The sequence below is a fragment of the Musca autumnalis genome, unplaced genomic scaffold, assembly GCF_047663935.1.
Source record: "Musca autumnalis isolate F117 unplaced genomic scaffold, ASM4766393v1 scaffold_5, whole genome shotgun sequence".
Lineage (NCBI taxonomy): Eukaryota > Metazoa > Arthropoda > Insecta > Diptera > Muscidae > Musca > Musca autumnalis.
This window is the reverse complement of record NW_027412088.1, coordinates 113,784,779-114,042,563: the sequence shown is the minus strand read 5'-3', so window position 1 is coordinate 114,042,563 and position 257,785 is coordinate 113,784,779. Positions and strand designations below refer to the sequence as shown.

The window sequence follows — 257,785 nt, the reverse complement described above, 5'->3', positions numbered from 1 at the left end:
AATTCAGAAGTAAAATCGTGCTCAAATTTGCCACAGTTAAAATAAAGTGGATTTTTCTATTTTAGGATGGGAGAATTTTTTGTTAATACATGTTGTGACTGTACGTAGTATCCAATTGAAATAGAACGGTAATACCCACATCTATCAACCGATTTTCCTTAAAATTCATATTTAAGGGTTTCAGAGTGTAGAAAACAGGTATGTATAATTTTTTTTGAAAATAGGTCCATTTTTTGTCATAGCCCCACATAAAAGTACGGTCCGATGTTAGATATTTTTGGATTTTAGCGACACTTTATGACCGATTCGGCTGAAATTTAGTATTTTGACGTCTTGGAAGATATGAATCCTTCGTACCAAAAATTATTCTTCTTCTTTATTTGCATATCCGTTGTTCGGATGTTAAGCGATCATACATTTTGTTACATTCTTATTGGAAATATTTATTTTATGTGGAAAGCGATAGTTGTCTGTTTTTAGCTGCTGTAAGAAGACTGAGTTCATCACGGTATCCGGTCCAGTCTTGAATATTTTTTAGCCAGGACAGTTCTCTTCGACCTCTACAACGTCTTCCTTCAACTTGGGATTTGAGAATTATCTGCAGTATCTTATATTTATTGTTCCTCATCAAATGTCCCAAATAAGAAATTTTTCGGGTTTTGATGGTTTTCATTAACTGTCGTTGTTCATTAATTCTTCTTAAGACTTCGGTATTTGACACTCGATCGGTCCATGGAATTTTGAGCACACGTCGGTATGTCCACATTTCAAAAGCTTCCAGTTTCTTCTCGTCTGCTGATTTTACAGTTCATGTTTCAGCACCGTATAATAGAACTGACCATACATAGCATTTGATAAACCGTTTTTTAAGTTCAATATTGATGTCGTGGCTGTTTAGTACTTTTCTGTACTTGAGAAACGCTTCTCTCGCCATTTCTATCCGACATCTTATTTCTTTAGAAGACTCCCATTGCTTCATTTAATTGCACTCCCAAGTATTTATACGATTTTACTCTCTCTATTTCTGATTCACTGATTTTTAGTGAGGAGTCGTAAACATTGTTACTTTTACTAATGATCATAAATTTTGTCTTATTGAGATTAATATGTAATCCGTACGAATTACTTGTTTCGTTGAGAGAATTAAGGAGATTTTGGAGGCCACCTAAAGAGCTCGCTACTATCATGGTGTCATCAGCGTATCGTATATTGTTAATGAATTGCCCATGTATTTTTATTCCAATCCTCTTTCCTTCTACACACTCTCGAAAAATCTGTTCCGCATATATATTAAATAATAATGGTGAGAGTATACACCCCTGTCGAACACCTTTGGATATTGTTATTTCATCGAATGTTTCACCGGATACTACTACTGATGCTGTCTGGTTCCAGTAAAGATTTTTTATGCATCTTAGTTCTTTGGGTTCAATGATTGATGTTAAAATTTCAACCAGTTTGTCGTGTCGAACTGTGTCAAATGCCTTTTCGTAGTCCACGAAACAAATAAATATGTCTTTTTGGACATCGCGACACTTCTGGATGAGCACTTGAACACCAAGCAGTGCTTCCCGGGTTCCCATTCCCTCCTTAAATCCAAATTGGGTTTCTCCCATTGCTGCTTCACATTTAGTGTACATTCTTTTGTGAATAATACGTAAAAAAATTTTTAAGGCGTGACTCATTAGACTAATTATTCTATAATCGTTGCAATTCCTGGCGTTTGCTTTCTTTGGTATGGGAACAAATGTAGATTTCAGCCAATCTCGTGGATATTGTCCTGTGTCGTATATATCGTTGAAGAGTTTCACAAACAGTTGTATATTATTTTCATCTATTAATTTGAGCAATTCAGCGGGAATTTCGTCTGGTCCCACAGCTTTTCTGTCCTTCAGGGTTTTTATTGCATAGACGACTTCTTCTTTGGTAATAGGATTTTCGCTTTCAAGGGAATTTTCATTGCGATTATAGTCTGATCTGTTCTGATCTGTAAACAATTTTGATATGTATTCCTTCCATACTTGCTTTTGTTTTGAGATTTCAAAAACGGGTTGGTTGTTATCGTCAAAGAGTATATTTGGCGGTTTTCTTCTGTATATTCCGGCTGTTTCTTTCAGCTTTTTGTGCAAATTAAAGTCGTCGTGGAGTGTTTGCAGGGCTTCAATTTCTTCACATTTACGTTTGATTTGTTCATTTTTAGCGATGCGCGTTGCGATTCTTATTTCTTTATTGACTTCCCAATATCTTTCAAAGTTTACGTTTTTGAATTTTTTCCGTTCTAATCGAAGTTCTCTGATTTCATCAGTCATCCACTCTTCATATTTTGGGGCTGGATCCTTTTTTAAAGTATTTCTCATAGTATTTTTGATAATATCCTTAACATCATTCCATACCGTTTCTATACCATCTTGCTGGATTATTCTGAGGTCGGAGTTAATTGTATCCGCAACTGCTCGTCTAATTATGGGATTGCTTAATTTATTGATATCGGGTTTCGGTACATTCTTTTTACGTCTAATTGTTGGCAGCTTTGTCCGAACATTTGCCATAAGAAGGTTGTGATCTGATGGTATATCCGCTCCAGGATATGTAGAGCATTTTGTTATACAGGAGCTAAAACGTCTGTTAATCAGAATATAATCTATTTGATTACGAACCACATTATTTATATGGTCCCGTGGGGATTTCCATGTATATAATCTTCTTGGATGGAGTTGAAATAGTGTATTTGATATTACAAAGTTGTGTTCTTGGCAGAACTGTACAAGTCTATTTCCCCTTTCGTTTCTCTCCCCCAATCCATGCTTTCCTGTGACGCCAGTTACATGTTCATTGCCAACTTTGGCATTGAAATCACCCTGTATGATGGTTAATTCGTGGGGTTTTGTCATTTTCAAAAGTTTTCCTATTTCGTCGTAAAATTGTTCAACTTCATCTGAACTTCCATCACATGTGGGCGCATAGACTTGAATTATATTCATGTTTATTGGTTTTCCATTTATTTTTACCAACATTGTTCTTTTAGACATTGGGACATATCCAGCTTCGCAATTAGCTATATGATTCTTCATTATAATACCCACGCCTTTTCTATGTACACCGTTTAGGTTTCCGGAGTGGTATACTTTTGTGTTTTCAAATCTAAAATCACCAGAGTCTGTCCACCAAGTTTCGCTGACTCCAAGTATGTCCATGTTTAATCTATTCATTTCACATACAGCATTGTTGAGTTTTCCAGTTTCATATAGGCTTCTTACATTCCATGTTCCAATATTTAGTTTTTGTTTTGTTTTACCTCCGGGGATTCTTAGCACCCTCCTTTCGCCGGAGACTGAGGGCCATTCATTCTGCGATGTGTTATTCATTTGTATGATTTTCAAGGAAAATTACTTCAGTGGTTTCCCGTTTCCTTCTGAAGGGTTTAAAGTTTTCCATCTACATATTCAGCCGCTCCAATGGAGTACAGACGCCGTTTGCTGCCGCTTATTGTAAGACAGACGCAGCTACCTGTTGGTCCGCGGGACGTATTTGATTTCCGTCCTACCACCCATATCTGGGAAGCATTCCCCTATCCGCCACCTGGGGACGCGCCCTATAGGGGTTACAGGCTCCCCCTAGGGCAAAAATTATTAACATAGGTCAATGTTTTGGTTTAGACCCTACACAACGGGACCACCCTGTTCAACAAATGTTGGTAGTTTTTGATCATTTTGGTCTATAAAACGTATAAAACGTAAGAATTGCTGTTTGTGCACATTTGTTATAATAATTATAATAATTAATTTCAATACTAAATGGACGTTGAAATAGTTTTGGCCAGAAAATTTGGATTTGGGACCATTGTGCAACGGGCTAAATTCCTGTCATGACAAATTTCGTCTGGAAAACAAGACTGTTATGTGTCGTCTTTGTGGAAGAAGTTATTGAAAAATAACTTCGACGGAGGATATGTGAAAACTAAAAAACAAGAGCCTTTAGTCTTTGTTCACCGACTAAAATATCATTTTAATATGCCTATCGGACTTAAGCACCCGTGAAACGTAGCATAATGGTTGAATGTGTTGGACTTCGGTGGTTTTCTAATTTTTCAATGTACCTCTCTTGAGTCATAGTCGCTCAACTCGAAAGAGAATTAATTAAAAAGACAAGAGAATTGATGATATTGTTTGTCGACAATCGAAACTATAGTCTTCCCTGCCTTTACCCTTGGCGAACAATACCAAATGTTATATAATAAATTAGTTATTTTAAAATATTTAAACAACAACAATGGGAATAACTGAGCCAGTCTATTTTGAAAAAAAAAAATGACACAGCTATCCGTTATCCCAATAAAAACGCCACCAATGCAGAGTGGTCGACCCTCGCCAGGGGTAACAATCCTGGCGCAATGCGGGGGCTTATGTCGCAATTTTTCGGCACTCGATATGTCATCCTGAATGGAAGATTTTATCTCCGTATTACATGACATTTTGAGAGCGATAAAGTGTGACTGACCAAAGGTTATCCAGGTAGCGATCTCCTACCCATCAGAGATGTTGGTGGGGATGCCTCGTTGACAACGATTCTTCAATTTCCCCTACTACCTCGCAGCGCACTCCAATTATGGGCGGGGACAGCGTTGTCAGTATTGGGGATTTTTCCCCAAATTGGGGAATTTTTATTTGAAATGGGGAAAAAATTTCGACTTGGGGAATTGGGAAAATGTTGAGGAAATCTTAAAAATATTTGGGGATTTTTGGGGAATTTCTTTTTTGTCTAATTTGGTCTGTTCCTTTACTTTTGAAAGTGGTAAAACCGGCAAAAGTAGCAAAAGTTGTAAACTGCTCCCATATGAATTGTATGGTGTTTGAAGTGAAGGAACGCTTTTCGAGTAAAAAGTGGTAAAACTTGAAGATTCTTGCACGTAAAGGAACAGAGCTATTACTTCAGATTATCTGATCTTTTTAGTTTCAATACGTGAATATTAGTAGCGCATGCGTGACGCACAAATAACGTGCATCAAAAACAAGAAAAATTTGAGAGCAAGTTCAAATCAACCCATCCGATTTGAGTAAATTTGATGTATACAGACTGTTTTGTTTGAAATGGAATGGAAGATGTAATAACAAATTCCTGGTAATGCGAACTTTATTCCTTATTTTTCTTAAAGTAGGCTAATATGCATTTTTCCCTGTACACTCAAATATTGAAACCATTTATAAAAAAATTAAGAAGATATTGAAAAAATAGTGGAATCGATCGAAAATGATTCGGCATATTTGCCATGAGGAGCCATGGACCTAGGCTTTATTTTTGACTTGTGCTTTTTTGAGTAAACAATTATTAAAGTTAAAAAGACCAGTGCCGAATATCTTAAACGCTGTTAATACAAATGCTGAAACCGATGCCTACAAATATGCAATTTTTTAAACTTACAAGCAATTTTACCCCAATATTCAATATTCACAGGGTCAACGCAATTTTAGCTCTCTACGAACGTTTTTGGAACCAGTTGTCAACACAAAAATCTCCACGGATGTTTCCGAATCGCAATGGAGAAAATTATCATTAGTAAATTGGAGATGGTATTAAATATGCTTTCCGTTCCAACAAGTTATTCTTAAGTAGAAAGAGTCTTCTATTTTGAACCATATTCAGGAATAAAATGCAGTAAAAGTTACTAGAGTAAATAATCAATTTTCTAACAACTCCATTTGTTGTACAAATTTTGACCCACCTAAAGAAATTTTACAACTCATTCATTATAAAAAGTTATATTTGTAAATCCAATGAGACTAATGATTCTGAATCACTTGAAAGTGAAGTTTTCAGTATCGCTATTTTAATTCATATATAAGTGTATAGAATACTTTACAAGATTAATGATATGAATTTTTTGTAATTATTTGTTAAAAAATTTTTGGGGTTTTTTTTTTGAGGAAATTCAATAAAATCTGGGCAATTTTGGGGAAAAGTTTTGGACAAGTTGGGGAAAAGAGGCTAAAAAATACTGGCAACACTGGGCGGGGATGACAGTCAGAGCAGACACAGTAGAGAACTTCTCTCAAAAATTGAAGAAAAATTTTCCCCACGCAACAGGATGGAGAGCGAACAGGTCAACAATGTGAACGACTTAACTCTAACCAATGAGGATGGAACAATGGATATTACTATTGTTTCCTCCCCCTGTCGAGCTGAGTCGCCACATTTGTCCGACAAGGTCGCAGCTCCAAACTGCTTTTCGGAGAGTGTGACGCAACCATGAACAACATGGATGAGTCAGAAAAACCTTCGACCTCTAAAAGCGCCGGGGGTAAAGCAGCAATGGACAGGAAAGACTATCGTTTTGCGATATTGTATTGCAAACGATTTGCCAATAAAGAGCCCAAAAATATCACCGATAGGGAATTTAAATTAATTCGGAGGAACCTAAAGTTTGTGAGTAATTTCGAAAGAAAATATCCTCATTTAGAGATAAAGGATCTTCCAATTATTTAACGTCGTGTGAGGGAGGGAATCCTGTAGAATCTTACATGGAAGTGACGACAGAATGCCCTACTTCAAAACCCGCAGCTGACCAGGGCCCTATTCCACGAAACAACTTATCGCTTTTCACTTTGCACTTATCAAAAATTAGCAGAAGAAAACGTTGGTGGAACAGAAATTAAAAAGAGAGCAAATAGTTGTTAAGAACTTAGGCACTCAATTAACATAACACTTACCAAAAATAACAGTTCTGAGGAACACAAAAATGTGAACATTTTCAAAAATATTGCTAAGTGCAAAGTGAAAAGGTGATAAGTTGTTTCGTGGAATAGGGCCCAGGCTAAATCACTGCCCGAATAGGTTGTGAAGTAGCCAAGAAGGTCAAAAACCATGCCAAAAAACCAGTGACAAATGCTTCCCCAAACCCTTCTGTTGTCCCTCTCTCAAAACCCCTAAACAAGGAGGTGGGTCAGTTGATGTGCAGTGGTAAGCACGTCAAAAGAGATGATGGGTCTGTGGCAGTGTCGGTATCTTCAAAGGCTGGTGATCCCTTGGCGACCAAATAAACTGCACCTACAGTGGTGAATAGGATGAGGTCTTCTGAGGAGCAACCTACAGCTGCGAAGAAATAGGCGGATAAGTACGGGTCACTGGTGGCAAATTGAGGGTCATCTTAGATTCGTCATCATCTCAGACGAGCTGGATCGCAGCAGAGTGTAAGCTTGGTTAGTCGGCGCTCTACAAGGGGGTAAAGGTTATTAGTTGTGAGAATAAGGAGTCTGTCGATTTCCTTAAGCGATCTGGCGGCAGTTAGCGTTGCTGAGATTCCGTGTGGGATGATTACTTTAGTATGGGTTCTTCCTCCATCCATGGAGCTGGAAAAATGCTGAAGTTAGTCGATAAGCAGAACGACGGTCTTCCGATGGAAAACTGGAGAATTCTTAGTTCCTATCCGAAGAACGGCGGTCTAGTCATTAGATTTGCAACGGATATCAATGAGGAGACATATTTACGTAGTCGAGGGGGGGTGTTCAATTTCGGATTAGGAAGGATATGCTTAAAAATCCCACCAGAGCACCAGTGCCGATTAATCTGCATAATTGTAGAGCTGCTGCGGTCGAACTCCTTCTAACTCTCTCTACATCAAACATTGATATTGCTCTGATCCAGGAACTCTACTTGTACAACAACAAGGTTGTTGGACTGAGAAATAACAACTACATTGTCCTCTCTGCCTCGAATGGAGATAAGATGAGAACATGCGTAGCTGCAAAAAAGAGCTTAAAATTAGTGCTTCTCTCCAATTTTAGCAGGGGAGATATCACAACCATATGGATGGATGTACATGCCTTATTTTCATATGCAACGTTTTTAGGTACAGCTGTCTCGCTGGGCTCGCCCCAATGGACTTGGAGTGAATTGAGCTAAAACGGAACTCGTACTTTACACCAAGAAGCGTAAACTTCCCGAATTCCAGCTACCAAACCTAAACGGATTTGCCTTAAGACTTTCTTCGGAAGCCAAATACCTCGGTGCAATCCTAGACCACCGTTTAAGCTGGAAAAGGAACACTGAAGAGAGGGCAAAGAAGGGTCTTATGGCACTCTATTCCTGCAAGAACTGCATTGGCAAAAGTTGGGGTCTCAGACCAAAGGTCACACACTGGTTGTATGAAACAGTGGTTCTGTCCATACTAACCTATGCACAGTGGTCGCTGTTTTATGGAAACAGCGGCCAAAAATACTTCCAGTGCAGATATCAATTTGAAACTTTGGTCATAGCACTATATGGGCGGAACAATGACTATATAATAAAATGGATGGGATCAGTCCATGTTTTGGTATAGCCCCCATATAACGTACCTCCCAAAATTTAAGTCTTTTGCCACTTTTCATAACATTTTCCGACCGAACATGTTGTATTTTGACATATGTAGGTTTCGAATGACAATAAATCATCTTACCAAAAATTATCAAGATATGTAGTTCTGACTTTAGGGATATTCTCCTTGTAAATTTACTTCCCAAAAGGGAGATTTAGCATTTTATCTGCCCATTTCTCAACAGGTTTGGGTGTCATTTAAGATTTTGATTTCTTGTGGCATAAAAAACAATACACTCGGAAAACACACACTTTAAATAATAAACATAACAACTTAGTATACAAACTACTGCATTAAAATTAAGCTAATACCTTGCTTTTCAACTTTCTCACCGTGATCCGGCATTATAAAATGCATTTACCTTTGTATTAATTTTTGATTTTCACTTAACTTTTGCAGAGGACTCCCCGAAAAAAAATAGCTTATTTAATTTCTCTCTCTTTTGACGCAATTCTCGAAGTGGACAGTTAAAATGAAGCGTTAAAAATTATAATTTCTTAAAAGTTGAATTTTGGCCAATGGCAGCGACCAGTATGCTATGGTGGGCTTGTCTGGTGACATGCTCTCGGAAATAGTGCACTTCTGTCCAAACTATCAAGTGTGCAAAGATCCGCGTCTCTGCTCATTTCTGGTGCTATCAGAAGCTTGAATGTGATCCTTGATCTCCAACCTCTGGATATCCTGACTCATTTCCAGGCGGAGAGGACGGCTTATAGACTCAGAGAGACAGGGGTGTGGCAGTGCTCACACTTTGGATATGCAAAGGTTTTTAATTCATTTAATGAATTTGACATTTAATGTCAAATTCCATATGACATTTTATATATTTATTCCTATGTTCGATGTATATTAGGGATATATATTTTTTGAAGAACAAATTTATTCATCAGAAAAAAAAATATTTCCCATAAAGACTTCCTCATATCATTGACATGTAACCTCCTCCAAGTCCGAACGACATGCCGCACACTAAAACACCGCTTATAGAGGCGGTACAATTTTTGTTAATATGCGTGGTATTTTGTTAAAATTGAAAAGTATAAAGCCCTAATAAACGTGTGCTATTTTGATTTCAAAAACAAAAGTTTGAAGCAGCTTCTCTTTTTTCGATGAATTACCAGCGACCCCAAACATTTTTGCAAGAATTCTACTTTCTGCGAGAAATTATGCATTTAGTGGAATGATATGGAAACGTTCAAATTAAAAATCTATATACATAGTTTTCATTCATGTTTTCCAAAATATTCAATCAAATGTGAAAAAATATTAGTTTTTTTAAATTCCAATAATTTATAGACATTTCCTTATTTTGTTTACATTTATCTTTGACAGTAACGTTACAAACAAAAACAAATTCCTATGTGGTTGTTGTTAAGTTGTATTTGTTGTAGTACTTACATTACCTGGTTTGTTCTACCCATGATACAATAAGAAGGTAGTCAGCCCAGCTGAAGCCCAGCTGATGGTAACATAAAGTGTCAATTGCATTGAATTTATGTCAAATTTTGACATCTCATGTTACCAAAAACGGCAGTTGCTGCTACCTTCTTATTGTATCATGGTTCTACCATGCTTCAATCCCATAAACGTGACAATTCCTAGCAGGGTTGCCTAGTGGCAAACCTCCTCGTGACGGTCTGGCTATCTATACAGACGGCTCCAAGATGGAGGATGGCACAGGAGCCGGTGTCTACTGCGAGAATCCACCAATTAAGAAATCCTTCAAACTCAGTGATAATTGCAGCGTCTTTCAGGCGGAAATTTTTGCCATCCGGAAAGTAGTGGAGTTGGTCAAAGGACTTGAGTGCAGTCTTGAAGGACCAGTGACTATATATGTCGATAGTCAAGCAGCCCTCAAGGCCCTCAAGTCGTGGACCAAAAGCGATCCTCGACTGCAAAAACGCTCTACTTGATGTACGCGATATCGTTGTTCTTTGCTGGGTTTCAGTGATATAGCGGGGAACAAAGTGGCGGATGAACTAACACGGGGTGGCTCTCATTCGACTGACTTACCAATAGAGTCATCTATCAGACCACCAAAGTGCTACTGCATTCGGAAACTTCGTGGTTTCTTTCTTGAGAAGGCAGGACAAATATGGCAAATGGAATCTGGTTGCAGGATATCCAAGGCAACCTGGCCTAATTACTCTCAATATAGAACAAGCTCCCTCTATTCACAAAATAAGTTAGGTATAAAAACCACTGTGCAACTTATTACCGGTCATAGCATTGTCAGATCCCTAGCTTCAAGATGGGATAATAGTAGAGTCGACTACTGTAGACTATATGAAGTTCCAGAGGAAACAGAGACTGTCGAACATCTACTGTGTATGTGGCCTCGCTTTATGGCTTGGCAAACATATCTAATTTATCTGCTTCTCCCCACAAGAGGATAAACGGAACTTCTTCATCACATACCCGTTTCTCTCACCACATCAAACCACATTATATACTCTAAGCCAGGTATCGGCACCCATACAAATGAAGTATGTGCGGTCATATGCATACGACATCGAGAGCGTAAATTTCGCTCTCTCCGCAAATATCATGTGGGTTATTGCATTGTTGAAATTACAAATCATTGAAAAAAGCGACGGCACAATCTTCTCCGTTGACTTCTGAGTGAAGACTAAATGGTGGTTGATTTGTTGTTACACTCATTAAGGCACGTGTGCCCCTTTTTGCCGGATGCTGCTCTAAGCAATAGCCATATCCAACCACCATCACAACTGCAGCCATCATCACAATCCCAGCAGCTATACACCCCATATGCCCAGTCATCAATTGCCACTACAATAACCGAACCAACATCCCTCCGTCATTTTTTTCCACCTACACACACATCATCACCATCGCTGCAATAACCACCACAGACAATATTCAGGATGTTCACAATAGACCTCAAGGTCTCCGAGTGGAGCCGTTGCCAGCCATGGCAGCTGCGCGTCCTTAAACCAAACCAAACAGTGGTCGAAATCAGTGATCTAGCGGCGCGAAATTATTAACTTGCAATCGAATTGAGATACGTTTCTAAATTTTGCACAAACTCAGTCCGTGTCCGTGGGTAACAATGAACCTAATACATATGAACAACATCGGCTAATATGTTGGTAAGTCGACCAGAAAAATATTCAAGAATTCTGATACAAAAAATAAATTGTTTTGGGTTCCATGGACATCAAAAATAGACTGACTTCCGTATCGTCACTTGCTTTACAAATGACTGAAAATGAGCCAAGTATTATGTTTCTTAGCGTCGTTGCAATTAACAACCACGAAGCTACGTGTTTCAAAACATCAAAAACACTCATTTTCAACGCGCTTATTAAATAAATGTTGTAGGAGGAAAATCCAAAAACAAGAAAAAAATCGCTGCAGGGATTTTTAAATAAATCGCGGTCAATGTTCACATTTTTAGGTTTATTTGAGCTTTTCGAAACTTTGCTTGGAAACCGCAAGTCCTATAAAAATGGGGCTGAGGAAAATGTTGTAGCTGTGAAAATTCTTTAGAGGATGGACCTAGGTTTTACCATTTTTGATATATAGAGGTTCAGGTCACATTTGTAGGTTTTTTTCGCTAGGTTTTCAACGTATATGTGTGAAATTTCTCTCCATAATTTGCTCTTGTAATTTTTTTCTATGTTGTACCATTTTTGGGATACAGTTTGGCAGGTAATTGTTTTCAAACTAAGAAAACGAACAATTTTCATGCATTAATTAGTGAAAAAATACAAATAGTTGTTATAAAAATGTCGGGTTTTTTGCAAAAATTAGTTGGTCGAATTGTTTAAGACCAGATTAAATGCATAAATAAAAAATTAGCCCACGTAGTTCAACAATAATAACCCAAACTAATAATTAACATGTTATACAAGGTGGCAAAGAAATGTTTTCAAAATGTAATAAATGTTTCAAAATACCCCATTTTTTCGGTAAATACTTAAAAATCATGACATTTTATGACTTTTATTCTTAATAAGGATTAACTACTAACAAGTATCAACCATATTAGGTTTATAATATCCCTACTAAGGGGGTTGTCATATGGTCCAAGGGGGCACCAGATTGTATTACATGTAAATAATGTCCTATGGGTCTCAAACCGAGAATATCTGAAAACTAAGACGTTTTATGAGCTTTTTAGTTCACCAGGATGGGCTACCATCAATTACAATAAGTATTGCCCACAGAATAACTCGATCAGGAGGATTGCCAGATCGACTAAAAAATACCAGGTCTTATTAACAGTAAACTGGAGACCTCGAATATTGTTGCAGAAGGACTGTTATTAGCTATTTCATCCAAAAATCGATAATAAATTGCCATAGTTATTTACAACATTTTTATATCCTCAGCATTTATGCTAACGAGGGTATATACACTTTCATACGGGCAAAATGTGCCTCATCGAAATAATGGTTTTAGACCCCAAGTATGTTTGGACGAAATCCGTTTCAGACAATTTAGAGTTGATGTCCGTCCGTCCGTCTGGAGCGTACGATAACTCTCGAACGGATCAACCGATTCGGTCCAAAATTTGTGTTTCGTAATATTTTGTCCAAACTTAGTTTAAGTTCGAAGATGGGTTATATCGGTCAACTCTTTCCGGTACCTCCCCCACAAAAGTTCGCACGATAACACTTGAAGGGAGTAACCGATTTGGTCCATACTTTGCACATCATGAAACTACTACCAGATATAGATGAGGTTTCAATATGGACTCAGTTAGTCCACTCCTTGGGTACCTCCCACACAAAATTTCGGAAAATTTCAGCTTAGGGCCTGCTCTCGAATCCCTTTGTTTTTAGTTGTAGCTTATGATAACTCTAGAAGCCGATAATCGATTTGATCTATACTTTGCACATCGTAATATTTCTACGATACATAGATCCGGTTAGAATATGCTTCTCTTCTCGAATCATTTTCATTTTCCTCGCAACATGGTGCCCTCAAAGTACCTTTTACGATGGTACAAGTTTTTTGAGTGGCGAGTCCGTACTTCTTGAGAAAATAAACCGAAAGCTGCAAAAGACTGTTACGGCCAGCATGGGTAGTGGCTGGTGCGCACGACAACTTTCGAACCGAATACGTTGGTCTACACTTTGCATATCGTAATATTTTTTCGAATATTAAATGAAATTCGAAGGGGATATTTATAGGTCCACTCCTTCCGGTACCTTCCTCAAATAAGTTCAAAAAATATTTGCTAAGATGGTACGCGCGATATCTTATAAACGGAGCAACCGATTTGGACCAAGCTTTGGATCTCGAAATATTTTGTCCAAACTTAGTTTATGTTCAAAAGTGGGCGCTATCGGTCCATTCCTTTGCGTACCACATATACAAATGTTTAACATTTTTGTGCGGTTAAGGGTGTGTTCGGGGATCCTTAAGAAATTTTTACCGAAGGTATTCCTAGTGGCCGTGTTTACAGCGATATTATGTTTTTGTAGGCGAGTACTTGTTTTCTGATATAATGGTTCGAAAGCTCTAAAATATATGGTGACTATTAGAGTCATTTCTGATTTCTACGTCGTAAAAATCGCAAGTTTCATTCCATATTTGGTCTAAAACTTATTGTAATTTTAGAATACAGTTTCGAAAATCATGTTATGTCAAGACATATCGGAAATTATGAGAAAAGATAGATTTTTAAGGGCGAAAATAATGCATTTCTTCAATAGGTTACCCCGTTCTTTCCTTGCCAATTTAATTAAGTAATTTGACATTTACACTGTGTGTAATTTTTTGAGTCATGTTTTATTAAGCAAATTCTGACTCCAATGTGTGATAAAACACCAAAAAAGAGAATACACGTGTCTCGCCGTTTTTCCCTATCTCATCAACTATCGCGGTTATAGGCCTCCAAAGGCTTGAGGCTTTGATGTAAAAAGGGGTCATTTAGTCAGGACTATATCTTCCAACCTGTTAGGAAATTTGAATTTATCTCAGAGGCAAAGTTGTAGCTCTTGTCTTAAAGAACAAAAATTGTTAACACATATAATCCATCAAACTTCATCTGCAAGGCCAAAATCGCCAAGGTCAAATTTCTTTTAAAATTTTTTCTCGGGTTTTGGTCTACAGCTATCAAACCGATCAAATTTGAAGCAAACAACCAACTAAAGAATGTACCTCAGATCTCAATAAACTTCTAAACTATACGAACTCTGTATAGACGGTTCTTAAAGGTCAAAATAGCAAAGCAGATGTGAATTTTATCCTGTTTTCTCTGGTTCTGGTCCACAGATACTAAACCGTTCAATATTCAAGAATACAACCAACTACAATAATGTAGCAAAGGCATAAATAAACAACTTTCTGGAACATGCGAAATGTCTATGAACGGTTCTTAATGGTAACAAGTAAGAACGGCGTTAAGTTCGGCCGGGCCGAACTTGTTATACCCTCCACCACAAGTTGTATTGAAGTAAAATGGAATAATTAGTTTCCTTTCGTGTATGAAGAAGACTTAATACTAAATTTCAGCAATTTTGGTAAAACAATGTGAGGCACCATTCTATGGGGGCTATTTCAAAATGTCGATCTATACCGACAAATTTCTGACGGAAAGTTTTTAGGCTCAAAGAAGACTAAATACCAAATTTCCTATATTTCGGTAAGAGAATGTGACTAAAACTTAAAAAATACCGAAAGTCAAGAAGTACGCTTCTATGGGAATATAGGAAGATGTGGACCTATACTGATAATACTCTTCTGGAATATTTTATAACTCTTGGAAGACGAAATAACGAATTTCAGCCATTTCGGTTGGATATTGACGTCACAATCTTCAGTATTACAAAAATCGGGAGGTACCGTTCTATGGGGGATATATGAAGGCGTGGACCTATACCGACAAATTTAAGGGAGAAGTTTGAGCACCCCCAACAAAGTCTAAATACCAAATTTCAGCCATTTCGATGGAATATTGAGGCCAAAGCATTCAAAATACCGACAATCGGGAGGTACCGTTCTATGGGGGCTATATGAAGGCATGGACCGATACCGACAAAGTTCTGGGGGAAGTTTTATACCACCAACGTATACTAAGTACCAAATTTCAGCCATTTCGGTGTGATAATGAAGCTAAAACCTTGAAAATACCGAAAATCGGGAGGTACCGTTCTATGGGGGCTATATAAAGGTGTGGACCGATACCGACAAAATTCTGGGGGAAAGTTTTATACCTCTAAAGAAGACTACGTACCAAATTTCAGCCATTTTGGTAGGATAATGAAGCTAAAACCTTAAAAATACCGAAAATCGGGAGGTACCGTTCTATGGGGGCTATATAAAGGTGTGGACCGATACCGACAAAATTCTGGGGGAAAGTTTTATAACCCTAAAGAAGACTACGTACCAAATTTTAGCCATTTTGGCAGGATAATGAAGCTAAAACCTTAAAAATACCGAAAATCGGGAGGTACCGTTCTATGGGGGCTATATCAAAACGTGGACCGATATATCCCATTTTCAATACCAACCATCCTGCAAGTAATAAAAACTTCTGTACCAAATTTTGACTCTCTATCTTTAAAATTGCGAGCTGTATCTTGATTTCAACAGACAGACGGACGGACTGACGGACGGACGGACGGACAGACGGACATGGTCAAATCGACATAGAATTTTATGCTGATCAATAATATATATACTTTATAGGGTCTCCGATGACAAATTTAATTATACCCTCCATATGGTGGAGGGTATAAAAATAGTAAAACACTTTTGAAAATATTCAATTTTTAAACTTTTTTCTCCGATTCTGGTCCACAGATACCGAATCGATGAAATAATAAAATATGGATTCAATAACGTTTTATTTGTTTTTAAGAGGCGTATCGCTTATAACGACCCAGCAAAATGTTCGATGCCAAAGATGCCATTTAATTATTGGTGCAAGTGATCTGGCATGTCATCTTTTTAGCATCCTCATCGATGAATTTTATATGTGCGTGGACCCCAAAAGATGCTATTCATTTTTGGATCCAAAGCATTTCATTTACACCAATGCTTTGACATGTCATTTTCACCAATGCTTTGGCTTGTCATTTCCACCAATGCTTTGGCATGTCATTTTCACCAACCCTTTGCAATGAAATTATCATTACGACGAGAGTTTTAACAACGTTGGTTGTGATTTCGAGTCTCCGACAACATCAAGCATATTGTAAATAAATAATCTGATATATTTAGAAAAATGTGTATAAATAAAAACACAAAATTCATCTCTATTGGATCGATGGAAGGGGTTCAAATGCTGATAAAAAGATCGGATCTTTCACGACTTCCTTTGCATAATGAAAAGATTGGATCTTTCACGACTTCGTTTGTACCAATGCAAAATATGCCATGAAATCACGTCACGGGACTATCGCTTAAAGCGACAAATTTCGCCGGTCACACGAAGGTCGTTATAAGCGATTTAAACTGTATACGCAAAACCGAATTCAAAGTGGATCCTATATCCCGTCATTTTTATTCCAAGCCCCTCCGTGTCCTCCTTCCGATTAAAACATCATGCAGTTTTGACAGACATTCAAAATTGTTGAAATTTTTATTATGATTTTAATTTTGTTTTTTTTTTTTTTTTTTTTTTTTTTTGAATTATCATATAGTAAATATGTATGGATGTCATCTGTGTGTAGATAAACATTGTTAACAAATAATAATAGTTATAATAATATAATAATAATTAATTAATAATAATAAATTTCATACTATGCATTCGTTCGTTTGCTTCGCTTCAATTTAATTTGTATTCTGGTTTCCTGCTAAGCTATCAGTCAATTCAAAATAAATGTATGTATGTACGTGTGTTTTTTGTGTCAATCTGTAAAGTGGGTGAGTGATGAAGATGGAGCCGTAATTTGGAAAATTGAATTTGGATTATCATTTATATATATATAGTTAGTCAACAAATGTATTGCAAATACCAAAATTGCATATTAATAGTTCGCTTAAAACTATACTATAAAAAACTATACTGTTTTTGTGCTAATCTCTTGCGTCAAAATATACAAAGTTTATTTACGATTTATAATAAATACAGACTAAAATAAGAATTTTAATTAATTTCTCGTTGGAGTCGAGCTTAATGACCGATAATAAAATAAGAATTATCTATTACTTTGAGGTGTCAATAAAAGAATTGCAAAAATGATCAAATATATGGTTTCTTGGAGAATTACCAAATTTGTGTTCCTTAATGACTTGTCTATAAACTTTGGACATTCATTGTAACTTTAATGAGCTTAGTTAAAAATTAAGGCTAGGCATGTTACACTCGAATGATATTGGTTCCCCAATTTATAGTAAATTAGATTAATTTGTCTTGGCCAAAGAATAATTATTTGTAGGAATGGCAAAGTATGAGGGTAAAACTTTGAGACGAATGCTAGGTTTACATTTACGAAATCCACTCCATTCCAACTGCCAATTCCATTGCTTAAACGTCAAATGAAATACAATGGATTTCAGATGAGATTTCATTTGACATATACACAAAGAAATTGACAGTTGAAATCCGTTTGATATCGTAAATGTAAACTTACTAGAACTGGGAAAGATTTGAAAAGTAAAAAAGATTGGTAATACCTTGTGGAGTGGGCAATCGCCTATCTCCAAAAAGATTTTAAATCAAATTCGTTGGAATTACTACAAATTCATGTTCTTGCAGAAAATTTTTGTTTGATTGAAAATAAAATAAGTTTGACAGTAATTCGAAAGAATTCGGTTTCGAATCGCTTTAGAGAATAGGACAAAAGTCTTGCAGAAGAACAAGTTGAAAGAACTGGAGCTGGACTCAAATTAATTGAGAAACAAATTCACTTGAATAATTGAATAATCCTTCATAACTGAATTGAATAAAATATCAGGCATGTCACAGATTCCGTTCGGATTATGTTCAATTCCTTAATTTCATTTCGATCTTTTTGTTTTAGCTTCTTCAGATTTCGATCGATTTGGTGAATTTAGAAAATCTTATTAGGTCTGTACGATAACCCAAAAGTTTGTGCAAATTTGCACAAACTTTTACAAAATGCTGTTCGATAACAAACTTGCAAAGTAAAAGAGAGAGAATTTGGAGACAATTGTGAGAGAATATTGGAGAGTTTTGGAGACTTTTGTTTACAAGTTTTTGCAAGGAAATTTTTTCTTGTAAGAATTTGCAAGTTTGATCAGCTGATTTAAATTCGAATGTTTTGTGGCGGACTTCTTGGCAAAAACATAAACAAACGTTTGGCTATTAAAATAAATATATATAAAAAAGGGAAAAAATTATTAAATAAATTATGGAAAACGGTAATGTAAGTAAAATAACTTATTTTGTAGTTTCTGGTGATTTTTTTTATGTTAAAGGTATCAAATCTCAGCAAAAAGCAGTGCATCCATGGAGTAGGAGAAACACAATATAGACGGCCAGGTATTCCCAACGATATCAATAAATATGTATGCCAAACATCGCACTGCGTTCCAGTATGTTTTATATTTGTGCATTGGGAAGGGAATTATAGTTGTAGCAACACTAAAGGTAGAAATGCTTTCTTATGTACCGAGGCCTTAACACGATAGCCCGGTGGAACTCAGTTCCGGATCATTGGCGCAAGTCAAGTCAACGGGTTTGCCTGCATAAGTCAATCGACCACTATCAAATAAGAACGTGGAAGGAGAGCCACTATATTTGAAGGCACAAGCTACATCATTGGATTTTAGTGTCTTGGATTTCCGTGTTGCCCTATCTCACAAACTATTGTCATAATCCAATCCGCATTCTCGCACTCAGAACAAGATGTAGGAAAGGCCAGAGAAGGAGAGAAGATTATTTTCACATCTGTTGACACAAGATCAAATAATATAGCTGTTAAGTGTGTAAAAGATTTTATGGATCGAAGAAGAATTTTAAATGGATAATAAAAAAATGGTAGACACCTTCAATTGTTAAATTGGAACTCCTTTCCTTTACCGACCCAAGGCAGACAATTATGAAAAAATTACCACATATAGTGCTTTTTATCCCGATTCCAACCATGTAATGCTTTTGTTGCGGAAATGTATACTTCCCGAGATATGGGCCTGAAAAGATCCACAAAGGCCCTAACCTATTCTTCTCTAAATAGCCGGGATTCGGCCGGGATTTAAGACTTCTCCTATGGACAGGTGCAAATCTCGGGAATGGGAAGAAAATTTTCTTTTAAATTAGATATTTTTGGAGGTCTATATCTCGGGAAGTATACATACCCTTCAATAAAATAATACATCGTTGAAATCAGTATAAACATCAATATTTGTGGTAATTTTTTAATAATTTTCTGCTGTGGTTTGCCAACATTTTATACAAGGGCCTTTGTGGAACTTTCGAGGCCTATATCTCGGGAAGTATACTTTTTCACAACAAAAAGGAATACATGTTTGGAAACGGGATAAAAAGCACTATCTGTGGTAAATTTTTCATAATTTTCTGCGGTGGTTTGCCAACATTTTATACAAGGGACTTTGTGGAACTTTGGAGGCCCATATCTCGGGAAGTATACATTTCCGCATCAAAGGCAATACATGTTTGGAAACGGGATAAAAAGCACTATCTGTGGTAAATTTTTCATAATTTTCTGCGGTGGTTTGCCAACATTTTATACAAGGGACTTTGTGGAACTTTGGAGGCCCATATCTCGGGAAGTATACATTTCCGCATCAAAGGCAATACATGGTTGGAATCGGTATAATAATCGGTATATGTAAGCACTATCTGTGGTAATTTTTTCATAATTTTCTGAGGTGAGTCAGTAAAGGAAAGATAATCCGTTAAATTTAATCTTTTCCGCCAACTTCTTGTTTATCAAATCAGCTGACTTCCACCAAGTTTTTGCAAATTGCTGTTCCTATTATTTAGTATGACTATGGCAACATTAGAGGAATCAAAAGAATCAAAACAAAAACATATGATTAGAAAACAATGTGGAAGTGCCTATTATGTCAATCGTCGACTTGTATTGTATTCTTCAATTGAATAATTGAGTTTTATATTTAATATTAGAATTCTTCAACTGCATAATTTAAATCGTCAATTTAATGTATGTATAATTCGATTTGAATTTTAATAATTGAAATCTTCAACTGATGACTACAATTGAATAATTGAAGTCCTCAATTAACTTATTGAGGTCTACATTACACTTTTTCGAGTTTTTTTTTTCTTAAAATGGACTCAAAATGTTCATAAGATTTGATATCAGGATTTTGGCCCGAGGTATTTATCATTTTTGTGTTGTTATATTACATCAGCAAATTAAACAAATAAGATTAATATGCCATGATATGGCCTTTGGAATGGTGGTAGGTGAACTTGGATCCCTTTTACTGACTTTCTGGATCCATTTTACTTACTTTCAGAATAATGACTATTAAATATTTTCTAATTATTATGCCCGTGAACCCGATTTCGTATACAATTTTGCTTGGTAAAGAATATAGTACCCAATAATTTGGTATTCCAGCTTTTCCAGTAGGGGATAAACTTACATATTTGTTGGGTTTTACTGAATTTGGTACAATTTTTGTGATTTATTATAGATATATGATAGAAAGGAAGTAGAGCTCTGTCATGCGATTCTCTAACAAATTTTTTGAGTTACCGACAAAAATTGGTAACATTAAAACACAAAATTATGAATGAAAGGTTCTAATAAAAGTTAACAACACTTTTGCTGCTGTTGGTCGCTAACTTACTGAATAATGTCGTTAATTGCCAAAATTATAAGCATTTTTATTTTACCGATTTTTGTTGGGTAACTCAAAAAATGAGTTAGCGAATCGCACTACTGTTGTAGGTCGTTTCAAAATACTGTACCGAAGGATTAATTTTCCTTATACTTTCTAGAGGTATTTTGACGTTTTCAAAGGGGAATTCAGACTGTTTTATATTAGTCAATTTTCCGACAATACATATTGAGTTAAATATGTCCATATTTACATTCGGCAATCGGTTTGTCAAACTGACAATTGCCGCAAGAAAAATTTGCTAACATAAATATGGACAATGTATTCTTTGCATACTTGTCTGTGGCCGATTCGTCATGCGTTTTTTTTATCTGTTTGAAGACCCCCATGACGGCTTGTTTTTACTGAACTTTTTCGCATTCAATACTGTTAGACCATTATTAGCCTTAAAAGTCATAAAATTGCATAATGAGAACAAAATTTTGCAAAAATGATTAGTTTTATAATACTGCCTTTTCCGTTGCAATACTTTTGTTGACCTCTCAAAGCCATAGGTAATTCTTATTTTAGTCTGTATTTGTTATAAATCGAAAATAAACTTTGTACAGTTTGACGGAATATTGTTTTAAAGACAAATAGCAAGATATTTGCCAAAATCGAACAATTAATATGAAATTTTTTACAATTTTGGTCTTTGCAATACATTTGTTGACTAACTGTATGTATGTATGTGGTTGTGGGTCTGTGTGTGTTAATACAAAAGTATTTCTTTGTTAAATAAATAATAAATAAATATATTTAATTATTCATTCGAATATAATCTAACAATAACTAATACTCTTACATGTTCACCTCCAGCCTGTACAAGGGGGCAGGTTAACGTGTAATTAAAACAAATATAAACGTTATTATACTTTAAACATATGTGTGTGTAACTGTGTAAATATGTAAATGTGTTGTGTATAGAGTTCTGTTAAGCCTCTTAAGAAATGTCGTATGTACTATGTGTTCGTTTTGATTTGTAAAATTGTTAAGCACATTTATTAAGTAAATATCATTGTTGTTAAGTACTGTTATAGTTATGTATGTGTGGTGTGTTGTGTTTGAGTATTTGTTTCAAGCGATACATTGAGCTGAAATACTCCTTAGATTGCTTACTGTTTGGTGGGGAAAGTGTGCCGGGTTGGTTATATCCTTATTATTAAATTGGCTAATAAATTTTGATTTTTTTATATTTTAATGTTTCTAATTTTTTTTAATAAATGTCCAGCAGATTGGAGTATTTTGAATATTTAAATGGATGTTTTATTTCAAGAACATGATATATTTTACGAGCGGCTAGAAAAAATATGTGACCGAAGTACTGTCCATGATATTAAAATTAATGTCAAAATGGGAAAGAAGAATATCTTTGACTCAACAGTCGGGAAATTCAGTCTACATAATGAAACATCTGACAGCGGACTGAGGCTGATTTACTTCGCAGCAGCAGCAAAAAAAAAAGAAAAACATAGGCAGATCCTCATGTAGCGACAAGCAAGCTAATCTGGTAACAGATACGGATTCGCTTATGGAAAGAGCAGTTTTCCAAAACGATGGTAGCCGCTCGTCCAGAATGTGGTAAAGACAGGCTGATAGGGTGTATGCATCGGTTAGTCAGCAATATCTGGAAGAAACAACACTTATCCGATGATTGAAATGTAGGCATCTTATGCCCCATCAATAAGGAAGGACGACTGATCTGATCCCTATTGCCTATAAGATAGTTTCCGGTATATTGTGTGAACGACTACAGCCTAAGGTCGTCGACAGCCCTATACGTTCAAAGGTCTACCAATCCATGTCTGAATTTGGTATTCTCCCAAAGTTAATCCGGCTTTATAACAGGATATTAACTGATACGAGGCTGATAAGGCTCCGATGCAGTAAAAAAAGTGGAAGATCATCATCAAAAATCATAGTATTCAAAAGTAGAGCAACATGAACAGACGAGTTGAAATCTGTTTCTAGTTCGGCTTATTGGACAAATGTTCCGTAGTGAGTCACCTAAAGGGGTGTTTGATGGCTAGTGTCATCAATGTCATATGACCTAAAATTTTCCATCGTTATACAGTCGCTAATGTGTGCAAATTTGGGGATTTTCCTTACACCAGTTACTTTTTGCGTCCACACCAGCAAAAATAAAGTGAAATTACGTCTCCACATTGTTTGTGTGGGCAGATGTGGAATGTTTTTATTTCGGGTCATATTACATTGATGGCTAGAGTAATCACACCTTATGTAAGTAAATATGCAACTGAACAAGCTTGCTAAAATTTTATGATATAGTCCGTTGCCATTACTGAGCTTAAAATTTAAATCTTTCATATTCTTCGAGCGGGCTTAATACAAACCTTTTCCAGATAATAGTAACAAATGACCAGAGCATTAAAAGACAATTTGCAAACCATTGCAAACATACATGCCGTTCAGACTCGGCTATAAAAAGTAGGTTCTATATCATTGACCTAATATGAATCGGGGTGCACTCATTGATTGTTTGTGGGAACATATGTAAACTCATAGATATGATTCAATAAATCTGCCATGGAACTTTAAGTGTCTTGAAGGTTTGTGAAAAATCTAGTCCTGTTGGACAATTAAGTTTTCCTGACTTTTGGTAACAGTTGTGATTTTTGTTTTGTGAATTTTTATAAAGCTGATGATCTACACTGACCTGGGGCACAGTGGTTCAGAATTGCTTTTTCCTGGTCAAAACTCTGTAACTTTTGAACGGATAAAGATATTTTCATATTTTTTGTTCGACAGATAACACCATCAGCCATAAATCAAAAACGATTCGTTCTAGTACAGTCAAAATCGCTTATAACGTCGGTCAAGGGATCGATGAAAATCGGACGCTATAAGCGATAGTCGTTATAAACGATGTTAATAAAATAACGTGACTGTACCATGTAGTAGTGGGTATAAATATGATTTTGTTTAAATAAGTGCAATTTTCCTACTTTTTTGTATAAATGACTTATAGGCATTCATAAGTTTTAAATCTAACTCTGATCTGAGTTTTAAAGGGCTTTCCAAAACATTTTTGAAGCGTTTTTACAGCTAGACACGCATCTTACCCATATGGTATATGAAATATCAAATTCGGATTCTGTATTTGCCATAATTTGCAAGAGCTTCACTAATCATATAATAAAAAACAGAATTTGGCGTGACCCTCATTTCACAAGATTTTTATTGAACTGAATTGTGTTTTCAGTTTCTCAGACAACGCTATTCAATGAAAGACTTCAGTCGAACTTGTTTGTTATAAATCAGTCATAGGTTGTTGGTCGTATTTTAGTTATTTAACCCCATCTTCGAACATGTTGTGCATATGTTGGTTATTTTACGATTACATATTCTTGACGGCTTGTTTGACTTCAAAATTGCAACAATAAGTAGAGCAGAATGTTTCTTCTTCGTTTGTTTCGTCGCTATAGCCGATAGAACACTACAAATATTTGCCAAAAATACGATGTCACAAGTGATGTCGTTATTAACAAAGTCGTTACAAGCGAAAAAAAAAAATTAAAATATTTTTGGAATATTTTTTTGTTCAAAAAATTTAAAATTTTTTCAAAAATTAAAAAGCAAAATATTCAATAATAAGGGACCTTATTAGGATGTGTGGTGACATGTTTTTCTCTGCCTCCGCCAATAGTTATTTCTATACCCACTGATAAACATGTTGTTTAAATATTTAAGGCAAAAATATATGGGCTTTAGGTGAAATAAATACATTACATTGTTAATGAAATATTGTTCAAAGAACGAAAAAATGGATGAAGCATATGTTCTCTCATTTCGATATAAGACAACCAGCAGACAGTATTTACAAACTATTTGCTGTTTTTTATAGTCTATGATTCAGATCAATAACTGCTGGACATTTAATGTATAATGTGCTATAATTTTGATTTATGTGACGTTAAAACATTTTTTTTAAAATTTCGAAATGCTTTTCTTTCTTTTTTTTTTTTGCTATTCAATAAATTCTAACAAACAACTACAGGCAAATTAATGTAGATCAATTTTCATTTATTATTAGGCTCAATGTTCAATGACAATGGCCAGGATATTTGACATCAATGTAAAATCCAGTGGAGCACGAGTCCTTGCGCATTTCGCACCACGAATTGTAGGTGCGGTTATTCACACCACAAATTTTCTCCTCTTCGAAACGTACGGACTGTAAAATAGAGAGAAAAAACATACGCTTATATAAGAAAGGTTGATAAGCTAATTTTTTCTTTCTTTCTTTAAAATGACACTGTAATCAGCTCAATAACATAAGCCTACGAAACAAAAATAATACTTACTGAGGGCCGTCTTTTGCGAGAACATTTGTAGCGGCATGGTGTGCATCGGGGCTGATGAGTAAGCAAATCAATAAGACACACTTGCTTTGGGCCACAGTTAACGTCATCGCAAGTTACTTGATTGCCTGCAATTATAAAAAGAATAAAAAAACATTTTAACAAAAATACTTCAAAGTTGGTTTTCTTAGTAATTACACTCGAAATCGCTTAAAACGACGGTCAAGAGACCGACGATATCGTTATAAATTATTAATAAGGTGGATTTATAGATATGTATATGCCTTAAGCTGAATATCATGCACATATGTATGGCTCTGGTGCAACTTAAATATTAAATCGGGTAAAACATACAACATGGTGTATGCACATAGGGCGACCCAAAAATGTTTTTGTTCGTTTTTTTTTAACTTCTACCCCCTAAATATTTTCCATTTGATCAAAAAACGTTATATATGAAATTTTATGGCTATCGGTTAACATTAACCCGTTCCAACCGAGCGATCTTTGTTTCCATAGTAATTTGTGTGGAGCTAATGGTGCACTTTCACGAAAATTCTCTAAAGGCCGCAAATATGGTCCAATCGATGAAAAAACTTTACCAGTTCATTGTTGTGGCTAAAAAACGAATCCTACAATAGTTTGTGAAAGTCGGATCGGATTTTGATATAGTTATATAGGGCCCAAAATCGGCTAAATATGCATATTGGAGCTATACCAAAAAACGTATGTAGAAAAATTTCAATATAGGTTCGTGTATTTGTATAGCCCAATTTGAACGGTACCGGCTGATATGATATATTTTAAACTTTCCAGGCAACCTATTTGGTTGTATTTTGGTATTTTATGCTTCATATCCGGTTATTGGATTTTCTAAATCGGGTATTCAGATAGAAAAATCTATTTTTGGATTGATTTTAATTAATCTATTAATTCCACAGGGATGTTTATAAACTTTCTAATTATATAAGATCACATTAAGTATAAAAGGATTACAATCGCTATTGGTGAAACTCATAAGTTATGACGTGGTGAAGTTTTCCTTTTGGCTTCTTTTTAGTATTTAAAAATAATTGAAATCGATTTTGTTGCACCTTAACATACATCTTCATATTCCTTTTTAATATTTCCGTTGGAAAACACCAATTCGACAGTTAAATCGTCACTTTATACAATGGTACTCTTGGTGCACGTATACTGACTGCTCTATCTGATCTGAATTGGCATATTCTTTAATTGTCGTTGTAATTGATAAATGTTTTAATTTCTACTTTTGATATTTGCTTTTAAAATGAAAAAGAGAGGGAGCCAGCCATATATCTGTATGTAGTCTTGCCGTAAAGCAAATACGATCACATCCTGTTACAAAGTCTACTCCAAACAAGTTTTCCTTCCCCTTGACAAGTTGGTGGTGGTGCTGCTGCAGTTACTGCTGCCAGTGCTCTTCCTATGTAATAGGTGCCTTTGAATGTGAATACATTTTCATTTTACAACCATTAATTACTAAAATTACCAACTACTGGTATTGAAAAATTCGTTTCGTTTGTCCAGTGAAATGTAAGGACGTTGTTATACGATAGAACTGGAACTTGTGTGCCTGATCAGCAACAACAACTTCAACAGAGTGACGCTGGATATGACTCTATAATCACACAATATGACCACGTTTATCTATTGGGACAGCAGCCAGTGGAAAAGCTGGCTGTAATTAAATGCAGCTCTTAATTATAATGTGTCATTTGCAACTAATCGCACTTCACTATTAATTTGTTAAAGGGTATCGATAAAAGGGATAATATATAGACTGCAGTCTATAAGTACAAGCACTGGCTTCACTTATGAAAAAGAGAAGACCGGTTAAGAGACTTTTATTTGAAAGTTAAATAAAAAGTGTCTACAAATGTAAACGTCTTAAAAATCAGTTACACTTAGTCTAAGCCAAAATTTGACAAAGCAACAAATACATTTATTTGTCCAATACCTTTGAAATAAAACAAGAACACTTAATGCAAAAAATCTAGTGGATATATATATATATATATATATATATATATATATTTATACATCTCGTTATATAGCCCCCATATAACGGTAACTCCGATTTATGATATCTTCAAGGTCTTCGTTATGAGTATGAAACATTCCTACAGAGTATTGTCGGTATCGATCCGCGATTTAATATATTATTTATTCGGAAAATTGTTAATACAGGGCAATATTTTGGTTGGGGCACCGTAGCGGAGCTAAGTACTTTCATAAACTAAATGAAACTAATTTGATACAACTCGTGTTGGAGGGGGTGTAAAAAGTTCGTCCCAAATGTTTGTCACTTAATAATATTATAGTTTTTCCATAAGATTACAGTTGGGTTTATTGAATGGCCAGTGTGTCATCTTCGGATTGAACCACCACTTTTTAACTTATTGTCTGTCTATTAGGGTTATGACTTTTCGTCATTTTTCTCAAAAATGATATCCTGTAGTGCAAATGAATGAACTTTTGCCTATTAATACCTAAAATAACATTCATTCCATTTTATTATAAAAAATTCTATGAAATAAAAAAAATCTCAAAAAAAATATTTCTTGTTGCACGAATGAATGGCCTTTTGCCTATTAATGACTAAACAAACTTTTATTCCATTTTAAAAAAAGTTCCCGCACAAACCACTTTTAATTTTTATGATATATGAAATAAAGTTATATCACGAATATTGTCAATTATTTCATATTCCATTTCAGAAAAACATGATATTTTTTTTTCGCGCTACATCAACGATTTTTGATATGTAGGTTAAGAAAAAAATTCCCAGTAAGAATCTGGTCGCGAGCCAATTTTTGGTTGTTGCGGACAAAAGTTATGGCGCTTTTATTTCGCTTTTTAAGAAAGAAAATATTATAAAAACGCTAATTATTTTAATGGGCACAAATGTTACAAAAAGGTTCTCTCTAAGTGACTTCAGCGAGTAGATTGCATAATACCTGCAAAATGTTACACAGAATTCGCGGAATGTACATAAAATTGATCAATTATTGAGTATAATTCAACTTTTTTCAAAATTAAGGCCCATTTAGTGGCCATAAAATTACATAAAAATTTGTTGTGGATCAAAACTGCACGGCGAATCAAATGAGACTACAATCATACAGATTGGTGTTATAGTTTCGAGGTTACAACCAAAATAAGCACATATTTTGGTCAAAAAAAAATAATTTTTTGTTTGAAAAAATATTTTTCACATGTATTATGTAGTAGAAAATATTGTAAAAATCTATAGGAATACTTCCTTCATTTTGCTTAAATCTCCCCATAAAATAGACGGATTTTGCTTTATTGACATTCATATTAAAGCTTTCCCATTAGGGAAGGTAATTGGGTTTATGAGGATATATCTCAAAGCTTCTGAAATGGAAATAGAGGTCAAATAACCCATTTTAATTTATATGCATTTTAAAATACGTGTAAATCGCGTAATTATCAAAATCATTTTGTCCGCATGTGATTTTCATGTACAGCAAGACCATATCTATTAAGTTGTATATATTTTTCGAAATATAATTTGGACTCTAAGATGTAGCATCGGCTGCATCTTAGCATTAAAAAACCTATAAAATATCGCTAATTTGCGCAAATTGCCGATTGCAGTGTCCACCATGAAAATTTACATCGATATATATCTATTTGAAGGCGATCAATCAAGAACAGTGGATGTAGCATCACACACTATTTTTTGGGATAAAATGAATGTAGCTTCCTTATCACTGAAGTTTTCAAATCTCTGTTTCCGCTAAAACGAAGATGCTGCACTAGTTTTTTCATTGCAGTGGAAACGATCCGCACAAAACGCGATAAAATACGCGATATTTTCAAAAACAATTTTAAGTGATTTTTCTACTTTGGAATTTCTCGTAACTCGCGTTTTAGTAGATGGATTTTCACGAGGAATGATTTATTGCACCCAGAACGTAAAAAACTAAAATGTGCAATGGAGTACGAGGTATTCTAGAGACAATTGCAAATATTAGACACGAAAAATAGGATTGTTAGAAAAATGTTCGCACAAAATTTCCGCATTTGGATGCAGATTTCTATGAATACTACATTCATAATATACGTATCAAATAACTCAGAATCGCAAGTACTACAATTCTATATATGATTTTTTGAAAAACCTGTTTGCGGAATGAAATTAGAAGAAATTTTCAAAAAACACTGTAAATCTGGCTTCAAAATGTCAGAATTAGTTAATGGTAGAAGCAGTTAAAATTTTGAAAAGTAATACATTAGTGAGATGGTCCTTATTTAGTTTGCTTCTACTTTTACTTTGACAGGAAAATCGAGAGAAGTGTGGTTTACTCACAAATCGAGAGAAAACAAAAAAAGACATGTTGGCTTCAACCCATTTTTACTCATTTCTTAACATAAATATAGTCACAGCTTCCACGCAAATTATCTTTTAAGGCCAATATTTTTTGCCACGTCCAAAAACATTCCATTTTATCCAAAAGTATTTAGTTTGTGTAATATACAATCGCAAGTCGCGTGTTCGCGTGTTGGCTTCACCTATGTTAAATTTTCAAAAATATTGGTGATATATACTATAAAATATGTTGTAATACGATGATAAAATTAGTGAGAAACTAACGGTTATATCATTTTGGTTATGTCGTGTGCCCCTATATTTTGTTTTCAGTTAAATTTCTGCTTACAGTGGCTTCAAAAAATTTTCAAAAGTTTTGAAAAATAAAAACTTTAAAAGCTTTTTGTGAGGACGTTTTTTTATCGAATCACTTTATAATTAAGATTTTATGTAATCTTAGGTAAAAACTCATCAAAATATTATACAGGGATAGCACGTTGTAAAAAAGTCATAAACCTAATGTACATCAAAATGTCTTCGTAATTTTGTGAACAAAAAACTATCATGCCGGCGCACGGTGGTCGAAAGCACTGATCTAGCGGCGCGAAATTCATAACTTGCAAACGAATTGAGATACGTCACTGAAATTTTGCACAAACTCAGCTTGTACCTGTGGTTGATTTAGCTCCCATACAAAAGTTAGCTGTGCATTTGTATGGGAGCTAAATCAAAATATGGAATTTTATGCAAAATCCCTTATTTTAAAAGTGCAGTCATCAAAAGATTTGCAAATATTTGCAGCCCGAATGTGGTTATTCAGTATCCAATTCCAATTTCATTCCCCAAAAAATAATCGGACCTAAGTTCGGCCAAGTTTACAAGATGCACTCTATGGAACAAGCGCGTACAACCCATAAAAACACAAAAAATTGAATTTTTTGAAAATTTATTGCTATATAACTAAATACCTCCAGACCTCGAACTAATTTTTATAATTTAAATCACACCCTCTGCTATTAATTAAAAATATATCTTGTCCATTTTCATTACGAATTTATTAAACATTTAAACAAATATGAACTTAATTTTTTTCCAACAATTTTTTAAAATCTGATGCAACAAAAACTCTTGTATTTGATAGTGAATAACTGAGTGAATATTTACAACAACAAAAATGAAAAAACAAAATCTTTGTCTGCAAAGTGTCTGTAATCGATACAATGGAAAATATTTCGCAATTTTATAGTTCGATTTTTTGACTTTCGCGCCGCTAGATCAGTGGTTTCGACCAGTGTGCGGCGGTGAGCTGTGAACACACATCCCTAGGATTTATAGTCGGACACACTAGCTCTGTGCCACCGTACTCATTACTTAGTAAGAAAGCCGTACGAAAGGAAGTAATTAGTTTTTTTTTTTAACCACTTTATATGTACTGCCTGATAATGCAGAGTGTAAAGAACACTCATTACTCGGTAATGCATGAAGTAATGATATGTGCTTATCAAATTTTTGCTGGGATGCATGGAAATACAAATTACAACCTCACAGAAGACATCTTTGGGGTTTCTTATATATGTAGATGGTCCGATACAGAACATTTTTACATGACATTATCTTATTATTATTCTGAAGTTTGTACTTCTTGAACACGTTTGGTAAGAAATATGTTTAAATTGTCTGTTTGAATGTTCTTTTTGAGAGAAACTGGTGAAACTGCCAGTAAAATCTGAATTAATTTTTTTATGCTGTTTTATCATTTTCACATAATAAGGGAACGAGGCATTCCGTAAGCAGTATACTCTATATTTGATATCACTGTGTGTCATATTTTGAGTCATGGTTTATTGACCGTTTTCTGAAACAACCAACTACAAAAATTTAACTTAGATCTCAATAAACAACTTTCTTCAACATAGTAACTCTGTAATAGCCAAAATAGCAAAACAAATGGGGGTTTTATCTCAGTTTCTTCTCCATAATTACTAAACCGTTCAAAATTCAAGAAAACAAACATACGAACTGCCTATTAACGGTTCTTAAAGGTGAAAATAGCAAAAAACCTTTGAAAATATTCGATTTTTATACTTTTTTCTCAGATTCTACTCCACATATTCCGAACCGCCCAAAAATTAAGGATACAGTCAACTACAAAAATGTCTGAACACTCTAGGAACGGTTCTTTAAGCTCCAAATTCGATTATTTTAGATCACAAGTTCCTGTTCAGGTCCGTAAATAACAAACCTTTCAAATTTTCTGGAGTTTTGAAAAGTTTGTTATTTCCGGACCTGAGCAAGGGGAAACGTTAAAAATTACTTAACTGTTTGTGAATTTCAGCTTAAGTCATATCTATGCACTCCTTCAGGTTCAAAATTTAGTTTTAAATTTACATTCCCGTTTACTCCTCTTCTTCGTTTCCGCAACTGCGACAGTAGTCATAGTGTGGAATATGTAGGCGCTTTGCATGGTTACCAATATATAAATATATACCGTTATAAAGAGCCCAACAAAAACACGCACTTTGCCCAAATTAAAGAGTTCTATCTCAATTTTGTGGATGCTAGAGTGATTGCCACAGACAGAGGGACGGACTGACAGATTGACTCTGACTTTTACCCTGATCAAGAATATATATACTTAATAAGGTCGCAAATGATTAATTCACAAACGGATTATTACAAACAGAAAAATAAACTTTATACACCCTCCAAATTATGGTGGAGAGTATAAACATGTTTGAATTGTTTTTCCAATAAATAAAAAAAAAAAAAAACGGTGACCAACACCGAGTCACCGAGTCCAAAAACTCGTATAATTAAGAAATTATATCGCTTCTTCTGAAACATAATACCATAAGTATAGAATGCTGTCTGAACAAAAATAATGGAGTCTTTTTTAACATGTAATATTTTGTCACTACTTAGCAAAAAGTTTTTGAAAGTTAGTTTCTGACTTTATTTTGTGTGATATTTGTTCGACCATGTTTGGCAAAGGATCAAACAGTACTGCGAGTAGGATTCGGAATCTATGAACCATAGTCTGTATCTCCCGACTCCGTGTATAAACGCTTTACTATTTTCATAATGTAAAGTTCTGCATTTTTTAGGTGGCTTGCACGGACTTTATGAATTCTGTAGTGGGATTCTCTCACGCATTTTTTACTTACGGACAAAAATCGTTAAAATTAAAATAATTATAAATTCGGTAATTATCGAAATTTGTCGGTAAGTTAGCAACCGAAATAAAGTTGTTGCGAAGTATTACCAATAGCAACAGTGTTGTAAATTTTTATTTTCACTTTGTATTCATAATTTGGCCGATTTTTGTCGGTATCCCAAAAATGCGTTAGAGAATCCCACTACTGGTAAAATATCAACGTTTTGGTGATTCGACGACACAAAAGAGCACTATTTTATTTTATCGACACAATAGCTGGATTGGAAATATTCGACGTTTTAGAGGTATCTAATTCAAAGAAGTCGATTAGGTTGCACTCAGGAATTGACGAAAACCATTCAGATAAATATTATAAAAGTAGTTTATAGTTTATAAAATACTGAGTTAATAATATCACGACAAATTACTGTATACCAAATACTATTCAAATGGTTATAAGATGGTAATAAATCTTAAATATCAAAGATTTGTTCAATTACATTTTTTTTGAAATATGGGACTGAAGTTAGAGTGTGATAAATGGATGTGAACTTTTTTTCATAACCTCCACGACATTTAAAACCTGCGTAACTCTATTTGATATATCCGTGAATAGAATTATATTGGAATTGCATTGAGGTTCTGCAAACCGAAAGAAATGCCAAAATCCATATTATAACCGATGTTCTAAAAATAGGGTAAGATCTTCGAAATGCTCAAAATCTTGCAATAGGGAAAACGAAGAGAATTCACTGCAGAAAATAAAACATAAAATGTGTATTAAGAGCTAATGTTGTTTAAAATGTTTGGATATATGTACCAAAATGAGAACATATATGGTTAAAAATTACAAAACATCGAAAACCGGGTGGAACTTTTTGTATGTAGATTATACCGTGTCCGTTATGGTTCATTTGTATTTGGTGCTATGTACCACTTTTCAAAATTGTATATGAAATATTGTGATCTTTCTCTATTGCATTTATACACTTTGTGTCAATAATTAATATAAAATCAACTATCTATAACGAAGAGAATTCACTGCAGAAAATAAAACATAAAATGTGTATTAAGAGCTAATGTTGTTTAAAATGTTTGGATATATGTACCAAAATGAGAACATATATGGTTAAAAATTACAAAACATCGAAAACCGGGTGGAACTTTTTGTATGTAGATTATACCGTGTCCGTTATGGTTCATTTGTATTTGGTGCTATGTACCACTTTTCAAAATTGTATATGAAATATTGTGATCTTTCTCTATTGCATTTATACACTTTGTGTCAATAATTAATATAAAATCAACTATCTATACCTTAAAGTAGCGTTACGTTACATTACACAACATTTTAAAATTTCATGATTTTCATGGAATTTGGGCCCCCCCGAAATGAAATCCTGCGTACGTCCCTATATATATATATATATATATATATTTATATATATATATGTATACACTGCCCCCGGTTAACTACCTTTCATAAAATTCCACAAAATTGGGGTAGTTATGCGGGAAAGGCAGTTACGAAAATCTTGCATATCTACCTCATGTGGGTAGTTACAAAAATCTCATCTCAACCTTACAAAAAATGACAACAATTAGAAAACAATAAGTCAAAAAATAAAACCAAGTCTAAGAGTATAATGTAAGTTATATTATTTAATCAATAAGAAATTTATTCATCTGTGATCATAACACCATAACATAACACTGGACAATCTTCATCACAATTCACGTAGTCATCGAAATCGATTGAAATATACCATTGCGGGTAATAAACCGAGAAAAGTATTAATAAATGTTCTTTTTGGGAAAATATTTGACAGGTAAATATCCGAATTGGGTACTTATAGAAAAGTAATTAACCGGGACAGATTGAACTCATTTATTTGAAAAACTTTTGGGGATTTAGATTATGAGGCAATTAAACGGGAAAGGCAGTTAAGCAGAGAGGCAAATAACCGGGGTGAAGTGTATATATATATATATGTATATGTATATATATATATATAATGTTGTTGTTACGTTCTTAGCCCAAGGTGTCCCCTTTTATAAAAAAAGTAAAAGTTACGTTCACTTTATTATAAATATTTGTTTTTAGCAGCTTTAACCAAAAACTGCAAAAAAAGAGGCGAAATAAATAATAGCACCACTTACATTTTCTATATAAAACGTATAACTTTAGGGACATTTTCTAGCATTTAAATATTTGTTTGACTTTTTTAACATTAATTTTCAATTTTTTGGATATTCCAACTTTAAAAAGTAGAATGTTTTAAATTAAAGCAGGTCATGAAAGGGCATACAGTGCAGATAATCCCAAAATAATAAAGAACACCTATGTGGATGGCAACATTTTACAGATAAGTTGTCAGACTTGTTTGGAACTATAAGAAAATGATTCATCACGCAATTAACTGTAGAGAAAATACTTAAAATATTGGAATTGTATGACCCCTTAACAGTAATATTTCAAAGGATCTAGTAGACTATAAAATCATTATATTGTATCGGAAATATACCAAATGTCTCAGAGAACATGATTTAAAACCACTCAGTTCGGAGAAACGTCATAATTTTAACGGACTACGAGATGCGGAATCAAAAAAAGGTAACAAGGAATTCCTAAATTTGCTACACCAACTGTGGGTCCATATTTTATCTAGTTGTGGGTCAAAATATTTATGTTTGGAGATTAATATTTTAGGTTGTTTGTTAGATGTCCTCAAAAACTCGGAATAAAACCAAAAATATACAGCAAAACCCATTAATAGCTCATTGAGAGTAGCCATAAATCCTCGTCTGGATTTAATAAATCCTGTACAAATCTCATTGCATTTAGATATACATTTTGGAGGATTTAAATGGCAGTCAGCTGATTTTTGTTCATAGCACAATTACCATGGTAGATGCATCAGCCCATCTGATCGAATTTGAAACGCCAAAAGAATTTTTTGTAAATTGAAATCGTCTCAAAAAACATACGTCAAATTAAAAATTTATTGTTTAATACTGAAAATGTTAGCACATTATGCTACTACTGCTAACTAAAGAGCAAATAAAGAATTATTTTATTACAGTTTGCCCATCTAAAATAAAGAAATAATAAATAAACGAATTATTTTATCGCTTAGACATCGTAAATATTAGTCTTGATTGATTAAAATCAACTTTGTACATCAAAACAATTTTAATTTTTCCGCCTTGTTTACAAATTTTTACATTTTAAATTATTTTTAGTGTAGCAATTCACCGATGCATCTACCTTGTTTCTTGTGCAAGCTTGCAACTTTTTGTATTTTCTAGCAACATTTTGCAAAAAACAGAGTTGTATACGAGGATTTATGCCAGATTTAAAACAAATCCACTCAATAGGAGGATTTATTTTTGTATGGGAAATCTGGTAGATTTTGGTTGGATTTAGCAAATAAAACCTGATAATGTGCTAAATCCGGCTAATGAAGTCATATCTAAATGGGCTATAACAGAGGATTTTTTACCGTAACAGTATGAGGTTGACTTTGTCGTTAGAGACTAAGCCCTATACACGGCATCAAAACTGTAAAGAATTAACTTGTTTTCGAATTCAACTGAACAATAAATTAGTAAGCGCTTATTTTTCTTGATTTACTAATATTCTTGAGTGATAAAGTGTAGACATTTGTCCAATTTCTATCATTATAAAAGAGCAAATAAAGAATTATTTTATTACAGTTTGCCCATCCAAAATAAAATAATAATAAATAAACGAATTATTTTATCGCTTAGACATCGTAAATATTAGTCTTGGTTGATTAAAATCAACTTTGTACATCAAAACAATTTTAATTTTTCCGCCTTGTTTACAAATTTTTACATTTTAAATTATTTTTAGTGTAGCAATTCACCGATGCATCCACCTTGTTTCTTGTGCCAGCTTGCAACTTTTTGTATTTTCTAGCAACATGTTGCAAAAAACAGAGTTGTATACGAGGATTTATGCCAGATTTAAAACAAATCCACTCAATAGGAGGATTTATTTTTGTATGGGAAATCTGGTAGATTTTGGCTGGATTTAGCAAATAAAACCTGATAACGTGCTAAATCCGGCTAATGAAGTCATATCTAAATGTGAGGTTGACTTTGTCGTTAGAGACTAAGCCCTATACACGGCATCAAAACTGTTAAGAATTAACTTGTTTTCGAATTCAACTGAACAATAAATTAGTAGGCGCTTATTTTTCTTGATTTACTAATAGACATTTGTCTAATTTCTATCATTATAAAAGAATTTTTAATGGTGGTAATATTTATTTTCTTCCACTTTTGGAGTTTTTGTAGAAACTGTTTTATTTGTTTAATAAAGTGTCGAAAATAATTATGATTTTTGTTAGTTTTAAATTCATTAGAGTCGATTAGTTCTAAAAACCCATGAAACGGTCAGCAAAATTTGCACATGTAAATAAGAATGTCACCAAACAATTTTTGTATATATATATATACACTCCGTTTCATCTGAATAGAACCAACCAACATTTGCCTACAAATACGGTTATATCCAACGATATGAGAGGAATTGAAAATTATATTTGTGTGGACATGTCGAGCATATAATAGCCGATATTTTCAATACTTAACATGTTTCACTTATGCGTTATAACGGTACTTTTTACTCGCTTTATGAAAAAATGTCAAAATATTGGCATGTTTTAATGGTTCACCAGGATAGAACCACCACAAGAATTTGCACAAAACCTTTGTCAGATGTGGAAAACTTTTACAAAAAACTACTTATAATTAAAAATAAAGACCGTGTGTGTCCATTGCCAACAAATATTTGACAAAAAAATTGTATTAGATTCTTGGAATATGATGAAAATCGATGCTTAGAACTCAAAAAAATATTCTTATGAAGAAATCGATAGAAACAATTTACAAAGTCAAAATTGTATACTGAATTAGGTACAATATTCTCAAGACTACAACAAAAGTACAAAAAAGTCACATTTGATAGTTTTATAAGCCCATAACAGAAGAAATGTGGCAATGATAACTCAAATTTCTGCCTTCCCAATTCAATGATTGATATTTTGTCTGAGGAAAATTAATGGAAATCGAGGGGTTCCACTCAGTTTCGTTGGCTGTGGACATCTACACCTTCAAAAAATAAAGAAAATCTAATCGCCGAACGCTTCACGTCACCATCAAGGCCTTGAAATTTCAAACGATCCCAAGATGTTTGATGTGCACAAAAGACTTAGTAATATGGTCATTCAGAGGTTAATTTTATCGTAAGAAAATTGTTTAATTTTGACGATTTAAATGTTTACACCTCTTTTACTCATGGTTTATGTACCGAAAAAAATATTTCTGATCCATCATTATACAGGAAAGAGCACCTTTGTTTCTGTGCCTTTCACGTTAAGCAATATCTTCTAAATCAAAGCCCTTGATGTTGACATAAAGGGTTCAGCGGTGAGAGTTTTGAAATTTTTCGGTGATGTAGATGTCCACAGCCAACGAAACTGCGTGGAACCCATCGATTTCCATTAATTTTCCTCAGACAAAATATCAAATACCAATCATTGAATTGGAAAGGCAGAAAATTGAATTATCTTTACCATATTTCTTCTGTTTCGGGCTTATAAAGCTATCAAATGTGATTTACTTTTGTTGTAGTCTTGAAAATATTGAACCCAATTCAGTATACAATTTTGACTCTGTAAATTGTTTCCACCGATTTCTTCATTAGAATATTTTTTGGAGCTCTAAGCATCGATTTTCACCATATTCCAAGACCCTAATACAATTTTTTGCCCAACTTTTGATGGCAATGAAGATTCACGGCTTTTATTTTAAATTACAAGTAGTTTTTTGTAAAAGTTTTTCACATCTGACAAAGGATTTGTGCAAATTTTTATGGTGGATCTATCCTGGTGAACCATTAAAACATGCCAATATTTTGACATTTTTCATAAAGCGAGTTAAAAGTACCGTTATAAAGCATATGTGAAACATGTTAGGTATTGAAAATATCGGCTACTATATACTCGACATGTCCACAAAAATATAATTTTCAATTCCTCTCCTATCGTTGGATATAACGGTGTTTGTAGGCAAAATTGGTTGGTTTTATTCAGATGAACCAGAGTGTATATATACATATATGGCAAAAACCAAAAATCCTTTGCAATTTCATTTGAAAAAAATTAAAAAAAAAAATTTTGCGAGCACATCTACAATTTTTGGCATAGAGGTTAAGAAAAAAATTCTGGTTTAAAATCTGTTCGCGTTCACAAAATTGGACGATGCGCGCAAAAGTTATAGCGGTTTTTATTCTCATAAAAAGAAAAAATATTTAAAAATATCTTATTTGTTGTTATCAGAAAGTGTATGCATAAATCGTTAACAGCATTCCATATCTATTCGTAGATGTTTAAATAGTTATTAAATTTATTATTATTTTCGCGGAAAATCAACAAATAATACAAAAATTTTGAAGTAAATCCAAATTATCCTGTCCCAGGGTCCTTACAATCCCTCAAAAAATAAATTAAAAAATATATGCGGAATCTAGACAATGCGTAGAAAAATATGATACCAAATTTATGGAGGTTGGGTACATAAATTGCATATTATAGCAACAACAAAAGGGAAAAACTTATTGTTAGAAAATATTGTTGCAAATATATTTTATGGTTTGATTCGAAAAATTAGAAAAAATATTTGGGGTTCTCCAACTATTTCGCTAAAATCCCATACAATAATTAATGTGTACTGCTAAAACTTCATCAAGAAATATAGTTTACCATCGTTAAAGCTTATTTGCTTACTGTGATAACTTATAAGGATAGGACGGTTAAGAGTAATATTGAAATTACAATCATTCAAAAAATGTGGAAATTAAAAAGCCTATTATTTACGAATTAGTTAAAATCAGTTGATGCGCATCCGTTTTTGGATACAGCGAATCAATCTCTTTCAATATTTATGCATATTTCGATGTTTCACTCAGCTCACAATGCCAAAAACCTTAAAGTGGGCAAAAATCGCGCAATTTGCATACGATTTTGATGCGCATCCGGTTTCAGTAGCACCCATCAAAAATACGTCTATATACACATATTTCAAATAGATTCTTCAAGAACCGCGGATGTGCCTCCACATTCTATTTTTGGTAAAAAACCCATATTACTCGCGAATCTCTGTAATTTATGACACGCGTTTTCGCACATATTATAATCGCGTATAAAGGATTCCATTTACGTAAAAAAAAAGGAAAAGGGAACTGATGAAGTTGTTTGGTGACAACTGAAACTATAGTATTCCCGACCCTCCGCCCGCAACTAATCAATTTCATATCCACTGTAAAACATTTTGTTGTTATTCAAATACTTGAATACAACAAAATATGGACTAAAGCTGAAATAAACACAAAGATGTAAAAAATTTTAAAGAAAATCGCGGTTTAGTACGCGGATTAGTCAAAATAATTTTTTGCCATATAGTTCCTTTGGCACAACTCTATTAAATAAATTAACATTAACAGAAATATAGGCGTCTTATTTTACTGACGTGGAGTGTATTAAAACTACTTATTATTGTTCTTAAACTTACGGATATGTGGTTATTTTTAAAATCATAAACTGTCACTTATAAGACTTTAGTCTTTTTGTACAGAAGAAACATAAAATGATGATATAAAAAACCCAATGAGCCAAATGGTGGCAGTCTACATAAATTGATTCGGCAGTTAAATAGTTTTTACCCACCATTTGGGTAAATACTAGGATATTAACCCAAGTGTTACCGGTATTTACCAGCTAAATACCCGGTAAATACCATCTCTAAACATGTGGCTATACAACGTTCCGCTTTTCAAACTAAGCTAGTCAGCCTTCCATTGAAATTGTCTGTGAATTTCGGGAAAAAACAGCGAATGTATGTGTTATAAACTCTGTTGAGCATACAAAAAGAGAACCTTAGGTTTAACATCATGTGGTAAATATTTTTAAAATTTTCATAGAAATGGACTATTTGAGATTAATTTCTGATTTTTTTACAGGTTCAACCAAAATACCAGTTGGAGTAGAAATCACGATTGGATTAGTAATTTATTGATAAGTTTTCTTCCAGCCGTTCTTTATATTATAATTTTATTTTGGTAAAAAAAAATGTCAATCAAATATTGTACGTCTGCTCCACAAATGTCTGGGAATGCATTCGAAATTTCAAACATTTGAACATACACGAATATTCAGAACGATGATAATTGTCACGTTGAATGTAACTTGTATTGAACAGAAAATACCTCAGACGTCTGGACGCTTAAAGCCTTCTTGGATGCCACGCATAACAGTCATCAAAGTATTGCAGCTGCATGACGACGCGTTGTTGTCGTTGTTGGTGTTTCTTTTATTTCTTTCAAAACAGTCTTTTTTGGCATAAAGACCTTAAAAACAAACGAACACTGGTCACGAGAAAAGTTCACCGGTTAACGTACAACATCTTTATATACATACATATGTACATGCGTATGTGTGCAGTATTCTATCACAGAAGAGCAATTAGCTGGAGCAGCACAGACAACAAACATACATTTAATCAAAGCCGGACATTCGGGGGCCTTTTAAATTATGATTCAGTTGAAAGTTTGACTAATGGCGGTTAGACGAAAATATTGTCCAATTTACAGGATATTCGGAAGGAAAATGTTTCGAAACAAGTCAAAATACATGAATTCGGTAGATATCGTTATAGGTGGGTGCTAAACCAAAACGTGAAAATATTTCCAAAATTTGTAGTGGAGATGTTTTCTGACCACTTTTAACAATAACAGCCAAGTTACATTCAATTTGGGTTGAAAACATCGATAACAAGTGAGCAAAGACTATAGTCGGGACGGGACAGAATATATGTTACACTACACCACTACCACTGGGCATAAGCTTTTCACTGGTAAACATTTGTTTTAGGGAGATACTAAAGTTTTCAACCAGATGACTTAAGGCGAATTTAACTACTGTCAATAATCTACTTGGTACTGAAGGCTTTGTTGGTCTTCTTGATTAGCATTTTACATGTTTTTAATACCCCAATAGAAAATCGAGTCTTCGATGACATTTTCGTCGACGATTCGTTGACGAATATTCCGAAATTGTCATGTACGACAACTTGCATGACCATGTCTTGCATTGTGTCTTGGCAACAAACCGAAAAATGCTCAAAAGTGTGCTTTGAAACAATTGTACACATATTTATCCAAATATAAAATTTTTGATTTGTAATAAATGAAAAATTATAATGTCATAAAATTCGGAAACCGCGTTACTGATTGAACAATTTTTATTTATACAAACGGCATTATGTAAAAAACGGTAAGCTAGAATAAATAGATTAAAATGCTTCAAAATTAATTGTAGTTATTCTTTGAATAGGTGCATGTACGTTCCAGTCATGGAGAACATTGAAAATTCCAGCGACTGTAAAATACAACGTCTGTGGTATATGGTAAGATTATAGAACATTTAGTGGATATTCACAGCATTCATTTAAAACCGTTTCATTTTCCAGAATCCAAAAATAAAGAGAGGTCGCCTTATGGTCAGGTGGGGTAAGACGTGTATGGCGTGGTAAAGCTGGAAGAAAATGTTGGATTGCGGAACATACGGGAGCTAAGTATTATTAATTAATAAACTAATTTATTTTGTAAAAATAATATATTTTATAATTAAATAAAAATTTGACACCCGACAACATAAACGAAAATGTCTTTAGTTGGGTCATCGATGACTAGTAGCAAGACAGGGTCGGTGAAGCAGTCGTCGACGAAATACGGGGATTTTAGTCATCTAGATCGTCGTCGACGACAACTTCGCTTACCCTGTCGCCCAAGTTGTCGTGCATGAATACTGGGACACTTGTGTGAAAATGTCGTCAACGATCCCAAAGGGCTGTCTGCAAAGAGTCCTCAACGAATTGAAAGTGTCGTGCACGAGTCATCAATGTTGTCTTGAAGACACTTTCTACTGGGACACCAAATGGAAGCGGAGGTATGTATGTATTTGTCATTAAAATAAAAACGTCAAAATATCAAAATTAAGATAGATTAGCGCCTTTTGCAATTAGTCTGATATTTTTTTATCAATGCCACATTTTGAATTAATTTAAAGCTCACATGGTCTGGTTTCATTATCAAACTTTCCCCTTGGAGAATAAGCTCTCCGCCATGGAAACAAAACTCCACAAATTGGAAATTGGGATCAATTGGGTATTTGATAAATTTTGGTAACACAATCGGGACCAATTTAAAGCTCAGAAGGTCTTCATTAATATAGGTCACTTTTGTTGAAAGGCTGTGATATTCGTCAATTTATTTTGCATTATTAAACAGGCGATCTTTTCCACCACCTACGCCAACCTACATTGCATCAATGTAAAGGAAATCTTTTTTCTTCCTTTTGGAATACTCCTACTAGAAGCGGAGATATTTGCATACGAATGAAACGTTGATTTTCCAACACATAAATGTTTTGCCCATTCCAACCTATGGGCATTATTCGACCATCACCAAAGTCAGCTTCTTCCTCTATTGGACCCCCATTAACTCCCACAATTTCGTGATGATCCGATAAAAATTGCAACCTGTAGCGAGATTAAAAAAATAGAAAATGGGATGTATTACCGACTATTGTGATATCTCCGTTGTTTGACCGATTATTGTGATATCTCCTACTTTGCATCATTGTAAAGGTGGGATTTTCTACTTTCATTGCCAGTTTGGTATAGTCTTTATAGAAGCGGAGAAATTCGCTTTGAAATAAAACGTTGACTTTTTCCCAAATAAGTTTTTTGCCCGTTCCGACCCCTGATAATTATCCGACCATCCCCAAAATCAATAGGCTTCTTTCCCTCCGGGGAACATCAACACCCAAAATTTGGTGACGATCCTATCAAAATTGCGACCTATAGCGTGATTACAAGGTTTAGATGGATGGACGGACGGACACACATAGCCTGATCGACTCTGCTCGTCGAGACATTCATTTTGATTTATATAAGTATAGGTCGACGACCATTATTTCGATGTGTTATAAACCTTTGGTCCAAAACCAACTTAGGGTATAAAAACTTCAAAAACCTAAAATCGTGCGATGCCTTTATATGGGGGCTATTCCAAAACGTGGAGCTATTCCCACAATTTTTTGGTGGAAAAAACCACTTTAAAACGAGCTGCTCCGTTATGTGGGGCTAAAATGTGGACCCTTGTTTTTAGCGGAGTAGCTTTTTGACTACTTTGAATCATAAATGCCAAATGTCATCCAATTTGGGCAGAATATGACGATACAACTTCAAAATAACTTAAATCGGGCGGTACCATTATATATTGGGTATTCCAAAACGTGGACCTATGGCCACAATTTTTGATGGATAAGTTGGCCAATTGAAACCCTAAATTCCAACTTGTAGCTAATTCTGTCAAAAGATGTATCAAAAAACCTGAAATCGGGTACCCCCGATGGGAGCAATTTAAAAACGTAGATCGATATCGTACAGGATTCCTACATCACGCAGCTTTAATGAAGCTTCGGGGGTGGGGAGTTTCTTATTGTACTCCAAAATTTTTTCCATCATCCTGTTATCCACATCTTGGTTCCTCTCAAAGAAGTTGAGCGTGTTTCTCATCATCAGGGTACGTAAAAATACTTTAAATAACATTTCCAATCGTTTTGTTTCGTATTTTCCATGGGAAAAATACAAAACGAAACATAACCCACGTTGGCCGAGCTCGCTGTTTAGTTTTGTTTTGTTTACATTCGTGAGAGCGAACAAAACGAAAAGCAAAAAGTACTAAACTCCACAAGAACAGATAGAAAACGGAATAGTACTAAACACATGTGAATAAATCGAAAACGTTTGGTGGTTGATAAAATTCACTGTGGTATGCTGATGCCAACTTATAGGGTTGTTAAGCAATCACATGTGTGTGTGTCTGAGTGTGTCATTGACAATACGCACGGCAAACGTTTCCCAAAAATACTTCTTGTTTCGGTGATGAATGAAACAACTCGGCAAATCATAGCCGAAGTTACATTTCATTAATCGTACTGTTTCCATCTTTTTACATTTAAAAGTTTGTGTTTTTGTTTTGGTTGTGAGAATGAAACGATTCAGAGAAGCTGAAAAGTTTGTGGCTTTGTGTGATTGGTACGGGAATCGTTTTGTTTGTTTCCGTTCATTGCTCATCATGGAGTCAACGATCCGACTGTTTATTCTATTGTTGTCTATTGTTCGCCCCATTCCCAGGCATGCTGCTAATATTCTTCTTTACCAGACTCTGATCCACGCCATTTGTACAGGCGAGATGTCTGCCCAGGCAACAAAAGAGTAGGTGATGATAGACCGGATTTCTTGCTCGTAGATCAGCAGTTTCACATCCGGCGATAATCCTCCTCGCATGCCGAAAAACCTTTGGTAAGAAAAATTCATCTTTTGACTTTCTCCAGCACATAATCCACGTGACGGTAGAAGTCAAATTTGTCGTGCAGAATGATTCTAAGGTACTTCATCCTGTCGGATAATCCAATTATCTCATCTCCAGCTTTGATGGTGCGGAAGTATCTTCCGAAGCTCTTTGCTGTGGATTTGGGTTTGTCCTTGAAAACCACAGTTACACACTTTCAAACATTGAGGTTGAGTCTGCATTTGTTGACATAATTGTAAAGTGTATTCGTGTATTCACGGTCTTCCAAAGCGACATTTTAGCGCAAGCAGTTCATCATCGCTAAATGTTAGAAGCAGTCATCCTTCAGGTGGTTTTGATATATCGCTTGTAAAAATGTTATACAGAACTGGTCTCAGAAGAAATTCTTGGAGCACTTCTGCGAGTAGACCGATGGACTATTCGAACCTTATTTATGTCTGCCAACATTTATGAGGAATTTATATTAATTTTACTACGGCAAAAAATGTAACTTTACTCTTGTAAATGCGTCCCTGGACTCCAATAATATTTGTTTTGAAATGTCTGTCCGACAAACGTCTGTGTCTTGGGCAAGTGTCTGCAACATATTTGTGTCTGTAATGAATACACATGTTTTAAATGCGTGTGTTGTTTGTTTTGTTTGCGGAATGGTTGTTCGGATGACTGGCTGTTTGGTTGGTTGGTTACTGTCCGGGTTGACCGGCTGGTTGCATTCGGTGCTGGCCATCACATAAAAAATTACCTGTCGAGCTTAGTGGTGTGCAGTCTTAAATATTTCTGTTTTTTCGTCTGGCTTGACTTGGTGGCTTGGTCGAGGAGTCTGTTGTCTGCTGGTCTGGGCATAAGTGCATTGTTATCAGCGTGGTTCAAGCGTTTTTTTTTTTTCATGTTGTTTATGGTGGCTGCTGTTATTATTGTTCGCTGTACGCTGTCGTCTGGGGCTGCTCTGACTGCCGGTTGGTACGTTCGATTTTTGTCAGTCAATTGCCAAAGTTTTAAGCGCTGCGTGTCTGGCCACAATGTGCGGATTGTGTGGATTGGATAATGCCACGAGTGAACATACGCATGCGCAACACGGTAGCCATAAAGAATTGATGTTGCAGACAGCAACGACAACAACAAATGAATGTGTCTACAATTTCGTTTGTTGTTAATCCATATAATGTGTGGAAGATTTTTGCCCGTCGTTTTAGCTTACGATAAGGCTGGCCGGGCTGTTTTTGTGGTTCTGATGTCGTGATAGTTGTTGTTGCTTTTTCGATTTTTTTCTGCTGCTGCTGCCGCTGGTGTGTTGTTTATGTGCTTCAATTTTCTTTTCATTGAGATACGTTTTGCTTTTGGGGCTTGGCACGGTGCATAACATTATTCGAGATGTTTATGCTGAAACATTGTTGCAAATACAATCACCTTTAACCGAGACATTATTTTGACGCAAAATTATACGTGTTGCAGATGTACAATGGACATGAACGTGGCTAGGACGGACACATGTTCACACACATACCCAGACGGAAGTCAACAATGGGTGTTAGTTTCGCAGACAGTTTGTAACATTTACCCGAGGACGTTTCTGATGCGATCATATAAATTGCAATTTATTCCAAATGTCCAGTATGCTAATTAATTACACCTTGCTGCGAGGAAAAGCTGGACGAAACACAAATTTTTACATACAAAAGAAAAACGAGTGTCTTTTTGTAACAGAAATGCCCTTGTTCTTCAGGAGAATTTTTTATAGATTCGAATCGGGTGATTGTGGAGAATATTACATAAATATTGGTTGCAATAATAATGCATTTGTCTGTGTCAGATAGTAATATGTGATAGGTGTTAGTGAATAACATTGGCGTACATACATAGATACGTACATTCATTCATACAGTCAGTCACACATATTACGTAAATAAATATATAGGAAACGAATCTATCTGAATCTAGTGTAAGAATTGTTTAAAAACAATACAATTGAATAATTTAATATTCAAAAGTTGATTTAATGACTTATTTAATTCGCTAAAAAAATATCATCATTTAAAAATGGGCCTCATTAAAATACTGTTTTTAGACCTTAACAAAAGAGGTAAGACCAAATCCGTTTTAGACAATTCACCAGTCCGTATTTCCGTCTGTTTGGATAGTGCTATTGATAATTTTGGAAAAGAGTAACGGATCTGCTTCGAGTCCTTCACATCGTAATCTTTCTTCCCAACTTACATCAAAGATGGAATATATCGGTCTACTCCTTATGGAAATTACACCACAAAAGTTAAAAAATAACAACAACAAAAACATTGTTCCACAACATCCCATACGGGACAAGGGAGACTTCTCTCATATCAATGAGTGCACCCCGATTCATATTTAGCTCAATGATATGGGACCTACTGTTTATCGCCGTGTCCGAACGGCGTGTCCTAAGACACCACTTGTAGAGAAGTTTTTCAAGGCTGAAATACTCAGGAAATGTCGCCAACATTACTGAGGGGTATTTTGCCACCGTTGAAAAATGTTTGGTGTTGCCTGGCCGGGGAATCGAACCACCGACCTTCTGCGTGCAAGGCGGGCTTGCATACCATTGCACCACGGTGGTACCCAAAATAACCCATTTTAAAATTAATTTCTTCCTCAGATAACTAACTGCCTGAAAGCTCTTAAAACTCTACAATAATAATAACTCTCGAAAGGAGAAACCAGTATGATTGTAATATAACACTGTGCAACATTTTTAAGGTAATCTTGTGCAAACAATTTGAGCTTAGGATTTTTTGAAAGTACAGACCCAAACGACAAAAAAACATAGTTGGGTTTTGTTGTGTCAGATCCAGCTTGGATTTTATGGCCCCATCTAAACATGGTTAAATTTTGAGTTTTTAAAGAAAATCGGGGCTATATCTCTGAAACCAATGCGAATCTTCTTCTGAACTCTGAAGCAAATTTGTAGATAAGGGCAAGAATTAAATATTTGGGGAAATAATGAACTCGAAAAACTACATTTATTGCCTCAAATTTTATAAAATATTGAAAAATTCCATAATTTGTATATATTTCGCACCATATCTCCAAAACCATTCATTTTTTTTAATGTTTTCTTTTGGAAAAATATTCGCTGGAATGTAATGCACGACTTCAGAACATGCCATAGGTGTAAAATCTCCTCTATCACGTTGTTTTCAGTATATTTTTCAACGACGATTTAATAAATATGTCAATAATGTGGTGAAATCCGAAATGTGAGAATAAACTGTTGGTGTGAACTATGTTTGAAATACGTTTTGTAAAAGATATGATGCAAAATATCGATTTTGATGCCCTAGATGGAGTTTTTCTTATGTTGTCTGTTCAAAAGATAAATTCCACTAGTTTATGGCTACAATATTGCCAAAGACAGCAAGGCCAAATTTCTAATCATTTCTGAGATAAAGGCCCGATAAATGCAAAAAACTGTAGTTTTAGTCCGGTTTAGATGAGGCTATAAAATCCGAACTGGATCTGACAGGACAAAACCCTACTAGGGTTTTTGTAGTCTCAATATGTACTTTCAAAAAATGCATACTAGAAGTTGTTTGCATTTTCAGTGTTGCATAGTGTAAGAAAGAATAGCTTTGCTCCTTTACTTTTTATACCCTACTCCACAATGTGGGAAGGGTATTATAAGTTTGTTTTGGTAAAAATTCATGTAACACCGCGAAATATTCGTCGTAGACCCCCAATGTTATATACCATTTTTCATATCTCGACGGAATAAAGCGATATAGCGATGTGTGTCCCTCCGTCCGTCCGTGTGTCCGTCTGTCCATTATAAATTGTAATCAAACACAGGCCGCAATTATGGACCGATCGTCACGAAATTTGGTTTCACTTCGGAATAGATCGCTGTTGTTATTTGTGATGATCGGGAAATACTTAGGGGGTGAAATGGAACAAAAGAACAGAACAAAAAAAGAACAAAAGTTTTATCTGAATTTGTATCTGCTCTGTAGGTCGCAATCATAGTCCGATCAGCGCGAAATTTTAAATAAGGTGTGAGCTTATGACAGAAATGAAGCTTGCAATTTTACAGGATGATCAGATAGTATTTAGCGGGTGAAATAGACCGAAAGTTTTGTGTGAAAATTGGAAAAAAATTAATATATATCTTATATCTTTATTCCTGGTAGACACATTCAGCCCACGGCCCTGGTAGACACATTCAGCCCATAGATGCCAATTATGTTGATGTACGTGCTCAGATAACAGCCTGGTATATACAGAAATTCCATAGTTTTAATTGTATGTATAGTAACCATAACCGCTAGAGTTCGCAGTTATAGTTTAATACTGACAATTTTTTACACGAGCTAAGAATTTTGGTCAAGAAATATGCCAACAATTTTGGATAATGAGCGGATAGTTCTTAGCGGGTGAACTTTTGTGGGAAAAAGTTCCAAATTCAATTTTTGGTCTATATTTTATTTCTAGGAGACATATTTCGCTAATCTACGAAAACTAACTTGAAAACCAACATGAATACAGCGGTTAGATAACTGAACTACTGCCTAACATATAAGTGGTTTTTTGTTGTTGTGATTTTCTTTGATAGAAACTACATTTACATTCCTTATTACAAAATGTCACAATCATGATAGAAAAGTTTTCAAATCATGAAAGAAGGATTCCCAAGTTTTTAAATTGTTACATATTAAAATGCTGTACGGGGTCTTGAAGTTTTTGTGATACCTTTGGTAAAAAGTAATGTAATATTACCTCGAAATATTGGTATATTTTCATTGATCGATTCGATAAAAATCACTGAAAACCATTTCTAAAATTCTTTAAACATTTGTTTATGCCCTCAACATTTAGGCCAACGGGATTATCGAAATACTGATTTTAGACCCCAAGTACCAAGACATTCATTTCAGACAATTTGGAGTCGATTTACTGATGTCCGTCCGTCTGACTGGCTGGCGGATGCGCACGATAACTCTCGAAGAATCAACCTATTTGGTTCAAATTTTAGGTCTCGTAAAGTTTGTCCAAACTTTGTTTAAGTTCGAAGATCTACCATATCAGTCTACCTCTTTTTCGCTAAGATTATTCGCACGATAGTTCCAGGAGGGACTAACCGAATTGTTCCAACCTAGGGATGTGGAAATATTACTTCCATGCATATATCAGTCACTTCTTTGGGAAAAATATAGTTTAACAGCTCCTCTCGAAACATGTTCGCCTTGCGGTCCCTTTTACGACGGTGCAATATTTTTGGGGCAAGTCCATACTTCCTGAGACGACGCCAACTAAACTTACTAGTGCCTAAGATAACCCTCGAAGGGAGAAACCGGTTTGGTCTTAATTTTGTAAATATCATTATTTCTTAGAGACTTGGATTACCTCCGAATATGGACTACACCAGAACACTCCTTCGGGGGCTTCCCACACAAATTTAGGAAAGAGTGCCGTTTAAGGACTCGTCTCGAATTTTTTCATTATTTTTTGCATTTTTTGTGTCTGTGTGGGCCTTGTTAAGACGGTACAAATTTTGTTGGGGGTCTTGAGACGTTATAAGTATTGAGTTTACTTATTTTCTTTGTGTCCGAGGCTGAGGTTATATCTCCGTCGGCACAGCTGACTGCTACTTTCTAACTTGTTTTAATAATATGTAGCGAAAAAGTCCCGATTGGTTATTATAAAATACGGAAATTAATACCTCACGTTTCCAGTAATGACGGCGTATATGTATATGTACCATGTATCATGTATGTATGACCGGACAGCTAAAATATGTCGCAATCATATAAAAGAAATTCCTTGGAAATAGTGCCCATGTGTAGTGGAATAGGGTATCACATGGTCACCTTCTCTTAATTGTTTAATGGTAAAAGTGGCAAAAGAGGAAACTGTCAAACTTGCTTTCTCATAACAAATTTTACAGAAAAGTAAAGGAACAATAAGGTAGATCTGGTAACAATGTCAAAAACAAACATACAAATTAAATTTTCTTTTTTTTTGTTTCACTGTTTTTTATTTTATTTTACTAGCACGCGTTTATTTCTTTTGTGTTTGTATTTTCTTTGCGTCATTGTAGAAGGGGCGCGTGTCGTGCCGTTAGTGGGCGTGTTCTTACCTTCTCGAAAAACGCCACGTTTTGGCAATACACGTCAGTGAGAGACTTTTTTTTCCACATCTGGAAATATACTCACCAAACGACGTAGAAGACTTTTGAGTTCTAATTTGGACAAAATAGTGTTTTTAATAAGCATTTTTTGCTATATTTATATTTTAGAAGTGAATTCTACTACATATTCTCAACCTCGTATCTTTAGAAAATAAAATTTTTCAGGAGGGATAAAAAACGATATTTTTGATACATCGGGTAGTGGGTAAAAGTCTAAATTCAATTACATATTAGGGAATTTTCTTACATCATATTGTATTTTTGTTGTTAATTGAAAAACCTGGCAACTCTCAGGCATACATATCGACAAGGTGGGTAACCGCATGGCTCCATGTTATTGTTTTTATGGTATGAGACTAGGTGGGTTTCTGGTCAATGAAAAGTCATCAGATAGATAGAGAGTCTGGATAGAAGCATAAAGACTGATTATTTAATCTGTACGATTAAGTTTTGGCTTTGTGTGTTCTGTGCGTGTGTCCTTCTGACCTCCATGCATTTAGATTCAATTATTCCTGATTGTGGTTCTTTACTGCCGACTGGCAACCGACACCAGGCTGGCTGCTGCAACTGTTGCTAATATCCCACCGCATTGAGGCCACTCAGGCATACACACAACGAGTCGTTCTTTCGTAGTCGACAGACAGGTTGCATGTCTGAATTTTGCACTCTGGCCATTGTGAGTTGCGAGTAACACTGACATATTGCGTGTACTCGTGTTGCAATTATTTTATTGCATCTGGGCCACAATCAACACTTTGTCTCCCTTTGGCGAATGGCTTAGGTTTCGGTGGTGATGGTGACTCTTCGAAAACGCATAATCAAAGAGAAATACAAAGTCACACTCATCCCCAAGTATCCATATGAAACGTGGTGGAGTTGCACTTGTTGATTTTGATGGATTACTGAGGATTGTGAGTTTGTAAGTAGGTATAGTGGCGGGGTGATGGGAATTGAATATCGGGTTAGCTCACTGAACATCACAGAGGGTAATTTGTTGTACTGTCGATGTACGATTGCTGCAGACGTGTTGCACTCGCGGGTATACTATACCTCAGTCAATGCACCCCTACCTCACAGTCACCGACGGCTCTTCCCCACACGCCCTTGCGGCATTATTTGTGTTTTTGCACTCGAAACAGACGCACGCACACATCTGATTATATCGAAGTCTATTTCGTTTCCATATGAAGGGATTTAAAATATCATTCACAAGAAGAATGGGAAAATTGAAAGTGGACAAAAGGAAAGAGAGACGATGAGGGGAGAGGTGTAGAGAAATAATATGCTATGGATAGATGTAATTTACGGTGATTACATTGGTTCTGTGGTTTTATTGGCCATTTTGGTTTTTATAATGTCCGCACACTGTCTTACAATCTTATACAAATAGTATCGTAAACGTTGTCATAATAAGCATTGAATATGGCAGGAACTGGCGATGCAACATTGTTTAAGACTGTAAATGGCATTGTTAATGGCCCTGGTGGTTATCAGACAGACAGCGAATAGGGACACAATGTATGCAAATTGGTGATCGGCAGTAACCATTAGCGGCTTGGAAAGTCTTAGTCGGTTAATTGGTTTAACTTACTGGGTCGAATTGTTCATGCAACGGAAAAAAATCAATCAAAGTGAATTACATTTATATTGTTGCTCTTATTGTATTTCTGTGATTTTTTATTGCTTGTCTTAGATATTCTTGTGCGAATGTGTATAGAAATTTTCAAGAGAAGAGTCACAGTTTTCGTTTGGCGGATACACTTAAACAGTACAAGTCGTATAATATTTCCTTACATGAAAAGGGTTTGTAAGATATCCGAATCAAGAACACATGTGTTTACGACCTTTATTATTGCTGATATATAACGAAGCAGAATAAGCCATAGACTAATATACTCGTATGTACATAGTCGGCAGATTTACTGCGGTTGATGAAATATACATACAACTAAATTATTTTACATCAGTCTGATGCTTTCACCGAAGAAAAAAAAACAAAGATCCTATGCGCACTTAAAATTGTGGCTTAAAGTGTAAGGGTAAATATATTGGGTCCCGCGGTTGGATGGTCCAGTCTTCATGAGAAAACCAATGATATTGGTATGAGACTGACAAACTGCGCGAGTACAGACGACGTCTTGCGCGGTGATACCATCACTTCGACCGATTACTGATCGAATTGGATCTCTTTCTAAGCTGCAGTTACTGCTCGAAATTTTATCTCAAACATCGTTTGTCACAGAAAGGCTGGAAGAGGATCTCTCCTAATTAAACTTCTGGTTTTGTATCACTGCAGGTAATTTGAATATGATTTGAAATAGATCTGATCCTTATGCTCTACTTACAGTGAGTGGATTCTATTCTAGGACCACTTTATGCCTTGTTCATACTAAGCCTAATTCGCTCTCTATTCATTGTTCGAACCAAAATTACGATATAATTACTTCATTTCCCATACAAATTTTGAGAACGAACAACGATTTTTGTACACTGTTCAATTTAAATTACTCTCTGAACGACGATAAAATATGTCCCATCTCTAACAAATCAGAGAATTTATCGAAATAAATTAATTATGACAGGAAAAATACAAACTTTAAAAATTTATTAAAACCCCAATTTTTTTTAGAAAAACTGCAAAAAATGGGTGAAGAGTTCATATCAATTAATTTTACTCGTCTTTTAACTGTAGCTTTCTTTAAAATCAGTAAATAAATGGTCTGTTCCAGTACTGCAAGAATGTACTAATTTTTATTTTTTTCGATATCATAAAGAAAAAATTGTTAGGAGGGTTGGCGTTTTTTGTTTGGGATGACGACTTCTATTTTGTTTTTCAAAATAGTCAGGCCTAATCCCATAGTCGTTGTTTTAATATTTTATTAAAACAACTTTAATTTATTAGTGGGACAGTCAAATTGTTGTTTATTGCTGTAGTATGCAATACCAACAAATTAGTTATGTATTTTTTCGTCGAGAATCGACGAACGCATAGCAGTGGGAAAAATTTGGTTTTGTTTGCAAGTGAAGTTGCTAGAGTTTATGTAGTGCCAAAGAAATTCTCGATCGGAGTGTTTCTTTGCGCACGTATCTATTTGAGCTAGCAATTGACACTTGGGTATGAAAAGTTTCTTGTTGAAAAACAAGAAATAAGGGAACTGATGAAGATCTGTGGCGAGATCTGAAACTATAGTATTCCCTGCCTTACCCCTTGGTAAACATCGCCAATTTTTTCCCACTAATAAATTGAAGTTGTTTTAATAAAATATTAAAACAACGACTATGGGATTAAGCCTGACTATTTTGAAAAACAAAATAGAAGTCGTCATCCCAAACAAAAAACGCCAACCCTCCTAATTGTGAGACCGGGCACCGTCAAAATGTTGTTTATTGCTGTAGTATGCAATACCAACAAATTGGTTATGTGTTTTTTCGTCGAGAATCGACGAACGCATAGCAGTGGGAAAAATTTGGTTTTGTTTGCAAGTGAAGTTGCTAGAGTTTATGTAGTGCCAAAGAAATTCACGATCAGAGTGTTTCTTTGCGCACGTATCTATTTGAGCTAGCAATTGACACTTGGGTATGAAAAGTTTCTTGTTGAAAAACAAGAAATAAGGGAACTGATGAAGATCTGTGGCGAGATCTGAAACTATAGTATTCCCTGCCATACCCCTTGGTAAACATCGCCAATTTTTTCCCACTAATAAATTAAAGTTGTTTTAATAAAATATTAAAACAACGACTATGGGATTAAGCCTGACTATTTTGAAAAACAAAATGGAAAAATTGTTATCGTAGTAAAAAATAGTAGCTTCTTGCAGGTTCTGGAACAGAGCATATAATGCCATGTTCATACCAGTATTTGAATAACGTTGTTCACTCTCACAACTAGGTACACGAATTAACCCGTTCATACGACATGGTACACAATTCACAGCAACATGAATCATATTTTCATAATTTTTATTTACTGATTTTAAAGAAAGTTTCAGGAAAGTTGGATATGAACTGAAAAAATATTTGCCCTTTTTCAGACATCTATTTAATATTAAATTATATTATTTCCATTCATGTTTTCATTTTCACAATTTTGGTGTTTTCAGAATATTTTTAATATTCTTATTTTCAAAATTAACGAGAAAGAGAGACCTGTCAAAATAATGTTTTGGTATACAGACTTTCTGGCAGGCATTTGATTTTTGTTTCTAAATTTATACGCGAATTTGAAACGGTGGACAAGAAGTGCAACTGCAATGAAAGAGAAGACAACATTTGCTGTCATTTGAATTTATACTAGTCGTTAAACCGTTTACTTTTCATTCATGTTTTGCAATTTTTTCTAAAAATGTTTGGGTTTTTAATAAATTTTTAAATTTTGTATTTATCCTGTCTCATTTGTTAAAGAGTCATTTAAATGGAACAATGTACAAAAATCGTTGTTCGTTCTCCAAATTTTGTATGGGAAATTAAGTAATTATGTATATCGTAATTTGGGTTCGAACAACGAATAGAGAGCGAATTAGCCTTAGTATGAACAAGGCATAAGTATGAAAATATGAATCATGTTGCTATGAATTGTGTACCATGTCGTATGAACGGGTTAATTCGTGTAAGTAATTATGAGAACTAACAACGTGATTCAAATGCTGGTATGAACATGGCATTAGAAATTTTGTTTACCTCTTTTCGTACATGTACGCAATTCCACCTCCACTTTCGCCTAACGATTTGCCTTGTAATTGAATATCATTTTACCATTACATGGAGATTTTGATTGTGATTGTATTAGGCAAAAATATGCCACATACATACAGCAAAAACTCTCACTGCCAAATAATTATTATTATATTATACATATGTACATTACTTCTAGGTAGCCGTAACTACTTATTAATTAATCTAGGTCGCATTTATTGTCCGATTCAGGTCGCATTTATTGTCCGATTCAGCTGAAAATTGGGGAATATCATTTTTTAGCCATGGGAAGACCGCTATTGCTTTTGGTGGAAATCGGTTCAGATTTGGATATAGCTCCCATATATATTTTCGGCCGATTTTACGTATTTGCTGCACCAAACACGCTATATACATACGTTCGATTTTGATGAAATTTGGAACGTGTGACTGAATTTGGTCTAGTAATACATTTTATCGAAATCGGTTCAGAATTGGATACAGTTCGCATATATATTTTCGCCGACTTCAGGTATTCGCTGCACCAAGCACGCTATATACGTCCGATTTTGATGAAAATTAAAATGCCTGACTGAATTCCGTCTAGAAATATACAATTGTTCCACAAACATCCCATACGGGACAAGGGAGACTTCTCTCATATCAATGAGTGCACCCCGATTCATATTAGGCTCAATGATATGGGACCTACTGTTTATCGCCGAGTCCGAACGGTGTGTCTTAAGACACCACTTGTAGAGAAATTTTACATGGCTGGAATACTCAGGAAATGTCACCAACATTACTGAGGGGTAGAAATAAATGTGCTAAATTTTATCGAAATCGGTTCAGATTTGGATACAGTTCGCATATATATTTTCGGCCGATTTCAGGTATTCGCTTCACCAAGCACGCTATATACGTCCGATTTTGATGAAAATTGAAATGCCTGACTGAATTCCGTCTAAAATTAAATGTGCGAAATTATATGGAAATCGGTTCAGATTTGGATATAGCTGCCATATATATTTTCGCCCGATTTCACGTATTTGCTGCACCAAACACCTTATATCTGTCCAATTTTGATGAAATTGGGAATGTGTGACGGAATTTGGTCTAGAAATAAGTGTACCATAATATGTATGGTAACATGAGGCGCCTTCGCCACGATTTTGATCAAAATGTTCTCATACCAACATCGTTAAAGTTTTTTCAAATATTATTTTTGGTACAAATATTAGCATATCTTGACTATAAGTTTTGATATATAAATAGTTATAATTTTGTTTTTAAAATATTATTTTTGAGAATTTGCAAAATGTCTAAAAAGTGGCGAAGCTTCCCCACCCATGGGGCAGCTTCGCCATCGATATTGAACATTCTCCAACGGTCTCTAAACTGTAATTTACCACACTTCTTCCTTAAGTATCAACATTACGCAAAAAAGAACGTGTTTTCTATTGAATAATCAAAAATGATTTTAAAATTCACAAAAAATAACCGATTCTAGCGGTTAATTGAAGTAGGTACCTTGAATTTAGGTACAAAAATCATAATATAAATAAAACAAGATACGTTTAGGATAATATTTGATTTTAACTTCACATTATAGTGTGGGATATCTATGGTATAAAAAATTTAAGTTAAACATGACAAATTTCTAACATTAGGCCACCACGTCCCTATCATGGCATGTGGGGCGCCTACGGTGGTGGTGGTGGCCCTTACATATTTCATAATATTAATATATTGACATTTGCAATTACTTTTTCATGCGAATTATTGGGATTTATATTCTTCAGTAGTTGTCTTCAAACGGTATAAAATGTGTTTTTGATATCACAAAAGGTAAAGAAGATATCAAAAAAAAAAAAATACCTACAGAGTACGTAAAAATACTTTAAATAAAATTTCCAATCGTTTCGTTTCGTATTTTCCATAGGAACAATACAAAACGAAACATAACCCTCGTTGGCCGAGCTCGCTGTTTAGTTTCGTTTTGTTTACATTCGTGAGTACGAACAAAACGAAAAGCGAAAAGTACTCAACTCCACAACAACAGATAGAAAACTAAATAGTACTTAACACATGTGAATAAATCAAAAACGTTTGCTGGTTGATAAAATTCACTGTGGTATGCTGATGCTAACTTATAGGGTTGTTAAGCAATCACATGTGTGTGTGTGTGTCTGAGTGTGTCATTGACCATAACGCACGGCAAACGTTTCCCAAAAATACTTGTCGTTTCGGTGGTGAATGAAACAAATCGGCAAAGCATAGCAAAAGTTACATTTCACCAATCGTACGGTTTCCATCTTTTTACGTTGAAAAGTTTGTGTTTTTGTTTTGGTTGTGAGAATGAAACGATTCAGAGAAGCTGAAAAGTTTGTGGCTTTGTGTGATTGGTACGGGAATCGTTTTGTTTCTTTCCGTTCATTGAATACCTACCATAATTATTTTCCCAATACCCTGAAAACACAAAACCGCATGCGTCCGCTATCATACCTATGACACAACTGCCAACTTTTGGGAGATGATAGATCTACATTAAACTCACAATTTTTCCTTTAACGGATTTTTTCTATCATTTGTAGTTTGTGAGAAAATCGGCGATGGCGTAGCCGCCCCAGTGGCGAAGGCGCCCCATGTTACCATATATCGAATAGAGTTGTGTCGTTCATGAACGAACCGGCTCAAAGGAACGATTCCGTGAAAAGAACGAACGGATCCGTATCCAGCTCATTCTTTTATATCGTTCATTTAGATCCCCGATGGACGAGTCATTGCTGCTTACAAAATTAGCAGCATTGGTTTTGCAGTCAAAATCTAAACAAACGCTGCGTTAGCCCAAGCAGCACAAATTTCCACACAAAACAAACAATGATTCAGAGATCTACTCTCGCTCAGTAACTCACCTCATTCAGTAGCACATCTCGGTCATTTCTTTCTTTTGCATCATTCGTTCATCTGGTTCTTTCATATCAAAACCACCACCACTACGTTCAGAAACAAAACCACCCCCATTAGCACACAAACAAGCAAGTAACACAACAGTTGTGTCATTCGTGAACGAACATTATCAAAAGAACGATTCGGTGAAAAGAACGACGGAGTCGTATACAGCAGAGAACGAACGAGTTCAAAAGAAAATAATACAGTCAAATGTATTGTTGAACGAAAAAGAGCCAACGAACGAAGTAAATGACCCGGATCTTTTTGGTGAACGGAATGAAAAAGATCGATCAGCTCAATGAACGAGATTGCCCAACACTAATATCGAAATCAGTTCAGATTTATATATATCTCCCATATAAAGTTAACATATTCACAGTGGTGTAGTGTATCATATAGTCGGTTCACTCGAAATAAGTAGGCATTCTCGTGGTACAATTAAAAGGTAACGGACAGCTTCCTGTTGATTACAATTTTTATAGCCTCCACCATAATATAATTAAATTTGTCATTGCGTTTGCAACACATCGAAATATTCGTCGGAGACCCTATAAAGTATATGGGGATTTCCATGGCATCGTAAAATTTTGAATATGTTATGTCAAAACTCTCTTTATGTTGTTGGGGAAATTATAACAAAAATTATTTTTTTATAAAGGGATTTGACTTTTCATATTCGAACAGCTGGTGTGATACCACTACCTTGGTAATTGTGGCATGGGGAATTCTGAGTATTTTTTGGTAAAATAACAATTGTTTCACACTGATATAAAGGAAAAATTGTGTTGACAAATTTTAAAAAATTAAGAAAAAATAGTAATCATTCGAATTTCACTGCCAAATAGGACTTAACATTTTTGTAATTGATCGTAGTTTAATACAAAAACAATTTGAAGAAAATCGAAAAATTGATTTTAAATATTAAATCCCGAAAATTGCGACCAAGCCCTCTGGGCAATTTTTTTACTATTTTTTTTTATTAAATAGATGTTAAAACAGCAAAAAATACAAAAAAAAAAAAGATTTTTCGAATTGGACCAATAATTTAGAAGTTATGGGCATTTCTTTGCATATAGTTTTTACAGAATTCGAGTTTTTAAGGCGCTATATCTCTGGAACCGTTAGCCAAACAAAACTCAAAATATATTAAAATGTTTTGCTGATGAGCAGCATCCCACAACAAAAAATAAAGGAAATCAAAAACTCATTTTGAAAAAGTGTCCGATTTCACTCAGTAATCCCCATATATATTCTTGATCAGTAATCAAAGTAATCAATTTTAACTACATCCCACTTTAAACTTGTTGTTTTTTAAATTTGAAAGCAACAAATATGAGATTAAGCTTGACTTACCTACAAATAGTAAGTATTCTTGATCAGCATTAAATTCTAAATATATATAAACATGTTCGTCTGTCCGGCAGTCAGTCCGTTGAAATCAAGATACAGCTCGCAATTTTAAAGATAGAGCTTTATAATTTGGTGTAGAAGTTTCTATTACTCCTAGGATGTTTGGTATTGTAAATGGACTATATCGGTCCACGTTTTGATATAGCCCCCATAGAACGGTTGCTCTCGATTTTCGGTATTTTGATGGTTGCGGCCTCAACATTCCAACGAAATGGCTGAAATCTGGGGTATAAAACCTTGCACCTGAAATTTGTCGGTATAGATCAACATCTTCATATAGCCCCCATAGAACGGTACCTCCCTATTTTCGGCATTTTGAAGGTTGAGGCCTCAATATCATACCGAAATTGCTGAAATTTGGTATTTAGTCTTCGTTGGGGGTATATAAATTTCCACCGGAAATTTGTCGGTATAGGTTCACGCTTTCATATATATCCCATAGAACGATACTTCCCGATGTTCGGTATTTTGAAGGTTGTGGCTTCAATATCAATCCAAAGTGGCTGAGGTTTAAAACTTTACAGCTGAAATTTGTAGGCATAGGTACACGTCTTTATATAGGTCCCTTAGAACGGTACCTCCCGATTTTCGGTATTTTGAAGGTTGTGGCGTCCACGTCTTCATATAGCCCCCATAGAAGTTTACCTCCCAATTTTCAGTATGTTGAATACTGAATACCCCCCCCCCCCTAATTGGCTGAAAAGAGGTATTTGGTCTTCGTTGGGGTCATACAAGTCTCCACCAGAAATATGTCGGGATAGTCCCAAGTCTTGATGTAGTCGACATTGAACTTTTTGGTCATTGGAAATTTTTCACCACATTATTCAACCAGAATAACTGAAATTTGGTATTTACAAAACATTTTACAGGCACAAAACATCCTTTGCATTTTTCGCCAGAAGAAGCTGTAAAAGTGGCAAAACCCATGTTTTGGAGGTGTCTCAATCGGAGTGAAAAGAGTTATATCTATTTAGAATTTAATGCTGATCAAGAATACTAACTATTTGTAGGTAAGTCAAGCTTAATCTCATATTTGTTGTTTTCAAATTTAAAAACAACAAGTTTAAAGTGGGATGTAGTTAAAATTGATTACTGATCAAGAATATATATGGGGATTTCTGAGTGAAATCGGACACTTTTTCAAAATGAGTTTTTGATTTCCTTTATTTTTTGTTGTGGTGATGCTGCTCATCAGCAAAACATTTTAATATATTTTGAGTTTTGTTTGGCTAACTGTTCCAGGGATATAGCGCCTTAAAAGCTCGAATTCTGTAAAAACTATATGCAAAGAAATGCCCATAACTTCTAAATTATTGGTGCAATTTGAAAAAAATCTTTTTTTGTATTTTTTGCGGTTTTAACATCTATTTTGGATATTGGATGCAATTTTCGGGATTTAATATTTAAAATCAATTTTTCGATTTTCTTCAAATTGTTTTTGTATTAAACTACGATCAATTACAAAAATGTGAAGTCCTATTTGGCAGTGGGATTCGAATGATTACATTTTTTCTTATTTTTTTAAAATTTGTCAACACAATTTTTCCTTTATATCAGAGTGAAACATTTGTTATTTTACCAAAAAATACTCAGTAGTGGAATTCTGTAACTCATTTTTCGAGTTACCGACAAGTATCGTTAAAATTAAAATGTTTATAATTTCTGTAATTCACAAAATTTTTCGGTAAGTTAACAACCAAAATAAAGCTATTGCTAAATTCTACCGATAGCAACAGTGCCGTCAACTTTTATTGATACTTTTCATTCATAATTTTGCGTTTTAATGTTACCGATTTTTGTCGGTAACTCAAAAAATGAGTTACAGAATTCCACTACAGAAATCCCCATGGCACAATTACCAAGGTAGTGGTATCACACCAGCTGTTCGAATATGAAAAGTCAAATCCCTTTATAAAAAAAATTATTTTTTTTTGTAATTTCCCCAACAACATAAAGAAAACTTTGACATAACATATTCAAAATTTTACGATGCCATGGAAATCCCCATATACTTTATAGGGTCTCCGACGAATATTTCGATGTGTTGCAAACGGAATGACGAATTTAATTATACCCTCCATATTATGGTGGAGGCTATAAAAATTGTAATCAACAGGAAGCTGTCCGTTACCTTTTAATTGTACCACGAGAATGCCTACTTATTTCGAGTGACATGCCCTTGTTAAAACCGGAGAAAACCACTGAGAATATGTTAACTTTATATGCGAGATATATATAAATCTAAACTGATTTCGATATACATAGTATGGTACACTTATTACTAGACCAAATTCCGTCACACATTCCAAATGTCATCAAAATTGGACAGATATAAGGTGTTTGGTGCAGCAAATACGTGAAATCGGGCGAAAATATATGTGGCAGCTATATCCAAATCTGAACCGATTTCCGCACATTTATTTTTAGACGGAATTCAGTCAGGCATTTCAATTTTCATCAAAATCGGACGTATATAGCGTGCTTGGTGCAGCAAATACCTGAAATCGGCCGAAAATATATATAGGAACTGTATCGAATTTTGAACCGATTTCGATAAAATGTATTACTAGACCGAATTCAGTCACACGTTCCAAATTTCATCAAAATCGAACGTATGTATATAGCGTGTTTGGTGCAGCAAATACGTAAAATCGGCCGAAAATATATATGGGAGCTATATCCAAATCTGAACCGATTTCCACCAAAAGCAATAGGGGTCTTCCCATGGCTAAAAAATTATATTCCCCAATTTTCAGCTGAATCGGACAATAAATGCGACCTGTACGTTGCGAACTGACGGCCGCCGGACGGACGGACATGCATTAATCGACTCAGACAGTGATTCCATGTATATGCCTAGGAGGAACTATGGGTTTATCTCGTTTCCTTATGTATGTTACATACAAATGCACAAAGACATAATACCCCTTACCACAGCGCGGTACAACAAATGAGCTTGTAGATTAATTAATAAGTACCCAGCAAAATTTGAAGGAAGGGGTTCTTTGCGATGACGTGATTTCATGGCATCATTTGTATTGGTTCAAAGGAAATCGTGAACCCATGCTAAGGATGGCGTGAAAGATCCGATCTTTTCATCAACATTTGAACTCATGCAAAGGAAGTCGTGAAAGATCCGATCTTTTCATTAACATTGAACCCATTCCATCGATCCAATAGATATGAATATTTTATTTTTATTTATACACAAATTTTTATAATATATAAGATTAATTATTTACAATAGGCTTGATGTAGTCGGAGACTCGAAATCACAACCAACGTTGTTAAAACTCTCGTCGTAATCATAATGTCATTGCAAAGGGTTGGTGAAAATGACATGCCAAAGCATTGGTGGAAATGACATGCCAAAACATTGGTTAAAATGACATGTCAAAGAATTGGTGTAAATGACATGCTTTGGATCCAAAATGAATAGCATCTTTTGGGGTCCACGCTCATATAAAATTCATCGATGAAGATGCTAAAAAGATGACATGCCAGATCAATTTCACCCATGATTGAATGACATGTTTGGCATCGAACATTTTGCTGGGTAGTTACGGCTACCAAGAAGTAATATATAATATACCCAGCAAAATGTTCGATGCCAAAGATGCCATTCAATCATTAGTGCAAATGATCTGGCATGTCATCTTTTTAGCATCTTCATCGATGAATTTTATATGAGCGTGGACCCCAAAAGATGATATTCATTTTTGGATCCAAAGCATGTCATTTACCCCAATGCTTTTGCATTAGAGTGGGGCGATTTGAACACCATCACGGGCGCCTGGAGTTTCTGATTCTTGGGATTGTACTGAGCAAAAAAGTCAACTAGACCATATGTCTACGGTGAAAATCGAGCCCCCGGATTTTGACTTGAAGTTTTTTTTCAAGAATTTTTGGATATTTTGGCATATAACAACCAAACCACTAAGATTTTTGATCCAACACAAAGGCAACAATTGTAGGCAAGACAATAATAAAGAACTCTCTAGTACATCGCAAAAGCATTGGAACGCTCCTTCAGGTAGTTATGGCCTCGAGAATGTGCACATTTAAGAACGCGGTTTTTTTGTTGTAATCAGCTACTTGCTGTCATTTAGTTGACCATTTTATTAGCTTTCTAATGATATACATATTCGGTTAATCGGTTACTTAAAACCGGTTCCAAAATCGGTTTTAATATCAGAATGTCCGGTTCAAAAATTTAGATAACCGGATCTGTCCTCCAATAAAATTTGTTATTAACGTGTTCGTCATTACAAAAGCTATTTATGGTAAGTATTTCAGAAGCCCACAGACCAATAACGAATATACATAAAAACAAAACATAGTTTTCTGAACAAAAACCGGTAAAATGTCAAAAAGGACCATGAAAACGGGGAAATATCGATTGGTCATCAATGAGAACCGTACCTAAAATCTTCTGAACAACATTTTTGTAGAATATTTGGATGCTGTAAAATCTCGCCTTGTGGTACTTTTACTACGGTTCAAAAAATAAAGGACGAAAAGGACATGAAAGGAATTGAGTTAGAGGGATGAAATATTCTACAAAAAGATTCACCATTCGATTTGACTGAAGACATGTAATGTCAAAATGAAGCTACAATAACGCTTTAGAGAGATATAAAGCTATTTGATCACAAATCAAGGGGCCAAAATTAAACCATTAATCACGCAATATCTCGGAAACTTGACCTATGGTGAAAATTTCCTTTTGGGTTCTCAGTACACTCACCAAGGGCTTTCATCTCCAAAAGAAATTTTCCACCCACTGACTTTGAGTTCCATTTTGTAGCACAGTGTCGTTTATCGATATTTTCCGAAAAATGTGCACCTTCTCGAGGCCATAACTACATGAAGGAACGTTCCAATGCTTTTGCGATGTACAAGAGAGTTCTTTATTATTGTCTTGGCTACAATTGTTGTCTTTGTGTTGGATCGAAAATCTCAGTGGTTTGGTTGTTATATGCCAAAATATCCAAAAATCCTTGAAAAAAAAACTTCAAGTCAAAATCCGGGGGCTCGATTTTCACCGTAGACATATGGTCTAGTTCACTTTTTTGCTCAGTACAATCCCAAGAATCAGAATCTCCAGGCGCCCGATAACACTTTTTTCCTTCCATACAAATCGCCCCGGCCTATTTTGCATGTCATTTCAACCAATCCCAGCAAAAATTCGGATCCATTAGTCATTACGTAACCCATTACAAAGTAATGTAAACAAGCTTATTTTCCCATTACAAGTAATCTGAAAAGTAATGGGATACTTTTAAAAAAATTACAAAGCAAACTTACACGCAGAAAAATTTATGTTAGAAATATGTTTGGATCCAAACAAATATATGTTTGGGACCGGTTGGAAACAAATATATGTTTGGATCCAAACATAATATGTTTGGGTTCAAACAAATATATGTTTGCAACATTTTGTAACATACCTCAATTTGATATGTTTGGGTAAAACATATTTTTTATGTTAGAACATTTTTTTCATGGGTGGAGAGAGGATGTTTGTCAACGATAGTAATAACAGTGCTCTCGCGGCTGTGGAATGCTGTTTTATAATGAAGAGTTGTGTGTATTGTATAGAAGACGTAGAAGCGAAGAAGGAGGCTTTGGTGGCATGTATGCGTCAAACTCGTGTGTTTCTTGTTTTGTTGTTGTTAACCAACTTAGCAGGCGAACAAGAAAAGAAGAAATGATATGAATTATATTTTTTTTCTTTCTTCAGTGTTTTAGATGCCTTTGTAGAGTCAAGACGGTAAAGTGAGTGAATAAATCAGTGTTTTGTGTTTTCTTAAAGAAATTGTGCTTTTTAGTAAATTAAATGCCTAATACATTTTATAATTGAATCGGAAAGTTGAATGGAATTATTTTATTGGACAAGGAAGAAATCGCATTTAATATTGGTAGTTACATACATACTTATGTATATTTGAAATATGGCATATCCATATTTATTTATTACATTACATAATCATTTGATTCTAGATGCCGATTCCCCGCTGATGATTTCAACTATGAGGACAATTTGTTTTATTTCACAACTAAGGAGAAGCGTTCAACTACGTTTCTATATATTTTTCCTTTTTAAAAGTGTGACTATTTACAAATTATTTCAATCAGTTTTTCTTTTATTAAAGTGTGTTATGTATTTCTTTGGAATTTTGTATGTACCTATGTGTTTGTTGTTCTTTTGCCTTTTAATAAACAACCTCAACATTTGTGTGTATACTATAGAGATAGCCAGTGAGTTCTTACTGAGAGCAAGTGAGCACACATTTCAAAGTGTTTTACATTGAATTTTACGCTCCCTTGCTCTCAGTAAGCGCCCACTGGTGCATGTGTTTGTTTTTTTGTGCCTTTTGGGTTTGTATTTTTTTGCATCCAAACATATAAAATGTTTGCACCCAAAAATAAAATTCTTTCCACCCAAACATATCTTTGTTTGCACCCAAACATATCTTTGTTTGCACCCAAACATATCTTTGTTTGCACCCAAACATATATATCTTTGCACCCGAACATAAATATCTTTGCACCCAAATATATATATGTTTGCACCCAAACATATATTTGTTTGCAGACCCAAACATATATTTGTTTGCAGACCCAAACATATATTATGTTTGGGACTGTTGCAAACATATATATGTTTGCTGCAAAATATGTTTGGGACATATGTTAGAGAGGCCGTTTTTTTTTGCGTGTACTTACTTTGCTCCTCACTAAGTAATGCGGACGGTGGCACAGTGAGTGTGTGTCTGACTATAAATCCTAGGGTTGTGTGTTCAACGCTCACTGTCGGCACGCGAGTTTTTTTAATTAAAAAATAACAGTTCGTGGTGCACACGTGCACTGCACATTTAAGTTCTTAAGCATCCCTTTAATGTTCGTGTGCGTGGCATAGTATGTCGTGTCTTTGGCTAGAAATCAGAGGGTTCGTGTGTTCAACTCGCACAGCGAGCGAACTAAAATTAAGTAAAATAAAAGTAAGATGTGTGATGAAATTAAAAAAAATCTCTCAACTGTTCTAAAAATAGAATTTTTTTCAACTTACTTTTCAACTTCTAGTGGCCACAGAATAACTAGTTATTCTAGTGGTCATAAAAGAACTACAAACTGAGTGCGACATGCCCTTGTAAAAATAATGGGGAAGAAAGGGGGTTTGCGAGTAGTTACGGCTGCCAAAAATTCCTTACAAAACCCATGATTTTGGGAGGACTTTTTTTGCTGGGATGCTTTGGCATGTCGTTTTCACCAAATCATTGCAATGAAATTATCATTACGACAAGAGTTTTAACAACGTTGGTTGTTATTTCGAGTCTCCAACAACATCAAGCCTATTGTAAATTACACTGGTCAACAGGACTTTTGTTTCAACCGAAGTTGCAGGTGTTTCTAGATGAAATCGGCGAGTTATTTTCAAATCCGGTCCTGGTTTTTCTACACCAGCTGTTGTTTTTGAGATATAGCTCAAAATCGGTTTTTACGAGTTTAACCCAGACTTTCGTTATTTTCGGATACAAACAAATATTTTTTGTGGGTTTTTCGACATTAATATATTAAGGAGATGTTGTACGCTCGATACAAATCGTTTTTGAAATAGTTATGGTGAGTATATATCAAAAAAATATAGAAAATATACTACGGACCTTTAAAAATTGCATATTTTGAGTACTTTAAGCGGTAATTACGTCTTCGGGAGAATTCATAGGATCTTCATATGGTACTCCGGATATGCTTAGGGTGTCTACTATATAATCCAGTTTTCAAATATATAATATAAAGTTCATAGCCCCCATGATTCGGCCATAACCTAAAAATCAAAAAATCAAATCAAAAAATTGCCCATAATTCTGATAAATTCATTTTTTAAAATCATTTTGAGTTTTTTCACCGAATCGCATTATAAATAAGATTTTATGTAATCTTATATAGAAACTCATCACGCTATGATACAGGGATATGAGGTTGTAAAGAAGTCATAACCCTATCTATATATATAAATGAGCTTGGTGATAAGTGACTGACTGACTGACTGACTCATCATCAACGCCCAGCCAAAACGGCTAAAGCTAGGAGCTTGAAATTTTACCAGTGGGTCACTGTTGATGCAAATGTGCTAGATAAGGCCGGGTTTTAAAAAATTCGTCCTGGAACCACAAAAAATAACAACAACAAAAATCCTTATTTTTCATTACTATTACGTACTTATTCACTTAGTTGGCTCTCTGCAAGACATGTGTCAAATTAACAATGCTATAACTTCTTGATACCGTAAACGATCACACATAATTTCAAATTTTTTAGTTTACTTCTAGGCGCACTTATTTTATCGCAAACCACTAAATAATAGAAAGACAATTACGCAAAAAATGCAAACCGATCCTGATTTTGTTTTCACATAACAGGTGTCGCACAAAAGATTTTCATTCGTTAAAATCCAGTTAGAAAAAATGATTACAAACGATGCATTTGTAAAAATTTTGATTTTCAATTTAAAATTAAAACAAAAATTCTTTCAATAAATAATGTTGGGTTTGTTGAACAAATGAGTTGATGTTGAAGACAACATTAGGGGAATAAATTCAGAAATCGGCCAGAAATAACAACTACTAAAAACTGTATGGACCTGACTTTTTGGTAATAACTAAATGTTTGCAAATCAATGAAAGTGCAATAAAATTGTGCATATTACAACGATTTATTTGCAATTAAGAATTTTATTGTATATGGAGATGTACAGTCATAACTATTCAATTTTCAATTTCAAAATCTGTAATTTGAAGAAATTGCTAAATAATTAATGAAATCAATAATAGTCCCCAAACCAGAGACAAAAGATTGGTTCTGTAATTGAAAACGATTTTGGAGTATGTGTGTTACGTGAAAAAGGCAGAAAAGTATTACATAACAAGTATTCATCACGAAGGGTTAGGAAAAAGTTCTCTCCCCGCAAAATATAAAGCAACGAATCAGATTTGCTACTAAGAAGATTTCAAGCCCGTTAAAGTACTTTGATGACGTTATATTTTCTGATGAGATGAAAATTATGTTACACTATTACGACGGAACCCAAAAAATATGGCGCAACCCTCTCACAGCCCTGGAAAATAAAAATGCAATACATACTGTAAAGTTCGGAGAACTGTAAGTTATGGTAAGGGCATAGACAAATGAAGTGTATAGACAAAGTGTATAGACATCTGAGGATGTCGATACCGTCAAAAACTAACCCCATACAGTTTTTGTTAGAACAAAATGTTTTTAAAATTGTGTTTTTAATTGAGTTGTTCTGAAAACGAAATCGATGTTAACAAATGAATCGTATAGACAAAGGATTACTCATTCGATTTGTTCCTAGGTTTTACCATTTTTGAGATATAGAAGTTCAGGTCACAGTTTTAGGTTTAGGGTTAGGTTAGGTTTTCGCGAGTTTGCTTGAAAACGGCAAGTATTTTCAAAATGGGACTAAAAAAATGTGAAAAGCTGTGAAAATTTCGTAATTTTTTCCTGGATTGTACCATTTTTGCGATATATAAGTTAAAGTAGGGAAATTGCAGTCATGACATTGTTTCATATGGAGACGATACAGTCAGTGAATTGTCCTAATCTGAACATCTACATATATCTTAAAAATGGTAAAACCTACAAAAATATCATAAAGGACAACTTTGTAGTGAATTTTCGATGCTACAACAATTTCTTTATTCCATTTTGATAGGGCATGAAAACCTAAAACCCCCCAAAAAACGTGAACTTTGACCGTGATTTATTTAAAAAGCGCTCAGGCGATTTTTTATTCCCAGGTGTAAGTTTCTTTCATTTAATGTTGTTTCAAGAGCACCGACCCAAACAAAAATACTCAACGTTTTTCGAAGGCGATTTAAAAAATGCAATATTTTCATTTATACATTTATCTGAAGATGTAGATTTCTTGAAATTTTACCAGTGGGTCACTGTTGATGCAAATGTGCGAGATAAGGCCGGGTTTTAGAAAATTCGTCCTGGAACCACAAAAATAACAACAACAAAAATCCTTATTTTTCATTATTATTACGTACTTATTCACTTAGTTGGCCCTCTGCAAGACATGTGTCAAATTAACAATGCTATAACTTCTTGACATAATTTTAAATTTTGTAGTTTACTTCTAAGCGCACTTATTTTATCGTAAACCACTAAATAATAGAAAGACAAACCGATCCTGATTTTGTTTTCACATAACAGGTGTCGCACAAAAGATTTTCATTCCTTAAAGTCCAGTTAGAAAAAATGATTACAAACGATGCATTTGTAAAAATTTTAATTTTTAAATTTAAAATTAAAACAAAAATTCTTTCAATAAATAATATTGGGTTTGTTGAACAAATGAGTTGCTGTTGAAGACAACATTAGGGGAATAAATTCAGAAATCGGCCAGAAATAACAACAACTAAAAACTGTATGGACTTGACTTTTTGGTAATAACTAAATGTTTGCAAATCAATGAAAGTGCAATAAAGTGGTGCATATTACCACGATTTATTTGCAATTAAGAAGTTTATCGTATATGGAGATGTACAGTCATAACTATTCAATTTTCAATTTCAAAATCTGTAATTTAAAGAAATTGCTAAATAATAAATGAAATCAATAATAGGCCCAAAACCAGAGACAAAAGATTGGTTCTGTAATTGAAAACGATTTTGGAGTATGTGTGTTACGTGAAAAAGGCAGAAAAGTATTACATAACAAGTATTCATCACGAAGGGTTAGGAAAAAGTTCTCTCCCCGCAAAATATAAACGAACGAATCAGATTTGCTACTAAGAAGATTTCAAGCCCGTTAAAGTACTTTGATGACGTTATATTTTCTGATGAGATGAAAATTATGTTGCACTATTACGACGGAACCCAAAAAATATGGCGCAACCCTCTCACAGCCCTGGAAAATAAAAATGCAATACATACTGTAAAGTTCGGAGAACAGCCCTAGAACAAAGGATTACTCATGTTGAGTGCTGTCAACAGACTCAAACCAAAATACTCAACATTTTTCGAAGTCGATTTTTGAGAAAAATTGCAAGATTTTCTTTTACATCTGAGGATGTCGATTCCGTCAAAAACTAACCCCATACAGTTTTTGTTAGAAGAAGATGTTTTAAAAATTGTGTTTTTAATTGAGTTGTTCTGTTTGCAATTAAGAATTATTATGGCGTTCTTGGTATATAGAAATGTAGAGTCTATAACTTTTCGTCACTAAATAATTTAGGAAATCAATAATAGACCACAAACCAGAATCAAATTTTGGTTTTGTAATTGAAAACGATTTTGGAATATGTGCGTTACGTGAAAAAGTCAGAAAAGCATTATCACGAAGGGATAGGAAAAACCACTGCTCTCCCCGTAAAATATAGGGAAACGAATTTTCTACAGAGAAGATTTCAAGCCCTTTAAAGTACTTTGATGACGTTATCTTTTCTAATGAGACGGACATTATGTTGTATTATTACGAGGGGACCCAAAAAGTATGGCGCGAACTTCTCTATAACGAACTTCCCAATAACGAATTTTTCTCTATAACGAAGAAGTATTAAAAGCACAGTTTTTTCAGTCCATGCTCACCTATTTTAACCTCTATATAACGAACTTCCCTATAACGAATACTTCTCTATAAAGAAGTTTTTTAAGCACAAGTTATATTTCCCACACAAAATAACCTCCCTATAACGAATTAAAAAACAATATCTTTCAACAGCGCTCTTATTGAAGTCCACTTTATTTTACATTGCGCACACAATGTGTCAAAACAAAACAGTGGTTTATGAGGAAAAATATCAGTTAAAATATTTTTTGTGGTGATCGAACGAAAACTACGATAAAATTGTAGTGCGATTCACAAACTAATTTTGTGAGTTACCGACAAGTGTCGGTAAAATTAAAATGCTTATAATTTCGGTAATTACCGAAAGAATATGTGGTAATACCTTAAACTGTCGTACTTTACTGGTTAAAGAATTTGTAAATAGGAACGGGTGAAACTATACTCTGCATTTTAATGTATTTATTTATTATCCTCCTTTATATTCGTGTGAATTCTACGCTAACGAAGTAGCGGGCACTTGCTAGTTGTACACATATAAAGCTTGTCATCAAGCAAAAAATTTTTTTATTTTGACGGATTTATGGCGAAAAACTTATACATTTTTTTAAGTTAACATTGAATTTTCTTCGTTTCGCTTAAGGACAAGATTATTAGGTTCTTAATGATCCCACAAAAACATACATATGCTGATCGATTTATTCGTTTTCGAGCTACAGTGGATACCGCAAACTGCTTTTGTAAAAACAGCTTTACGTAGGCTGCAATTTATCAGAACTCTGTGCAATATTTTTGAACAAGAAAATCCGAGAGTAGCTCTAGGTGTGACTTTTCAGATGAAAACAAAATCTTCTAAAACGCTTGGCAGATTTTTTTGTAAAAAATGCATAAAAAGTTTTTTGTGCTCAATAAGTGAACATAACCCCTTAACACTAAGGATAAATTCAATTCTGAAATGACTTATTGTTCAATGGATCTTTGGGCGAACATATTTATACCCTACATTACAATGTGGAAAGTTTGTTTTTCCGAAAATTCATATTCGTCGTAGGGGGCGAAATGGACCAAAAACAACATTTTTTTCGATTCAGTAGGTCGCAATGATGGCTTAACGGGTGAAATTTAAAGTAAGGTTTGGGTTTATGACAAAGAAGAATATAGCAATTTAACATGATGATTAGATAATATTTAGCGGGTTAAATGCATCAAAACTTTTGTGTGAATATTGGTAAAATTTTTAGTATAATTACTATGTGTTTATTCCTGGAATGTATGTTCCGCCCACGTAAGTTAAATTTAGAAGAGGGACTCTTGACCTTTCCATTGATGCCAATTATTTTGATGTAGGAGATCAGATAACAGAGTTACAGCCTAGTACATACAGAAATCCCACAGTTTTAATTGTGTATAGTGTAACCATAATCACACTATATGACGCATTTATAATTTAATACTGACATATTTTTGCACGAGGTAAGGGGTTTGTTCAGGAAAGAATATTTAATTGATCATCATTTTTGATTGAACATCAGTTTTGTGCGGGGAAGTGGTGTAGGGTGTCACATGGTCAGCGCTGTCCGACTGTAGCCCTCGCTAACGTTTTATAATAGTTTTCTGAATAATGGACGGAGAGGTTTTTGTTTATTCAATAATATTGTATGGGAGTTTTAACTCTTCGTTTTGTTGGCAATACGATTTTGTTAATTTTCATTTATTTGGAATAGTAGCTGTTTACAGATGATATTTATTTGACCTAGTTTAGAGTGATATCATTTCAATGTAATGGAATCCTTAACTCATATTTTTTATTTTTGTATGCAATTCATGCCAGGGTAATTCAATATACATTGGAAGGGGGTATCCCACATTCAAATCTTACAACTGTATTTCTTCTACTGTCAAATTTTACCAAGACAACATTCATTCATTGATGAATGACATCTATGACCACACCGGTAAATGTATTAAAATTGAAGTGAAATGGATGCCGGATTGATGATAGAAAAACATTTCAGTGACTTTGTCTATATAACAGAAGCCAATAGAAAGACAGACAGACGGACAGACAAACCGACATAGACATCGTCAAGCCAGCCAATCAATCGATCTTTATGCAAAATGTTTGCAATTGAATCGATGCGGGGGATAAAGTGTTAACAATGACAACATTGACGACAATGTGAATTGGACAACATTGTTGAGCTTTGTTTGGATTTTCTGCGGTTGATTGACTTTTTTCTCCAGGGGAGTAGTTGGTTGTTGTTGTTTTTTTGTTGGGTTGCAACTTTTATTCATGTTTGTGTATGTTCGTTCGTTCCGCAATTCAATACAATGCAATTAATTGGAAACTTGAGAAAGACATTTCTATTTTCCCCCTCATTTCTGACAAAGTTGACGAACTGAGTCGATGATGAACTGCTGTATGACACACTGTAGTATTGAAAACCCGATTTTTTTATTGCAATTCGGTAAGATGATAATCGCACGCTTGGGCTGCCTTGATTGCATGCAATGCATTTGCAAATCGGTAGGAGTGTGTCAGCATTCATGTCTGTCGTATGTATGCGTTTGATTGATGTCAATAAGATGGTTGAAAATATTACCAAAAGCGGCCTCATGTTGGGCCTTTTTCGATAATATTCATCAGTATAGAAGTACAAAATACAAAACATTTATAATAAGATAGTTAAAAATAATTGATTTGTTTACAAAACTTTTATGCAAACCATTACAAAACTTTTTATACCCTACATCGCTATGCGGAAAGGGTATTATAAGTTGGTTTTGGCCAAAAAAAAAAGTGTAACACATCGAAATAATGGCCGTAGACCGATACAAAATTCATGTCTCGACGAGCTGAATCGATTTGGCTATGTGTGTCCGTCCGTCTGTCCATCTAAACCTTGTAATCACGCTACATGTCACGAAATGTTGTGGGTTGATGGGGGTCCCAGAGAGAAAGATGACTATTGATTTTGGTAAGGCCTGATAATATTCAGTAGTCGGAATGGCCAAAAAACGAATGTGGAAAATAATTGAACGTTGTATCCTTATGGAAATATCTCCGCTTCTAGTAGGCGCATTCCGAGAGCAAAGCCCGTCAATGGAAGAAAAAAAGTTCATGTTTACAATAATGCTAAGTAGGTTGTCGTACCATTTGTAATGACAATATCCCAGCTTGGTTGGGCGCATTTCATCAAATGTGACCTATAATAATCAAGACATTCTGAGATTTCTTGACCCTAATTGCGTTACCGAAAGTGAGCATATACTTGAGATATAGGAATAGACGCTCAAATATCCCGATTTGTAGCGGCGGGTAGAATGTGGAGTTGCATTGCAACCGGCTGTCGGAGCCATAGAAAGGCGGGAATGGTGAACAGGGCCAAAAACTTGAACACAATTGGCACGTCACTACGGTGCACAGTGTTGCCGCTTCCATACAAAAGTGGATAAAAATAGAAGGAGTTGACCTAGGTTGATGAATTTTTGCACAATTACTTATAAGGGCATAGGAATGAAAAATTTCAACTTTGGTCCATATCGGTTCAGATTTGGATATAGCCCCCATATACATCTTTCCCCGATTTTGCTATAACTCGGCCAATTTTGATCGAATAGCCTTCAAATTTAATATGTATTATTTTCTTAGGTCCCTAAATAGCTACACCGATTTTCACAAAAATAGGTTCAGATTTGGATATAGCCCCCATATATATCTATCACCGATTTTGCTATAACTCGGTCAATTTTAATCGAATAGCCTTCAAATTTTAGTAGTTTCACCGATTATCGTAAAAATCGGTTCAGATTTGGATATAGCTCCCATATATATCTTTCCCCGATTTTGCTATAAATCCCTCAATTTTTGATGAATAGCCTTCAAATTTAACATGGTATGTTTCCTCAGGCCACTGTTTAGTTTTACCGATTTTGATTTGATTTCGCAAAAATCGGTACAGATTAGGATATAGACTCTATATATATCTTTCACCGATTTTGCTATAATTCGATCAATTTTTGAAACATAGCCTTCAAATTTAACATGGGATGTTTTCTTAAGGTCTTTTTCAGTTTCTCCGATTTTGATATAAATCGGTTTAGATTTGGATATAGCTCTCATATATATTTTCACTAAACACGCAATGTATGTGAGATATTGGTTAAATAAGGAAATATGACGTAATTATCCGTACTTGAGTGACATCGGGCGAAATTACATATCGAAGCCATGTTCAAACCTGAACCGACATGGACCAAAGTTGATTTTTTTCATTCCTGTGCCCTCATAAGTACTTGTGCAAACATTCATCAACCTAGTTCAAAGGTGAAACTGAACAGGGGCCTGAGGAACATCCCATGTTAAATTCATCAAAAATTGAGCGAATTATAGCAAAATCGTGGGAAGATATATATGGGGGCTATATCCAAATCTGAACCGATTTCACCGAAAATCGGTGTAGCTATTCAGGGGCCTAAGAAAATAACACGTACTAAATTTGAAGGCTATCCGATCAAAATTGAACAAGTTGTAGCTAAATCGGGAAAAGATATATATTGGGGTTATATAAAATCTGAACCGATATATCTCAGAAGGTGCAGGGATGGGCAGAAAGTTTTTGCACATTTTTATTTGGAAGAGATGTCCAATTAACGGAAAACAAGAGCCGAGGTGGCAATAGGTGGCAATCAAAAGATCTGCTCTACTAAATAATAAGAATTTGAATTTTTTTATCAAATTTAAATTATGATTTCTTGATAACGGTACATTGCCCAAGTGCAGTTGATGTCAATTTTTTGTACTAAAATTTTATATTTATAGCCCACCCATCAAATCCCCATCCAAAACTTTTAATTTTATCAACAAACTTTTCAGAAAATGTTATTTTAAAAATTGTCTAATTTTCATATGATTACCGCTTTAGATCACCTGGGAAATATTTTTCATATTTCAAGGGGTACAACTTCATTATGGATGCACATATCGACAAAATTCTTTCAGATTCGTTGTATGGGATGTGTTTACTGTAAGAAAAAATCATGAACATATGTAAAAGTTAACATCACAATTTTTGATTTTTGTCCACGAGGCAACACTGTGCGGTGTACAGTGGTCCTACTTGTATGGAAAGGTGCTACAAAAATATTTATAATCGTCGGATCAATCAGATTTTTCAGTATATGCTAAAAACAAATAAAAAAACTTTAGCCAAAAAAATCCAGTTTTTCGTATAGCCCCGATGTAGCGGTACCACCCGATTTCAGGTATTTTGAAGCTTTTATCCACATATTCGGCTCTAATTGGCTGTGCTTTGATATTTGGGGTTTCCAATGGTCAAAAACCTCCTGCGCCTAAAATTGTGGTCTTAGGTCCCGGTTTCGGTATAGCCCTCATATTACGGTACCTCCCGATTTCAGGTGTTTTGAAGATTTTATCAACATTTTCGGCTCGAATTGGTAGTAATTTGCCATTTGGAGTTCTCAATGATCAAAAATCTTCTGCGCCAAAAATTGTGTTCTATGGTCCAGGTTTCAGTATAGCCCTCATATTACGATACCTGCCGATTTCAGGTATTTTGAGATTGTATCAATATTTCCGGCACGAATTGGTTGTAATTTGCCATTTGAAGTTCTAAATGATCAAAAACCATCTGCGCCAAAAATTGTGGTTTTACCTCCAGGTTTCGGTATAGCCCTCATCTTACGGTTTCGGTATAGCCCTCATATTACGGTACCTCCCGATTTCAGGTGTTTTGAAGATTTTATTGGTTGTAATTTGCCATTTGGGGTTCTCAATGATCAAAAATTTTCTGCGCCAAAAATTGTTTTCTTTGGTCCAGGTTTCAGTATAGCCCTCATATTACGATACCTCCCGATTTCAGGTATTTTGAAGATTGTATCAACATTTCCGGCACGAATTGGTTGTAATTTGCCATTTGAAGTTCTAAATGATCAAAAACTATCTGCGCCAAAAATTGTGGTCTTACCTCCAGGTTTCGGTATAGCCCTCATCTTACGGTACCTCCCTATTTCAGTTATTTTGAGGGTTTTATCTACATTTTCGATTCGAATTGGTTGTAATTTGCTATTTGGAGTTCTTAGTGGTCAAAAAAGTCTCCGACTGGTATCGTGGACAGGAAAGGAAACAAATTATTCCAATTTAGGTCAGAATATTTCATGGTAGGGGATATAATAAAGTTCGATGCGACCGAACTTTACATTTTTACTTATTTTCCATATTATATGTAGCATCATACATATATCAAAAATATACAAATGTAAAAAATACACTCATAAGTAGATCCCGAAACAAAAATGTATAAATCTTTAAAGAAAAAAATCGAAACAAACAATTAAAACACAAAACAAAGAAGAAACTGAGAACACAGTAATACGGCATATTCACTGAAACGACCAGAGGCATCGTCAGTATTTTTAATGTCACACACGGAAATGCAAATATATGCAGCTGGATCCAAATTTTTTGTAAACTAGACACAATTTCGAACATTCTTCGAAAAATTTGGAGAGTGGCGAAGGATATCCTTTCAATTTTGAGTTACTTGCTATGCAGCTGGAACCACATTTTTTGTAAACTAGACACTATTTCGAACATTCTTCGAAAATTTTGGAGAGTGGCGAAGGATGGCGCAGTTAGTAAAACTCAACTTCAATTTTTAGGACTTGGAAAAAAATCCACAAAAAAGTATTATAAAAATGTGATTTCCAGCACATTTTATGCGAATAATGTGTACAAATTTTTATGTAAAATAATTAGAAAACCTTGTACTAAAACTTCCGTTTCAAAAAAAATAATTTTATCCCTTCAATTTTGAGTTACTTGCCTTGTAAGAAGTCACAACCTTACTGATGTTTTTAAAGTTTTTAAGAGATCATGCGTAAATGTCAAATTCTTCTGTTTTGTTTTGTTAAATACCATTATAAATTGCAAAAACAGGAATGGAATATTAAAATATGATATGTTTAGAGACAGATTGCTGATTTGTCGCAGAGATTTGCTGATATCGATTTTTTGATTTTTGTCGCAGGTTGGGAGCAGTGTGCGGTGGCTGGTCGCTACTTGGTAATTAATTATTTTGGTTCAGTAAGTCATTTGATATAAAAATCAAATAATTTGCAAATTTATTTCTAGTCCGAATTCGGTGACATTTTCCAAACTGCATCAAACATTGGATAAAAATCAATAGCTTTCTTCCTATGCACAAATGCACAAAGGTATAAAAATGCAACCCAATTTCTGATACGCTCATTCTGGGTGAAATGTACTCCATAAAAAAATTTCAACTTTCCACTGAATCTAAATCAGGCCTGAACTTATCAATAAGGGCCTATATTGAACTCTTTGTAATCACTTTGATCGCTAAGCTTAACGGAATGCACACAAGAAAAATGTCTTAAATCCTTTTTAAAGGAAGAGTAATAGATGCTCTCTCTGTGTATATGTATGTATGTCTTTTTTGTGCTACTGACCGTAAATTACTCATATGTAGTATGAATGTTTCGAAGGAACCCTATCCAGCCAGCCATGAATGACTGACTATTGACTGGCTGGTGTGTTAAACGAAACAAGAGAATTGTGTGCACTGCAATGAACCGAATGCGATTCACTGAACAAACAGATGTCATGGAATCGTGCTTTTGGTCCAATTCAATTGCATTCAATTCAAAATCAATTCACTTCTCTACCGTACAATTTCAACACAGTGAGGTAATATGCAAAATGTATGCAAAGACTTTTTGAATTCTTAATTCTAAAGTGAAAGAAATTATAACGAATTTTTAATATTTGCAAAGAGTAACATATATCACGTCCCTGTGAAATTCATAAAATATGGGCATCAAGGGCGCCCCTTGCAAAATTTAGGACACACGCATTGTGATCATTAACTTTGGTAATGGATTTTTTGTATTTTTTTGTAATTCATTAGGCTGACTTAATGTCGGTAGAAATTATAACTTACAAGTGAGCAAAGGCTATAATCGGGACGGGGCCGACTACGTGATACCCTACACCACTACCCCTGTGCAAAAGCTCTTCACTGATAACATTTCTTTTAGGGAGATAGTAAAGTTTTCACCCATCCTGGATTTTATTCTAAATGACTGAACCAAAAGAATTAATTATTTTATATATGTCTGATTGAACACTTTGTAGAAGATAAAAAGGAGAGAAGCAGAGGTATTTGTCATTAAAATAAATACTTAAAAATATTAAAATTGGGATAGCTTAGCGCATTTTGCAAAAACTCTGATATTTTACCATTAATGCCAACATATTTGGTATTAATTTAAAGCTCAGATGGTCTAGTTTAACTAGACTATTCCCTTGAAATATGTCCAACAGGAGCAGATATATTCGGATTGGAAGTACAATTCCACAAATTGGGATATCTGGGCATATTTTTCCACTTTTGGTAACGCAATTGGGATCAATTTAAAGCTCAGAATGTCTTCATTAATATAGACTTCATATGTTGAAATGCACCCAACAGAAGGTGGAATATTCGTCAGTACAATTCAAATCAAAAAATGGAATAGTGGGATGCACGTCATCCTATTTTGCATCATTGTAAAGGTGATATTTCTTTCTTCCATTGACAGGTTTTGCTTTTGGAATAGTAGGGGCGTTCCAAGCGGAGATACTTGTATAAGAACAAAACGTTGAATTTTTCTCCACATTAGTTGTTTGTCTATTCCGACCCCTGAATATAATCTGACCATCTCCAAAATTAATAGCCTTCTTCCTCAGATCGACTCAGCTCATTGAGACATTCATTTTGGTATATATAGGTATGGGTCTTCGACCATAATTTCGATCGTTACAAACTTTTTAGCCAAAACCAACTTATACCCATATAGTAGTGTCTGGTATAGAAATTTAGATAAAATAGTTTAAACAAGGTTTTTGTGCAGTGGAAAATTCCTTATGGAGATGAAAGCCCTTGGTGAGTATATTAAGAACCGAAAAGCAAATTTTCGCCATAGGTCAATTTTCTCAGATATCACGTGATGATTTTTTTTAATTTTGCCATATAATGCTTGAGAAAATAGCTTTATATCTCTGTTTTGCGTTTTTGTAGATTACATGTTGTTTTGAGATTACATGTCTTAAGTCAAATCTAATGCCGTATATTTTTGTAGAATATTTTATCCTTGTAACTCAATTCCTTCCATGTTCTTTTCGTCCTTTCTTTCTTGGACCATAGTAAAAATACCACAAGGTGGGATTTAACAGCATCCAAATATTCTACTAAAATGTTGCACAGACATTTTTAGATACGGTTCTCATTGACATCTAATCTACATTGTCCCGTTTTCATGGTCCTTTTTGACATTTTTATTCAAAAACAAGTAAGAACGGCGTTAATTTCGGCCAGGCTGAACTTGTAATATCCTCCCCCACGAGTTGTATTGAAGTAAAATGGAACAATTAGTTTCCTTTCGTTTATGAAGAAGACTAAATACCAAATTTCAGCAATTTTGGTAAAACGATGTGGCTAACCTTCAAAATCAAAACGTGGATCTATACCTACAAATTTTTGGGGGTAATTTTTAGACTCAAAGAAGACTAAATACCAAATTTCCGATATTTCGTATATTGACGTCACAACCTTCAGAATTACGAAAATCGGGAGGTACCGTTCTATGCGGCTATACCGACACGTGGACCTATACCGACGAATTTCAGCCAGAAAGGCATTTACCTCCAACAAAAACTAAATAACAAATTTCAGCAATTTTGGTGGGTTGCTGTGGCCACAACTTTCAAAATACCGAAAATCGGGAGGTACCGTTCTATGGGGGACCAAATTTCAGTCATTTCGGTGTGAGAATGAGGCTAAAACCTTCAAAATACCGAAAATCGGATGATACCGTTCTCTGTGGGCTATATCAAAACGTAGACCGATATAGCCCATTTGCAATACCAAACATCCTAGGAGTAAAAGAAACTTCTGTACCAAATTACAAAGCTCTATCTTAGAGCTCAAGAATAAATGTGACTGACGAATTCGTTTAAATGCGAATTCAACAGAAACATTTGCATATGCGGCTACGAGAGTTTTTGAATGTTTCTGTTGAATTCGCATTTAAACGAATTCGTCAGTCACATTTATTCTTGAGCTCTAGTCGTCATAAAATTGGGGAAGAGTTTTTTGCTTCAATGCAAAGAACTGAGAGAACTGATGAGTCCAAGTGGCGTTGGACGAAACTAGTATTCTCTGCCCTTCCCTAAAGTAAATCAATTTTAACTACACCCACTTTAAAAACTTGTTGTTTTTAAAATTTGAAAACAACAAATATGTGATTAAGCGAGCTTACTTTCAAAATAAAAAGTAAACACAGATCACAACAAAACTGCCAAAAGTGAATCTTTATAGGAGACCCCATAGTATTTCGATGTGTTACAAACGGAATGACAAATTAATTATACCCTCCATATTATGGTGAAGGGTATAAAAACTATGTTTTGTGTTTTTGTATATTTGTTATTGGAATATACAGACTATACAAAAACACAAAACATACATAGTTTTTTTTGGAACAAACATCGATTAGCTGTCAATGAGAACCGTACCTAAAATTTTCAGTGCAACATTTTTGTAGAATATTTGGATGCTGTAAAATCGAATCTTGTTTTACTTTTACTATAGTTCAAGAAAGAAAGCACGAAAAGGGCATGTAAGGAATTGAGTTAGAAGGATAAAATGTTTTACAAAAATATTCGGCATTCGATTTGAATTAAGACATGTAATCCCAAAACGAAGCTACAATAACGCCAAACAGAGATATAAAGCTATTTTCTCAAGCAATATAGGGCAAAATTAAAACATTCATCACGCCATATCTTAGAAATTGACCTATGGAAACTTGGGTTCTTAATATTCTCACCAAGGGCTTTCATCTCCAAAAGAAATTTTCCACCGCACAGATCTTGAGTTCCAATTTGTGTCACAGTGTTAGTGGCCGATCAATGAGGAGTCTTGAATTAGGAAAATTCCAAACTAAAGTTGACAAATTTTTGCGGTAATTCACTAGAAGGAAATTCATAACTGTTGGCGTCTATGTCGAAATCTGAACTGATGACGAGAAGCCAATACAAAAATCATTTAGCAGTAGAAGCATACTTTTATAATTTTAAAGGATTTCTTTCTGAAAAGAACTGTTTGTGCGTAAGGACATGGTTTTAGCCTAAAGGTCTGCTTATAGCCCAGTTTTTCTACAAACTTTTTTTCTGTTCTATGCCAATGTGCAATGTCTTAACATTCGCTTCATTGTAAATCTGTTCCTATGGCGACCGTTTATACTCGTCAATCCGATTCAGATGATGTCGTTCAGAAAGGAAATTTAATCTTCACTGCAATGATGACAGCAATCAACAATGAATGACAAACATACATACGTATCTGTGCTCTGGAGTCGTTATGTTTATGATTCGTTGATACGTACATGAACAATTGTGTGTGAATATGTGTATGAAATGCAAGTGCATGGATCTGTGCAGCCAATTCAATTTACCACTGGCAAATCTACAAAAAAAAAAAAAAACAACAACAACGCCCAGAAAAACAAGAAGAAGCAGCATACTCCCAAGTCAATCAAATGCAAAAATGTGGTCGTCGTATACACCATAGATGTCATCAATATGGTTATATCGCAAACATCAATAACAGCAACAACATTTGCATTCATGCTCCAAGAGATTAGTTTCAATCGAAGCAAACTTCATTTAAAAAAGCCAAAATGAAAAACGTATAGCTTTATTTCAATGTGTTTCTAATAGAAACACTAGAACAAGAGCAAACCGTTCAAAATATAGATTTGTTCAAAATACCAGAATCGGGAAAATAATAGAAATTAATAGAACACAACATCATCCAGTTAAAATGAGGTAGTAACATGGCATTAACAATAAATTCGCTACTGCCGGTCCGTGTGAGAAAGGAGGAGGGGTTAAGGTGATGGATTGGTAACACAACCTAGTACATGTCCGAACTCTCAATGCAGAAAGTACAGTTCGAGCATTGGGCAAAATACCATATGCCAGGAGGCATATTGTCTTATAGCTACCATGACGTAGCTAGCCGTAACACACTCCACACAACTTACGAAATTGCTAAATATAAGAGTTAATCGTCCCGAAAACATAACAGCACAATAGTAAAGTATTGTCCACTACACGCAAATAGCCCATCTAACAAATTTTGCCAATGGCAAATAAATTACAGATTTCTTTCGTCCCTTCCCCTAGAAACTAAACCTATTTTCAGCAAGATTTCTTTTGGGAATTTGTGCTTGTTTCCGAAAATCTACCGAATAATGTCCACATACTCTAAAGGGAAGTTTTCATTCATTTCTTTTTCTCGCGAGTACTTTTCGAGTTTCCTTTGACCATCGAATTATTCGTCGAAGACCCTATAAAGTATATGGGGATTTTTGAGTGAAATCAAAAACTTTTGCTGCTCCTCATCAAAACATTTCAGTATATGTTAATTTTTTTACTAACGGTTCCAGAGATATCGTGCCTTGTAAATGTCGAGTTCTGTAAAAACTATATGCGAACAAATATTTGTATAAATAGAAAAAATAATTTTTTGTATTTTTTATCAGCTACCTAATAAAAAACAGAAAAAAAATTACACAGTGGGCTTGGGACTTGAAATCACGCACTTTTGCTGGTTTGATGCTGCTCATCATCAAAATACTTCAGATATCGCGCCTTGAAAAATTCGAATTCTGTAAATCTATACGCTGAGAAATACTCATAATTTCTTTAATATAAGCCTAAACAGAAAAATATCATTTTTTGTATTTTTGTTTTTTTTTTTTTTTTTAAAGAGTTGTCTTATAAAAAACTAGCAAAACGCCCGCTACTTCGTAACCGAAAAAGGAATAATATACAAATAAACAATATTTAATGTGGAGAACACTGAAAATTTTGATGTACTAATACCTATTTGAATTGATATTTAAATTCTTTCAAGTACTGCTCGTATACGTTTTGTTCGAATTTCAAAAAAAAAAACCTCTACACTTCAACAGCGGCCTACATTTTAAATTCCAGTCCATGTTTTATTAGAACGGTATGGGTATTTTGAAAATTGTATCCACACTTTCCAACCGAATTTTGGAATTTGTGATATCAAAATGTAGAAAACCATTATTCAGAAGATGTTACCCTATATAACAGTTAATTTTTGAGACATTTTATTTTAGGCCTTTTTTTCTAAGGATGTAAAAACCTTCTTGTAAAACATTAGTCGCATAGATCTACCTTTTCAAATGAACTAACTATAACGTTTAGAATAGGCAACAAAGATAAAAACAATTTTGTTGAAAAGGTACGTTTGGCTTTTTGATTTCAGTACATTATTTAGAAACCGAATTCGTGTTAACCTAGAAACAAGAGTACATTATTCAGTACAATTTTTAAAATTCAGGACCTTAGATCAAATGTTACAGTATTAGCTCTACTTGTTCACCCAATGTCAATGGTATTACATGTAGAAACCTTTCATACATTTAAAGGCGGATTTCAATAAACATTCTGATCCAATCTCAACAGTTATCCTCATAACAAATTTCATTTATCGATTCACTCAATACCAGTGCTTCAATATTTAGTATTATTTAATACTTCTAGTACACTTATTGTACGACCACCTCTAACAATTAAAATGACAAATAAATAATAAATCGAAACTCCACTTCTATTCCTTAGCCCAATACCAAACATATTGCAATTTTGTACTTTTCACGCACTAATGATATAATTCCATCTTCATTGCTACACCCAACGTCAAATTTAATAGCATTTAGTACATTTCGTATTTCTCAATAAATCATCCAGCCATCAGCCTAATTTTAGAATTTGTATGCATTTCAAAAAATCCGTTTCTAAACACCAACACAATCCCTCATACAACAATTCGAAATTCCACCTACATCCCATCATGCAACACCAAACTGGTACCAAATTTAGTACTTATAGTATGTATAAGTTTCAAAAATTACTTCCTTTTATCCAAAACTATATCTCAACCCCGATTAAGTATTTTTCGTATACATTAGTACGAATTTCCAAAAATTCCTCTCTATCTCCACTCTAAACGTCAACTGCTGTACTAATGCCGAATTTCACAATTTCAGCTCTACCCCTTTACACAATAAGAATTTGGACCAAATTCTGTGCCATTTAGTAATTTTTGTAAACTTATTGTACGTATATCCACAACCACATCCATATCTCAACCCTACACACCAACAACGGCTATAATACCAAATTTCCGAATTCCACCTCTATCATAATACCATTAATACTTTTCGTATGAAAGTACGAATTTCAATAACTATCTCCAACAGTAATTGCGAATTTCAGGATTCCACCTCTATCCGTCCACCCAAATATAAATTGTACCAAATTTAGTACCATTTATTACTTCTCGTACCCATAAGTACGAATTTCCAAAACTTCCTCAATCCCTCAATAGTAACCTTAACTCGAAATTTCAGGATTCCCGCTTTATCTGTTCACCCAAATCCAAAATGTACCAAACTTAATACCATTTAGTAATTCCAAATTTCAGGATTACAGCTCTATCCGTCCACCTAAATTTAAATTGTACCAAATTTAGTACCATTTAGTACTTTCCGTACCCATAAGTACGAATTTCCAAGACTAAGTCAATCCTACAGTCCAACAGTAATCTTAATTCCAAATTTCAGGATCCCAGCTCTATTCGTCCCACAAATCCAAATTGTACCAAATTTAGTACTTTTCGTACCCATAAGTACGAATTTCCAAAACTTCCTCAATCCTACACTCCAACAGCAACTTTAATTTGAAATTTCAGGATTCCAACTCTATCCGTTCACCCAAATATAAATGTTACCAAATTTAGTACATTTAGTACTTTCCGTACCCCTAAGTATGAATTTCCAAAACTACCTCAATCCTACACTCCATCAGTAACCTTAATTCGAAATTTCAGGATTCCAACTCTATCCGTTCAACTAAATTTAAATTGTGCCAAATTTAGTACCATTTAGTACTTTCCGTACCCATAAGTACTAATTTCCAAGAATAACTCATCCTACACTCCAAAAGTAATTAAATTCCAAATTTCAGGATTCCAGCTCTATCCTTTTACCCAAATCCAATTTGTACCAAATTTAGTACTACTAGTACACATAAGTACAAACTTCCAAAATCATATCCTTATATCAAACACCACTTCCCAACCTTGATTCCCATACAAAATTTAGTAACTTTTCGTACACTTATAGGTCGAATTTCCAAAAACCCTTTCTAACTCTCCATCAGTTACCCTCATTCCAAATTTCAGAATTCTAGCTCTTCCCGTTGCCTAATACAAAGGGTACCATATTTAGTACCCTTTAGTACTTTTTGTACCCTTCTAGGTCGAATTTCCTTATCTCACCCCTACACACCAAGAGCAACCCACAGTCAAAATTTCAGCTTTCTAGCTTTAGCGGTTTCGTCTGGGCGATGATATGTCAGTCACTCACTAAGCTCTTTTATATATATATATAAATATATATAGATTTTTTATTATATATTATGTATTATTTAATATTTAGCTCTATCCATTCACCCAAAACAAATTGTACCAAATTAGTACAATTTAGTACATTTCGTACGCAATAAGTATGAATTTTCAAAACTGCCCCAATCTTATATTCCAGCAGTAATCTTATTTCAAAATTTCAGAACTCCATCTCTATCCATTCAATCAAATCCAAATAGTACTTAATTTAGTACCTGTTAAATACGAATTTCCAAAAAAAAACCTCCATATTTCAAACCTAAACTTCAACAGTAATCATTATTCTAAATTTCAGGTTTCAAGCTCTATCCTTTCACTCAAATCCAAATTGTACCAAATTTAGTACAATTTAGTACTTTTCGTACACATAAGTACAAAATTCCAAAATCACCTCCATATCTCAATTTTCCACTCCAACAGTAATCTTAATTCCAAATTTCAGGATTCCACCTATACTCCTTCACCCAAATCCAAAGTGTACCAAATTCACGACCGTTTAGTACTTTTCGTACGAATAAGTACAAATTTCCAAAACTACCTAAATCCTATACTCTAACAGTAATAATAATTCAAAAATGCAGGATTCCGCCTCTATTCATTCACCCAAATCCAAATTGTACCAAATTTAGTACTTTTCGTACACATAAGTACGAATTTCCAAAAATAATCCTCATATCTCAATCCTACTCTTCAACAGTAGTCTTAATTCCAAAATTCAAGTTTCCAGCTTTATCCGTTCACCCAAATCCAAGTTGTACTAAATTTAGTACACTTTAGTACTTTTCGTATACATGAGTACGAATTTCCTTTCATAAACACCACTTCCCAACCTTTATTTCCATACTAAATTTTAAGATTCTAGCTATAGCCGTTCAAAATATACAACTGGTGCTAAATTTTATAATTTTTAGTACATTTCGTACACTTATAGGTCGAAATTTCAAAAACCCTTTGGTACAACTTTCTAACTCTCCACCAGTGACCCTCATTCCAAATTTCAGAATTCTAGCTCTTCCCGTTTGCCTAATACAAAGGGTACCATATTTAGTACCTTTTAGTACTTTTCGTACCCTTCCAGTTCGAATTTCCAAAAACCGAGCCTTATCTCACGCCTACATACCAACAGCAACCTACACTCAAAATTTCAAGCTTCTAGCTTTAGCCGTTTCGTCTGGGCGATGATCTGTCAGTCACTCACTTATCACTAAGCTCTTTATACCCTACACCACTATGTGGGGAGGGTATTATAAGTTGGTTTTGGCCAAAAAGTTTGTAACGCATCGAAATAATGGTCGTAGACCCATACTTATATATACCAAAATAAATGTCTCGACGAGCTGAGTCGATCTGGGTATGTGTGTCCGTCCGTCAGTCCGTCCGTCCGTCCGTCTGTCCATCTAAACCTTGTAATCACGCTACAGGTCGCAATTTTGATCGGATCATCCCCAAATTTTAGGTGTTGATGAGGGTCCCGGAGGGGAAGAAGCCTATTGATTTTGGTGATGGTCGGATAATATTCAGGGGTCAGAATGGGCAAAAAACTTATGTGGATAAAAAGACAACGTTTTTTTCCAAAGAGAATATCTCAGCTTCTGTATGGGGTATACCAAAAGAAAAACCTGGCAATCAAAGTAGAAAATATCACCTTTCTAACGATGTAAAGTATGTTTTCGTAGGTGATCAAACAACGATGATATCACAATAGTCGCAAATAAAAACCCAAATTTTCATTTTTGCGATTTTAATTATAATGACGAATATCACAGCTTTGGCTGGAGACTTTATAAAAGCAAAGCCTGACTATGAAAGTAGAAGATTCCACCTTTACAATGATGCAAACTAGGTCGGCGTAGGTGACCAAATAGCGGAGATATCCCAATAGTCGGTAATTCATCCCATTTTTCCATTTTTTTGGAAATCACGCTACACGTCGCAATTTTGATCGGATCGTCACGAAATTTCGACTGTTACTGAGGGCCTCACAGAGGAAGAAGCCTATTGATTTTGGTGATGGTCGGATAATATTCAGGGGTCAGAATGGGCAAAAAACTTATGTGGATAAAAAGACAACGTTTTTTTCCAAAGAGAATATCTCAGCTTCTGTATGGGGTATACCAAAAGCAAAACCTGGCAATGAAAGTAGAAAATATCACCTTTCTAACGATGTAAAGTATGTTTTCGTAGGTGATCAAACAACGATGATATCACAATAGTCGCAAATAAACCCCAAATTTTCATTTTTGCGATTTTAGGTATAATGACGAATATTACAGCTTTGGTTGGGGACTTTCAAAAAGCAAAGTCTGACTATGAAAGTAGAAGATTCTATCTTTACAGTGATGCAAACTAGGTCGGCGTAGGTGACCAAATAGCGGAGATATCGCAATAGTCGGTAATTCATCCCATTTTTCCATTTTTTTGGAAATCACGCTACAGGTCGCAATTTTGATCGGATCGTCACGAAATTTCGACTGTTACTGAGGGCCTCACAGAGGAAGAAGCCTATTGACTTTGGTGATGGTCGGATAATATTTAGGGGTCGAAATAAGCAAAAACTTTATTTGGAGAAAAAGTCAACATTTTATTCCAAAGCAAATATCTCAGTGTCTATAAGGGGCATACAAAAAGCAAAACCTGGCAGTGAAAGAAGAAAATATCACCTTTACAATGATGTAATTAGGTTGTCGTAGATGGTCAACCAACGAAGATATCGCAATAGTCGCTAATAGAACCCAACTTTTCATTTTTGCGATTTTAATAATAATGACGGATATCACACCTTAGGTTGGGAACCTTCAAAAGCAAAGCCGGACTAAGAAAGTAGAAAATCCCATCTTTAAAATTATGCAAAGTAGGTTAGCGTAGGTGGTCAAATAATAGAGATATCGCAATAGTCGTTAATGCATCCCTCTTTCCACTTTTTCTGCAATCACACTACAGGTCGGAATTTTGATCGGATCATCACGAAATTTTCTCACAGAGATAGAAGCCTATTGATGTTGGTGATGTCGATAGTAGTCAAATATAAAATTAAATATTAATTATTTTGGATCAGTTCGGCTTAAGTCATTTGGTATAAAACCCAGGTAGGTCAAAACTTTGGTTGGGTGCGTTTCAACAATGAAGAAATGAGCTGAGCTTTAAAATGTTCGGAATTGCGTTACCAAAATTGGTGAAATGCTTTAGATGTTGAAAAAGACGCTGGGATATCCCAATTTCCAATGTATGCAATTTTATTTCCATGAGCTTTAAATTAATACAAAATGTGGCATTTATGGAAAATATCAGAGTTCTTGCAAAAGGCTCTAAGCTATCACAATTTTAATATTCTGAAGTTTTTACTTTAATGACAAATACCTCTGCTTCTATTTGGTGTATTAAAGACATGTAAAATGCTAATCAAGAAGACCAGCAAAGCTTTCGATCAGTACCAAGTAGACGTCGACAGTAGTAAAATATTAAATTAAATATTAATTTTTGTATGGTTTTAGTTGACATTTGGACTTAGTCTTTCTTCTTAATTTAGTTTGGCTTGAGGTCAGTACAATGAAAACAACTTTTAATTTTTGTTTTTGTATCGCTTTTATTTTCCAATACGTCGTCGATCAGACTTTACTTCCACATCGATTCACAGGTATTTTCCAACCTGTTGATTTTTAAAGGTAAAAAATTATTAATATTTTGAAACAAGACGTTTACGTAGATTTTATGCCTTCATACAGTAAAACAGCAAACGAATAATTTTGAAAAAGGAATACCATATTTCGGAAATATTGCCATTTTTATACCCTCAGCATTTATGCTAACGAGGGTATATACACTTTCATACGGGCAAAATGTGCCTCATCGAAATAATGGTTTTAGACCCCAAGTATGTTTGGACGAAATGTGTTTCAGACAATTTGGAGTCTATTAAGCGTCCGTCCGTCTGTCTGGCTGGCTGGTGCGTACGATAACTCTCGAACGGATGAACCGATTTGGTCCAAAATTTCGCTTTCGTAATATTTTGCCAAAACTTAGTTTAAGTTCGAAGATGGGCTATATCGGTCCAATCCTTCCGGTACCTTTCCCACAAAAGTTCGAAAATGTTCGGAAATTGTGTGCGCACGATAACTCTTGAAGGAAGTAACCGATTTGATCCATACTTTGCATATCGTGAAATTTCTACCAGACTTAGATGAGGTTCCAATATGGACTCAATCGGTCCACTCCTTCGGGTACCTCCCACACAAAATTTCGGATAAGTTCAGATTAGGACCTGCTCTCGAATCGCTTTTATTTTTGTTGCAACAAGTTGTGTTCACTGCCCCCCATACGACGGTGCAAGTTTCATCGGGGGCAAGTCCATACTTCCTGAGAAAATAGCCTGAAAGATGCAAAAAGCCCCTATGACACCGTGTGTAGTGGTTGGAGGGCAAGATAACTCTCGAACGGATCTGCCGGTTCGGTCCAAAATTTGGCCTTCGTAATATTTTGTCCAAACATAGTTCAAATTCGAAGATAAGTCATATCGGTCCACTCCTTCAGGTATCTCCCCCACAAAAGTTCAAAAATATTCGGAAAAATTGTGCGCACAATAACTCTTGAAGGCAGTGACCGATGTAATTCATACTTCGCACATGCTAATATATCTACCAGGTATAGATCAGGTTCTAATATGGACTATATTTGTCTACTCCTTCTGGTACCTCTCACACAAAATTTCGAATAAGTTCACTTTAAGACCTGCTCTCGAATACTTTGATTTTTATTGAAGCGATTTGCATTCGCTACCTCCAATACGACGGTAAATGTTTTTTCAGGGGTAAGTCCATATTTCTTTGGAAAACAGTCCGAAAGGTGTAAAAAACCCCTATGTCACCATATGTGGCCGATTTGGTCAAATATTTGGTCTTCGTCATATTATATCCAAACTTAGTTTCATGGGGCAATAACGGTTCACAACTTCCGGTACTTCTCCCCAATATTTAAAAGAGGTCACTAAAATGCTAGGACGATATCACTTGAATGGTGCAACCACTTTGGTCCAAACTTTGGATCTCCACAAAATTCTGAAGAAAGCTTCACTTCACATTGGCAGAGGGCAAAGCCGACTGACACTTTTTTACTTGTTCATATTCAATTTTCAAAAAATTTAAATTTGGCTTTTCGTGCTACATCAACTATTTTTAACATTGGAACCCCAGTGCGTATGATTCTTATTATAATTATACCCTCAGCATTTATGCTAACGAGGGTATATGAGGAAAAGTCAAAATATTTTAGTTTCCATGAAGCCAAGGTTTGCACTATTATAATACGCGAACTATTGTAGTTTACCAGTAACTATGACTATTGCTGGATTAATTTAGATGTTTTTGTACAAAGCTCAAAAATTTAGCAAAAAAATTTAATTTACGTGACAGTTACGACCGCGTAAAGGAAAAAACATAGGTAAAAACACGTTGAAGCTAATCAGGTTTTTTACATTGGTATTCGATTTCTGATTAAACCATTCAAATGACGGACATCTGTCCAAAGTAAAAGTAGGAGAATACAAAATGAAGATTACACTTCTAATATATCACTTTCCAAAATTTCCACTGCATCCACCTTTTATGGTTGCTGACATTTTGAAGCCGGATTTCAGGTGTTTTTTGTATTTTTTATGTAACTGGGACGCGCATTCGGATATTTCGAAAAACCAATTATAAGATTAAAGAACTCGCGATTTCGCATAATCTGATATGTATATTGAGTATGTAGCCCACACAGCAGCAGAGTAATCTACTGCCAAAGACCAAAATTTAGTGTGATATTTTTTCTAAAAAACCTATTTTTTGGGTACAGTATTTACAATATCGTTTTGAGTGTGCTGGTACCCCGCGATATTTTAGTTTTTCGACGATCCGGATCATATGAATCACAGATCGTAAAAATCCATCTACTAGAACGGCGGAAATGGCTACTGCAAAAATTGAAAAATTTGCGAAAGATGTTTATCAAAATATCGCTGACTAATTCGCGTTTTATGTGGATCGTTTCCATTTCAATGAAGAAAGTGAATCATCACTCGCGTTTGTGCGAAAATAGCGGTTTGAAAAATTTAGTGGCATGGGAGCTGTATCCGATTTATCCAAAAAATACTGTGTGATGCTACATCCACGGTTCTTGATGGATTTTATTGAAATATGTTTAGATCGATGTATTTTTTCACGGTTGATAGTGAAATCGGATGCGCATAAAAAGTGTATGCACTTTGTGCAAAATATAAGCGTAATACAGTTTGTTGCACACTAAACTGCAGACGATGCTACATCTTAGCGGCCAAAGTAAATCCTGGCAAATGTGTACAAATTAAAAGAGAAGAATTCGCTGTATTGGTAAACCGCATGCGCATCAAGTGATTTTGAGGATTTCGCGATTTACACGCATTTCAAAATGAACATTACCCGATACAATTATATTTCAAGATTATACCCCATTTAAAGAAACCCAACATTTATTTGAAAGATATCCATATCTTCTGCTAGATGTTAGCGTGTTTTCGAGAAGTGATTAGAATAAAAAATGTGATTTATTACGTGAAATTTAACTAAAATAGAAGAAAAACTCCGACCTATTTTTCTTACATTTTGTTCAACTAACTCACAAAATAAATTTTGATAAATATTTTCTCTTACAAAAATTTTATAAATTTCCTCAATATATTTTTTGTTTTTTGCTATAATATGCAAACCGCTAAACGGGTTTGTATAGTTTTGTTTTCATTTGAATCTTCGCGATGTTTAGATTACGTACATATTTTTTATATATTTTTCAGATGCATAAACAGCTTGAATTTTATTAGAACAAGTTGTAAACTACCAATTGTTTTGAATGCTTTCCTAATTTCCGCGAAAATTTACAACTTTTTCACTAAAGTTATGGGACCTCAGTAAACATATAGTATGTAGGGAGCCCCTAATTAAGAGAGTTTCTCAATATAATGATTAGAGCCTTTTAAAGATTTTTTTCTTTTTATCAGAATTGAAACCGACATAACTTTTGCGCGCAACAACCAAAATTAGTATCTCCAACAGATTTAAGAATGGGATTTTTTTCCCAATCTATGTACCAAAAATCTTTCATGTAGCTTAAAAAAATTTTTTTAATTTTTTTTTATGGGAAACTAAAAAATTTTGTCTTTTCTTCATATACACTTTCATACGGGCAAAATGTGCCTCATCGAAATAATGGTTTTAGACACCAAGTATGTTTGGACGAAATGTGTTTCAGACAATTTGGAGTCGATTGAGCAATGTCCGTCCGTCTGTCTGTCTGTCTGTCGGTCTGTCTGGCTGGCTGGAGCGCACGATAACTCTCGAACGGATGAACCGATTCGGTTCAAATTTTGGCTTTCGTAATATTTTGCCCAAACTTAGTTTAAGTTCGAAGATGGGCTATATCGGTCCACTCCTTCCGGTACCTCCCACACAAAAGTTCGAAAATGTTCGGAAAATTTGTGCGCACGATAACTCTTGAAGGGAGTAACCGATTTGGTCCATACTTTGCACATCCTGAAATGTGTACCAGACTTAGATATGGTTTCAATATGGACTTAATCGATCCACTCCTTCGGGTACCTCCCACACAAAATTTCGGAAAAGTTCAGTTTAGGGTCATCTCTCGAATCGCTTTGATTTTTGTTTTAGCAACTTGTATCCACTGCCCCCAATACACCGGTACAAGTTTCATTAGGGGCAAGTCCATACTTCCTGAGGTAATAAGTTGCAGAAAACCCCTACGACACCGTGTGAGGTGGTTGGAGCGCAAGATAACTCTAGAACGGATCTGCCGATTCGGTCCAACATGTAGCCTAAGTAATATTTTGTCCAAACATAGTCAAAGTTCGAAGATAAGCCATATCGGTCCATTCCTTCAGGTACCTCCCCACAAAAGATCAAAAATATTCGGAAAAATTGTTCGTAAGATAACTCTTGAAGGAAGTGGCCGAATTGGTCCATACTTTACACATCCTAATATATCTTTCTGATATAGATCAGGTTCAAATATGGACTATATTTATCCACTCCATCCGGTACCTCCCACACAATATGTCGGATAAGTTCACTTTAAGACCTGATATCGAATAAATTGGATTTTTGTTGAAGCAACTTGCATTCGCTGCCTCAATTGCGACGGTAAAGGTTTTTTCAGGGGCAAGCCCATATTTCTTAGGAAAACAGCCCGAAAGGTGTTAAAAATCCCTATATCACCATATGTAGTGGCTGGAGATCCACTTCCATAATGGTCAATGTCGATCCATTCCTTTTAGTATCTCCTCCGCAAATCTTTTGATCTTTAATCCTAATCAAGATTTTTGTCGGTTCAAATGCCCAACAATTTTAAAACCCCCTAAATACATAAGTTTTTTGGGGAAAAAATTGTTTCAATATACACAGGCTGAGGGTATATCTCTGTCGGCAAAGCCGACTGATAATTTTTAACTTGTTTTTTTTTAATTAATAACAATTATATGCACTATGGTACAATTGTTAAAAATACAACATATTAATAGTAATAAAAAACAAAAATTTCGTAATAAGTACACATCGGATTTGTGCATTTTTTATTTCTTTTACGATTGGACTCAAAATTTGGATCTAGACGTTTCAGGGTCAATTTTTCGATATTTAGAGTCATATCAAAAATATGCAAAATATATACCAAAAAATATGCAAAAGATATGCAAAATATACAAACAGTTTTTGGTCGAAAAACGTTATAAAATTGTAAAATTGTCAATTAAAGTTGTTATAATATAATTGAGACCCCTCATGGTTATATGTGTATTGTATACAATTTTTTATTATTAAACTATACACAAATATAAAATTTGATAAAATATCAAACATTCTGTGTAAAATTCAATATTTTCTTTATCTTAATTCGTTGCATTAGGTAGGTTTTAACTCAAAGCGAAAAATCGAGGTCGGATTTTTTTAGGCGTGGCGTGCCGCTTAAAATTTTCAGTTTTGTTAGATTTTAAGATTGCCAAAATTTGAGCACAATTGGAATATGTTAATACGTGCCACTAGGGCCTCGATGTTATGGAAATCGATTTTTTGGCGAATTCGGCGTACCATATCTCGGTTAAAACTATTTGCCCATATTATGCATTAAATTAAAGTACATTTTGTTTTAACATTTTATGTTCAACAAAGAATACGTAAGTATATCTGAATTCGAGATAATAAAGCCAATGTCCCGAAAAACGAGACCAAGTACGCCTTAGGGGAAAATGAAATCTATTGTAAAAAACCCCACCTTCTTCCTACCTTATACATTTTTGGAATAAAATTTAAATAAAATTTACAGGACACACTCCTAACTTCAAAAATGTGGACATTTTAACGCAATAAAATAACTACAAGCGAAGATTTATGCTAGAAATGCTCCACATAATAAATGTTCCGGCAGAAAATCGGATGAATCATAAGACAGACACAGACCACTGTGCGCAAATCTACAGAAACTTGATAGAAAAACATCAACAACTTTAGTTGGAAAGTATTTGTGAAAAGATGAGGAAGTAATTTTTAGTGATTACAAAATAAAACAAATGTAATTATTGTGATAAAAAGAATTTTTTGTTGATGTTTTTATATAAAAATGTAATCTGTTCTTTTTAAAGATTAAATCCCTGATGATGGTTGTCGGAGATGACCGAAATATCGGAAAATAAAAATAATATTAAAAACAAAATAAAATGTTTTTATCTTGCTGACCTCAAGCCAAACCAAAACTTAGAGAAAATTTCAGTCCAAAGGTCAACTATAACCATACAAGAATTTATTCAAGGGACTCCCATAATGAGGTTTTGAAGCTATCTGGGTACATGTGACTTCTTGGAGAACGCATTGTTAAGTTGCTCGCCCTTTGTAATTAATTGTTTGTAATCTGTTATGAGCTCGACTTCTCGCTTTGCAATGTCGAAAGAAATTCGGAGTTAATGTTGAATCTCTCGATCAACAAGTAAGTCTCACTTTTAATTACGCCTTGTAGACCTTTTCTATGTATTTCGGCAGTTGTTCTTTGCTTAGTTTGAGTCGAATATTTCTGGAGAAATTTCCTTCTTCGTCTGCTTGCCTTGCTAAGATTTTTGTCGCCATTTGGCTCTTTACGGTGTTTGCACTCTCGGATCAAACAATGCCAGGCCAACAAGTTCGGGACTAATATACCACAGATGATTTATTATTTTGTTATTTCCTTTTTTTAATATTTGTTTGTTAATGGGCCTACAGCAGGACTAAGACACCATAGACGATTTATCTTTTTGTTATTTCCTTTTTCTGATATTTGTTTGCAATGTTTTCCTATTTCAATACATTTTCAATGAGGTCTAGATCTTGTTTTGGTGCTAAACACAACGTAGAATCTGAAAGAACATCTGCCCCGAAAAGAATCAAACGTGGCTTCAAGGAGATCCTCCTTGAAATTGTCATTGCTGCATGTGTTCTAAAGGAACGTTACTCGTATCATTTCGGCTACAGTGGGAGATCTCGGAGATGATCCCAACAAATAATAGATCTCTAGAAGCTTTATCCGTTAACAGCGGAGAATAAACCGAGAAAAATATTCGCAACAAGTTCAAGGAAGGTTTAAGATACACGAAAGCGAGGCTACTTGCGTGCACTAGCATGGAAAACTAATACCAGGTATTCTCAAAATAGAGCAGAAAGAACGGGTTGCTGTTCCTGTATTACATGGGGGTAAAGAACATGGAAACTGACAGTAGCTAAGGGTAGAAAAAAGACCTAGCAGTGTACGAATGACTAGAAGGATGGGTTCTCACCAATTGGAGCAGATGTTAGGTCGAGAGCAGATTTATTAGAAGTATTGTTGAGAGGGGTTTTTGAATGCACGTTTGGAAGCACATCCGGATATCAACCAAACATATTCAAGCGATTTCTATAAGAATAGACGATTGGCAAATCCAAGTTCGATGTAGGCGATAATGTTTTAAAACTGCTTCGCAGCTGACTTCCCAAGAACAAGAGGTCATAGAAGCATGGGTTAACGTCTCTAGAACGTTTTTAGCTCCAAAAGAAGACCTAAATCTCATTGAAAATCTATTCAAATACGAAAGCATTCACAAAGAATATCAGAAAAAGGAAATAACAAAATTATAACTCATCAGTGGTATCTTAGTACTGAAATCGTTGGCCTGACATTGTTTTATCTGATAGTGCAAAACACCGTAAAGAGCCAAATGGTGACAAAAATCTTTACAAGGCCAGCAGACGAAGATGGAAATTTCTCCAGAAATATTCGACCCAAACTAGCAAAAGCACAACTGCCGCAATTTCTAGAAAAAAGTCTACCAGGCGTAGTTACAAATGAGACTTACATGTTCTTCAAGAGATTAAACATTAACTCCGAATTTCTTGAAAAAGTTCCCTCAACTTGGGCGTAGAACATCAATTACCAAGAGGGGCGCAAAGGATGTAAACAACTTGAAAGTTGTGAACTACATACCATAGCGAGAAGTCGACCTCATCACAGATTACAACCAATTAATTACAAAGGACGAACAACTAAAACAATGCGTTCTTCAAGTAGTCAGCTGTAGCCAGATAGCTCCAAAACCTAATTATGTCAGTCCTATGAATAAATTTAAATAAGAAAGATATTTGCTTTCATTCCAAAAATTGATAAAATAGGTTGAAAATGAGTTTTTTGTACAATAGACTCCATTTTCGCTTTAAGGCGTACCTATTCACGTTTTTTGGGACATTGGCTCTATTATCTCTAACGCGGTAGTACTTACGTATTTTATTGCTGAACATAAAATGTTATGAACACAATGGCCTTTAATGTCATGCATAATATCAGTAAATAGCTTTAACCTTTCCGGAGATATGGGTCGCCGAAGTCGCCAAATAGCCATAAAAAATCGAGATTTTCACAGAAAATTTTAAGCTGCACGCCCGGCCTAAAAAAATTCGACATCGATTTTTTCTCTTGAATTAAAACCTGCCTAATGCAACAAATTAAGACAAAGAAAATATTGCATTTTACATAAAATGTTCGATATTTTATCAAATTTAATAATTTGCATAGTGATAGTAATAAAAATTGGTATTAAAATATACTTATACCATATTTTTATACCCTACACCACACTGTGGCCAACAATCTTAATTTACAAGACTTTGACTATTTTTTGACAATTTTCCAACTTTAATTGACAATTTTACGACTTTTATGATGTTTTTCGACTAAACACTGTTTGCATATTTTCTCTAATTTTTTGCATATTGCATAAATATAAAAAATATGGCCCCGTTATTGAGTTCAGTTTTCTTTGAAACGAATGTTGGTCGAATCAGAATCCTCGTATCTTTATTAATAACAAATATGCAAAATCCGATGTCTAGTAATAATAAATATGTCGTTATATGACCCGATGAAAAACATGGCATTGTTACATAAGAACACCTGAATAATTTTGATGTGCAAAATGACCACTTAAAGTAATTAATTAAAATATGTGATTATGCAGATTATACTGTTGTCGTTGCAAATCACCATATATACTCTTAAGTCTTCCGTATGGTGATTATAAAATCGTTTACATTTCGCTAAGCGCTTGAAATAATAATTGTTTTTCCAGCAATGTACATATTTTGTGCAGCTCTGGTCCGCTATGCTCTTAATTTTACAAGTCAACATAATGACACTACATATTATTATTATAAGGATCCATGTGACATGCAGTCAGGCATTTGCATCAGCAGACGCAGACAGACAGGCTGACATACAATATATATATATATATATTGTCATGTTTAAGGTGGAGCCTCTTGAACAAAATTCGCAATCCATGATTGTAGACTACTACATCAATTAAAAGAAATCACAAAAATGTGGTAGCAACGATTTACCGCAATAAAATTTTTGCATAACTACAACTATGGCAATTATAGCATATCAATCCATAAATTATTACACTGGAAGAAAAAAATGTGAAGGACTGAAAATTTGTTTTATATTGATTCCAATGGACATTTTGTCAATGCAAACGAGTACTGGTATTATCTACATTTATTTATTACTGATATAGGTATATAGCTGGAATTGCGAACATCGGATTTGTAGCAAAACACGTGAGACACTGTGCCACGCATACGAGCATAAGGGTGGTTTCAGCTCGTTTGCCCACGGTGAGCGCTCTGTGCCACCGTATTAATTACATAGTAATACAAATTGAAGTGTCTGTTACAGTTCATAGCGCTATGGCGAGGTAAATACAAAAATCTCAGTTTGATAAATGTAAAAAAAATATATTAAAGCGGAGCAAAATTTCTGTACTCAGGCATCGAGGTCCAGTTATCATTAACATCGTTTTAACATGTTTTGTTATGATTTAAAATAAACTATTTTATAATATTTTTTCTCAGTGTGAAACTACATACATATTTCTTACAACTAAAAGCTGTATTTATCAACAACTTGCAGCTGAATAAAAGTAAACACTTTGGCAAAGCTGGTTGATTGCTTGTTCTATCTCTAATTTACTTACCTCGACATGGTCCCGGATATGCAACACCAATTGATCGACCAATTTTGCAAATTATACGATTTATCTCGCACATGCTTTTGTATGTTTTGCCATCAGCACCGCAAACAGCTCTGGTTGCATCCACTACATCATTGTCATTATCATAATCGTCCAGTGGGCATTCAATTTTACATGCTATGCAATGTGGCATCGTATACTGATCCTCGACACATGTAAGTCCTTCCAAGCATTTGACTCCATTACAAGTAGCTAAATTCGAACGACGAACAAACGAAGCAATAGAAATTAAGAAAGGAGAACATATAAGTACAGATATATGTATATTAATATGTTGTATAATTTATAACAAGCGAAGATGATTGTTTTTAGTGAACATTTGAGGTGTCTTACACCGATAGACTAACACGAACGATCCGCACTAATCGTCTCACAGTAAGCCCCGCCACCAGATTGTCATTGCTTGCCATTTGCTTCAAATATGTTTAACAAATAACAGAAAATATTTACAGGCAATAAACAGTCAAATTTATCATTAAATGTGGCTGTGACATTGGCATGTAACGCCTTGGCGCCACTTGTGACACCATACGAAATGGCAACGATTTTTCTTCTTGCATCTAATATTATGGTGAATTCATTCGACAAAGCAATAAAAATGAGTTGTATTGAAATACAATTGAGCAGATGATGCCATATTTTCAGAGATAAATTTATTGATTTTTCGCTTGTTAGGAAGGATAGAAGTCTACGTTGTACCTTCTGGGATGTTTGTGGAACAAATATTATTTTAGGAAGATCAGGCCTAAGTTTCTGCTATTGCTTTGTTCCAGAATATGCAAGACTATTTTATTTTTGAAAGTTTTACAATTTCATCCTTTATAAATTTGAAAGTTTTCACGTTTTTTTGAGTACGGAAAAACGATTTATATGTCTCATTTTAGTTATTTAGCTGTTTTGGAGATACATGCCAAGTACCTAAAATATTTTAAGACGAAGAATTACCCGCTTAACTAAAGCTGAAAACAGATACAACGTTTGATTAAAGTTTTGCGTTGGGCATCGAGAAAAAAACAACAACAACAGGGCGACGACGATACCAAAGTCCAGCGTTTATCTGTTTGCCGGCATATATTTCAAATGAATTTGAATTTTTCGGCATCATGCCCAACAGTGTAAAAACGGCCAAAACGACACAAAACTTTACCCAAACGTTGTATTTGTTTACAGCTTAAGTCTTTAACCAGACATAAAAATTATAAAATATACGAGTTTTTAACGATTTTATACTTACTTTTGCAATGACCGCGATACGCAACCTGAAGCAGATGATTATCGGTGCGGCAAGCTCGTTTCCTTAACTGACATTCCGTGTTGTAGGTTCGTCCATCTGTCCCACAAACCGGATTGATAGATCTTATATTTTCTGTAATCTTGTTATGATTCGAAGAGAATTTAATATGGAAAGAGACAGATATACTAACTAATAAATATAGCTTTCAAAATAGACATTGAAATAGCAAAAATTCTCACAAAGCTGAATTTTGGTGGATAGCTAGGGTTTGAAGCAACGTCCCAAAAGTCCCCATCGATCCCATGTGTGCAAAAAATGTTATTCGGGTTCAAAGGTCAAATTATAACGATTTCTTAGGTTTTCGGATTTATTTTTTTAAAAAGGTTGATCTAATCGAAAAGTGACTATAGTGAATATTGTAGGCAGAAAAATTATTTACAAGTTTGATTTTTATAATTTTTTTCCTAGAAGGGACCATTCTAGCTGTTCTAAAAAAACTCATAATTTTTATGCACATATAATGCGGCCCATACACTGTGGGCATGCAGGACAGCATTTGTAATAGTATTACTAAATTTTGAAGCATTTGTCAATGTATGTGTGAATATTTTTTGCAGGATAGAAATCAAAACTATTTTGATTTTGGAAATGAAACCCTTTCGAAGTAATCAAAAAATTATTGAAAATAATAAATATTGTTTGTGGGGAAATTAACAATTTTTGAAAACTTCAACTAGAAACCGTGTTTTGGAGGAAAATTTATCATTTCTGGAATGTGGATTGAAGGAATGCCACACACTACTCAATCTCACACGTACACAAAGGGTTCATCGGCAGCAGCAGTTTGGCAGTAAATGTATGGGCCGCATAATGCCGGGCATACACTATGGGCATGCACGACAGCATTTGTAATAGTATTAGTAAATTTTGAAGTTTTTGTCAATATATTTTGGAGTAGTTTTGGCAGGATTGAAATCAAAATAATTTTGATTTTGTAAATGAACCCATTTCAATCCGATGAATTTTGTTTATTTTCCAAGTAACCAACAAATAATTTTTGAAAACAAAAAATATTATTTGTGAGAAAATTAAAAATTTGGAAAACTTCAACCCAAAATCGAGTTCTGGAGGAAAATTCATCATTTTTGCAATATGGATTGAAGGAATGTCACACACTATTCAATCTCACACTTACACAAGGGTTCATCGGTTGCTGTCCTGCATGCCCATAGTGTATGCCCGGCATAAGGGAAATATGCACATACTCGGGAGAACCGACTAAAATAACCAAAGTAACCGGGTCTGCCCCCCAAGAAATATATGTTTACTTGAAGAGAAAAATTATACCTATCTGTAAAAAATCCAACAAAATCGGAGCGTGTTTAGTATAGTTATTCCATGTTAGAGTCATTTTATTAAAAAACCCACATGTGTAATCGAATGCGTTTGTTGCGCTGATTACGGATATGTATAATTCTCATGGGCGGCGGATCCGGTTCGCCGGTTATTCGTCCCGAAAGGCCCGATTTAAAAACCGGGTTAGACCCGGTTCTACTGAACCGATTACTGCAAAGATGATATCGTTTGAATGCTTATGGAAATATATACCTAACACATAGTGTGGTTATTTTAATCGGTTCGCCACATAATGTACATACGCGGCTAATTTTTAATTTGACCTTTAGATCGCGATATCTCGCAAATAGTAAGACATTTCGTAGGTGTCATGCTTAAGTGTTCCATACGCCATTTTTAGTTTTTGAGATACAGGTGGTTTCGAGGGTTTTCTGGTATGTTCTTTCTGAATTTTTGGTCGGCTTTTTCCTATCTGCTCTAGTTTCCGAGATATCCACACTTCGACGCGAAAGCTTAAGCTTTTTTCAGTTATAAAATTAATATTTTAAAAATGTACAAGTTTAAAAACATATTTCAAAAATCAGAACTTTAATTTTCAATTTAGAAGTTTTTAATTTATTGAGGCAAAGATGGAAAAATTCTTGTCGCTTTATTCCAATATTTCACATTTGTGTCATAAGTGTGGATATGGAACAAATCGACAAAAACTCTGTTTTTAAAAAATTCTCTATAATTTTTATATTCCAATACATATTGCTCTATATTTTTGCAAATATGTTCAATACACCATTATTAATAATTCAAGTCAAAAATATAAATATTTGCTTTAGTCAGCTCCACACAGTTGTGACGCAAAACATTAAAATGCGATTATCTCAAAACGGGCAAATGGCGTATGGAACACTTATGCATGACACCGGCGAATTGTTAAATCTACAACTTTTGTTTTAGCCGGCTTTTGAGAAAAATCAAAAAACTAATAATGATTCCAAAAATGACCTTTGACCTCGAATATCTTTTTTGCACACATGAGATCGATGGGGACTTTTAGGACGTTACTTCTAATGATAAACTCTAGCTCTCTACCAACATTCAGCTTTGTGGGAATTTTTGCTATTTCCCCCTTATACGCATGTCTATTTTGACTGGGCTAAATTGTTGATTTAACAATAAATGTTAAGAGAAAATCAGTTAGGTAATGGAACAGTAGATAAAGTGTGTCATAATAATTTCTTTTTAGTTGATCCTAATATAGTTACAAACGGGCAAACGGCAAAATAAATCGATATTTGAGGACATAAATGACAATATAACTAAAGGAAAAGTAATACGTTTGAAAGTTTTTCGTCAATAATTTTTGCACCCGATACACGGTGCCCAAACGAACATGAAATATTATGAACTCAAAGGAAATAATTAGTTTTCTTTCTGTCATGAAAGCATCAATTTCCACAATTTATGGTGGGGAAGTTTCCCGACCGCTGGGAAAATGTAGATTTAAACTTCAAAATATGTGAAATCAGTTAGAGCCGTTACATGTGAGCTGTATCCTGTGTCCACAATTTTAGGTGGAGAAGTTTTTTGAAACCCCAAATACCAAATTTTACATAATTCCGTCAGAAAACTTCAAAATTTAAATTCGGGTGATACCGTTATATGGTGCCTATACACATTTTTTGTTTGATAAATTTTTGTGATCACTGGGAACTTTAAACAGCCATTCACCCGACCGAAAATATAGATAAAAACTTTAAAATATCTGAAATCGTTTGAAATACGGAGGTTATACCGAAACGTGTAACTACCCAGCAAAAATCCTCATTACAAACCTCCTTTCCCACCCATTATTTTAACAAGGGCATGTCGCGCGAAATATCTGGTTATTTTGTAACCGGTAACCGGTAGGGATTTTAAAAGCTTTGGTCCTGAAAATATTGTAGTGTTGTAAAAGGGACAGCGAGGACAACCTAAAGCAAAACAAAAGCGAATGACCCATCTTCAAAGTTGATCTAAGTTTGGAAAAATTTTGTGAGGCTCACATGTTGAACCGAATCTCTTAATCCGTTCGATATTATAGTGCGCTACAGCCAACCAGACAGGCGGACAGGGCCCTACACATTGTCTAAAACGGATTTCGGTCAAACATACTTAGGGTCTATAACTATTTTGGTCATATGAAAGTGTCTGCTCAAAATTGTTAAAAGGCTCTAGTGAAATTGTATTCGTACTGTAAATCATCATTTCAATTAGAATGAGACATTTGATCTCTGAATAGACAGTGTAACGTGACAAATGTCACATACATACAACAACACCTATGGTCTACCCTACAATCGTAATAGCAATTAACATATATGCTCTAAGCAGCATCTGCATCTCAAGTCATTAGAGTGCTGTAATCGATGCACAATAATTTACATTCACTTCATACCAGCTGTGACTTAAGTATTCCAGTTTTCACCTTTCAAGCCAGCTTGCCACTACTGGGGGCGTGCTATCCACCAAGGTGGTTTTGGTGCTTTTTGGAAGAGACTACCCATTCTGGCTGTTCCATTACTATATTGCACACAGAGAATTTTGGTTTACTGTTTCCCGACGGAGACTTTGGTTTCCCGTTCAACACAGAGAATTCGGCTTTCTGTCCTACACGGAAGTTTCGGCTTTCCGTCCCACACGGAAGTTTCAGCTTTCTATCCGACACGGAGACTTCGGTTTCCCGTCCCACACGGAAGTTTCGAGTTTCGGCTTCCCGTCCCGTTTCGGCTTTCTGTCCCACGCGGTAGCTTCGGCTTTCCGTCCCACACGGAGGCTCCGGCTTCCCGTACCACATTGTTTTTTTCTTACAGTAAACACATCCGATACAACGAATCTGAAAGAATTTTGTCGATATGTGCATCCATAATGAAGTTATAGCTCTTTAAATATGAAAAATATATCCCAGATAATCTGAAGCGATAATCATATGAAAATTAGACGACATTTAAAATAACATTTTTTGAAAAGTTTGTTGATAAAAGATTTGTATGGGGCTTTGATGGGTGGGCTATAAATAAAAAAATTTTAGTACAAAAAGTTGACATCAATTGCACATGGGGAAAGTACCGTTATCAAGAACTAAAAATTTAAATTTCATAAAAAAAGTATAAATTCTTAATATTTCGTAGAGTATATCTTTTGATTGCCAACTATTGCCACCTAGGCTCTTGATTTCCGTTAATTGGACATCTCATCCGAAGCGAAATGTGTAAAAACATTCTGCCCATCCCGCAACCTACTGAGATATATCGGTTCAGATATATCTTTTTCCGATTTTGCTACAACTTGTTCAATTTTGATTGAATAGCCTTGGAATTAAATATGTGTTATTTTCTTAGGCCCCTAAATAGCTACACCGATTTTCAAAAAAACCGATTTTCAAAAAATCGGTTCAGATTTGGATATAGCTCTCATATATATCTTCCCCGATTTTGCTATATCTCCGTCAATTTTAATCGAATAACCTTAAAAATTTGTTATGTGATATTTTCTTAGGTCCCTGAATAGGTTCAGGTCTGAATATGGCTTTCATATATAATTTCGCCCGATGTCACTCAATATCTCTCATACATAGCGTGTTTAGTGCATCGAGTACATAAAATCGGGCGAAAATATATATGAGAGCTATATCCAAATCTAACCCGATTTTCTTCAAAATCGGTGAAACTTAAAAAGGGCTTAAGAAAACAACCCATGTTAAATTTGAAGGCTATTTTCCAATAATTTACCGATTTATATCAAAATCGGTGAAACATACATATATGGAGGCTATTTCCAAATCTGTACGGATTTTTGCGAAGTCAAATCAAAATCGGTAAAACCGAACAGTGGCCTGAGGAAACATCCCATGTTAAATTTGAAGGCTATTCATCAAAAATTGAGCGATTTATAGAAAAATCGGGGAAAGATATATATGGGAGCTATACCCAAAACTGTACCGATTTTAATGAAAATTGGTGAAACTATTCAGGGCCTAAGAAAATATCACATATAAAATTTGGCTATTCGATTAAAATTGAACGATTTATAGCAAAATCGGGGAAAGATATATATGGGGGCTATATCCAAATCTGAACCGATATGGACCAAACTTGAAAATTTTCATTCCTATGCCCTTATAAGTACTTGTGCAAAAAGTCAACTCCTTCTATTTTTGTCCACTTTTGTATGAAAGCGGCAACACTGTGCAACGTCGGCATCACCGATCTTCGTCAATCTTCGTCGTTCCGAACTCCATCACACAGTCGTTCCAGATTATGATCGCCGAGTTCCCGACCAACGTCAGCCTACTTTCCGAATTCCATCATATCATCGTAACCGAATCATCACGTTCCCGATCATCGTTAAATTGTAAAGCTCGAGTGCCAATCAGCTCCGTCTCCACGCAGAACCCGATTGTTAACCAGGCACATCGTTCCGGACAATCGTAGAACCCTATCATCAACTCAGTTCGTCAATAACGAACATCGTCAATACTGAAACTATAAAACTAGTCTTTTATTTCGTAAAGTTTAGTGGACCCCTATGAAGACCCTCGACGCGACTGGACTTACCCCAGCCGACGAGAAAACCACGTTACAACAGAAATAGACAATATTAGCTTGATATTAAGCTGACTTATGTTCGATTTCTAAGGCAATTTTCGTCAATTTGGTCAGAGTAGCAGATAACAAGTATTAAATGTAGTAGATTAAGAAACGGTACTTAAGCCATTGTTTCGATTATGCAAATGTTTGATCGTATTAAAGTGTATCTACCTTATTTAGTCCTAAGGCTAAAATGTTTACAATAATATTATCTTTTTGCTATTTACCTACCGTTATTGCATGGTGATTTTTCGGAAATCCATGCATATCGAATTGATTCACATAACTGTCAAAGGAGACAGAGTCAAAATTGTGTGATGTAGAAATTGTGTTTTCGCTGTCGTCGCCGAAACTGTTGGGTTTTGTAGCCGTTGTCATGTGTTGTGATGTCTTAAATTTTCCGCCGCGATCATAATATGGATATTCTTCTACTCCCTTGCCATCGCCTTTGACATTATCCATATATGAGAAAGCGGAAGATGGGGACGATAAGGAGGATGTGGACGCCGCAGCTGCCGGCATTGTTACAAGTGTTGTTTGCATGTTTGGTTGGTTGGGTGCTGCAGCCGCTGCCACAGAGCCAGACGATGATGATAGAGACTTCGATGATGATGATGATGGTGAAGTGGGTAATGGTAATGAGGATGACGTAGCGATTTTACTTCCGTGATTTGTTATATGATTTTGATCTGAGGCAGCAGACAGAGTGGAATTTACGGGAGTGGTCGGTATCGACTGCAACTGCGGTGTTGTGGTGACCGACGACGCTCCAGATATGGATGTTTTATCGGTGCTTGGAGGTACCACAATGTTGGTGATGCCGGTAGTGGCTGTGGTAGTGGTGGTGTTGATGTTGCTATAATCCTTGTTGTAGTCTTTGTTGTGCTGCCTGTTATGTTTACGTCTGCCAGAACCCGAATTTTGCTGACGGTTATTGTGATGGTTGTTCTGATGTTGATGATGATGTTCATGATGAAAATGTTCTCCATGTCGATCATCATAATGACGGTGTTTCTGTTGTTGCTTGTGTTTGTGCTGGTGGCGATTGTTGCTGTTGTTGTTGCGATGGCGATGATGATGATATTTTGGAGTATTCTCAGCATGTTGTCCATTCGGATGAGGTCGTCTAATGTGGCTATTGTTATTGTTGTTGTGGCTGGAGTACTGATCTCGTTGCTGTGCTTTGGTTGTTTGTTGTAAATCATGATAATTTTTGTTAGTTTTGGACTTTTGTCTAGACAGGGACTGGTTGCGAAATCTCGTTGTTGCATCATCAGCATCAGTGTCGTCCTCGTCATCGACGCTTCCTTGGTCCTCATCGTTGTGATTGTTGTTGTTGCTAAAACCGCTGTTGAAAATGATGTCCCTGCTTCTGTCACCGCCACCATCTTCCTCATCGTAGTCATCTTCTTCTTCGTATTCCTCAGAAAGATCACTGTCCCCGTGCTGACCATTGGCATTGTTGTTGTTCTTGTTGCCGTGTCTGGCATATGTGGTTCTTACATTGCTAAAAAGTTGTATTCGTCTAGTGGTGGGCTTTTCCGTATGCTCGACATTGGCTGTAATCAGAAGTCTGCGATTGCCTTTGGGCTGCTGGTTTTTTCTTCTTGGTGGCGTTGGCGGTGGTGCCTCTTGTTGGTGGGTATAATCGTGTTGCATGTGTATGTGAATAAATTTTCTTTGGTTTTGTTTTCCCGAACCTAAGTTTGCATTTGTAATTTCACTACTTAAACTATGTGTGTCGCGTGCCTGTCGCGACCTCTCTTCCCGACGCATTATCTGCGGGTTTACCATCGTGGTCACAATGCCACTACTACCACCAACGTTCGCCGAAAACAGACTGTGGTGTTGTTGTTGAAGTTGTTGTTCGCGTTGCAATCGCCTTCGTCTTGCCGCGCCACATTCAGGAGCGCAAACGCATTTTGGTCGTCCCTTGCGTTTGACGCATTTCTTGTTTGGACCGCATTTTACATTGCGACAACTTTCTGAAAAGGAAAAACACATTAAATGAAAGTAGGCAGATGATTCGCGTCGTTTTGATAGTCATCCAGTCAGTCTGTCTGTCTGTTGGTCTAATGGATGAGTGTTTCATTTTGTTTCATGATTTTACAAATTCCAATCAAATGTCTTTGCGCTTACTTATTAGCATTTATTATTTTGTATATTTGGTAGCTACCTAAGCACGGCGTGCATTCCATGCCGCCTCCAATTGCTGTCGCAAAAAAGTACTCGACACTTGTTGGCTCACGATCGGTGTAGGCGAATTCTTGATTGGCGCCACAGCAGTCACTCTTACTGACGTTGAATGAGAAGATTTCATTGCATTTACCATTTCCTAAGACCGTCTGCCAGCAGGCTCCAGCTGAAAATAGCATCCATGGAAAAAAGAAAAATATTAAAACATTAGATTTACGTATAGTCGTCTGTGCAATTACACACATCACTTACTCACTCTCCATATTCACATTCACACAAACGAGTTCATAAACATACATATTTCGAACATGCCATAAAAGAGTTTTCCTGGGCAAATGGATGCACATTCATATGAAATTTGTCACGGCCATTAGTGGCTTAATATACATATCAGTGACATAGTCTTAAATTTAGTTGCTACTTGCCGGAAGGTAATGGGAAAATTCTTTCGGATCCTTGAGGAATTAAATTCAATTCAAATACAAAATATAAATAAGCTGTCATCAAAAATAATGACAAGTGAAAAGAGTTAGAATTAAAAAATTAAATCCCCTGTTCACTGAACCCATAGGATTTGATGTTAATATTGCGGAGGAGGTACTTGAAGGAATGGACTGATGGAATGACTGATCCATTTTGGATGTGGATCTTATTTTGTGGCTCATTCCTTGCGATTGATATCGCGCTCACCAGTCATTTCAACTGGTCACCGTATAATTTAGAGATGTTGGACCATTATATCAGGAAGCAAGGACTTGCCCACGAAAAACACAATATCGTTGTAAACAGGACCATAAGAAGTACCTTCGGTAAAAATTTTCAAAGATTTTCGAACAGACCTGTTGAAATTTTATAAGGGAAGAACCCTAATGGTTGGACCGATATGACCCATTTTCGAACTTAAACTAAGTTTGGGCAAAATATTACGAGATCCAAAGTTGGGCCAAATCGGTTGCTCTGTTTATGGAATATCGAATATTTTTGAACTCTAGTGAGGGAGGTAACGGAAGGTAGGACCGAGAAGTTCCATCTTCGAATTTTGTTTTAGATTTGCAGAAATATTCCGATATGCGATGTTTGGAACAACCCAATATCAAGTTCGAAAGTTGTCGTGGGCAACAACCACTACACATGGTGGTGGTGGTGGGGCAAGTTGTTTTTAACGCTTTCGGCTCATCATCTCAAGAAGTATGGACTTGTCTATTAAAAAATTTGTATCGTCGTAATGGGTCAGCGAATAGAAGTTGTAAAAAACTAAACAAGCGTTAAGTTCGGCCAGGCCGAAATACACCACCACCACCATGAAATACATATTAGTTAGTTTTCCTTCCTGTCCACAATTTTAAGTGAAAATATTTGTTGACGACGGAAACCCAAATGCCGAAATAAGGTCAGAAAATCGATCAAGCAATTTCTTCAAACGAGTGCCACCTTTATATAGGAGCTACATAAAAGTGTGGACCTATGCTGAAAATTTTTGGTGGAGAAATTTTGTGACCACTGGAAACCTCAAATGTCAAATTACTGATAGTTCGGTCAACACATGTAGCTAAACTCCTTACAATTGAAAGAGGTCCAACACAAACCACTTTTAATTGATATGATATATGAAATAAAATTATATATGCTATTAAATGATACATATGTAATGATATGATGATAAAATTAGTGGGAAACAAATGGTTATGCCATGTGGCTCTAACCCTTATTTCCAGTTATATATCAAAACTCATTTAGAAAAAAATCCAATTTAGCTTTTTTACCGAATCTCCGTTTTATTTGGATCTTATATAATCTTAGGTAAAAACTCATCAAAATATGATGCAGGGATATGAGGTTGTAAAAAAGTAATAACCCTAGTGTAGAGTATATACACTTAGCAGAAATGATGAGATTATAAAAAGGGTTACTTTTTCAGTCTTATAGCTAAAACCAAATCCGATTAATTTTGAAGTCTATTTAGCCATGTCCATCTGTAGTCCGGACTAATTTGGTTCACATATTCCGGTACGGTTGCTCCCATACAAAATATTTTTGTTCAGTGGTGCGATTCTCTAACTTATTTTTTGAGTTATCGACAAAAATCGGTAAAATTAAAATGATGATAAAACCGGTAATTAACGATATTTTTGGCGAGTTAGCGACCAAAAAATTAGTGGTCAAGTTCTACCGATAGTGTTGTCAACATTAATTTTTTTTTCGTAATTTTGCCTTTTTAAAATCTTTATAAATAAAAATCAAATGTCGTTCGTAATGGCATCAGTTGAGAGCGGCTGAACCGCTTTGGATAATTCTTCTTGTGAAATGTTCGCCATAACCCGACTTAGGTTTTTATGTAAAGAAAATTTTACCACGCCTACTTTTACGCCCACTTTTTCAATTTTCAATTTGTATCTTTTCTACAAAAACTACTGAACCGATTTGGGAATGTACAGGGATGGCCCCCGCTTAAAATGGGCTACAAATTTTGTTGAATTTCGGAGGGGGGGGGTACTTCCCCTATACCCTATTTCTTTATAAATGCTATCTATTCATCTTCTAATATATAAAAGGCAATGTGTGTATGTTAGTATGTTCCGAATAGACTCAAAAACGGCTGAATAGATTTTCTTGAAAATTTTCGGATAATGTACTGGGAACACCAGTGGTCAAAATAGGCTATATATTTTTTTCAATGGTTCGCGGAAGTTATCGCGGTCATCCCAAATTATTCAAAAATGTATTACTTCAGATAATATACCTAATTTTAGTAAGCGTGACTACAAAACCGCTATAAGACTGACTTCAATATGTGGGATAACGCGGTCAACGCCATATTTTGGAATACAGTAAAATCCCGATAACTTGAGATGTCACTATATAGATATTCCGAAAAATCGATTGGGAAATCTTATGAAATTTTGTATGTGGAGTTTTTAGGTCTGAGAATAGGTCGTAATCTATTTTTTATCCCGCTAAGTGTAGTGACCGGTGGTCCTCCCCACAATTTAAAAAACAAAACCGAAATTCAAGATACGTTTTAATATATTGCTTACAAATTGTTTGCAATGCTATGGTAAATAAAGGCTTGACCCTGAATGGTCGTCGCGGAAGTGAAATATCGCGGTCATCCCAAAATTTTCAAAAATGTATTATTTCAATTAATTAGAACTGTCGTAATCTGTTTTTATACGGCTAAGAGTAGATGTTTTTAAGAAAATCTGAAATCTTTGATATTTTTGAACGTATTGTTTACAGATCGTTTTCCCTGAATGACCGCGGTCATCACAAAGTTTTCAGAAATGTATTATTTCAATTAATATACATAATTTTAGTAAGCGTGACACAAAAATTATATAAACACTAGGTTGAACAAGTGGGATAGCGCGGTCGTGAGCTATTTGAATATGGCTAAGTGTAGTGACCGGAGGTTCTCCTTCAATTTTTTTTAAATCTGAAGTCCATGATATTTTTGAACGTTTTGTTTACAGATTGTTTGCAATACTACTGTAATTACTGTCTTGACCCTGAATGGTCTTCGCGGAAGTGAAATATCGCGAAAAGTGAAATATCGCGGCCATCACAAAATTTGCAAACATTTATTATTCCAGCGTGACTAAAAAACGCTATAAACGCTGAATAAACAATAAGTGGGATAGCGCGATCAACTCCACATTTTGGAATACAGTAAAATCCCGATAACTTGAGATGTCACTAGATCGAAATTCCAGAAAGATCGATTGGAAATTAGACAAAGTTATTGATATACAATACAATATCATCATTGGAATCAGAATACCGCGATCGTGTTCGATTTTTGTTTACTGTTTACGACCCCCAACAGTGGCTATATCTCTGAACTATCGAAAATCGGGAGGTACTGTTTTATGGGAGCTATATAAAAACGTGAACCTATAACTGTTACATACCGAGCGCAAATAAAAAGGCGTGTCTTTCGGTCGATCCGAATATTTATGCTCTCCTCTTTAAAATATATTAAAACCAGATTTCAGCCATTTCGGTGTGATAATGATGTTAAATCCTCAAAAATAGCGAAAATCAGCCGGTACCGTTCTATGGGAGCTATATCAAAACGTGGACCTATACTGACAATTGTCTGCAGTAATAATTACGACCCCAACCGACACCAACAATCCAATATATAGCAATGTTAATTGACGTGCACCGACCATTATATGTGGGTCACAAAGTGCTTTAAACTGTCGATTTATGGTGAAGGGTATAATAAAAGAGATTTTATATCTTAAATTTGGGGGATACCAATACATGGAGTTTATGTCAAAACATTGATTTATATTATGAAGTTTCTAGAGGGATGCCTAATTATGGCTGTATCAATACTGGATAGATAACTAAATTTTACACGGAGAACCCAAACAACGGGCCAGCAACGCGGACCGGGTCAGCTAGTATCTTTATAAATAAAAATCAAAAGTCGTTCGTTGGTAATGGCATCAGATAAGAACGTCTGGACCGATTTGGACAATTCTTTTTTTGAAATGTTCGTCATAACCCAACTTAGGTTTTTATGCAAAGAAAACTTGACCACGCCCACTTTTTCCAATTTTCAATTTTAATCCTTTCTACAAAAAGTATTGAACTGATTTTCCTGAAATTGTCAGGGAATGTACAGGGATGGGATGCGATATTTTTAAAGCAGTAAGGAAAGGATCATAGTCGGGCGGGGCCGACTATATGATACCCTACACCACTGTGAATATGTAAAATATATGTAGGAGATATATATCAATTTGAACTAATTTCTATATAATATGGTACACTTATTACTAGACAAAATTCCGTCACACATTCCAAATTTGGACTGAGCAAACACCCTATGGTGCAGCAAATGCGTAAAATCGGGCGAAAAAATTTATAGGAGCCATATCCAAATCTGAACCGATTTCGATATAATTCGACACACTTATTTCTAGACCGAGTTCAGTCACACATTCCATATTGCATCAAAATCGGACGTATATAGCGTGTTTGGTGCACAAATACGTCAAATCGGCCGAAAATATATATGGGAGCTATATCCAAATGTGAACCGATTTCGATGTAATTTGGCACATTTATTTTTAGACCGAATTCAGTCACACATTCCATATTTCACCGAAATCATACATACAGTATCGGCCAAAACTAAAGCACCCCCTCAGTACATTTTTTTTAAATGGTAATTTTTTATGAAAACTAATTTATACATTTATTTTTTATTTTTCTTTTTACTTATTTATATCTTTATAATTGGAAAATACAAAAATAAGGAATTCAGAATTTAATAAACAAAAGTTAAAATTCAAAAAACATTTTAGGTCGCAAATATAATCGGACAAAACTAAAGCACCCCCCAATTTGAGGTACAACAAAAACTATTGAAATCAATATTTCGTTGCGTATCCTCTGTTCTGGGTGACACAGTCACATCTTTTAGGCATAAAGGATACTAAATTATTAATTATTGCAGGCGAAATAATCGATTTTCGGAAAATTTAGCTTAAATCCTCAAAATACTGAAAATCGGAAGTTACCGTTATATGGGGGCTATACCCAAACGTGGACCCAGGTCCACTATTTTTGTGGATATGTTTTGTGACCACTAGGAACCCTAAGTACCAAATTACAGCTAATTTAGTAGGAAAATGTGGCTTAAATATCCGAAATACCGAAGATTGGAAGGTACCGCTATAAGGGGGCTATACCAAAACATTAGCCGATATTGTTCATATGCATCCAAAAATGATGCTACAGCATCCACTAGTCAAATACAAAATCGCCTTAAGCTGGGCACTCACCTATCAGTCTGTGCCGTCAGTCCGATGAACCCTTTCTGTGTGTGTGACTGACAAGTGTGTAGCACGAACCATCAGTCAAGTCTAAAAATCTTGAATTTCCCCACCAAAAACGAATGAATTCTACGTTTTTTGTGTTCCTACACCAACAATATTTTCTGTTTTTCAAAATTGTTTATTGACAATTTGAAAATAAACCCAGCTAGCATTTGGAAGATTGCTTTTTCAAAAATCACATTGCGGAGTCTTTTTAGAGTCCTTTTGGTGATCAAAAACTGATTAAGTCGTTTGTATGATCAGAAAGCGACTCGAAAGCGACTCCCTGTAATGATTAAAAAGAGTTCAATTTAAAATACAACAACAAATGCGTAGCAATCACATATAAATCATTGAGGCCTTTAAAATGTGACTACTTTTTCGTTATTTATTGTCACATTTTGATCTTCATGAAGATTGAAAAATGCTTAATCAAAAAAGGGCTATGCAGGTGTTTGAAAAGTGATTATAACTATGTATCTACTGATCATATTTTGAACAGTTAGGTGATTTAAAACTGATTGTTTTGTTTTACTTTTGTTTGGTTGTAAATAATTCTCATATACACTTTCTACAAAACTTTGATATAAATGTAACGTATAATATTAAGAGTATAGACAAACACAACACATGTTTAGGTTTTGCCAAGTGAAATGAAGAAGCAGTATACCAACCACCGCGCAACATAAAGGATAATTAAAAGAAATAACAAAGCAGAAAAGACAACAAAACAAAAGAAAGAAACAAAAAAGAATAAAGGAAAAATTCTTTTAATTTATTTCGTCTAATAAAAAGACGCATAAATGACTCACTAAAGACTCATGAACGATTATAAACATGACTCTAAAAAGACTCAACAAATCGCCAATAAATGATTGAAATACGACTCGAAAAAGACTTTATATACCATTAGAAAATGGGCGAAACTAATGCAGAGGAAGACTCATTTGTGATTTGTTTAGAAGAGTCGCCAATCAGATTTTAATCACCTAACATTTCAAAATATGATCAGAAGATACATAATTATAATCACTTTTCAAACACCTGCATGACCCTTTTTTGATTAAGCATTTTTCAATCTTCCAGATAATTAATATGTGACAATAAATACAAAAAAATGGTCACATTTTAAACACATCAATGATTTATTTGTGATTGCTACACATTTGTTGTTGTATTACAAATTGTACTTTTTTTAATCATTACAGGGAGTCACTTTCGACTTAATCAGTTTTTTATCACCAAAAGGACTCTAAATAGAGCTGGCAAACAATCGATGGTACTATCGATAATATCGATACTTTATTTCGAATGTCACTATCGATTGATAGTTTTTTCAATCGATATTATCGGACAAAACTGAATTGGCTATTTCCAAGGTATTTTTGGGTATTTATCATTCCGCCATGGTATTTAATTAGAATTCATGGAGTATCCATGATGTAAACCAAAATGTTGGTATACAATAATATAATATAAACATGATATAAGACAACATCAGAATGCATATCAGTAGCTTTGTTCCAGAACTAAAAAGTTTTTAAAATTTTTACGACCGTACACAAAAAAGTTGTAAAATGTTCTCTTTAAACAAAAATGGCGCTGAATGACGCTCTCTTTAAAAACGTTTTACTCGACAAATTTGAGCGTGTAAAAAATAGTAACATGGATGCCGGTGTCTGATTGGCTGGTACGCCGACTTTGACATTTGTTCCAGCTTTTTTGACGTTTTTTCCATTTTTGCGTTACCGAACTTTTTGAAAAAACTTTTGTGTGACAAAAATTTTTCTCTCCTTCTCTCATTTACAAGTTTTACTATTAAAAAGTACGGGAACAAAGCTAGTGTTTTGAGATTCAGATTTTGTTTCAAAGTAGTAGAGCAGACGAGGAATGGGTAATTTTTGCTACGATAAAATTTTTGTTCTTTATAATTTGAAAAATAGTAAAAATTAATAGATTCTTGAATTTCTGGAACAGACATATTTTTAGAAAGTGCAAATGTGTCTAAACAGCTAAAAATACCCTATACGATGCGGAACCTTTATATTGGAACAATAACCAAAATCGGATCTTCAAAGTTGACTTTTGCGGTTTTAATGGGTTTTCTTCACCAGTAGTGGGATTCCCTAACGCATTTTTTGGTTACCGACAAAAATCGGTCAAATTAAAATGCTTGCAATTTCGATAATTAACGAAATTTGTCGGTAAGTTAGCAACCAAAACAAAATTGTCGCTAAGTCCTACCGATAACAACTGTGTTGCCAACTTTTATTCATACTTTTCATTCATTATTTTGCGTTTTAATTTTACCGATTTTTGTCGGTAATCAAAAAACGCGTTAGAGAATCCCACTACAGGAACCAATGCTGGAAATTTAAGATCTACAAATATTTGTGTCACTCTTTCCACTGTGTGTTGAAACGAAAGGGCGATAGTATCGATACTATCGATATTTTGAAATGGAAATATCGAAACTATCAAATGTTGCGAATATCGATAGTTTGCCAGCTCTAACTCTAAATAGACTCCGCAATGTGATTTTTGAAAAAACAGTCCTCCAAATGCTATCTGGGGCAGTCTGATAGGTGAGTGCCCAGCTTTAAATGCTGAGGCGCAACGATCAATCAAGTCTCAATAAGCGGGAGAATTCGACTTAATCATTTTTTAAAAAACTTTTATAATTAGATAGCTTTAGGATAAAGACAGGAGCAGGGACGATAATAAATCCTAAGCAGCATCAATAGGACAAAAAATCCGACAAAGTCCGTAAGAGAAAAGAAAGGTTACAGACAAAATCTGTTGATACATTTAATACTCTCCTCGGTTTGACAATGGACCGAAGAAGTGAGGTAGAAAATACCTATTTTTGAATTGTTAAGCATAAAGTCTAAAAGTGGTCATTAAAACTCATTACGACGAACCAGCAAAGCGGACGGGGGTCTGCTAGTATTCAATAAAATTCAATAGATTAAGTTAACTCTGTTGTTACGTTATTACAACATTTTTTCATAATCATGTTAAGCAATTTTTGAATTGAAATATTTGGTTCTTTGAATATTGTCTGCTAATAATGTCGTGTTTTGGTTTTTTTTTAATTAACTTGCCTCTGTTATGTAGTAACATCACTGCAAAACAACCAAATGGCGTATGTAATACATAAGCATAGTATGATGACATGTATATTGCGACATCAAAGAGCACATTAATCAAAATTAAGATTATCCAAGCCTTTGATCTCAATGTGTGTAACGAAGAACGAAGACCTTGCCAAATCATATAATTTGTAAACAAGCGACAATTTCTTTGATTTTGAAAAATATAAATTTATGTGGAAATCTAATGTTTTCAATTCAAAATGGGCATACATGGATATAGTCGAACGGGACGTGATCGCCGTTGCGCCTGTTCAATACCTGTTGAACTGCTCCGACAAATTTCTGGAGAAAACTTTTGTAGCCCAAGCGAAGACTAGATACCAAATTTCAGCCATTTCGATGGGTTAATGAGGCTAAAACTTTAAAAATACCGAAAATACGGAGGTAGCTTTCTATGGGGGCTATATCAAATCGTGGCGAAGAAGTTTTTAACCACTCAGAACCATATACCCAAACGTGGATCTATAAAGACAGTTTTTTGTGAAAATGTTTTCTTAGTTCTAGAAATACAAAATCCCAAATGACAAACAATTCGATGGTCAAATGGAATTAATATCTTCAAAATTCCTCGAAGTGACGCGTCGCATTATATGGTACTGTAACAAAACGTGGACCTATGTATATAAACAATTTTTTGTAGAATTTGTTTTTAGCCTCTGTACACTCAAAACACCAATTAATGCCCATCAATAGATCACTCGTCTTCATAACCTCTGAACGCCGTACTTTCCTTGATCATGGGAACGTCAACCGGAGCAAGGATTTAGAGAATTCACCAAACAGCGTCTGAGGGAACTGCCCAATCCTTCTGATGTTCAAATAGCAGAGAGGAATTTCCGAGACATCATCACTACTGCAGCCGCTCGCTATATTCCTGCCGGTCGAATACCAGAAACAAGACCTAATTTCCCGGTAGAGTTGACGGAATTATCGGATATCTGTCATGTTTAACGGTGTGGTTATGACAGATCCGATAGCGACCGGGCGAAGAGAAGTGCTTTACGTCGTTTTTGATCTCTTCCAGCCGAAGAGGTACCACCACAGTCTACGTTGGGTGATGTTGCAGATATTATCCGAGGCGCAAAATCATCCAAAGCGCTTGGACCTGACGGCATATCTATGGTGATGCTAACACAGCTGGATGACCCTGGAATCGAGTATTTGAGCAAGGTCCTCAACCTATCGCTAGCCACCCTAATAGAAACCTGGAAAGGATGCCAATAAAAGAAACGGACAAAATTTGACGTTTTCTGAGTAAAATATACCAAAAATGTCTAAAAAATTACCAAATTGGTGGGGAGGGGGTGGTGTGTTGTGCCCCCGGGCTCCCCCCTGACTACGTCGGTGGATCTGACCAAATATTTTAATATGGTCAGCCATGCTAAGTTGTTTGAGAATGTCGAGAATACTACCCTTCGTCCTGCTATTGTGTGGTCGCCAGTCATACGTGGAATTTAGAAACAAGTCCAAACCCCGTAGAGTGAAAAAGGGAGTTCCCCCAAGGAAGAATGGCATCTCCGGAACAGCTTAGCCTCTACCTTTCTGCAATATCACGTCCTTCCGACAGGCTTCAAAATACATATTAACATCATACTTAGGTGGATGCAGTAGATATATCAAAAAATCATAAATTAGTACCATGTTATCCAAGGGATATTCCTCAATTTCTCAATTTCTTTGAAGAAAGGTCTGCACATTGCAAGTTTTAAGCGGAAAACAGAAGAGAACATCCAAAAGTAGCTGACTACAAGAAATTTTTCCCCATTTTTATACCCTACACCACACTGTGCTAAGGGGTATTATGTCTTTGTGCATTTGTATGTAACATACAGAAGGGAGCGAGATATACAGCGGCGGCTATCTAATAAGGGACAGATCAAACAAATTTAATACTCCATAGCAGCAGTATTGAGTTGTTATTCTTTATACGTAAAATTTGTTCCTCCACAATAAATTGTAACGGGACCTCCTAACGGTGTTCAACCATAATCTATAATTAGAAGTCACTCAATGTTACTGTTTTCATTCGCAAGAGGGCGATTGTCGAAACAGTCAAAAAATAGAGTTCTTAAAATGTGGTCACCTAATTTGGGACAGTAGCGATTTCTTCGCAGAAAAATGTACAATTAAAAAAGATGTGTATTACACATAATTAAAATAAAGTATAAGTGCATAAACTACATAAATTTTTATAGAAAAAATGGGCCGAACTAGCAGCTGCACTCGTGAAGGAAAACACGATTCGACGAATAGCTGAGGAGCTTTTATGTTCAAAAACTATGGTTTACAATGCTATTGAACACTTTCGAAGTAACGGAACTGTTTAAAATATAAACCAGTAAGGAAAGGATCAAAGTCGGGCGGGGCCGACTATATGATACCCTACACCACTGTGAATATGTAAAATATAAATCGGAGCTATATCCAGATCTAAACCGATTTTGATATAATTTGGCACATTTATTTCCAGACCGAATTCAGTCACACATTCCAAATATCATTGAAATCCGACTTATATAGCGTGTTTGGAGCAGGAAATACGCGAAATCGGCCGAAAATATATATGGGCGCTATATCCAAATCTGAACCGATTTCGATATAATTTGGCACATTTATTTCTATACCAAATTCAGTCAAACATTCCAAATTTCATTAAAATCGGACGTATATAGCGTGATTGGTACATCGCATACTTGAAATCGGGCGAACATATATATGGGAGCTATATCCAAATCTGAACCGATTTCGATATAATTTGGCACATTTATTTCTAGACTGAATTCAGTCACACATTCCAAATTTCATCGAAATCGGAAATATATAGCGTGTTTGGTACAGAAAATACGTGAAATCGGCCGAAAATATATATGGGAGCTATGTCCAAATCTAAACCGATTTCGATATAATTTGGCACACTTATTTCTATACCAAATTCAGTCAAACATTCCAAATTTCATTAAAATCGGACGTATATAGCGTGATTGGTACATCGCATACGTGAAATCGGGCGAACATATATATGGGAGCTATATCCAAATCTGAACCGATTTCGATATAATTTGGCACATTTATTTTTAGACCAAATTCAGTCACACATTCCAAATTTCATCGAAATCGGACACATATAGCGTGTGTGTTACAGAAAATACGTGAAATCGGCCGAAAATATATATGGGGGCTATAGATATAGCCCATCTTCGAACTTGATCTTTCGACGGCTAAAAAATGGTATTCCCCAATTTTCAGCGAAATCGGTCAACAAATGCGACCTGTATGTTGCGAACGGACGGACGGACGGACGGACATGCATAAATCGACTCAGAAAGTGATTCTATGTATATCCCTAGAAGGAACTATGGGTCTATCTCGCTTCCTTTTGTATGTTACATACAAATGCACTAACACATAATACCCCTTACCACATAGTGGTGTAGGGTATAAAAAGGAAAGGGAAAGAAAAGCGACAGTAGCAGAAGACCGTAAAATCATAAGGATAAGCAAGGCAAATCCGTTTTTGCCTTCTAAGCATTTTATGCGAGATACAATTGCCGAAATTGCTAATAAAGTACCGGCTCGTATTAGAAGACGTCGACTGCAAACCAAACGTGTGGTTTTCTCAAAAAAAAAAAAAAAAAAAAAAAAAACAGCAAAAAAAAAACAGTAAGGAAAGGATCAAAGTCGGGCGGGGCCGACTACACCACTGTGAATATGTAAAATATAAATCGGAGCTATATCCAGATCTTAAAAGATTTCGATATAATTTGGCACATTTGTTTCCAATCATACATTCCAAATTTCATCGAAATCGGAACTATATAGCGTGTTTGGTACAGAAAATACGTGACATCGGCCGAAAATATATATGGAAGCTATATCCAAATCTGAACCGATTTCGTTATTATTTGGGACACTTATTTCCAGACCGAATTCAGTCATACATTCCAAATTTCATCGAAATCGGAACAATATATCGTGTTTGGTGCAGCAAATACGTGAAATCGGGCGAAAATATATATGGGAGCTATATCTAAATTAGAACCGTTTTCGATATAAGTTGGCACATTTATTTCTAGACCGAATTCAGTCACACATTCCAAATTTCATCGAAATCGGACATATATAGCGTATGTGGTACAAAATATACGTTCTTCCTATTGCTAAAAAAATTGTAGTCCCCAATTTTCAGCTGAATCGGACAAAAAATGCGACCTGTGGGCTGCGAACAAAAATACATGGACAGACGGACGGACGGACAGACGGACGGACGGACAGACGGACGGACATGCATAAATCGACTCAGAAAGTGATTCTATGTAAATCCCTCGAAGGAACTACATGTCTATCTCGCTTCCTTTTTCACGTTACATACAAATGCACAAAGACATAATACCCCTTACCACATAGTGGTGTAGGGTATAAAAAATAAATAAATAAATTAAAATGTCGAAGTGACTTTCCAAAGGTGCATTGCGAAAAGCCATCAGAATTTCGGAAACAGATCTTATGGAGTGATGAATCAAAGTTTAATGTGTTTGGTCGTGTGGTAAGAGGTATGTACGCCGTCAAACAAAGAACTTGATCCACCGTTTACCTTGGAGACCATAAAACACGGTGGAGTCAATATTAGTGTGGGTTTAGTGGGTTTAGTGTGGGCCCGATCCGCAGAATCACTGGGAAAATTAACCAATATATGTATAGGGATATCTTGGAGATTACAATGAAACCTCTTGCCGATGATTTTATGCTATCTCCATTTATCTTTATGCAGGATAACGACCCTAAACACACGTCTAGATTGTAAAAGCCTGGTTATCGATAAAAAATGTAAATGTTTTAATGCGGCCTGCCCAAAGTCCGGACTTAAACCCGGTAGAAAACCTTTGGACAGACGTGAAGAGAGCTCTAGATAAATGGATAAATTTTGATAAATGTCCCAGTTGAAAGGTCTCAACGACTGGTAGTGAGATTCCCTCGCAGCTTCATATCTGAGCTTGCTGTTATTATGTGCATAGCTGTTATCAAACTAAACATTAGACTAAAACCAATATACGAAGGGTATTACAAGGTATTATCATAGATTTTTTAAGCTATTCCTCAATTTTATTACAAAGACGTCAAGTGTCCTTAATTAGCTGACCAGGCAAAAATTGGTATTTATTTTGTTCCAGTAGTGCGATTCGATATCGACCATTATCGATAACTGGAAATTTTCACTTGCTTATAATTTCGATAATTAACGAAATTTGTCGGTAAGTTACCGACCAAAATAAAGTTGTCGCTAACCCCAACCGATGCTTCAAGTGTTGTCAAATTTTATTTCAACTTTTCATTCATAATATTGCGTATTAATTTGACCGATTTTTGTCGGTAACGACAAAAAAGTTACAGAATCCTACTACAGGAATTGAAAGCATATTAGTTTTGTCTTAATAAAAGTTTACATATGCCACAATGGTATAGAAATAAAATACAATGCATTTTTTATTACAAAGTAGAAAAATCGAGGTATTAAATAAATAAAAAAAAAAAAAAATTGTCCCTAATTAGCTGACCGCCACTGCACATAGAATCACTTTCTGAGTCGATTTATGCTTATCCGCCCGTCTTTTCATGTATTTTTGTAATCAAAGTACAAATGAAGATGGCCAAAGGACGAACAATATTTATTTTGGTAAAAAATCGGATGAGATTTGGATATAGCTCCTATATATATTTTCGCCCGATTTTAGGTATTTAGAAATTCGGGGCTCAGAGATATGAAACCAATGCGAATCTTCTTCCTACATCTAAAGCCAATTTGTAGATAAGGACAAGAATCAAGTATTTGGAAAAATAATGAACTCGAAAAACTACATTTATTGCCTCAAATTTTATAATATATCTAAAAATTCCCAAATGTTTATACAATTCGCACCATATCTCCAAAAATGTTAAATTTTTCTTAATATTTTCTTTTGGAAAATTATTCGCTAGAATGTACTACATAACTCTTCAGAATATGTCATTGTTGTGAAATGAATCTAACACGTTGTTTTTAGTACATTTTTCAACGACAACTTAATAAGTATTTCAATATAGTGGTGATATCGCAAATACGAAAATAAACTGTTTGTGTGAACAGTGTTTGAAATACGTGTTGTAAATGATATCATACAAAATACCGCTGAAACAACATGAAATAAGCATTTTAGAGTTTCAGAACGTTCTGAAAAATTGCTGAGAACATTATTCGGAAGGTTTTTGCAAAAGGTTACTTGGTTCAACTCCCAATAGTTTGGCTGATACCGACCAGAATTCCAGAAATTTTGTAAAATTTTCTATATTTTATCGATTTTGATGCCCAAGATGGAGTTTTTCTTTTGTGGTCTGTTCAAAAGATAATTTCCACTAGTTGAGTGCTACAATATTGCTAAAGACAGCAAGGCCAAATTCTTATTCGTTTCTGAGATAAACGCCACAAAAATGGCAAAAAATATAGTTTTAGCACGGTTTTGATGAGGCCATAAAATCTTTTTTTATAGCCTCAATATGTAGTTTCAAAAAATTCAAAATTCGTGTTCTCGTAATTATGCAACCAATACATATAATAAAACAATATCTTTTTTTGATTTCGACGACGAGATGAAGTCATTTGCTGGCTAAATTATGTTCACCATAATTCTGCAGTTCTATCGCGAGCCGTTCGGTGTTCATGTCGCATGGACACGAGAAATGAAATGGGCTACGAAGTATGCATCCTTGACAAAAACTGAATGAATATACACAAATTGTAGAGACGTTTTAGACGACAAAAATACTTGGTAAATGTCACAAAAATTAAGCTAGAGGAATATTGGAAGAAAATTTGGTAGCCAGGAAAGCTACTCCCAGTTTGAAAATGGTCAGAACCCGTCGTATTTGCTCAATTTGAATTCGTTTACCTTAGATGTCAAGTTATTATCTAGCAAATGTTCGTTGCTAATGATTTAAACTTACAAAATTATATGTTTTTGTTAGTTGGACACCGCCGAAACATGTGGTGTCCGGATTATCGCGATTATACGCACATATATTTTCGGCCGATTTGGGGTATTTGATGCACAAAACAGGCCCATTTTGATGACATTTTGAATGTGTGACCGAATTTGTTCTAAAAATAAGTGTCCCAAATTATATCAAAATTGGTCGAGACTTGGGTATAGCTCTCACATACATACATATGTATGTATACTTGACTTATTCACAGTGGTGTAGGTTATCGTATAGTCGGCCCGCCCGATTTTGATTCTTTCCTTACTGGTTTTAATTGATATCAATTAGCATAAACATAAACTGTTTCCAGTCGTATGTTTTAGATTACCTCTCTAAATTTCTTACTTAATGTTTGTCTTTAAAATATATGTGTTTAACCGGCTGCCATTTTTCGACTACCATACTTTTCGGACAAAATCATATGTGTGAGCATCTATTGACAGTTTTGACCTTTTCAAGCATACTATTAAATAAGTAATGGAGCGTAACATTTTTTATAACTACAAATATCTCACCTGCTGCACTTCGAACTCCAATCGCAAATGCAATAAATAATGTCAGTAGGAAATGTATTGCTCCAAAGTGGTTGTTGTTGTTGCTACTGCTATTGGTGGCAGCGTCAACGTATTGTTGCATGGAATGACAGCTTTTCGAATGTTCGGTGGACTTTACAGATTTTTTGTCGATGCCACTGCTGTTCACGTTGACGAAGTCGTCTACCTCTTTGAAGCGAACAGACCCAGTCAATTTTGTATGCATTGAAAGATTTTCCAGCTGATAGTCGTGGCAAAAGTGGCGCAAAATTGTTGTTGTTGAGACGCACCGATTGCTTTCATCAGAATTTCCCTGGTCGGACGATGGTGATGATGGTGTCGATAATAACGACGACAGGTTGGACAACAACGATATTGATGACAGTGAGTATTTCGTCGCTGATGTTGTAGCCTGATGTAACTGATGTTGTTGGTGCCGCTTCGTTCGGTAGCATCTTAATGGTGGCGTTGATGTGATTGTTGACACTTTGTCATAATTGCTGCAGTATTGATAGTATATTTCGTTGTTGGCATAGCGACGATGTCTGGCATTGTGGTTGGTGGCCTTACTACCTATGTTGGTGTCTTCATTAGCATCTTTATAGGCATTGCATTGATGTCGAATTTCATCGTTGGCATGAACTGCTGCAGTCAATGCGCGATTTGTGATGACAATCCTCCTCTGAATTTCCATAACAAATGGTTTTGCCGAAAACCCACTGTCGTCAAATGTGACTACTGGAAATGACGGTAATATTGTTGCTGTTGCTACTGCTGTTGTTGTTGACTGTATAATTAAAATTAATATTCTCGGAAATTTACTAACCTCTTCTGTCGCGAACAAGAAAAGTTTCTTTGTAATTCTATGATTAGGCATTTTTTTCTCAGCCACCGGAAGTGGAAGTGTTTGCTGTTGACAGTGCCAACGTCTACAACGACTTCGAATTGTGCATCTTCGCTTGTATTTATAGTTTGATTTCAAAAATGTGATGATTTTCATTTTGTGCTGATATTTTTTGGTATGATTGCATTTGACATTTGGATAGATTGTTTTACATGGTATGTGTTTCATGGTTTCGTCTTTCAATTTTTTATTCACTTTTCAAAATGCTGGCATAAACATGGGTCCAATTCAATTTGATGAGATCAAATCTAAAAAAAATAAAAGTTATAAAATTTTAAAGTTCGGTTCATTGAAACGCACAGAAGAAATATTACAGCTAAGATAAACTATTAATATAGGAATATGAGGAGAAATACATTCCCTACCCGAACAAATAAATTTTCGTGTAAAATATCAAAAAATAATTGAATCATTTTGGGGCTAGAACACACAACACAGCACTTTTCAGAAAATCATGTGTATAGTTTACAATTGACGGTGAAAGAACAAAAATGGTAGTTTGCTAAAAATAGGGGATTCAGAAACTGAACATGTCACCGGATGTAATTTTGTAAGTTAGTAACCAAATTAAAGTTGTCGCTAGGTCCTACCGATAGTAACAGTGTTGCTAACTTTTATTCATACTTTTCATTCATAATTCTGAGTTTTAATTTGACCGAATCCCATCACAGATCTAACTTGTGATATTACGTAAACGCAGTTAGTTCATACCTACATATAATTAATTTGGCACAACTTCCGTCGGGCTGGTTGGGCTCACAAAAAGAAACTTATAAACCCCACTAACGACAATTGAACAAGCAAATCTATTTTCGGTAATAGAATATTTTTTTGACATACATACATACACGGTGCGCCTTAACTAATGCCAAGTTTACACTTGCGCTCCAAAATCAACTGGATTTCACGAAATCCTGAAATACAACCCGGTGTTTACACTTATTTTTTGTTGATTTCAAACATATCACACTGATCAAGGTAGATGCATATGCGCAGCTGATCGAACATGAATTTTCAAAACAAGTTATTGTAAATTGAATTAATCATCAAAAATATACGACAATATAGTACTTTACAACTTTATTTCGAACATTATCGTAAAATTATCGTATATCGTATTAATTATGTATAGTACTAACAAATGAAAAAATAAAAAAAAAATATTTTATCGTTGAGACATCATAATTATAAATTTTGATAGATAAAAGTTGTGCTCAGCACCTGCAAAATATTAGTACTTGCAGTAGTTTTCCCGTTTAGTGCTAAAAATGCGTTCCCGTACTCCGAAATCTAGCAAGACTTGCACTTCTCTTCAAACAAAAATAGCGCCGAATAACACCCTCTTCTCCTTTTTTCTGCCATACAATTTTGGCCTAGTAGAAACTAGCAGCAAGTATGTTCATATGTTCATTGGTATCTAATATTATAAAGGGCTGTTTACACCATATATCAATGTCATATGAGCTGTCATTTCTTTCACCCATTCGACATTCTCTATGTTTGTCAAAATTGACGTCATCCATACAACTTTCAATTTGTGCGTTCATACCTACAAGTGTTATTTTCGTATGACATAACCTATAAATATAAAAACAGTTGTTTTTTGTCATTGTTTACATTTATTGTTGAGTTGCAAATTTGCGCAAATTTTAATTTTGGTTGAAGGAAAATGAATATCTAGCATGTTTGTTGTGGTAGAATAGGTTTTTGGGGTTATAGAGGCATTTATGTTTTCGCCACAAAGCAATCATTTCCAAGACTGCTTCTTTCGACCAATCGATCTGAAAATTACATTATAAACACCCTTTGTTTACTTTTCTAAATATTTAAATATACATAACTTTCCATTTTATTTTTTTAAAGATTTTGTTTTTCATTTTCTTTTTTTGAGAATGCCAGAAAACAGCTGATAAATTTATGTTTACATACAAGAATGCCGTATCAAATAGAGCGCTCCCTAAATGAAAAATTTACATATGAGTTGCCAAATCATTTTGATAGATGAAAATTTTCATAGTGGTCACACTATGTGTACAACATTCGCAGGTAGAAAATTTGACATCTCATACGACATTGATAGATGGTGTAAACAACCCTTACTTATACGTTGATTTTGACATTTATGCTGGAGTTTTTGCAATTTCCGTCATTTTTCCGTTTCCGTATTTTTTAAGAAATTTGTATGGGGAAGCAATTTTTGACAATTCGCTCCTTTTTCTAACATTACCATTAAAAAAGTACGGGAGCACAATGAAAAATAGCATTGTAACAAAGTAATTTAATATTTTTTCACATTGTTTACAAATGTTGATACTAAACCTTTTTGTTGCAGCAATTGACCATCTACCTTATTTATTGTGATACGTGAAAAGTGTTGCAACTTTTGGTACTTTTTTATACAAATACAGGGTTGTATATCATGTGTACTGTGATTTCGATGTTGATTACGCTGAAATCACGAAATGAGATGATTTCATTTTTGTATGCGAAATCATGATAAATTTTGTTTGATTCCGCTCGAAATCACGAAACGCCTTCGAAATCACGAAACGACGCCAAATGTAAACTAAGCATAACTTTAAATGAAAGGTACTTACACCTGGTAAGTTTTTGTGGATTTTGAAACTATAATGTTCATAGATGAGAGAAATAAAAAAAAACAAAAAAAATCGATTTTTAATCGAGCTAACATGACCTAAGGAGTTTGTATTGAAAAGGTGATTTCTAGGGAAGTCCCACACACCCAACCAATATGATCGTTTCGCTGGTGGTTTAATTCAGCTCATTAGGCATATCGGATGTGAATGGCTAGAAGACAAAGGCTGATTTTGATAACTTCTATTTATACAACCATTATTACAAATTAACAGATATGAAGTATTTTTGAAGCATTTTTGTTATCAAGTCAACCTTGTGTCTTCTCTAGATTCATTTCTCAATACATACATATTTACAATCGAAGAGGGTTAACAGGGTGTAGCAATAACAATCCTCTACAACATTTTCTTTAGTACCATTTCGATAGGACTTGCCGCTTCCAAGCAAAATCCTGAAAACCTAAGATAAACCTAAAAATGTGAACTTTGAGCCCGATTTATTTAAAAATCCCTCCAGTTATTTTTTCTTGTTTTTGGATTTTTCTCATCTATGAACATTGCTGTTTCAGAATCCGCCAAAACTTCCCACGTGTAAGCGGTTTTCATTTAATGTTAGTTAAGGCGCACCGTACTTGACATTGTTTGTCCCAATATCTCAAAAATGGTAAAACCTACGAGAATATCATTAAGATCAATTTTGTAGAGAATTTTCACTGCTACAACATTTTCGTTAGTCCGATTACGATAGGGCTTGCGGTTTCCAAGCAAAATCGTGAAAACCTAAAAATGTGAACTTTGACCGCGATTTATTTGAAAATCGCTTCGGCGATTTTTGTTTTGGTTTTTCTTATCTATGAACATTGTAGTTTCAAAATCTGCAAAAACTTCCCTTTCATTAAAAGTTAGTTAAGGGACACCGAAAGTATTAATTTTATTTCGAAGATATCTTGTTTTTCTTAAAGTGCAGATTCCTTTAACCAGTTACAGCATAACAACTAGACAAATTTATATATAAGGGATGAGAGAAAACAGAAACATCTCTAGACTATGGTTTCCTCTACTCTTTACATATTTTAGAAACACAGATTGAGAAGAATTTTTTCATTTTTAATTTATATCAAACAGTATTTATAAAATCAGTATTTTCATTCTTGATATCATTATTTGTTTCGCAATTGTCCGGAAGACTGCGTCGCAAGAACAATTTTTAATTTTCGGCAATTGTTAAATTAAATGAAAATAGACATTTGTTTTGTCGAGTGTAATCGCAGGGTTAACCATAATAACGTTACACTTTTAAAATCAAGGTGGGCACCAGGGCCCGGGTCATTGTACTTATTAGTAGTCTAGTCTACGCAGGCCTTAACTGCTTACAGTGGTCCATTCCCTTAAAGGCAAAGTTAATTTTCGGCAAAATCGCCAAAAATGCTGCAAAAGCTACACAAATTGGATAAGTCGCTCATACACGCAGAAAAAAATATTTTTCGCTTTTGTTGGAACAACAAAAATAGATATTTTTTTGTTCCAACAATTCCTTTTCTTTTGTTCAAGCATTGCAATTTCAAATCCAAAAGTACCATAAGGGGAACTCATACAAACAAAACTCACCAAAATTGTTTTTTCACCACGACATCGAATACCGAGGGAAGAGAATAAAATTGTCGAAGAAAAGAGAATAATATTGTCCAGCAGACAAAAATTATTGTTGGACATGACAACAACTATTGTTGGATATGACAAAAACAATTGTTGTTATTAACAAAAACGATTGTTGAACTCACAATACTACATGCGGGATCTAACAATATCTTTACAAAACATATTTTTCTCTTCGCATATTGTTGGATTAATCATATTTTTTTTCTTTGCGTGTATAATAATAAAATTGTCGAGGATTATAAGAAAACCAAAATCTCTCAAAGCCCCTAAGAGGAAAAAACTAAAGCACAACTCAACTGTCTCTTAAACAATAAAATTACCATTCAGCAAAATCGTTTAAAAATTCGATTGTTGGCGTGGGCAACAACAAGAAGGGAAAACTGTCCCCTATCATTTTTGTACAAATGAAGATTCCAAACATAATTTGTTTGTGTCCAAACATAATTTGTTTGTGTCCAAACATAATTTGTTTGTGTCCAAACAAATATATGTTTAAAACATTTTGTAACCTATCTCAATATGTTTGGGTACCAACATATGTTTGGGTACCAACATATTTTTTATGGGTAGAGAGAGAATTTTTGTCAAAGAGAGTAACAACAGGGCTCTCGCGGCTGTGTAATGCTGTTTTATAATAAAGAGCTGTGTGTATGGTGCAATAGAAGACGAAGATGCGAAGACGAGAGGGTAAAAGAGTTTTTTTTTGGTGGTGTGTATGCGGCCAAACACGTGTGTTTCGTGCTTTGTTGTTTGTTAACCAACGTAGCAAGCGAAGAGGAAAAGAAAAAAAAATGATATGAATTATGTTGTTCTTTTTTCTTCAGTTTTCTAAATACAATCGTTGAGTAAAGAAATGTTGCTTTTTAGTAAATTAAATGCCCAGTACATTTTATAATTTAAAATTTTATAATTGAATCAAAAAGGTGGATGAAAATATTTTATTGGACAAGGAAGAAATCGCATCTAATATTGGTAATTACATTAATACATTTTTCATATACTTACATACTAGGGTGGGGCGATTTGTGTGGAAGCAAAAAAACCTTAATGAGCCCTTCGAGTTTCTGATTCCTGGGATTGAACTGAGCAAAAAAGTCCACTGGACCATATATCTACCGTGAAAATCGAGCCTCCCGATTTTGACTTTAAGTTTTTTATTGACGTTTTTTGGATATTTTGGCATATAACAGCCAAACCATTGGGATTTTCGATCCAACACAAAGACAAACATTGTAGCCAAGACAGTAATTGAAAACTCTCTAATACATCGCAAAAGCATTGGAACGCTCCTTCAGGCAGTTTTGGCCTTAAGAATGTGCAAACTTTTCGGAAAATGTCGATAAATGACATTCTGCTACAAAATTTGACCCGAAAAATATTCAAGTGTTCTGATGCAAAATTATATCGTGTTGGGATTCATGGACAACGACAATGCCTTTATTTTGTTTGGGTCACTTCGTTTTATTTTTTTATGACGGTAAAAGTAGTGCACATCTGGGTTTCTTACATTTTCAAATTTAAACGGGCATATCTTATTTTTTCCACAACGGATTTCTTTTGATCCTTCTTCCTTTTAAAGGGGTGAATAATGTCTTTTGAATAAGCTATTATTGTTTTAAATCGGTTAACAAATGGCTAAGTTATACAGCCCTATTCTGAACATTGCCATGGGAACTGTTTCCCATGGGAGCGAAATTTCCCATTCCCACGTTTTCCATATTCTCAACGACGTGGGAACATCAAATCATGGGAATTGAATTTTCGAAATTCGAAATTAGTTACACCAAATTATGATAGCATACTTTTAGGGGGCTGCAATTTTGTTTTGTAATACAAAATGCCTATTTGCATTGAATTCGCGGTTTTTGAATTAGATTAGCAAAAGCACAACTTACTTAATTCAACAACCGTGCATTGATTTATGGATTTTTTAAGTGAATGGAGTCAACGATGTGTGATGTTGTTCTAATAAGCACATTTTCTTCAGATTGTGCGAATTGGTGTAAGCATTTTTTAATTAGTAGGCAAACGAGTATATCGCTAGTTTTACTTATTCCTAATGATCGCTAGAACTCGTATTTTGCATATTTTTAAAAAAAAATTCAAAAAGATAAGTTCGGATATTTTTCTCGATTATTACATATTTTTGCTTGTTATTACATATCGTCACCATAAATATCCGAAGATGTATCTCAAAAAAAAAAAAAAAAAATAATAATAATAATAATAAAATACGTTTGTGATTGAATCTAAAACTAAAACACATGCCCTTGCAAAATTTCAAGCTTCTACGTTCAAAAATAACGATCCTATTCAAGAAAAGGCATTTCGGAAAATGGAATAGCATTGCAATAATTTGGCATATATGTATGTACGCCTGTGATCTTTGTCGTGTCGTTGAGGAGACTAACATGTTTTCAATAGAACGTTGGTCGTCTGGTTTAAAAAACCCGAAAGTTATATTACGAAAATGAATAAAAGTTGTAAAGATTGTATATTATGGTTATTTTCCAATATATTTTAATAATTATTGCCAAAAATTCTTTTGAAATTGATTTGTTTTTACTTGTTGTTCTGCGTTAATAGAATCAACCATGACTCTTTTTCTCGTATTTCAATACATATGGTCTGTTCCAGAACTGCAAAAATCTACTAATTTTTACTACTTTTTTTGTTTTGTTCGATAACATAAAGGAACATTTTTTATCGGTGTAAAACATGTTAGATTCTTGCAGGTTTTTGTATCATATAAGAATATGCAAAATCCGAAGTCTACTAATGACATATTTTACAGTACATTTTGTATGCTTTTATTAAGCAAACACATGGCGATTATAAATATTTGCAATAATTTTGTCGTGTAGATGTCTTAAAATATGAAATTTCATAAAAATATGAAATTTCTTGAAATTTTTTTTCAAACTCCCACACTGTTTGCTGGGGAGATTTTTCCCACAAAAAGACACAAAATTCTCCCACAATTCAAGATAGAGAATGTATACTTTTTTCCCATGGGAACAAATTCCCAATTCGAACTTCATTCAGAATGAGGGGAGATGGGAAATGGGAAAAAAACTCCCACAAAATTTTGTTCAGAATACGAAAATGTGGGAATGGGAAATATTTCCCAACTCCCATGCGTTCAGAATAGGGCTGATAGTGGTTTATGTCTGAAAAATCCCACAAAAAACCTATAAAGGAATTTCTCATAATTTTCAAAATAAATATTGAACAAAACAAAAAAACATTATATTTTTGAAAATTATGAGAAATTCCTTTATAGGTTTTTTTGTGGGGTTTTTCAGACATAAACCACTATAACTTAGCCATTTGTTAACCGATTTAAAACAATAATAGCTTATTCAAAAGACATTATTCACCCCTTTAAAAGGAAGAAGAATCAAAAGAAATCCGTTGAGGAAAAAATAAGATATGCCCGTTTAAATTTGAAAATGTAAGAAACCCAGATGTGCACTACTTTTACCGTCATAAAAAAATAAAACGAAGTGACCCAAACGAAATAAAGGCATTGTCGTTGTCCATGGATCCCAACACGATATAATTTTGCATCAGAACACTTGAATATTTTTCGGGTCAAATTTTGTAGCAGATTGTCATTTATCGACATTTGAAAATCCCAATGGTTTGGCTGTTATATGCCAAAATATCCAAAAAACGTCAATAAAAAACTTAAAGTCAAAATCGGGAGGCTCGATTTTCACGGTAGATATATGGTCCAGTGGACTTTTTTGCTCAGTTCAATCCCAGGAATCAGAAACGCGAAGGGCCCATTAAGGTTTTCAAATCGCCCCGGCCTATTACATACACTCCGGTTCATCTGAATAGAACCAACCAATATTTGCCTGCAAATACCGTTATATCTGATGATAGGAGAGGAATTGTAAATTATATTTTTGTTGACATGTAGATTATATAGTATCCAATATTTTCAATACCTAATGTTTCACATATTCGTTATAACGGTACTTTTTACACGCTTTATGAAAAAATGTTAAAATATTAGCATGTTTTAATGGTTCACCAGGATAGAACCACCATAAGAATTTACACAAATCCTTTGTCAGATGTGGTCAACTTTTACAAAAAACTATTTATATTTATAAATAAAGGCCGTGAGTGTTGATTGCCAACAAATAATGTGCAAAAAATGTGTATTAGGGTCTTGGAATTTGATGAAAATCGATGCTTAGAGCTCCAAAAAATATTCTTATGAAGAAATCGGTCGAAACAATTTGTAAAGTCAAAATTTTATACTGAATTATGTTCAACATTTTTTAGACTACAATAAAATTACAAAAAAAATCACATTTAATAGGTTTATAAGTCCGAAACAGAGGAAATGTGATAAAGATATCTCAAATTACTACCTTCCCAATCCAAAAATTGATGTTTTAACTCAGGAAAGTGGATGCAAATCGATGGGTTCCACCCAGTTTCGTTGGCTGTGGACATCTGCAGGTCCAAAAAATAAAGAAAATCACATCATGATGCATACAGCTAGTTAGCACCACCTAGCAGGAAGAACGTGTAGCCGACGATTGGAACCAGAGTATCCTGTGTCCCGTCTACAAGAAAGGAAGTAAGACTTCATGCTCTAACTACAGGGGCATAAGTCTTCTCCCTATTGCCTACAAGATAGTGTCAGGGATAATGTGCGTACGACTAAAGCCTATGGTCAATGAAATAATTGGGCCATACCAATGCGGCTTTAGACATGGCAAATCCACCATTGACCAGATATTTACTCTGCGGCAAATCCTGGAGAAGACCCAAGTGATGCAGATGGACACCTACCACATGTTGTCGATTATAAGGCAGCCTTTGACAGTCCCCTAAGCTCATGCGTACATGTTCGCTCGGACCAACAGTGGAAGGTGGTTCCTATAATTTTGAGGTAGTAAAAGACTTCGTCTACCTCGGCACTGCCATAAACACAACAAACAACATCAGTTGTGAAATAAAGAGAAGAATTGTATTGGCCAAGAGATGCTACTTTGGCTTAAGTAAGCAGTTTAAAAACAAAGCCACAACGCCAACAACGCTTTACAAAAAACAGATACTACCAGTGCAAATGTATGGTTACGAAGCCTGGATACTTGCGCAAGCAGATAAGGCAGTGCTTCGAAAGATCTATGGTCCAATCTGCGTTGAAAATTAATAAATACGGGCCTCGTGGCTGTACACGCAGAACTGGCAGGCCAAGGCTTCGATGGAGCAAACAAGTGGAAAAAGAGATGGAAAGACGCGGTATTCCAAAAAGACAAGCAAACAAACAGAGAGAATTGGCAATCTTTTCTTAGATCAGCTTATGGAACAAATGTTCTGTAATGGGACAGCTGAGTAAGCAGTGTGTAGTTTGTAAAGGGCCAATGCTGAGTTTTCACGAAATCATTGTTCAGGCCGCATTTATTGTCGATGAAACGATTTTACCAGTCCATTGTTGTGGCTAATAAACCAATCATACAAAAATGTGTGTCCTTATGAAATATAAGAATATAACTGTATTACTGTAAACAAATTATCCAGAAAATTATCCAATTTGAAATTAATTTATTATCTAAATTGTCTGTTGAATGATAAAATTTCCCAGTCCTTTCCTACTCCTGTTGTGAGGCACTTTTGACTTGTTGTTGTAATAAATAAAAAAACGTCGTCTGCTACTGTTAAGCAATTTAAATGAAAACACACAACAAACTGTTGCATTCGCCAACAACCCTCGAATGAAGAGCACTCTAACAAGTGGCAGACATTGTACTTCATGCGAACATTTTTTTTTGTTTTTGTCTGTGGCCCAGATGGCGTATTCATACTTATGTACGTCTACCACGATATGTGTAAAACAACAATCACAAACCAAAACAGACAGAATTATTCAATTCTAAAAAAGAAAAAAAAAATGTTTAAAGTTTACATTTGAAACATCGTCGAACATGTTGTTCCTTAGGGTAAAAAAAGAATTATGAAAAAAATATATTATGTTGACCTTACATTGTGTGAATTCATCAACTCCAAGATAACAATTGTAGCTACCGTATATGCTTTAGAACAACCTTTATACCATAAAATACTACTCTGCAGTATGTCTAATTGAGTCTGAATTTTTACTGCCATCAGTACCTGTGTACATATTTATTTCGTAGTATGTATACACGAACGAATTGACAAACTCATAATACCCTCCAAAATGTAGTGGGGCTCTCTCTCGCTCTTCTTGTAGATACCACGTGCTAAAAACAGCATTTTTTAGAAACGTCATTAACACAAGCATAAAAACACGAATGACAATTCTAATAAAGTTAGATATTTTTGTGGCTAAAAATAACCAGACACTGAAACCTGTTGCTGGCTTTAAAATATTTAGCAAAGAAAACAAATCCTATTTTAAAGGCAAGCAAAAAGCAGACACATACTTACATACGTACGAAATATGAGACATAGTCGAGACTTGTTTTTCTAACATTTGATTTTCTTCCCGAGTGCATTGAAGTTGTTGGTCCACGTCAATTGCAGTCGCGTTGCCTTTAATTAGGTGTGCGTGTTGGCTAGCATTTGATGTTAATTGTGAAAGTGTCAATAGATATTAAACGGTTATTTTAAAACCGAACATTTATAGATAAATTATGACAAATTAAAGTTAATTATCATGTATAAATAATAACTGTATAATAAATAATAATTATATAAACATAGCATAGTACAGTATCATACAAACATATATACCCACAGCATCCCCGAAGGGACAAGGGAAACTTTTCTCATATCAATGAGAGCAGGCCGATTCATATTGGCTCAATCATATGGGTCCTAATTTTTATCGCCGAGTCCGAACGGCGTGTCTTACGACAACACTTGTGAAGAAGTTCTTCATTACACTGAGTAAGCATATTGCTTGACTAATTTAATTAACTAAAATCTCCTAAAAAGGCAAAATTTAAAATAAGGCCAAACTCATATTTGGATCCCTTCAAAAATTAATAAAGCTTTCAAATTACAGATTTTAACCAAGTGTGTGTAATTATTTGGCGAATTGACTCCATATAAGAATTTGTTGAACGGAATAAAAATAATTTTAAATATATTTCATAATGTAAGCCTAGATGCAGCTGGAATCGGGGTAAACTTCATATTCAAACACGCACAAGCACTACATTTTATTGTGATAAGTTCATAATGATACGCAATGTTACCTGCGGCAATTTTCAATTTTTTTATAGAAAATACAGTTTAGTTGCACTAAGAATTTCAGGAAATAAAGTTGTTATATGGAAATCAAGACTTAGAGACATTTTTCGACAACTTGATAACATTTATTGTAATGCAATATCTATTTAATAGATCACGTAAAAACATTGTAGTGAGCAGCACCAGGTTTCAACACCTCGACAAACACAAGGCCATTTAATGTCCCCAGATGGCCAATCGTTCATGTTGTGATAGACGGAAAACACTCTTTCAGTATTTTAGATTTCCGATCGATTCAAGGAACGACCATCGATTCCGACCATTTCCTTGTAGCAGATAACCAGGGTACGCACTCATTGCGGTAAAAGTGCGATCGTGATGCTGCAAACACAACAGATAACACAAGCCTACTCCGCTCGACATACCCACATGCTGGAAGAAAGAACTCCTTTTCCCGATAATATGAAATGCCAGTGGCCAATAAATACCTATGTACCTAAACGTGAGCGTGAGAAACTCTAGTTGTTCAGGAGTCAGAATGAAGACAGAAAATTTTACCAGAGTGGTACATAAACACCAGACTGAATGGTATGGTGCAGCTACATTCTCCTGCAAAAATGTTAAAGAAAACTCCTACAGATAGCCTACTGAGGATCTAGAAGGAGCATTTCATTACGCTTTTGGTGTCGAATATGGGTGAAGATATCACAGAACCAATCCCAAACGACGGACTGTAGGCGGTAAACACTCACACCACCTAGCAAAACACACAATAAGGCAGCAGGAGCTGATGGGGTGCCTGTCGAACTGTTCAGGACCGGTGGCGAAATACAGATAAGGAGTACGCATCAATTGATTAGTAAAATTTGGCAAAAAGAAAACATACCCAACGATTGGAATCTCGGCTTACTATATCCCGTAAACAAGACGGTTTGTGCCAGATACAGAGGCGTATGTCTCTTATCCACCGCATATAAAGTGCTGTCGGGCGTATTGTATAAACGAGTAAAACCTATGGTCAATGGAATAATCGGATCATACCAATGCGGTTTTAGACGTGGGAAATCTACGGTAGCCCAAATCTTCACCCTACGCCACCATGTCCTAGACGAGACCCATGAAATACAGATCGACACACACCAACGGCGTTTCCAACATTGTGACAGTTTACCGTGTTACCTGTTTAACATCTTGCTGGAACAGGCCATACGAGATGCAAATGTATATACAACAAATGAAAAAATCTCCGGCTTACATCAACAAAACGAGCCGCAAGGGCCACCATTGGAAAATTTGGAAAAGAGTCTGTCAAGTGGGTCTGGCAGTAATCGGCGATAAGACCATGTTTATGGTATCAACACACAAAAATCCAGTAGACTAGGACCATCTGTGGACGTTGAAAATTACAAATCTGAAGTAGTTAAAGATTTTATTTACCTCGGCACCGGTATAAAAAAAAACAAATAATATCAGTTTTGAAATAAAAAGAAGAGTAATATTGGCCAAAAGATGCTATTTTGGTCTGAGTAAACAAAACTACCTCACGTCAATCGAAAATCACACTCTACCAGACACTGATACTACCCGTACTTATTTATGTGTCCGAAGCATGGGTTCCTGCGAATGCAGATGAGGCAGAACATGGTGTACTTGAGAGAAAAATTCTTCGAAAGATTTATGGACCAATACGCGTTGACGGTGAATACCAGCATCGTATGAACCACGAGGTACACCAGCCGGACCATGTTAGCAGGATGGATAACGTTTTCATTAAAAGTTAGTTAAGGGCATTGTACATTATATTGTTTTATAAGGAGGCGATACAGTCAGTGCATTGTCCCAATTTAAACTTCTATATCTCAAAAATGGTAAAACCAAGGAAAAAGTTGTAAAGCTCAATCATGTAGAGAATTTTCACTGCTACAACATTTCCCTAAAAATGTGAACTTTGACCGCGATGACCTTCGATGATTTTTTTGTCTATTGATTTTTTTAATCTATGACGATTGTAGTTTCAGAATCCGCAAAAACTTCCTAGGTGTAAGCATCTTTCATTTAAAGTTAGTTAAGGCACACCGTGAAGCCATTTAAGTAAGCAAGTCACAATGAATTGAAACAGCCAATCCATTTTATATCCGTTATCAGACTAAAATTTGTTGGCCGGAATTTGAAAAATTTTCACACAAAGGATCAGGTAAAATTTATCCTCTAAGTATTATGTTATATGTAGGTCCTACACTCAAAGTTTTGTAGTCATGGTTCATTAAATCCGTTAAATATGTTTCAAACATCCCCGGTACCTTAAGTACATTTAAAATTTCAAGATGATCTGTCATAATTGAGGCCTGTCAGAAAGTCAAATGGACTCGTCGAGATAAGAATATCGGTATACTTACCATTATACCATTATACTTACCATTATAATGACCTCGGTAAAGAAGCAGTATGGCATGTATGGTTAAGTCATTTCTGATCAAGTAATAAAGAGCGTCCTATAAACTCCAACTAGGTTGCCTCTTGACTTTTAGTATTTTAGCCAACATTCCACATAGAAATGAAAGGTCAACAAAAACTATTTATTTATTATAACCAATGTAGTAAATACAGAGTTAGTAAAATACAAGATATATCATTGGCTACTGTGGCCATCAACTTGCAATAGTTAAATGTTACGATACAATTAGTTCAGATTATAAGAACTAGGAGAATAACTGATGCTCTAATATAAGTAAAAAGTCCATATAACTTATTGATCGATTTCAGGAGAAAAGTTGGGTACCTCCCTTATATGGTGTACATTCTATATAAATATAATCGCTGAACATCTTGAATATATCAAATAAATCATAAATAATTTATAACTAATTAATTATTATTTTTAATCAAATACCAACAACAGGATGTCCGGTTTTATTTACTGTATTCGGTTTTCAGGTGATCTTTGTGACAGAGAAATACGTATGTATGTATGTGTGTCTGATGCTGTATAGTGTAAAATGTTGTTGATAATAGGCAGCAGACAACATGCCAGACACACATGCAACATTGTTGTTAGATATGCTGTTGCAATGGGTAGTTTGTTGGAGTGTTGGCTAAAAACAGACAGATTTGAGTCTTTCTAAATACACGACCACAGCGTTCTCGTAACGGCGAATAGCTTGGTCTGGCATAGAAAATTGAACGTGACTCAAGTTATTTTTGTTATCGCATAAAACGTTCAGCAAAAAAGTTAATATCTTTTATAGTTTGACAACAGGCGCAACAACGTCCTTGAGATGTGTGCCTCTTACGGCGACAAACCCTCCAAACAGACGATGGATGTAGCACGCCAACCGCAAAAGACATGCATGTCATCCATCCAGCCAATTGGTTGTCTCAGTTTTCGAGAGGAGCCGTATTACTTCTGCCAATAATTCTGTTGCTGCGACGTTTTGTTATTGTCATTGCCAATCTGCTGCAAATAATGCCCAAGTAACGCTGTACTACCCGGTACCATACCCATTTCAAGACTATTTTGGATTTAGAAGCGAAACAGTTGTGGCACAATGTGTCCGCTATGTTGTGGCACGTAAATGTGTTTTTGTGCACTAATCACGTCTGGCTGTCTGCCGGTATACATCGTAATAGCAGATTCGTAGGTGTGACTATGAACTCCATTCAGGTACATCACGGCTCCTGCAACATTGTATGCATGTTTCCGCAAGTAAATTTGTTAGATGGCAGGCAACTCGTTCAATTTACATAAATCTGTTATATTTTGTGAAAGAGTCAAACCACAAGTAGACCAAAAAAAGAGGGCGGGTTAGTGACTGTGTGTTTAAAAAATATTGTGTTACATTATCATGCAATTCCATATTATTTGTTATTGATCAAGCACAGCTTGTTCAATTGTAACATCGATGGCACACTTTTTCGAAGGATATGTAAAAGGAATAAAAAAATTTAAAATTTTAGTGCGTGTTTTTGTAAAATTACTAAACAATTTTGTAATAACTAAATACAGGAAGAAATTGAAATTGGGTCGGATATTTAAAGTGTTGGGGTATTTCAGAGGGTTTGATTCCCAGTGCGATAAAAGGATATCCCATATCATTGAGATAAATATGAAATCGGACCGTACTCATTAACCCACTTAGCGCCACAATTTTTGTTGGGAAATTTAAATTTATTTTTTGAATTCAGTTTTATTTTCATTTTTAAGCACTTTTTAAGAAATAACTTTTGTTCTTAAAACTTATAGTTTTTCCAGAACCGGGTGTCCGTTAAAGCGGACAGTGCCAAAATCCACTACCGTAAATTTGTATGGGAAATTGGTGTTTTTTACAAATATGTATAGAGTAAACTTCATTTTTAGTCGTTCGCACAAAGCCAATTGTTTTATATTTTTAAAGATATTCTCTATCTTCTTCATTTTATAACATATTTTCCATCGTACGCCTTAATGAACGGCATGTTTACTTTATCCATAATTGTAAAAAACACCAATTTCCCATACCTTTCCCATCGAACTTTTCTTCCTTCAAATGCATTTTTTGTTTTACAACAACAATGGGTATTTGCCCATTTACGAGGGCAGTTCGGAAACTTCTTAGCCTAGCACAAAATGCGCGGTATAAACAGAAAAATTTTAAGTGTTTTGGAAACTTCCATCTCTGTTATGAACACAGTTTAAATTATGTTTCGATCTGGCAACTCCTTCATATAGAAACAGGTATTCAAAAAAGACGCATCCGCAATTTTTTTACAATGGAAACATTAGAAATGCGTGCTGTCATTAAATATTTACATAAAAAGGTTTATCGGGACAAGAAATTCATAATGATATGGTGAATGTGTTAGGTGAAAGTGCTCCTTCATATGCAACAGTAAAAAATTGGGTTGCTGAATTTAAACGTGGTCGTACAAGCATTGAAGATGAACCACGTACTGGACGTCCAAAAACAGCAACAACAACAGAAATTGTAGCCAAAGTGCATGTTATGGTATTAAATGATCGACGAATAAAAGTGCGTGAAATTGCTAATATCATGGGCATCTCAAATGATCGAGTCCATTTAATTTTGCATGAAGAACTACAGATGAAAAAGCTTTCTGCAAGATGGGTGCCGCATTTGTTAACAGTCGATCAAAAACGCATAAGAATGAACATTTCTTAAGCTTGTTTCGATAGTTTTAAGCGAAATAAAATGGATTTTAATCGTCGTTTCATAACTGTTGATGAGACATGGATCCACCACTATACTCCAGAGACAAAAGAACAATCCAAACAATGGACTGAAGCTGGAGGAAGTGCCCCAAAGAATGCAAAAACAATTCCATCGGCTGGTAAGGTTATGGCAACGGTTTTTTGGGACTTCAAAGGTATTTTATTGATTGACTGTCTGCAAAAGGGTAAAACAATAAATTCAGAGTACTATTGCAACCTTTTGGATCAATTAAATTTACAAATTCGAGAAAAACGTCCTGGCTTACAACACATAAAAATAATTTTTCATCAAGACAACGCACCAGCGCACAAGAGTGTTTTAACAATGGCTAAAATCAACGAATTAAAGTACGAGTTGCTTGACCACCCACCTTATTCTCCTGATTCAGCTCCCAGTGACTTATACTTGTTCCCAAATCTAAAAAAATTCCTTGCTGGCAAGCGTTTTACCTCAATTGAAGATGTAATTACAGTTGTAAACCACTATTTTGAAGACCTTGAGGAAAACTATTTTAATCAAGGGATAGAACTGCTAGAAAAGCGTTGGACTAAGTGTATTGAAGTTTCAGGAGATTACACTGTGCAACACTGGAAATGCAAACAACTTCTAATGGGCATTTTCTGAAAGTACATGTTGAGACTACAAAAACCTTAATTGGGTTTTGTGTTCTTAGATCGGGTTTAGATTTTATGGCCTCATCTAAACCGACCTAAAATGAGCCTTTTTTCCAGTGATCGGACCTTTATGTCCGAAACTAATAAGAATTTTGCTTTGCAGTCTTCAGCAATATTGTAGCCCTAAAGTAGTAGAACTTATGTGTAAAACAGATGAACTAGGAAAAGCAGCATCTAGCGCATCAAACTCGTTAAAATAAAGAAAAGTTCACATAATTTCTGAAATTATGGTCAGTAACAACTGAACTGTTGGAAGTTGAAACAAGTGACCATTCTAAAAATTTTCCAAACAATGTGACCATCAATTCTTCAGAACATTCTGAAACTCTAAAATTGTTATTTCACGTTGTTTAAGGGGTATTTCATAACATACCTTTTACAAAACCTATTTCAAACAATGTTCACACAGGCTGTTTATTCTTATGTTGGGGATTTCAATTAATTATTGAAATATTTACCAAATTGTTGTTGAAAAATTCGCTATAAACAAGGCGATAGAGGCATTTTACAATAATATTATGTTCTGAAAAGTTGTGTATTACATTCCAGAGAATATTTTCCCAAAAGGTAACAGTAAGAAGAATTTAACATTTTGGAAGATACGCTGCGAAATATACACAAATTATAGAATTTTTACATATATTATAAAATTTGAGGCAATAAATTCAGTTTTTCGAGATCACTATTCCTCCAAATATTTTCTTCATGCTCTTATCTACAAGTTTGCTGCAGATGTCAAAACAAGATTCGTATTGGTTTCAGAGATACAGCCCCGATTTGTTTTAAAAATTCGATTTTTAACCATGTTTAGATGAGGACATAAAAACCGAACCCGATCTAAGAAAACAAAACCCAAATATGGTTTTTGCCTATTGGTCCTCTACTTTCATTAAATTCTGGAAAGAAGTTGTTTGCACGCGATTGGCTCAAAAATGTTGCACAGTGTTATATTGAAAAATAAAAATATTTTTGAAAAACTAACTATTCTCTTTAGAAGTTTCCGAACCGCCCTCGTAGTTGTGCTTTCATGACAAACGCTTAGCGCTGCCTTTGAAAGTATGTAATGAGTTTGGCTCTGAACGCTAACACGCCGTGACAACACCTTTTTTCTTGCGTTTTTCAAGGACGTGGGTTCAAACCCCAGCCTGGCTCACCTGATTTTATTTATTTGAAAATTTTGCCATTTAGGGCGAAGATCATTTTTAATATTAATTAAAAACAATTAATATTAAAAATGATCTTCGCCCTAAAAGGCAAAATTTTCAAATAAATTAAACATTTTATTTTTTGCGTAGCATGATAAACAACACTTCAATTCAACCAAAAATAATTAGTTTTTGTTAATACCGACAGATGCCGTTATTTGGTGCAGTGTCAAAGTTGGCACTTTTTGTATAAAAATAGAAAAGATTTTGTGATGTAAAATATACACTTTTTGTTGTGTTGTGTCCTTGCATAAATATAGAGAAGTGAGACAAAAGTAATTATGAATTTGAGTACTTATGATGGTGAGTACTTTCATAATATTTAAAAAAGAACGAAGACATTTGTAAAAAAAGCGTAGTAAAATCAATGTTTTTATGTATATTGAAACAATTTTTTAGAAATATTTTTTAAATATATTTAAGCTATTAAAATGACAAAATATGACTATATGTAGTATCCAATTGAAATTGCTCGGTCATAGCTCCATAGTTCAAAAGTTTTTCCTTAAAATTCATATTTAGAAGTTTGGGAGTGCAGAAAACATGTTTTTAAACTTTTTTCAAAATATGTCCAACTTTTATCATTGCCCCCATGTAACGACACCGCCCGATTTTAGATATATTGGCGATTTCAGCGATATTTTATAACCGATTCGGCTGAAATCCTTCTTACCAAAAATTGTTAACATATTTCAGTTTTCTACACAGTCAATAGCAAATTGCAAAAAATTAAATAAATACATAATCATAGAGTTTTCATGAGAAAGGATCGGGTAAAAGTGATAAAGGACAATGAAAACATGACAATATCGATTTCTTTCGAGTGGACCGACCTAGCAATATTTTTGTAGAATATATTCTCATCGTTTGCTAATCCATACCTATACCGACAAAATTCTGGGGGAAGACCAAATACCAAATTTTAGCCATTTCGGAGGAATATTGAGGATAGAACCTTCAAAATACCGAAAATCAGGAGGTTCCGTTCTATGGTGGCTATATGAAGTACCAAATTTCAGTCATTTCGGTGTGATAATGAAGCTAAAACCTTAAATATACCAAAAATCGGGTGATACCATTATATGGGGGCTATATCAAAACGTGGACCGATATAGCCCATTTGCAATACCAAACATCCTAGGAGTAATAGAAACTACTATACCAAATTACAAAGCTCTATCCTAAAAATTGCGAGCTGTATCTTGATTTCAACAGACGGACGGACGGACTTAAAATTTTACCCCGATCAAGAATATATATACTTTATAGGGTCTCCGATGATTATTTCGATGTGTTACAAACGGAATGACAAGTTTAATTATACCCTCCATATTTTGGTGGAGGGTATAAAAATGCGAAATCGAACATACGTAACTCACGAAATGTGAAAATAAAGTTATTTATATAGTTTTTACTGAATTCGACTTTTTCAATCACTGCAGCAAAAAGAAAAGGTAATCAAAAACCATATTTTGAGGAAGTGTCCGATTTCACTCAGAAATCCCCATATATTGTTTTTAGAGGCATTTTATTGTCATGGCAACGGGTTTCAAATACATATTTGCAAATTTTCGTCTCCTGGTTTAATTCGCCTGCTGGTGAAGTATCAACAGTTCGGCGGCCTCAAGCACTGTGTTTCATTTTGACCTACTAGTTGATATACATACATGCATAAATACTTTCAAACATGCGTACATCCTTCGCCACCCTTCGATAACAAATCATAGCATGTCATCTTCATTATTTTATAAACACACACACATTTTAACTTCCAATGTCCTTCTAAAAACAACAACTGACCGATAATCATAGTGATGGAAGGGCCGTAAAACCGATAATGACACATTCAATATTGCACTGTCACCAGCATAAAATAATTGCCCATACGTATTCCTTTTCAAATGCATTATGAAAGCACATCTTCAAATTATTTCCATGTGAGTCGCCATCACCGGCTTAGTTTTGCAAATAAAAATAAATTTCTCAAAGCTAAAAATAGACAGGACACCACAAGCACGGACATACGGGTAAACAAGCTGCACTGAATAATGCTGCATGGATGGTTATGTGCGCACAATTATTTCTGTACTTATTTTTAGTATTTCTGGAATGCACTCAACACCGGGCTGGCTATTGGCAACAATTTCCCTCTACTCTTCTCTCCTTTCGCCACAAAATGCACCTTCATTTCGAATAATAAATACACATACAAGCACGTACATACATATACATATATCCGAACAGATTCTTCGTCCCATCGTCTCTAAATATTATTGATACACATACACTCACGTACTGTGGACTGGAAGTATGTCCACACGTTTATAAAGCCAATACTGGATGGCTGACTGAGCAGTAAGTAATGTTGTCAGTAGGTCGTTAATTGTTTAAGAGGAAATTTAATAAGGACATTTTCTGACATTTACGATTGTTGTTGGTCGTGTTGTTATTGACGTGTGGTATACAGTTGAAGTTGTGGTTTATATTATAATTACACACATTCTCTGGCTTTGTGGTGCAGGTTTTCCCAGAGACGGAAGATTGTTGGGGTATTTTGTGTACAAGGAATTATTATTGTTAATGGTAAAATTTCAAAAACAGATTTTATTATGGCTTAAAATTAATAACTTTGCTAATTAATTACAAACACAGAAAGGATTTTTAGAATAATTAAATTTCATTCAATTAAGATTTATATGGGTTGGACCAGGTCATATTGTGCATTTGTCCAATGGGGCATGTATTTGATGATTTATGAGGTTCCTATAGGTGACATTCTGGTGCCACACATCAGTGTGTTTGAGAATGTCATTAATGGAATCCTCACTCTTAGTAATTGATTGTTTAAAGCATGAGAATGAATATTTCATTGGCATGTGGCAAAACTAGACCAAATTCAAATATGTTCATATCGACACCTCCAAATAATAGTATGCTAAGTCTAAAAGTGAGTTTTGCTGGAGAAGCTCTCAAAGTTTGGAAATTTTTTTGAACTTCTGTACTATGCTAAGTCAATATTTGTTTATAACTTCTGTTCGGATTGACCGATCATTACCAAAATTAGACAGAGTTTAAGGTAAAGGACGTTCGACACCTCCAAATAATAGTTTGCTAATTCTGAAAAGCGAGTTTTGCAGGACAAGCTCTAAAAGTTTGGAAATTTCTTTAACCTTCAGTTGTATGCTAAGTAAATATTTGTTTATAACTTCTGTTCGGATTGTCCGATCATTACCAAAATTTGACAGAATTTATGTTAAAGGACGTTAAACATAAAAATGTAAAGAACTTGAAAACATGCTAAGTCGACTTAGCATACTATTATTTGGAGGCGTCGATATGTATAACCACAAATTCAATTTTGAACGAAAAGTTCTAAGTTATGTGCACGTACTATTAAATTGCAGATATATAATTATGTGTGTGTGCATTTGTATTTTGCTGTTTAATAACCAAATAGTGGTCGTTAACAATGATAACTTTAAAAATAAAGAATGCCAAAATATCGTAACGAAGTAAGTACGATCTTGCACAATGCGAAATCTGGACTTCATAATGGTGCAATCATACGTCGCTCATGCTGCATAATTGCTTCATTAAAACTCTTATAGTTTCTATGTATAAAATAACAACAAAAAGAAATGAAACGGATATTTTTGATACAGGCATTTAAGAATATCTATATAATGGGTGTTTTTTAAACTAGATAGAACTTTAAATTGTAAAAAGTAACACAAAAAATTAAATTTTGATGAAACTTTTTTTTTATTTGTTTCAGTATAGTCTGACAAATCATCATGAATAGACTCACGCTTGAACAACGCTACGAAATTATCCAAATTTACTTTGAAAATCAGTCGTCGATTCGCGCAACTTATAGACGACTTCGTCATTTGTATGGCGTTCAGCGATGAGACGCATTTTTGGCTTAACGGGTTTGTTAATAAGCAAAATTGCCGCATATGGAGTGAGACCAATCCACAAAATGAGGCCGGAGCTCGCGTTACGGTCAATGGAGATCGTTACCGCACCATGATCAATGATTTTTTGTTTGAAAATATGGATGACATTGATCCGGAGGAGATGTGGTTTCAACAGGATGGCGCTACGTGCCATACGGCGAACGCAACCATCGACTTATTGAAATCAAAATTTGGCGATAAGTTGATTTCGAGAAGTGGACCTGTCAATTGGCCTCCAAGATCGTGCGATTTGACACCTCTCGATTATTTCCTGTGGGGCTACGTGAAGTCACTGGTTTATGCTGATAAACCAGCAACAATTGATGCCTTGGAGGCCAGCATTGTTCGTGTTATTCGTGACATACGGCCAGCAGTGCTCGAAAAAGTGGCCAAAAATTGGACGTCCAGAATGCACTTCGTCAAGAACAGCCGCGGTGCCCATATGCCCGAAATCATTTTCAAATGTTAATGTCACGTATTGATCTTTCGAATAAAAACAAATTTTTGATTACAATTTAATTTTTTGTGTTATTTTTTACAATTTCAAGTTCTATCGGGCTTAAAAAAACACCCTTTATATAAAAGAGCTTAGTGATGACTGAGTGAGTGAGTGAGTGACTGACTGACTGGCATATCATCGCCCAGACGAAACCGCTGAAGCTAGAAAGCTGAAATTTTGACTGTGGGTTGCTGTTGGTGTGTAGGGGTGAGATAAGGCTGGGTTTTTGGAAATTCGACCTAGAAGGGTACGAAAAGTATTAAAAGGTACTAAATATGGTACCCTTTGTATTAGGCAAACGGGAAGAGCTAGAATTTGTGAAATTTGGAATGAGGGTAACTGATGGAGAGTTAGAAAGATGTATCAAAGGGTTTTTGGAAATTCGACCTATAAGTGTACGAAAAGTTACTAAATTTGGTACCAATTGTATATTTTGAGCGGATGTAGCTACAATCTTCATATTTGGTATGGGAATCAAGGTTGGGAAGTGGTGTTGATATAAGGAAATGATTTTGGAAGTTCGTACTTATGTGTACGAGTAGTACTAAATGGTACTAAATTTGGTACAATTTGGATTTGGGTGAACGGATAGAGCTACAAACCTGAAATTTGGAATTTAGATTACCGTTAAAGTGTACGATTGAGATATGGGGGTAGTTTTTAAAATTCATAATTATGTGTACGAAAAGTACTAAATGGTACCAAATTTGGTACAATTCGGATTTAGATAGACATGGAAACCTGAAATTTGGAATTAATATTACTGATGGAGTGAAGGATTTAGGTAGTTTTGGAAATTCTTACTTATGGGTACGAAAAGTAGTAAACGGTTCTAAATTTGGTACAAATTATATTTGGGTGAACGGATAGAGCTGGAATCCTGAAATTTGGAATTTAATTACTTTTGGAGTGTAGGATTGAGTTAGTCTTGGAAATTCGTACTTATGGGTAAGGAAAGTACTAAATGGTACTAAATTTGGTACAATTTAAATTTAGTTGAACGGATAGAGTTTGAATCCTGAAATTTGGATTTAAGATTACTGATGGAGTGTATGATTGAGGTAGTTTTGGAAATTCAAACTTATGGGTACGGAAAGTACTAAATGTACTAAATTTGGTACAATTTATATTTGGGTGAACGGATAGAGTTGGAATCCTGAAATTTCGAATTAAGGTTACTTATGGAGTGTAGGCTTGAGGTAGTTTTGGAAATTCGTACTTTTGGGTAAGGAAAGTACTAAATGTACTAAATTTGGTACAGGTTCACACGAATTCGGTTTCTAAATAATGTACTAAAATCAAAAAGTCAAACGTACCTTTTCAACAAATTTTTTTTATCTTTGTTGTCTATTCTGAACGTTATAGTAAGTTCATTTGAAAAGGTAGATTTATGCGGCTAATCTTTTACAAGAAGGTTTTTACATCCTGAGAAAAAAGGCCTAAAATAAAATGTCTTAAAAATTTGCTGTTATATAGGGTAACATCTTCTCAATAATGGTTTTCTACATTTTGATATCACAAATTTCAAAATTAGGTTGGAAAATGTGGATACAATTTTCAAAATACCCATACCGTTCTAAAAAAAACATGGACTGGAATTTAAAATGTGGGCCGCTGTTGAAGTGTAGAGGTCTTTTTTTGAAATTCGAACAAAACGTGCAGTAATTGAAAGAAATTAAATATCAATTCAAATAGGTATTAGTACATCAAAATGTTCAATGTTCTTCATATTAAATATTGTTTATTTCTATATTATTCCTTTTCCGCATACGAAGTAGCGGGCATTTTGCTAGTATAGTATATAGATGAAAATTTGGTAACATATACAATCAGACTCCAAATTTATTAACAATATGGATATCCTCACAAATTTCACTGAAGATAATATTATCTATATTTAACAGACTTCCGACATTTGTGAATAGACGCCTTGGTATAATATCCCTGCAAACAAAAAGTGTCAAAAGTGCCTAGGACATGGAAACAGTCGCAGGTGATAGTTCTTAGAATAGAAAAAAAGAATATTGGTGATATTTTTATTATTACTTTTATGTTAGTATTTTATTTAATTTTATTTTACTTCTTTATTATTTTTAAGTACGTTTTTAGAGAACTAATATTTCTTAGCTGAAACACTCAGAAATTAATTTTGCCATTTTAAAAATGTGATATGTTTGTCTGGTTTGGGAATCGAATCTCGGACTTTCAGAGTGCAAAGTGAATATGCTTACCACTGCACCACTGCACCACCGTATCATATAATCATCATATAGAAAAATGTCCTATATTAGTTCAAATATTTGAATTCTTAAATAAATTTAAACAATCGGCTTTGAGGTCAGTCAGAAGTCACTAAGGAGTTGCACACGGAAGTGACGCCTTAGGCGAGGAAGTAAGAAACGTACTTACAAATGTTAGCAGGGATGTAGCATATTCTGGCCAAACCGAATCGCAAATGAGGAAAGTGGACTGAAGTGGGCTGTTTAGAAAGCAACACATTTGAAGAGTTATACACGGTGCTCCTGAACTAACTTTAAATGAAAGGTACATACGCCTGGGAAGTTTTTGAGGATTCTGAAACTAAAAAAAAATAAAAAATTCATGAATCGCGGTCAAAGTTCACATTTTTGGGTTTTTTAGGTGTTCCCGATTTTGCTTGAAATCGGCAAGTCTTATCAAAATGCGAGTTTAGAAAATGTTATAGCTGTGAAAATTCTCTATAAGATTGACATATAGAAGTTCTTAACACAGGGAACAATATCAATTGTTTTATTACACTGTGCTACATGAAAAATGTTCAAGCGTTCTGATGTATAATTTCTGTGTTGTTGGGTCCATGGACAACGAAAATACCAGTTAACAAATGGAAATACCAGATGACCACTATAACTATACCATTTTTTAAGTGATTTAAAAAAAATGATTGCTTGTTCGAAAGACATTCTTCTCCCATTTCACAATGGTCTCAAATCCAAATTTTCTGGCCAAAACTATTTCAACGTCCATTTTGTATTGAAATTAAATATTATTTATAATAAATGTGTACCAACAGCAATTCTTAGGTTTTACCGACCAAAATGACCAAAAACTGCCAAAATTTGTGGAGTCTAAACCAAAACATTGACTTATGTTAATAATTTTTGGTACGAAGGATTCATATCTTCCAAGAAGTCGACCTATTTTCAAAAAAAATTATACATACATGTTTTCTGCACTCTGAAACCCTTAAATATGAATTTTAAGGAAACTCGGTTGATAGATGTGGGTATTACCGTTCTATTTCAATTGGATACTACGTACAGTCACAACAGGTATTTACAAAAAATCTCCCATCTTAAAATAGAAAAATCCACTTTACTTAACTGTGGCAAATTTGAGCAAGATTTGACTTCTGAATTTATTAGTACAGACCGCCTGCTAGCTTCCAAGTTCGATTTGGAGATGGACAAATTTGGACATTTTTTTAAAGTTTAAATATATTTAAAAAATATTTGTAAAAAATGATTTCCAATATATATAAAAACATTGCTTTTAGTACGCTAATTTTACAAATTTCTTCGTTCTTTTTGTAAATATTATGAAAGTACTCACTAACAGCTTCCCGATTCATAATAACTTTGGTCCCACTTCTGTATATTTATGCAGCGACGCAATACAACACAAATTGTATATTTTACAGCACAAAGTCTGTTTTATTTTTACATAAAAAAGTGTCAACTTTGTGTCAACAAATACTAACGTTATTAACAAAAACTAATTATTTTCAGATGACTTGATGTGTTTTTTATTATTCTGTGCAAAAAAATTAAAATTTCGAAACTTCAAAAAAATAGATTTGGTCAAAAAATTCCTGCTTGAAACTATAGTGCATTTTAAAGAAAAAAAGAAATGATAGAAATTCATTGTGAAAAAAAGGTTTTGCTCGTTGAAATTTGAAAATCTCAGAAACCCCATTTTCACTACATTTACCATTATAAAGTAGAAACGAAGTGAACCACAGAAACCAAAAGGTATTTTCGAAAATTTTGCCTATTAGGGCGAAGATATTACTTTAAATAATTTCTCGTTGGAGTTGAGCTTTATGATAGAAGATTTTTGCAAGTGAAAAAAGGAAAGTCGATTTCTGTTAGTTTAAGCAGCTCATCAGACATATCGGCTGAAGTTATTGTAATACTGTAACTGTAATATTGTAATTGAGAGACTAAGCTTTGTTATCGAGTTTGTTTCCCATTCAACCTGCATGGTTTCCACGACAAACACTTTTACAAATTTCTGGAGAAAGAAAAATATTTCTCGGAAACTATAACAGACATTGTGTTCATTCTTTGTTTGTTAAGTAGTTAAGACAGACGGGTTGGAAAAAGGCAGGACTGTTGCCTTTTAGAAAATTACCGTAGCGTTTACACAAAGTAAGCTATTTTATTTTTCCTCAGGAACTAAATATTTCACTAAATTCCAATTTTAGTCGAATAGAACTTTTAGGAAACAATATGGAACGAGGTTTGGTATCCGCAGAAAGATACCCAAGTCTTCTCTTTCAGTCCATATATACATTTGTACCCATCACGCTTTTTTAATTTTATTAAAATTACATGGATAAAAGTGTGTGTGGACACATTTTTTTAAGTATATGACTTTTTATTTGAGTTTTATGTGAATATGCACATTTTGATCAAAAATAGTAAAAAACTCAAAAGTTTTACGTTGACTTCGAACTTCTCTGCAACTACTGAACCGAATATAGTCTTTTTATCTTACCAGTAAATTGTTTGTGTTATCTGTCAAACCAATAATAATTTTGACCAGGAAAAACGATTATGAACCACTGTGCGGCATCTATTGATTTCGTTTATTTTTAGTTCATATTTTATTATGACGAACACCAAATCAGTAGTGCGATTCTGTAACTTTTTTTTAATAACGAACCGACATCGGTAATTAACGAAAATATTCGGTTGAGTTAACGAATGTGCTATTCTGTAACTTTATGTTACCGATTGTATAAATCGGTAGCACATACCGACGAATATCGATAGAAAGACAATTTGTCAAAATTATATTTTAATATTTATTATTGTATTTTTAAGTTGAAATTGTTATTTCTTCGCAACTACAGCAGACAAAACGCGTAATGCAGAAAACATATTTTTTAAGTAATGTGCCTACAATGATTGTTTGCAAGTATCCCAACAATGCGTTTCCCAAGTGTAACTTCAACGTGAAGTTTGCATGTAAGTACTTCTTGGAGATAAACAATACATATGTACATATCATAGATTTTGGTGTTTTTTTTTTTCCAGAATATTTTGCATTAATCTCCACGTAAAGGGACCACAATGCAAAATATAGAATATCTCCGATGTATGTGTTTTAAGTGGACAGCAACTTGTCTTGTGGACAAACAAATCTGCCTGCAGTCTCAGGAAGTATACACCGTCTGTGTTGTAGTGAAAGAAGATTCATTATATATACTTGTATATGTTTAATAGATGTATGTAATCAGAATCGTTGCTCAAAAGGTAATGTGTGTGTGATATAAAAATATAAATGTAGAATCCTATATGTACGTATTTAAAGCGCTGTTTTATTTTTTTTCTAATTACAACGGTAGGGTCATATTTTGGATTGTGGCTTTGGCCCACATTAAGCAGAATTTATCATAGCGGAGAGTATGAAATGTTCGGACATGTGAACTAATACGCCATTTTTAGCATTCTTATTGTTAGTGATTGGGGCCACCGTGGTGCAATGGTTAGCACGTCCGCCTTGCACTCAGAAGGTCTGCGGTTCGAATCCCAGGCCAAGCAACATCAAATTTTCAACGGTGGCAAAATTCCCCCTCAGTAATGCTTGGCGACATTTCCTGAGTATATAAGCCATGAAAAACTTCTCTACAAGTGGTGTCGTAAGACACGCCGTTCGGACTCGGCAATAAAAAGTAGGTCCCATATCATTGAGCCAATATGAATCGGCGTGCACTCATTGATATGAGAGAAGTCTCCCTTGTCCCATCTGGGATGTTTGTGGAACAATTATATATATATATATTGTTAGTGATGCTAAGTTTATATATAAGATTACCACAGAACAAAGTAGGCACGGTGCTCTTGAAACAATTTTAAATGGAAGGTGCTTACACCTCGGAAGTTTTTGCGGATTCTGAAACTACAATGTTCATAGATGAGAACAATCAAAAAACAAAAAAAAAAAAATCGCCGGAGCGCTTTTTAAATAAATCGCGATTCAAGTTGACATTTTTAGGGGTTGTTTAGGTTTTCGCGATTTTGCTTAGAAACCGCATTTCCTTTCAAAATGGGAATAAAACAAATATTGTAGCTATGAAAATTCTCTACAAGATCGACCTTTATGGTATTTTCGTAGTTTTTACCATTTTTGAGATATAGAAGTTCAACTTGGGACAATGCACTGACTGTATCGCCCCTTATAAAACAATGTCATGTAGGGTGCGCCTTAACTAACTATTGATGAAAACCGCTTACACAGGGAAAGTTTTTGTGAATTCTGAATCAGCAGTGTTCATAGATGAGAAAAATCCAAAAACAAGAAAAAATCGCTGTAGGGATTTTTAAATAAATCTCGGTCAAAATTTACATTTTTAGGTGTTTTTTAGGGTTTTACGATTTTGCTTGAAACCCGCGAGTCCAATCGAAATGGAGCTAAAGAAAATGTTGTAGCTGTCAAAATTCTCTGGAGGATTGACGTTTATCATTTGTTCCCAGCTTGTACCATTTTTGAGATAAGGAAGCTCAGTTTACTTTTTTAGTTTTTTTTTTTTGTTAGGGTTTCGCGAATTTGCTTGAACACGGTAAGTCGTATCGACATGTGACCTGAGAAAATCTTAAAGCTGTGAAAATTGTCTACAAGACTGGCTTAAGTTACTTATCCTTAGTTGTAACATTTTTTTAGATATATAAGTTTAAGTTGGGAATTTGCAGTCATGACATTGTTTAATAAGGGGGCGATACAGAATTGAATTGAATTTGAATTGTCCCAATTTGAACTTCTATATCTCAAAAACGGTAAAACCGACGAGAATATCATAAAGGTCAATCTTGTAAAGAATTTTCATATCTACAACATTTGTTTTAGTCCCATTTTGATAGGAAATGTGGTTTCTAAGCAAAATCGCGAAAACCTAAACAACCCCTAAAATTTTCAACTTAAATCGCGATTTATTTAAAAAGCGCTCCGGCGATTTTTTTTGTTTTTTGATTGTTCTCATCTATAAACATTGTAGTTTCAGAATCCGCAAAAATTTCCGAGGTGTAAGCACCTTCCATTTAAAATTGTTTCAAGAGCACCGTGTAGGTTATAGGAACACTATACACGTTTTGGCCTCAATACGGCATTAAAGCCAACGAAAGCCTCCTAGAAAGATTATGTTAAGCGCATTGGTATAGGTCCTATATATAAAAGTGCCACACTTGAGTTCTTTTAAAACTTTAACGTTTTCCTTCTTTACAAATAAAGACAAATATTAGCGTAGCCTTGATATGTATTTATTTATCTTGTATAACCTTCTTATTACCATAACATATGTTCAAATAAAAACGCCTTTGTTAAGTGAAATCGGCTAAATATTGCAATCATGTACTGTCGTTAAGACTTAACGACTACTTTTTTTGTTTTTATTTGGAAATTTTGCCTATTAGGCGAAGGTCATTTTTTATTAATTTTTCAATTAATTTCTCGTTAGAGACGAGCTTACTGACCAACATGCTTTTTGAAAAAGGAAAGCCGACGATACGAACCCACACAATCACCACTGTGTGACATGCATGTTTCGCCTTTGGTTTAGGAAGGCTCCTCAGAAACATCGACTGTGGGGCGGCTTCGCTATCCTCTAACTTATTTCCTCTTTCAAATGCAAGTTGTTTTTTTTACAAAGTTTAATTTTTTGTTCAAATCTTTGTATGGCTTTCATGACAAACGCTTAGCGTAGCCTTTGAAAGTTATGAGTTTGGTTCTGAACACTAACACGCCGTGAAAACACTTTTTTCCATGTGTTTTTCAAGGACGTGGGTTCGAACCCCAGCCTGGCTCAAGCTAAATTTTTATTTTTATTTGGAAATTTTGCCTATTAGACGAAGGTCATTTTTTTTATTAATTTTTTAACTAATTTCTCGTTAGAGACGAGCTTACTGACCAAGATGTTTTTTGAAAAAGGAAAGCCGACGATACGAACCCACACAATCACCACTGTGTGACATGCATGTTTCGCCTTTGGTTTAGGAAGGCTCCTCAGACACATCGACTGTGGGGCGGCTTCGCTATCCTCTAACTTATTTCCTCTTTCAAATGCAAGTTGTTTTTTTACAAAGTTGAATTTTTTGTTCAAATCTTTGTATGGCTTTCATGACAAACGCTTAGCGTAGCCTTTGAAAGTTATGAGTTTGGTTCTGAACACTAACACGCCGTGACAACACTTTTTTCCATGTGTTTTTCAAGGACGTGGGTTCGAACCCCAGCCTGGCTCAAGCTGATTTTTATTTTTATTTGGAAATTTTGCCTATTAGGCGAAGGTCATTTTTTTTGGTTGTTAACTTAACAATAATTTTCGGTAATTAACGACAAAATTTACCGACAAAAACGTTAAAATTGGTTACAGAATAGCACTTACCGAAAATTATCGTTAACTACCGACATTCGTCGTTAATTCTGACATTAAGGAGTTACAGAATCGCACTACAGTTCATTTTCCAAAATAAAAAAAAAAAACGTTTAGATTTCATTACGAAATTACTTGGTAAGATAAGTACGGCGATTGGAAAAATAGCAAATTCGGAGGCCTTAAAATTATTTTTGACTTCGGATAACTTTTAAGTTTAAGTGGTTAAACTTCCTGTCCATAGGAACATAGGAAGTCCAATCTCAATAAGGAACAAATTTCACATCGGAAAAATATACTGCATATTTTAATATTTCATCTGGATCGAAGAACTACGAATATGTAAGCATTTTTAAATAAACGCCTTGTGAGAGGCATTCTTCTTTCTTATGTGTCGTTGGAATATTTTGAGGCTAATTATGTTTCTTTATGGATAATTGAGGAAGTTAAGACATAACATCAAACCTAAAGATATTAAAATTATTATTAGGTAATCACCATCATAGTCATAGAACGAAAATCTGGCTTTCACATTTAATGTATTACTTTCAACTCATTCATTAAGTTTAATATTGATCCTTAAAACTCTTGATGAGTTATAAGGCCATCCAAGTGATATGCCAATTTGTGATACTAAGTAAGAACAGTTTGGTTGCAGAAATGCGTACCAAGTTTTGCAATGCACTGTACATATTCAAACAAACATGTATGTAGCTGTATGAAGTTTTCTTTTCATTGGAACTACAGTTAACTCGACACTTCATATAAACGGTCTTCACCTTCACGGGAATTGGTTTGCAAATAGCGTTTCATGTTGTTATTGTTTAGCCACAAATTATTTGAAATTGCCACAGAATGCGAGGGCGTTTTAAGAATTGCAGTGTTTATGCTGTTTCGGTTTGGTTTACGTCTAGCAGCTCCTTCTGTTTTGCTGTTTAAACACCATTGCATATTGTCTAAGGTTATGTCTTTTTTCTGTTTTTTTTTTGCTGTGTCAGATTTAAGAGTCTAGACGGACAGACAGCGAAGGCGCAGACAGATACCGTAAATAATAAAAACAATTATGTGAGTAAATAATTCAATTCGATGTGAATGACTAACGACGATCAGATCTTGTTTTTCACACACATACAACCATACCAACACCTAAGTATTCGTCTGTACCACGTTCACTCATTCCGATTGGTAAGCAAAAACGATCGTTTATCGATTTGATTTGGGTTTGGGATTGTGGCATAGCTGGAGACTTTTTAAGGTCGTCTGTGAGTCTGTTATTGGGTTCTGTAAATTGTGTGCAAGAATATTTGCGCAACATTGTATTTGTTTATACAATTTTCAGAAGCGTGTTACTCGAGATTATGCAGACAGAAACGAGAGTCAGCAACCTTTTGAAAAATAACGTCTGCAGTACATTGCCATGAATGAATGGAAGGAAATAACAATATTTTGATCTATATTTACTATCACAGTTGCTGTTGTGGAATATTTCGACATCGAAATCAGATACATATGTACATTAAAATGTATGGGTGGATACATACCCACAGCCCTCGGAGTCGCCGAAGTGTCAAACTACGGCCAATGTTGTTCCAGAATTTTAGGGAAGTTAAACCATCAGGATATACCGTTAAATGATGCCTGTACAGTAATGTGGAGATATGCTTGTAATATTTTGAGGTGAACCTATACCCACAGTTTTTTGGTGATAAGTTTTTTAATCATTGTGAGTCCTAAATGTCAAAATACAGCCAATTTAGCCAGAAGATATGCTAAAGTGTTTAGAATACCGAGGATCAAGTGGTAACGATATATGGAGCCTATATTACAAAAGTTGACATATGCCCACAATTTTACATCTAATTCGGCCAAACTTCAACTTACATACTTAATATCGGTATACTTATATCAAAACGCCGGCCACAACTTTTGGCGTTTTAAACCATTATAAGGCACATTTTGGACGTATGAAATTGTACATTATTGCTACAACCAAAAAAAAAAAAGCACCAGTACCATATTATCCTGATAACGAAAATGTGTTTTTGATTTCGATTTGGTGAAAAAGTTCCAGTATTGACAATGTTTTCTCACCGCTAGATAATAGGTATTTTGTGAGATTATAGTTTAATTTTGAAAATTGTAAATATATGGCTATGTTTGGGCATATAACGATACCACCTTTGAGTTATTTTAAAGGAACATTTATCACTTTTTTACTAAAGTGGATATTACGAGGGCTACGTATTTTGGATTTTTAATGCATAGAAAATCTTCAATATGCTACCGAGTTAACATATTTTGACATTTTACACTGGAGGACTGAATTTGGTATTTCGGATTCTCATTGGACAAAAACAACGAGGTTTTATATATACGTTTTTTGGATCAAATGGGAAACATTTAAGGGGTTAGACCTTTCAACCCTTTGTTTTTTCTTTTTTTAGGTCACCCTAACGTATTTGGGGATTTCTGAATGAAATCGGAAACTTTTTCAAGATGAGGTTATTGATTTCCTTTATTTTTTGCTGTGGTGATGCTGCTCATTAGCAAAACATTTTAGTATATTTTCAGATTTTTTTTGACTAACGGTTCCAGAGATATCGCGCCTTGTAAAAGTCAAATTCTGTAAAAACTACATGCAAAAAATACTCATAACTTCTTTAATATTGGTCCAATTTGAAAACATCTTTTTTGTATGTTTTGTTGTTTTATCAGCTATTAAATAAAAAATAGCAAAAAAATTGCACAGTAAGCTTGGATGCTATGTTCGCGATTTAATATTTAAAATCAATTTTTAAAGACGTTCGACCCCTTCGATTTTCTTTAAATTTATTTGTATTAAACTACGTTCAATTACAAACATTTTAAGTCATATGTGGTAATTAGGTTCGGACGATTACTATTTTTTCTGAATTTTTTTTAAATTTTCAGTTCAATTTTGCCTTTATACCTTTGTGCAAAATTTATTATTTTATTAAAAGAATTAAAAGTTTCATTTATAAATAGTTGTTTCGATTTTATATTTATGAATTTATCTCAAACATCTTAAAAACTGCGCCATTTTTCGTTTTTGAAAATGCATCAGCGAAAATTTCATTAAAGCCCACTCTTCATTTTTTTCTATTTTTTATGATAAATATATAATATATAATGATAAATATGTACGCTTAGCTTCAAAAATACAGGAAATACAAATTCTGTACAAAGGTATTAAGGAAAAATTGTATTGACAAATTTTAAAAAATTCAGAAAAAATAGTAATTGTCCAAACCCCATTACCACATAGGACTTAAAATTTTTGTAATTGAACGTAGTTTAATACAAAAAATTTAAAGAAAATCGAAGGGGTCGAACATCTTTAAAAATTGATTTTAAATATTAAATCGCGAAAATAGCACCCAAGCCCACTGTGCAATTGCTATTATCTGTTTAATAGCTGATAAAACAATAAAACATACAAAAAAAGATTTTTTCAAATTGGACCAATATTAAAGAAGTTATGAGTATTTCTTTGCATGTAGTTTTTACAGGATTCGACTTTTTCAAGGCGCGACATCTCTGGAATCGTTAGTCAAAAAATCTGAAAATATACTAAAATATTTTGCTAATGAGCAGCAACACCACAGCAAAAAATAAAGGAAATCAAAACCTCACCTTGAAAAAGTGTCAGGTTTCATTCAGAAATCCCCATATGCATAAAGCACAAATGAAAGACAACACTACTGCGTATGATTTTTATTATAATCTTCGTAAATAAAAACAAGCATACGCCGTGGAGTTCAATAAAAAATATGTAGTACCCAATAAATCCATTACTGTAGAATGGTCTTTATACTCTTTCATACGGGCAAAATGTGCCTGATCGAAATAATGGTTTGAGAGTATGTTTGGACGACATCCGTTTCAGACAATTTGGAGTTGATTTAGCCATGTCCGTCCGTCTATCTGGTTGGAGCGCACGATAACTCTCGAACAGATCAACCGATTGGGCCCAAAATTTGGCCTTCTTAATATTTTGTCCAAACTTAGTTTATATGAGGATCGGTCATATCGGTCCACTCCTTCGGGTACATACCCCACAAAAGTTCAAGAATGTTCGGAAAAATTGTGCGCACGATAACTCTTGAAGGGATTAACCGATTTGATCCACACATTGGCCATCGTGAAATTTCTACCAGACTCTATCGGTCCACTCTTTCGGGTACCTCCCGCACAACTTGTATTCACTGCCCCCTTTCAATGTACATACACGTTTATTCAGGGGCAAGTCCATACATCCTGGGAAAATAGCCCTAAAGGTGTAAAAATCCCTATGGCGCCATGTGTAGTGGATGCAACGCACGATAACTCGCCAACGGATAAACCAATGTGGCAGTCGTAATATTTTGCGTAAATTTAAATCAAGTTCTAAGTTTGGGTACCTCCCCCACAACAGTTCAACATTTTTTCCTAACATTGAGTGCACGATAACTGGTCCACAATTTTCACATCGTTATATTTCTACGAGACATACATTAGGTTATAATATGGAGTATATATGTCAACTTCTTCAGGTACCTCCCATTCAAAATTTCGCAAAAGTGCAGTTTCTTGCAACGGGTTGCCCTCAAGGCCCCTATTACGATGGTACACGTTTTTGAGTGGCAAGTCCATATTAGTTGGGAAACTGACCCAAAAGCTGTACAAAACCCCTACATCCAGGAAGTGTAGTGGCAGGTGCGCACGACAACTCTCGAACCGGTCCACACTTTCCATATCGTAATATTTCTTTGCATATTAAATAAAATTAGAAAATATTCGCTAAAATGATCGCGCAATATCTCATAAACGGAGCAACCGATTTTGTCCAAACTTTGAATCTCGATAGATTGTGTCCAAACTTAGTTCAAATGTGCACCCTTGCACCACCCACATAAATGTTCAACATTTTTGTTTAAATGCGGTTAAGGGTCTATTCGAGGATCCTTTGGAAATTTTTACCGATGGTACTCCTAGTGTCCCTGTTTACAGTGGACAAGTCAATGTTTCCTGATGTAATGGCCCAAAGGTCTAAATTATGTGGTGACCAACTGAAATGACTGGTTGACGCGATATCTATCGAGAGGAATGACTCCCAAAATAAGATCTACTTCAAAAATGGAATATGTCAGTCGATGCTTTTATTTACCTCCCCTGCAAAACTTTTGAATTTTAATCCAAATCCCTACTTCTGCCGGTAAATTCATACGCCCAAAATTCTGAGCCGACTTATACTGTTTAACTTGTTATTGTTTCTTTCCGTTTTCGAAAATTTACATAGTTTCTATTTTCGTAGTAATAAATAGTTATATTGGTTGGTATTTTCTAAGCAGTTTCGAATATTGTTTTTGTTTTTTAATGTGTGTTTCCACACTTCCACCACTATAACTTAACCATTTGTTAATCGATTTTAAAAATATATGGCTTGTTTGAAAGATAATATTCTAAACAGAAATACAGTATAGCCTCGATAATTCGTACACTTGTTTATCTTGACAACGCGTTAATACGGACACTGAAATTATTTACACTATAATTCGGACACCCAAATTTTTTTTACCTCGATAATTCGTACACTCATATACTCGTAGCAAAACCCTTCAAAATAAAATCTGACAGTATTGTTATAAGGTTGCTCTACCAAAAAGAAAAAAACAAAGACCGACGAGTATATTTACAATTTCCGAATTTGACTTATTTACTCAATGAGACGGAAGTAGCAAATTACCGTAATTGTTGTCCAATAACACTGTTTGTATTTTTTTGAATCATGGAAACTTAACCATGTTCCGCAGCGAGACAGAAGACCAAAAATAAGACACTTCTCGGTTGTGGGCCCCAAACGACTTGAGACCTTGATGACAAAAGTGATAATTTTGTCGAAATCTTTAAGAATTTTGATATACTCTTGGAAGCAAAGTTGTAGCTCTTCATCTTCAAAGTCAAAATAGCCAAGGTCAAATTCCTTTTAAAATTTTCTGGGGTTTTGTCAGTAGAAACAACTACACTTGTTTATCCTTTTTTCTCGGGTTCTGATCAATTACAAAGATATTCCTAAGGTATCAGTAAGTAACTTTCTAGAATATCTGCAATTTCTAGAAACTTCTTAAAGATCAAAATAGTAAAACAACCTAAAACTTTCCGGGACATACGTCTTCTTTTTTGGCCTTCTATAAAGCTGCTGTTTCAGAATATGGTAAATTGTCGTTGTAAAATGACGAAAATCAGTTGGTATGGTGTTATATCAAAACGTGGACCGATATAATCCATCTTAAGAGTAATGTAAACGTCTGAACCGACTTATATGGCTCTACGTTAAATGATGCGAGATCTATCCTGATTTCAACAGACTGATGTACCGATAGACAGACATCTTAATACTTTATAGAGTTTCCTCCCAATATTTAGGTGTGTTACAAACGGAATGACAAAGTTAGCATCTTATTGTGGAAAGTGTCCTTTGTCTTCCACTTCAAACACAATACAAGTGAAACCAACGTTAAGTTCGGCTAGGCCGAAAAGACAATCAGAAATAATTAAATAGACATACTATAGCAGTAATGCCCCTAATATAATGTAGATTTGTTAACGATTTTTCCTTTTGGTCATTTCAATTATGTACTCTATTATAAAACATAAATTTTCGCCTTCCCCTGAATAAATCTATTGACTAATTTACTCCACACGCCTGATATGGGCATCACATTTAATCGAAATTTCATTTGAACTCCTCTCATCGGAGAACAACAAGATTTTTAATGGCATACGAGTAGATCCTTTCATAGAGGGGCAAATGGTCAAGTAAGTTTACTTACAAATGGCCACATGGTTTTCTGTTATTAAAAATCTGACTTCCTCATAAATGACGATTGGTTCTTCAAAAGACCAAAATTTCCTCACAGCATACACCTATCCAAATTTTTCCATAAAAATTCAGCAAGAAGTCTAGAAGTCTATCACTGCTATAACAGTCCAGTTGGTCTCCAGTACGATTTCTCTTAAAGTACCCCAAAGTCTTTTTAGATGTCCAACAGGTCCACAGTAAAATGTTTGTAGCCAAAGAAGTAGTCGAGTCATGAGTGAATAAAAAATTCGAGCCAAATCGGTCGATCCGTTGCACAGTGGAAAAAATACCGATCTAGCGCGCCAAAAGTCAAAAAAATCGCATACGCCAATTTATTATTGCAGTATGAATCTAAGGTGTCCACAGAATGCAACGGCATTTAAAATAATTTATTTTGCATCAGTCTAAGCGGAATAACGGTCCATTTTTGGTTGACATTTCTGAACTAGTTTTCATAATATAGTTTAGTAGTAAATTTATGATCGTCGCATACACTCTTCCTACAAAGTAATTTTAAAGCTTTACTGAATTTAACATTTCGTGAAGCAGGTGATTTAAAAAATGTTGAATATAAGATGTTATTTATTGCAACACTTAAAACATGTGACATCCGATTTTTTCCAAATTGTGCACTTTGTTAAAGCTATTACTAAGGAGTGTCGAGGGATGGCGCGTAGATTTTTTATTTTATTTTTACTACACATAGTTCTTAACCAATTTTTAAAATTTAAGCTGCAACAAACTGCCACATTTTATTTTATTACTATTTTTATTAATAGTATTTTTTATGTAAAAATGCTGAAATTAGGGCGGTACCTTTCTATGGGGACCATATCAATGCGTGTACCTGTGCCGAAAATTCTCCGTCGGAATATTTTATACCACCAACGAAGACTAAATGTCAACTTTCAGCTATTTCGGTTGGATAAGCCACATTATCCAAAACCTCAAAAATTACCGAAATCAGTGGTACCGGTCTATGGGGGCTATATGAAAACGTGGACCTATACCGAAAATGTTTATAGGAGTGTATGCATAACCCCCACGGAGACTAAATACCAAATCCTAGCCGTTTCGGTTGGATAATGTGGTAGAAATCTTTAAAATATCGAAAATCGATAGTACCATTCTACGGTAAAAATACAAATTTACCAAATATATTAATAAATGAAGTAAAATTGTCAATTTATAGCTGTTCATATCGAATTTATGGGCAAACATGCAATAAAACATAGATTTGTACTTTTGGCGAGCTAAATCGGTACTTTTTTCCACTGTGCGTTGGAGTGTTATCGGGCGCACCAGTCAGACGGACAGTCATGTCTAAATCAACACCAAATTGTCCGAAACGAATTTCGTCAGAACATACTTGGAGTCAGGGACGTACGCAGGATTTCATTTCGGGGGGGCCCACCATGACCAAAAATCATGAAATTTTAAAATGTTGGGTAGGGTTACCTATCGCTATTTTAAAGGCTTTTAGTCGATTTTTTAACAATTATTGAGACAAGGTATATAAAATCAATGAAGAGAGAGTTTAAAAACTTTAAAATACAATTTTGGAATTTGGTACAGAGAAATATATATTATGTATTAGTTCTTGGATATTTTTTATTGAAAATTACCATATCAGACCACGTTCGGTATGGTTGGTTATCGGTATTTGTAAGTTGTACACCACATATGCTCACATTTTGGTATATCTCAGAATTTGTAAAATCCGCAATTGTTTTCGCTAGATTTTCAGTATTCGAAGATCTTAATTTAGTTTCTAAGAATATTGGCTATAATAAGGATTTTTGGATTTTTTTGGTTGGAGAACCTCTATGCTGAAAGTGATTAAAATAGATCTATGTTTTAATGCATATCGAGATATCGCCCTTTTTTAGACCCATTTTTTCAAAAAGTATTTAGTGGACAAATCTTTGACGCACGTACATTACATATTAACATCTTATAAACCTTTTAATTGGAATTTGGAATACTTTAATATGTCAAGGTATTTTAATATCTATTAAGTTATTTCTATAAATTGAATACATCCGACATCGAATAATTCCAATCGAAAATTGTCTACTGCTATTGTGCGGATAACTTAACATAATATTTACCCAAGAAACAAATTTTTAAATGCAAAAATTTTACTTCTTTAACCGAAGTGATTGGAGAATCCAACTAAAAAATATATTTAAACAAGTAAGAAAAGGGTATAGTCAAAAGTTTTGGTCCATTTAACCCTCTAAATATTATCCGATCGCCATCTCAAATTGCAAGCTTTTCCTTTGTGATATACTGTTACCTTATTTAAAATTACGCGTTGATCGGACTATTATTGAGACCTACAGAGCCGCTAGAAAATTGGATAAATATTATGTTTTTGGTCCATTTCACCCGCTAAATATTTCACGATCATCACCAATAAGAATAGGGATCTATTCTGATCTGATATCTCGTCGAGATATGAAGATTGGTATACCACATTGGGGGTCTCCGACGAATATTTCGCGGTGTTACATGAATTTTTACCAAAACAAACTTATAATACCCTTTTCCACATTGTGGTATAGGGTATAAAAAGAAGGCTGCTTTAGCCGGAGTCGGACAATACAGTCTATGAACTCCCAATCCTACTCGTAGTAGGTACTCTTTGAGAGTACGAAATACATGATTGGTCTTTGTCGCCTGTGTGGATTAATACCTTTACTATCGACAGATCCAAAATCGGCTTCACAGACAATATATTTATCCCCAAAATTTGTATTCTTGGAGTTTACAAAATTTTGTGGCCTTTTTTGGACGTATTAACTTATCGGCAAAAATATCAAAACTTTAAGGGTACCTATCTTAGCGATTGCGGACGTTTCGAATTATTGCTCGTAGCGCAAAAGAAAGTGTTTCGGAATGTGCCGAATTAGTCCATTAAGCAAGTGTATCTCATTATGAGAGTCATTCCTTTCGATAGTTATCGCGCCCACCAGCCATTTTAGTTGGTCACCGTACATTATGTCAGAAAAAATGGCCAAATAGGATATATACGATTTTAGGAAACAATTCAAACTTTTGTGGGGGAGGAACTCGAAGTGGTGGACCAATGTGATTTTAACTACGTTTGGAAAATATTACGTAATCTAAAATTTGGGCCAAGTCTCCAGCCATAGAGGCGGACAGGGCTAAATGCTTGTCTGACCCAGCTTTCATCCAAATAGACAGAAGTAGAAAAGATAGGTATTTTTAAGGAAGTTCGTTGTAATAATATATTAATCTGGTTTTTGAAAGTCTGCTGAGAAACCGAAAACGTTTTAATATTAGGAGGCAACAAGTTCCACAATCGAACAATTCGGTTAAAAAGGATTTTTATTAAATATTTATTTGTATCTAAGAGTTTCTAGAAGACGATAGAAATATATAATCAAATTAAAAAGGAATAGAGGTATCAACAAACCGATCAAATGAAAACCCTACAAGCTGAAGGAAAAACTGTGAACAATTATTTCTGCAAACATCTACCATACGCAAATTTAAATATTTGACGGAAGCTGGACATAAAGTTGTTTATATTATTTCCGTGGTACCCAGTATTACCTCAATACCATAAAGAATGTGAACAACAAATTTGTCGAAATAAATATATAATTGGTTTTCGATATATAGTCCACGAATATATTTCAATATATTCCACGAATATATTTCAAGCAAAAAGTTAAACATTTTCGAACAAAAAATTATTTCTTACAAAATTTGTTAACGAAGTAGATTTTCTGTACAGAAACTTCAGAAAATTTATGTTTTCATTTGAAATATCCAAACATAAAATTATTTTATGAGAAAGAAAAAGCTAATGATCTGTTACAGTAGCTAAAGAAATTTTTGGTCTACCAAACCATCTCGGCGGGGGCCCGGTCCCCTGTGCCCCCCCCCCTGCGTACGTCCCTGCTTGGAGTTAGACCAAACCATTATCTTGATGAGGCAGATTTTTGGTCGAATCAAAGTGTATATACCAGTAAATCTTCTAAAAGATTTTCTCCAAGAATATGTGAGATATGAATCCATTATCCCAAAGTGTATTATAAGCAATCAATTGACTTAAACATGTCTCCGTTAAGCATTTTGTAATCAACATAGAAATTAAAAGGGTTGCATTTAAATTATGGTCCTTAACTGTTTTAAAGAATTTTTGATTTAACAAGTTTTAAATAAATGCATAACAAATTATTGCCCGGAGTCGGAGTGGAATTTTGTTTTTCCTGACTCCGGCTCCGACTCTAGCAGAATTTGATAGACTCCGACTCCAGACTTAGACTCCTTGGACTTACTGGTTTTCAAAACAAAAATATACGACGTTCGAATCAAACTATATAAAGGCACCCGTCGTTTTTAATCGAAATGATTTGTTAGTTACTTGTTCATAGCGGAAAAATTATTTACAGAAATTTTCATATAATCATTACATTAGATCATTAAGTATTACATCTTTTTCTAATTTTTTAAGATTTGTTAGAAATTTGATTTTAAAAAAACTTTTAGGGTTCCGCAATACAACTGTTAATCAGAATAATTCAAACTTTTTTTAAATGAACTTTTTGGAAATAGTGATGTATAAAAAGCTTTTCTTAAACAGAAAAAATTAATTTACATTCATCGCTATTGTGATTAAAATGAAATAAGCCTTCATTTAAACAAATAAATGAGATACATTTTTATTAAATGCTACACAATATTTCCATTTTAAAATTTGATCAATACTGTTTCATTGTTTATTATTAGTTTTGTATGTGCAAATTAAATTTTCGTTTCGAAAAATTTTCCTTATTTAGTTGTTTAACACCTAAAAGATTTTTAGGTAAATCGATAGTTTATTTATATTTGCCACCAGTATAGCTGGACAATTGTGCATAAACGTAAATAAAAATAGAATGTGTATATTTGTTGATGATGGCTGCGTTTGTTGTTGGCAAATCGCAATAAAAATATTTACAAATTTTGAACTCAACGATGACGTCACATCACAAATTCGAAACTTTGTAAGGATAGGATAAACAATATGTAATCAAGGCGGACATACATACATATATACCAATTCATGGATACATACCTAGGTACGTATGTCAATGTGTTTGCACATACATCATTGATAATCGCCAAAAATCGACAATGCACTATTTGTTTATAAACATTTTCAATCACAAAAATTATACGAATATAGAACTCTCTAAAATACTTAGTGTTATCCTTTGACGTAAATTAAATTGCACATGGAAATGTAATATTCAAAATGTAAGTTCAAAAAACCTTGTTATTACAATAAATACAGGTCGCTGATTCATTTTAAAGTTGACCGGATAATATTTAGTGCTCCAAATCCCCAAAACACTTCTGTGGAGATAAAGGAATATTGTTATTCCTATGCGAATATCTCCGCCTCTATTCCAAAAAAAGATTGTTAACGGAAGTAGAACATCTGACTTTGAGTTGATGCAAAATTGGTTGGCATAGGAGGCCAGACAGTTGAGATATCGCGATGGGCACTAAGTCGTTCCATATTAATGAATATTTTGAATTTTTGATTTTTTTAAAAATATCTCTGATTGTCGACTGTGAAATGAGATGATGAAATGAGATATCTCAGAAGGTATCCCAGACGTAGTTCGGTTGTCTGAGCGAGATCGTGTTGGAACGGTCATCCTAGAGCTCTTAATTTTTGTTGTATTTAATTACTCGCATTGGTTTTGCGACTGACGCCTTTATGAGTTCGCATATCCTGTGCTGGCTAGTTCGTCTGCTTTTCCGTTACAACAAAACTCTGGTGACCAAACCAGAACCATGTAAGAACTACTCTGGTCAGATGCCTTAACTTACATAGTTCTTTCAATAGCGTTGATGTGTAGTTTACATAAGATTATAGCAGATCGCAAAAATGTATATATGGAGTAACTTAACGTGTGGTAAAGTTTTTATTCTATCTGATATTGTTGATTTCTATACGACTGCAGTTTAAAGTATTAATCGAATTTTATCCGCAAATTCAGTGACGCGTGTTTAAGAATGTTCAACGCATCACATACATATGTACATATAATCATATTTTATAATTTTTTTTTTTTGATTTATTAAGCAACTTTTCGGAAAATGTAATTTTTTAGCATACTTTCCACCTTTCTTACCCATTTAATAACTAAGCAATACAGAAAGCACGATATATTAATTGTGGCATATGTAAATGACTTGACGTATTCCATTTTTGTGTAAAGAAACCATTTCTCTATTGTTGGATGTTTATTCTAATTGCATAACCATGTTTTTTGGGCCACTAAGCAATGTAGGTCGAAGTTATTCAAGTTATTCCGCATTTTCCTTTAGATTAGGCAAACAAATACATTTGGAAACACCCACAAATAGCACGCGAGTGCAGATATGCAGCAAGCTTGCAATCTGGCACTATTTTACAATTTTTCTCAAGCACGCAAACATTTTGAAAATTTGCACAATTTTTAATTGTAGAAGCGGAAATTTCCCGAATTAAGTTATTATTCACAATTCGTCCAGATATGGCTCCCAAAAAATGTATGTCCTTGCTATTTTGAAACAAGAAATCACCCGCCAAAAGTGTTTATAAACCACCAAAAGTGTCTTGCATGGCTTAGTGTGTAAGCGTTATGAGCTTTAGGAAGTTTTAGTAGTTTGTTTTCCTCAAACCTGGCAAGTAAGAATCTTCTAAAAAGTTTGGTAGTTTTTTTTTTGGAAAAAAATCATGGGGCAATCCATAAAGAAGACAGAGAAATGTCGGAGTCCTTTATCTGTGAATACCCATCCAGCTCTCGCAAATCTCAGATGTTCTTCATAAAATGATCTATACTATTAAAGGGATTACGTTGAGGACACAGAATTCCTAATTTAAAATTATACAAGACCTTCTCTAGCCGCATGTCCTTTGAACATACTTTTCTCTACGTAACCTGGAGGGAGTGTGGAATATAAGGAGACTAGTGAACGCATTCGAATTTTATCTATTTGAAGAAAACTGCAAAATAGTTTTCGCTGCTGAAATTCTACCATTGACATTTGTGAAGTTCTACACAGTAGATATTGCGTTTATGGAAATATAGCTTTTCTAAAGCCAAAATGTGGTATTGAACGAGGAAACAGTGGAATGTTATACGAGTTTCAAATGGAAACATTCATACACTATACACAAAGCAACACATGTAAGTCGCTTTTGTCGACATAAATAACAATCGTCTTAATCTCGAAGATGTAACAGGAATTTTTGAATTCTGACAGTAAATGGTGAAGAGAAGATGTTGATGGTATCAACGCACATGCACGTCCTGTAAACACTGACTGACAGTTAGAAAATACAACTTTTATGTAATGTTATAGTCATATACATCAATATAGTCCAAAGGCATCAACGTGTACAGAAATTCTTTTCGGTGGATCCACTAGATCAAATATGACTTTTTGAAAATCCTGGGCCGGTTCTGCGTACGTTCCTAGCATAAAACTCTGCTGCGTATTTTTATTAATGGCGGTAAAACAAATGTACAGGCTAATAACATCATTTAACTAAATACTGCCATAAATTAAATAAACTATATCTCCTTTATGATAACAACTCTGTTAAATATTAGGTCAATATTTTGGGCAAAGTTAACCTTTCAAAATATGATATCTCTCAAAAAATTCATACAAAGCAGAAGATGCACTCAATTTTTTTAATGGTGGAATAACGCGATCAACCTAACTTGTTGAAATACAATTGACAATCGATACTTCGAAGTAGAACTTGACTCTCACAGTATATTGCGGGATCTGATGATGAAAGTTCTCTGAAAACTATGACTTAAGATTTCATCAAATGAAATGCATTTATACTACCTAGCAAAAATTAAGGGAACGGGTTTCTTGCGATGATATGATTTCATAGGATCTTTTGCATTGGTTCAAAGAAAGCCTTGAAATCTGATCCCATCTTTTCATCAGCATCTGAACCCATTCGAAGGAAGTCGTGGAAGATCCGATATTTTCATGAGCATTTAAATCTATTCCATCGATCCAATAGATATGAATTATGTGTTTTTATCAGAAAAAATTTCCAAAATTTCCATTTCAGAAAAGTCCAAAAATTTATTTGATGCTACATCAATGATGTTTGGTACATAGATTAAGAAAAAAATCGTCATTCGAAATCTGTTTTGTTACCAACTTCGATCGTTGCGCGCAAAATATATGGCAGTTTTACTTTTAATATTAGAAAAAATTCTGAAAAAAATGCGGCTGGTATATCCTATTACCGTTAACTAAATGTTTACCCTTTGCGATGATGCAAAAATACTTCGAAATGTCTTAACGGATTCGTGTAAAATAAATTTGTTACAAAATTTTAGGTATTTACAAACATATTTTTGAAATAACAGTGCTTATACTTACAAAAAATTAGAAAAGTACCCAGACATTGTGAGAAATAAAATGAAGCCTAATTCGTGAAGGTTGGAGCTACACTATTCATATTGTATTCAAAAATACGAAGGAAATATGAAGAAAAAAAAAACAAAAATCATATTATTCTAATTTTATTTTCTTGAGGTTTTATAGGCAAAGTTGAAGAAAAAAGGTTTGAGTTCTTCGACATTTTTGTCAGAATGTTATCCTTATAGTTTTCCAATTGGCGAATATTTTCAGATTATTATACTAAATCACAAGGAATTCTAATTGTATATCACAACAATTGAAGTGCATATAAACCGTGTAACAGTGGAAATGACAAGATGCGCATTCGATTTTCCGACACAGAGAATCAATCCCTTTTAGTTCATATACACTTTGTGAAATTTTATTTGGAGACTACGATGATTATATGGGTTCAAAAACCAGTAAAATTTGTTTTGATAATATATTGTAATTTAAACTTTTTATTTATTATCTGGACACATCATAAATGTATCCAGTTAACTAAATAAATTGATACATTCTTTAGAATCCTGCCTCTAAGGATAATTGTTAAATAACAAAGTTTTATTCGATATTTAATAGTGTTGAGTCCATGTTAGGGTCCCGAGGCATCCTATGTGAATTTAGATCACTTAAGCTGATCGGGTCCGATAAGAACACAAACATATTTGGGCGTGCAGAAATAAGGCCCCATGAAATAACACCCCAAACGGAATTGAAAATGAAACCCAATTTTTGAAAAATGTCCCAAAATTTAATTGGGGTCAAAATGCATTTTTGAAATTGGGGTGCATTTGGCAAAGGCCCCAACGTATCCATTTACGCTCCAAAATATTTCTTCACTTAAAGTTGGGGTGTAAATGAATCAACAAATTTGGGGCGTATTTGCAAAAAGGATTTTTAAAAATATTCATACAATAATTTGTAATATGTAACTAATTGATGGCTATACTTTTATATAATTTTAACATGTTGAAACCACTTCTACTCTCCATTTTTTTCTAATTTTGTTTGGAGAGTAGCAGAGTATTTTAAAAAATTTAAGAAAGTACAAAGTTTTTGCAAATATGCAAATATTTTTTAAACGCGAAAAGCGCGGCAGGCGAAAATATTTTTGAAAAATCGCGAGATTTTTTACAAAAACATTTTCACAATTTTAGAAAATACAATGTTCTTCTAAAAAATTGCAAATAATTTTATAAAACTGAAAAGCGCCGCAGGCGAAAATATTTTTGAAATAAATCGCGCAATTTTTTACAAAAATTTTTCACAATTTTATAAATTACCAATTTTTCTCAAAAATTGCAAATAATTTTATTAAACCGAAAAAAGCAGCAGGCCAAAATATTTTTGAAAAAAAAATCATGCGATTTTTATTGTAACATTATTGTAACTTAAACTTTTTATTTATTATCTGGACACATCATAAATGTATCCAGTTAACTAAATAAATTGATACATTCTTTAGAATCCTGCCTCTAAGGATAATTGTTAAATAACAAAGTTTTATTCGATATTTAATAGTGTTGAGTCCATGTTAGGGTCCCGAGGCATCCTATGTGAATTTAGATCACTTAAGCTGATCGGGTCCGATAAGAACACAAACATATTTGGGCGTGCAGAAATAAGGCCCCATGAAATAACACCCCAAACGGAATTGAAAATGAAACCCAATTTTTGAAAAATGTCCCAAAATTTAATTGGGGTCAAAATGCATTTTTGAAATTGGGGTGCATTTGGCAAAGGCCCCAACGTATCCATTTACGCTCCAAAATATTTCTTCACTTAAAGTTGGGGTGTAAATGAATCAACAAATTTGGGGCGTATTTGCAAAAAGGATTTTTAAAAATATTCATACAATAATTTGTAATATGTAACTAATTGATGGCTATACTTTTATATAATTTTAACATGTTGAAACCACTTCTACTCTCCATTTTTTTCTAATTTTGTTTGGAGAGTAGCAGAGTATTTTAAAAAATTTAAGAAAGTACAAAGTTTTTGCAAATATGCAAATATTTTTTAAACGCGAAAAGCGCGGCAGGCGAAAATATTTTTGAAAAATCGCGAGATTTTTTACAAAAACATTTTCACAATTTTAGAAAATACAATGTTCTTCTAAAAAATTGCAAATAATTTTATAAAACTGAAAAGCGCCGCAGGCGAAAATATTTTTGAAATAAATCGCGCAATTTTTTACAAAAATTTTTCACAATTTTATAAATTACCAATTTTTCTCAAAAATTGCAAATAATTTTATTAAACCGAAAAAAGCAGCAGGCCAAAATATTTTTGAAAAAAAAAAATCATGCGATTTTTTACAAAAATATTTTCAAAGAAATTTTGCATTTATTAACAACGTTTTTATAAATAATTGCAAATAAGGAAATACAAAGTTTTTGTAAAAACTGCAAACACATCAAAAATATCCCGATTTTTTTTTCAAATTTAAATAATAAATATGCTCGTATATACGAAATGACTTCGTCGAATACCGTAGTCTGGTAAAATTTCTCCGAACTGCTACTGACAAATTCAGACATAATTTCATTTTTAAATAATTTTATGAAATCTGGCAGATTTTGTGAAGACTTCGGTATTGTTTGGCACTTAAGCCTTCTCAAATGTACAATTTCGCTTATATTTGATCAACAGAAAATAGCAGAAAATTTCGAAAAGCAAAAAAAACGTAACTTTGAAATTAAGTTTTCTTAATCGTTGGAACTTATGTTAGGGTTTTTTTGTTTTTGTAGTTTTGCCACCGAGATGCAATTGTATGCACACCCGCCTTGCACGCTGAAAGTCGTGGGTTCGATTCCGCGGCCAGTCAACATCAAAATTTTCAACGGTGGCAAAATACCCCTCAGTAATGTTGGCGACATTTCCTGAGTACTTCAGCCATGTAAAACTTCTCTACAAAGTGGTGTCTTAAGGCACGTCGTTCGGACTCGGCGATAAACAGTAGGTCCCATATCATGGAGCTAATATGAATCGGGGTGCACTCATTGATATGAGAGAAGTCTCCCTTGTCCAGTCTGGGATGTTTGTGGAACAATTATATAGTTTTGTCCGCTTTGCTTCTGTTAAACACTGGATTGGATTTGGGTCCTAAAAATGTGCAAAAAGGTCTCAATGAAAAATGCAATTAGACCCCAATATGATTTTCAAATTTTCGGTTTACTTGTTGTGAAGACAAATTGGTCCCAAACAGCTGAATGAAAAAAGTTACCAAAAATACGAAAATAGGCCCCAAAAGTTTTGTTGTTGTTTTCCAGATACATGTTTGGTACCTATTTTCATTTTCAATTTGGGGTGTTATTTCATTGGGCCTTTTTTCTGTATGCCCATATTTGCAAAAAATTACTAGTTTTACGTGGATATATATACATATATATGTTTAGTGGCGGTATTATGCCAAAACAACCTGTTATACGATATCTGTGGAGTGAACTTGGTGCGATTTCGACATGTTATATGTTCGGTTAGTTCTAAAAACCGATACGTATCTCGACATCATGCCTCCAGTACCATTTCTGTTCATAAAATTAAAATTTGCCTATTTTGGTACACCGGTTTCCTTGGTATGTATGGGAGGGGTTTATCGGTGTCAAGTCTTATTTTAACATCTGTTGATGACTTCTGAGAGATCTGCTTAATAATTCGTATAATTATTTGATCATCCCCTGTAGGAGATGTTGTTGTCCTTACACCTCCTTCCCATCTTATGGCGATTTGAGTACTTTTTACTTGGTATTCATCTCAATTTTAAATTTTGTAATGTTCTGATGTTTATATTTGACTGTGTTGACTTTGAACTTTCAGAAATAAACATTTTTGTCAATCTTTGATACAAATGTTGGGCGATAACTTCTGGTTTTCTTAGAAAATTAGTCATGTCTTGTTTTCGGCATACTTGCCTGTCCAAAGTAAGCATAGGTGGCATAAAATATATTCCTCATGGAAGCTTTCTGTCCCCTTTTTCCGATTAAAAACAATCTTATGCCAATAAATACAAAAACTCGTCGAAAATTAAGTAATACACACAGAAAAATATATGTTAAAAACAGTTTTTAACATATATTTTTCTGCGTGTAGATACTCGAACCACGGAGTTGCAAATGTTTTGAGCAGGCTAAAACACGTGATCCTCCGATAGTTTACACATTTTTCTAACATAAGTGTAAAAAACTGAATAATCATTTTTAAATCTTGAAAGTAGGAACTATAAAGAATCAAATTACAAAAATAAATACATTTCAAAACACATCATGTCCCTAAAATATATTAAATGTGATTGATATAGGCATTTGATGTTTTCAAAAGGACCATTTAGATAGAGTTTTCTTGACGTATCTCAATATAAAACGCAATATGAGCAGCCAGTCTTCAGAGGTTGAGTGTGCAGTTAACGTATCTTTTAAACAAATGCGTTCGTCTGGAGCTGTTATTTCAGGCAATAAAAATAAACAAGCAATTTACTCCACCTACTGGCTGGCTATGGCGGTGGAAAAAAAAAACTATTGACGAATTTAGAAAATCAATAAATATTGTTAACCGATTTAAATAGTTATGTTTTTGTATTTACATACAATGTATATGAATGAAGGGTATATTAACTTTGTTTTTCAGTTTTGATGTATGCATTTCCATTCCACCGTCAATGGTAATCACTCTATCGTCCGCAAATTTAGAAATAGGACGCTAATATTACGGAAACAAAAGACGCATGTTTGCAGTTTGAATATGGGTTATAAGAGTCCAAGTTTTGATATAGCCTCCAAATAAGGGTCCCGCCCGATTTCAGGTATTTTGACATTTTCAGCTACATTTCAGACCTAGTGGCCAACAAACTTATCTATCTAAAATTGTGGACATAGGCTTAAATTTTGTTATAGCCCCAAATAACGTTACCGCCCGATTCCAGATATTTTCAAACTTATAAATGACCGAATTAGATAAAATTGAATATTTGGCGTTCTCAGTGGTCAAAAGACCGCCTAAATTGTGCACATTGGTACTTTCGTAACAGCAAGAAAACTAATTATTCTATATTAAACTCCAGCATAGTCTAAATGGGCTATTAGTTCAGAATATTTCATATTTCGGCCCGGCCGAACTTAACGCTTTTTTACATGTTTAAATATAAAAAGAATTAAGATTATTCTCTCTTTAATTATACGTAACTACATACAATTGATCTCCTTGCCTAATACTACACAAAGGAGTGAGATGTTTTGTAGTGAATGAAATGGTTCTGCACTGCTTTGTTTGCATTTCCCGCAGTGCCTATATCCGGGAAATGTACATATTTTTGTGCTTTTCAATTGAAAAAGGTCCGACTGTCTATTACACTGTACAATATAATTCAACTTTTTTTTTAAAATCACAAGAAACCCTGCACAGATTATGATAGAGGACCGAAAAATAGAAGACTCGTGTACCGGCGTTTGAAAATTTACGTCGGGAAGTACCCTAAATGCGTGGGGAAAGTTCCCCTATTTGTACATTTTTGGAATAATACGAGTTAGGATTCCAAGGAATCCTTGAATTTTAGGCATATAGTATTATTGGCAATATTACTGCCAATAATGCGAGGAGTCTTTAAGTTACAAAATTTAACCCTCAAGAAATTTATTGAAGGGGTCTTTTTGGTTCCTTTTTCCAAAAACGTTTTAAGAGTTCTGATTTTTGTAGTATATTCGTATCCGATTTGATCACATTATAAGGGGGATTTAAGCTTTTCAAGCTAAAGTTGTCACCGATTTAAACATTTAATTTCGAGAAAAACAAGTTTTTAGTTTCTACGTTGCATACAAAGCACAATAATTTTCCCTTCCAAACCTCATATCCCAGGCAATGTTCCATGCTACTTCTACTTTAAAATAAGCCAATAATTTTTTTTCGATTTTCTGAAATTTACAAGTGGGTCACCCCTTAACTCATCCCTTCGAGAAAGACATTAATTTTCGAATATACATACAAATATGGGTTTAAGACCATTATTTCGAAGTGTTAAACACTTTTGTGACAAACTAACATCAAACATCATTCCCTCATGATGATATGTATGTAAAACAAAAGTGTGAGAAATAATTGCCTACTCTAGTGTCTCATGTACAAAGGAAAAAAAATATAAATTTACAATACAATGCTATATTGGCTAAATAGAAAAATTACCATCACTATCGCCCACAATGCGCCACCAAGTCTATAGAATTGCCATCCGGCCAAGTGTCTATATAATAAATTCAGTTTCGATTTTATTATTGCAACAAATACTATATCTTATTGAAAAGAACTTACGTATGTACGTATGTATCTATTTACTTGAACGTGAATAAATACTTTCATTTGTAACGGTGCAAGACACCGCACTTTACACCATTGCCAAAACAATCAGTTCGCCGTTGCCGTAAGTTTTTTGGCAACAAAATATCTTGTAATGATTTCCTCAAAATTAAATAAAAGAAAATTAAAAGTAAAGTTGACATGATGACTTAGTATATTCGATTATTTATAGGTAGCATGAAGGGATAATATTATTATTTAACTAAAAGTGTAATTATATTTGTTTTCTAGTACTACAGTATATCTTATTTAGCTTGAGTATTAGAAGATAAACTGACTTAAAATGTCTACGCAAGATAGAATATATCAATTAACACGTTCGCGGACGTGAATGCTATAACATTCATTTTCATGGTGACGTAGAATGACGTGAATGCTATAGCATTCACATGCAAAGTCAATCTCTAGTCATTTACTTGTATACAATCGCATGTTTTTGTGATTTATGTACATAATACGCCTCATTTCATATCTATATATATAAAAGAGCTTAGTGATGACTGAGTGAGTGAGTGAGTGAGTGAGTGAGTGACATGTATATCATCGCCCAGACGAAACCGCTGAAGCTAGAAAGCTGAAATTTTGACTGTGGGTTGGTGTTGGTGTGTAGGCGTGAGATAAGGCTGGGTTTTTGGAAATTCGAACTAGAAGGGTACGAAAAGTACTAAAAGGTACTAAATATGGTACCCTTTGTATTAGGCAAACGGGAAGAGCTAGAATTCTGAAATTTGGAATGAGGGTCACTGATGGAGAGTTAGAAAGATGTACCAAAGGGTTTTTGGAAATTCGACCTATAAGTGTACGAAAAGTACTAAATTTAGTACCAATTGTATATTTTGAACGGATTTAGCTAGAAACTTGGAATTTGTTATGGAAATGAAGGTTGGGAAGTGGTGTTTATAAAAGGAAATGGTTTGTGAAATTCGTACTCATGTGTACGAAAAGTACTAAATGGTACTAAATTTAGTGCAATTTGGATTTGGGTGAAAGGATAGAGCTGGAAACCTGAAATTTGGAATTAAGATTATTGACGGAGAATAGGATTGAGATATGGGGGCAGTTTTGGAAATCCATACTAATGTGTACGAAAAGTACTAAATGGTACTAAATTTAGTATAACGTGTATTAGGCAAGCGGAAAGAGCTACAATTTTGAAATTTGGAACGAGGGTAACCAATGGATAGTTAGAAAGATGTACCAAAGGGTTTTTGGAAATTCGACCTATAAGTGTACGAAAAGTACTAAATTTAGAACCAATGTATATTTTGAACGAATGTAGCTAGAAACTTGATATTTGTTATGGAAATGGCGGTTGGGAAGTGGTGTTTATAAAAGCAAATGGTTTCTGAAATTCTTACTCATGTGTACGAAAAGTACTAAATTTAGTACAATTTGAATTTGGGTGAAAGGATAGAGCTGGTAATTTGAAATTTAGAATTGAGATTACTGACGGAGAATAGGATTAAGATATGGGGGTAGTTTTCGAAATTCGTATTTATGTGTACAACAAGTTCTAAATGGTACTAAATTTTGTACAACTTGGATTTGGGTGAACGAATAGAGCTGGTATCCTGAAATTTGGAATAAAGAGCACTGTTGGAGTGTAGGATTGAAGTAGTTTTGGAAATTTGTACTTATGGGTACGGAAAGTACTAAATGGCGCCACATTTGATACAATTTCGGTGAACGGATAGCGCTGGAATTCTGAAATTTGAAGTTAAGATTACAGTTGGAGTGTAGGATTGAGGAAATTCGTACTTATGTGTACGAACAGTACGAAAAGGTACTAAATTTAGTACAACTTGGATTTGGGTGAACGGATAGAGCTAAAAATCTGAAATTTGGAATTAAGATTACTGCCGGAGTATAGGATTGTGATATGTGGATAGTTTTCGAAATTCGTATTTATGTGTACAACAAGTTCTAAATGGTACTAAATTTTGTACAACTTGGATTTGGGTGAACGCATAGATCTGGAAACTTGAAATTTGGATTTAAGATAACTGTTGAAGTGTACGATTGATATATGGGGTAGTTTTAGTACTTATCTTTACGAAATGTACTAAATGGTACTGAATTTGGTACAATTTACATTTGGGTGAACGGATAGAGCTAGAAACCTGCAATTTGGAATTAAGGTTACTGACGGAGTATAGGATTGTGATATGTGGGTAGTTTTCGAAATTCGTATTTATGTGTACAACAAGTTCTAAATGGTACTAAATTTTGTACAACTTAGATTTAGGTGAACGGGCAGAGCTGGAAACCTGAAATTTGGGATTAAGATTACTGTTGAAGTGTAAGATTGAGATATATGTGTAGTTTTGAAAATTCGTACTTATGTGTACAAAAAGTACTAAATGGTACTAAATTTGGAACAATTTGGAAGTGATTAAACGGATGAGCCTGGAAACCTGAAATTTTGAGTTAAGGTTACTGTTGCAAAGTAGGATTGAAGAAGATTTGGAAATTCGTAATGATGGGTACGAAGAATACTAAATGGTACTAAATTTGGTACAATTTAGATTTGGGCGAACGGATAGCGCTGGAATCCTGAAATTTGGAATTAAGATTACTGTTGGAGTGTAGGTTTGAGGCAGAATTAAGTTTGGTACAATTTGGACTTGGGTGAACGAATAGAGCTGGTATCCTGAAATTTGGAATAAAGAGCACTGTTGGAGTGTAGGATTGAAGTAGTTTTGGAAATTTGTACTTATGGGTACGGAAAGTACTAAATGGCGCCACATTTGATACAATTTCGGTGAACGGATAGCGCTGGAATTCTGAAATTTGAAGTTAAGATTACAGTTGGAGTGTAGGATTGAGGAAATTCGTACTTATGGGTACGAAAAATATTAAATTTCGAACAATTTATACTTGGTTGAAGGGTTAGAGCAGGAATCCTAAAATTTGGAATTAAAATTGCTGTTGAAGTAAAGAATTGAGGTAGTGTTGGAAAATCATACTTATGGGTATGAAGAGTACTATATGTAACTAAGATTGGTACAATTTGATATTGGACGAACTGATACTGCTGGAATCCTCAGATTTGGAATTAAGATTACTGTTGTTATTTTGTAATTGTCAGTGTAGGTTTGAGAGATGTGGTTGCAAAATACGTACCATGGTACTCAATTTGTAGTTTTGTTTTTATACCCTCCACCATAGGATGGGGGTATATTAAGTTTGTCACTACGTTTGTAACTACTCGAAATAATCATTGTAGACCCCACAAAGTATATATATTCTTGATCAACGTGCAATTCTACATCGATATAGCCATGTCCGTCCGTCTGTCCGTCTGTCCGTCTGTCTGTCTGTCCGTCTGTCCGTCTGTGGAAATCACTCTAGCGTCCGAACGGATTGACGTAGGTTGATGAAATTTTGGGAAAATATGTTATATTTACGTAGGACTTTTGGTATTGAAAGCGGGCTATGTAGGTCCACGCTTTCGTATAGCCCCCATACAAAATGACGCGTGACGCGTCGTCGTTTTAAGGAATTTTTAAGATATTTGGCCCATTTTACCACCGAATTGGTTGTAATTTGGTACTTTGTGTCTCCAGAGGCCAAACAATATTCCTACCAAAGTTGGGTTATATAGGTCCACGTTTTGATATAGCCCCCATATAAGGCCCCATATAAAGTACGCGTCGTTTTAAGGAATTTTTAAGATATTTGGCCCATTTTACCACCGAATTGGTTGTAATTTGGTACTTTGTGTCTCCAGAGGCCAAAAAATATTTCTACCAAAGTTGGGTTATATAGGTCCACGTTTTGGTATAGCCCCCATATAAGGCCCCATATAAAGTACGCGTCATTTTAACATATTTTGAATGTATTAGACCCATTTGACCACAGAATTGGTTGTAATTTGGTATTTTGTGTCTTCAGAGGCCAGAAAACATATTTACCAAAGTTGGGTTATATAGGTCCACGTTTTGGTATAGTCCCCACATAAGACCCCTTATAAAGTACGCGTCATTTTAATATATTTTGAATGTATTAGACCCATTTGACCAAAGAATCGGTTGAAACTTTGTATTTTGTGTTTCCAGAGGCTAAGAAACATTTCTATCATAAAATGTTTATATAGGTCCACGTGTTGATATAGCCCCCATAATACAAATCTCCCGATTTTCGATATTTTGAACGTTTTAGCCTCATTATCACACCGATATGGCTGTAATTTGGTATTTAGTCTTCTTTAGGCGTATAAAACTTTACCCCAGAAATTTGTAGGTATAGGTCCACGCCATCATATAGCCCCCATAGAACGGTACTTTCCGAATTTCGGTATTTTGAAGGTAGTGGCCACATTAATCCACCGAAACGGCTGAAATTTGTGGTGGAGGGTATAAAAAGTTCGGCCCGACCGAACTTAACGCTTTTCTTACTTGTTGTAGGGACAAAGCTGGAATCTGTACTTTTGGGGTTAGGGTGAGTATTGGGGTATATTTACGAAAAGTACTAAATAAGTCTAAATGTTGTATCGGTTGTAGGAACGGGTGGAATTCTAAAATTTGTTCTTAGAGTCACTGTTGGTATGTGGGGTTAAGATATGTAGATAGTTTTGGAAATACATACTATAAAAAGTACTAAATGATACACAATTTGATAAAATTTGTTATTGTGTCAAGGGGTTAGCAGGAATTTTTGAAATTTTAGGAGGAAGTTTCGGAACTTCGTTGTTATGTATTTATATGTAAAAGTACTATAATTGGATTCGGGGGAACTGATAGAGCTGGAAATGAGAATCGCGGTTGGTATAAATGGTTGATATAAGAAGGTAATTTTTTGAGGTTTACCAATGTGTACTAAATTTGGTACGATTTTGTTATTGCATGAACGATAATATAAGGAGTTTTTTAATGTGTAAAAATTCTGAAATTTGGTATGAGGGTCGTTGATGACTGAAATGATATTGGAAATACTCACTGTTAGGTAACGAAAAAGTACTAAATGGTACTGAAATTTGGAATTAAGAATACTGGATTTATGTAGCCTTTGAAATTAGTTCTTATGTTTATTAAAAGTACTAAATTGTATTTAATGTGATAAAATTTGGATTTAGTGAAAATTTTGGATAAGTACTAAATTTGGTACCGTTTTGGTGTTGCATAAAGGGATATAGCTGGAATTAAAATTTTTGTATTAGTGTTTAGATAAGGAATTGTTTTAAATGCATACAAATTGGGTATGGAGGTCGCTGAGGGCGCAGTTATTGAGCTGGTGTTGGAAATACGGAAATACATTTTGATATCACAAATTCCGAAATTACAACTACTTCGGTTGGAAAACGGGGATACAATTTTCACCATTTTCATATTAAATATTGTTTATTTGTATATTCTTCCCTTTCCGCATACGAAGGAGCGGGCATTTTGCTAGTATATCCATAATATAATAAATAAAAATTATAGTAATATTAATAATTAATTAATTAATTTCGAAAAAAATGGGTGTCATTTTTTGCACCTCTCCGAGTTTAGTATTTTACCCGATGATTACACATGCAACTAACTTTCAGACAGTTTTATATACATATTATAGTCGAAATTTCAATTTTTTTCGAACTGACACTTGCTGTATAATTGAAATTACATTCAAAGCACTTGCATTGATTGCTGACAAGGACATTTTCTCGGCAGTGAGGCAGTGAATATAATATGGTGAGTGTATCGGTATTTATACCCTACACCACTATGTGGAAAGGGTATTATATGTTTGTTTTGGTAAAAATGCATGTAACACCGCGAAATATTCGTTGGAGACCCCAATATGGTAAAACAATCTTCATATCTCGACGAGATAAAGCGATTTTGAGATGTGTGTCCGTCTATCCGTCCGTCCATTATAAGTTGTAATGAAACTACAGGCAGCAAAATAGGGACCGATCGTCACGAAATTTTGCATGGAGGTCGAGCTCAGACCAGAATAGACACCTATGGTTATTGGTGATGATCGTGAAATATTTAGCTGATGATATGGACCAAAAACATAATTTTTATCCGATTTTGTAGCTGTTCTGTAGGTCGCAATAATAGTCCGATCGCCTCGAAATTTTAACTAAGGTAAGAGTATACGACAGAGAAGAAGCTTGCAATTTGAGATAGTGAGGATTCCTATTCGACAAGTCGAAACGAGTAGACGTGTTTTTGGGAAAAAATAAATTAAATAATTTTCAAACTTCAAATATTTTAAATTTTTATCTGTTTGGTAAAATTCTGAGAAATCTTTATTTTCCGAACACCTATTGAATCTTCCTACCCCCGATGAGCAACATAAGCAAGTCGACTGGTAATAAGAAGCCACCTGACAAGAATTTGGTTGATGGTAATCCGCCCAAAGATCATATAAAACATGTGAAATCTAATGTTCAGAGGGCAAAAACAACAATGTTTGATGAAAGAAGATGTTTAGACCCTCCCAGTACCGAATCAACTTTTGATATGGATGTTTTAGATGCATCAACTACTGATAATGCTGTAATGCAGTGCAAATCTAGTGACCAAGAATTTATTCGTGTTGAAAGTAAAAGAAAGCGTCATAATAGCAATAGCGATAAAGATGTCTTAAACAGTTTTTCAGTAAATGAAGCAAAGAGTACAACTCCAAAAGGATCAATTTCGAATGCATCCAATAAAGCAAATACAAATCTAGGCCAGAACAGGTTTTCTATATTGCAAGACTTTGTCGTTGGCGATATAAATGCTAACTTACCCACACAAAAGAAAGTCAATCCTGGAAAAACTAACAAAGAACCTAAGAATGTTTCCGTCAAATTTTGTCCTCCTATATTTTTGCGAAATGTAGACATTAAGGGCATGATTGACCAGTTAAATTCTCGAACCCCCAAGGTAAATTTCAAATTTGTGAACAAAAGTAGATATAGAAGCAAGTTATACTTGGAAGACCCACATCTCCATTCTGAAATGATGCAAGTGCTACGGGATCAAGGTAAGGATTCTTATTCTTATACGCCAAAAGAGTTTAAAAGGGTAACCTTAATTTTACGTGGACTTGCTCTCGGCACTAAGGAAAGCGATGTACAAACCTTTTTTAATCAATCTGATCCGGACATTATCGAGTCTGTAGTTAAATTTCAAACAACTCATTCAAAACGCAATAATTACGATACTGGACTTTTTCAAATAACTTTATTTCCCGGTAAAAAATTGGTGATATATCTCACCGAACGTTAGTTTTAAAACAAACTGTTTTCTGGGAACATCCGAATTCTCATTTTAGGGAAATTCAGTGTAAACGGTGTCAGAAATGGGGCCATATTGCTAGAAATTGCAGCAGACTATATGCTTGCGTAAAATGTGACTCAAGTCACGAACCAGGTAAATGCGTTCAGGATCAGAAAAATGAGGGTCCTAAATGTATTAATTGCGGTGAATTGGGCCATCCCGCAAATTGGAGGGGGTGTTCAGCTTTCAAAAAATACCAGGAATATAAGAATAGAATATTAAAAGAAAGTCAAGAGAGAAAAAAATTGGCGGCCGAAAATGTTAGTCGCGCTATTACTCAGTCTGGCTTTGTAAATAAAGGGAAGTCATTTGCTTCTTGTTTTGAAACAACAGCCAATAAAAACTTGTCACATTCTACTACCAATCGCCCAAGTACATCTCCTATAATTACAGAGTTTTTGGAAATAGCTAAACTCATTTGTGGCTCAGAGGTGCTATCTTTAGAAGATAGAATTAAAAATTTTTTGAATAATTATAAAACATTGTCAAAGGAACAAGCAAAAAAAGAATGCTTGTTATTATTGAAAGAAGTTTATGACTCTTATGATAAATAAAACTATAAAATTTATGACATTCAATGTAAGATCCCTTGTGGATTCTAGTAGAAGAATTGAATTAAGCGACGTTTTACGTCGCAATAAAATTGACTTCGGTTTTATTCAGGAAAATCATTTGAAATTTCGTAAGAATGTAAAATTAGATCAATATTCTTTCATAAGGGACGATAGTGCTCAGGGGATTGGTATTGCTATAAAAGATTCGATTACTTATTCAAGGATCAATATTCCAGACTTACCTTTTCCAAATCTCTTCATAAAGGTTGATTTAATTTTTAACGGCTCCTTTAAGAGAATTCTCCTTGGCTGTATATATTGGCCATCAAATTTAAATTCTGTTTCATTAGCTGCAGGACTTTCATCCATAATTACCTTTTCACATAATTTTGATGGATTAGTGATTGGTGGCGACTTTAACGCCAAGAATTCGTTTTGGGGTGATAACCTCCCCAACTCGAATGGAATCGCTCTTAACAATTGGTTAATTCGTCACTCGCTGTACATCACAAGAATTTGTGATACAAAACCAACTTATCCGAATGGCTCCTCATTTTTAGACCATTTCTTGGTAAGTTCTAGCTTACTAAATGTTTCAAATCCGAATTATGAGACAAAATGTTTGTCCGGTTTCTCTGATCATTTCCCATTGGAACTTAGCCTTCGTTTCAGTGACTTTCAATAGCTTCTAAAAGTTCCCCGAACCTATAGATCATATGAGGAGACAAATTGGAATAATTTTCGAGATGATATCACCTCAAGCTTATCAGAAGATTTCCCTCCACTTCACCGGAATCTTAATAATAGTGAGATAGATGAATACATTAATTCTTTTTCATCATCAGTTGATTTGATTGCTGAAAGGCATTCGGTAACGATGAACGTAAAGGCAAAGAGTTTTATTCCTTCGTTAAACATACGAAAGTAACTCCGGATTAAGTATGATATGCAAAAAAAGTTAAAAAACATTTACCATCGTACCTTAAATAGGAGGCATCCCGAGTATGTTTTAATTTCAAAGCAAATTCAACTACTAGGAATAATTATCAAGGAACAAGTAAGCTTGGAACAAGCGGAACGTCTAAATAGTCGACTTAAAAACATAAAGCCAGGCCCAACAGCGTTTAAAGAAATTTATAATATCACTGGGTGCAAACGCTCATCTTGTTTGAGGCAAGTTTCTGTAGCAGGTGCAGTTAGGGACGGCTCAGATGGACTTGCTATTTTAAAGGATCATTTTACATCAGTTTATCAATCCTCTCCTCCGAATAGAGACGAGTCGGAAATAGCACCAACTATTGATAGAGTTTTAGCAGGTTCATCTGAACCTTTATGCACGTTTGATGTGAATTCATCGTCATTAATCAATTCAGATTCAGCTTTTACATCTTTAAATCAAGTTAAGGAAGAAGTTAGCTTATTAAATAATAAGAGATCCTCGGGGCCTGACAACATATCAAATTATTTACTTAAAAAACTACCCACTAAAGCTTTGGAATTTTTAACCATAATTTTCAATAACTGTATTAACAACTGTTATTTTCCCAATACTTGGAAAGTGGCAAAAATAGTTCCGATCGTAAAGAAACCCGGAAACTATGATGTTAACAATATAAGACCAATTTCGATGCTTTCGAACCTTGGTAAATTGTTAGAAAAAATAATTATGCAAAAAATGAAAGACGATGTGGTAAACGAATTTATTCCAGAATACCAGTTCGGGTTTAAAAAAGGTCACTCAACTACTCATGCGCTACTAAAATTCCATAATGACGTTACAGAGAATCTTAGAGATCGTAAATGTACAGTTGCTGTCTCCCTTGACATTGAGAAGGCCTTTGATCACGCTTATCATAATGGAATACTTTTCAAATTAATAAACATTGGGTTTAATGGACACATTATAAAGCTTCTTCACAGTTTTTTCAATAACAGAAAGTTCTTTGTGGAGTTTGATGGTCTTAGTAGTTCTCTTGGAAATGTTGATTGTGGTGTTCCACAAGGATCAGTTATGGCACCTTTTTTGTATACTGTTTTTATTCACGATTTTCCACACACTTTTGATGATTCGAAAGGTATATTATACGCAGATGATTCTTTATTATATGCGCATGCAGAATCTCCCTTCGTTGCTCTATCCAAGGTTCAGCGACATCTGTCATTAATTAACGATTTCTATGTTTCCTGGGGTATAAAAATTAACGTTGGGAAATGTGAGGCATTATGCCTTAGAAATGCGTCCGGCAAATGTGCTAGATTTGTTGTTCCGGAAAGCAAGTTGTTGAAGCTAGTTTTAAATGGAAACGAAATTCCATTTAAAGACAATTTCAAGTATTTAGGAGTCAATTTTAATAAGTTGGTGAAATTTAACGAACACGCTCGATTAATGCTTCGGAGAGCTAATAAAGTGAAGGGGTCGTTGTCAGTAATTTTGTGTAACAGATCTACTCCTACTGCGACAAAACTTTTAATATATAAGACATGTATACGTCCAACTTTGATGTACGCTATTCCAATTTGGTTCAGCGTTTCTCCTACGGTGATGCGAGAGTTTGAGATATGTGAAAGAAAGGTGCTCAGGCAGTGTTTGAATAAGAATTACCAGAATCCAACAAAAAGATATTCCAATTTGCATATTTATTCGGAATCTTCTATTATACCTATTGGTTTGTATGCTCTAAATCTTCTTAAGCGGTTTGTTGAGACATTGTCAAACCACGAAAACAGTTTAGTTAAAGACGTCTATATTAATCAACGAGATTTTGGCTGGTCAGATGTGTATTATCTGTCACCTGTTGGTGTTTTAAGAGAAAACATTCCACATGAATTTGACTATTCAGCTTCGCTCTCGTCAGATTTTTACTCCCTTTCAACCCCTAACACTCACAGAGGTTAGCACATTAGTATAGTATTAGTATATATGTGTGTATGTATATATGTATATACATGTATATATGTATGTATATATATATATATATATATTGTTAGTTTTTATTAGTTTTTGTTTTTAGTTTTAAGTTTAACTTATGGAGATTTCCACAACAAAATTGTCAAAATGTCGGGAGCAAACATTGGATTTCAATTTACACCACAATAATTGTTATAACTTATCACAAAAGCAAGTAGCTCATGCCATTACACATTAATTAAAATAATACAAAATAGTTTTAAGTTTTCCTTGTCACATGCTAATTGTAACTGTTCAAACATTATATAAGTTTCAATAAATATATCTTGAATCTTGAATCTTTGAGATAGTGATCAGATAATATTTAGAGGGTTAAATGAACCACAACTTTTGTGTAAAAATTGTGAAAATGATTAATAGACAGCTTATATATGTATTCCTGGAAGATATATTCCGCCCACGTATATGACATTTGAAAGGCCATTTCTTGACCTTTCCATTGATGCCAATTATGATGATTTACGTGCTCAGATAACAGAGTTACGGCCTAATATATCCAATTATTTGTTTGTAGTGTAATCAGAAGCACGCTAGAAGTCGCAATTATAGATCAATAGTCACGAGATTTTGCACGATGTAAGAGTTTAGGTCAAAGAACATGCCTACAATTTTGGATGACGATCTCTTATTATCTAGTGGGTTAATTGGACCATTTCTTTTGTATGAAAAATGTAAACATTTAAAATTTGGTCCATATGTTACTTCCTGGAGGACAGTTTTTTCGAACTGTCACTTGCATGTGTAAACGGGGGGTTATAATAGTGAAATATTTTAAATATAAATCAAATATCGTTTGTTGGATTTTAATAATTTTTTTTTGAAATGTTCATCATAACACACACTTAGGTTTTTAGGTTTTTTATACAACGAATGTACCGGTTTGTAAATTAATTTGCGAGACAATTGTAGTTGTGTCTCCGACCTTACCTACTTGTTTGGGACCCAAAAACTTGACCACGACCACTTTTTAAAATATGTTACATCTACAAAACTACTGAACCCATTTTCTTGAAATTGTCAGGGAATGTACAGGGATGGCCCCCGAAACAGGCCACATATTTTATTAAATTCCAAAGAGGGCGCAGTACCTCCCATATGCAGCATTAAAAAAGTCTATATTTGCATATTACGAATGTATCGGATTAAACATTTACGAATTAATCTACAACCCAAGTTTGTCTTTGGAGCCTAATTAATCTACAGTCTAGATACTTCTTTGGGGCCTAAAGACCCGACCGACCACCTCTGCTTTTTTAAATATGTTATATCTCCAATACCACTGAACCAATTTCCATGAAATTTGTAGAAAATCTCAAGGTTTGCTGTTGTTATGTATATTTTATGAATTTCGGAAGAGGTGGGGTACCTTGCCCACACCTTTCTTTTAAACGCTATATGTATAAGCCAAACATATGATTATATCAGCTTCAGCATATATTTTGGGAGACAATGGGGTTGTGTGTATACTAGGTATATATTGGAGCCAAATATATGTACATTGAAAACTAATGACCACGCCCACTCTTTTCAATACATTATTTTTTGAAAACTACTGAACCCAATTTCATGCAATTTTCAGAAAATGTTCAAGAATGTCCCGGGGTCCCCTGGTGCCCTTTATTTATAGACCAATTTCCGTGGCTTATTGTTTTATAATCGCTATATTTGCTAAGCTTATAAGTGCATCGGGTTGCAAATTAATTTTCGAGACAAGGGCAACGATATATTTACAAATTTCCTTAAATGGTGAGGTTCATGGACCGTTGAACTTCAGCCATGAAAAACTAAAACATATAAGTCTCAATAAGCGCGAGAATTAGACTTAAACATTTTTTTTTTTAATTTTTATAATTAGATCGCTTTAAGATAAATACAGGGGACATGGACGATAATAAATCCTAAACAGCATCAATGGGCGAAAAAATCCACTATTAGAAGTATTTTTTCTAATTGTGTGCTAGACAAAAGAGTCCTGTAAAAAAGGCAAAATTTTCAGCTATCTTCAAGTAAAAATGGCGATCTCTTTACATTTTCTGATAGAAAAATTAGGTCGAGTAGAAACTAGCTGTATCTGATTGGTTTATACATTGACTTTGACATTAGGTCTGTTTGGTTACTTTTCCATTAAGAATTGTCCAGGAAGTGTTTTCTCAGAGGTAGTTTTATTCTCTTTTCCTTTAAAACCCTTGTCAAAACCAAACAAACATTTAAAAACCCGAACTACTCAAAAATGTTATAATTTATTAAAAATAAAATGCTACTTTTTTTCTAAAATGTTTTCAAATGGCAAAAACATAAGTCACCGGATACAATAAAACAGATGATTGTTAGTTGCAGGACGAAGAAGTGTTGCAAATGCTTGCAAGAAGAAATATGTCCAGCAAGAAATTGCAAACTCTCAGTAAAAAACTGTGAAAATGTCTCTCTCGAATCGCTCTCTTTTGCATAACTTTTGTTTTAATAGACGGCTTCCAGCAACAATTTGTGGAAATAGTTAAACATTGTTGACAAACAAATATTGACAGTTTGCTCTATTGCTAGTTTTCTAATAGATTGCTATATATACGCATCATGGTTAAGCTATGAAATGTATTGTCAATCTCCCGGTAGGAGAGCTTAACTAGTTTAGTGGAATTCATAACTAGCTAAACTGAGAAAAGATAGCAGGAGGACATGCATCAAGACTAGTAAGACTAAAATTATTGTACACTAGCGGACCCGGCGAACTTCGTCTCGCTATTAAGGAATAAAATTTCATACAAAAACTCAATTTTCGATTTTTCCAATTTTCCGACTTTTCCAGGGAGATTTTCCAAAATTTTCTTCCGTAAAGACCTTCTCCTCGAAAATACGAATAACTGACAAAAAAATTTACAGAAATCGGCCTAGCCGTTCTCATTTTATGAATTACTATACATTTTTTACACCATTTTTATATATATAGATTGGGTATTAGGAAAGTTTCGTAGGACCCTCCCACACAAAATTTCAGAAAAGTAGAGTTCAAGGCCTGCTGACGAACCGCATTGATTTTTTTGCAACAACTTGTATTTGCTACTCTTTTTACGACGGTGCCATGTCCAAAAGCTTGGAAGTAAAGGAAATTTGACAGGAAAATTAATTAACAAGATCACCGGATATTATGGGCTTTCAAATAGATATGCATGAAGCAATTTAGACGACCTTCGATAAATATGGTTCAACAAATACAAATCCACAACACGATAGATGTCAAACCGGCGAAGACTTATGGTGTTCATATCAACGAGCTAAAACAAGAAAAGAGGATTTCATACAGGATTACACATCACTTCCATTATATTGTATTGGATGAATCAAACCTATATAAACCGATCTGAGTAAATAGTCTTTACTACAAAGAGGCGTCGGTGGCTTCAATCAAAATAGTAACGAACGCTCTAATCAGCGTATATATAAAAACGTCTTAAAATCACCTTAAGTGGAGCACTTGTTGTAAATATAGCAGATTATATTGGCGTTGATCTATTCAATGAAGCTTCAAAATTATTATTATTTTATTTTGGCCTTATTAAGGCAAATTACGCTGGCAGAGAGACGTGCGGCCAAATGCACTCGTGAAGGAAGAACGTTGCGAGGACAACACCAAATTTCCATTTTACAAGCCATATCGTCGGCGGAGGAGCTCCTGTATGGGCCAGGAATTATTGACTCCATGTAAGTTGGTAGAAAAATGTATATTTTCTTCATGTATTGAAAAAAGCTTCAAACACGTTTTTCCTAAAATGGCATTTTATTTTATACATATAAAATCTTGTCCTTAAGCGAGAGACTTTTTTAATTTTTTTTAACGGATTTATGGCTAAATGGTAACAAAAAATATTTTTCTTATTTAATATATGGTAAATTTCAAATTTCCTTTACAATTACATAGAAAAAAAATTAAAAACTTTTTTGGCGAGCACATCCGCCATTTTTGGTACATGGGTTACGAAAAAAATCGTGGTTTCAAATCTGTTCGCGTTCACAAAATTGGATGCTGCACTCAAAAGTTATATGCGGTTTTACTCTCTTGTAAAGAAAAATATTTAAAAATTCCTATTGTGTTGTAATATGAACATGTATATATGAATCGTTAGCAGCATTTGATATCTATCCGTAGATGCTAAAATAGTTGCTAAATTTATTTTTATTTTCGCGGAAAATCAAAAAATCTTAAAGAAATCTTGGAATAAATTTTATTTATTCTAAATCAGAGTCCAAAAAATCTCTAAAAAAATAATTTAAAAATAGGTACAGAATCCAGACAACGCGTAGAAAAATGTGAGACCAAAATTATAAAGATCGCGTTTATAACTTGCATATTACAGCAAAAACAAAGAACGGAAACTTATTGTTGGAAATTATTTCATAAATATATTTTTGGTTAAATACGATAATTTGAAAAATAAATGTTGGGAGTTATTCTATTATTTCGCTAAATTTCGATCCAAATCCTGAAGTATTTTGCTTAAACTTCTACGAGAAAAGTAATTAGTCATCGTGAAAGTATATTTGCTTTCTGTGATAAGCAATAGAAATAAGAAGTAGAGAGTAATATTGAAATTAGAATCAAAGAAAAACATTGAAGTTAAAAACCGAATAATTCGCGAATTGGTTTAAATCGGTTGAGGTGTATGTGCTTTTCGGATACAGGGAGTCCATGTCTATCAATATGCATGGATTTTCCCATGTTTCATTCAGCGGCCAAAGTGTGCCATCAGTTGCATCTTACTATTCAAAAAACCTTCAAGTGGGTAAAAATTACGCGATATGCATATGATGATAAGGTGCATCCGATTTCAATGGCCCCCTATTAAAAATACGTCAATATAAATTATTTTAGACAGATTCGTCAAGAACTGCGGATGTGCCACCGCATTCTATTTTGGGATAAATAGGGATATTACTCCTGAATCTTTGTAATTTGTGACACACCTTTTTGGCAAATATTATAATCGCGTATAAAGGATTACATTTATGCAAAAATAATCAAAGAAAATCGCGGTTCAATTCGCGGAATTGTCAAAATATATTTTTGCAGATTTTCCTACTTTCAAGGTATCTATATCCGGCGTTTTAGTGGATGGATTCGACCGCGGAAGAGCTCATTAGATCCGGCAAGTAAAAAAACTAAAATCACGCGGGGTTCGGAGGTACCTGTACGACAGTTGTAAATTTTAAAGCCAAAAAATAGGTTTTTTCAGAAAATTTACTCACCAAATTTTCGCCTTTGGACTCCTATTACTAGGAAGCTGTACGGAGCACACTTATGAGATATACATCGAACGACGTGGAATCGCGAGTTCTACAATCCTATAAACTAGTTTGGATTATTATCTAGTTGCACCCACTATTTATAAGAAAAATTCGAAAAACCCCAGTTTTCAAAACTTCAAAATGTCAGCATCGATTTTAGGGGGATGCAGTGTATATATCGAAAGTCATACATTAGAACCATGTTGCCCAAGGGGTATTCTTCAATTCTTTTTTTGAGCTTATGTCTGAATTTTCCGTGGTTTGACCAGAAATCAAGAAAGAACACAAAAAAACTTGTAAACTTCAACACATTTTTACCCATTTTTTAATATTACCACCAACGCAGCTTCCACGAAAATTATTTGTTATGGTCCATATTATGAGATCGTGGCTAAAACACTTCAATTAATATAAATATATTCATATTTTATAAACTATATTAACAGTTCGCGACTTATTAAATGGTGAACCTCAACTTCAACGATTGTAAAACTTTTTTGAATATTACCATATATACAGAGGAAAAAAATTCTTCTAAAAAGTTTTATAGATTCGCTCTATAAATGACTATACCCACTTAAGATGTGCTTTTTCGGAGGTAAAAAGTTTGGTAGTTTTCTTGGAAAAATATATTAAAGCTATCCTAGATTTGGAGCAAAAAAATTGGTAAAGCCAAAAGTTAATGATTAAAATGTTAAATGTTATGAGCATAAATAAATGTTATGAGCGTATGTTGTGTCCAATTGAAAATATGTGTTAAATGTACACGTTTTCAACCCGTTTTCCTTAAAATTGTTATTGTCAATAATGTTCCCTTAACGGAAAAAACGCCCGATGTTTTATATTTTGATCAGTTTAGCTATTATTTATAACTAGACATCGGATTTTGCATATTTGCATATTTTTTATAATAAAGAAACGAAGATTCTGATTGAAACGAATCTAAAATTCAATGACCCAGTATTTTTTTTGCATATTTTGCATATGCACAAAGTATGCAAAATATGCAAACAGGTTTTGGCCGAAAAATCGTCATAAAAGTCGTAAAATTGACAATTAAAGTTGGAAAAGTATCCTAAATTAAGATTGTTGGTCGATTAATGTCGCGTTTTAGCAGATTATTATGCTATTGAGACCCCTTACCACAGTGTGGACATACAAATATGGTTATATGTATATTGTAATACCATTTTTTTATTATTAACCTATTAAAAATATAAAATTTGTTAAATTGTCAAATATTTTATGTAAAATTCAATATTTTATTTGTCTTAATTTGTTGAATTAGTCTGGTTTTAACTCAAAGGGAAAACATCGATGTCGGATTTTTTTATGCGGCACATCCCTAAAGTGTTTAGTTTGGTTCGAATTTAAGATTGTTAAAGTTTGAGCACAATTGGAATTTGTTAACACATGCTACTGGGGCCTCGTAATTATGAAAATCTCGATTTTTTGGCTATTTGACGACTTTAGCGATCCATATCTATGAAACGGTTAAAGCTATTTGCCCGTGTTATGCAGTAAATTAAATGCCACACTATTCTTAATATTTCTTGCCGAACAACAAAATACGTAAGCAAACTGAATTCAAGATAATGAAGACAATGTCCTGAAAACGCCTTAGGGAGTCTATTGTAAAAAAACGCGTTTTACAGTGTTTTATTTAACTTGCTTTGGTGTCTGTTTAGTTCAAATCAAGTAACTTATTTTCCACACAGTTGTAGTTGACCAATCGAACTAAAACTTTGCACACTTTTCAGACTTGGATGACAATACATAAATATAGAACCAAAACCAATATGGGTCCATTTTTTCTTAGAGCACCCATATATCGGTACCACCCGATTTAAAGTATTTTAAGGATTCTGTTTTAATTTTTAGGCCGAATTGGCTATAACTTGGCATTTGGGGTTCCCAATGGTACAGAAAATTCCTCGCCAAAAATGTTGGACTCAGGTCAAGGTTTTGGTATAGCCCCTACATACCGGTACAACACGATTTCAGGTATTTTACAGTTTTTATATACATTTTCGGCCTAAGTTGGCTATAATCTTGTTATGAGGTTCTCAGTGGTCAAAAAAATTAAATGCTGATAAGTTAAAAATAGTGTTTTATTTATAAATTCATTTAAAACTAGAAAATAATTTTTAATGATGAAATCTCTCAAAAAACGCTTCCATTTGAATTAAAAATTTTGGCAATATTAAACGGCAAGCCTTTTATTTGAGAGAATCCATCATTAAAAATTACTTTCTAGTTTTAAGTGCATTTATAAATAAAACATTGTAAATTAATTTTTTTAAATTATTTTTTATTTCTTCCTATATTATCAAATGTCGTTTACATTTTGTTCATATTTAAATTTATTTAAGGGACTGACATAATGTGATTTTGGAGCCATCTGGGTAAAGATGACTACTTGGTGATGAACTTGCTTTGCTATGTCGTTCACAACTTTCAAGTTGTTTACCATCCTTTACCCCTCCTTGTAATTGCCTTTACCTTCCTTGTAAGTTTGTACGCAGGTACAGAAGCTCTCGACCTAACATCTGCTCAAGCTGGTAAGACCCCATTATTCTAGGCATTCGTACACTGCTAGATCTTGTTTCTCCCCTGAGCTACTGTCAGTTTCAGGAACGCCCAGGAGTTGTTCTTTACCGTCATACCAGATGATACCAGAACAGCAATCCGTTCTTTCTGCTCTGTTTTGGGAATACCTGTTAATAGTTTTCCATGCCAGTGCACGCAAATAGCCTTGTTTTGGGGTATCTTAACCCTTCCTTGAAGTTGTTGCGAGTATTTTTCACTGTTTATTCTCCGGAATAAACGGATAAAGCTTCTAAAGATCTTATATTTGTTGGGGTCCTCTCCGAGAGCTTCCACTGTAGATAAAATGATACGACTAACATTCCTATAGGACCAGCAGTAATGACAATTTCATGGTTAGGAGTTCTTGTTGAAGCAGCGCTTAAATATTTTCGGGACAGATGATTCTTCAGATTCTCATTGAACTCATGAACTCATTAAAAATCTATTGAAATACGAAAACATAGACAAACAAGTATCAGAAAAAGGAAATAACATAATGATAAATCACCTGTGGTATCTTAGTCCTGAACTTGTTGGCTTGACATTGTTTGATCCGACAAAACACCGTAAAGAGTCAAATGGCGACAAAAATCTTAACAAAGCGAAGATGGAAACTTCTCCGGAAATATTCGACCCAAACTTACATAAGAACAACTGTTCAAACTTCCTAAAAAGGTCACATTAACTCCGAGTCGAGCTCACCACAGATTACAACCAATTAATTACAAAGGACGAACAACTAAAACAATGCGTTTTCCAAGTAGTCGGCTGTACCCAGATAGGCTCCATTTTCGCCCTAAGGCGTATGTAATCACGTTAAGCGGAACACTGGCTTTCTATCTCGAATTCATAATACTTACGCCTTTTTTTTGAACATAAAATGAACAGAATGGCCTTTAATTTAATGCATAATACGGGCAAATAGCTTTAACGTTCCACAGATATGGGTCGCCGAGAGAGACGAGATTTTCATAACTTCGAGGCCCCAGTAGCACTTGTTAACTTATTCCAATTGTGCTCAATCTGAATCTTAAATGCATCTAAAATCGAATCTAAGTAAACAGTTTACGCGGCACCAAATATCGAAAAATTGACCCTTAAAACGCCTAGATCCAAAATTTGAGTCCAATCGGATATGAAATGAAAAACATGCAAAAATCCGATGTCTATTTATAACCGATTCTGCTGTAAGATGACATTTCGACTTCTTGGAGGGTAAGAACCCTTCATACCGAAAGTGATTAACGTGGGTCCTTGTTTAGATTGGTTGGAAATTTTGAGTAAAAAAAACTTTAGAATTGAAATTTTGCGACATTTATTATGAATAATCAGTTTCAATACATAAACCACGTTGACATAATTTTAGCAAGAAAATTTGGACTCGGAAACATAGTGCAGTGCTGTATACATTTGCATTTCCCGACAGTAAATCTATTTTACTACAACCCATTTTAAAATACATAGGGCTGAGGCTATAATCAGCAATATGGAGCGAAATATCAGACCGAAACATATAACACAATGCAATTCAAATTGGTTCTTATTCCAATCTATAAAATAATTCCCCTCGGAAAAAATTATACATTAACTCTCGTACATAGTTTTGGTACAACATATTGCAGGCAGATAAATATCTGAGGGTCATTCATCAAAAAAACTTTTTCGTGAAGTTTTTCGATTCACACAATCCTGAATATCACAGTGAACGTTTTTTCAAAGAGGAGAACGATCAATATTTTAACAATTTTTTTAAATTTAATGTATTAAATTTCATAAAAGTTTATATTAAACACTAAACTAAACGACGAACCAACGACACGGATCACGTCAGCTCTTAAAATTACAAAACAATATGGATTTAAACTTTGTATTCAATAATTTTCTTCAAATTTCCAGAAATGTTTTAATCGACCTTGGGTTTTGTATTAGAACCGACCTGAGTTTGTATTAGAATCAATTGTTTTTAATTGTTTGAAAATAATTGCTACCAAACATTGGCGTTTAGTGCGCCAGTTAGGAACTCGTGGGATGGCTTCATTTGGCACTTTGTTGTCTGAAATCTAAAGCCACAACACAGAAAACTTTTCTCCATTTGAACTTAAACATAATAATTTTATCTTGAATAAATATTTTCATTTGGTTTTCATGACTTTAAACAGGTGTCCTTTTCCAAGTGTCATATATCGCACCTGATGACATTAATTTTATTTTCAATTTTCTTGTCAGTTCAATAATTCGGATTTTGATTTAAAGGAAATAACAAACATACCTTATTTACCGTTTGGTCACTCTGGTTTAGGATAACAGTTAATGCGAATACAGTATCGTTTTTGTTTTGGTCTGAATGGGCAGTTTGTTTGTTTAGTTCTTGGTTTTGAATTTCTGAATACGTTCACAAAAACTAAATGCCGCCGCCGCCGTCACAAACAAAACCATGCGATATACTGGCGGCAACAACACACACAAATAACAACACCCACGATTTTTTCAAAATACTTAATTTATTTTCACTTCTTTTCTTCGTTTGATTTGAAAAAAATATTATGCTTTGCCAAAAGTGATTGGGAAGAGGAAAAGAAAATGACGCGAACGCGAAGAATTATTGCATTTGGTCACTTAATTTGTCGTTTGTTTTTATTTTTTTGCTTTCGCTTACTTGCTGCTGCAACGAAAGGGAAACAAATCCAAATCCAATTCATTCACCCAATATTCGATACGAATGCTTGTTAGACTTTTTCTTTGAATGCACTTTTTGCCACTTCACATCTCTGAATATTATTCTAAAGACGAGATTTGTTGATGTTGATCTTTTATTGCTTTCACTGAAAATTTGTGGTTTCTTGTTGTTGTTTGTTATTATTATTATTTTTGCAATCGAATTGAATTTTATTTTGTGTTTTCACAATTCACTGTAGCGTTGCAGACGACGATGGCTACGGTGTTGTAGACCGCAGCAACACAACTGACACTGACAGACAATAGGGGTGTCTTTTTACTTACTAAATGTTGCTGAAACATTTTTTTCAGCAACTTTTCCATTATACAACTGTCAAAATTTGCAACATTAGTAATAATTATTACAAATTATCACGTAAAAAGACACAGCTAATGTGAATGCATTTTTGCTTACTTCGAGAGGCGTTCTTCTTCTTCGGTGCTACGTTGTCGTATTGTCTGGTGCACTAGCGCTAAACCCGTTCGTTGCATTTGGTAGTCGAATACAAACTGAATTTTCAAAAACCAAAATTCTTATTTACGTAAGAAAAAGGCAAATTTCCATCCATCCATCCAGCCATGCATTCGTACGTACGTCGTACGTACGTATCCATCTATCTCTACTCACACAATCACTCAGTGCAGCACAGTAAAGCACATCGCAGCTCAGCACATTCGGCTGGGAGTACCAAGAAGCAACATCAACATCAGCCAGAGTCATTCTACCAACCAACCAACCAGCCAGCCGGCTACGACTATGGCCAGCACACACAGTATCACTGAGCTTGACGTTTATGGTCACATGTACATACATATGTTGCTAGAGTGCCGGTTGAAGCTAAAGGCAGGCTGGTAAAATTGTTAGCTGGGTACTGGGAGTGAGAAGGCTATTGGTTGTCATAGTAAGTTGTTGTTTTGACTAAGTGTATCGGCCGACCGACCGCCAATACACTGTGGGTGTGTGTGCACATGTATAAATTGCATACAACGTGTGCAGTGTCGCATGAGCAACAGTTGGATACTCAGCTTAGCAGCAACATGATGTTGGCAACATTAACAACAAAGTTGTTGTTTTTGTTACTTATGCATGTGTGGTGTGTTTTTTTTTCGTTCTGGTACCACTTGACGATCATCCAGTTGTTTTGATGAGTTTATGGCGGGAAACTCACTTACTTCCGGTAGTGAATCATGGCTGGTGTGGCCCCAACGTGTTGCTGTAAGCTTTAGCAACATGTTGCCGTTGCAGCACGTGTCAATCCTGTTTGAATTGGTATGGGGAGAGAGTGTAGCCCAGTTTGTGAGTGTGTACACTGGTCAATCGTTCGTTCATTGATTCATCTTTTACTTTGTAAGAACGAACATCCAGCCAGGTGAATGTGCAAAAGAATGGCATTTGGCATTATGTGTGCGTGTGTGCGTATAGGTAGGTGTACAGTGTAAACAAACGATTTACCTATGTAAATGTGTATGTGATTTCGTAGTTCACAATACATTGTATGGAGATTATGGCCAATGATTTGGTTAAACAGACAGCGTCAAAACAAAACAACAAAAACAAACATAAATAAAATAGAAACGACAAAAAACTAAAAGAAAAAAAATAGCAACGGTGAAAAGGCAAAACAAACCCCAACGCAAGGCAACAACCAACAATGATTTTTAGTCTGTCTAAGCAGCTACTTAATAAAAGATTGGCCCATTTTCAGTTCAGTTCTATTCGAACGACTTGGGATGATTTTTGTCCGTTCAGTCTGTATGACATGATTGCCAATTAGGCCACAGTTTCGTATTTCGCATACGTGCATCGTTGTAATTACAAACTTATGTAGATAATTGTAAGAAGATTAAATTAGCGATTTTTTTTTTGGTTTTAATCCTTTAACGTACACCATTCAAAGTTAATGATTCGCCAGCAAAAATTTGCCAATTAAATATACATATTTGCTGATATCTATCTATCTATCTATCTATCTATCTATCTATCTATCTATCTATCTATCTATCTATCTTTATTATGTTTATTGAACGTCGACATCCAAACACATACATGAAATACCCAAAATTTTTGGGAGCTATGTCCAACCCTACCTACACCCAATGGGAGTTATGTCCGTTTTTAAAATTTAAGTGATTTTTTATTTTGTATATTGGCAAAGTTTGGAAGGAACTAGCCATTGTTACGGTTGTATTGATACATTGCTACACGGACTTTTGTTTACTGTCCCACATAGTTTGTTTTTGCTTTGGTGGTGTGTATGCGGTATGTGGCCAAACGGTTGTGTTTCGTTCTTTGTTGTTGTTGTGATTTATTTTTCCACAAGCAGACATTTTTTTCTGTAACTCACAGCTATTTTTGTTCTTTTTGTGAGGAAGGCAGAGAAAAAATTTTCTTCAGTTTCCTCAAGACAATCGTTGAGTAAAGACGGTAAAGTGAGTGAATAAATCAGTGTTTTGTGTTTTCTTAAAGAAATAGTGATTTTTAGTAAATTAAATGCACAATACATTTTATAATTGACATTTATCAAAATGAATTGCATATACATATATGGTAAATTTCAAGTTTCCTTTAGAGTTCCATTGAAAAAATATTAAAAAAAATTGCGAGCACATCCGCGATTTTTGGTACATGAATTAAGAAAAAATCGTGGTTTCAAATCTGTTCGCGTTCACAAAATTAGATGCTGCGCTCAAAAGTTGTGGGGGTTTTATTCTCCCAAAAAGAAAAAATATTTAAGAATTCTCTTTGTTTTGTAATAAGAAAATGTAAATATAAATCGTTAACAGCATTTGATATCTATCTGTAGGTGATAAAATATTTGCTGAATTTATTTTTATTTTCGCGGAAAATCAAAAAAATAATGAAGAAATCTTCGAGTAAGTTTTATTTATTCTAACTCAGAGCCCATTACATTATTATTTACGTTTGAAATTTTCGTTGAAAATTTTCATTTCAAAAACAAAAGCTCTCTTTTTCAATTGTGTGAGTGAGCAAATTGACACACACCGACAGGGGAAGTGCGCCCTTTGGGCAGCCTTGACCTAAACTTATATTTGTTTGCACCCAAACATATGTTATGTTAGGGGCTGTTGCAAACATTTGTTAAAGAGGCCTTTTTCTCCTCCGTGTAGCAGTTTGTATTAGATCATAGAAGTAAGTATAGTAGCGTAAGCTACTTATTGCAACCGTCGTACTCGATCGTCATCAGTCGAACACCCGAAATCAACACGTTCCTGATCATCGCTAAATCCTGGAATTAACCAGCCTCGTCGCTACCGTTAATCAACAACTCTTATAGATGATCGCCGTTTCCTGATGAAGTCCGTTTTTCCCGATTATCATCAGTCTATCACCAGCGCATTCCATTAAAATATAATATAATAGTATTTGAATCAAGAAACATCTAATTTAACCCCAAGAAGGAAGTAAAATTAGTCTGTTAATTCGTAAGGTTTAGTGGGTCCTTATGGGGAATCTGAGCGCGACTGGACTTACCCCAGCCGACGAGGAAACCACGTTACAATTTGGCAATAAGATCGCTATATTTGAAGAAAGATAGCTCCTTTTAAAAATGCCATTCTTGTATGTAATTTGTATATCGACTACTTTAGTCGGCTTTTGCTAAGTTTTGCCCTTTTTGAAATATTCAGCTTATTGGGAATTTCTGCTAATTCCCCTTTGCATGTCTATTTTGAATGAGTCATAAGTAAATTATTTCGTTTTGTTTAAGGTAACAGCATTAGAATAACGTTTACCCAATACTCGACTTTTCATGGCCAACCTATGTGCATATTTTTTGGGTTGAACATAAAAATACTTGTACTCTATTCCGACCACATGCAAAAGCATATCATTTCATTTATTTATTTCATTTAGGCCCTTAGTTTTCGTCTCTATCTATTTTCTAAAGATAAAGCATTGTCGATGCTATTGAAAGCCCCTCCTTGACAAAAAGCTAAACTTCGACATATTTTATAAAAACAATAAAATCGGTTAAAAAAATAAGTAATTTATACATTATTTTTTTACTTTTTGGTTTTTATTAATATTTTGTATTTTTGACGTTGGAACCCCATGCGTATGATTATTATTTTTCTAATTAATAACATTCATATGCACTGGGGTTCCATTGTTGATACAAAACTACATATAAAGTAAAAACACAAAATTGCTTAACTTAACTTTTTGTAGTGATAAATTATTATATAATTATATTGATTGGCGCTTCTAAATAGCTTACAGACCGAGTGAAACATGAAAAAAGAAGTTATGCCCCTTTGAAGTTGAAAATATAAGAAATCACACAAACCAAAAGGTATTTTTGTTTTCCATGAACTGTACATCATCAAGGCCTCTGCATAATTTTTGTGTATCACACTCTAATCATAACTCAAGACTCCTCCAAAACCTGGACTAGTTGCGTTCGTAAAGGATCGGGAGTGAATGTGTTTAGCCTGGCTATCATATAGATGCATTGTATTATGAGGCCCCAGTCTATAAATAGGCTATGGGTTATACGAATACGAATTGAGATGGTTATACCGTCCGTGGTTATAAAGTCTATAATCTCGATACCGTATTATAGAAACTTCTGAATTACAAACATAATATTTTATGAGTCGTTGTTAAATTATTCCTTATCCAGAGATATTATTGTCTCGTCTGTTGTATACACTAATGACCGCTTCATATTGTGCTATATCTTAATGACATTCCGTCCATTACCCATTTTTCTAAAATACATTACAATTTTCTGATGATGATAATGTTAAGATTTTCCATAATATAAACACTTTAAGTTAATCACTTTTTTAACAATTTTATTTCATTTTCCGGAAAAAAACTGAGAGAGCACGAAGTTATTTCAGCGGTTTTGAATTGTTTTTCGATCCAGCAATCCGAAACCATTGGTATGGTTGAGCTATTGGCGGCAGATTGATTGGAACAAACAAAATTTTAAAAGATTTAAATGTTGACTGTGAGGTTATGGACTCAGAGGGAAAAGTATATATAAAAATTAATACCAATGATAGTGAGTTCTCCATAATACCTCTATATCTAAGGCCAGCTACCTGGGAAAACGACTTCAAAATACTTAAGGAATGCCTACAAATATCCGATATACCAAACACTATAATAATAGGCGATCTTAATGTGAGAATAGGAGGATGGAATCAGGATATTGGCGATGTTTATATAGAATCCTTTCGTTCTGGATATGATGAGAGAAAATCGGAATACAAAAAGCAAAAAGGAATACAAAAATAAATAGGGAATACAGTTTATCCAAATGTGTGAAGATTACAACATGCCAATACTAAATGGAATAACGAGAGGAGACCAGGATGGAAATATAACATATCTATCAACATTAGGCGAGTCGGTAAACGACATATGCGCAGCTTCAAAGAAAACTTTAGGAATCATAGACGAATTTAAAGTTGAGAACAAGATATGGTCAGACCATTTTTCAATCTTGGTAAAATTTTATTTTAAATATGATTCTTATGATTCGAAAAGCATGCTGCTCCTACCAAAGTTATTTTGGAATATAATATAAATACAATATTGTAAATACAAGGCTTTTCAACCTAAGCACAAATGGTCCAGTAATAGATGCAACAACGCGAGAATTAAAACTTTTAAAATGCCGTTTTTCATAGACTTCATTAGATAACATCTCAAGACAGGCGCTTATATATAAATTATTCCAAATCGGCTTATCATATAAAGTTGTGACATTGATACAAAACATTTATAGTAACCAGGGTTTCGGAGTCGGAGTCGTGCAATTTTGCTGGAGAAAAAAATAACTCGACTCCGACTCCGGGCAATATTTTGTACGAAATAGATCGATGAAGGACGAAATTTTGATGTTCTTGTAAACCCACGAAAATATATGGCAATCGGTTTAGTTTTCTAGTTGGCACCGCAAAACGCTTTTATAAAAAGAGGGTTTTTGTATACTGCCATTTTCCAAAAAACTTCGTGGTATTATTTTAATTAAAATTCAAAAGCAGATTTTGTTATGTTCTTTCAGTTAAAGAAAATAAAAAACAAGTAAAAAGGCCGGGCCGAACTTTTTATACCCTCCACCATAAAATAGTCTTAATTAAAATGGAATAATTAGGATCTTTTCACAATTATAGGTGTAACAACTTTTCGACAATGGATAGACTCCTACTGCCTCCCACTATTGCTTAAATTACACTGTGAACACCAATGTTGGGGCAGAGATAATTCCTTTTGGAGATGAAAGCCCTTGGTGTGTGTATATTAAACACCCCGAAGGACAGATGCCATAACGCGGAAGTTCGACTCACGGCGGATCTGTCCTTCGGGGTTTATAATGTACTTACCAAGGCCTTTCTTCCCCAAGAGGAATTTTCCGTGCCCCAGACTTTCACCTCCATTTTGTTGCAAAGTGTTATCTAATCTAATCTAAAAAAATGTGTTCAGCTAGGTGAAAGGTACCACCTACGGGGCTATATCAAAGAGTCAGCCTATCTTTAAATTTTTGGCGGAAAAGTTTTATAACTGCAGTGAACCTCAAGAGTCAAATTGAGGGTAGTTTCATCAAAACAATGTAGACCCTCCAAAATGGACCCATGTTGACGAATTTTAGTGAAGAAATTTCGTGACCACTGAAAATTCCCGAAAATCGGGAGGTACAGTTATATGGGTGGATATACCAAAACATGGACATAGTATATTGGCAATTATTTTTGAATAGACAAAATTGTAGCTAAAATTCTCAAAATATCGATCATTACAGCTAGTTCGGTTAAAAATTTCAGCTAAAATTCTCAAAATACCTAAAATCGGGAGATACCGTTATATGGGGGCTATACCAAACCATGGACATATGCTGACGATGTTTCGTTGGAGATGTTTTATGACCACTGAGAACTTCAAATGTCAAATTACAGCTATTTCGGTTAAAAACTGTAGCTAAAATTCTCAAAATACCGAAAATCGGGAGGTACCGTTATATGGGGGCTATACCAAAACATGGATCTATGTTGACGATGCACAGTGGAAAAAAGTACCGATTTAGCACGCCAAAAGTAAAAATCTATGTTTTATTGTATATTTGGCCAAAAATTCGATATGAACAGCTATAGATTGACAATTTTACTGCATTTATTAATATATTTGGTAAATTTGTATTTATACCCTATACCACAATGTGGAAAAGGGTATTATAAGTTTGTTTTGGTAAAAATTCATGTAACACCGGGAAATATTCGTCGGAGACCCCCAATGTGGTATACCAATCTTCATATCTCGACGAGATAAAGCGATTTTGAGATGTGTGTCTGTCCGTCCGTCCGTCCGTCCGTCCGTCTGTCCATTATAAATTGTAAACACGCTCCAGGCCGCAATTATGGACCGATCGTCACGAAATTTTGTATGGAGGTCGGGTTCAGATCAGAATAGATCCCTATTCTTATTGGTGATGATCGAGAAATATTAAGCGGGTGAAATGGACCAACAACAAAATTTTTATCCGATTTTGTAGCGGCTCTGTATGTCGCAATTATAGTCCGATCGCCTCGAAATTTTAAATAATGTAAGATTATATGACAAAGAAGAAGCTTGCAATTTGAGATGGTGATCGGATGATGTTTAGAGGGTTAAATGGACCACAACTTTTGTGTGAAAATTGTGAAAATTTTTAATATACCGGTAATATTTTTATTCCTGGACCACACATTCCGCCCACATAAATAATATTTGGAAGGGCAACTCTTGCCCTTTCAATTAATGCCAATTATGTTGATTTATGTGGGCAGATAACTGAGTTACAGCCTAATATATCCAGTATTTTGCTTGTAATGTAATTAAAAGCATAATAGAGGTCGCAATTATAGATCAATAGTCACGAAATTTTGCACGAGGTAGGGGTTTACGTCGAAGAAGATGCCTAAAATTTTTGATGATGATCTGATATTATTTGGCGGGTGCAATGGACCATTACTTTTGTATGCTAAATAAAAACATTTTATTTTTGGTCCATATTTGAATCCCTGGAGGCCATATACCGGCAAAGTCGCCTATATATGAAAAATTAACTACCGATCTTTCCTCTGATGAAAATTGTAATAATATGTGTGCTTGGTAAGGGACCCTCTACCTAACATATAATGAGTTTTGTGAAGAGAACCACATCTTCTTCTCATGCTACAAATTTTCTCTATCATGACAGACAAATTCCCAGTTCTTACAAATTGCGTGGAACCCTATAATATTACCTGTCCAATTGTTCAAAATTTAAAGATGTAGCAGAAATTGCTAAACAAAGCCAATTTTCAAATTTAAGAACATTTCTTAAAATGTACAGTATATAACTGTTCCACAAACATCCCAGTAGGGACAAGGGAGCCTTCTCTCATATCAATGACAGCGGAATTTTATGCAACACCTATTTTTGTAAAATTTGATATTTTTGGCTTCTAATTAAATTCCAAAAGAAATATATCAAAAATTTGCGAAATGTATAAATTATGCATATGCAAATATTATTTTTGCATATGGAAAATTTCTGTATTTCACATATTTTCGTATGCTACATATATTTCAATAATATCTTCTAAAATGTTTATGTGTAAAATTTTCTGTTTGAAATTCACTTCAGACAAGTCAATAAAATAGAGAAATCTGTAACCAGAGCCACAATCTTCAAAATGTCGAAAATGGGGAGCTTTCGTTGTATGGGAGCTATATGAACGGTTATACCGACAAATTTCAGATGCAAAGTTTAATACCCCCAATGAAGACTTAATACCAAATTTTAGCCAATTCGGTGGGATATTGAGACCATAACCTTCAAAGTACAGAAAATCAGTAGGTTCTGGTTATGGGTGCTATATGAATACGTGGACATATAAACACAAATTTCAGGTGGAAAGTTTTTTTATCTCCAACGAAGACTGAATACAAAATATCATCCATTTCAGTTTGATATTGAGGCCACAACCTTCAAAATACCGGATATCGGGAGGTACGGTTCTATGGCAGCTATATGAAGACCTGGACCTATACCGATAAATTTCAGGTCGAAAATTGTGATGAAAGAATACTTAATACAGCCAATTCGAAATATGCAAAAAATTAGGTCCAGACTAAATGTCCGTTCTAAAATTACTTATTGGTGCCACCATGGTACAATTATTTGCACACCCGCCTTGCACGCTGAAAGTCGGGCGTTCGATTCCCGGCCAGCAAACATCAAATTTCCAACGATGGCAAAATACCCCTCAGTAAAGTTGGCGACATTTTCTGAGTATTTCAACCATGTACAACTTCTCTACAGGTGGTGTTTTAAGACATGCCTTTCGGACTCGGCGATAAACAGTAGGCCCCATATTATTGCTGTAATATGAATCGTGGTGCACGCCCTGTCCCTTCTGTGATGTTTGTGGAACAATTATTATATTGTTATTTAATCTTAATGTGATAAGGTTGCAGACTCCAAAAATTTATTTCTTACAATTAGCTTATTTGTCCAGAAGAAACTTTGATTTGCTGAAAGCCAACTCGCAGGGTAGTGGTGTAGGGTATCCTATGGTCGGCCCTGTCCGACTATAGCCTTTGCTTACTTGTTTTACCGTAGAATGGTACCTATCGATTTTCGGTATTTTAAAGATTTGTACCACATTATCCAACCGAAACGGCTAGAATTTTGTATATAGTCTCCGTGAGGGTTATGCATACACTCCTATAAACATTTGCGGTATAGGACCACGTTTTCATATAGCCCCCATAGACCGGTAACACCGATTTCGGTAATTTTGGAGGTTTAGCCATATTATCCAACCGATATAGCTGAAAGTTGACATTTAGTCTTCGTTGGTGGTATAAAATATTCCGACGAAGAATTTTCGGCACAGGTACACGCATTAATATGGTACCGCTCCAATTTTAGCATTTTTACATAAAAAATGATATTAATAAAAATAGTAATAAAGTAAAATGTTGCAGTTTGTTGCAGCTAAATTGTTACAAATTAGTTAAGAACTATGTGTACTAAAAATAAAATAAAAAATCTACGCGCCATCCCGCGACACTCCTTAGTAATAGCATTAACAAAGTGCTCAATTTGGAAAAAATCGGATGTCACATGTTTTAAGTGTAAAATCCGAGTTGCAATAAATAACATCCTATATTCAACATTTTTTAAATCACCTGCTTCACGAAATGTTAAAATCAATAAAGCTTTAAAATTACTTTGTAGGAAGAGTGCATGCGACGATCACAAATTTACTACTAAAATATATTATGAAAACTAGTTCAAAAAATTTCAACCAAAAACGGACAGTTATTCCGCTTAGACTGATGCAAAACAAATTATTTTAAATGCCGTTGCATTCTGTGGACACCTTAGATTAATACTGCAACAATCATTTTTAAATTGGCGTATGTGATTTTTTTGACTTTTGTCGCGCTAGAACGGTATTTTTTTCCACTGTGCGATGTTTAGTGGAGATGTTTTATGACCACTGAGAACCTCAAATGGCAAATTACAGCTAGTTCGGTTAAAAATTGTAGCTAAAATTCTCAAAATACCGAAAATCGGCAGGTACCGATATATGGGGGCTATACCAAAACATGGACCTATGTTGACGATGTTTCGTGGAGATGTTTCATAACCACTGAGAACCTCAAATGTCAAATTGCAGATAGTTCGGTTAAAAATGGTGGCTAAAATTCTCAAAATACCGAAAATCGGGAGGTACCGTTATATGGGGACTATACCAAAACATGGACCTATGCCCATATCCTTTGGGATATAAGTTTGTTGATCACTAGGAACCCTAAGTGCCAAATTATAGCAAATTCGGTCTGCATATGTGGCGAAGAACGTCAAAATACCTCAAATCCGGAGGTACCGTTATATGGGGGCTATACCAAAGAGTGGACCGATATAGCCCATCTTTGAACTTGACCTGCCTATGGAAAAAAGACCCTCGGGTGCAAAATTTCAGCACTCTATCTCAATTATTGCAGACGGACGGACGGACGGACATGGCTAGATCGTCTTATCGTCTTTTATCCTGATCAAGAATATATATACTTTATAGGGTCGCAAATGATTAGTTCGATGTGTTACAAACGGAATGACAAACATAATATACCCTCCATACTATGGTGGAGGGTATAAAAATGTTTCGTAGTTTTCTTGGATAAAATTAAAAAAATTGCATTTTAAGACTCTTGAAGCCTTCTAAAATGTTGGCTTACATCCATTTAAAAACGTTTTCATGAATTGCTTATAATTTTTACCGCATGTAGTTTTTATGATTTGTATTGCCCCTTCAAAATTTACAAGTGCGATGAAAAAATACGACAAAAAAGGTTCAGTAGAAATTATATAGATATTAATGTTACTTCATATTTATGTTCCGTAGTTCAGTACTAATGCCCTTTCTAAAGAATATGTTAGGACAGTCCAAGAAATTAGCCTATATGGGCCAATTATAGGGAAAAGTTTAACATTTGTGCAGATTTTTATCCATTTTAGTAGTATAATTTACCCTCGGAGTCGGAGCCGGAGTCGTGAAAAAATCCGGTCTGGAGTCGGAGTCGAGCCAAAAATAACTCGACTCCGAAACCCTGATAGTAACACACAATCAGCAATATGGAATAGACAGCACCTATCCAATTTCAAATCAATTTAAATACCTAGGGGTTATATTTACTCCTAAAAATTAAATTTTATAAACATCTACAAAACTGTAATAATGAGGCAAAAAATACTATCAATGGAACGTGGCAGCAGTTCATTTAGAGATCAGACATAAATATGAACTCGAAATGAAAATATTATTTAGCTGTCTGTAGATCGATACAGACGTATGCAGCCCAGGTGTGGGGTTTCTCATATTATGAAGAAACTAATACCGTACAAAGATATTTCCTAAAGCGGATTTTGCGTGTTCCAAGTTTTACGCCTAATCACATTTTGATGTTGGAAACTGGAGTAGAACACACACAAATATGTATATACACTTGTATTATATTTACAATATTTGGGAAGAATTTTGTTTAGCTACAGTGGTAACAGATTACCTAAACAACTGTCAATGTTAATAATGCAAAATATTAATTTCTGTGCAAAAGAATTGAGTACACTGTCCAAAAATTTCAATCTTCAATTTACACCGGCAACGATATCTACGAATAATTGGAACGTCTTCAGCAATGACTTGATAAATCATATGAAAATGCACATCTACGAAGAACGACTGCGCAGGAAGGAAGACAGCCAAAGTCTGTGGATATATATGTAAATATCTAAACCCAAACAGAGCACATCTATATTTGAATGAAAAGTATTCCTGTTAAAAAATCTGGCGGATATTCAAAGCACGAAGTGGAATGATTCCATAAGAATATAATAGCTTCAAAATAGATGCTTCAAACAGATGTGCAATAGGCATGAAATAGAAACTCTTCAACACTATCTTGGTACCTGCCCCATATTCAGAGAGTTCCGGCTGACAATCTTCCAGAAGCCAACACTGGAAGAATACTTGATGGGCAAGAAGAAGACTGGGACAAACTAGCAAACTATCTAGAAATCGGCCAATAATAATAAATCAATTCTCTTAAATATTAGTCTACTTTTATATTAAGCGACAGACGTATTTGTAACATCTTCACAAAATTACAATTAATTCTTTAATCAAAGAAATTATGTTTGTATAATGAAGTGAAATGTTTAAAATTTTATATTCAATAAAGAATAATTACTATTAATATCATTTACAATTTGATTTATGTGTTTTTTTTTTAATTTTTTGTGTTGCTACACTAACCTTTACTGAAATTTTGGTATTGATATCTGCATAGGATTGGCCGATCTATCCATACAAGTGGTATAACCGTTTTACATATTACAATTTTGTTTTCCAAAATATTTAATAATATTTTATTAGAATAACTAATTTATTAGAAAATTTGCCATTGTTCGCCAACGGGTAAGGCAGTGAAGTCTATAGTTTCGGACCCCGCTACAGCTCATCATTCCTAGTTCCCCAGTTTTTTTGCTCCGCTGATGTTATCTTTCAATAACTTCATGAATAAAAAACTTTTTATACCCAGTCATCAATCGTCCACACCATAGATGGTCTGTCAGAAATTATGTTTTTCATAATAACAAAGCTCATTTTGTTATTTCTTTTGAGATCCCGTTTTAATAAAAAAGAAACAAACAAAAATAGAGTTCGTTAAAAAATGTGAATTTAATGTATATTTTTTATATTATATGGGCATTATATGTTTGTTTATAATATTCCTGTTCCACAACCTGCAAGAATCTACCTACTATTATAAAAAAAATATCTTACAAATTAGTAGATTCTTGCAGTTCTGGAACACCATATTTCTCCAGCAAATTCTTTGAATCGCACGTAGTGTTCAGAATGTATGGTAAATGGCGTGCTAAGTACTCAATGCAATTTTTTGTTCAATTATTTCAGTTATTTAAAAAAAAAATAAAATATTAAGAAAAATGTGTTTAAATTTCCAAAAAAGTACGTAAGCTCTTCAATAATAAAGACAGGCTTTTAGAATTAGTATTAATTGAAAAATATGGTGGTAACATACATTTTTTGAGGTTTCTGACGTTTATTAATTTTTATACGTTTTCTACGGGTATATGACGTTTACAACTTACTGACCGTCGAAAATCTAAAAAATCATCATACAGACCATCTCTGGTCCACACAACAGTGGAGAAGATTTATCTTGTTTGCAAAACACGTTATTTTGGTTATATGGGAGTGCCAAAGAAAATTTCCCAACAAGATTTCTTCTTTGGTCACTCTTAAATTTCGGGTGATTTTTGTTAAAGATGCTTTCAAAGGATAACTAAGGCGGACCCGCAAACAAAAACTAAGGAAGTGATGTGGATCTGTGACGAGAAGCAGTAGGCTTTACCAACAGGGATATAACCTCAGACTTTTACATAATGAAAACAAGTGAGAAAAGGCTATAGTCGGTACGGGGCCGACTATGTGATACCCTACACCACTACCTCTGTGAATAATCTTTTCACTCGAAAACATTTCTTTTATGGAGATACGAAAGTTTTCACCTATCTGGCTTTTATATTTAAGGCGTTTATACTTAAGGCGACTTGACTTAAGGCGAACTGAACCAAAATAATTAATATTTAATTTTATATTTGACTACTGTCGACATCACCAACAGCAATAGGCTCCTATCTCTGTGAGAAAATTTCGTGATGATCCGATCAAAATTCCGACCTGTAGTGTGATTGCAGAAAAAGTGGAAAAAAGGATGCATTAACGACTATTGCGATATCTCTATTATTTGACTACCTACGCCAACCTACTTTGCATAATTTCAAAGATGGGATTTTCTACTTTCTTAGTCTGGCTTTGCTTTTAGAAGGTCCCCAACCAAAGGTGTGATATCCGTAATTATTATTAAAATCGCAAAAAAGAGAAGTTGGGTTTTATTAGCGACTATTGCGATATCTTCGTTGTTAGACCACCTACGACAACCTACGTTACATTGTTGTAAAGGTGATATTTTATATATATTGACTTTTTCTCCAAATAAAGTTTTTGCTCATTCTGACCCCTAAATATTATCCGACCATCATCAAAATCAATAGGCTTCTTCCTCTGTGAGACCCTCATTAACCCTCGAAATTTCGTGACGATCCGATCAAAATTGCGCCCAGTAGCGTGATTTCCAAAAAATGGAAAAATGGGATGTGTTATCGAATATTGCGATATCTCCATTATTTGGTCACCTACGCCGACCTAGTTTGCATCATTGTAAAGATGGGATCTTCTAGTCAGGCTTTGCTTTTGGAAAGTCCCCAGCCAAAGCTGTGATATTCGTCATTATAAATAAAATCGCAAACATGAAAATTTAGGGTTTATTTGCGACTATTGTGATATCTTCGTTGTTTGATCACCTACAAGAACCTACTTTACATCATTCGAAAGGTGATATTTTCTACTTTCATTGTTTTGGTATACCCCTTATAGAAGCTGAGAAAACGTTGTCTTTTTATCCACATAAGTTTTTTTGCCCATTCCGACCCCCTAAATATTATCTGACCATCACCAAAATCAATAGGCTTCTTCCCCTCCGGGACCCCCATCAACACCCAAAATTTCGTGACGATCCGATCAAAATTGCGACCTGTAGCGTGATTACAAGGTTTAGATGGACAGACGGACAGACGGACGGACGGACGGACACACATAGCCAGATCGACTCAGCTCGTTGAGACATTCATTTTGATATATATAAGTATGGGTCTACGACCATTATTTCTATGCGTTACAAACTTTTTGGCCAAAACCAACTTATAATACCCTCCCCACATAGTGGTGTAGGGTATAAAAAGATGTAATAATAATAAAGCAACTTCATTTTTGGTCTAGTGGGGAAAGCATCCCCACTAGACCAAAAATGACTTTTTTCAAGCAAAGTGTTAAAAAATTGTATAACAGATTTCGGGGCCGTGGCCGAAATTCGAATATGGACCATATCGGTTCACGTTTTGCTATAGCTCTTACATAACGTCAACTTCGGAAATTATGTATTTTGAAGATTTTAGTCACATTTTCTATCCGAATTGGCTATAATTTGCCATTTCACAAAAAGTCAAGTAGTTTTTTATATAGAATGCCAGTTGGTCTTCAGATAGACCTTTACGAAGTTCACCTCATAAAAGAGTCCTTTAAGATATTCCCTTAGATGTATTCTTTTCCATTGACATAAGCCATTGATTTGGTATTGCACGGGCATAATGGTATCTACCGAATTTATGTATTTTGCAGGGTTTTCAGTTTTACACAGTTTCGAATTGAATTGGCTGTAAATCAGTGGTGACCAACGAAATACAATCAAAACGAATGCATGTGTGAATGTATGAGTGAAAAAAGCAACAACCAAATGATGTTTTTTGTTTGTTTTTGCACTGCACATGTGTCATGGCCACTAGTGATGTAAGACGATTACAATTTTTGCGCTATGATCGGAAAATCGTACATAGCAGAGTGTCCAACATGTGTACATGATATGGCTTTTATACATTAAAAATTAAAGATATATCCGATTATAACCGATATAGTGGTGTGGGACCAAGGAAAAAAGCTTAATAATATAAATTTTTCAGAAATCAAGGACAAACCGGGGTTCTAGCAAATCAAAATGTGTTACTCAAGGTTCCACAAATTATTCTTGAGCTCGGAATTCGAAACAACAAATTTGAGATTAAGATGACTTACTTTACGAATAACACTGTGTAACAGCGTTTTTTTTTGGGGGGGGGGGAGGTGGAAAATTCCTTGTGGAGGTAAAAGCATTTGGTGAGTATATTAAGAACCCAAAAGAAAATTTTCGCCATGATTTCCCCCTATACTGCTTGAGAAGATACATAGTTTTATATCTTATTATGTTAGCGCTATTTTGAGATTACACGTCTTCAGTCAACCCGAAAAGCGAATCTCTTCGTAGAATACTTTTTCCTTGTAACTCAATTCCTACATACATACCAATAAATAACCACTAACGATTGCATATTCGAAACAAAACAAACAGAACATTGTTTTTTTCTGAACCAAGACCGAATAAATGTCAAAATGGACAATGAAAACGGGACAATATTGATTAGTTGCCAATGAGAACCGCGCGTAAAATCTTCTGAGTAACATTTTTATAGAATATTTGGATGTTGAAAAATCTCATCTTGTGGTACTTTTACTACGGTTCGAGAAATAGAGGACCAAAAGCACATGAAAGGAATTGAGTTATAAGGATAAAAAGGATTCGCTATTCGATTTGACTGAAGACGTGTAATCTCATAACAGCGCTAACATAACGCCAAACAGAGGTATAAAGCTATTTTCTCCAGAATTATGGGGAGAAAAAAACATAACGCGATATCTATGGCCTATGGCGAAAAAATTTCCTTTTGGGTTCTTAACCCATTTCGTCCCGAGACAAATGTTTATTTATTTTTTAGGAAAAAAACTTTTTTAGGGTAATTAGGACCCACTGATGTCAAAAATCTACTCAAAAAAAAATCCGATCTCTCCTTTTCCCGGCAACTGATTTTCGAAATTCGGAACACTGGCGCTTTATCATATACATATATGTAGAAGTACAAAATGTTGATTTATTTGCTATTTTATTGATTTATTTTATCATGTTTGAATGAAATAAATGGTTGAAGAGTGGTATTGAGTCTTCTTTGGTCCTACAAAACTTTCCCCCCGAAATGTGTTACTACTGGTCCACGTATTGGTTACCCCCCATAGAACGGTACCGCACGATTTTCGGGTTTTTCAGGGATTCAGCTGCATTATACTACAGAAATGGCTGTAATTTAATAAATATTTAGTCTTCTTTGAGGCTACTAAACTTTTCTCCAGAAATTTGTCAGCCCTGGACCATGTATTATATAGCCTCAGTACCTCCCGATTTTAGGGTTTTTCAGGATTTTAGTCGTACAGAAATTGCTGAAATTTAGTATTTAGTTTTCTATGGGGCTGTAATAACTTGCCCTCCTAATTTGTCAGTACATTTCCATGTTTTGATATAGCCACTGACATGTAGGATAAGCTCGGCTGGTAAGCCGTCGGCTCCTGCTGCATTATTATTCTTCAGCAGGTTTATTGCTGTCTTTACCTCATCTCGGCTGGGCGGTATACATTCAATACCATCTTCTGGGATTGGATCTGTGGCATCTTCGCCGTCTTCGCTACTATCGGATACCAACAGTTTGGAAAAATGTTCTTTCCATATCCTGAGCACACTATCTGTATCAGTTACCAAATTACCTTGCTGGTCTCTACAGGAGAATGTGCCTGTACCAAAGCCATCAGTTTGATGTTTCACTCTTTGGTAGAACTTTCGGACTTCATTCTGGTTCCTGTACATCCAGATTTTTTCACACTCCTTCTTTTCCATCTCTCTATTTTTCCAGCGGAAAAGATGTTTCTCCTTTTCTCCCAATACCTCTCTCGTACGCTATGCGTTCTTACTAATTGTTGTGTAGCCCTATATGCGGCATTTTTCTCTTCGGTAGCAGCACAACACTCCTGGTCATACCATGGATTCCTTGGATTCTGGTATCCAAGTATGGATTTTGCGGCTGTTTGCATGGAGTGTACAATATTTTTCCATTGTGCTGATATGTTATCGGGACGAGGAGTGCTTTCATTAAGCAATTGGGCTAGTTGAGTGGGATATGTTGGGGCTATCTGTAGTGTTTGCAGCCTACCGATGTCCAACTTCCGAGTTGTATCTATTCGTGTTTTATTTGCAACGTTTAGACGGGTACGTACCTTTACTGCAACAAGGTAGTGGTCCGAATCTATGTTTGCTCCTCGGAACGATCGTACGTCAAACACGTCTTCCATCTATCACAACATGATCAATTTGATTACTTTTTCTTTGATCTAGAGACAGCCTTAAATGTGCTTAACTACCATTTGTTTTGCAGCTGCAAAGTCTATCAGCCTTATACAATTGTCAGATGTTTCACTGTGGAGACTGAATTTCCCGTCTGTTGGGCCAAAGATATTCTCATTTCCAATTTCGGCAAACAAAAGCTAATTCATTTCTGAACTGGCTCATTGTAAGTATAGTTTTTTTCATGGTGATTATTTTCATGGCATTTTTCCTATAAAGGACCCACGCATTTATTACTGAGAGATCCAGTAAGTGGAAAAAGATACGCTTTTTTATTTTTTACCTAACTGTTACACGGTTTCTTCCCAGAAAACTATCCATAAGGTCTACACTTCCCATATGCTTATTGTACTTTTGTACAATAAATGAACAAGCAATTCCAATTTTTTCCTTTTTTGGCTTGTCATATCTGGAGACCTCAGTGACAGGTAAAGCCCCAGCATAAGTGGATAGTAGAGTTACCACTTTTTTATCCTTCCATGCAATACAACTCATGTCGACACTATTAAAATTTGATAATCTTTCTTCGAAGCTTCCTCTGGGAACAGATTTTTTTCATAAAAGTTTTTCTATCTGGTAATTTACTATTTGGAATTCTGTTTTGTTGGATAAAATATACCAAAGGCAGCGAGTTATACAAAATTATCGAAGCATCATTGTCAAGATTTTCATCGACAATATCATCAATTACAGTTTCCTCGACTTGATCATCTTCATAATTTTCTCCCTCTAAGTATCTTTCTAGTTCATCACCGTCGTTCATCTCATCATCAAAGCCATCTTCTGATAGCCAACCATCTTCCAATAGCTTTAAGTAAGCTTCAATTTGCTCATCATGTAAGGAATTCTAAAGTAGTAATAAATAATATACAAGAGTAAAAAATTATTTTCCCGTAGCTCAGGGGATAAATAATTGCATAGTGATGTAAAACTCCATAATTTAGAATTTCTTAAATTAAATACAAACTTTTTCAAAAACTACTTTAAAAAGGCACAGAAACACAAACTACACACCTTTCTTCCACTCATTTTAATTTTTTTGACAACAATTTATCAATTATAATACAAAATAAAAAAAATACGAAATCGTGCGTTTATCGCAATTACAAGAAACTGCAAAATTAGCACTTTCAGCTTGATTTACCGTTACTTACATGTGTTTATTTTTGACAGCTTTGTTTTGTTTTTATACAATACACATTAAAACGTTATCCAGACATAATAAACATAAAGTTTTAATTGTTTTTAATATATTTTTTGGACATTCACTAATATGATGGAAATTTCCATCTCTATGCAAAGAAGGGTTAGAATAATTTTAATACCATGGGCAGGGCAACGGCCATAAGTTTCTTCTAAGCGCTCGTAAAATATATCTTTGGTCTGTTCGTCTTTGTGTTCAGTGGGGCATGAGCGCAAATAAAGCTGATGTTGAAGAATTTTGCTTTTAATCGAATTGTAGCGAGTCTTTCATTCACAGGGGAAAAGCTGGAAACCAGATGTTTTAACCTCCGACCAACTACAAATCTGCAACCAAACTCATGCTTTGTGTCATGGCAGCTATAATACAGTGCGTCACCTTTAGGTGTTGTTGTGACGCCTTTCCCCGTCCATCGTATTTCCTGTATGGGAGCAATGTCGGCCTTGTACTTTTCAAGTGCATCTGTCAATGCGTGTACTGCACCGTCTCTATAAAGTTTGCGAACATTCCAGGTGCAGATTCGCAGATCATGGTCCTAAAAACGTTTGGGGTTCGTCAACATTAGAGGGGTTTGTTTTTCTTTTCTTTCGTTTTTTCATAGTAGGCTGCTTTTTCTTACTAACCCGACGCCCAAACCCAAGTTTTTAACGTTCGTAACGTTAGCTCGCTACCTTTAACGGGTGTTAAAGGCAGTTCCCCAGTTGACACCACTTGAGATGAAAGAGGGCTTTGCCATGTCAGGAGCGTTCCTTGGTATCTTTCATAGCCTACGTCACCCGTACGAATTATGGGAATACGAATTATTGCGATTCCACTGTACCACACGACAAACTTTAATAAGCTTAGCTCGGGGTTATAAAAATATTTTTCTGTTTTCAATTCTTATCTGTTTCTCATCATTCTGCTTCTAAACATATTAAAGTCAATTTGAATTAGAAACATGAAAATAAGTGGCAATTGTTAAGGCTGGAAGTTGTGAAATCATGTTTTGACCATAATATAAATTCTTCTTTAATGTACCTATTGTTTGTCGGACAATTATTGTGGGATGTACATTGCTTGATGAAATCGCTGAAAAAAGCAATGGAAAAATATATACATTAGAAATAACAAGCAAGCATACGAGTGCATGGTAAACTAAACATTCATACCGCTTCGTTCAACACGAATGTAAACAAACAAATAGCTACAGAATATCTTTCCCTGAAGACGATAACAATGTCTAACTAAGACTAACAATAATTTGGATTTACTAACGAAGTCATAATTTAGATCTAATTGTGATATTTTTTTTATTGTGAAGGAACATTGTTTCGCACTGGCGCAATGTCAAAGCGTCTAGTTTTCGAAGCTAGAATATGTTTTTTTTAATAAAGCAGATTGTGTTGTTCATGGATAGCTTTGATACTGGTAAGAGTTTGTAAAATTTCCTGCATGCATTAGGCACATTTTTACTGATCTATGTTTGCTGAATTCAACATAAATAAAACAGACATTAAAAGTATTTTTCGATATCCCATACGGCCATTGATTGTGACAAAAGAACATGGCCGTCATTTATTGTCAATATCGAAGTAAACCTCTTGTTAAAATCTCCATTATTACAATTCTTATTATAGGCAGACTTATTAGCCTAGAAATCTAAATAATTTGCCATTTACTAACGCAATGATGACACGATTCCGTTCCCATTTTGTTTTACTTTTCAATCAAAGGTCATTTCACTGAAAACACATGTGGAGGCGTAAAATGTTGATGAGGACAATAACAAAAATAAAAAATAAAGAATTGTTGTTGCTTATTGCAAAAACACAAAAGCCTATTGCCAATTATGTACAAACGTACGAGTAGGTGGCCCCAAGAAGGTCAAAAAATAAATCGCCCATTTTGTAGGACAGTGTAGCGTGTAAGTGGGGCGGTGAAACGGTCGTGTCTAATCTGTCAAAAGCAAGCAACTAGACTAAATTCTCTTTTCAATCGTCATTTGCTCTTATGACCATTTTCGCTCACTGGTCATTTATTGTCGACATGAACAGTACGTCCGTGTTCCGTGTGAATACCAGCCTATGTGGTACTCGCCGGACGGACTTTAATCCCTTTGTTTACCTTAATCAAGCAACTTAACCGTGTGCTGTTACGCTAAGTAGCGTTAACAACATTGCTTATGTCGTGTCAGAGCAACACATTTCTGATTATTTATGTTGACGTATTCTGCCAGCGATTCTATAAAATGATATAATCTGGTGAAACCATCTAATTTTATTCTTTCGGTAACCTCGAGCCACATTTTAGTCATAGTTTGTAATAAGTAATTAATTTTTGCAGCACGTAAATGTTCCACTCAATTATAATGGGATATTTTGTTTTTTTAGTATTGTTAGGCAGTTGAAACTATAATGATAGCGGGATGAAATAGAAATACATTGTACATACATATATTTAGATACATACGTATGTTTGTATTAATTTTCGCGTTTTACTCTTTGTTAAAATTTTTGGATGTCATTTACATCAGTTATCATCCTTTAGAAGCTTCAACAATCCTGATGTCATTCCTTGATTAGTTTGCTACTTGTAGTTCTGCATCGACCGGCCTTCTCCACATTTTGTCTGGTACACCGGCTTCCTTCATGAGGATTCCATGGAAGCGCTTTTCGAGCAGTGTTTTCAGTTGGTCTTCGGTAAGCGTTGACAGAGATCTCCTGAGGCGGCTATTCAGTTTTTCATAATTCCGAATGCGGTTTGACCATCATATGTTTATAATTTGCTGCAGGCAAAATATGGACATATGACTAGCATTTGTGGTGTGCTGTTTGCACTGCATGATGACGCAGGGGATGAAACATACCAAGCAACGGCCCTGAACGACTTTAACCCTTTTGGTCCCGAGCTGATTTCCTTACATCAGCAGTTTTTGTAAAAACACAGAATTAAAGTCAATGTCAGAACTAAGATATAACATACATTTTACAGCGTGACTCCAACTACTTCGGAAGATACAGTACATTTTATATAAAAATTATTTGGTCATTATTTTGCGCAGATATGCAAATAAAAAATATAAAAGTTCATTTGAGCCCACTTTTGAAGAATTGAAACTGAAATTGAACATAAAACTCATATACATATTTTTATTTGCAAACGATTTCAATAATTTGGACTGTACACAACGATCTTTAACGTGCACGGTTTTGCAAGGCTCCACACTGAATAATGCATCCTAATTACGTTGATCGTGACACAACTGATATCTTTTTTGTTTTATTCCTAAAGCAGTTTTAAATAAAACGATGTTAATATCGAAGTTGATTATAAGCAACGTTGACAATGAAAATGCACAGTGTCCAATTTTACGAAAACCTGGCCATAACTCAAAAAATGAATGGCTTTTGACCTAACCTGAGTTATTTTTTTCCGATCGCTGGTTTCATTTTTCATACTTTTTAACCTTCAGGCGGTCATTAAAAGGGTATTTTTGGTACCTTCTCCTATAAAATGTGATCGTATCAAATCCAAATATTCTACAAATTTTTTCCCATCCATTTTTACTATTGGTCTTAGAATAAACCAAGCCTCTATATCTTACCTAAACTCCAGAAATATGCAAAATTAAAAACACATTTTAGGGTTAAGGTCGTACTTCATGTGAGTTTTGGCAAATTGTTATGCAAAACATCATTTTAGAAAAATGGCGTCAACTTTCACTATTAGTCACCACAGATATCAATTTTGCCAAAAAACCAAGGAACTAAAATAGGGGTGCAAGCTTTTACCATTTCTACAGTTTTGGAAATATTTGAGTTAAGATTACTAGGAATCTTTGCACTTTAGGTATATAGTGTCTTTGGCAACTTTACTGACAAGAATGCGAGGAACATTTTTCTTTTTGGCCCCTTCCTCGACAAATCTTTAAAATCTCCTATAAAATGTGATCGTATCGGATCAAAATATTCTAAAAATTTGTTTGCCATAAACTGTTATTATAAGTCCTAGAATACATCAAAACTCCATACCTAAATGCCGGGAAATTACTATATTCTGACATTCTGAATCAACGAAAATATGTATATATCTACAAGACAAAATATCACAAAATAACGAAAAGTGCAAATATGTGCAAGATGTTTCGATGGAAATTGGTAAAAAAAACAACAATAATTAAGAAACGCGCACTTCATTGGCCAAACTGAACATTTTAAATTCGTTTCACATACCTTTAATTACAATTGCAAAAAAATATTTAAAACCCGTTGCTTATTTTGGATATTATCATAATTTTATAAAAAAAAAAGACTTAAATATTGAGACAAAAAAAAAAAATCCAAATAAGGCCACTTTGACCTGCTTTTATACCCACTTATTAAACAAGAAACGTATATATTTTTTCATAACTACACGCGGTGGGATCCTATAAACAATATTTGACCCTATTTAGTGTAAATTGATACATTTTTTTATTTTTGGCGAGGTTTTTCGGATTATTGGACACTGTGCAATGCCTAGGATTTTTTTGGTTCCTCTTTCATCTCAAGTGGACACTGACCTCTACTTGGTAGTGAGCTAATATGTGAAACGCGTTCACCGGTGAATGAAGCATTGATACAATTCGGATAAAGAAGTCATTACCAATTAATGACTTTATTCAGTAAATTTTGGCAGTAGTTACTACTTACAAATATCACAAAAATAAAAAATTGATCGTAATAGTCATTATTTTTACATGGGGATGTCATAGGAAGGAAGTACTTCATTAAAGACATTTCTTCTTAATTTTGTCAACAAAAAACTCCCATGCAGACGGTGAGCTTTGAAGGCATAACCCTAGGATTTGTAGTCGGACACACAAGCTCTGTGCACCGTACTCATAACATAGTAATGAGTAGACATCGGATTTTAGCATGTTTTTTATTTCTTATCCGATTGGACTCAAATTTTGGATCTAGGCGTTTTGAGGGTCAATATTTCGATATTTGGGGTCATATCAAAAATATGCAAAAAATATGCAAAAAATATGCAAAATATATGCAAAAAATATGCAAAATATATGCAAAAAATATGCAAAATATGCAAAAAATATGCTAAATATGCAAGTGTTTTTTTGACAAATATTGTCAATTAAATTTAGAAAATCATCAAAAAAGCATTCTAAATTAAGTTTTTTGACGTTTAACATAGTTTTTTGCAGATTATTATGTTATTGAGACTCTCCAGATATTCCGCCACAGCAATAAATCTAGACTAACAAGTCTTAAATCAGTTTTCACAAGGTGAGAAAATGTCAAATAACGCAGCATTCCTATTACAACATAATTTGCTTCCTATACAAATGTAGATAGATAATGGAAAAATTTCAAAAACTCAATCAGAAATGTCAAAATCAACATGCCCAAATATGGGGATTGTTTCTAATCGGCCAAAATTGTCTAGCAAAAAAACAAAGGAGCTAGAGTTAGTCATCGCTATTTTTCTTTAGATAAAAGCGCAATTTTTTCTAGTTTTTGGAAAAAGGGATCGTTTTTTAGCGCAAAATGGGAAAAAGTACTAAAGTACCATTTACGATTCCAGGTTCTGGAATATAACTATAATTAGAAGTATACATTTTGAATATCCACATATTAGATTTGAATATATTTTATAGTCCTATATTTGTGGTCAAAAAGCTTCTTTGGAAAAATGCTCTAACTGCCTCTTTAATATTGATGACATGGTTTTAGTTTAATGCACTAAAAATATATAATTTTATATGTATATTGTAAGCATACAACCGCTTAATGCTGAATTGGGAAATGTTCACTCCTCGACGAAAAGTATTGCATTATTTTTAGATTCACTTTTGGCAGTTTTGTTGAGATGTGTATTATTTTATTGTTGTTAAACAATTTGAGCTTAATCTCGGGTTTTGTTGTTTTCAAATTTTTAAAAACAACAAGTTTTATTTAAAGTGGAATGTAGTTCAAATTGATGCGAAGAACACCAAATGATTAGTGCAAAATGACATCACTCAGAAAAACCACACAATAGCGTGGTAGTGGTAAAATAAATCAAACTCTTGGAATTATCTTTAACATGGCAAAACCACTCACATATTTCTGCTAGAAAAGCATTTGGAATGCTAAAAAAATATAGTTCTTTCATTCCTGCTACAGGAAAACAACTTTGATAACAAAGTCGAAAAGAAAATATACAATTAATTAACTTATACCTGACCGTGTACTCGATAATTTGAACTAATTATTACAAATGCTTCGAATTTGGACAGTTGTTTAATGGAGGAGTTGCTGTAAAAATTGTTTCAGCAACATTTAGAAAAAATTATCGAGTACAAGGATATAACATCTTTTATAACACATTAGTCTTGTTGTCTAGGATATAAATAAATATATTAAGAAAAATATTCGCCGCAATATTGTCATTAAAGTTGCCAAAGGCACTATACACCTAAAAGGCAAAGATTTCAAGGAATCTTAATTTTCTAAAAAAAAATAAAATTTCACACTTGCCCCGTGTTTTGCTTACGTCCTGATGTATACCTTAAAAACGTCATATTTTTAGCTCTACTTTCACAATCTGATTGGCATTTTCTGTAATTTGGGAAAATTGAGTCTTGTTGCATGGTAAAAAGTAAGGAAAGGAACAAATACGGGCAATGTCAATAAAAATGTCCGGATTGTCGTATAGAAAAATCTCACTATTTTTAACACTTAGAGCACGTAGAGTATTATATAACTACCACGAGTTATTTAATCATAGAAAATAATTTATTTTCTTTACTATTCGTTAATCCGGACAATTTGATACACCGCCGAAACCTGTGGTATAGGGATTATCGAGATTATACTGTATATATGGGTGCATTATAAAAATCTGAATCGATTCTTACCAAAATTAACAGGGATCGCCCTAGGGCCAAAAAAATCTCCAATTTTTATGCGAATTGGTCTATAAATGTGACCTGTACTCTGTTTTCAAAAAGACCTGGCCAGATGGATAAGTGCGAATCTATGCAGATCATAAAAAGGAACTGTGGGTCTATTTCGTTTCCTTTTGCATGTTGCAAACTCATTCACTAAGACATAATACCCTTAGGGTATTAAAATATAGTTATCAGTGCAATCATGAAAAAAAAATTCCGTGCATAATTTGTTTCCTTTCACAAATTTCACAATTTTTTTTCCATATTTATGCCCAAAAGAGGGAATATTTTTGTCGATTCGACTAGAATACGCCATCATGAAGCGAATCTAGTAGCTTTCAACTTTTAACAAATATTGATTTTAAAAGAGTTTCACTTTCTAAAATTATTTTCCGTGCGGAAAAATCGGAAAATATTCATGATTGCCCTGTATATGTTTTTATATGTTATATGTTTTTAGTAAAATATGAAAGATTTTATGTAATATTCAATATTGTCTTAGTCTTAATATCTAGCTCATTTGTTATTCTGTCAGACAATTTGGCCGAGCAGAAACAATCAACATATTTGGAAACGTTCATTTTGATATTTCTGATTGAGTTTTTGAACAAATTTGTATCAGAAAGCAACTTATGTTGTAATAAGAAGGCTGGGGTATAAGAAATTTTCTAAGTCTTTTAGTCCAGATTTATTGCTGTGGCGGAACAATAATTATTAACATAATAATCTGCTAAGAAATCGACGTTTAACGACAATAGACTTAATTTAGAACACTTTTTAATGACTTTCCAAATTTAATTTGATGATTTTTGTCAAAAAAATTACTTGCATATTTTGCATATTTTTTTGCATATTTTGCATATTTTGCATATTTTATGCATATTTTGCATATTTTTTGCATATTTTGTGCATATGCAAAATATGCAAATATGCAAAAAAATAAAAAATATGAGCCTGTCATTGCATTCAGTTTTCTTCAAAACGAATTTTGGTCCAATCAGAATTTTCGTATCTTTATTAATAAAAAATATGCAAATATGCAAAATCCGATGTCTAGTAATGAGTAAAGTAAGTAGTAATGTGTAAGTCATTATGTATGTACAGCCTGATAATACGGAGAGTAATGAGCTCTCATTACTCGGTACTAAAAACTCCAGGCCTCAATTACGGACCGATCGTCACGAAATTTTGTGACATTTTTCCAAGTTCCGTCCAGATGAGACCCGATTAATTGTTGGTGACGATCGTAAGGGGTTAAATGGAGAAAAACAGAATTCTTATCCGATTTTGTAGGTGTCCTGTTGGTCGCAATGTTTGAGTTTTAAACAAAGAAGAAGCTTGCTATATAACATGATCATCAGATAATACCCGTAATACCAATTTTCCAGTTTTGGTTTAATGGACCAAATTGACATTTTTTATATCGACACCTCCAAATAATAGTATGCTAAGTCGAAAAAGTGAGTTTTGCAGGAGAAGCTCTCAAAGTTTGGAAATGTTTTCGAACTTCAGTACTATGCTAAGTCAATATTTGTTTATAACTTCTGTTCGGATTGACCCATCATTACCAAAATTAGACAGAATTTAATTTAAAGGACGTTCGACACCTCCAAATAATAGTTTGCTAATTCTGAAAAGCGAGTTTTGCAGGACAAGCTCTAAAAGTTTGGAAATTTCTTTGACCTTCAGTACTATGCAAAGTAAATATTTGTTTATAACTTCTGTTCGGATTGTCCGATCATTACCAAAATTTGACAGAATTTAAGTTAAAGGACGTTAAATATAAAAATGTAAAGAACTTGAAAACATGCTAAGTCGACTTAGCATACTATTGTTTGGAGGCGTCGATATGATGACTATATCTTTATTCCTGGCAGACACGTTCCACCCATTTACGTTATTTTTGAAAGAGGATTTCTTGGCCTTTCCACTGATGACAATTATATTGATGAACATGGCGAGATTTGCCTAATATATACCGGGATCCACAGTTTGAATTGTTTATATTCTAACCATAATTACGCTAGAGGACGCATTTATAGTTCAATATTGACAACATTACCCTCAAAGGAATATGCTAATAATTGTGGAGGATGATGGAATAGTAAATGGCGGGAGAAAATGTGAGTTATGGTGTTAAAAAATTTAATAATTTAATTTTTTGTGTATATTTAAATTTATGCAGAACATATTTCTGAAAAGTAGCTTACAAAATATATGGGAAAAAAAAACTTTTGACCTTTCCCTTATTGCAAATTAAAGTAGCGGTTAAACAACGGAACTGTCAAATATATATGTGGGAGAACTCTAATGCAGTTATTCTATTATTAATTTTTATAGGTGAACTCTTCCACTTATTCGTAAAAGTTTAGTTCAAACAATTGATCTCAATTTGGCATGTATTCAAAACCACACAGATCCGTCACTTTTTGCATAATCGACCAGAACGAATAGCTTTAAAAAATTGAACGTTCTCAAAACTTTATAAAATGTATGATTCAAATACATACGGATCGGAATTATGACGGACTGCCTTGCAAATGCCTAATTAATCAGCGGAAACTTCAACAACAACAAAGTACAAAGGACATATTACATATGTATAAGCACCACATATTGCATAGAATATTTGATTTTGTTAATAATTTTAAGTTAGACGTACAACAAAAAAGAATAAGAAATTTGGCTAGAAAGGGTATATGTATACACTTTGATACGACCAAAAATGTGCCTCATCGATATAACGGTTTTAGACTCCAAGTATGTTTGGACGAAATTCGTTTCAGACAATTTGAAGTCGATTTAGCCATGTCCGTCCGTCTGTCTGGCTGGTGCGCACGATAACTCTCGAACGGATCAACCGATTCGAACCAAGTTTTGGGTATCGTAATATTTTGTCCAAATGCATGTTCAAAGATGGGCCATATCGGTCCACTCCTTCGGGTACCTCCCCCACAAAGGTTCAAAATTTGTCTGTAAAATGGTGTGAACGACAACTCCCGAAGGAAGCAATCGGTTTGGTCCAAAATAATCGATACTATCGATAGTGCCATCGATTTTTTGCCGGCTCTATTTGGTATAACCCCACATTACGGTACATATATATTTTAAAGCAAACTCTACAACTACAGCATATTCCACTCAACTGGTCCCATTGCTTAATGAATGCACTCCTCGTGCCGATACAGTAACAGAGTATTGCGACCTCCATGCACAGCGCCGCAAAATCCACAGTTAGATACGGGAGAACTCCACCAAGAACCCAAAGTATGCCCAGGAGTGTTGTACTGCATATAGGGTTAACCTACAATCAGTAGCTACGCGTAGCGCACGAAAGAGGTATCGATAGAAAATGAGAGAGGTGAAATGTCCTTCCGCAGGAAATAGAGAGAAATTAAATCGAGGACAAAAGCCACAATGAAGTTCTAAAATTTTAGATTGAAACATTAAACTGATAGCTTTGGTACATGCACATCCTCCTCTAGAGACGAGCAAGGTATTTTGATAAAAGTTAGTATCTGTTAGTATCCTATACTAGCTAATGTTTAATTTACATTTGGCGTCTTTTCATGATTTCGCATACAAAAATGAAATCATCTCATTTCGTGATTTCAGCGAAATCAACATCGAAATCACAGTACACGTGATATACAACCCAGTTTGTGACTGAAAAAGTACCAAAAGTTGCAACACTTTTCACGTATCACAATAAACAAGGTAGATGGTCAATTGCTGCAACAAAAAATTTTAGAATCAAAATTTTTAAACAATGTGAAAAAAATATTAGATTACTTTGATACAATGCTATTTTTCATTGCGTTCTCTTTAAAGAGAAGTGTAAGTCTTGCTAGACTTCGGAGTATGGGAACGGGTTCTATACACAATTAATACGATATATAGATAGTTTTACGATAATTTTCGAAATAAATGCTCTGTTCCAGAACCTGCAAGAAGCTACTATTTTCTACTACGATAACATTTTTTTCTTTATGTTATCGAAAAAAATATTAAAAATTAGTAGATTCTTGCAGTACTGGAACAGACCAAAAGTTGTAAAGTTCTATATTGTCGTATATTTTTAATGACTAATTCAATTTGCAACAACTTGTTTTGAAAATTCATGTTCGATCAGCTGCGCGTATGCATCTACCTTGATCATTGTGATATGTATGAAATCAACAAAAAAATAAGTGTAAACACCGGGATGTATTTCAGGATTTCGTGAAATCCAGTGGATTTTAGAGCGCAAGTGTAAACTTGGCATAAGACGACGAAGATATTGATATTGTGTGTATACCGAGCGATGGCTTACCAGCCGAGATGTGGATAACTGAAGCCTCTGGCCAACGAAATAATTAGGCCGTACCAATGCGACTTTAGATGTGGAAAATCCATAATTATATACCTTACGCCAAATCCTGAAAAGGACCCAAGAGATGCAGATCGACGCGTACCAACTTTTTACCGCATTTGACAGCCCCATACGTTCAAAAGTGTTCCAAGCCATGCCTTTATTTGGTATACTCATTTGGCTTTGTAAGACGACATTAACTGATATCCTGTTCGATTCTCGCCACAGAATCTCATCAGTTCCCTTGTTTCTTGTTTGTGGATATTCTCCACCGAAGTTATTTTTCAATAACTTATTCAACAAAGAATTTTTTATACCCAAACATCAATCGTCATCTCGAAGTATAAGCGTGACCAATGAAAAAACTTCAATGAAAAGTTTTTCTTTGGCAACCTTAAACAACCACGACGAAAGTGTTTGCAAAACAAGCAAACCTTCTCCACTGTTATGTGTCGTTGAATTACAATGAAGGTAACATAACAAAATTTTGTTTGTTGCTTATTACAACAACATATGACCGTGCCAGTGTCTTCAATTAGAAACATTGGTGGCGTTTTTTATTGATATAGCGTTTGCAATTTAGTTTTTCCAAAATAGTCTGGCTTAATCCCATTGTTGTTGTTTTAATATTTTAAAACAACTAATATATTAGTGGTGAAAATTTGAAATTGTTCGCCAAGGGGTAAGGCAAGGAAGACTATACTTTCGATTCTCATCACAGAATCTCATCAGTTTCCTTTTTGTTTGTGGATTTTCTCCACCGAAATTATTTTCCAATAACTTTTTATACGCAAACATCAATCGTCAGCTCGAAGTATAAGCCTGACCACAGAAAAAGACTAAAAAAGTCTAAAGAGAATCTGTTAAAATGGGTCCGTCAGTAAATGGCGACAAGACCAAGTTGATAGTATCGATGCGCAATGCGTCCACATAATTGGGACCAATTGCAGAAGTTAGTACCTATACACGGTACAGCTACAACATGTACAGTGTATGATTTTGAGGGAGTACAAATTTTAGTGAGGTTTTCTACTCTCTGAGATGTCGAATTGCGGGATTACATCCGATTCGGGTTAACAATGTAGCCAAGTCCCTAAAGACAAATTAACTACACTAAAACATGAGCCGATACACCGACGTAGCCAGAGGTTTGGAACGTTTGTAACATATTACGTCCATACTTTGGATTATAAACAACATCCAGAAAAAACATTTTTGCGATATTTTGTTTTTGAAAATTTTTATAAGAGAAATTCAACAATAAAAGATAAAATCGTTGCTTAATCATTGTGGTTTTAAGTGTTTGTATATTTTCTCTAACGTGTTTTTATAATGAACTATTTTGAAATTCGTAACAATTACAAATTCTTTATTATGTTTGGAATTTGCAATAAAAACAAGTAAAAAAGTATCAGTCGCCTTTGCCGACAGAGATGTACCCTCAGCCTGTGTATATTGAAACAGTTTTTTCACAAAAAACTTATGTATTTAGGGGGTTTCAAAATTTTGGTCGTATGAACCGACAAAAATTTTGATTGGGATTAAAGTTCAAAAATGTTGCGGAAAAGGTACTTAATGGAATGGACCGACATAGACCATGGGGTGCCATAGGGGGTTTTTACACCCTTCGGGCTGTTTTCTCAAGAAGTATGGACTTGCCCCTGAAACAACTTTTACCATCGTAATTGAGGCAGCAAATGTAAGTTGCTTCAACAAATATCAAAGTGATTCAATAGCAGGTCTTAAAGTGAACTTATCCAAAATTTTGTGTGGGAGGTACGGGATGGAGTGGACAAATATAGTCCATATTCGAACCTGATCTATATCTGGTAGATATTATGAGAATGTGTAAAGTATGGACCAAATCGGTCACTCCCATCAAGAGTTATCGTGCGCACAATTTTTCCGAATATTTTTGAACTTTTGTGGGTTAGGTACCTGAATGAGTGGACCGATATGGCTTATCTACGAACTTAAAATAAGTTTGAAAACAATATTACGAAGGCCAAATTTTGGCCGGAATCGCCATTTCCGTTCGAGAATTATCTTGCGCTGCCACCCATAAATATGGTGTCATAGGGTTTGTTTTTCAACTTTCAGGCTATTTTTTCAGGAAGTATGGAATTGCCCCTGAGGAAACTTGTACCTTCGTATAGGGGACAGTGAATACAAGATGTTACAACAAAAACCAAGGCGATTCGAGAGCAGGTCCTAAACAGAACTTTTCCGAAATTTTGTGTGGGAGGTACTCGAAGGAGTTTACCGATTGAGTCCATATTGGAACCTCATCTAAGTCTGGTAGAAATTTCATAATGTGCAAAGTATGGACCAAATCGGTTACTCCCTTCAAGAGTTATCGTACGCACAAATTTTCCGAACATTTTCGAACTTTTGTGGTGGGGGGGGGGTACCTTAAGTAGTGGACCCGTATAATCCATCTTTGAACTTGAACTAAGTTTGGACAAAATATTACGAAAGCCAAATTTTGGACCGAATCGGCAGATCCGTTCGAGAGTTATCTTGCGCTCCAACCACTACACACGGTGTCATAGGGTTTTTTGTAACTTTCAGGCTATTTTCTCAGGAAGTATGGACTTGCCCCTAATGAAACTTACAACGTCGTATAGAGGACAGCGAATACAACTTGCGTAAACAAAAATCAAAGCGATTCCGGACCAGGTCTTAAACTGAACATTTCCGAAATTTTGTGTGGGAGGTACCCGAAGGAGTGGACCGATTGAGTCCATATTGGAACCTCATCTAAGTTTGGTAGAAATTACACGATGTGCAAAGTATGGACCAAATCGGTTATTCCCTACAAGAGTTATCGTGCGCACAAGTTTTGCGACAATTTTTGAACATGTGTGGGGGAGGTACCTGAAGGAGTGGACCTATATGGCCCATCTTCGAACTTAAATCGAATCTGGACAAAATATTTTGATACCCAAAATTTTAACCGAATCGATTGATCCGTTCGAGAGTTATCGTGCGCACCAGCCAGACAGACGGACAGACAGACAGACGGACGGACATTGCTAGATCTACTCAAAATTGAAACTGAAACGGATATCGTACAAACATACTTGGGGTCTAAAACCATTATTTCGATGAGGCACATTTTTGGTCGTATCAAAGTGTAAATACCCTCTTTAGCCTAAAGGCTGAGGGTATAAAAAACTATATCAACCATTTTTATGATGTAATTTCTGTTCAACCGCAGTGTCGAAACAAGTTCTTCTTCGTCAAAATCTCAACAAATACCACTCGGCTTTGCGGACAGGAATATACCCTGAGCCTGTGTGAATTGAAACTTTCATCTATGGACAGATCGAATAGCGGCTACACAGCCAAAATCCTTTAACCCTATAACTATGTATTAGGAGACTTTCAGAAATTTGTAGCCATTTTCGGACGTATGAACTTGCAAACAAAATATGGATTTGTATCACTGATCACAAGTGTTGCGGAGTAGGTATGGAGAAATGGACCGGAACGACATAGTTCATTTTGGGAGTAGATCTTATTTAGGGAGCCATTCCTTTTAAAAGATATTGCGCCCACCAGTCATTTCACCTTTTGAACCCTTATGTCAGGAAATATGGACTTGCCCACGAAAAACATAATACCGCTCTAAACACAAGGAATACCTTCAGTAAACATTTCTAAAGATCCTTAAATAGACGTTAAACTGCACTTAAACAACTATTTTGAAGGTTTGTGTGGGAGGTACCCCAGTATGGCCCATTTTCGAGCAAAAACTAAGTTTGGAAAAAATATTACTAAATCCAAAGTTTGGACCAATCTGTTGCCCCGCTCAAGAAATCTCGCGCATACGACTTTAGCTAAAATTCGTGAAATTTGGGGGGAAATACCAGAAGAAGTAGACCGAAAATCATAATCTTCGAACTTTGTACATATAAGGCTCGCTGAAATATTGCGATAAACAAAGTTTGGACCAACGCAGTATCCGGTTCGAAAGTTGTCGTGCGCACTAGCCACTACACATGATTGTCTTAGGTGTTCTTTACAGCTTTCGGGCCATTTTCTCTCGAAGTATAGACTTGCCTCTGAAAAACTTGTACTCTAGTAATAGGGGCCCCGAGAACACTTGTTGCAAAAAAGCAAATCGTTTCCAGAGAGTTCTTTTTATTTATTTATTTATTTATTTATTTATTTATTTATTTATTTATTTAGTTATTTATTTATTTATTTATTTATTTATTTATTTATTTATTTATTTATTTATTTATTTATTTATTTATTTATTTATTTATTTATTTATTTATTTATTTATTTATTTATTTATTTATTTATTTATTTATTTATTTATTTATTTATTTATTTATTTATTTATTTATTTATTTATTTATTTATTTATTTATTTATTTATTTATTTATTTATTTATTTATTTATTTATTTATTTATTTATTTATTTATTTATTTATTTATTTATTTATTTATTTATTTATTTATTTATTTATTTATTTATTTATTTATTTATTTATTTATTTATTTATTTATTTATTTATTTATTTATTTATTTATTTATTTATGTCATATTTTTATTTATAACTAAATTATTAGCATAAAGTAAGTAAAGCCATGACCATTGAGGTCTTAAGTTTACACAGCTTATCCAGAGAGGTCTTAAACTGCACTTCGCTGAAAATTTTTGAAATACTCTGCAGAAGTTTGCCGAAAGAGTAGATCGATATGGCCCATCTTCGAAGTTGATCAAATTTTGGTCAAAATATCACGAAGGTCAAATTTTGGACCGAATCGGTTGATCTGTTTGAGAATTTTCGTGCTCACCAGGCAGCTACCCAGAAGAACGGACATAGCTAAGTCGACTCTGTTCTGAAACAGATTTCTTCCAAACACACTTTGTATGAGGCATATTTTACCTAAAGGCTGAGAGTATAAAAAATGTAGATTGGGAAAAATTGTGTTTACGGATTTTTGCAAAAAGAAGGTATAAATGTATAGACCTTAGATTGGGCGATATAATTTCATTTTAAAAAAATTTAAGACTGGATTCCATAGTTTCCCTTGTTCCTGATCAATTTATGAGAAGATCCAGGATAGGAAACCAGAATTTCAATAAGAGAAGATGCACAATTTGGCGACAGAATTTGTCATTTACAGAACCGCAATTAGATGCTAGAATTTCTTGATGGATAGATAGACTATTGCTCAGCATTACTTCTCGGCCTTCAGAAATTCTTTATGTCTACTTATTACGCATTTTTGCATATTTTTGAAAATCATAATGCTAAGATATTTGAAAATTAAATGTTATGATATTTCTAAGGTTTTCCGATTGTATTCTCTTTCTTTTGGTCTTACCGAAGTGATATCAGTGAATTTCATAACATTCACTGTAGTTGTGAATTATTTGATAAATGATACGCCCAAAAATATATGGAATTATTAATATATTCATTGTTTTTACCATATATTAACTCTGAAAATTTTTCTAAAAACAAGATAAAATTGGCCAAGAAGCCTTACGCCATTTGAATTAAAAAATAGTAATGAAAATAATTCATCAGTAAAATAAGTCTAAAATAAATTTGGAATATCTAACTATTGTACAATTGCGGGGTTGGCCTGGAGTGGACTGTAAATCGTCTTAAGCGTTTTGCGGTGGCAACTCCTCAATTGTATTTAAGCGGATGATTGTTTTAATAAAAAATGCAGGGTTTAATTAGACTGTTTTCGATTCGGCTTCTATGCGAAAAGTAAAAACATTTTGTTTTTTTTCAGACATTTTGGTTTGTACAAAATACAAAAAAAGAAACAAATGGAATTAGATTGAAGACTTGTTAAATGAGTGAAAGCTCATTGGTGTATAGTTACCATATTAACAATTCTAATACAATTCTGTTAATGTGGATTATAATTTCAAATGATAATGCATTATATTCGTTAAATTCAAATACTTAATAACTAGTTGTTGAACAGAGTTCAACAACTATTGTTAAATTAAAATTTAAAGATTTAATTATGTTAACATATGCTTTTAAATTACCTTTCTAATATTATAGTATTAAAATAAGATAATTATTAAATAGTAAATTGAATAGTACATGATACAATTAAACCTGTACTGTAATTATAAGTTTTATCTTGTTGTGCAGGTGTTCAAGTAAATAAATAAATAAAAATAAAAAATAAAATAAGGTTTACATCTTTGCTAAATAAGACATTTTCGCAAACATGAACTTTCAAAATTTTGGTCAAAGTAGTCGTATGGTGATAAATTAAAAAGATTTGATAAGCCAATTTTAGGGAACTTTTAACAATGTGACTTTTAACGAATTTGGCTGTACCATACCAAATAGTTTCAACATATGTCCAAGTTCCTTCGGAACTGAAGACGGAGTCGTACAATTTCACTGCAGTTGGTGTCAGATTCAAGAAAACCTACTCAACACCCCTATTCCGTTCAAATAAATATATTTATTTTATTTCTCCTATCACTTCAGGGCTAAGCGAAGGTTCGGTAGCGGCTCATCAGACATATCGGCTGTAGAGTGGCTTCTCTGTCATCGAAATTCCAAATGCAAAAAAAACGAATTGCATTTGAAAATGTTCGATGACAGAGAAGTCACTCCACTCACTCACTCCAGTCACTCTGTGTGGGTTAGAATCTTCGGCTTTCATTTTTCACTTATAAAAAAATAAGCAAAGGCTATAGTCGGACAGGGCCGACCATGCGATAACCTACACCACTACTCTGCGAATTAGCTTTCAGCAAATCAAAATTCCTTTTCGACAAATAAAGTTATTGTAAGAAATAACTTTGTGGAGCCTGCCACCTTATCACATCAAGTTTAAATAACAATATAATAATTGTTCCACAAACATCCCAGAAGGGACAGGGAGTGCACCACGATTCATATTACATCAATGATATGGGGCCTACAGTTTATCGCCGAGTCCGAAAGCCGTGTCTTAAGATACCACCTGTAGAGATGTTTTACATGGCTGAACTACTCAGAAAATGTCGCCAACTTTACTGAGGGGTATTTTGCCATCGTTGGAAATTTGATGTTGGCTGGCCGGGAATCGAAACCCCGACCTTCAGCGTGCAAGTCGGGTGTGCATACAATTGTACCACGGTGGCACCAATAAATAATTTTACCATGGAAATTTGAGGAAGTTGAAATATAGCTCCACTCTATGGTATAATATTAGAAACAAGATACTTTATGATTTTTTTTGGCATTGATCATATTAAATGTATAGGACGTTTATTCTTTAAAAATCAGAATATGTTAAATTTCCATGTTATGACATTTCCAATAGGGTGCCAGCGTGGTGCACTGAAATCAAATTTTCAACGGTGGCAAAATATTTTTCAGTAATGAAAAACTTCTCTACAAGTGGTGTCTTAGGACACGCCGTTCGGACTCGGCGATAAACAGTAAGTCCCATATCATTAGACAGCGGAATCCTATGCAAATGCATATATGGTTAGGAATGTTGTAGAGGTAATGTGATTAGACAAAAACGCGTTTTATAACAAAACTAGCAAATGCCCGCTACTTCGTATGCGGAAAGGAAACGAAATATATATAAACAATATTTAATACCGGAATGGTGAATACTGCAGATTCTGTTGTACTAAACCTATTTTTATTACCACTATTTTTTTCGATTGTAGTCAGAATTTACAAAAAAAAAAAATCTGCCGTATCGCATCCCTACACAACTACCATATTTTTTATTTCGAATTTCCAAAACTAAGTATCATATTGCAAATTTCAGATTTGACTCCTGGTTTTAACCCTTCACTAACACAGCATTCCCTTCCAGTACGAATTTCCAAACACTAAACTTTATCTCACCCTTTCGCCCAGAACCCGAATAGGTCCGTTAAATTTTCGGCATTCAAAATGGTAATAAAAATCCACGTTTTCGTATATCCCCGTATAACGGTACCTCTCGACTTAGTGTATTTTAAAGTAAGAACAAATCTATATTGTCCAATTTTCTTTAAATTTGGACCTTGAATACTCAGAGGATATAAAAGTTTAATTTAAAAAATCTCCACTTCAATCCACGTTTATTAGAAAAGATATTTTGAAGATTTAGAGTATTTTGAAGATCTTCTGCACATTTTCCAACCGAAATTCGGAATTTGTGGCATGAAGGGCTAGAAAACTTCTTTACAAAAAATTGTAGTTAATGTGCACGGGTAAGTCAACCATATATAACGGAAAATTTTTTGGAGGCATTTCAATTTAGGATTTTTTAATATCAGGGGGTAAATACCTTCTAGTTAACAAAATTGTCGCATTGGACCACGTTTTCAAATTTACATACCAAAGCGGTCAGAACAATAAACATTTTTTGAAAAGATACTTCACGTTTGACTACTTAATCTCAGTACATTATTTAGAATCTCCTTGGCGTTAACATCAAATCAATGGAACAATATTCAGTACAATTTTTCAAACTCAGAACTTTGTCTCAAATTTTAGATTGACCTTCATAACAAATATTTTTCCATTTCGTATTTTTTGTACAAATAGGTACCCAACTTTTCGTACACATAGGTAAACGTTTCAAAAATTACTTCAACATATATCCTAACCCTAATTCACTTTTCCAGTCTTACCAGTTCCCCTGAAACCCATTTGAGGACTATTTAGTAGTTTTTTTATAAATAAGTACGAATTTTCAAAACGTCCTTCCTACCTCTACTCTAAACACCCTAATACCGAATTTCAAAATTCCAGTTCTACCCTTTACAAAATCACAAATTGTACAAAATTCCATACCATATAGCAACTACCAAAAGGTACCAAATGTTGTACCATTTAGCACTTTTCGTACACGATTTTCCAAAATGTATTTTCATATCTCAGCTATATCCGTTCACCTAAACGCAAATTATAGCCAATGTAGTTCCATTTAGCACTTTTCCATAAGTACGAATTTTCAAAACTACGTCAATCCTACACTCCAACAATAATCTGTTCACGCAAATACAAATTATAGCGAATTTCGTACCATTTAGTACTACTTCGTGCACATTAGTACGATTTTCCAAAGCTACCTCTATATCTCAATTCAATATTCCAACAGTAATCTTAATTCCAAATTTCAGGATTCCAGCTCTTCAAATCCAAATCATACTAAACTCACTACCATTTACGACTTTTCGACCTTTGGCACATCTTTCTTACTCTTCATCAGTGACCCCCATTCCAAATTTCAGGATTCCAGCTCTATTCGTTCACCCAAACCCAAATTGTACTAAATTTAGTACCATTTAGTATTTTTCATGCACTTATAGTTCAAATTTCTAAAAACCTTTCTTTGTTACTCTCCATCAGTGACCCTCATTAGAAAATTCAGGATTCCAGCTCAATCTATTCACCCAAATCCAAATTGTACTAAATTTAGTACCATTTAAACTTTTCATGCACTTATAGTTCGAATTTCCAAAAACCTTTCTTTGTTACTCTCCACCAGTGACCCTAATTTCAAATTTCAGGATTCTAGCTCCATCCGTTCACCCAAATCAAAATTGTACTAAATTTAGTACCATTTAGTACTTTTCGTACCCTTGTAATTCGAATTTCCAAAAACCTTTCTTTTTTACTCTCCATCAGTGACCTTCATTCCAAATTTCAGGATTCCAGCTCTGTTCGTTCACCAAAACCCAAATTGTACTAAATTTAGTACCATTTATTACTTTTTGTAACTTATAGTTCGAATTCCAAAAACCTTTTATTTTTACTCTTCATCAGTGATCCTCATTCCAAATTTCAGGATTCCAGCTCTATCCGTTCACCCAAATCCAAATTGTACTAAATTTAGTACCATTTAGTACTTTTCGTGCACTTATAGTTCGAATTTCTAAAAACCTTTTTTGTTACTCTCCATCAGTGACCCTCATTACAAATTTCAGGATTCAAGCTCAATCCGTTCACCCAAATCAAAATTGTACTAAATTTAGTACCATTTAGAACCTTTCGTGCAGTTTTAGTTCGAAATTCCAAAAAACTTTCTTTGTAACTCTTCACCAGTGACCCTAATTTCAAATTTCAGGATTCCAGCTCTATCCGTTCACACAAATCCAAATTGTACTAAATTTAGTACCACTTAGTACTGTTCGTACCCTTATAATTCGAATTTACAAAAACCTTTCATTGTTAGTCTTCATCAGTGATCCTCATTCCAAATGTCTGTATTCCAGCTCAATCCCACCCAAATCAAAATTGTACTAAATTTAGTACCATTTAGTACTTTTCGTACCCTTATAGTTCGAATTTCCATAAACCTTTCATTGTTACTCTTCATCAGTGACCCTAATTCCAAATGTTTGTATTCCAGCTCTATCCGTTCATCCAAATCCAAATTGTACTGTATTTAGTACCATTTAGTACTTTTCGTATACTTTTAATTCGAATTTCCAAAAACCTTCCTTTTTTACTCTCCATCAGTGACCTTAATTCCAAATTTCAGGATTCCAGCTCTATTCGTTCACCCAAACCCAAATTGTACTAAATTTAGTACCATTTATTACTTTTCGTACACTTATAGTTCGAGTTCCAAAAACCTTTCATTTTTACTCTTCATCAGTGATCCGCATTCCAAATTTCAGGATTCCAGCCCTATCCGTTCACCCAAATCCAAATTGTACTAAATTTAGTACCATTTAGTACTTTTCGTTCACTTATAGTTCGAATTTCTTAAAACCTTTCTTTTTTACTCTCCATCAGTGACCCTCATTCCAAATTTCAGGATTCCAGCCCTATCCGTTCACCCAAATCAAAATTGTACTAAATTTAGTACCATTTAGTACTATTCGTGCACTTATAGTTCGAATTTCCAAAAACCTTTTTTGTTACTCTTCATCAGTGACCCTAATTTCAAATTTCAGGATTCCAGCTCTATCCTTTCACACAAATCCAAATTGTACTAAAATTAGTACCATTTAGTACTTTTCGTACCCTTGTAGTTCGAATTTCCAAAAACCCTTTGGTACATACAGTATCGGCCAAAACTAAAGCACCCCCTCAGTAAATTTTTTTGAAATGATAATTTTTTTATGAAAACTAAATTATAAATTTATTTTTTATTTTTCTTTTTATTTTATTATATCTTTATAATTGAAAAATACAAAAAAAATGAGATCAGAATTTAATAAACAAAAGTTAAAATTCAAAAAACATTTTAGGTCGCAAATATAAGCGGACAAAACTAAAGCACCCCCCCATTTGAGGTACAGCAAAAACTATTGAAATCAATATTTCGTTGCTTATCCTCTATTCTGGATGACACAATCACATCTTTTAGGCATAAACGATACTAAATTATTAATTATTGCAGGCGAAATAATCGGTTTTCGGAAAATTTAGCTTAAATCCTCAAAATACTGAAAATCGGAAGGTACCGTTATATGGAGGCTATACCCAAACGTGGACCCAGGTCCACGATTTTTGATGGATATGTTTTGTGACCACTTAGAACCCTATGTACCAAATTACAGCTAAATTAGTAGGAAAATGTGGCTTAAATATCCGAAATACCGAAGATCGGAAGGTACCGCTATAAGGGGGCTATACCAAAAATTAGCCGATATTGTTCATATTCATCCAAAAAATATGCTACATGCTGATCCCCTTATTTTTGTATTTTTTAATTATAAAGATATAAATAAATAAGAAGAAAAATAAAAAATAAATTTATAATTTAGTTTTCATAAAAAAAATTATCATTTCAAAAAAATTTACTGAGGGGGTGCTTTAGTTTTGGCCGATACTGTATATATATATATAAAAGAGTAGTGAGTTGAGTGACTGACTGACTGATTGACTGACTGATTCATCAGCGCCCAGACGAAACCGCTAAAGCTAGAAAGTTGAAATTTTGGGTGTAGGTTGCTGTTGGTGTGTAGGGGTGAGATAAGGCTGGGTTTTTGGAAATTCGACCTAGAAGTGTACGAAAAGTACTAAAAGGTACTAAATATGGTACCCTTTGTATTAGGCAAACGGTAAGAGCTAGAATTCTGAAATTTGGAATGAGGGTAACTGATGGAGAGCTAGAAAGATGTACCAAAGGGATTTTGGAAATTCGAACTATAAGTGTACGAAAAGTACTAAATGGTATTAAATTTAGTACAATTTGGATTTGTGTGAACGGATAGAGCTGGAATACAGGCATTTGGAATGTGGGTCACTGATGAAGAGTAATAATGAAAGGTTTTTGGAAATTCGAACTGTAAGGGTACGAAAAGTACTAAATGGTACTAAATTTAGTACAATTTTGATTTGGGTGAACGTATTGAGCTGGAAGACAGACAATTGGAATGAGGGTCACTGATGAAAAGTAACAATAAAAGGTTTTTGTAAATTCGAACTATAAAGGTACGAAAAGTACTAAATGGTACTAAATTTAGTACAATTTGGGTTTGGGTGAACGAATAGAGCTGGAATCCTGAAATTTGGAATGAAGGTCACTGATGGAGAGTAAAAAAGAAAGGTTTTTGGAAATTCGAACCAAAAGTGCACGCAAAGTATTAAATGGTACTAAATTTAGTACAATTCGGATTTGGGTGAACGGATAGAGCTGGAATCCTGAAATTTGGAATGAGGATCACTGATGAAGAGTAAAAATGAAAGGTTTTTGGAATTCGAACTATAAGTATACGAAAAGTAATAAATGGTACTAAATTTAGTACAATTTGGGTTTGGGTGAACGAATAGAGCTGGAATCATGAAATTTGGAATGAAGGTCACTGATGAAGAGTAAAAAAGAAAGGTTGATGGAAATTCGAATTACAAGGGTACGAAAAGTACTAAATGGTACTAAATTTAGTACAATTTTGATTTGGGTGAACGGATTGAGCTGGAATACAGACATTTGGAATGGGGGTCACTGATGAAGAGTAACAATGAAAGGTTTTTGGAAATTCGAACTATAAGGGTACGAAAAGTACTAAATGGTACTAAATTTAGTACAGTTTGGATTTGGGTGAACGGATGGAGCTAGAATCCTGAAATTTTAAATTAGGGTCACTGGTGGAGAGTAACAAAGAAATGTTTTTAGAAATTAGAACTAAAAGTGCACGAAAAGTACTAAATGGTACTAAATTTAGTACAATTTGGATTTGGGTGAACGGATAGAGCTGGAATCCTGAAATTTGGAATGAGGATCACTGATGAAGAGTAAAAATGAAAGGTTTTTGGAAGTCGAACTATAAGTGTACGAAAAGTAATAAATGGTAGTAAATTTAGTACAATTTGGGTTTGGGTGAACGGATAGAGCTGGAATCTTGAAATTTTGAATGAAGGTCACTGATGGAGAGTAAAAAAGAAAGGTTTTTGGAAATTCGAATTAAAATTATACGAAAAATACTAAATGGTACTAAATATAATACAATTTGGGTATGGGTTAACGAATAGGGGCGGAATCCTGAAATTTGGAATGGGGGTCACTGATGAAGAGTAAGAAAGATGTACCAAAGGTCGAAAAGTCCTAAATGGTAGTGAGTTTAGTATGATTTGGATTTGAAGAGCTGGAATCCTGAAATTTGGAATTAAGATTACTGTTGGAATATAGAATTGAGATATGGAGGTAGCTTTGGAAAATCGTACTAATATGCACGAAGTAGTACTAAATGGTACGAAATTCGCTATAATTTGTATTTGCGTGAACAGATTATTGTTGGAGTGTAGGATTGAGGTAGTTTTGGAAATTCGTACTTATGGAAAAGTGTTAAATGGAACTACATTGGCTATAATTTGGGTTTAGGTGAACGGATAGAGCTGAGATATGAAAGTACATTTCGGAAAATCGTGTACGAAAAGTGCTAAATGGTACAAAATTTGGTACCTTTTGGTATTTGCTATATGGTTTAGAATTTTGTACAATTTGTGATTTTGTAAAGGGTACAACTGGAATTTTGAAATTCGGTATTAGATTAGCAGTTGGTGTTTAGAGTGGAGGTAGGTTTTGAAAATTCGTACTTATTTATACAAAAACTACTAAATAGTCCTCAAATGGGTTTCAGGGGAACTGGAAAACTGAATTGGGGTTAGGATATATGTTGAATATAAGGAAGTAATTTTTGAAACGTTTACCTATGTGTAGGAAAAGTTGGGTAACATGTTGATACCAAAACCATTTTAAATAGTTAAGGTACTAAATTTGGTGTTGGGTGTAGGAACAAAGCTGGGATTATATAATTTAAAAATACGAAATTTGTACAAAAAATACGAAATTGAAAAATATTTGTTATGAAGATCGCTCTAAAGTTTGAGACAAAGTTCTGAGTTTGAAAAATTGTACTGAATATTGCCCCATTGATTTGATGTTAACGCCAAGGAGTTTCTACGTAATGTACTGAAATAAAGTAGTCAAACGTAAAGCATCTTTTCAAAAAATGTTTTTTGTTCTGACCGCTTTGGTACAATTTTGTTAACTAGAAGGTATTTACCCCTGATATTAAAAAATCCTAAATTCAAATGCCTTCAAAAAATTTTCCGTTATATACTGTTGACATACCGGTGCACATTAAGTACAATTTTTTGTAAAGAATTTTTCTAACCTTTCATGCCACAAATTCCGAATTTCGGTTGGAAAATGCGCAGAAGATCTTCAAATACTCTAAATCTTCAAAATATCTCTTCTAATAAACGTGGATTGAAGTGGAGATTTTTTAAATTAAACTTCTATATCCTCTGAGTATTCAAGGTCCAAATTTAAAGAAAATTGGACAATATACATTTGATCTTCTTTAAAAATACACTAAGTCAAGAGGTACCCTTATATGGGAATATACGAAAACGTGGCCGAAAATTTTTTTTTTAAATTCTGACTACAATCGAAGTCTAGTTTTCTAACTCTCCATAAGTGACCCTCATTCCAAATTTCAGAATTCTAGCTCTTACCGTTTGCCTAATACAAAGGGTACCATATTTAGTACCTTTTAGTACTTTTCGTACACTTCTAGGTCGAATTTCCAAAAACCCAGCCTTATCTCACCCCTACACACCAACAGCAACCTACACCCAAAATTTCAACTTTCTAGCTTCAGCGGTTTCGTCTGGGCGTTGATGAATCAGTCAGTCAATCAGTCAGTCAGTCAGTCACTCACCTCACTACTCTTTTATATATATAGATAAAACGAATTAGTCTGGACCTAATTTTTTGCATATTTAGACATATTTGCATACAATGAACATATGCAAAACCATATGCAAGGTTTTGTGGCCTAAAAATCTCACCGAATTGACTGAAGTTTTGTATTAAGTCTTCGTTGGGGGTATAAAACTTTCGACCTGGAATTTATCGGTATAGGTCCACGTCGTCATGTAGCTCCCATAGGACAGTACCTCCCGATATCCGGTACTTTAAAGGTTGTGGCCTCAATATCCCACTCAAATGGCTGAAATGTTGTATTAAGTCTTCGTTTGGGGTATAAAACTTTAGACCTGAAATTTGTCGGTATAGGTTCACGTCTTCATATAGCTCCCATACTAGGTTATGGTCTCAATATCGCTCCGAAATGGCTTAAATTTGGTATTAAGTCTTCATTGGAGGTACTAAACTTTCCACCTGAAATTTATCAGTATAGGTCTACCCCTCCAGATAGCTCCCCATTTTCGACATTTTGAAGGAGATTTTAGAAGATATTATTGAAATATTTATTGCATACGAAAATATGTAAAATAAATAAATTTTACATATGTTTGATTACAATTTATAATGGACAGACGACGGACGGACACACATCTCAAAATCGCTTTATCTCGCCGAGATATGAAGATTGGTATACCACATTGGGGGTCTCCGACGAATATTTCGCGGTGTTACATGATTTTTTTCCAAAACAAACTTATAATACCCTTTCCACATAGTGGTGTAGGGTATAAAAAATCGTTGGTCATTAAGCTCGACTCCAACGAGAAATAAATTAAAATTAATATTAAAATGTTCTTCGCCCTAATAGACAAAATTTCCAAATAAATTATTGATCTAAAATCTATTCGGTTTGCTCTCATTAGTATGAAAAAATTTCTTCTGAGATGTTTGTGACAAATAGTCACATGTAGTATATGTTTGGGCATACCTCTAACTTCGATTACCTTCATCATGGAACATGCTACTTGTCATTCAATCCATTTGACACAGATTTTTGTACAAAATAAGACAATTAACAATTCTTTATACAATTAAGAACATAAGCGTATTTTTCAACAATTACGATTCCCCAAAAACGCTCATAAGCTGCCATTGGCAACAGTTACCAATCAGTCTACCGATTGGATTTAGCAACCTTTTGGTCAGAACATCGCCAAAATGTTTGTCAGTTATTGAAGAGATTTTATTGAGTACTTGCGTGTTATCAACATATTAAAGTGCAATGGGTTTTGTTGATAGAATTTTCAATCCGACCGAGTGCTACCACTTCTGTTCTAAATAAACTTAACAAAATAAGCATCACGTGCGACCATGCAACGACCAAAGAGGCATCGCCTCAATCCAGTCAACAGCAACAACAACAACATTCATGGTTGAAATTATATCGTTTGAATGGGAGAGAATCAGACAATCTGCCTGCGACTTGATTGTTCTTTACTATGTGGAGAGACAAGAGGCCAATGTCTAACAGGCAAGCGGCAGTAGTTACTTGGCAATTTTCGTGCTACATTTGATGCACTTACGTTTAGCTAATGATACTGGCAACATGAACTTAATGAATGAATCTGCCACTTTCCACAGGATTTATTGAGGAATCCATCTAATGAGTTATTTTCGCTATACTCGCATGCAACGATGCCGCTTGCCACCAAAGCTGTAGAACACCATCACACTGCGAGTCTGATTACCATCACTGGCACTAGTTGTGTGTTGCATGCACATTTCGAACAGAAGGGATGATCGAAATTAAGCATATACTATTTATTTAGTGTTTCGTATTAAGAAGTGAAGGAAGTTTTGTTGGATTTTGTATTATAATAAACTGCCTTTTTTTTTCATTTTTATCCGAAACATGCTTAGACAACCCTTATCTGGATACATATTTATTTCAATATATTCCTTTTAAGCTATTGATTATCTAGAATTCTCGGAGTCATTACTAATACACGCTGCGCCTTAACTGACTTTAAATGAAAGTTGCTCACACCTGCGAAGTTTTTGCGGATTCTAAAACTACAATGATCATAGACGGGAAAAATCAATAAACAAAAAAATCTCCGGAGCACTTTTTAAATAAACCGCGATCAAAGTTCACATTTTTAGGTTTTCACGATTTTGCTTGGAAACCGCAAGTCCTATCGAAATGGAATTAGAGAAAATATTGTAACCGTGAAAATATTCTACAAAACTGACCTTGATGGTATTTTCGTAGGTTTTACCATTTTTGAGATATAGAAGTTCAAATTGGGACAATGAACTGACTGTATCGCCTGTTTATAACTAAGTTTAAATAAAAACCGCTTACACCTTTTTGCGGATTCTGAAACAGCAATGTTCATAGCTGAGAAAAATCCAAAAACAAAAAATCGCTGGAGGGATTTTTAAATAAATCGGGGTCAAAGTTCACATTTTAGGTTTATTTTAGATTTTCGCGATTTTGCTTGGAAACCGCAAGTCCTATCGAAATGGGACCAAAAAATCTTGTACAAGATTGACCCTAATAGGATTTTTTTATGAAAATCGCTGGAGGCATTTTTAAATAAATCGCAGATAAAACTAAATGCGTTATGGGTTAATTAGGCTTTATTGCAAGATGAAAAAGTTGTGTAGCTCAATTTCTAAATTTATCCTCAGAACAATTGATTTTCTGATTGAATTTTCGGATTTTTCGTAGAATATTTTTTTGAATGGCACTTCTGTGGACTGATTTTTTTAGTCGACAGTGAGTTAAAGAGGATACAAATCGACAAAGCCTTTTGTTGGTTACAATTACATATGTTGAGATGCATACATATTTGTTATTCATCGATTTAATATTATTGTTCTAATAATTGTGATAAGTTCCAACCCAATGTCTAAATGTAGACTTACCTTACCATGATTATATTCCATGCTACGCGAAAATAACTAAAAATGTATTTGTGAATTGCATTTTGCATCGGATGACTGGTAGTCGTAACTATTCAAAGTGGAATGCGCGTTGAATGGCAGAGAACAAAACAAAAACAAATACACACACAAAATAAGAAAGACGTTCAAAACAATTTTATTCAATTCATGTTTGCTTTAATCGCCTCTTTGTTTAACAAAATGTCGAGCATAATTTAAAAATACACGAATCTAATTTCAAATATTTTTGCGAAAAAAGAAAACGGCAAAGAGCCGGCTTGTGGTTTGTTTTGTTCCTCATTAATATAAAAACATGCAATTCCATAAATCTTTTTTTGTCTAATCCAATCAACGTGTCCAATCGAACGTAATACGATTGCTTGTATTAGCACATCAAAGAATTGAATTGATTTTTTGGCTAATTATTAGAAAATGGGAAGATTGCTTCATATAATTTTATAGTTAAATTGGCAGATGGACTTTGTTGCAGCGTTTCAAAGACGGGCCATTCGACTTCGAAGTCGATTCCGAGGGTAATGTCCTGCGCCACTCAAAATGAATAAAATATGCACAATTTTTCATTTCCACATGTGTTTAACGATATCTGTTGATTTAGTCCTAGGGTATTCCTGCATAACTTTAATATGATTTTAAAAGTAGGAATAGCAAACATGTGAGCGAGTATACTATATACTCCTACCCTCATCTGAAAAAATGAAAACAAGCAAAATTGCCATTAGGTTCGACAGTGAGGGAATTTAATTTGTATACTTTAATGTGGTTTTCTCGTAGGCTGGAGTAAGTCCAGTGTCCAGGGTCTCCATAGGGACGCACTACGCTTTACGAAATAAAATGCAAATTGTCCCTCTCTTGAGGGTTACATCAGATGTTTATTGATCTAAATACTTGTATGTTCTAATGCAATGATATGCAATGGTGATGTTGTTGTTGCAACAGTGTTTATTATTGTGTTTGCGTGCTCGTTCTTCTGCTCAATCTGGCTCTGGGTCTATCCCCAGTTCCAGGAAAGTGGCTGCTTACTCGTAGATGGGATATAACGCCAGATCCACTGCAGTTAGATGAGTAGTTTTGGCAGGGCAATTGAAAAGGTGTAGTGTGTCATGTGGGCCCATACTGGCAGATGTTTTGCACGGTGCTATCGATACTTGCCCAATAGGAATTTAAGCGACTGCAATATCATGAGCGTAGTTGAGCCAAAACTACTCTGGTTTGTCTTGGCAGCTGACGCTAGATGGGGAATGTACTCCGAGGACTTTACTCACACTCAATTTGCTTATGTCCTTAGCAACTGCGTCCATGTGAGTGCTATTCAGACCTGCCTGATATGCCTGTTGATCTAGAGGTTCTCTTCTATATTGTTGGACCTCCCTCTCTAGAGCATGAATATGCCTGGATGTGTCGGGCCTAGCCAACAGATGGTGATTGGGATGGCTCGCACGGCAATACCCGAGCAAGTACTGCAACGAGGGCATGTCGCTGAGTTGCTGTACTGGAAGAATCTATGCCTCCTCATGTAGATGGTCCAGTGATGACTTGAGGAGGTACCCAGTTGGTGTTCTCAGAGCGGCATTCTGACTAGTTTGAATCTCTTTCCAATGCGTATCAACTAAATTCGGGGACCAAATTGGAGCCGCATAGCTTACCACAGACCGACCTATCGCGTTATATGTTGTCAACAAGGTTTCTTTATCTGCACCCCAAGTGCTGCCGGCTAGGGACTTGCTTTTCAGTTTGTCGCAGATAGCTGCAGCATGTGCGGAGGACTTGAACGTAGTGTCGAATGTGACCCCTAGAATTTTGGTGCAGTTTGTGGTCGGAATTCTGCTTCCATTGACCACGACATTAAACTCTTTTCTATACTGCGCCGTATGAAAAATTCAAGAAACAAATTGATTTAAAACCAATCGTAGGTCATTTTAATTTGCCAATATGAAAATGAAGTCCTCCTCTAAACCCTCAGTCATAAAAATGAATAATAGGGAGTAAGCCAATGAGAAAAATATTGCAGACTCTTTGCCAATTTCTTTTCGACTACATACTCTGATCAAAAATACCAACAGAATATTCAGTACCCATATCATATTAACTCACTTAACCACATATCAAGGCCATTCCTCCAGGCCAATCAAGTCTTAACAAGTTTACGTTCTTTGAAACCTAATAATAGTCCAGGCCCTGATGGGATTCCCGCAAGCATTCTAAAATGTTCCCTCAATCTGTAAAAGTTCTTTCCTTATACCTCTGCACAAGTCTGGTAGCATGTCTGATGTCTCGAATTATAAGGAAATAGCAAAATTAAGCGCTATTCCAAAATTGTTTGAAAAGCACGTAACTGAAGTAATTTCACATAAAGTCCAACCCATTCTCAGTCCATATCTCAGTTATGTAAGCTAAATTGTTTAGGATTCAGCCGTAACTTGTTGAAGTGGATTTCTTCTTATCTACAAAATAGATCTCAGGTTATTTATTTTGAAAATTCTCTGTCTAATTCTATTAGTGTTCCTTCTGGTGTTCCTCAGGGTAGTCACCTAGGTCCGGTGCTGTTTTTATTATTTGTGAATGACTTGCCTCTCTCAATCCGTAACCCTAGTATTCTTATGTCTGCAGATGACGTTAAGATATTCTTAACTCATAAATCCTTAACTGATTCTAACGCACTGCAGAACGATTTAAACTCGTTTTCAAAGTGGTGCAGTATTAATAATATGGAACTGAATTTAGAGTATTGTTCACTTGTTTGGGTTCCGTACTATGCAATTCACTCTGAAACTTTTTTCTCTTAAATGTTTGAATTGGAACAATGATATCATACTTCCCTCGTATACCAGCAGGTTAAAACTAATTAGTCTGCAATCTTTAAAAAGTCGACGGACTTGTAGTGGCGCTTGCAATAGCTACTGAAACTTGACTTAATATATCACATTCGAATTGGACTTTTTTAACTTACTCGCTATGAGTGACATCTATATTTGACGTTTTTATATGCAAAGGAAAATTTCCATTTTTCCTCGTTCACTCGTCTTCATGGGGTTGCAGTACACCTCTTGTTTCAATGGATTTATCATATTGCAACCAGGTTGGGTGGGTTTTCCAGCAACACAACACCTCGTTGCTGACCATCTTTGGTGATTTGCGACTCTGCTATTCTATGCATTCTCTGTCCGCTCTCTCCTTTCACTCAATTTTCCACTTTTTCTTAATTTCCCGTTTCGTTCCAGCGAACGACGTTAACCGACCTATAAGTTCATTTCCATTTCCTTTTCGGTTATCATTGCTATCAGACATATTTCGTACTTTCCAATTTCCGTTTCCTTCTAAACACTTCTATTTGAATATGAAAAAAATGCCGACGAGTAATAAGGCTGGATCAATACGTGCATTTCTTCGTACGACTTCTCCAATGACATCAGCTACAATTTACCCCGTAATATGCTACAGACTATGCTTAATACAGTAATGGTTTTTAAGAGATCTTAAATGGAGATGTACCATCCGATTTCCTCATATCATCGATTAGAGTAAATGTTCCTTTTAGAGCATCTAGATTTTATCAATTTTTGTATAGAAGCTTTAATCATACAAATTACTCAGGTAGTGAACAGAAAAAAATATTTCCAGAATTTTTACATATTTTCGTTCGTGATGTAACTTTTACATTCTGTACAGGTACCTCACATAAGACACATGTGCAGTTTCTTATATCCAAACGAAAGCCACTATTTTTTCAAAACTACGAGTATGTAAGATTTTCATGTGATGCAAAATCACTTTCCTGTTATTCCCTACATTCTCATCGGTCTCATCGTCTCACCATCACATTGACAATGTATCAACAGACCAAAACACAACCCCCACCATCGTCTCACCATCACATTGAGACTTTATCAACAAACCACACCCACAACAACTACCGCTGTCGCAACAATTGTTGTTAGTTAACTGTCAAACCAAACAACTACAGTGCGTTTGGTCTCGAAAAAAACAAAGTCATTAGTCGTACAAATATTTCGCATATACAAATTTGTAATTTATTTAATATAAAGGCAACATCTAATATCTCAACATAGTGCTGATAGACTCAACAAGTGTGTACATATGGTTCATATTGTTCTGCTATGCTCACAAGACAATAACATGTATATGGCATTGGTATGTATATGGCTAGCGGCTGCCGCAGTGATGATGTCCCGGAACGTCCTTTCCGCTACCCGAACATCAGAAGGATTGGGCGGTTCTCTGAAGCTGTGATTGGTGAACTCTCTGAAAACTGGCCAATCAGATTTCTTATTACTGACGAATGTGCGGCGTTCAGAGGTGATGATCTGCTTATGGAGACAACTATGGGGAGATGGTCTGTTCCAAGTGAAATGACGGGCTGTCAGGTAACGTCATTTGTCAGACCCGGCGACACGATGGTTATGTCTGGCGAACTGTGACACTCTCCTCTAATTCTGGTAGGAGCGTTCTCATTGACCATGCAAAAAGTATAGCTATCAGCCGTTTCCGAGGGCCGAATGTCACATCTCATGAAGCGCATTAAAGTCCCCCAAGACCAGACGATTATGACATTCCAAAAGCTTGTTAATGTTTAGGCTTATAATCTTAGATACAGCTATTTCTCGGCGGAATGTATACGTTCAGAAACTCTATCTCGGCAGTTCCACACCTGACTGCTACCCCCATACATTCCATGTACGGCTCATAAGAGTCAGGCTCAATCGAGATATGTCTGTATTGAACAGACTGGTGCAAAATGAAAGCTAGTCCTCCACCTCCACTTCTGGTACGATCCTTCCTTAATACGTTGTAATCATCACAACGCTGTAAGCTGCAGTTGTTGTTGAGCTTGGTTCCCTGCATTGCCGCGACCTTGATCTTCTTCCGACTCATAAGTTCCACCATTTCTTCGATCTTACCTTGGAGTCCATTGCAATTAAATTGAAAAAAGGATGCATTTTCTGGGATTGGAACAACAACGGCTGGTGTTAAATGCTGCGCGTGCGATTGCTGTTGAGGGGACTGCGGGGGAGTTTCATCTGACGACGACTCACTGAAGTTGTGTACGCGGAGCATGCAGCAACATAGTCCCTCGCGTAGACAAGTCCAGAGCAACTCCTTAGATCCTGACATCTATTGCATCTCACCGAAATTTAGATGTGGGAGAAGTCTCGGATGTGGCAAACCGAGCAAAAATATATTGGTCCGGGGTATGCTGCTCCGGGATATGCTGCTCCCAACACAGAAAAACGAAACAAATACAAAAATATGTACACTGAGGTGGCAGCCGCTGGCCGGGACATTGATATGTGATTCCGGGTCAATCCGGTACGAGAGAACCCGCTGCCGTGGGATTGATATGCAACGGTGATAGGCTTGGGGTGCTTGTAGCAAGGCCGGTGATTGTCCGCTATGGATGATCGGGAACGGTGACATCGACTGATGATCGGTAATGATTGATGTTTCAGAGTCGACGATGTTTTTATTGACGAGCTGCGTTGATAATCGCGTTCTACGCTGGTCGGGAACGATGAAACTGATTGACAATCGTGTTCTGCGATGATCAGGAACAACAAAGCTGATTGACAATCTGGTTCTATTTTTTAACGATAATCGGGAGCTCGGAAACTGGGCTGATGATGATCGGCAGCGATGATGAAGTTGTGGTGCCGAAGTCTCTGTGAGTAAGAGTATACAAATGTCTCTGTGTGCAATGTATTAGTAAGACAGCCACCGTGGGTAGTCCTTTCCAAAATTTGCCAACGTAACTCCTCACCCATGATTACCTTGATCAATAGCTAGACCCCAGCAGTAGCTCATTTCAACTGCGAAATACTATAGACGGAAATCGTGTAATGTGAATGTGAACTATTCTGCATTGATTATACTAAACAAAAAATGACTGTA

The 257,785-nt window shown here is 34.6% G+C and overlaps 1 protein-coding gene and 1 long non-coding RNA gene across 8 annotated transcripts; one reads left to right on the top strand and one right to left on the bottom strand.

The window, feature by feature from the left end:
• Positions 1-25,129: 25,129 nt before the first annotated feature.
• Positions 25,130-203,609, bottom strand: Fs (Follistatin). 7 transcript variants are annotated; one of them, XR_012413522.1, is made up of 9 exons: positions 203,290-203,381; positions 202,429-203,205; positions 127,304-128,473; positions 110,772-110,957; positions 108,827-110,580; positions 102,618-102,802; positions 101,327-101,575; positions 25,432-25,556; positions 25,130-25,301 (listed from the first exon to the last, which is right to left on the bottom strand). XR_012413522.1 is itself a non-coding variant. In XM_073992961.1 (9 exons), exons 3-9 carry the CDS (start codon positions 128,391-128,393, stop codon positions 25,170-25,172), a joined length of 3,675 nt encoding a protein of 1,224 aa, XP_073849062.1. In that variant the 5' UTR covers positions 128,394-128,473; positions 202,429-203,205; positions 203,290-203,381; the 3' UTR covers positions 25,130-25,169. The 7 variants fall into 7 exon arrangements, 5 of the variants coding, with proteins under 5 accessions (XP_073849062.1, XP_073849059.1, XP_073849063.1 ...); XR_012413523.1 differs by having other exon boundaries at positions 102,618-102,749; XM_073992961.1 differs by having other exon boundaries at positions 102,618-102,756.
• Positions 42,024-42,947, top strand: LOC141406849 (uncharacterized). The gene is made up of 3 exons (XR_012413524.1): positions 42,024-42,301; positions 42,362-42,434; positions 42,498-42,947. It is a non-coding gene; the product is annotated as an uncharacterized lncRNA (long non-coding RNA).
• Positions 203,610-257,785: the final 54,176 nt, after the last annotated feature.

Bases quoted from the DNA above. Each gene is read 5' to 3' on its own strand.
- Fs (XM_073992962.1), bottom strand. From the start codon at position 128,393: ATGAAACACATACCATGTAAAACAATCTATCCAAATGTCAAATGCAAT. The intron at 110,958-127,303 runs GTGAGATATTTG...TGCTATTTTCAG, and splicing joins TGGAGTTCGAAGTGCAGCAG to CTGGAGCCTGCTGGCAGACG. The intron at 25,557-101,326 runs GTAAGTAAATTA...TTATAATTGCAG, and splicing joins ATATCCGGGACCATGTCGAG to GCAATCAAGTAACTTGCGAT.